Here is a 288,358-nt window from a genome sequence, read left to right on the forward strand (position 1 = left end):
ATTTTAAAGAAAGAAAAACTATATATATACAAATATATGGGTAGACACGATGAAGGGATGGAATATGACTGTAAGGATGAAAAATTTTAAAAAAGTTCTAAAAAAGGAATTGATAAGTTGGTTGGAAAAAAAAGAAAAAGAAAGCGGAGAGAATTTGCTCAGGCTGGAGACTAGGACAAAGCTCTGTGCTAGATTTAGGGTATATTTTGATCTATTAGAAGAAACTGTATCTCAAAATTTTTTAGAAGAAAAAACCCTATATATATATACAAAAAATAAAGTTAGATACAATGAAAGATAAAACACAACTATAATAATGAAGGTTTAAAAAAGATTTTTTAGAAAGGTATTGTTAAGATAAACTAGATAAAAAACGTTAAAAGAGGAAAAGTTAAAAACATTAGAAGAAGAAAAAAATAAAATTTAAAAAATGTAGTTAACTTTGCAAGACTAAAGAACCATAGTGAGAAAGCCATGAATTCCATGCTTTGCTTTCCCCTCCTCTGGATTCCACTCTTCTCCTTGATCAGTGAGCTTGGTCTGGGCGGGGTTTTTTGTTGATCTTCTGTGGGAGGAGCCTGTTGTAGTGATTCTCAAGTGTCTTTGCCTGCGGCAGAATTAAGCGGCTGTTGCCCAGGGCAGGCTATGTAATCTGCTTGTGTTCGCTCTCAGGAGCTTTTGTTCCCTGAACGCTTTCCGTAGAGTTCCGGAGGCCGAATGAAGATGGCGGCCTCCCAATCTCAGGGGTGGAGGAGCTGAGAGCTCCGCGGGGCTCCACTTCTCAGTGCGCCCTCGGAGAAAAGCAGTGAATCACTCCCGTCTCCCTGGTCTCCGGCCACGCTCGGTGCTCACCCGGCCTGTGACCGAGCATTTCTGTCTCTGGCACGCCGCCCCGTTTGGAGTCTCCAAACCCAACAGATTCCTGTAGCACTCCTGTGCCGCTCCTCCTAGAAGGTGAGTCTCCCCGGATCTGCCACATGTGCAGTCCCTGCTCGAATAATTGTGGCCTGACTCTGCTTCAGACAGTTCAAGGTAACCCTGAGCTGAAAGCCCCTCCTCAGCTCTGTCTCTGCAGCAACCCACTGTGATACGTGGGAGCTCTGCCGCTCTCAGGCGGTCTTTCAGTGACCCCACAGGTCCTGAGACCACACTGTCCCCACAAGGGCTCCACCCCCGCTTAGTCTCTGAAGCGACGTCCCTCATTGGAACAGATTTCTAAAAGTTCAAATTTCGTGCTCTGTTGCTCTGCCAATTGCCGGAAGTCGGCCCCTCCCCCCCCCCCCCCCCCCCCCCGGGGTCTATCTTCCCGTGGCTTCGGATTCACTTCTCTGCAGGTCCTACCTTTCCGAAAGTGGTTGATTTTCTGTTTCTAGAATTGCTGCTCTTCTCTTCAATCTCCTGTTGGGTTAGTAGGTGTTTGGAATGGTTTGATAAGCTACCTAGCTGAACTCCTGTAACCTAATGTCATCTCAGTCTGATACTTCTCCGCCATCTTTCAAGGATTTTTCCATAGGAAATATTTTTATGAGAGTAGTCGTATTTTAATAGAACTGAATCCCCCCCCCCATTTTTTCCATTTCCGTGATGAACCAGTAATTCTTTCATTGTCTCCTCGTTGATTTGTAATCAAAGATGAATTGGAAAACACATTTGGGGAGGTGGTAACAATTCACTAGATTGACTAAAATAAGGAAAACTGCATTTGCTTCTCAGAAAACAAGATAATTTAGAATTATTGGATTGAAATAATTTTTTGCCTGGAGATTCTCTCAGTATTAACCAGGAATAAGAATATTGTTAGTGAACCTGTAGTTCAACAAAGGGTTTTAGTGTTAAAACTACTACTCTGGATTAACTTCCTAATAGTAATATATTTGAATCATTATTCTTTTTAAAAAAAAAAAAAGATTTTATTTATTGGGGTGCCTGGGTGGCTCTTTTGGTTAAGGGTCTGCTTTCATATCAGTTCATGATCCCAGGGTCCTGGGATTAAGCCCTGGGTGGTGCTTTGTGCTCAGTGCTCAGTGCTCAGTGGGGAGCTTGCTTCTCCCTTCCCTACTCCCCCTGCTTGTGCTGTGCCTCACTGTCAAATAAATATTTCAAATTTGAGAGAGAGAAAGAGAAAGAGAGAGCGTGCGCCCGCGGGCGACCTGAGACCCCAAGAGACCTTGTTTTAGAAACTCGGACCTGGAAGGCTCTCCTGTCTGTCTCCCTTCTCTCTCTCTCTCTCTCTCTCTCTCTGTGTGTGCCTGTTCTCTTCCGCAATCAGTAGCTGTTTGCCTTCAGCTGGCTTCCCAGGCCGTACTCAGGCCCTGATGTGAATTACAAAGGTCCAGGTGCTGACCAGGCCAAACAGAAAGCACATGATGTCACAGGAGAGAAGGAAGGCCTGTGAGAGCATTTGCCGCACTGTGGGGCAAGAAAGGTACTGGGAGCGTTCCTGTCACCTTGTCAGGCCTGCCTTCCAGATTGCCCTTAATGCATTCCCATGAGCCACTGGGGCTCTAGGCAGTGAACACACTCAAAGGCCCCGGGGTCATTCACGGCTAAATGAGCCCTGAGAAATCCTCCTCCAAAGCCGTTCTTGTGAGAGTATGATTGCGTTCCCCTGCTAGCGAGACATCTGGGTCAGATTTACTTTTCTCATGACTTTATTTAGAGGTAAATTATGATGAACATCTACAGTATGGTGTGACCTCAGGGGTTCTCTGCAGGGCTCCCCAGACCCACAAATTTTCTCATTTGACCTTGTGGCTAAAAATATTCTGATAGAGCCCTCCCCCCAAAATACAAAAATCAACCTTGGCAGTAAACCTGGCAAAGGCTTTCTGGAGCAGAGCCTTGAGAGGTGCGGTATAATAGGGACAGGAGTTTTTGGGGAGAGACACACATCGTGATTGCGGAAAAGGAAGCAGAAATGGGAGGTTGAGGGGCTCCTGGGTGGCTCAGTTGGTTCAGCGTCTGCCTTTGGCTCAGGTCATGATCTCAGGGTCCAGGGATTGAGTCCAGCTTCAGGCTCCCTGCTCAGCAGGAAGCCCACTTCTCCCTCCCCCCTGCCCCACTCTCCACTCATGCATTTGCTCGCTCTCTCTCAAATAAATAAAGTCTTTAAAAAAAAAAAAAGAAAAGAAAGAAAAGGGAAGTTGAGGTGTTCAAGTTCAATTTTACTTGTGTCAAAGCTTTGACTGGAAATGCTTACTCCTTACTTTCCCCTCCCTCCATTTCTGGATTGGTATCACAAGGTAAACGCTAGCTAAGTCACATATGTATTGTGAGCTTATTTTGTAAGCAAGCGTTAGAAGCCGTGGTCTGATGGTCAGTTTTTCTTTTCTCCAGCTTTATTAAGATATAATTGACATAAGACATTATATAAGCATAAAGCATAGAACTTTATATATATAAACATTGTTTATAAACATTGTGTATATAAATACACGTATATAAAGGATTACCACAGTAAGGTTAATGAACACCTCCATCACCTCACATAGTTACCATTTTCTGTGCAGGACGAGAACATTGAAGTCTACCCTCTTAGCAGCTTTCAAGGATACAATATGGAGTTGTTAACTGTAATTGCCATGTTGCATATTAAATCCCCAGGACATCTTCATCTCATAACTGGGACAGTTTTTCTTTAAAAAAAAAATGTCTCTTATCATATACATTTTGAAAAATAAATATAAATTTGTTGTAAGGAGTAGTTTCCCTATGGCCTTATGTAAAGAAAGGGATTGTCATTACTTTTTACCAACCCATACATTTATCTGGAACCTTAGTGCTGCTGGCTACTGAAACAGGCAGCATCCTTGCCCTCACCTCTGCAAGCCTCTACTGGCACTCTGTATTAGTATAAGAGACTGAGGATTTCCCCGGAGAAACACGAAATCATATAGTGAGCCCAAACGTGTTCGAAGATTAAGGGGCTCAGTGGGTGCAATGGTTTCCCATCAGCCCTCTGCAGAGCGCCACTTTGTCACTCTGCTGCTACGTACCAGATGCAGTTATATCCCCATGGGTCTCATGTGGAAACTACCACATCCTACAGGTACCGATTCGTAATGCTTCACGGGGTGTCAAAGTCTTCCCCTGGTTCTGTCGTTGCCCTGCCATGCACTATAATGAATGCTTTGATGGCACATCCAGACCCCAACTGATTTTTAGTAAGAAAGGGGAAATTGTCTCCTTTCTATCTAAGTTTTACTCTCTCAGATGGATTCTGAGAGAGTAAATGGATTCTGAGAGAAGGTTTCAGAATCCCTGTCGTGTAGTCCGATATTTGAAAAGGATATTAGTAAAGCAGGTTTATCTTTCTCTACTTTGTCTGTTCAGACTCCCCAAGCCCCGTGGCACTTAGGTGTACATTCATGGTATCAGCTGGAGGGTGGCTCTAGATGACACTGTCCTCAGGCTTCCCTGCCTCCTCTGTTGGGTGAGTCTGTCTTCATGGGTCAAACTCTTGTTGCCAGGCAACTTCTGTCTTCAGAATGAGAACTCTCCCAAGGGGACCCTCAATCCATATGCAAACAGGCTTCTGGCAGCTGCTCCCACCAATTCAGTGGACAGGCCCAGGCATGTTGGGCTGAGAGCTAAATGGAGATCTCCATTACATTAATTGAAAGGATCACAGGTTCCTCTTTCTACTCTTTCTTCTTCTAATTTTTTTTTCTTTTATGATATATTAGATACATAAGAAACCCTCTCCCAACCAAAATAGTCCTTTGCCATACATCTTGGGTAAGACTAGTACAGAGAAGAGTCTTGAGTGAACTAAATGACTTCCTACTGTAGAGCTCTGTGATCATCCCTGTTGACGATTATGCCTAGAGCAGCAGCCCTGAACAATATTTATTAAGGATTTCCCATGTTTCAGGTGCTATGCTACGCATTAGGGCTTTAAGGTGAGTTCCACACAATCCCTAATATCTGGGAGCTCACACCTAGTTGGAGGTTAGCCATAAATGTGAAGTCTAAATGATGCAGCCCATGATAAAGTTGATAATTTAAAAACCAAAGCAAAAGCAGTGATCCAGTCTTTCTAGAAGAAGTTGCACTAATTTGTAGAGAAACAAAGTCAAGCTGTCTCTCGAGGCTTGGAATTTTCATCCATGGTAGCCAGGCTTACTCTATTATCTATAGTACTGACTGCAGGTGGATAGTCCTATAATCTGCTTTCCATTGCTATATTCACATTGAGACCAGATCCCTTTGTTTTCAAAACAAGCATGAATATCAGGTGACTGGAGTCATCCAACAGCACTGATTCTGCAAACCCTAATGTTCCATAGAAGAAAGTCACACTTTGGCATTCTGACCCGCTGACTGGCCAGCCCAGTCCTCCCTGACATGGAAGGTTTGCCACTGTCTGGGAAGACAGAGTTGAACTAGTTGAATTAATTAAAATAATTTATTTCCTGGAAAGCCAATGGGGCAGATCCCAACATAGTTCCTCAAATGTGAAGTTAAATATCATTTGTAGCATTTTTAGCAATTCCAGAAGTGAGAGAGTCACATTTGTTTCTCTATGAACTATCTGAATGCCAAAGGGGGAACACTTTTTCCATGGAAGACGGCAAGATGAAGACAAGCAGCAGGAGAGGTTCCAAAACCATCCTAGACACCTTCAAACAAGCGACAAGGTGCTGGGTACAGGATGGCCAAAAACAGTGGAAGGATGCTCCCAATAGGTGGGGGTGGGTTGAGTGGTAAGTGAATGAATAGATGTAGATATTGGGGAGAGTGTCAGTTTCACACCTAGTGTATTTGAATGTTGCTTTTATAATGATAAAGAGCTTGAAAATGGACAAGCTGGCTTCAGTCAGAATTGCCTCTCCATCATGGTAAACTCAGAAATGTGATCTATTTCTGTGGAGAGACACTATCTTCACAGAAAGAGGGTGATCTTCTTAAGTGGCTTTCCAGTACGAACCTAGGAGGTAGGCATCTCCATCAGAGGCCCAGAAAGGGGGAAGTGGGTAAGAACTGGAGCTTTGCCATTGGCCAAATCTTGGTTGATTTCCACCTCCAACTTTGCAGGCTGTATGACGTTAGGCAAGATTCTTCACATAGCGGAGCCTTGGTTTTCCCATCTGTAGCACGAGAATGGTAACGCCTGCCTCATAGAGTTGCTGGGAAAATTAAGTGAGGATACCCACGCGGATGGTAGCGCAGCATGGCTCTGGGAGCCCCCCGCTCCCGTCAGGGTCTGACCACACCGATGAAAAGTGCTGGCCTTATCTCAGCCCTTGCCTCTTGGGCTTCTGTGAGTGAGTGAAGAATGTTTCATCAAACTTCTCACAACAGAATGTTGGCGACTGTTCCAGAGCCAAAGCTCAGTGACATCCTTGGATCCTTTCCCACCTCCCATCCCACATCCATTTAGCCATTAAGTCTCTTTCCCTCCACCTCATAAATTGCCCCGGACTCTGTCTCCTAGCGGCCATCTTCCTGGCCACTAATCCAGATGAGGTCCTGATCGTTGTCCCTCCTTTACAACATTACCTTCCCCTCCTAAATTCTCTTTCTCCACTCCCTTGCCCTGGTGCCCTTGTCGCCAGGATTAATGTTACAAATCCCATTTCTGAACTTGTCAACCTCCTTCTTAATTGGCTCTAGTGCTGACATAATGATATTATCCCCAAATTTAGTCGCTACTAGCTACACCAGTCTTACATTGGAATCTACCTCCAATTACCTCCATCTACCACTTCCATCGTCTGGACCAATTTGAAAAGACCCTGCTTTTCTTTTTTTTTTTTTTCTTTTTTCATTTCTTTGGGCATTTTCTCAAGAAAATTAAATTGCGATGATCTTTACCCAATTCTCTGGTGGGTGAGCTACCCCTTTTCTAAAACCCAGCTGAATTAGAACCATCAGGGAGGAGTTACCTTTTCTGTGCTGTCATAGTACTTGGTGATGTCATCACAGCATCTTTAAATTCCCATCAAAACTATTACTGAGCAGTTTCTCTGTGCCAGATGATAATTTGGAGGTATCCCTGATGATATCCTACTATCCTTTTAAGATTATTCAACTCTCACTAGTCATTAAGCTAAGCTCTATGAGTAGTGATACACCAGAGTTCCCATAGTACTGATGTGGCAGAGTTGGCAGTGAGCGTGTGACACGGAGATCCCAAGTCCTGTGTTCTTGTCACTCAAACAACCTCCTTGACCCGTCACATTGCAGCTGCCTCTGTATTAATCTCCGGAACTAGGGTGTGCTTTCTTGGAAGGATTAGATGTGTTCAAATGAGGTGTGTTTTATTCTTTGCATTACCCGCTCTTAGCCAGCGTCATTCATATTGCATATACTCATTCGTTGAACGAAAGAATGAGCTTTGTGTACATGAATGAGGTTGGAGTCTGGCTCCTTTGAGGATTGATTCTGGAAGGGTTGCAGGATGGTGCTGGAGACTGATTTTCAAGCATTTAGTGGGCAAGCTGTGTAGCCATGGCAGGGGACTGGAGGAAGAGCAGAAAGTGACTCCTCTCTAACCTTGAGAGGGGGAAATGGTTGTACCAACTGACCATATCAACAAGCCTTGTTTTCTGGGCCATCTCTGGCACCATGTCTTAGGCTGCTGTCCTGTTCATAAGTTGGATGACTAGTTAGAGGTCTCCTGGGAGGCCACTTGTCTAAAGCCTTCCTCCTCTCCATCTTCACAGACAATCCCTATCACATGGCTCCCACTCAACCAGTTATCTCTCCATCTTTGCTTGCTGAAGATAGCAAGTGAAATGGAACCCGAGAAAAGCTATGCTCCCACAGGGATGCCTTTCTATCCAGCCTGAACATAGCCGCCAAGACATCCTGTGACTTCAGGGCCTCGATTTGCTTCATGTCTGAAAAACAAACTGTGAAGCTTATTTTATATATATATAATGATAAAATATATATAAAATATATATATATTTTACCCAATAAGGGTAATCAATATCAGAAACTGTGCATATCTCTGGGCATTATACATAAACAAGGAATCATGGAACACTACATCAAAAACTAACGATATACTGTACAGTGATTAACGTAACAGAAAAAATTATACAAAAATAAATAAAATTAAACATAAGGAAATGAGTTAAAGGAAGATTTTTTAAAAAAAGAAATTGTATACATCTGAAATCTTGCAAAAGCATGAGGACAGTTTGGTGTCTGTAGGAATAAGCAACAGCATCATGGTCTCCTCACTGCTCTGTTTGGGGCTCATGCCTTAGAGAATCTTCCTGCTCATTGAGGTCCTGCCTGTTCTGAGGGGATGGGGGATTTAGGGGGATCAAGGTCAAATCCAGGTAGCTGGATTTAGCTGTCTCCATCAGTGTCTTCAAGGTCCAGCGGCCACAGAATAATTTCAAGTTCAGACAGTGGTTTTGCTGATTACTTCACTGCAAGCATATTTTAAAATGAACTTGTAGATGTAGAATTACCAGGTGTGTATTCCCATGGAAGCTTTGTCAGTCACCTTGCCTGATCCTGTTGAAAGAGAGAAAGTTTCACTGCATTTTCCATCAGCTGATGAGTCATGCAGCATATTTCATATCTGCTGAGCTCTCGAGGTTGCCTGTGGGCAAATTGGAGCCCATTCTGCAGTGCAATCCTGCCGCTGAGCTATTATGGGATATCTAATTAAATTAAGCCATAAGGCAGGAGAAATCTGTGCCATAACCTTCATAATCTGTGAAGCCTTTCATCTTTGGCCAAACATCAATTTCCTAAAAACGGGAACAGCAACACATCACCAGGTGACGAAATCCTAAAATGGAAATTGTTATTGTTTACAACGAACGTGTGCAGGGACGCTGAGCCACAAAAACCAGAGAGGGAGTGGCGCCCAAGCACCAGGCATGGGAAGGAGGGAGTATACCATACACAGTGACCTTGAAATCCAAATTAGCTCTTGCTAACTGGATAGAGAGAATTATCATTTCCATTTCTGCATTTGTAAAATTGTTTTCTTCTCAGGGAAAAAGAAACATCTGCTCTTTGGGGCTAACTCAGTTCTGAGTAAGTTTGTCTTCCTGTGTTTTGGTGTAGCCTGGTGAACGAAAGAGGGCTCCATCCTAGCAGCAAAGCCCAGAATCCAGCGTTCTGGTGACACATCCTCAACTAGCATCCCCGGGGTGCTCTCCACAGGCAGGGCAGGACAACCAAAGCCAGCAAGGTTGCTAAGCTTGGGAGTACTGTCCCCTTCTCCCTGTCAGACAAACCAGTTTTCCTATGCAAGAAATCTGCAAACAGTGAAGATTTGATGTTTATTGAGCACCTACTACTGGCAAAGCACCAGGCTTAAGCTTGCACAGATAATAAATATTTCATTTAATCTGCATAATGAATCTGAAACTCAGGGATATTCACTTGCCCAAATTGCCTGAGTAAGAGAGGAAGAACTCATACCTGGATCTCACTGTTTCTGAGTTCACGTTCTTTACACTGTGTGATTCCTGTGCTGTGAGGTAGGCAGACTCTAGGAAAAGCTACTTAATATTTCTCAGCTGTGAAAATGGAAGAAGATGGACATACAAAGATGGGTAAGGAAAAGCAGAAGTTTTCTAAACCTTAAAATTTCTTCAAAGGCTTTAAAGTCTGCCTATGGGGAGGGCCTAATGACAGCTGAAGAGTTCTCAGTTCCTCCTTTTAGGTCTTCATCTGATTGGCTGGGTGACTGTGGGCAAGCTCGATCCTTTGACATACCCAAGTTGTGAATTCAAAGGGAGGAATTATAATCATCTAAGTGGCTTATTCCAAACCTCTTGGACCTTGCTTTTTTTTTTTTTTTTTTTTTTTTTAAAGATTTTATTTATTTGACAGAAAGAAAGAGATTACAAATAGGCAGAGAGGTAGGCAGAGAGGAGGAAGCAGGCTCCCTTCTCAGCAGAGAGCCCAATGCAGGCCTCAATCCCAGGACCCAGAGATCATGACCTGAGCCAGAGGAAGAGGCTTAACCTACTGAGTACCCAGGCACTCTTGGCCTTTGCCTTCATACAAAAAAATAGAAAAAGCGCTAACTTTGTCTTGGAGCAAGGATTTGATTTGATCCTAGGACTTGATCAATTTGATCAAGTGCCAGCGACTGAGTTACTCATATTTTGACCTCTACTTGTCCAGCTGGTGCATTTTAGTGGAAAATGACCATATCAAGAGCAATGTGCTATCTGCCGTCCTGCATGCTGTCTACAATGCTGGTGCCTTCAGAGTCACTGGAGAGTCCACGCTGGAGACTAGTTCTGTGTCTGACAAGCATGGAGTCTGGCAGGGGCTGCAGCTATGATCACCTCAATGGTCATGTGGATATGCCTTGCACTGACATTTCCAACACTCTCTCTCTCTCTCTCTCTTTTTTTTTTTTTTTTAAGATTTTATTTATTTATTAGAGAGAGAGAGAGACAGCACAAGCAGGGGGATCCGCAGAGGGAGAAGCAGACTCCCCACTGAGCAGGGAGCCTGATATGGGACTTGATCTCAGGACCCTGGAATCAGGACCTGAGCTGAAGGCGGGTGCTTAACAGACTAAGCCACTCAGGTGCCCCTCCAAAACTCTTGGTATGCATTGCCAATCCAACTGTCTTTCCTCTGAAGTTTAAAATTGCATACAATTCTGAAATTGACCAGCAGGTAGCTATATTATTAGCCTAATACATCAGTCACGAAGTTCAAATAACTACACGATTAGATTCTTTTTTGTAAGAATAATTAAATTTGGAGTCTGCTTTACACTCTCTTGGCTAAACACAACAATAAAGTTTTACTTTTAAATAGACAATTTGAGGGGCACCTGGATGGCTCAGTCATTAAGCGTCTACCTTTGCCTAAGGTCATGATCTCAGTGTCCTGGGATTGAGCCCTGCACTGGGCTCCCTGCTCAGGGGGGAGCCTGCTTCTCCCTCTCCTGCTTCCTGTGCTTGTGTTCCCTCTCTTACTGTGTCTCTGTCTGTCAAATAAATAAAATAAAAATTTAAAAAAATAGACAATTTGACAGATCTTTCTTTTAATCAATAAAGGAGACTGTATTTCTAGGCTTGACAAACTCTGAGCGAAGGAAGTCCAATGTAGCAAAAAGGTAGATGTCCTTCCTCTCCCTCAAGATGGTCATACTATACCTAACTATGCAATAGAGCCATCCAGAAAATATCACCCAATACTCTGTCTTGCAAATCACTGTTCTAATTAGAATAACAAATTATTTATTCCATTGACTTAAATAGCATGCCAATTATATATGTTTCACTCAACTTGTGCATTTTAAAAGCTTTTGAAAGCTTGCTATGTGCAAGGCTCCCCTTGTAAGTTTTTGGAGGTTTGGAGACTTAGGTTGGTTTTAATGCAATGGTCAGTACAGAAGTCTTCTTTATAAGAATGACCAGGTGGAACAACGCCTAGTTAAAAGGCTTTATTTTCAGGACCTTGCTAATAAGTGAGAGGAATGAAGGGAGAATAGACATGAAAGGTTAATTTTAAGCCAGAGTTCTTAAGTAGAGAGGGAACTAAGACCAAATACAAAGGGTATAGGACATAGTCACATGTTTGTTATCAAATCTAGTTTGAGCCGTGGAACTTCTATCCCTTAGATTCTGTGTGTGTGTATTTTTTTTTTAAACCATGATTTAGCAAACTTGGTTCCATCGTATGTTTCTGATTTTGTCTTAGCAACTTACAAATAACTCTTTTTCTTTTTCCTTTATAATTTTTGTTGTTATATGGAAACAACCCAGATGTCTACCATAGATAAATGGATAAAGAAGATATGAGATACATGGGGCGCCTGGGCGGCTCAGTGGGTTAAAGCCTTTACCTTTGGCTCAGGTCATGATCCCAGCATCCTGGGATGGAGCCCCGCATCGGGCTCTCTGCTCAGGGGGGAGCCTGCTTCCTCCTCTCTCTCTGCCTCCTCTCTCTGCCTGCCTCTCTGCCTGCTTGTGATCTGTCTGTCAAATAAATAAATAAAATCTTTTTAAAAAATGAGATACATATATGTGTATATATATATATATATATATATATACACATACACACACATATACATGAATATATTTGTATATTGATAGGTCTATGTAATATATATATAATGTATGTATTTTGTGTGTATACAAATTATATATAATGCGTTTTGTGAAATATATATTCCATATATATACATATATTCTATTATATATATCATGAAATAAATTATGTATATATAAATGGAATATTAGTCATAAAAATGAATGAAATCTTTCAAGTCACAATGACATGTATGCTAAGTGAAATAAGTCAGTCAGCTTACTCTTTCCTTGCTCCTGGTGTTTAAAAATGCCTATGATAACTATGAGTTTCCTCACATGCTTGCCAACCTATGTAAATAGCCCGAGTCTTCAGTTAAACACCCAGTATCTGCCATGTTCCAGGCATTGTGTAAGGCATGGAAATAAACAGAGAGGACAGTGTCTCTGCCCTCAGAGAGTACATGGTCTACTAAGGGGAGAATTTCAGTTTAGCAGAAGTTGTGAGCTGGATGGAAAATTTGCATAAAAGTTTGCCCAGAATGGCATACCATGAAACAGCAAAGGAAAAGCACTTTTCACGTAGAAAAGGCATGTATTTGTCAGGGAAGGACTCCTAGACAAAGACACTCTCTCCATCCACAGAAGGGGTAGTGGAAGTTTGTCAGGAAGATAAAGGGAGAAAATAGTTCCTGTGGAACAAAATGGTGCGCCCACAGGCAGGGCCATATGACAAGCACAATGCTACAGGTTGTGTAAGGTATGAGTGTGACCAAATATTGCATCCAAAATGATTTTAGGATCTAGTATATTAAATAATATAAAACCGTAGAAGTGACTTCCTGTCGACTCCTTCTTAATTCCAGTTAAGTCAGGGAATAAATCTTTCTGTTTCTGAATATATTTCCAACTTCACCAACACTTGCTGATCTCCCCTTTTGTTAGAGAATAGGCTTCAGCTCAGCTACTTTGCAGGCAACAATACCCTGTTAGAATTTAATTATATTGTTTCATTTTTGTTATATTGACTTTTGCAGTTTTATTTTGATTATGGCAACTAGTTGAAGTTTTCCATTCATAGCATCAATACAGAGTTTCATTTCAAATGACTTTATTTTAGTTAAAAATGCAATCAGTTGGAAAAAAACAATATGCAAAAAATAATACAGGTGGTACATGAATATGGTAATAGTCATGAAGTCGGTACGCCGATGAGTAGGGTTGGATGAACACTGGTGTGGTATACTTGGAAAACAGAAAATCACAAGGTGGAGTGAAGGGTGAGCTGAGAGATGCTACAAGAGTTTGGCAGAAGCCAGCCTGTGGAGAACAGCCAATGTCAAGCCAAGGAGACAAGCTTTGTGAGGAGCTGTGGAAGGGTTATAGCCAGGAGAATGCACGACAAGTTTTGTGAGTTAGAGAGAAGCTTCCAGCAAAATGTGAAGGATGTCTCAGAGGAACTGAAAGAAGCAGATCAGTTAGGAGGCGAATGGGACCCAGTGAGCGAAGAAGAGGGCGCCAGTGGTACAAGGCAGGAGGTGGGGGTGCTTGACATGTCAAGCCATTGTCACCAGTTAGATGTGGAGGAAGAAATCTAGAATATTGCTCAGGTTCTGGCTTGCTTGGTGGGTAATGTGTGGCTTTCCTAATTAGACGAGGGCATATTTTCCCTTAGCTGTTCCTTTGCTGGATAACTGACATGAGTTTGACCCTGAGTGGTACCCTAAGTCCCATTAACTCTGCATCAACAGCTTAATGGGAAGGGCCCACAGTTCTTTTCCTCACACTCATGGCTAGAGATCTAACTCCTCAGACAAACAGGGCAGACCTCAAAATGCGGAGGGAATTAGCATCTTTTCACATTGTGAAAGAGCTTTTAGTCAAGCAAATACTGAAAAAGATGTAATGCTTTCTGACTCTGCCCTAAAATTTTCTAAAGGGCCTGCAACAATTCAAGAAAAGCTTCTCATTTTTAGAAAGTCCTTCAATCCCAAACGCCATAATTTCTGTTCCAAATGTGAAGTTATATTGTCCTACAATTTCAGATCTTTCGAAATCGGAGGTATCAGATCAGGGATGAGAAGGGCTCAAAAGTAAGAAGTTACTGAGGGAGGTCTCTGTTTTGCAAAAATAAGGTTTCTCTGAAGGAAGGATGGGGTGGATCTTTGCAGAGAGATTCTTTCAGGAGGGCAGAATCATTTCATCATCGGAAGGAAGTTGGGTACTGGGAATTGGCTCTGACACACAGCATTTTCTGGGTTTCCTTTTCATAGTGGAGAGGGTCTAGGATAAAAGGGAAAATGCTTTTGTTACATTATTACCTCCTCAAGGGAATACTGATAAAGACCCTTCATCTGAAGAAGATGGAAAGTATACTTCAGGCTGACTGTGAGAAACCAGAAAGGCTCTAGAAACTTGCCCAGAGTCCCCCCACCCCAACCCTATTCAAGAGAAAGGCTCAAGTTTGGGCAAGAAGGTACCACCAAATGAAAGCCAAAGAATGGAAGACAAGTGTTTGCTTACGTATGATGATAACTAATAACACGATACAAAGTTTACATCTAGCTTATTTCTTTAAAAAAAAACAAACAAACTAGGAAGTGTCCTTACTTATTATTTTTAAAGGGAGCTAGAGTTAGGAATATTTTCAACAAAATACATTCTTATTTAAATGAAGGATAATGTATGGGCAATTATATTAGACTCTCTTGCCATTAGCAACAGAACTATATTAACTACATCACAAGCCTGGTGATGAATATCATGAGGCCGAGTCACCCACCACTCTTAATGTAGGATGACATTTTAAGGTATTGAATCCAAAAGCTTCAATCTATAAATTATTCATAAAAAGAATCCTGTTTTATGCATGAAGAGTGAGTAGAACCTGAAAAATTGCTTATTGGATAGATCATGGGAAGAGACGAGGAACATCCATAACCAATGTGGTTTCTTCCATTTAGAAATTAATCTGAGACCTGACTCCTCTAACTTTGTCACTATACGGACTTTGCCTAGATTGTATTGTTTTGGGGAAAAAAAAAATGAAACATGTCAGGGCCTCCTGGGTGCAAGAGAAGGAAAATGGGTGTGCACAGATATCCTATCAATTTAAGATCATGTTTTGCTCATCTTACTACACATTTGCAACGAAGTTTGAAAATGGTATTCTGAAAACTCTACAAAGAGTTATGTTTCAGTAAATTTCTGTGAAATTATAATGAAACACTCATGAAATAAGCCCTTAAAAATTACAGGCTTTTTGTGAAACAGTGTGACTACACAAGAAGCAAACATAAAATAAAGAAGTTATTTAAGTTACAACTTTAAATGCTATTTAGTGATTTTGCTGCTTAATATACAGTTGTCATTAAAAAGGAATTTGCCTATTGGCATGAGATTGGAGAAATACTCAAATGTATTTATGCGATGAGTTTGTGCAATGTAGAGTGTATCATTTGGAACTGAGAAGCACAGGCTCCAAAACTTAAAAACCTGGAGCTGGGGGCTGGAGGGGAGGAGCCAAGAGAAGGTAACCTCTGAACACTCCCTATGTGCTAGACATGTATGGCTTCCTTACATGTATTCAAGTGTAAGCCTCGTTACACACCACATCCTTGTAAAGTCACTTGGATTCCCGTATTAGTGATCAAGAAATAAGCTCGGAGAGGGGACATTGCTCCAACGGGCCGAGCTACTAAGTGCTGGGGACAGTGCTGGCCACAAGCCCCTCCTCGTTTCACTGCAGTATGCTACCCACACAGGAGAATTCATTCCCATGGTTACACTTCATATTCTTAGAAAGCTGTGTTTAGGAAAAAAGTGCATAGTCACTAAGTCAAGAAAATTGGGTTCGGAGGTAACCTGAACCAAAGTCAAAGGAGCTCATATTCTTTGAAATAGAAACTTGGTTTCCGATGTAATTTGCCTCGAGGCAATGAAAGGCTGAAAACAGCAGCCTTTGTTGAATCTGGAGTGCGGAGGGAAGGAGTGCAATGGGTACAAGTAGGAGTTGTAGTCAGAGAACCTGGGTACAAGTGCTATCTCTGTAACTTACTAGATGGGTAGCTCTAGGAAACACTTTCAACTTTCCTGCACCTAAAATTTCCTCATTATTTATCATATCAACAGCCCATGGGTTTAAGAGGATTATAAATGAAAAGGATATTTTAAACCATAAAATATTATAAAATATTATTTATGCATAATAGATTATTTCTCCGCATATGCGCAAACCTGTACATAAGCAATGAATGATTTTGTATCTGTGATGGTAATTCTCTAGCCTCTTTGGCATGTTGTGGGGTGGGAAGAGAGTCGCTTCCTCCATTAAATTCTGTCCAGTAAATACATTTGATGGGAGCAAACGATAGAACTCCTACCCTATTCTATGTCTCCTTTTATGAATTACTGGTCTCTTCTGGTTTGTTTTTAAAAAGATCAGGTGGATCATGATGGGTTTCCTCCAAGTAACAAAATCCCTTTGCAACCCCCATGCCAAGCAATGTTCTGAAGTTCACAGGAGCTCAAACCCAACAGCTCACCAGAGAGGTCTAGCAATGACAGCCGCAGTTTGTGCACAGGAGCCCACAGGGACATGCGGGATTGGGTCTGGCTTCTCTGTCCAACCACAGCCTTAAAGAGAGGAATATGGTGGCTTACTGTAGCAGCAGGAGGGTCCTGTCTTACATAAACTGAAAGCATTTCTATTGCCTACCAGATCAGTCTTTTGGAGTAATGGTTTCCATAAATTTATTTTATTCTGCTTCAGAAAGGGCAAGCCCAAGATAGACCACAAAGTGATTCACATGAAGTCATCAAAATTTTCCACTCCCTCCAGCATCCTAAATCTCTAGACTTCAGAATTGCCTCACTGAACCCCCAATCCCTGGCATCAGGCCCTTTTGCCATTCATCATCAGGGGAGAGAGCAGGGTAGTCTAAGGATGTCCTCCCCAGACATTAGGCTACGAGGTGGTGTTGGCCTGGGTTTGACATTCCAGTCTACAGCATTGAAGTGAATAGAGAATTGCGGTAATAATCTAGATATTCGGATAATCTTCATTCTCTCTGTACCACGGTCCACTCCATAAGCTTCTGCCTCAAATATCAATATATGTTAGGTATCCGATTTTAACGTACGTTACTAAGACAGCTGCTTGTAGTTTTCAGTTTGAGGGGGTGGGCAAAGCCTCAGCTTCAACTTGAAGATACAGGAAGTATCTCAGTCTTTAATTTTTCAATATTCTGTGCACTCCTTGATTTGCCAAATGGCTGGTTGGCTAGAGTGGACAAGGGAGACGGATGTGGCGGCTTCAGGATGGTGTGTATGAGGAATTGTGTGTGTGTGCGCGTATGTCTATGTAAGCCAAAGTTGACACATATCACAGATATGAGGATTCTGGATTGTTTTGAAAAGTTCATAATGTAAATAATAAGAACTAGTACAGTCAAAGGCCACTATTGGAATCTCTTAGACATCCAGACTGTTTGGGAAATGACACCAGTGGAGCTCTTACTAGGTATTAGGGATCATGTACGTATATGAAGGTGGCCTTTGATGGCACGCATCGGGGACCCTCAAACTCCAGCGGAGGCCCCTGTGTACCCCCACAGGATTGCTGAGCTCTATTTCACATACTTTAGAAGCCCTAATCTTATCTAGAATAATGAGTAAATTGCTTGAAATATATAAAAAGTATTACCCATGCAAATATCTATTTGCTAAAATATGGCTTTTGTTTCGGCTAATTTCAACAAGAAAAGTTATCTCCTCATTTCTATGACTAAATCTTTGAATGTGGGAAATTTCTCATGCATAGGCCCTGCCCTGAGCAGTAAGATGGGCATTTCGTTTGATTTATTGATACCACAAGGGGAAAGAATCCAACTTAGCCTTATCTTCTCTCAAAACTGAATCAATAAATCGTGGGCCTGAATCCATAAATCATAGGCCTGATGGAAAATAAATTTACCAGAGCTACAGGAAAGCTGAGCATGGCCAGGTTCTGATGGCTGCTTCTTGGGCCCTGTTGGCCGTTGGATTACTTGAACCCAGGTAACAGGTTCCCCTGTCACAATTGCAAGGGATTGTCACTTTGACATTACCGTTGGTCTGAAGAAGTCTCTTGCAGTCCCTACAAAATAACAACTGGGATCCAGGCAATCAGGCCCTAAGACATCCTCTCTGATACGTTATTGGGGGGTGAGGAGAAGGGGAAGAAGACATCGTATTGCTTGCTTGTGGCCCCTTGGACATGGAAGACGGTGGTGAGCAGAACCAACAGGCAGAAGGTGAGAGAAGAAAAGGCAGTTTGGCAAAAGCAAGAGACAGAGGAGATGGTCATGGGGTCCATCAGACATGTTCCTACATTAATACAACTATCACAGCGGCAAGGTGCTGGTCTAACAGACTGAAACGTTAGTCTGCTGAGCAACACTCCCACGCCTCCACAGAGTAGCATTTTTATTGCAGTATGTCTTTCATGGAAAATGAACAAAACTTTAAATAAATCACAATTACTTATTGCTTAGTATTTTGGATAATAAATTCTTTAGTTTATCAGTACCTCAGGGCCTTCAAATGTGCATTCTTCAAATAGTTTCAATTACATATACATTCTTTCTCCTGAACAATAAATTATTCTTAAAAAAAAAAAAAAAGGAAAAGGAAAAGATACATAATTTTAAAGCAAAGAAAAATGAAAAAAAAAACCCATATATTTTTGACATTTATCTTAAACTTATATGAAAACAACTCTATGTTAGATGCTTAAATATAAATAATAAAGGACATTATGTTATTTACAATGTTACACAGTCAAGAGAGTAAGAAATGGACATTAACTCATAAAGACAGTAAAATGATTTAGGAAAACATCCAAGTAACGTACGATGTGTATTTACAAAAGAATATATAATAGAACTCGTGAAATGTGGCCGTTTCCTTTTGCCTGCATTTCTCTGCAGTGTTTGACGGGTCTCTGCAGATAGAAATCTTTGTGGGTGGTGGAATGGAGCTAGTACTAAAAGATAAAACCAGGCCTTCCTGATTTTCATCCCTATGATCCATGCACCTTTTAACTCAGGCCAAAAAAAGGAATACTCATGAGCAAGTTACCCTGGATAGACTCCATCTCTATCAAGACAGTCACACTTAAACAAGGAAGATACGGTCTGTTGGTGTTTGGGACACATTCACATATACTCGGGCAGAGTGCCATTTGGTGGAAAGCCTGAGGCTGTCCAGGCACTCTTGAAAAAAATAAACAAAACAAGTCATACCAGGCAAGAAGGGCGAATAGGATGGAAAAGGAATCTTGAGTGAGAAAAGAAGTTTCGCCTGTACTGCACTACCCCTTGGTGGGATACGATTTCAGACCCAGGAAACACAGTTGCTGTCAAACTTCTGGGTGATTTCCACCCCTGAAAACCCCCGAAAGCTGGCCACAGGCTGGGAGCATGGGTCTACACCCCTTCTTGGGATTACCACCCCACCACCTGAGTTTCTAGACAGGGATGGTTGAGAGCCATGTGGTGACTAAACATCACAGAGCGGTCCCTTGGAACACAAAGCTGGTGGTGGCAGCAGGTAGCCCTGAGGAGACAGCTGGCCTTTCTTACCAGGGGAAACTCTTCTTCTACAGAAGGAAAGGCTATCCCAGCAAATATGCCACCTCTCTGAGTGACCAGAATCAAGCTGGAAAGAAAACGTCCTCTTGTCCTAAATGTCCCTATATATTTGTGACCTGAAAAGGTATACAGAAATTTTCATAGTGAGGAAAATGTTGGTTCCTCTCAGCAGAAGATTTCATTTATTCCAGAAATTCTCCACAATGGGCCATTGGATGACTCCAATGCCCTAAGATTTTTGCAACAGAAATTTTAGACTTTCCATTAAAGGTAGAAATTTCTTTATTGACATAGTCTCTGAATAAGCCAAGGCCTTCAAAGGCAATATTAGCATAATTTAAAGGACCTCTTCGGGTGGACGGTCCTCTTTCCCCTGCCAGGAGCTTACTCATTTCTACAGAACGGGGAAATCGGAGCAACTCGGGCAGCCCGACAGAGCACAGAGAAAGTGGCATGTGAGTAACGAGGGACGGTTCAGGCCACCAGATACTCAGAGTAACTTCACGGACCTGCAGACAGACATCTCTGTGGGTTGTAGAAACATGAAAGGAGCTTAATGACATGACTCGTGTCCAACCCACATTTTCCCAAGACCTCCTTGCACGTTCCTTCTTCCCGAGAATTCGAACACAGACATTTGATGAAGATCTAATTCGATGAAGATCTAGATCTCAATCCAGTTCACCTGCAAACGTTGCTCTCGGTGACTTCACGCTTGGTATTTGCAACCCCCTGCCAACCTTTTTCCCATTTGCCCTATGGACCCCAGGAGGCCACTGGGAATCTAAGTAAAGCTCTAGCCTGATTTGACAGATGTCGGGCAGGGTGTAAAATGGGGGCTGCGTTTTTTAAAAATCCCCTTATTTTCCTGAATTAGCATTTATTCCAAATGTTAATGCCTATAGGCCTTCCTTGGACTTACAATCAGAGAGAACAGGTGAAGCCCAGACCCATCTTCATACCTGTTTCGTGACAGTAAAGCAAAAGATAAGAAAGGGGGTGGGGAACGGATGATACAGGCTGCAGATGGAGAGGCCAGGACACAGGTGGGGGTCACTTCTGCAAGGAAAGGTGCAATTTCCCAACACCGTCCACATTCCCTGATGACTCATCACTTGTGGAAGGCTCTTGCCAATCACAAATCACATGCAAGTTGGCCATTCCTGACAAAAATGTTCATGCATAGTTATGACCTGATCGAGGCAACATTGAAAAAACAAGAGGAAAATCATGAGGAGAAAGGCGTGGGCAACACAACTATTTAAGACCACACCCAAGTCACACTGGTGCCTTCTAGACACACTCACTCCTTCTAAACACTCTACAACAGACCTATTTCTCTAGGATGTCTAGTCACCACCGCATACGGCAGGCGTATTTCACGGCAGAAGTATTTCACACAAAACGCTGAGTGTGCCGTCATTTCATGGTCATTTTGTGCCGTAACACATCTGTTCATGAGCTGATAAGACACAACCAATGGCCAGCTCCCGAGTCAGCGAGAAACCCAAGTCAGGAACGATTGCACCTTTCTCCGCCACGGTTTGATTTTCAACTAGATGACCTGCTGTGTCATTCCCCCAGAAACTGAGGTGGAGTCCTCTGCTAAGGTAATGGGCTTACCCCAAAAAGCAGGCCAGAACCCATTTTCTATGCTAGTCCCCCAAACTGTTGCTCTTTGTCAAGAAAAATAAACCCAAATAAAGCAAATGGTAGCTCATTTTCGCGAGAGCGAGCTGTCTTCTGATTAAGAATATAGTTTTTTTTAAATCACAATATTACTTTCTTCCTAATATTTAACATTACTTAGTGCAGTTTCCTGCTGTAATTAATAGTAGCATGCTGTTGGATCTACTATTATCTCAGAGCCCAGTGAAGCGAACCTTTGGCTGGCAGAGGAGACACAACTCGTTTCATATACTGAAAGCAAAAGAAAACTTCATACAAAAGAGAAGAGTATTTCGATGGATGTGCCATTACAAGATGTACTGATCGGGCGCTACTAGAAGCAAACGGAGGGACAGTTGCAAGTCTTGCAAATCATACATCCCATCAACATCAGAATGCGATGCACGAGAAGCCAGCGAAAACTGAATATATGGGAGGTTTGGCTGAAATACTGTGGAAAAGCAATCACAGTAACTGTACAAAACTTGCTCTCAACATAACAGAACATAAAGGCACCATTGATATCTTTCTCGTTTTGAAATACTGTAAAAAATTGCTACATATGGCACATAACACATTTTTACATACATATATTTAATTTATAAAAGTTTTTTTTCCTGTTTTCTATTTGCAGAACTGCTAAAATAAAATAAATTGTTTAATTTAAGGTGGAATACTTTATTATATAAAATAAAGTTTTACAGGTGAATCTATGTGTTTATTTCGGTTTTATACAGCGATAGGGTCTTGATTAGCGATTACACTAGACAGCCTGGCCTGCAATTCCTCCTGCGTCGAGAAGCGGGCTGCTGGGTTAGTCCTGCTGTCCGCCAGGCGGAAGGCAGGTGCTGCCTCAAGACTGGCTGCCAGGGGGTTCTGAATGCCCAGGAAGGGTGTATCCTCCCCTACTCTCTCATCTTCTGTTTCACTCTCTGAGTTAGTGCCCTCAGCGCTTGCGTTGCTGTCCATTTCCAACCTGTTGGTGATGTGGCCATTGGGCTTGGTTCTTTTGGCCCGCCGGCTACTGGTGAGTTTCTTAACAGGTTCTTGAGCTGGCTCGTACTCCTGGGTGGTTTCGTACTCCTCATCCTCCACTATCCTCAAGGGGCTAGGGGGCAGGCTGTTGCTCTCATGGGCGGGGTTGTGGTGGAAGGAGTTGAACTGCTGAGGGTGATGGTCATACTTCTCCCGCAGCCTTGGTGGTGTCACCAGAAGCAGAGGTCTCTCTTCTTCCACGAAGGGGCTGACTGCCATGACGGGCATGGATACCGTCGTGCTGGACGCAGGTGGAGACATTTCCGAAGGGGGCGATTTGGGGGAGCTTGGCATGTGGAAATCTATAGGTGACATACGAGCCGGGGTGGTCATTGCTGACACATACCTGTGTGAGCACAGAATACCCCGCATGAGTGTGACATAAGAAAAGGCAGAGAGTAGGGAGGGTAAGGGGACAGAAGGCATGATATCATAGATTCAGAAAGCAAAGAATTTCTATGCATTATATACACTTCTGGATTTTTAACACTAAGGACATTCGGCACCCTTGGAATCTAGAATTATGTAGCCAAGAGTTTCCTCACGGGAGTACATGCAAAGATCAGCTAGATTGCCTAACTCATCCAAGCTCTGGGGATTTGCAAGTTCATCGTGATTTTAAATAAAAGCATCAGAGTCAGGACAAGAGGGCACTGGGTCCTGGAAACCTTTCAGTGTACAAGGACCAAGGCACAGGGATTTGGAAGGGAAAGAAGTATTACTTAAATACTATACCTTCCTAAAGGCCAAGGGGTCTTAGAGAATGAAGCCCAAATGGGGAATGGAGGAAGATCTAAGATGAGTTGCTGATAGCTGGGTCTGCGTGCATTTGGATCTGTGTGCCTTGTTTCTCCTTAGCTCAGCTATAAGGTTATGTCTTATGAAAAAAAAAGAGCATAGTAACTTAGATTTATTCCTGGTAACAGTGTAACACATTTGAGTGCTTTCAGTTTTTCCATGAAATGCTACTACTTTTAACATTCTATTTGCAACTCTCCATCCCAGTGACCAAGACATTTAGAAACAAGTCAGAGAGAACCTTATGTTGGCGCCCTAGGCACTTCCAAGCTCCAGTCTACCTCTCATCAAAAACCCATGGCTTCATCAGTCTTTGGCTTAGCTTTTGTGACTGCTCAGGGCTGGCTGTACCATGTTACCTCACGTCACGTTATATCCAGTAGTGCTCCGTAAATCTCATTGTCAAGACATCGAATGCATTTTTTTAAAAAAACCATGTCATGATTTCTTTCTCCAGAACAAGAAGGCCTGAGTTAGCACTGAAGAAGATGTGGCTTACTCAGAGTCACATTTCTCAACTTTGATAAAAATGTTGCCAATGCATAGCACCAAAACACTCTTTTCTTCACGTTGGCATTCACAGAGTCTAATTTGACAAGACCTGTGATGACACAGGACACCGTTATTCGAACTCTAGCTAACAGGAACAGAAATCCTATTAACTTTCCTGCTCTTCTGCCATGATTCAGAGTCATACGGATGTGAGGTCTAGCTGTGTCTAAAACAGGAAGGTGTTTAGAGATGGAAATACTTGGGGCTCGAGGCTCCAACTTCTGTTCTGGGGATACTTAAATTAAGCTCTCTGAGAAGTGCTAATCCAGATTCAGCCAATACATAAAGGTGATTCATCTTTTCTCTCCAAGCTCTCAAGGTTCAGGTGGATTCTGCGGTCCTAGATAGTATTTGTGGTGTGCACGGAAGCCTACCACAGCAGGAAAATGTCAGCCTTTCGAGAGAAATACCACATGGAGTGATGAAGACAGAATTGATCCCTCGCCTCTTTCTCCGGTCCCAAAAAAGACTGGATTAAGATAGAGTTTCTTAATACATAAAGATACAATTATATGAATTTAAGACTGAGGTTTTTAAACCAGTTTGGGACCATGCCTACATTTTCACAGATGAATGACAGAGCAACCTCTCATTCCAAAAAGCTCTGAAATCCCATTTTGGGGTAAAGACCCTCGAAGAAGAGATCAGCAAGCTCTCCAGGACCTGCTGGCCCAGAACCAGTCATCCTTCATTACTTCCTTACTTCAAGGACTTCCCAGCCAGTCCATGAGTGGCACGGGTCCATTAGCATTATCCCTACCCACGTGACTAGGTATGGAATGGACATCACGTAAACCTTTCAGCAAGTGGCCAAGGATTACACTGAGATCATCATACAGTAAACAAACAGGCAGTATCCCTCTGGATTTGAAAACAAACAAGTAACAACTTACTGATCCTGCCACAAATGCTGGTTGGCTGTAACTCTCTCCCAATTTAAGTGAAAATGAATAAAGAGAATCTATGAATTCAGTATTCCTATGAAGCGTCTCTTACTTTCCTTCCCTCTGTTTTTGATTTTACCTTGTCTATAACCCTTGCGCCGCCACCGCCCCCACCCCCCTGCAACCCAGTGCGGTATCCCCAGAAGAAAGCCAGAACATTCTGGAATAGAGCAAAATCTGCTTTGAAACCCCCCTGCGAAGACTGCGTCGGCAGCATACAAAAGATTTACTCGTCCCTTCTTTTCGAATTTTGTAAAAGGGATACTATATGGTGGAATGCAAGCAGTTCCCCATGAGAGTCAGCAATGGCACAGCCCTTGATCTGATTTAACAGAGGCTGGAAGGTAAGAAAAACTTAGCACCCAAGTTCACGAGACCAGCTAGACCGGAATTCGGATAACTCGGCAAATTCGAATTATAGAAGGGTCCTTCTCGAACACTGGTGCCATCTCTCTAAAGTTACAACGGAGAAAACAGAGGCTCAGAGTGGGTGTGAGCCTCAGGTCAGAGCTGCCACCTCTGGGTTAGCTGCCCCGGACACGTCAAATCAGTCCTGCTCCTTAAGAATCTGTCGCCTGTCAGGGACAATGCGCGCAGCTCAGAAGAAATGAGTTCAGTCAAACAAAAAGATGAGTTCATCAACTAGGGAACTGGAAGGGGCAACTGCCGCCCCTTAGTCTCGTTGGAGCAGAGTTCTGTAGGTGAGACCACAGGTGCTCATGGGGATTCTGCTACTGGGGTGCTCTCTCCTCTGTGGTAGTTTTACCCTCCGGTTTTACCTTTCACTATGAGGAGAGTCTCGGTAGGAGTCAGGGGTTTCTCTAGCATGCCTGAGGAAGCTGTTACATTCGCGAGGGCCTCCCAAGCCATTAAGTCGTCCTCGTGGGCCCCCAGTTGGGCTGGTGTGTCTGCTGTTTTCTACTGACGACATCATGATTACAGAGTGACTTTCCGAAAGGATGCTTTCAGTGTGCCCATTGCTCCAGCTGGAGGGGAAACGGGAGAGGCAAAGAGAGATACATATGTATTTTTTAAGGATCTGCAAAAGTGGAAATGAAAGGAAGTGATCTGGTAACTATTCCGCTTCGGTCTATCAGCATTTGATGACAACATTACTCATCTCAGAATAGAATTAGTCTTACTTGCTCTAGAGAGGATCTTGATTTTGTTTGGCTTTGTAAGGATAGAGTTTATTTACTTGTTCATTCATTCAACACATATTTACCAAATGTCAGTGTGTACTAAGTGTTCTTACAATCTCTCTGTTCTCGAGTGGCTTAGGTTAAGGAGACACTTGGCCCATGAGCTACACTGGGCAGCCCCGTGTTGCCCTTGGTAGCATGCTCTCACACGGGAATCCCCGAGGTTAAGTTCAGCTGTTGGACATTTCCAAGGGCAGCCCAGTCACAGGAAGGGGTGAACTTCTAATTACTATAGAGCATCTAGGACAGACATTTTCTATTGTAGCAATTCAATGAGTAGTCAGGCATGAATAAAGACAATCTCTAAAATGGGGAACAACAATCCTGTGAGTAGGTATTATTTTTACTTTCAGCACTGAAAAAATGGGAGGCTGCAATTTAAACAGCAATTAAATGGCAGAGTCACTTGATGTCCGAAGTCCGTTTTTGTCCCAAATTATACATTTTGCTATACGTCCTTGCCTCCTATGTGTCTCCTGTTCCTTTCTGAGGCAGTGAGAGCAAAAGGCAAGGTCTAGAAGTTCTCTCGTGGAGTAGTGCCCTGCAATGGTTTTCATTCTCATACCTGTGGCTTGGAGTCTGGGTAACGGTGGTGGAGTGGTGAGCTGTTGAGGTGTAGTGACTGGTGGAAAACGATGTCTCCGCTTCTCGCTCAACAATATGCTCACTAGAGATGACATTTTTAGATACGTATTGCTGGATAAACAAAGAGACACAACTTGAAGATTCCTATTAATCAGGAACATCATCATCATCACACACAAAACCTGCTCTTCGACATATACTTCATGATACATTCTATTTCGCCAATGGTCAGATGGCAAATCCCCTCCTGGCTATATGGCCTTTCAATTCAGTAAATGAAATTAATGAAGCATCCTTTGGAGGCACACATCGTGTGGGTTCTGCGATCTTAACTGCATCCTATCAGAAACAGACCTAGGTCTTTTATCTTATTTCCAACCAATAATGCAGGTGGAATTCAAGATAAATCTCTGCCCCATGTTCGTTTTTGTCATAGTTGTTGTGGGTGAAGAAGATTAACAGACGGCTGAAGGAAACAAAAGCATAGAGATCCCAAATTTCAAGTCAGGAGAGGATATATTTTTTTTAATTTAAAAATTTTTTTTTACAATCTCTGTAGTTTTAATCTACTTTTCTTTTTCAGTTTCCAAGGGCCCATGCTGCCCTGATGATAGCACTGAAATTTTCAATTGTTGTCCATGGTAAGGCTAACGAGGCCACTGAGAGAACTGAAGGACTTAGAGAAGCTGTTAAGGTCACACATCCTGACAAAGCACACAATATACAGAAGGCCTATATGTAGCGCAAGTAGACTCTACTTATTTTCATCACCAAATAGCACAAGCTATTGAAGGCACAAGCCTTCAATCAGTGAAAGAGATACATTTCGAAGTTGTGTTTGAAATGCTGTTCGTTTTACACCAAACTGAATTGAGAAATGGAAACAGGCATGGAAAGGAGTACTCTCGGGTGAAGTGGGCACTTTATAAGCAAGGGGCCGTGGGCTGTAAAAGAACCTGATGTATTTATGGAAACCCCAAAAATATAGAACTTGAATTATGCTTCAAACTCTTGTTGGTTCTCTTAGTGGAAAGGCTAGCCCATGTAGCTCTTTCTGGGACGTGCGGTTCACTTGCTTTAAGGAAAAGTTGGGGAGGTCATGATTCATGAGCTCTTTCTAGACTGTGGACTGTCTCCCTGTTGGTCCTTGAAAGACAATGGAAGCTTGGTGAGTCTAATGAAAATAATACTTAACAATTATCGACCACACACTGCATGTCACTGGGCTAAGTGTTTTATATGGATTGCCTTGTTCAATGCTCATAGGACTTTTTGGAGTAGGTGTTATTTTTTAGGCCTGCTGTCCTAATGAAGAAATGGGGTTTAGACAGATTAAATAAAGCCCAAAGTAACACAGCCTGCGAGATAATTGGAATGCGAACAGCCATTCTGCTTCCTATATATTATAACAGACATAGTGACAGATTGTAGGTGTGTCTGCATGGACTGAATGCATTTATCAACTGTGCAGAACATTCTAATGAACACTGGTAAGGGGAGGGAAGCAGCCCAAGGAACTAATGTATCAGCATGTTATTCCTCTCTGGAAGGTCCTTGCTACAAGGCTGGCTGCCAGCTGACTAACCAGCAACTCTGAACTTGGGTCTAAGATACATTTGCTCCACAAATATATATATATTTTATAGGATACAAAAAAAAGTAATGCAATGTAACCTTCAAGCTTTGCCTATAAAAAGCCAAACACCTTGGGGAAATGCAGAGAGCAGGAAAAATTACAGTGGAATAGGAAGAATGATAACTTTAAAAGCCAGGGAAGCTGAGTCCAGCTCCGGCCCTCATCTGTAAAAAGGGGAGGTTTGAAAGATCACATCCAAAGACTCTCCAGAATGTCATAGTCTATGACCTAGTTATATTTAAAAGCCAAGTGCTTGGTAAATTTTAAACAGAATATTTGAGTCATTAAAGATACATTTAATCTGGAGAGTTTGACTTCAGGTAGAAAGAGTCAGGGAACAAGAAAGCATTATGTTCTCCCACTTTTGCTACTGAGAAGGGAGTTCGATAAGTCACTTGGCCCTTGCATGCCCTAACTGCTTCCTTTGTAAATCAGAATCAGTAAATCATCAGGTCCTGGGAGATGCCTCTAATAAAAGTCACTCTGAAGCCCTGAGCTCGGTTATCAGTACTTGGTTGTCAGATCCTGGAGGAGCCTTCATTTTCAAATCATGAAAAAAAAAAATTCCTTCTGGTTCTTGGATCATTAATTTCATTATTTTTCTATGTGTTTTTCTTCTCTTTCTTCCAGTTAGGCCCTCCCTGTATTATTATTATTCCAACCCCTTAATGAACACTTTATGAGAGGAAATGTGCTGGTCTTACAGTAACCAAATCCACTTTAAAAAATGTTCCCATTATTTTGTCCTGGTGAAACCCTGGATTCCTGGAAGCCATGGTGATTAATGACAGTAGCTAAGAGCCTAAGAGCTTTAGAAAATAAACGTCAAGGTGCCTGAACGGAGGAGAGATGCTGAGCTTTTCCACTGGCCAGACTCAACATACATTCACCAGCTGGACGTTCTCAGGGGGCGGGTTGGGGTGGTGAGGCCCGTTTGCTATGTTCACCATGTTGTTGCGTTCAGACCGCAGACTCTGCCGAAGACGGTCATGTAGCTTTTTCCGTTGTTTCCTGGATATGAAAAAGGGAAGATTTATTTTTTTTCTATCATTTACATTTCTTGGTACAGTCCATTCTTGATTCTACCAACACAGAAGCCAGGTAGGAGATTGAAGGAGGATATGCCACTCCGTCTTGGAATCTGCCTATGGACAGAGATGGAGTCATACAGTCTTAGTGAATACGTTTAAGGAGCTGGGGTGGGGATTCTTACAGAAATCTAACTGGACTGCTGAGAGATAGGGGGAAAAAAAAAGAAGACAAGATAAATCAAGTTGACATTTGGCTTAAACGCCAACTTTCGCGATCAATCCATCTTTGTCCGAGTCTTACAGATGGCCATTTGTCTTAGGTACCAATTTTTGCCCTGCGATTGATAAGGCTGATTTCGTTCATAATTTTGTCTGTGTGTCTCTTAAGGAGATGAGGTTAATTTTGAATCTGTACCTTCTACGGTGGGTGTGCATGAATGGCATTGTACATGAGAGCAGCTAGGTACATAATTTGCCCGTAGATTTAGCACAGTTATAACATGATCTTACCCTAGTATCACTTTTTTTGGTAAAACTAGGTAATGGATATTCAAATACTGAGATTGAATCTAATAAGACTCAGAAGGTAGATTCCAGGAAGGCTTATCTCTATCGCTTATGTAATCCTGGCAACCCATGAAATCAGGGGTATTAAGAAAATGCCATCCGTCCCCTTAATTTTAGGGTCTAAAAACATATTGTCTTTGTTCCTCAAGCAACATTCAGATCATGATAATATCCGCCTCCACGACTGGTCAGAGTTTATGTGATGAGGCAACAAAATGAAACAAAACTGTTAACATTATTTCCTATTTGAAGCAGAAGTTCTATGTAAGAGAGAAAAGTGAAGGGAATTTGGGTCACACGGTAATTGTGTTTGTATTATGTTTGTGTTATGGACCTAGCTTAAGGGACCAGACACACTGAACACAAATCTGCTTTAATGTTTTCTTTTCTTTCAAACCAAGATTTGCTTGATTCTCCTCCCATGAGATTCCTTTTGTACATCCCGCACTTTGAGAGCATTTGAACTGGTAAGCTCATTAGAGGGAACAGGCAAATCATCGCAGTAATGTTTTAAAAACCTTCACTGCCACCATTGCCAAGTGTTTCCTTTAGCTCCTAAGTCTGAGTGCAGAGTGGGACACGATTTCAGCGGTGACATGACAGGCACACCTTGGGTGCCTACCATTGTCCTCTCGGGATGTGGTGGGCCCACCTTGTCCACAGATACCTGCCCCACAAGCCCATCCCTCCAACACTTTCCCCGGTCACAGGTCATAGCCAATGACCACGGGTCTTCTGAACCCTTTCACAGAAACAGGCAAAGCTTTCTAGTTACAGAAAAAGTCCTCAAAAGAGCTTACTTAGAGGAAAAAATGAGGAGAAATGCCCCCCTGCCTCCCCACTCCTGCTTTTCAAGACTAGGCTATTGCAAATGCTCTCTGCAGAGCCCTGGGCTGGCTAAGCCGTCTTCTCTGTGCTAAGGAGAGAGAGGCACGGAGGAGGAAGGTTTACTTGGTTTTGCAGTAGGCCACCACACACATGATGCCGACCACAAGCAGGGCGATGCAGATGCCGGTGATGGTCAGCACTCTCTTCTGGTAGAGTTCCTCCGCTTCTGGAAAGGGATGAGAGCAGACGTCACCAAAGCCCCCTTACACTCGCCAGGACTTAACAACTGAATAGTTGGCATGCGGCATGGCACTGTCCATGTTCATAAGAAAGTAAATATGTGACAATTCATCACTTTTGCAGACATACTTAAGGTACAGCATACTCTGCGTTATACTCTGAGCTTAAACAGCTAAGGCAGCTGGGGCCATTTGCAATAAAAAATTACACTATTAAATTACTTTACTTAAAAGCTACAAATATATATATATATATATATATGCATTAAACTGGCAAATCATAAACATTAATTAGAAAATAATTATTTAGTTAAAACTGTAGTTTTTAATTAAAAAAAAACAAAACTCTTGCAAAGGCAACAGGAATCAAAGCCAATAAAAGGAGCTGGGATTGGAACCACGGGGGCAGTCCTCACCCTCGACTCTCCCCTGTTCCCCCCTCCCAAATCCCTTTTGATTTCCCAGCCAGTTTATATTCCGGTGGTCTTTACAAGGAGCCATTTCTAACTTAAGAAATAAAGTCAAAAACATTTGCAAACATGAGCTTGACTTGTAGTTAGCAACAATACCGAGGCGGGATCCCTACGATTTAAAGGTAACATGTGAACATGTTATAAGCGCCACGGTGGGGAGAGCAGGGCACTGTATCAGAGAAAATCCAATATGGTGGGTAGGATAGTCCAGGGCCAAGATGGAGATTTGTCCTTTGAAGGACAATTATTATCAATTCACCGACTGTACTTAGAAACCTAATTGATGTGTATAAAGAAACCACTAGCACACGGGCTATGTGACTTGGATTAGATTGTACAGCCCTATAGTGAGGGCTTGGCATGTCAGCTCAAGGAGGTCACACGAGGTGATGCTTAGAACTTTGGGTTCTTAAATGCAACCGGTCTTTTATTCATGGAAGTCTTTCTATTTGCAAATCCGTTTTGGGGAGGGATCCCTTGATTATACTTTGGTAGGTCAGGATCTTCTCGAGATTGGCAGATTTAATGGCGAACCTGATCTCTTAGGAACTGAGCCTCCAACCAGTCTAATTACATTTATTGGAGGACATTCACAAGTTCACTGACAAAGAGAACTCAGACTGGTACGTCACAAACATTGTAAGCTGAACTTGCAAATTGATTAATAAGCTGGTCAAAACCTGGGGGGTATTATACAAATTGAGGTCTCTTATCTGGACATCAACATGGGGCCTTAGGGAACATTTTCAATTTTCTTTACTGAAAGAGGGCGAGTCGCAGGAAGTTTTCTTGAAATGAAAAAGTGCATTTTAATTTCTGTGATACAGTAGACCTTATCATTAAACAAAACATTTCCTACAAGCCAAGCCCATGGTAATCAAATTCCAGTTAACAGGTCAGGAACATTGTCAAATCAAATTAATATAGCACTGATTATTAACAGGAGAAGGAGAATAGAAGTCAGTGGGTAAAAGACTAGAATGCTGCAGAAATTATACAAAAACAAACTAAAAGGGTGGGAAGTGGGAGGGGGAAAAAAACAAACCCAGAGGACAGACAGACTGACAGAATGACGGAGAGAGGGAGGAAGGCAGGTGGGAGGGAAAACAAGATTCAAAGTGAAGGAGCCGTCTGAAGTCCCTGGCACAGCATGCCCGATACTAAGGGAGGAAAAATAAACAAACAAAAGAAAAGCAGAGGGAGGAAATGCTGGGTGGGAAGAGAGGGTGGGTGCGAAGTCGGAAGGGTGACCCCATACAGCATAACGCCTACCCTAGGCTGGCCGTCACGTGGAAGCCACAATTAGGAAGCAAAGCAGCTGGTGCATTGCAGTGAGACAATGACCCAGGAGACATAGAGTGGGGTCACATATTTTTGTGCTGAGAAAGTCAGCTGAGGATGTGGAATGTGAATGCTTCTGTGTTAATTGCTGTGTCTGCCGCCTCCCCTCCCCCAGAGCCCCAGGACAGGGAATCACATTTGACAAGGTGGTAATCTGTGAGCGGGTGCCCCAGGAGTCTCCTCGGAGACCTGGCCTGTGGATCGGTTTTTAGCGATAATCTAAGAAGGAGAGACGGTGCCCCCGCCCAGCCCCCACCACCCCCAGTCCCTTCTTGAGGGGTCCGGGGGTTGCAGGGCTCCTCTGGGTGTGACCGGTTGGTTCGGAAACAGCCACGTTCAAGTATCATTGCCACGAAAATGAAACCCCTGCTTTACCGTGCCCTCTTTCACTCACTCTCTTGGCTTCTTTTGAAAGGGTGAGGGCTTGGTAGCTCTGGCATCTTAACACCCCATCTTTAGAAAAATCCGGGAAGTTACTTCGGACAACTACAAAAATGGGATGTATCTAAGGACTGAAGGGGGAAAGGGCTTCCTAGGTACTCCCTGGGGATTCCGTTCACAAGATTGTTGGTGGTTGCTAGTCATAAAAGAATAGATGGACCTCAGGTTGTCAGCAAATGTGGCATGCTGACTCACTGCTCTGCCCAGGTTATGTGGGAAGACACACGTTTTTCCAGTGAAATTGGTCACGGAAATAAAAAGGCAAGCTCAGTGAAGGCCAAAGGGTATAAAGCCGAAGTGCTAAAATGAACCAATGAAAGACAAGGCCCTTAGAATACAGATGTAGGATTAAGATTCTGTATTCACAACAGCATTTACTGAATACATTCTATGTTTCTCATCTTCGTTTATATTTCACTTTCCAGTGATGTACTAGATCAGGGGATCCCCCCACCACATCACGAATGTGTTAAAACTACTTGATGAACAATCATATAAACAATGGGTTCTTTTCACCCCCATTCCCCTTATTTTTTTTTTTCCCTAGTGTGACAGGGTCAGTAGGGCAAGAGCAAATTAGAGGCAGTGCTGAAAAAAAGAATCTGTCAGTCCAGTTGGCAGATCTGCCGTAATGAATGGAAATGCTTCTGAGTCTTTACTCTATGGTTTGGCTGGACGCATTGAAGTCAATCAGATCAAATATGTTTTCCAGTCTGATCTAGCCAGGCTAAGAGACAGAAGCCTTGTCTTTCTCAGTGTTAATTGACCTTTAAGGTCTGATTTTCCTTAAGGGGAACGTTCTGGCTTAGTACACTGGCTGTCGTGGGACTATGAAGTCTCTGGACTGTGCGCCTTTAAGAGGTACGCCGGTGCCAGCACCATGTATCTTTCCTAACCCTTCAGATCACGCTGAGGAAGAAGTCCTATATCTGAACTACCCATTGCCCTACCTCATTGTCTGGGAATAGAAATATTAAATTCTAGTTAGACCCTAAAGTGATTAAAATGGGAGAGATGCTATTAAGGAAAAGAAGGAGGTGATGGTAGATTTTATTCCTCCCTGCAGGAAAGGCAGGTAAGCCTTTTTAGTAGTGGGACAATTTTTATCCTGAGGGAGGTGATCTTAGCAGATCCCTCTCGTCAAGTAGATAACCTGCCACCTGAGTGGCGTTGGTGGGAACTCTCGTGCTTCTCACTCTTGCGAGATGTTCTCCGATGTGCAAAGGATCACTCACATGTAAGCGGGGGCTTTCTCAACAAATGAATTGTTTCTCTTCAAAGTTTTTTTGGGAGGGGATGGGCAATTGGTTGAGTTTCTATCCCTGTCACAGAAAGAACTTACAACAGCCTTATTTTACAGAAATTATGGAACGTAGATTAGGTATGGACTGTGATGCTCTCATCCAAAGAGAGTAGCAGCTATGCTGCAGGGCACCCTCATTGCATGACGTCATGACACCAGCTGCTAATCAGAACATCGCTTTGTTGACATTCCAGCACTGCAGGAGGTGGTCAGGGAGCCTCTGGGATGACAGAATGGCTTCCCTCTACTCCCAAGACTGGCCCTGTCTCCCAATTATTTAGGACAAAGGCCTTCAAAGGGACTATGCCCCAGATTCATAGGCTCCTAAGAGATACTATTTAATGTTTACAGTGTGAACATTTCTCTTTGATTACTGGTCTAGATAATCTAAGCGACTCAAGGTTAATTCCATTAGCACTAGAATTTCCACCTAAAATAGCACTGGGTGTATTTTTTTTTTTTTCTGTTTTCTATTTCCTTGCTCCTAAGATAATGAAGTTGACTAGAGGAGGGCCTGGATCTCCCCAGAAAATCAGAATCTGTGGATACAATATCATGTTGCAGTATAAGGGCTTTCTATGTTACTGTATCAAGTGGGTGATTTTTTACAGTGTATGTCATGTTCTCATCTGCCTAAGATGTGGTGTGTTTGTAAGCTGATGCATTTAGAGCTTCTTTTGTTCTCTCAGGCCTGGTTTGGTTCCTCCCATAGCCTTACGTACCTCTCCGACTTACCCCCCCATCCCCTGCCCCCCCAACCCACCCGCCCGCTCTGAAATAACAGCCTGGTCAGATCCAATCAGAGGGTCAAGGAACGTGGCTATATGTGACTTTGCAGCAGGTGATGTGATTTTTAAACTCTAAGTGAAGTGTGGGAATCTAGAAACTGCTGCACTCAGTGACATTTCGGTAAACTAATCATAGATTGGAAGCAGAGAAATCATTGTTATAGCTGTATGATCCCTTCTGAAGGAAAAGGAAATTAGTTAGGAACTGGAAGGTAAGAATAGGAGGGGAAAAGATTTCAGCTCATAGGTTCTAAATTCTGCAGGCTAAAAGGAATGATGATTGGTTCATACCCATAAATTCAATCCCAAGATGCTCTGCCAATGCAGAAAGTTGACAAAAAAAAGAAAGAAAGGGAAAAAAGTTTCAGAAAAGAGCAATACACTGCACTCCAAAACACATTACACATGACTATTAACGGCTCTCTGGGCGTGCACATTGAACAGGACAAATGGTGGGTGGTTAAGGAAGCAGTGCTCAGGTACGCCTCCGTGAGTCCACATAGGGAACTTCTCTTTTTAAAGAGGTGTGCAAATACCAGCACACCCTGTCTTTATTAACCCTTAAAAGACCTTACTGAGGGAGAAGTTGTACAGCTGAACTATCCTCTATGGTACTTAATCCTCTGGGAACAGAAATACAGTATTTCTAATGAAAAATTTAAAAAGGCATTCGGTATTATTTCATTCCTCTCTTGAAAAGGCAGAAGCAAAGTGCCAGGGAGGTGATTTTGTTTTTTAATCCAAAGGCACACGGTGGCAGAGCCAGGAGTAGAAGCCAAGAGTATTGGAATTTGGTCTGAAATTTTTATTGTGTTGGATTCACAGTTTTCCAAGTTTGGACAGTCACGCTCTACACATTTCTTGTTGTTTGGTTATAAAAAACAAAAGCAAAAAAACAAACAAACAAAAAAACCCCATCTCCTTTTCTGCTCCTAACCTTTCACTTTCTCCACCACTTACATAATGTTTCATTTACAGAAAGCAACAAACGCTTCTGCCCAAAAAGCCAGAGAGGGAATTGGGATTGGGGCACAGATCTGGCTTCCAGATTTTCCCAGTAACTCCTCTGTGGCATTGAACAACCCTCAATGCCTCATTTTCCCAAAGAGTTAAAAAAAAAAAGAGGAGTCTGCAGGAAGGATCCAATTCTTGAGGTCCTTAGTTAATGTCAATGTAGGACTCCCTCAAATAACAACCAATTCGGTGGGCACTCCACAGTGCCGAGCTCCGCCGCCCTGATGAGGGCACATGGCTCAGAGGTGTTGCAGGGCTGCCTCGGAGGGGGCTCAAAGGCGCAAGCTCACAGCCCACAGTCCTGGCAGATGTGTCCCTGGAGGCTCTCGGATGTCAGGACTAGCAGAACCTACAGCCTCCAGTGAAGAAATGGGGAACATGAGACAATTAAAAATAAACCCCTAAAACCTCCAGAAATGATAATTTCCATTCTTGAAGGAAAAAATTGTGAATGAGTTTCATCAGGTGGAACCCGTTAGGATTCCTGGCTTGCCCGCATGTGGTGGAGAGGCATGTGGAAAGGAAGGGCGGAATGAAAATGGAGATTCAGGGTCTCAATCCCTGACTGCAGAGATACCACGGTGGTCCAAAAAATAGGACACGGCACCTCTTGAGTTGGAAAACATGCAGTTGAGGGGGTAGTTCTTGTACAGAAACATCAGTTTGGGCATGGACAAATCACTTCAAGTACAGAGCAGAAAATCCAAGGGTGCTGGCTTGTCCCGGTTCTAGATCCTGCCTCTGCCATTGATCTGTGCAGTGACTTTGGACCAATTAACTTCTCACTGACAAAATCTTAGGATCCTCACACGTGTCACAGGGAGACACGGTGGAATAAAGGAGCCATGAAATATGGCGGCCAACAGCGAAAGGGTTAAGAGCTCAGAAAACCGACCTATCTGGAGAACTACCTTGGGCCACTTAATTGCATGGAAGTTTATTTTTAACTAATTAATGGCCAGGAAAACTCTGAAAGCTTCTGGGGTATACCCAAGAATTTAGACTTTGAAAACTTTCCACCTCTTAAGGAAATGAAGCTTCCAGATTAAAAAAGAAATCAAAAAGTACATCAAGTAACAATAATGCAGAATAGTTCAGTCTGCCCTGGGTCAAGGGTATTCAGGCAAATAACCTAAACTTTTCATAAATTAAAAGCCAGAGGATTTAGGATTAAATCGGTTGCACAAGGTTCACAGTAAAATCACAATTTATTCCAATCCAAATAAGCTTCACTTGTTTCTGTGTGACACTCATTTTGACAAAGTGGCGGCCTCCCCGACCCTCTGCTCCCTTTATATAAACTTTGGGGACATCAAGTACAAGAATTCATTTTCCAAGGAAGTGATAATAAATTTTCTTACACATTTCCTTGAAGATGTGACTCAGTTTTTCTCCCTAGAATCCCTTCCATCTTATGCCTTTTCCTCCTACCGGTCAGTAATAATTTAAGGGTTAAAATCAAGAGAGATCGACAGAAACTTTTTCCAGAGAATCATTATTCCATGCCTACATGAACACTGCTAATGATCTATATTAGTTGCGTAGAAAGCTTGGTTAAGTCTTCAATAAAATTAGTAGCATGCCCATGCATACATATTACTGCATTTACAGTTTTATAGGTAAGTCTGTGAGCCTAACTATAATTTCATTTCATGGGAAGTCATTCGTATCAGGCAGCTCCAATTTCAAATAATTCAAAGGGAAATTGGTACTTAAAATTGGAATCTCTTCTGGCCACAAGCCCTAACAAGGAAACAAGCAGAGGAAACATGCATCAGTCATTCTCAATGTGGAGCAGATACTGCTCTAATTTATTCTTGCTATTGGTGGCTACATTCCTTTCATGGTGAGTCAAGAAAAGCGGGATACACAAATAATTTTAATTTTACTTTTTGAAAAGGTTATTACTTTCTATCTGTTCTATTTAATCTAATGTTGTCTTAGGCTCGTTATGTATCATACGCTTCCTATTGCACTTCTGTCTAGCCACTACATTTTTCAAATTAAATTAATAATTCAAAACCACAAAGGTTACTGTAAACAATTGTTTCCTTTTCTACATGTGATTTCCTGCTGTGCAGTAAGCAATCTAAAAAATTAATTTAAATCTAAGAGTCTGCAGAAACTAAGAAATATGGACTCACTAATCCTTTGCTTTAGGAATTTATAATTGTTTGAAGAGAACTGATTAACCCGTAGGCTAATTTAAATTCTCAATTGCATCAGAGAAAAGAACAGTAAGACACCTTTTTCTAAACCAAAATTTATCTGTGTGTGCATTTTGTGGTTTCTGTTAAAATATGATGACATTCGGGATTGTACTCTTTAATATCTTGGGCCTCCTTATACAAATAATATCAAAGACATAGGTAGAGTCCTGACTCGCTTCAGCCCTGAGACTTCTTAAGGAGGGCTGTCAAGGCCAGTGCTAAATGGGACCAATTTACTATCTGACTTTGAGTTTTTGACTTACCTTTACAAATGTAGGTACATTTTCCCCCACATATACAAATCCGTATTGCCACTGAACCTTTTGAAATGTAATAGGAGACTCTCTTCGCTCCCAAGTTTCCCCGTGCACATGAGCACACTCTCCGACACAAACGCAATAAAGTCTCACTAACACTCAGCTGGGCTTTGTGACAGTTTGTCATGGATTGTGCCTTTCTTTATTCTACTGTCAGCAAGATACACATGTTGGATAAGTAAATGAATAGCTTCAGAGCATCTAGAAATCAACACAAGTCATTTATGCACTAGGAACCTCTGATTCAAAATTATGTTCAAGGATATCTGTTTGGTTTACTCATTCCAACAATACGCTTGAAAGTTCTAAAATTGTAGTCTTTAAGAATATTCTGTAATTTGGGCTATTTGATAACTACTTCCTATTATATTTTAGTTATGCATACTTGCCCCATACTACCTCTACTAAAGCTGTGAATGCTTTTTTATTCTGTCCAATAAGTCTATAAATCTGTTATGAACTGTCGGTACTCCCCCCCCCCCAACATACCCCACAGTGATGAACACAGTCCTTTAAAGAAGGAATTCTGTGTCAAGATAGGTCAAATTTGAAGCTGACTAACCTTGACAACATTTTCTTAGAAAGTATTCCAAATATGTTTTATTTTGAGGCAAATGGCTGCCTTCAAGAAAGCCCTATAAAATATATATTTGTTCTTTCCTTTCGTACTTTAAACTTGTTTTTACAAATCGATAAATGCCCACAGGATACTCTGGCCAGAAAAACTGCATCAAATCCTAATAATGTAAGTTATGCATTAATAAGCATTTTAAAAAGTGTACCTTTTTTAGAATGCCATACTTCGATTGGAAAATGTAGTTTGGTAAAGTTGAAAAAAATGTTTCTCTCCGCAGCTTTTCTTTTAAAATTTATATATGTGTTTCAGACATTCTGAACACAATTAAGTTTTTAATCGTTACCACTGTGGTGACATTTTTTATTCATCATGCACATGACATTGCTACTTGAACAGAGTTCTTAAAGCAGCACAATTTATTTTCCTGCCTTCTCTATAGGGATTTGCATTGCATTGCGTTGAGAACTTAAGGCATTGGGGTTAGGAAATTAACTTTGGGCAAGACAATTTTGGAAAGCAATTTCTGAAAGGTGTTTCTTGAATTTCTAGCTCTGAGTTGGCATCGATGCCTGGCCATTTACAGCTTCTGTTCAGAAATGTGCTTCCTATCAATCTTTGTTACCTCTGAGTAAATAGGAACGCTGCCTTCCTGGATATCTTCCAGCAGTGCGATCGAAAGCTTACTGAAGAATTTATTTAAGGAATCACACTCTGATTGGATAGTGGCTATTTGGAAATATCTTAGGAAAAATGATCTAAAATAGAAGTTGAAAACATTTTCTCTGGTTACTACTGTCAGACCTAAACTGCATCATTATTTGGGGGGAAATAGCTTCATTTTTTAAAAAATGCTTTTCTCTAGATAGGGGCCTAACACAGGCTCCAGGGCACAATAGAACTCTACATAACACCAAAAATTTAAGTGTAATACAAATGTTCGGAATTTTCACAAAATTCTAAAATATGATGCTGTTGTTACTTACACAGGCACGTAATCTGCTAAATCTGTGGTACTTGAATACAAACTGATTTCTAAAAGGAATTGCTCTACTATAATGAGTAAAATTCTATTACTTCAGTTTTTACTTTGCATCTTACCTACCTTTAAGAAGATTAATCTATAGCTATGGGGAGAAAAATCCTGTCCACTAAATGTGTATTATTTAAAGACTTGTGGATAAAGGGAAGACTGTGTTTGAAAATTCAGCAAATGCCAATTTACTAATTTTTCCAAACAGAAAGGTGCCTAGGACATAGCCTTCGATATGCTGCCTATGTAAATACACAGAAAGCACCACTTCTCTAAATAAATGATTGAATATTATGGATGTGATCTCCCCATTCGTATAGGAAATTAATTTTTCCATGAAATTTATTCTTCCATGAGTGTTAACAGGAGGAGCAGAATCTTACTCTTTGCATGCATGCAAGTAAAGGGAAATCTGATTCTTTTAAGGTCCCCCAATGACTTGCTCATATCACTGTTTCTTGTGTTACATGACTTTATACCGATAAGCCGTGTGAAATATTTTTCAGGTTCAGCAACTGACAATCCAAATCAGGGGTTGATAAATCCAGCCCACTGCCTCCTTTTGTAAATGAAGTTTTATTTTATTTTATTAAGTTCAATTTAGCCACTGTATAGTACATAGTTAGTTTCTGATGCCATGTTCAATGATTCATTAGTTGTGTAAATAAAGTTTTAATAGTGCACAGCTATGCTCATCAGTTCACATGCTGTCTCCAGGGGCTTTTGTGCTGAGCTGGCAGAATTAGTGGTTTGTGCGGGTGATGTTATCACCTGCAAAACCTGAAGTCTTCACTATCTGATCTTTCACAGGAAAAAAGAACTGTCGATCTCTGATCTCAAAGGATAACTACATGGACTCCACCTTAAATATAATCCTTCCAAAAGCTCCAGAAAGAAAAGCAATAGCTCAGTTCACAACAGCAGGACAAATTACATAATTTAGTTATCCATGCAAATTATATACATGTGAATTGGGTCGTTTAGGAATGTTCAAAAGCTCATGAAGCCACTGAGACCCATCAAAATGTCCCAGTTCTGCATTTAAAAATATCTATCTAGAGGTAAAGTACTATATTTCAAAGTCAATAATATTTTTACAAAACCTGTTTGTTCCTAAAATTATCACTGACACTAGCATAAAGGAATGCTAACATAAATGATTGTTTAAACTAGTCCTGAATCACCTGTTTCCTAAGCAACATAAGGAGAAGCCAGGCTATCTCATTTGCTGTGCCATGTTTGTTTGTAATTTTCCTACTCAGTGCCTTTTTAAATACCTAAATGCAAACTGTTAATGAAGAGAAACATCTGAACTCTTTTTAGTATGTTTATTTGATATAAATAACACATTCTGAGCCAAAGTTAACTTACCATCATTTCAAGTGCATACTGATTACAGCTTAGCAGCATCCTTTTCAGGACATTGCCGTTTTTTATAAAGAAGATGGACTATTTAGCGGAATGATTTTATTTTACCAATAAAAGTGAGACTTTTAAATGCCTTTATTGTGATTGCACTGTGGGATAATGACTATCGTCTTGGATCACATTATTCAGTTTTAATTTCAGAAGCATCCGGAGCCTCACACACCTATTAGTATCTCAGAGCCAACTAGTGACGAACAGAGGAAGTAATACAATCGCTTGTGTTAATGTTCTCATGCGACAGGCAGAGGCAAGTCAAGGTTAGACCTGGTAAAACGCATCTAGTTCTAGGTGAGATCTGAGGGGAGATGCAGCAACAAGAAAGCGGCACCGACTGATCATGCTCCTACTCAGGCAGAGACAGAAAGGGAGTGGACGTACTGTAGAAGCTGGCCATTACGTAGTTTTGGCAGCGATCACCAGTAAACTCATTTGGGCACCTGAGAGAAGAAACAAAAAACAATGGTAGAAAAAACAGAGAAAAAGAGAAGAGGTGAATACACGCTAGAAAGAAGCTCCTTCAGTGTCATTTGACTGAACTTGGTGAGTTCACCCTCAGGAACTGAGTCTTTGTCCTAACCATGGTTTCCAGACTCTGGCATTTCCTCCAAAGGACTCAAGACTGGGACAAACTGCGGTCCTCGGGTCTGTAGGGCGAAAAGATGGCGGCATCTTAAGGGTCAGTTTTCTTTCAAAGGGACTCACCTACTATGAACTCGGAGGTTTTCTTTGAGTCCGTTTTCCATCTGAGGGCTTTGGTCAAAGGTGTTGGAAGGAAACTTTTTTTTTTTTTGCCTGCCTGTCATGGTTGCCAGCCTTGCTGGCCATGTTGGTTGTCATTTACCTCGATGGTCTTTGGAGTCCACGCTGGGAGAGAGTGAAACGAGCTCGTGCTGAAGGAGTTTACGCCCCGAGTGCTTAAACCATTGTTAGGACAAAAGGAATCAGATACCACTGAACTGTAAAACCACCAAGTGGTAGTAATTGTTGCTGTAGTTTGGGGGAGAGAGCAAATTTCAGATTATTTTAACATACTTTCTTGGTTTTGGACTTTCATGGGCACATTCTCAGTACATCTTGCTCCAGTGAATCCAGGTTGGCACCTAGAGGGCAAAAATGTGATAAGCAACAGAACGCTACAGACACTGAATTTTCAGACTGGCAATTTTCCTCCTAGGGAATATGGAGATTCCTACAGTGACCTGGTGACTGAACAACATAAAGGAAAGGAAAAGAACACATTTTTAAAAACCATGTTTCATGACAACTCTGGGGCACATATTTTGGTTGTGGTTTGCTTTGGTCTTCCTAAGGACAGCTGACTGAAATTGAACTTGAGGGAGGATGAAAAGTCGAGCAGGGCTGGCAAGGCCTGGGCCACTAAGTCACCTTCCTTTTTTGCATTTCCTTATTTGCCACTGGGCACGGACTCCTACACCTTGTTAAAACGCTGGTTTTGGTAAGGACTTCCACGGTTCCATCCATGATCTTTTATTATTTAAATGATCCTGAGCGTTTCTGTCTCTTTACACTCAGTTCTGTACAGTCATGCCTACTTTTATGTTCGTTCAATCATCCCCCTACAATAGAAGTCAAGCGCTTACATACTCTCGTGATTACGGACAAGAACAACTATATTCCCTGTTTTCTTAAAGGTACTACAAATTAGGTCTCATTTTTAATACCCCATAACAGAAAGAGGTAGATAATTGATTAGCAGACATTTCTCTTCACCCATGGATCCAAAATCAAGGGCAAATCCATTTTTAAAATTTAGATGGTTACTCTTCTCTAGTCGTACTGTAGAGGTCACTTTGTATCTAAGGTGAAACTGTCTTTCCATGGTGTAAAAATTTTCATTTTACTCAACATTCCTTCACCCACATCGTTTATAAGGTGGTGATGTGGGGATGTGCCTAACTTTGGAAGTCCTTTCTAGGTGTTCTTTTTGTTGCTGTTATACCAGTAACTAAAGCATTTCATACTGGAGTCACTGTACCCAATAACATGCTCTAGTAAACAGGACCATCAAAAAGGTTCTAGCAAGCGAACTCATAGATGCCTGACACCTGTAGCTGTGATTACTATTAATAGTTGAGCTATACCATAACCACCATGCAAAGCACCTAATAAAATGTAGCTGTGACCTCACACCCCTTGTGATTTACACATGACCCTGTCTTCTCCAGAGTAAATAAGAATAAACACTATTTTTTTGGCATCAAAGAAATGTGAATAAACTATTCATTATTACAAGTATAAGGGTGATATTTTTCATTCCCCTTAAAACTACATTCAATGCCAAAAAAAAATTACCAAGTGATTTGGTATATCTAACTTCCCCTATTTCAAGAAGAATGGCCTATAAGATAAAATACAAGCACTTCTTGAGTCTTAGTCCCATGAGTTCTTGTGCAAACATAAAGTGTCATTATGATTATTAGTGTATTATCAATAAACTTAACGACAAACATCTTGTATTGAAATAGCTCTTTTCAACCCTTGAAAACATTTTTATATTATTAAACTGGTTATTTTTGGTTAGAATATGTTTGCAGCAGTGAATAGAGGAACATCTACCTAGAGAAATCCAGAAATAAGATCGTAGTCTGTGAGGCCGGGCCATTTTTTATACAGATGGCATTAGACATGCTTCAGTAAGAATTTCTTCACAGATATATGAGAAAAATACATGGAAACCTGTTTCCCATAGAACTTATTTCACATAATGACTTCTGAAATATACAGAGTTTTGTTTGTGTATTTGTTTCTAAACCAGGGCTACAAATCCACCTGGGCATACCCTACAGTAAGGAGGTAATCCAGAATTAAGGATATATTCCGTAATGACCATTTCATCTTACCTGTTTGCATTCTTGATAAAAATTAGAATTCTCATGATGATCACACAATAATCCACTCGTTCCATACAATGAACATGGTAGAAGACATGTGAACACTGTGTGTGTGGCAGGCGATGTGGGGAAGAACCATTGAGTGAGGTAAGAAGTGCACTGATTCAAGGATCATGAAATTAACATAGCTGAAGAATGGTAAGTCCCTTAAGGAATGCATTTATTAGAAAATTGTCATTTATGCATCTTGGATGCCAGTTTTGAGGTGAGAAGGCACAGAACAACTAGGTGAAGCAGATCAAAAAATCTTACCCAGACAATTTTCTCATTAGTCTGAACTTCTAAAATGACGTTTCTTAGGAAACTGGCATTATGGCATGGTGGTTTATCTCCATCATAAGATGACATAGACTCTTTGGTATAGTTACACCAGACCTGCTGAAGGTTTGCCAATCTTTTTTGGGCTCTTTTTTGATCCCAGTCGTATCTGAACCGAAACGATCCTTATGCAAATGTTTGCCTTCACTCCAATAAATTTTTTTAGGGTAAAGCCTTATTATTATTCAAAGTGTGGTTCATGGACCAATATTGTCAGCATCTCCTGGCATCTTATTAATACAAATGCAGAATCTTGGGCCCCCTGTTCATAACTACTGAATAAGAATCTGCATTTTAATAAGATTCCTAAGAGATCTGTATGTACCTTCAAGTTCAAGGTGTCAGGGACCCTGACCTTGGAAGATGGAGACGGGGTTCCTTCTATCCTGTCACCACAGTTAACTATCTTGCTGCTTGGTCGCGGGCAATCCCTTTGACTTCATCAGGCCTCAGTGTTCCTCAGTGATAAGATGAAGGGACTTAACTGATTTATCAAAGGCTCCTTTCACCACCAAGGTTCCAGGAATCAATGCTCATCCTAACACGCTGACGGCCTTTCTTCGGAATGTGCTACGCGTGGGAGAGGACTCCAGGACTTTTAAAAAACAATTTTGATAGGATGGATTTTTAAGACCTTCATGAAGGGAAAATGAATTGCAAATACCCATTCCTAAAGCAATTCCAATGTCCAGCAACAGTCATTATGGAACTTTAAAAAAAATTTTTTTTCATTGTTCCTAAATTCATGGTTTATGCACCACACCCAGTGCTTCTTGGGGGCATCTGGAGTTGTTGCCAAATCAAAATGATAGAAGCATAGACTGAGTTTCTTTGTAAGCAACCTGCGGTCTGCAGCCACGTGTAAGAGAAAGCAGATGGAAATGGAAGCTCGTCTGATCTCTAAGCTCTGATTAACTTCTGCGGAATTCCTTCTGAAAGACTGGCTTCTGACATATTTCTAAATTAGCATTCTACATGACGCATCTGACGGATCACTCTCTTTGGACATAAGAGTATGGTAAATTTAATCTGATTGTGAACAATATGCTTTGGCACGAGTCCGGGCAAATTCCAAGAATTTTATTTCTTAGAAGAATCTGTCTGAATAATAATCAAGCCTCTATCGTAGCCTCAAATATGTACAAATAAATGTATCTACCCGAAACCATTTGTTTCATTGATCAGAGTAGAAGATGAATATTATTTTTATTTTTTTGTTTTAGTATTTGCTCTTAAAATGACAATTTTTATTCCACACTTGAGCTTAAGGAGATGAAAATCCACAGTTTTGTCTGAACTTAAGTATCACCTCTTCCAACTGACCCTGCCTGACCTCCATTTCCCCATCTCCTGCTTCCACACCCTGAATGATGATTCCCTCTTGTGCTCCGTGCTGCACCCTGTCCCAATCTCTTCTGCTGTCCTTGCCTGTTTGGGTTGGGATTCTCTGTAGTGAGGACAGTGGCCATATCTTAATCATTCTGTATCTCTAATTTTAACAGTGCCTACCTTGTCAAAAGCTCTCATAAAATGTTTGTTAAACCAAGCCTAAGATAGTATCAGAATGCAGTGTCCAATAAAGAACTGTTATCAGGGGCGCCTGGGTGGCTCAGTGGGTTGAGCCTCTGCCTTCTGCTCAGGTCATGATCCCAGGGTCCTGGGATCGAGTCCCGAATCGGCTTCTCTGCTCAGCTGGGAGCCTGCTTCCCTCTCTCTCTGCCTGTCTCTCTGCCTACTTGTGATCTCTGTCTGTCAAATAAATAAATAAAAGCCTAAAAAAAAGAACTATATCAAAGAGACTTTCATATAGTCAACTGATTTGCCAAGTGCAGGTCAATATTGAACATCTGGCTTTTGTTCTTATAGTTGATGACTGATGACTCTCCTCTATTGACTCCTAAATAATTATTTTTAATAGCAGCTCCCAACGCCCCCCTCACAGACTCACTCCCTTAAATAGAAACCTTTAACATTGTGTTTGGAATTTGGAAAAGACCCTATAACTCTTGAATAATGGTATTCCTTCAAAATGAAATCTTTTTACTGAAATGCCAGTTTACCTAGGCTTCGATAATGTAGTGCCATCTAGTAAGCAAGCCTTGAACACAGTATTGATAAAACAAAAACTTTTTAACAATAACCTTAATACTTGGTGACTGTCCTGATATGCTTAAGGTGTAATCAATCATACATGCATGTATTTTGAGAATTGATTTAGTGCTTGGTAAAGTTTTGATATTCGGATTGAATATGATTTCCCATTTATTGGTGGAGCAGCTGGACATATTCAGATACCTATAGATCCCCAAGAAACTTCTAGTTATTTACCACTGGCTAATTTTATAAGCTGTTTTATAAATTTATGGTCCATTTTTAAACCATCTTTAGACACCCTTTATTTCTTGGTTTCATGAATTTTCATCAGGCCCTCCCAAATTGGGCAGGAAAAGGGAAACAGGGTCTTTCTCTCTCACCTCCTCCCTCCTGGTCATCATCCTACAATGAGATATCCTGAGAGTTAAAAAAAAAATACCTTGCCTCAAAAAGAAAAGTGCCTGTTGTGTTTTCGCTCTACCTTGACACTAGTTGTGGTATTTCCTTCATATTGTATAACCTCTGAGATAATTTCTTTGGTGTGTAATGCTTACAAATATCAACTGATGGAAATGCCAACAGATTCATCTTAAGGAATCTCAATGAGTTTAAGTGTTAGATGGGGAGGGCCTTTTGCTCTCATTCTGTGTAAGCTTGGAGTTGGCAGTGTCTACACTGGCTTAAATAGTGATGGTCTGTTTTTCTACAGTATCGCATTGCAAGTGCTGAATTTTCTCACCTCCTTCCCCGGCGCAGCATTCTGGCTAGACCTCGCCCACTCATGGCTTGACTATCTGCGTTGTAGATCCCTCTTTCCCAAATGTATTGTTACTATTAGTCTGTGCTTCCCCCGCGATGAACCTCATTCTGTTATCTGCCTTTAAGTGCAATTTCTTGAGGTTTGTACATGCTTTTCTAATTTGTGTTTCAGTGTTCTTTACGGCATCATCTGCAAAAGATATTTATTTCCTCAAGGGAAGGCCTTCTTCAATGTCATTAAAGAAAATATTAAATATAAAATGTTTCAGTAACATTTCCTTCAGATCCAACCCTGTACACCTCCCCGATACTGTTCAGCGAGCACGCATCACCACTTTTCCTGTTTTTATTATGACCCGGGGACTCGTTCTCAAGCCAGGAGATCGTGGTGTATATAGATTGGCCATGCTGGATTCATGCGTAGATTGAGGAAAACAAAAAATCTGAGTTGTCCTGGATCTCTGGTGTTGTTTCTTAATGTCTAAGACATACAGCCCCAATAATGAGGGTGGCAGTGTTTATGAATTAGCCTGTCCTGTCTGAACCTTGGTGCCCTTCCCAGAGCTCTGTTTGTACAGCTTGTTCTGAAATGCTCATCTGTAGACTCAAGCTCTAGCCATTGTTTACTCGACATGATGTATCTCGGTGAGTCTGGGTTCAAACAGTTTCATCAGATATGGGATCACTCTGCATCCCATACATCTCCATGTCACTGGGACTCGAGGACATACTGAGTGCTGCTTTGTGGTCTGGCCTTCCTCCCTGGAGGATGTCCTCCTCCTCCGTCACGTCCAATAGTCCAGAGACTCAGAACTTGACAGTTCTATCTACTCCGCCAGCCTTGTTTTATGGCGAAACAGCTAAATGTTCGCTTTTTACTGAAATAATCCAATAGGAACATTTCAAAGTTGTGTTGTGTTTTAAATCAGCTATTGGCTTCTCAAGGCAAGGGCTGTGTATTCTTCCCCCCCACCCCCCCCTGCCAAGAGACACCACCTCGGACTAGTCGGGATCCCCCAGGAGACATTCCCTTACCTTCCTAAACATCCATCACAGCACTCGGCACACCACCATTTGTAGCTAAATTAATTACTTGAAATATGTTTGCTACTCTCCATAGCCTGCACACTCCATGAGGGCAGAGCCCAGCATGGCTTTTGTTCAGTATTGAGGTTAAGTGTGAGCAAACAGCCTGCCTCATAGAAGGAGATTCATAAATATGTGGCCGCCTAGCTGATTTTAGGAGAAACAAGGAAGCGAACTCTTAAGATCACCTCATCCGTGCACCTGATTTTAGGCAAAAGTTCACTGAAATTGTTAGAAATAAAAACAAGAGAATTTCCTTCAAGATGCCTTAGTGAAAGTCACAATGAGTTAATAATGACCTAGTAAGCACAAGGCAGGAGTCTCAACGCAGGAGAGACAAGGAAGGAAGAGAAGATGTGGTCCTCTCGGGAGTACATCTAAGCCTCCAGAGTCGCGCCCACTCTGCCTCACGAATGCTTCTCCATCAGTTAAACATTACAACTTTGAAGAACAGAGAAGTGCTACAGGCAAGTGTCACACCCATTGGGAAGAATGAACTCTTTCAGGGCGGGAGTAAGAGTAACAGCAGTCTTTTTATGGACTTGAGGCTCTGACTCTCTCTCTCTCTCTCTCTCTCTCTCTCTCTATATATATATATATATATATATTCTCTCCATGGTAATTTAAATTTGTCCTGGGAAAAAGTAGTTACTATTTTTTATATATATTTTATACATATATATATGTATAAAATATACATATATAGGGCCATATATATATATATAAAAGGAATACAGGGACCCCTGGGTGACTCAGTTGGTTGGACGACTGCCTTCGGCTCAGGTCATGATCCTGGAGTCCCGGGATCGAGTCCCGCATAGGGCTCCCAGCTCCACGGGGAGTCTGCTTCTCCCTCTGACTTTCTCCTTGCTCATGCTCTCTCTCACTGTCTCTCTCTCAAATAAATAAATAAAATCTTAAAAAAAAAAAAAGGAATATATATATATATATATATATATATATATATTCCTTTTATCTATTCCAAATTTCTCCCTCTACAGCCATGGTAATGAGGCCACAGGGCACAACCAGGAATTTGAGCCATCATCCCCTTGTTTAATTGTGCTAATCCAGCTATTAAAAAGTGTTATAAACATCATCATTGTCATTTTTATGCCAGGGTTTTATAAAACTTTAACCTTAGCTAGTGTCTCTGATTTTGTCGCCCCACTTTATCTCGTTCCTAAATTTCTCTGGCCTGTATGGAAGTCTGTCTTCCCTAAACCTCTGCTCCATGTTTATTGTGTCAGTCTCCTGCTCCAGAAGTTACGAATACTCCCTACTAGCTCCCACCGTGTCCAAGGTCATCTGCCTGGCCTTTGGAGCTCATACATTGGTCCTTGTGTCTAAGTTGGTTTCTTTTGTTTTGTTTTTGTGTCTGTTCTGCGTCCCAGAATACAGTTGCTGGTCTAGCTATGCAAGTTACTGCGTCTTGCAGAAAAGCTTGCTGTAGCCTCAGTGCATGCCTGGTATATGGAAAAGCCTCCGTAAGTGATAGCTATGTTTACAGAATCTTCTTCAAGTCATTCCCGTCTTTTCTTTTCCTTCTTTTAATTTTCATTACCATAATAATCAGCCTTGCACCCCTTGGGATATAATCTTTCTAATTGGTTTACTATTTTAGCTACTTCATTTTTCTAAACACACTAACTTCCCAGGGACCAGAGACCATGCCTTCCATTTTCTCTGTGTTTTAAAAAATGCCTGACATAGAAATAGTTGTTCTAGGGGCGCCTGGGTGGCTCAGTGAGTTAAAGCCTCTGCCTTTGGCTTGGGTCATGATCCCAGGGTCCTGGGATCGAGCCCCGCATCGGGCTCTCTGCTCAGCAGAGAGCCTGCTTCCTCCTCTCTCTCTGCCTGCCTCTCCACGTACTTGTGATCGCTGCCTGTCAAATAAATAAATAAAATCTTAAAAAAAAAAAAAAAGAAATAGTTGTTCTATAAACAAATGTTTACGGTTTCATTTATTGAGTTTATTATAACATATTTGTTGTGACTTTATCTCCTCCAGTTATGTGTATTTTTATAGGCCTTTATATATACTACACAGCTTCATAAAAATGATATAAAATCATAAGCTCACGTTTAAAGGCAACTCCCATCTTCCCAAGTTTTGTGTTTGTTTCTGTTTTTTATTTTTGCTTATAAGGAAGATAATGGTCAGAGATATGAAATGATTTGTCAAATGCAAAGTTATAAAGGTACCTACCTGGCAGCCCTACCAAACCAAGTAAAACTGTTAATGATAAGTAAAATGAAGAAATAGTTTTTTTTTTTAAACATGCTACCATAGTCTGTTAAGACAGGTGTATGGATTTATCTAACGTCTACAGAGAAAATGTAATACTACCATTTACTTTTTATTATAAGGAAAAAAAATCTTGCTTCCCAGAGTTAGAAATACTTTAGCAGAAATGAATTCATTTAATTTCATGGACTCCCTGGGAAGAAATTTGGAGAACATATTAACTCTATGCTATGCATCAAGACATCATCCAGAGAGCTAAGTGAAAGGGCTCAAGACTAGTCACCAAAATTGGTGGTTAAGACTCTAATCCCCTCACGGGAAAGCCACATCTGTCCATGGGACAACATAATGGGTTTATAAATATGGTCTGGTATAAAATCATTTTTAGATTAAAAAAAAATAATAAAAAAAAAAATCACATCGGGGCACCTGGGTGGCTCAGTGGGTTAAAGCCTCTGCCTTCGGCTCAGGTCATGATCCCAGGGTCCTGGGATTGAGCCCCATGTTGGACTCGCTGCTTGGCAAGGAGCCTGCCTCCCCCCCTCTCTCTGCCTGCCTCTCTGCCTACTTGTGATCTCTGTCAAATAAATAAATAAAATCTTTAAAAAAAAATCACATCAACATCTTCCAAAATAGTTCTCTACTGAAACTATTCAGAAGAATTGATATACAAGAACAAGGGGAAAAGCAAAAAGGGAAATCTGGACATTATTTCAAATTGTCTTGTTTCTTTGAATCATGCGATCACACAGGGCATCAAATGGTGAACGATGGAATGACTGTTCTCCGGTCTTTATGTGGTCTGCAATAGTGACTACTTTTTCCCCAGGATGAATTTAAATTACTATGGAGAGAAGAGTAATATAAAAGATGAGAACCACTGCTGAAATTCCCATACAGTCCCCAGGCGGATGTCCCAAATAACCAGCAAACCTCTCCTCAGAGAAGTGTTTAACTGTTACTTGGTTAATCCATTTGGAACACCTTGTTCTAAGTGGAGAGACAAAAGAGATCTGCTGTACAGTCTTCTGCTTCAACGCCCAAGAAGACAACAGTGGATTAGTGACCACAGAGACTTGGAAACTTTCATGCTTGTGGTGTTTCTGAGTCATGGGATAAAGCTGATTTTGAACGATGTAGCTCATGCTTCAGCAAAATGTTCTGCTTTTACAGATGGACCATATGGAAACTATGAACTGGCTTTGTAACAGGACCATGATGAGCCAATGCAGCATTTTTTTAATGTTTTCTGTCTCTATTCATGTGGTCCAATGAACAGTATACCATCAAAAGACATGGTCTATTATTTGTTTTAATTCTGAGTAGTGATTTTTTTTTTTAATGTTAAAGATGTTTTTAATACAAGGATTAAAAAAAAAAAACCACTTTCATTCAATAAAAAAGGCCTGAAATATTCTGGATGTTAAATATATTTTAATTCTTCCCTCAAGGTTCTGGCCTTCTTTGATGCTTCAATAAAGACATGGTCCAAAAGGGTAAATAAAACAGTCATCAAAATCATAGGTATCCAAGATTTTCTAATAAGATCCAGTGATAAGTTTTTTAAAACTTTTCTGAGAGATTATAATTACCAAAAAACCCAAAAACAAACAACACAAAAAACCCCACCAACCCAACCCAATAAAATTATGATGTCAATTTGCTGAGAAGTGGAAGACAAGCATAACCCACTAGACAATTAGTTTGAGAGCTAAAAGTGTTCATTCATGGTTTGCTGCTTTAATATTTATTAGATGAATAACCCACATTTCACTTCAAGATTAAAAATATAGCAAGTATTTTTTTCTGGATTGGGCTTAAAATTTAATGAAAAACTGGAGGGTGAAAAAAATTACAGCTGTTGGCACAATACCAAAATGGAACAAATGAACAGCACTTATGTGATTGCATGTTTTGTGTAGGACATGGGAGGGCTGCAGAATATAGCTGAAATTAATATGTGGAAAATCACTGCACTGGTTCCTTAGAGGTATTCAGAAACTATCATATGCACTCATGCAGCTTGTAAATCTTTGCAAAGGCTATGATGAAAAATGATCGTGTTTCATTACTATAATTAAAATATAGTAGTCTCAGATGCTTTTGTCAAGAAGTAATCGCATGAGACATAGATAATCTGGGTGCCGTTGTTTAAAAAAGAGGAGAATTTACGGACCTATAATTTCATTTTTTTTCCCGAAGAGATTTATTAAAACATAATTAGGTGGTTTGCCCAAGATTAGGACAGAATAACAAAATTTCCCCCATGTGATAAATGAGCCTTCTAATGTACAGATTATAATTCTCAGCTTTTGTTTGTTTCTATTTTGATCAGAGTAAACCTTGGAAGAGATTATAAAATTTCTTCATCCCAGTTCAATATGATAAATATGGGGGAGTGCCGTGTTTGTTTGTATTGTGTTCACAGCAAGCTGGCAGAACCAAAGACCAAAACTGACCAACTTCTATTCTTTACTATAGATATGTCAATTTTGATATACCTGTGATCAAAAAGTGAATCTCTAGGATTACTGTTAAACCAATAAATACTCATTGTCACAGGAAATAATCTGGACCCGGAAGAAATAATTTTCTACATGCTCTTTCATTTTCATCTTGCTTTGAAATTTTGAAAAGGCCCTTTACCTGTGAGTTTTATCTTGGTTTAAGGCTATAACCTATCTCTATGAAAGAGATGTTTAGTAACAGATTAGATGTCTATTCCTGTGATTCTTGTTAAGTTGGCTGTCTTCATTGATAGAATCAGCTACCCAACTACCAAAACTTGTCTTCTCTTAGAACTGCATCTGCTCTTTTATAAAAAGAGCTTTAAAAAATGCTTTTGAGGGCAAAAAAGTGATTGCAGGAGGTACTTTTTCATGAGTACTTAGTACCTGAGGTCCCACAAGACTCCTTACAGAGAGCCCTTGTCTAGAACAGCACAGGGCGTGGCAAAACATTCTCTCCAAAATGGTACTTTTTGTTTGATGTTATGATTTAAAACATACTACTTTAATGATGTCCCTTGTAACTTATAAAAAAAATAAAAGGTTTTCTTAGAATTGGCACATCAATTTTGTATACTACTTATATGACGTAAAGGGGAGATGGCCTTCTCATTTCTTGTGCCCCCCCCCCCCCCCCCCATTTTGCTATTTGCTCTGTTAGCCAAGTTCTGTCTCTGACAAACTTGCCTTTCCTTGTCCCCAGGTAAACCACAAGCTCATGTTCTGGAGTAGGAGGTGGTTTTTATGACGCCATGTTTTTTTCCCTCCTTTATGATAATCACAGCTACTTTAGAACAATGAGACATAGCCATCGGGCAACCGCAAAATAAATAGGTGTTTTTCACCATTTCAGTGAGACGTCAGACTTTTTTTTTTTTTTTTTAACCACGTCACATTATATGCGTTCATGTCCCACTCACAGCTTGAGTATGAAGAGAAGCCTTAAAGGGCATGCCACAATAAACACGTGGTTTTAATAAGACCTAATTTTAACTGCAAGGCTTAAATACTGAATGTAGTGGTAATATCATTGTTTCGTTCGGCCTGTTAAGAAAGAATGACTGTGATCCTTCCTAATGGTGCATCAACTCCTTCAGGTCACTGGAAAGAGCTCCAGTCTAAATATATCTCAAACAACGGTAGTGCAGGAAAGAACACTCTTGCCTTCTACACGCAATGACGGTCCACACACTAAAAGCATTTCCAAACACGCAATTTAGGTTTGCTGTTTTTTTTTCCCCCCTATTAGTGAGATCAACCTAAGTTCCATTTTTAGAATAGCTGTAAACCAATAAGCTAATGCCAAGTGTAACAGATGCATAGGTAAAGAACCTTCTGCCCTTCTGCTGCTTTTAGCTCTTCATTTTGGAGATGGTCACTGGGTTAAAAAGGCACATAATCTTACAACCTCATTCATACGCTGCACGGAGAAGGAGGTTTTGTAAGTTCTAGGCCTCTATGATATTTGCACATCTCTTCTAGGTACCAGTGAGGAAAACCACGGGGAAAGCAACTTTATAAATATAAAGGCACAAAGAAAACTGAAAAAAGCAAAAAAACAGTTCCGGATGTAACAAAGGAGATGACAAATGGTGTGAACTTTTCAAAAACACTCTACAAATAAAACAGCATTATTCAACAGGATGCAACAAAATCGGGCAAAGAAGCAACAAGACATCATGAGACGTGGAGTCATCTGAAAGAAGCGGTAACGGACATAAGCCACACAGAGGATTTCTTTTCTTACTTGCACAAGTATCTTGAGGGGTTTGAAAGGTCTTTCACCATGAAGCACTCGCCTCCATTCACACAGAAAGTTTTCTCCTTCTCTGCACACTTTACAAGATGGCTTGTCCCGGTTGTAGATGTTGACGTAGCTGGATAGAAGATAAAGAAGGGGAAGGTTTACATGTGTCTTTCCCTCTTCGCAACAGCCTTTACTTGTACATCCTCTTCAAAGCAAGAGTTCACAGAAGGTGCAGCAGACTTCGCTACACTTTCAGGTTTAATAAACAACAGCAAACAAGTGAAGTACTTTCTGGGTGTAATTAAATGGAATAAAATTATCAAAGGGTAAGCATAGTTAGTTACTTTAATTAGAATGAAATAGGAAAAAGGCTCAACATTTTTTATAACCAGTATTTTATCTTCTAAGGAAGTTGGAAAAGAGAAGACCTATGGCCAGTAAGTAAAATCAATTTTTCAGGAAGGCTCAAATATAATGATATAAAGTCATGTCAGTGCAATTCGAGTTTAATGTCACTTTTGAATGGCAACGACTTATTTTGGAAATTACGTTTTATGTGTATATTTGACCTTACAGTTTTTAGATCTATATATATTATATAGATATCCATATATATAGAGAGAGATACAGATATCTGTATCTATATCTGTATCTATATCTATATATATGGCAAAGAAGAACACAGAGTGGCTTATTTGTTCCTAATAAAAAAATATATATCAGTTGAATATATATTAACATACAGAATAGGAGTCATTCTATTCAAAATTTCTATTCTACTGCAAAGAACACTGTTGAATGTTTGACTGCCACCATACTTTTGAGGAAATGGAAAGAGTCTAATAACTGTTGCAAAAGTAGAACAGCATGACAGAATTCATCCATTTTGAATTAGGAGGAGACACTGATCTTAATTTTGGTTTACAACTACAATAAGCTTGATATCCACTCGTCAAACCTCAGGTATGTGAGAGCAAATTGAAAAGACGGTTCCACCATCAGGCACACGGATTAAATAAAGCCAAAGCATTCGGTCCTGAGACTCAAGGGCACTTCATACCCGAACTTCTCCTGGCTTGCACCCTTGCAAACACTGTAAACAGTGCTCAGTCTCAACCCAAAACGTCTAACTTACATCATGTTCATGACCAATACTATCAGGATGAGAAGCAAAAGCATTATGGTAAGCCCACAAAAATCCCATGGACTTTTTCATGAAAAAGAAAAAAAATATACATGTATCTTTAGATGAAAACTATTCCTTGGCTACGGACTCATTCTTAGGGATTTTTAATTCCTGGACTTTCTTCTCAATTTCTATTTCACTACTTGCATGTGAAACTCAGATGTCCTTTTTTACTTTTATTTGACCTCTCGTGTATTTTTTTTCCCCCATTTTCTTTGGCTTTTCTTCTTCATTTCCTTCTTAAGTCCCCATTTTGTTCTGTTTCACTTTTGGCTTCTCCAATTCCGGTTTCGACAGAAATACTCAGGGTGTGATTACTCAGTTTCCGAATTACGTAAGGCCTTTCTTGCCTGGCATTCTCCCATCTAGGGCATGTTTTGGGGCCATTCATGACTCTCAGCATGGCTTTCAGGGGTAACGGCAAAGACGAATCAGACTGAGTTGCACTCTGGAGACAGGTCTGGTTGGAATCCCAACTTCTACTAGCTTTGGGTCTTTGAGCACATCACTTAGCCACCCAGAATGCAATTTTCCCATCTTGAAAACAATGGTAATGGTACTCCTGCAGGATTTTTGTAGGGATCAGACATAATGTAGGTAAGGGAACTGGCACAAGCCTGGCACTCAATGAGCAGTGGCAGGTGTGATTACTAGGCAAGTAGGGAAGGAACTTAGTTAATCAGAAAAGAATCTTGACGATGGAAATCTGAGGATTTCAAGGTTGCACGTTACTCTTGAATCATTATTATGAATAATGGAGAACTAGGTTGATTTTTTTATTACTCCAAAGAAAAGTCCTTTCAAAATGTATTTCAAGGTATCCTTCAGAGATCTACAAACCAAAGCAAATGAACTTAAGGAGAGGAGGAAGAGAGGTGAGTTCACATTGTCTTATCGGTACACTCTCACCTCTTTGTCTGGTAGAGCGCAATGTAATCGGCATCATTTCGTTTCATAAAATCATGGAGTAGACATTTCTAGCCACCCCATGACCTGTCATTTGAATCCAGTATTAGATCTTCATGTGAAAAACTTGGGTGCTGTGTATTAATATTTCCATCCACAGTAATTGCTTTTAAAAGATGATGAGGAGGAAATCTGCCTTAAATGTTAAAAGTTTTGTGCTTAAGACTCTTAAGTGCTGACAGGATACTGTGGGATGAGGAATTGGGCCAGGTTCCCTTGCTGCCCCAGGTGTCCGTGCAGAGCGGACCACCTGCTATGCGCTGTCACCAGTCATTCCCCCAGAAAAACTCTGGTCCTCCAGCAGACCCCAGTGGTCTCGGAATCCCTGACAGGTTGCCGAGCAGCAGACATTGCACCAGGCTCTTCCAGAACAAATCCTGAGGCTTTTCCTAAAAACAATGAAACCCCCATTCCCAAGAGCAGACACTCCATACACATTATAAAACTAACAATAAAGATTCACAGTGATAGAAGCAACAGACAGATACATCATATCTATTCCTTGGACTTTAAGATAAGTGAGATTGATAACTGTGTGCTGAAACTGGAAATAATGCCCCCAGCCCCTTGGAAGGAAAAATAAAACAAGATGAAAACAGAGAGGAAGGCAAACCATAAGAGACTCTCTAACTCTAGGGAACAAACGAGGGTTGTGGGAGGGACGTGGGTGGGGGGATGGGGTCACTGGATGATGGGCCTTAAGGGGGGGCATGTGATGTGATGAGCACTGAGTATTAGACGCAACTGATGAATCACTAAAGTCTACCCCTGAAACTCATAGTACAGTGTATGTTAACCAAATTGAATTTAAATAAAAAATTAAAAAGAAAGGAAATAATCCTTCCTTTTTTTTGGCTTTTAAAAATATCTCCCCCTGAAACGATGATCCTTTTCATGCTATCCAGCAGCACCAAGTTACGACACATTCATTTGAAAAATTCTTAGATCATCACCTAAGGCTAACAAGGGGGGATCTGATGATTAAATGATTCTTGGAGGAAATTCAGTAGCAACTATCTTATACGATCATAGACCATTGGGCTTATTAGCACTTCTATCCTTGAGCTGCAGCAAGAACAGAAATGATTGTGGAATTGGAAAGCAGTAATGAACTCCCAGGTGAGGCTAAGCGTCAGCCGACTGGGTACAGCTGTTCTGAACCAACAGCCAAACGCAGGAATAAGTTGTAATTGTCAAAAGAATCTGGGATGGAGATGCTGATACATGAACCCTTCAGATTTTTGCCAGGTTTCCTTTTATCCTCCTTATTTCAATGCAGGGCACAGTCGATCTTAAGCACATTATAAATTTTGCAGTGAAACCCTTCCTCCTTGGCTTACACATGCTGTATTGCTAAGTCAGTTTCCATTTAGGAGTTCTGCCAGAAATTAATGAAACAGAGCAGGTTCTTAGACCTAGCTATGGAAATGATATTCTTTCTGGGGAAGCTGGGAGGACTTTATCAGAGGTGGAGCTAAAGATTGCGCAGGTAGATTGTGTTTCGATATATAAAAGTTGACCCTCACAGTTGTCCTAGGAAGCAGGTGAAGTAGATCCCACTCATTTGGTACTTAATAAACCCAGCTTCTCACCACTTCGTGACTAGTTTGTCACCTTCTCGTAAGTTGCTAAATGAACAGCAATTAGGAATACTGCGAAATATGAACCCACTACCTTTATGCTTGCCATTTATATGAATACTGTATCCCAAACACACTTTCCCCGAGATGTGAGCACCTACCATATTACAAGGAAGAATGTATAAATAAAGCAGGAACTTGTTACCAGACAATGAAACACTCTGGAGTGTTTCACTCTTGACCCGGTCTCTCCTGGCACATAGGTCAGGACTAATGACCACGCCTGGAGAGGCTGGACAGTTCTTTGACTTAGCCAATGATTTGGAGACCAACATCACCATTCAGACTCCCCAAATCCTGCCCCACACAGTCGGGCTCCCTTCTTTCCTCCCTCTCTTCCATTCTTCCTTCCTCCCCTCTACAATTCTTTAATGATTGCCTATTACGTGCAAGACATGAAGATGACAACTAGAGTTACAGGGGTTAAAAACTGTAAGACTGTGAACAATTCTTCCTAAAAGGAGACCATATTTATAGATAAAATGTAGTGAAATGAGTACTGGAGTTAGCTAAGAAGATTCAGGTCCAAAGCTCAATTTTACCCATTACTCTCATCCAGCTAAACTGCCTCAGTAAATTCTGCTACAAAATGTGCTGTCACAGGGTTGTTGGGAAGTGTGATAAAATATTTTGTCAGCACACAAATATATGATACTGCTACTATTACCAGTGGTATAAAGGTGGAACAAAGAAAAGCAAAAAACACGTCTGTTCAGAGTCAGGAATTACAAATAATCAAGCCTCAAGTGTTCTTAGATATTATTCTTCTACAAATTATGAAGAGAGATTGTCTAATTTGGAAAAGGTAATCATTGCATGATTACAAAGCATGAAGTACATATAAATAGTCTACTCTATTTTAACTGTATTAAAACCTCTTCTTAATAACTAATAACCACTAAATTTGCCTGTATGTTAAATTGAAGAATAATCTGAGTTAAAAGAACACGGTCTTCAATGTGTGATTATTTTCAACTTCCAAGACGCATGCAATTCTTTAATATTTCTGACCAAAGTTCCAAGTTACTGACTCAAGTGTAGTTGTAATATTGTAATTATAACAGTTTCAAACTATAAGATATAGAAAAATTGTGCGATGTTCATACTGTATAGGACATAGTATAAGCTGTTTATAACGGAACATTTTGGAAGCCACACATTACTGCACACTTTTATAAATACGCTGTAAAAATCTGAGGAGTAATGAAGTGTTCTCTGTTCATCACTAAATACTTTCCCACAGAATCACACAGTATTTCCTGTAGAATGCCAGGAGCTTTCTGCTCAAGGCTGGCTGAAAAGAAAACAATTCTGGAAAGGATGGCTTACTTTCTTGCTTCCTTTAAGTGGTGTTTTCTTTATCAGCAAAGTAGACAGCACTAACAGAGCAGGGCCATTACACAAATGCAAATTGCTGATAAGAAGCTACTCTATTCTTCTTTGACAATTAGCAGGGATTAGCACAAGTGTATGCTATTTACCCCAAGGAGCAATCATTAGACCCTGTCCTACCTGAGTGAAGGAGTCCTTCCTAGCAGTTTTTAGGACAATTCTTAACAATTTCCTTGCAGAAAAATTTAACGATATCTATGCAGTTTTCTAAGTGAAACAGATACATTTTAACAATGTGTATATTCAAATACGAAACTGTCAATCACTACATTACAGGTTTGATTTTCATTTTCTTTCTTTTTAAAACATTATCTGTGATATCTTTAATGTTTCTGTGTTTAGAAATCTGCATGCTTTTGTGCTCTTTGAACTCCCAGTTAAAAGGAAAAAAATCTGAAATTATTACTGTAAGGACCTATTTAGCCAGAGCGCTTCCATCCGTTAAACAATAACCTTGTTGTTTAACCCTTAAACTGTCCCTCCCCCCTTCGCCCAGGGGACTTACTTAAAAACAAGTCCCAGAAACCAGCCCCAGGTAACAAAGCCCAAATACAAGGGTGGGTTGGGCCAGGTGGGGACATCTGATCAGTTGGGGGGGAGGGTTGCGTACTGTCTCCCTAGTTACCAAGGAGTGGGCCCCACCCTTTGGAAGCCTTTTGACCAAGGTGATAGGCTAATTCAAATATCTACTCGGGTAAATTGTAATTCAATTGGTTACCTAGCATGACTGAGCAGCTTTCTCTGTGTGTTACAATTTCATTGGCCACCTGTGCGTGGCTAGGCCCAACCACAAGGGCTTTGCCCTTAAAAGCTATTCTGTGAAGCAGAGAGAGGTTGCCCTCTCTGTAAGAGGTGCGGCCCTGAACGTTCAGGTCTGATTCTTGATGCCTGGCGCGGAATAAAGCTTTGCTTAACCTTTGCTTTATATCAGTCTCGCTCCTTTAATCATGGACCCATTATTGGGGGAACCTAACAATTACTATTCTTGTTCGGAATACAGCTCTTTGCAATTAAGTGTGAGAAGCACACTGAACTCTCATGGGGGTGAGGGGGTGAGAGGGAGGCGGTGGGGTGGCGTGGGGAAGAATGCTTATGTGACTCCTGAAAGGAAAGCTCTGGAACAGAAGCTGATCAGGAAGTACTGGGCCATCTCATGTAGCTTCTGTTGATAACTAGGGAAGGAAGGGGGAGTCATTAGCTTTCCAAAGGAAAAGTCCAGAGCCTGACTCAGAAGTCCTGAAGCACTGTCATTCTGGGCTGGCCAGTTTTTCTGAATAAGTAATTCAATCCTCCGCTGAATGGCAAATAAACCGTTGAAGAGGAAAAAATGACAAGAGGTGGTAAAAAACAAAACAACAGAAAAGCCCAACCCTATGCTGGCTTGTGGTTTTCCCAGGGGAATACAGTGATTTAAAGTAGCATACCATTTCCTTGGCCTCTCCTTTACTGAACTCTGCTGAATAACAAAAAGGGAAGCCAGAGAAGCAGCATCATGAGACCATAAATGAAACCGGAACTTTCTAAACTAGAATTAGGGCATCTTACTTCATGGACCCACAAACTTGGCTGATAAGCTAGAAGTGTTAGAGGCTCTCAGACTACCCACAAGGTAACAGTTTATCCGAAGAACAAGTTGGCATCAAGGGCCAATGGAAATTAATTGGTATAAGTGATGAACTTGGGCTTTTGCATCATTTAAACACACCTAAGAATGGTGGAGAAGAAACAACGTTAGTATATCTTTTAATCTATTCCATATTTAAAAAGAGAAAAAACATCATCTCAAAAGAATAGTTCTATGACCATAGAAATTTAATAAAATTTCTGTAGCAAAGAACTCAGGGGTGCACAGGGAAAGGCTGCCCAAAGGTCACACAAGTGAATTAGGAAATGCTTGCTAAATGTATATTGTATATTGCTAATGTATATTGTAGCTTGAGTAGGTTAAGAAGACTGCCTTTAATTCCTCTCTGTCTTACAAGCTCTCTGAGCAGATCCTATTATTTCTTCCTTCTTCAGCAGAATGAAAAGTGACCTTTGGGTGTTTCTCCTCATAAAACAAAATTATAATTTTTGTTGTAACACTAATCTCATTTGTAGCTAAACAGAAAGCAGATTCTAAGTTCCCAGCAGTTGCTGAGCAAATGATTTGGTGTCACTAGATAGTGTTATCCTTAGAAAAATAAATTTGTCAAGAGGTTATTTTCAAACACACAAGTTGCTATCTTTTTTTTCTTTTTCTCTGACAGCGCATTTCACTCGTGATACAATGTAATCACAGTCTACTACTTCTTAGAGCAACATCACAATGACAGATACTTTATAGGATGTCATAGATTTTGTAAAAAAGAGGGAGTTGGGAGTCTCTTCCCACAGTGGGCCATTGGCTATGTTTCCTTCCTCACAAGGCCAATAATCTTTCCTTAGCTAATAAGTCAACTCCAGAAATACAGTTCTGTTACATACTTTTTAGGAATCACTCACTGTTATTAAGTATAAAATTTCCAAAGCTGATAGTGGACAAACTTTCAAGCTGTCCCTTGAATCTTTTCTCATCAATATCTATTCTAAAGGAGTAAAATCCATCTAGCCTACAAAGCAAATACTAGCCGTCCATTTGACTGGCTTAATTTGGTACATCTATAGATCTCCTCAGGCTAAAAGTAGAAGGTGTACATTCTTAACTACACACTGCATTTCTACCAGTATCAGTTTAGTTGGGAGAAGGTCAAGTCAATGTAGAAAATGTTAACCTGTCAATTAGAAAATTAGTCAAAAGTTTGGAGCACTAAGCAAAACAAATCAAAACAGAGAAGACTGATCAAGGATTCAGTTATTCAGCAAGCTGCTGAAATTAACATGTGACATTTAATGACATAGGTTAATTTATTCATCAACTAAAATACATTTAGAAATGAAAGCAGATGAAAGGTCAGAAGATAGAAACTGGGAGGTAAATTCATTATCTTATTCAACAAATCTAAAAAATCATGGCATATCAGATGATAAAAGTCATGTGGTCATCTCAATAGATAGTGAATCAACATTTGATGAGGTTAACCATCAATTTCCATGAGACTATCAAGTATTATCCCTCATATCAAACCTGAATTAAGCATCCACATACAGTTACTAATTTGCATTAAGTACAGAGGTCAGAGGAATAATGAAAGACACATCATGGCCTACCATCAGCAAAACCCAGACCATGGAAAACTTTTCTGGGGAAACAGCCTCCCTTCTTCAAAACAAAACTGAAGGAGGATAAACAGACAAAGAGAGCTAGAATTAGAGACAGATCAAGAGGATGAAACAAAGAAAAATCCCAAACAGAGACATTTAAAAGAGAGTTAAGAGACATCAAACTTGGATCCTGATTCAAACAGTTTTAAATGAATGGTATTTATAAAAGGAAATCTGATCACTAATTAGATCATTAATATTTCTATGGGGTTATCGTCTATTGTGGATGTCAAATGTACTGGGGTTATGTTTAAAAACAGTCCTTAGGGGTGCCTGGGTGGCTCAGTGGGTTGAGGCCTCTGCCTTCGGCTCAGGTCATGATCCCGGAGTCCTGGGATTGAATCCCGCGTCGGGCTCTCTGCTCAGCGGGGAGCCTGCTTCCCCCTCTCTCTCTGCCTGCCTCTCTGCCTACTTATGATTTCTGTCTGTCAAATAAATAAATAAAAAAAATCTAAAAACAAAACAAAACAAAAAACAGTCCTTAGCTCTTAGAGATGCATACTGAATGATAACATGTCTGGAATTTGCTTCAAAATAATAAGAGGGAAGGGAAGTAAGTCTAATCAAGATGAAACAAAACAAAACAAAACCAACCCAGTAACTGCCGAAGTGGATGATGGCTACCTGGAGATTCATTATTCATTATTTCCTGTACTTCCGTATGTTAGCATACATGCTTACATGTACATTATATGTTTAAAGATACATTTATGTATGTTTAAATTATAAATGCAAAAAATCAATTTCAGGTTTTCTGATACACGATATAGTAGAATTGGGGATGATACTCTCTATCACTTAAAAAGATCTACTTTTAGCAAACAATTCAAATTATACTTAACCCTGAGACTCTGGGAGAGCTTTCCATTAATGTAAAGATCAAGCAAAGTATGTTGATTACCAATGCTGTTATTTAACGTGGCTCTGAAAGTTCTAACCAATGCAACATGTGAAGAATAAAAAACAAACAAACAAACTGCAGTATATATGTAAGACACGAGAAGAGGAAATAATCATTATTTGGCAGTCATTAGTAAGTGAAAAAGTTGCAGCCAAGACTCTAGGACTGATGTTTTTCTTTTCTTCTTTTTTTTAAGGATTTCACTTATTTGAGAGAGAAAGAGCGCGCACAAGCAGGGGGAGTGGGAGAGGAAGAGGAAGGATCTCCGCTGAGCAGGGAGCCTGACGTGGGGCTCCATCCCAGGACCCTGGGATCATGACTGAGCCAAAGGCAGATGCTTAACCATCTGAGCCACCCAGGCACCTCAGGACTGATGCTTTTCTAAGCTGACTATACTATATGCCTGTTGATACAAAAGAACCCATTAACGATAAAGAGTATCACAGTTGGCCTAAAATTTCCAAGTTACACAGATGCTCAGGGCAGTAAGGTTCCTAAAATTATGGAAGTATCTTCATGATGGGAATGGATTTCTGCCAAAACTTTTAAGAAATCTCAATTTTCAGTGTTTTGCATAAAGGAGCCTCCATAAAAGTGCAGAAAAGGTGGGCTCTGAGCAATGCAGACACGATCTGTCAAGTGTTTCTGGTTTGAGCCAGATCCTTTCGATGGGTGGTCTGGAATATGAGAAGACTGGGTGATAGTCCTTGGGTGGCACCTGTGCAGCCTTAACCCCCAGCTGCACACCGCTACACACCATTTAGCCAAATTGCTGCCTTTCTGCATTTGGCTGATGGTTGTGGACATAAATGGGCAGATTCTGTTTCTATAAACACCACATTTTCCTCCCTAAGGTTAAAGCTTGCTGCGCATAAAGGAATTAAGCAGTGAGAGCATGTTTGAACATACGTATCTTGCTCTGTACCACTTGGCTAATTTCAGTCCATAATTTTCTCAGAACTCCCGGGAGTGCCTTATTTCCAGGTTCATAATCAGAATAGCCCAACAGCCCTCCCTGTAACAGGAGGTGTTTCCATGTGTAGCCATAGTGTTTTGGTTTTGGGTCTTGGTTTTGGTTCCCAGCACAAATCCTACGTAATCAGATATCACATGGGCATCTAACTTTATTCAACACCATTACTGTCGTTCATACGTGACCAATATGAATAAAGCAAGGTCTCCAAAAACATGTAACTTTAAATGCTTCATCTTAAAAAAACAAAAAGAAAAACAAACAAAACAAAACAAAACAAAAACTTGCTGCCCTGTCCTCCCTGCCCAAAGGACTAGCCAGTCTCATAATATTTAGTTCATAGCAGGTATTATTTCTCTAAAGAGCAATATTTTTTTAGGTTACAGATGGGGGTTGTGGGGGAGGTAATAGTACAGGTAAAACCCATGCCTTTACAGAAACTGGGCCAAAATGATAAATTAGTCCTGACTCCATTATGTCTAAAGGAGCTTTCCTTAAAGCCTTGGTGTTTTTGTCAAAACAAAATATAATTAAAAACAAAACCAAAATTTTGTTTTGTTTTTAATTTCTGGGCCTCTACCCTCAAACCCAACAGGCACCTGTTTGTCTACCACTGGCATTGGTTGTTGTTGTTCACTGGGAGGGAAACAGACAGGTGTGCATGTTGAACTCTTTTCCCAAAGTACACAATTATTAAAAACAAAAAACCAAAAACAGGGCCATATGTTTAGTGTCTTGCGATCATCATCTGGCCTTGCTGTTTTATTATACATATGTGTACAGATGTATGTATACATAATTTGGTTGTGCGGAAAACTCTATGGAAATCATCCCGCTTATAGTAAAACTGAAGGGTATGTTGAAGCACATTGTTTTTTAAAAAAAAAAAAAAAAGTAGAGGTCAGTGTTTTATCTAGGCTTGCCTGGCAATATTTCCCTGCACTGCCAGAAACAGGGAATTTTAAGGTCCTCACATAGGATCTTAGATATAATTTATTAGCTTTTTTTGGTGGTGATACATCTATCTGTGTATATGGATTAACAAAACACCTCCATCTCCCAGAGCTATAATAATTATATATAATTATTATATATAATATACATAATAAAGAGCTGAGGTCTCCCCCCTTTTATTTTTTTAAATGATTTTTTTAAATTTACTCATTGAAAGCAAAAGAGAGAGTGAGAGCAGGAGCAAGAGGAGTGGGGAGCGGCAGAGGGAGATGGAGAGAAGCAGACTCCCCACTAAGCCAGGAGCAGGGCTCCATCCCAGGACCCCAGGATCATGACCTGAGCCTGAAGGCAGACGCCACCCAAGTGTCTGATCTTCCCCCTTTTATTTTATTTTATTTTAATATTTTATTAATTTATTTTCAGCAAAACAGTATTCATTATTTTTTCACCACACCCAGTGCTCCATGTAATCCGTGCCCTCTATAATACCCACCACCTGGTCCCCCCAACCTCCCACCCCCCCCACCACTTCAAACCCCTCAGATTGTTTTTCAGAGTCCATAGTCTCTCATGATTGACCTCCCCTTCCAATTTCCCCCAACTCCCTTCTCCTCTCTAACACCCCTTGTCCTCCATGATATTTGTTATGCTCCACAAATAAGTGAAACCATATGATAATTGACTCTCTCTGCTTGACTTATTTCACTCAGCATAATCTCTTCCAGTCCCGTCCACGTTGCTACAAAAGTTGGGTATTCATCCTTTCTGATGGAGGCATCATACTTCATCGTGTATATGAACCACATTTTCCTTATCCATTCGTCCATTGAAGGACATCTTGGTTCTTTAAATAGTTTGGCGACTGTGGCCATTGCTGCTATAAACATTGGGGTACAGATGGCCCTTATTTTCATGACATCTGTATCTTTGGGGTAAATACCCAGGAGTGCAATTGCAGGGTCATAGGGAAGTTCTATTTTTAATTTCTTGAGGAACCTCCACACTGCTCTCCAAAGAGGGTGAAACTTGCATTCCCACCAACAGTGGAAGAGGGTTCCCCTTTCTCCACATCCCCTCCAACACATGTTGTTTCCTATCTTGTTAAAATGTCTATACTACCTAGAGCAATCTATACTTTTAATGCCATTCTGATCAAAATTCCACTGGTATTCTTCAAAGAGCTGGAGCATATAATCCAAAAATTTGTATGGAATCAGAAGAGACCCCAAATCGCTAAGGAAATGTTGAAAAACAAAAATAAAACTGGGGCATCACGTTACCTGATTTCAAGCTTTACTACAAAGCTGTGATCACCAAGACAGCATGGTACTGGCATAAAAACAGACACATAGACCAGTGGAACAGAGTAGAGAGCCCAGATATGGACTCTCAACTCTATGGTCAATTAATCTTCGACAAAACAGGAAAAAATATACAGTGGAAAAAAGACAGTCTCTTCAATAAATGGTGCTAGGAAAACTGGGCAGCTATATGTAGAAGAATGAAACTCGACCACTCTCTTACACAGTACACAAAGATAAACTCAAAATGGATAAAAGACCTCAACGTGAGACAGGAATCCATTGGAATCCTAGAGGAGAACATAGGCAGTAATCTCTTCGATATCAGCCACAGCAACTTCTTTCAAGGTATGTCTCCAAAGGCAAAGGAAACAAAAACGAAAATAAACTTTTGGGACTTCATAAAAATCAAAAGCTTCTGCACAGCAAAGGAAACAGTCAAAAAAACAAAAAGGCAACCCAGGAATGGGAGAAGATATTTGCAAATGACAGTATAGATGAAAGGTTGATATCCAGGATCTACAATGAACTCCTCAAACTCAACACACAAAACAGACAAGCATATAAAAAAATGGGCAGAAGATATGAACAGACACTTTTCCAATGAAGACATACAAATGGCTATCAGACACAAGAAAAAATGTTCATCATCACTAGACCTCAGGGAGATTCAAATTAAAACCACACTGAGATATCACCTTACACCAGTTAGAATGGCCAAAATTAACAAGACAGGAAACAACATGATCTTCCCCCTTTTAAAACATAAACCATTTCTGTAGATGCTGCAGGTATGTGACTAAATACACATCTTTGTTCTTTCCATTTATTACAAAGGTGCCTCACGCCCAAACACTGATCAAGGAAACAGCTCAAAGCAGGGACTCATGGCTGCTCAGTGTACCTGCTGGAAGGGAAGCCTGGCTCTACAAGACCATGGACAAGCCCAGGCAGACAAAACCAGATCCCAAACTGGGTCCATTTTGCCAATTCAATCCCTCGCATTGCCATACAATTCCGGGAGAAGAATTAAGTGTCTTCAGCTGAGATCTGTCACTTCTCCAGAAGCTTTCAAGAAGGCCAACACTTTGCAGTACTAAATGGTCTATCTAGTAGGAGTCTGCATTGCTAGTTCTGTTCAAACAGGCATTGCCAATACTAGTGAGCAGTGAATTTTGCAGTTCAGTAGAATCCAGTGACTACAGAATCCACTTCGGAATCCAGTGACTGAAGCACCAGAACAAGGAGACTTGTGCAGGGTCAGTTATGGTTCTGAACCCCACCAAGGGTAGCTAACAGATGAAACACAAATTCTGGTTCTATTTCAAAGCACGAAACAAAGCTTCACCAGGCCAAAGAGATCTTATTAAGGGGAAGGAATCAGACCTCAAACTTATTCTTCATAAAGTCCTGTTTTATCCGTGGCCACCTCGTTAAGAAATCCTTACCTCTGAAGAATTTTGAAATAGAAAACACTTACGTTAAAAGAATCAGAGAATTTTTCTTCATCACACATCTTTTTGGGGTGCTGCGGGCTCAGTCCCTGAGATGTTAACTGCCTCTGAACAGAGATCAGTTACAGGCTGAGAGCTTTTCTGTTGGAAGGCTTCCTTCTCCTTGGTCCTTGATGACTAATGTTATATCAAAAAACACTAGTACTTGGATTTTTCTTAAGGTATGAAGAACTCAGGGAAGTGACTCACTGTTCTACAGAAATCACACAAGTCCCTGGAATTAAATGTTGATAATATAAATGGATCTTAAATCAGCAGACAGATGTTAAGAATTCAGTGATCCTTCATTAAGGCATCCTGTGATTCCCCTCCCCCCCGCCCCCGGTTTTGTTTCCTAGGCTTTTGTTTGTCACCCTAATCAATTAATATTATATGTTAATTCATTAGCTAACAGAATACTAGACTACATGATTATTCTTGAAAGCGTTTTAAGCTCAATTTTATTTACCCTTTGTCACATTTAAGCCTCCAAATACCAGCTTGGACGCTTTGTTTACCTGTTTTCCTTTTTTATTTGTATGCTTGTTTGTCCTCAGGATTCAAAGACCATTTTATCTGTGAAATATTTTAGTTGTAAATGATGAATTTCAGTTGTTCAAAGGTGGACAAGCACAACACATGGAGGAACAGATGGAAATTATAAATGAAAACACAGTGTCAAAATATTTCTTTTAAAGTCAGAACTAGGCATTGGTAAACCCACAGTACTATCCACTAAAAATGTTGGCCACAAATACCAAAAAAAAAAAAAAATCTTACCCATGCAAGTCAGAAAACAAACAGAAAGTAGTCAAATGGTGGATGTAGGGGGCAAAGGAGAGAACAGGAAAGATGTTGGGTCTGTGAAATCCTAGTATAGTACTTCTAGGGACCTAGAGAGTCAATTTGAAGTTCAATTCAATTAGGTATGAGATGCTAGTTTTGTGATGTAAATAGGGCTGTAATATCCCTTAAGGATTAAATTTAAGTGATCTCGCAGGACAGTTCATTTTAACTAGACAAACTTTCTAAGCTCAAGGAGGTTACCTGCCTCCATTTCTCTTCCTTCCTGTTGAATACACCACACTCCTTGGGCTGATGGGCTGGGAAACTGTAACTTATCGTGAAGTGTAGCTTCCAATCCTGACATGAAGTTAAGAGTTTCCAACACAGAACAATAATCATTATCAACATGACCATAAGGAAACATGTTGAAATTGAGCAAGTCTAATGACATGCAATCTGTTCCATGGGCAGGGTGATCTGTTCAAAGGAGAAGCACATTCTGGAGATGGGCAAAGTAAGTGTACAGGTGGAGGTAAAAAGAGAAAAGATGAGGACGCTAGGAACGGTCATGCATGGTCTTCTAATCGGGGGAACCAGTGCTCCATGCTCTAGACAATACTGACAACCATTTCAGCAACTCTGCGAAAGAAGGTATGAAAGATCCAAGTCTAGAGATAATGAATGTATTAGATTTATTAAAAACTTTGCTCTATTTTAAAAGTAATTCTAACTAGGCATAGCATGAGGTCAGAACAAAGTTCCAACTGCTCTTAGATCAGAGAACCATAGGGGCAGAGGTCCAGACAGAAGAAATCTATCACTATCATAAGCAATTACACGAAAGACTGGGGATCACTCTAAAGCCATAACTATCCTCAAATGGTCAGGAGCATTTTATAATCAAAATCACAAAGAAAACTGCCCCCATGCTCAGCTAAATTGGATGACTTAATAAGATAAAATGACATGTTCAAAGTGAGATGAGAAGTAATCATTTTAAGGGGTCGACATGGACTGGTACTGAGTCCAAATACGGAACATGCTCTGTGTGGCATTTCCAATTCCCTAGGCATACTTTAAAATAGGAGGCAAGTGCTTTAAAAATTATTCCAAAGTTGAAGAGCACAGAAGAACAAAGTTGAAGCAACACAGTGCTGTTAATAAGGCAAAAAGCATGTTTAAGTTTCTGTCATGCTTCTCTCATCCCCAATGTCCAACTCCTTTTGTCAAAAAAGAGTAACAATAATAACAAGTGGACCTGGTTATCATCTTGTATATGGCTACGAACTCTTTATTAGTGGGCAATGCCCACTAAATATAGTATCCCAAAGGGAAACTAAAATGAAAAATGAAAAAAGGTGGTAACAAATGAAACAGGACTGTCATCATTACCTGTGACAGAAACTGCATTTTTCTGTCTTAGGAACAAGAAAGTCAGAAAAATGATCTTGATTCCCTCCCATGCTGAAACTGAGGTCTACAAGAACACTGTTTGGGACGTGGTTTCCACAACACACAGGAGACTTAGCCATCCGAATCACTGCTGGCTCACAGAGAAAAGTGTAAGTAAAAGGGCCGTATCTGGCTGACTCACATGAATTCTCTTACCCAGTATCTGACTTCGTGTGAAATCTTAAAAAGTAGTGCCATCTTTCTGGGAACACAAATAACGCTTCTGCCGCCTTTCTTCTTATAGAAGAAATAAGTCTATCCATTCTTTTTAAATTTTAATTTTTTAAATTAACATATAATGTTTGTTTCAGGGGTACAGGCCTGTGATTGAACAGTCTTATATAATAACCAGTAATCATGACAACACACACCCTCCCCAATGTCCATCACCTAGTTACCCCAAGGTCTATCCATTCTTAATAGTCATATTTCTAGGATTATGACACATCATAAATTATATCCCAATGAAGCTAAGAGTTAAAGATCCAAAAATACATTAAACAGGCTCACCACTACCATTTCTACTGGGTATGCTATTTACCATGTCCTGGACTTAAGGAAATCTTCAAGATGGGTAAAGGAAATGAGAAGCAGAGCAAGAAGACCTTTTGTGACTGCAGACATGGAAGAGTTCTCTGGGTATTATATTTTCTTCTTAAGCATCTTCCTCTTTTTTTTTTAAGACTTTATTTTGGAGACAGAGAGCAGCTCAATGGGGGTAGGGCAGAGGGAGAGAGAGAATCTCAAGCAGACTCCCTGCTGAGCACAAAGCCTGATGCAGAAGCTCCAGCTCACCACCCCTGAGATGTCAACCAACAGTCGGACACTTCATCTGCTGAGCCACCCGCCACCCAGGTGCTCCAGCATTTTCCTCTTTATGCCATAAAAACCATTTTCTCTGGTAATCTTGTCATTGGAGGTAAAATCATATTCATCTAGCCCAGAAGGCGTTTGGCACTGATAATGTTTGCCATAAATTATAACATCCTATCTTTTCCCTCTTTTCTTTTCTTTTTCTTCCTCCCTCCGTCCCTTGCCCCCCCTTCTTTTGGAGGAGAAATAAATGCTGAAGAAACAACTTCTCTGTATGGCAAAGGCAAGACAATTTACAGCAAAGAACAAGAAGATTGATAATTTGTTAAATATCTGTAGTGGGCCAAATATTCTAGCCCTATAGCAGTAACAGTAACCCTAAGCCCCGCCTGTGTTCTCAGGATAACGCAGAACGTGGAGAGAGACTCCAAGGCAGGTTGGCTTCCAGGCCCAGCGAAGCATCCTATCTTATGGGTCTTTCATTCTACAACTGCGTACCTGAACTTGTAGTTAAAAATAAACAGAAAACAACAAAAAAAGTCTTTTCCACAGGCTATTAATTAGAGAAGCCCTTTTCTTTTCTTTTTTTTTTTAAAGATTTTATTTATTTATCAGAGAGAGAGACGGGGAGAGAGCGAGCACAGGCAGACAGAAGGGCAGGCAGAGGCAGAGGGAGAAGCAGGCTCCCTGCTGAGCAAGGAGCCCGATGTGGGACTCGATCCCAGGACGCTGGGATCATGACCTGAGCCAAAGGCAGCTGCTTGACCAACTAAGCCATCCAGGCGTCCCGAGAAGCCCTTTTCTACCACCTTCCAGAAAGCATTACTTTCTGAGTACTCCCCTGTGTTTATAAACTGTATGTCAGGGAATGAGACTTAAAATGTTACTTTCAGGGGCACCTGGGTGGCTCAGTGGGTTAAGCCTCTGCCTTCAGGTCAGGTCATGATCTTAGGGTCCTGGGATCAAGCCCTGCATCCGGCTCTCTGCTCAGCAGGGAGCCTGCTTCCTCCTCTCTCTCTGCCTGCCTCTCTGCCTACTTGTGATCTCTCTCTCTGTCAAATAAATAAATAAATAATCTTTTTAAAAATGTTATTTTAGATTATGTATTCTTAGCAGAAGACGGGAGGCCACTGCTGTTCAAATCAACATTTTTTAAGTCTTAAACACAGGGGGAGAATGCTCAGTCCACGTTATCTAGTATCCTGTTGTCTGTTTCAGAAAAACACAGTTATCTTCTCTGTTCAGCTTTGCTAAGAACTAGAAAGCTAAACCAATCCTAAGTAGTTTAGGATACATTTGGGAAGTTACCAGAAATTCAATTTGGCAGAGCACCTGGCTGGTTCAGGCAGTGTTGGAGCACGTGACTCTTGATCTTGGGGTTTTAATTCAAGCCCCATTTTGGGTACAGAGATGACTTAAACATAAAATCTTTTTAAGAAATTGATTTTATGTAACAATACTGCAGGGATTCTATTTAATCTCCATTTGGTTGATCCCCATTTTCTTTTTCAAAATTATTTTTAAGAAAATTAATTTTTATCTATTAATTATTTCAAAGTTAGAAAAAACTACCTTATAGCTTTATGAAGCTAAGAGAAATTGTGCATGCACATATTATAAATGCACTTACAAATATAAATTTGCTGAGTGATACACATCACTGGGAGCTATGGCAACAGGAACTATTCCAAACAAAATGCTAAATTTAGTTATGATCCCTGCACAGTATTTAATATTTGCATCAGATCTGTGATTGACCTCAATGCAATGTTAATGTCACCAGATCCTTTAAAAGGTGACTGTACTCAGCAAACAGGGAGGAAAGAAAAAAAAAGGTGTACCTCTAAGAGATGCAAATAAATCATATATAATGAAAAATGATTTCGAGTGACATTTGAAATTAGGTTCATTTTGTTGACTGCTAATTTTCTTTAACCTCATTTTCATATGACATAAATCATCTACAAGAAGGTTTTTCTTAATTTTTTTTTTTTTTTCACTTACAAGATGGTTTTAAAAATGGGTCCTGTGATAGCACTCCTAGTTGAAAGTCCTGACAATCAAGTAATTTAAATAAGCAACTCATATGGAAATGGGCTATTCCAACTAGCTCACATGAGACAGCCTTCTTTCCTTTTGGTTAGGTTACATGTAAGGATTATCTCATCAGATTTGCTTAGCATATCCAGTCCTAAGAAAACTAATGCGACAAATCAGAGAGTAGCAGATATCACTAAAGTGTTGACTGATCGCAGATGACTGCAAAATTATAATAAGAATGCATACTATAGGGGCGCCTGGGTGGCTCAGTGGGTTAAAGCCTCTACCTTTGGTTCAGGTCATGATCCCAGGGTGCTGGGATCGAGCCCCACATCGGGCTCTCTGCTCAGCAGGGAGACTGCTTCCTCCTCTCTCTCTGCCTCTCTGCCTACTTGTGATCTCTGTCTGTCCAGTAAATAAAATCTTTAAAAAAAAAAAAAAAGAATGCATACTATAGAGTTGAGTTGGTTCATTTTCATTAGCCTCTATTTAGTAATTCAGTTTTTTTTTTTTTTGCTAATTTTTTCCTTCAGTTGACTCTGCCTACTCTTTACTTATTTAAAACCTGAAATACCGTAGGGTAAGTCACAGATTTGTTCAAAGTAAGTTCAAGCTCTGGAAGAATTCTGAGAACCCCAGAACTTTACGTTTCTCTCTGCAACTGAGGCACACGGCAAAGCCGTGATACAGTTTTTTCAAACTGCCATTGTGTAAAAGACATGACCAAGACACTGAACTCTGTACTTTCAAGTGCTCCATTAACATTTTTAGCTGAGCATCCTTTGTTTCCTAAAAATAAGCAGTCGATGTTGAGCAGAAATGTCAAGAAATCAATGAAAAGTAATCAGGAAGAGTGTTCAGTGTCCTTGAGAAAAACTCTGAGGACAGAGAGGGAAGCTTTGGCATGGCGAATAGTTAACATTCTCATGGTTTTTTTTTTTTTTCCATAATAAAATGAAAAAGCAGTATGTTAAATTACTTCATTTAAAAAAAAAAACAACCAACAACCATATAAATATCAAATATCAGCCTGGACCATACTGTGGAGTTAAAGGGCTTGCTTTCTGTTGTAAAAGTCCACGGCTGAAAGCTGCCATAAAGAAATGACTCCCATACAAGGTGCTGCACGTTCCCACGTGTGATAACAAGCAACAGAGAAGAAAACCTCATGTTAACACTTCGTTGCTGTAGCTCACTGTTTCTATCACGTCTGAGGAAAGATACTGAGGGAAAGGAAATAACAATTATTGAGTGACTTCAATGTGCCAAGGAGAAACTACACGAGACCTCATTTTGGTATAATATAAGTATAATAAAGGAGATTTAACCTTTTGGAGTTAATTACAAAGACTGCCACTCTATTGTACAGATTACCTATGATAATGAAGGAATATTTGATTCAAAAGGTGCCTCCACAGAGAAGACATGAATAGACATCTCTTCAAAGAAGACATCCAGATGGCCAACAGATGCATGAAAAGATGCTCAAATCAGTGGGCATCAAAAAAAAAAAAAAAAAAGCAAAATCAAAACCACCATGAGATATCACACATACCTGTCAGAATGGCTAAAATTAAAAACACAAGAAACAACAAATGTTGGTGAGGATGTGGAGAAAAAGGAACCCTTGTGCACTGTTGGTGGCAATATGAATTAAAAATAGAATTACCACAGGATCCAGTAATTCCACTACTGGGTATTTACCCCGACAATGGAAAAACAAATTTGAAAAAATATATGGGTCCCTATGTTTCTAGCAGCATTATTTATAATAGCCAAATCATAAGCAGCTCAAATGTCCAATGATAGATCATGGATAAAGACAATGTGGTAGGTATAGAATGAAATATTATTTAGCCATGAAAAAAAGAATGAAATTTTACCATTTGTAACACAGATGGATCTAGAGAGTATAATGCTAAGTGAAATAAGTTAATCAGAGAAAGACAAATGCCACATGATTTCACGTGTATATAAAATTTAAGAAACAAAACAAAGAGAAAAAAGAGAAAAACCAAAACACCAGACTCTTAACCACAAAGTACAGACTTACAGGTTCCCGGAGGGGAGGAGAATGGGGGGTTTGGGGGAAACACCACTATGAGCACCGAGTTACATACGGAACTGCCGAATCAGTACCGTAGAACTACCCCAGAAACTAATAAGACACGGTATGTTGACTACACAGAAATTCAGGGAAGAAAGAAACTTAAAGAATAAATACAACAAAACAAAACAAAACACAGCTTCAAAAAACACTTTGTACCTATGATTCTAGAAGCTGGTGGGGGGGGGGGAGGGGAGGAAGCGGATCTCCAGCATTTTCATTTATTAAAAGAAAAATGTCTTAGTCTTCGATATTCCTGCTGTTAAGCTTGGACTAGCATTATTTTCTGAAAGGCAGCCGCAGCAACAACTTATTTTAACAAAAACCCACATTCCTTTTGAAAGAAACAAAACACAAATACCATGAACCTTATAGACACACTTTTTTTTTTTTTCTTATAGACATATTTTTAATTCATGTCTCAGTTTTGAAGTGCACAGTTTGAAAATGCCAGGGGCTTGTTCTTCAATCTCTTAATAATATAAGTTTTAATGGAAAATTCAAAGTTCAATTATTTTGATATTTAGTACAGAAATCCATTGATATAATTCTAAATATCATTGGCCATGAAATTTAGCCTAGGACAGTATTATTACTTATTGTAGGTAATATTTTGTTACTGCGACTAATCCATGTAAATATAACAATGCATGTTTATTTTATAGATATAGAATGACAAGTCCGCTATATCAGATAATTGGTTATAAATTACTCTAATTAACTGAATTAAAAGAACCATTTATCAAGTAATGAATAAGTATTGCACCCAAGAACAAAAAGCCCTTTCCTTTAAAATGCACTGCTTTTATGTTTTTAGAATTTTCAAATATCTGTAGAATAAAAGAACTGGTTTCATAATAGGACTTCGTAAACTTACTAAATAATTGAAATTATATTAACTTTCATAGTAATTAAATAGCACTTATCTTCAAAGAAACAAAAAAATTCATTTCTAAAGCTTTCTTTTGTTGAAATCCTACTCTAAAGGGTTACTTTTGACTATGAGTTTTAATGAGCAACTGAATTGAATTATGTAAGACCAACGTAATGAAATATTATTTGAGAAAAATCCCCCAAGCTCCCACTATTCCTACCTTACAATTTCAACGTCCAGGTCTCAAGAACTACCACAAGGGAATTTTAAAAAATCTTTCTGAGGATCTGCAATAGTTGTCATCATTATAGGCTAACATTCCTAAGTGAAAATGGTGGTCAAATTTTCTTAAAATAAATCATTGTTATTTTATAATTCTGTGATCTTGGGAAACGATATACACAGCTACATCTAAACATATTCACAGACTTAAAGACTGTAATTCTCAAGTTTAACTTAGGAAAAGCAAATTGGCCATCACATGCATCGAAGTCTTTTCCCAGACATTACGCCGAAGTTTGCTCTGTGGTGTATCACAGTGTCTCAGATAAAATAGGACAGTTCTATATGCCTTTTCTTATTTGTCTACTCATATCCTTACCAGCCCCATTTAGTGGAAAGATAAAATATTCAAATACATCTATGCCTACTTATGGATCTCTCTGAAAATCTTTGGCTAAGTTTTCATCTAAGATGACCTTCTTGGCAGTGACAAAGCTTTACTTTTACTACCTTGCCATCAGCTCAGACCCCTCAGAGACATAGACTTAGCATTTGTGAAGCTGGCAGAGGTATTCAAACCTTGGTCTGGACCACTGTCATCAGTTGAATATATCTCATTTTGCTAAATCATCTCTCTGCAAGAAAATTCCTCTTGACTTGGTTCATGTCCCTCACACCATGGGTCCCTCACACCTACTCTATCCCTGTGGCTTAAAATCAGGCCATTCTTCTCCAGTCCTGTGCCACTACTCAAGACCCAGAGGTTCAGGTTGCTGAAAGAATCCAATTCTTTCTTATCTTTTTGCTAATCTATAGCCTAAGGCTAAACCTTTGTCTTTAATGATAAACTTGATATTCCTGGCTCTTAGTTATTTTCCCTGGCCTTCCGGCTCCTTCCACTCCTGGATCCCTTGGCAAAACCATCTCTCTGTTCCAGGCACAGCCCTAAGGCAAGGAGAATCCTAGATGTGGGCCCCTCTGTTTGCCCCCCAACCTCCCAGCAGTGTGGGTTACACAAAAGGGAGGAGACTCCTGCCATTAACTAATCAATAGTCCTCACTTCTCAAAGTTAAAAAGACAATCTATCCGAGGCAGAGATCCACTTCCTTCTCTAGAAGGAGTACAGTTCCATTCCTAGATCAAGATTCACTAGCCATCCGGCCCACCTAAAACAAGATGGCTGGATGTAGCAAATAAAAATACAGAATACCCAATTAAATTTGAATTTCCTATAAACAATGAATCCTTTTTAGTGTAAGGATTCCCTATGGACTGTTTGGGACATACTTTAACAAATTATGCACTGTTTATCAGAAAGCAAAATCTATCTGGGTACCCTAGACTTTATCAGGCAACTCTAACAATATAGGACATTTTCTTTAAGCCAAGAGGATGTCCAATCACATACACATAGGCACACGTGCGGGCATGCACGGACACACGGACACACACACACACACACACACAGAGTCATAAAAACAAACCACAAGGCTATACTTTTTCATTTAGCCCCCAAACTGGTTTTTATCAAATTGGCAAAAAGATTACAACTACACTACTATACTTTTGCCATACTTTAGCGATTTCCACTCTATTTCTGTTGTGATTGAACCAAAGGGGGAGGGGAGCTTTCAAATTCAAACTCACTCCAAGCTAAGAAAATCGACCCCCCTTCCCTCTCCAGAACCCCTTGCTCCCTTCCTCTGCACTTGGATAGTCTTAAGATGCAAGTCCAAAGGCAATAATGACTTAGGAGTTACTAACATCGCCAGCAGAAAGGCTTGCTTCTGAGCTCAAAGCAGTACAGGAATAGAGTACAGCACAAATGCTCAGAGTCAAGTTTTAACAATATTCTGCATCTATAGGTCTCACTACACTGTGGTGTGAAAGGACACCCGGAGTCCCCAGAGTAGGCCGAATGTGCAACAGAACTGCTCTGCTCTCGGCACAAACACCAAAGCACAGAAGAGAATTTCTGGGTACTGCAGGTTAAAGGGGAGAATGTGAAGAGATGCAGAGACACCTTCCAAACTACGTGCCACAAATTCTCCTAGCAGGCTCCGGACGTGGAGACCCAGAAGAGGGAGAAATGACACATAAGAGGAAATTGTGTTGACCGAAAAGAGTGGAAAGAATGGTGGCAAAATGGAACTTGTTCAGTGTACAGAAATCTGCTTATATGGAGGCTCAAATTTTACCATACTGAGAAGGTAGATGGCATTGGTGTTTGTTGCAGAAGAATCTAGGCAAAGGGTATTAATCTTTGAATATATCAAAGTTGGATGTATGGAGTGTTTATTTAAAAGGGCAGAAATGGGGTACTACGACAGGAACACCAATTTTCAGCTGAATATATGAAAAAAATCTGCATAGCTAACGAAAGATTAAATGGGTAAGCTTTGGTAAATCAGGCATTTTCTTCTAAGTGAAGAAACCCCAACGGTTAGGACTCACTGCAGTGGGGGTAGGGTTGGAGTTGGGAGCATTCAAGAGTTCTTCCAACTTGAGGTCCTATGACTAGAAGGAGGGAATGAAACAGTTTATCCGTGATGCTAGTGGTTTGGGCTAGACTCAACAATTTTCATGTTTAAGCAAGTTCTGACGAGACTTTACAGACCACAGAATGATACGTATTAATCTCAATCTCAAGTATCCTGGTTCTAATTTGCCAACTTGTAACTGGTACACGATGAGACCAGAAATAAAGAGCGGATCAAGAAGAGATCCCATTACAAAACGGAAAAATATCTAATGTTCTTTATGTATCTTCCACTTCTATAAATCTCCAAAGCAAAATTGTTGCTGTTTTAGCAGTTTTTGTCAAGGATAGCAGAAAGTAGTTAAAATATGTGGTCACTTATCACACACTGATTGCTAGTCCTAAAAGCTGTACTTTATTAAATTAAAAAAAAAATTCATTTGGCTCTCAAAGAATACTTCTGTGCTCACATTTTAAAATATATTTAACAACAGAAACGACTCTACATTTTATTAAGGCAAGCCAATATTTTCAATGGTCATAAAAAGCATAGCCCAAAGATCACAAATCTCGAATGACAGGCATTAATGCATCTCTGTCCCCACAGATTACTAATTTCACTGATGAGACTTCCTATAGCTTTTATTGGCCATCAGCAGATGAATAGGGGACCAGTGGGGGAACCACATGCCCCAGGACCAATAAAACCTGCCTGTAAATGATAAACATGAGCTTGTTTGTGCTATGACTGGAAGAACACTGTATTTTCAGTGATTTTTTCAAGGAGAAATACTTGAACATATTCCACTAATTTTCTTACAGGAATGGCAAAATAAAGCAGGGAATCGTCAGATTTACCGTGCAGAAACTCAGGCAATGTTTATGCACTTTTTGCACACCTAAACTGGTTTGAGCCTTGGGAAATAAAATCGTGCCTTCTGATACGGATTTTGAAGCACCCCTTTTATTTGGTTGTTCTGCGGCTGTCTCATCATAAAATATGAGAGCTCTTGTTTCTAACGTTGTAAACATGACGTATACGTTATACAAAAGTTCTTTCACTGCATCTTCTGTAAAGCTACTTCTACAATTTAGCAGATCTTCAGAAGACTTAAGCCTGACGTATCACCTCTCCTCACTTGAAAATATCCAGATTATAAATAGACTCTTAAAAAAAGAAATGATCATTTTGAAGATTCAACTCTCAATTCATTTAATCCGGCTCAAAAAATCACTATGAAAATTTGCCAGGCTGTCCCAGTTTTAATTTGCTATGTACCCCCCTCCACTTTTACTGCCTCCCCAGGGGGTAATGCGAGATGGAAAAATGGACAGAAAAAAGACGAGGAAAACATTCTTTTTAGTGCACCTTGCATATATCATCCCTCAGCTAAGAAGGCTGGTGGGCAACTGGCAATTTGTTAAATTAACTCATTTCCTCTGAATCATTCTTTGTTACTGAAGGGCCACAGCTCCGTTCTATAACGAGCCATTAGTGTATAAGTGCTTGTTCAGCATATTCCATTTTCGCTGATGGTATCTGAAATTAACCAGCGTGCTGCAGTCAGCACAGGCAGAGGAGTCACAGGGGCGCGGACAGTAAAACCATCCTTACTAGAAGTCACTACTGTACTGTTCTATCATGTTCCGAGAGAAGGCATCACTTTTTGAATGTGTTGAATGTGTGGTAACACTGCCTCAATGAAAATTAATGGGTAGTTAGCCATGAAGAGTCTTTAAAGCCCAAAAGAGGGGCGCCTGGGTGGCTCAGTCAGTAAAGTGGCTGCCTTCGGCTCAGGTCATGATCCTGGGGTCCTGGGATCAAGCCCCACATCGGACTCTGCTCAGTGGAGAGCCTGCTTCTCCCTCTTCCTCTGCCTCCTGCTCTGCCTACTTGTGCTCTCTCTCCATCTCTCTAATAAATAAATAAAATCTTAAAAAAAAAAAAAAAGACCCCAAAGAACAGAATATAAACTTTAAATTGTGTGAACCCATTTATTCCAAATACTTAGCAAAATGTTGCTGTGTTGGTTCCAAAATTTTCTTCATTTTTATTTTTTAAAATGATTTTGTTTATTTATTTGAGAGACAGGAAGAGAGAGCACAAGTAGGGGGGCAAGAAAGAGGGGAGAAGCAGGTTCCCCACTGAGGAGGGAGCCTGACTCAGGGCTTGATCCCAGAACCCCATCCCAGGATCCCAGGATCAGGACGTAGGCCCAAGGCAGATGCTTAACTAACTGAGCCACTCAGGCTTCCCTGGTTCCGAATTTTTAAAATAGCTTGACGTATTACTATTTCTTTAAAAAACAAAACAAAACATGTTTTGTGTATAAGAACAGATTTTCATTTCTATATTTTCCTTCCTGTGAACAGACTGACCAGAAGAAAATAAATGATATTTTCTTTACCCATCAATTTACCAGAAGAAAAAAATGCATTCAGAACTGGTTCTCACTTAAGGGTCTCTGTCAGTCCCCAAGGTCCTGAAAGAAACTACTTTAGAAGAAAAATAGGTAGAAATAAAGAGAAAGTAATACAAATACTGCCATTTCTGTCTAAATCACAAGATTTGCTTATATGTGGTAGGAAAAAATCTTTTTCTTATTCCAAGTACCATTGCTATTTCACAGATAAACAACTAATACTCAGCTGATGAAAAATTCAGAGTTTTCTTCCACTTGCTGTCCCTTCCTTTTTTTTTTTTTTTTTTTGAGATTGGTATCAGATGTATAATAAAGAACAGTAAGCCAAGAAATTGACTTTGCATGTGTCTTCATGAACATAACTTTTTTTTTTAATGACCTATTATTACTGGGGAGGAAACAGGCTAATTTTATTTGACCCTGTTAATGATTTTTAGACTTCCGAATTGATGTCTCTGATCCCACTAGAAAGTCTAGGAATCATCATAAATTTGTAACTTCACATGTGAGTTACAAAGACAGCTGGTGTTAGAAAGATAGTTACAAAGATATCTGGTGTTAGAGCCCACAGCAGATATTTGTGAAAACAATAACAATTTTAAAAATCTTCAGCAGAATAGTTTCTCCACTATCATGAGACAAAAAGAAATCAAAGTGTCTGTCAGATGAGGGAAGTCAAACATATAGAAGGATGTTTCAAAACTAACAGCATGGGTGCCTGGGTGGCTCAGTGGTTTAAAGCCTCTGCCTTTGGCTCAGGGCTCAGGTCATGGTCCCAGGGTCCTGGGATTGAGCCCCGCATCAGGCTCTCTGCTCAGCGGAGAGCCTGCTTCCTCCTCTCTCTACCTGCCTCTCTGCCTACTTGTGATCTCTCAAATAAACAAATAAAATCTTTAAGGGAAAAAAAAAACCTAACAGCATTTATTATAGTTTTCAGCCCTGCTCTAAATAGCTAAGGAGATGAGGAAACCTGAAGAGTCCTTAAGGGGTCACGGGACCCTCTCACTGCTCTATAGGGTTCCTAGTCAGCTTCCAATTGGCGCAGAGCCCTGCCGGGCTTCAGGGACAGACAAGAAGGCTAAAGAGGTAGAGAATGTCTCAAAAGCTTCACGAATTATCTCCAAAAGTTCCCATCCTCTCAGCCAGGAATTGTGTGAGTTGCATAGGAAATTAAAATAAAAAAAACATTTTTCTAAACAAATAGAAAATACAATTAAATACTACCCAGTTATTGACTTATTTAAGGTAAATCATCAGTAAACTCAAGCAAAATTGCCCTTTTAGGGTATATTTGTTCATTTTGGGTATATCTGCTTGCTTGAATTATTGCTGAAAAACCCAGTCATTAGAGAGAGAGGAGAATAAAAAGACAAACAGAAGGCCGTAAGACAAATTAAAATAGTTTCAGCAACCTTGTGATTCACCTCCTTTTCTGGATTCCTCCTTCCCTCCAGTTCCAAGAGCTGACTGATAATGTTGCAAGTGAGAATTCACAGTAATTCATAACATCCATGAGTCCATGCTCCTTTGAAAGCTCATCTCTAGGGGCTCCAGGGTGGCTCAGTCAGTTAAGCGTCGGACTTCTGGTTTCAGCTCAGGTCAGAGTCATAAGATTGAGCCTCCATGTGGGGTTCTGTGCTCAGTGGGGAGTCTGATTCTCTATCTCCCTGCCCCCCCCAAATAAATAAATAAATCTTTCAAAGCTCATCTCTACCAATGCAACTGCCCTAACACAAGTTGCTGTTTGTTTCAGCAAGGTCAATTGATTTTCCTCCATTTATGATTTCGAGTATGGCCATCAGGCACATCTGAACTTAGAACGGTATGATTTTTGCAAGTCCACACATTATTCCACAAGTTTCCTGAGAGAAGTAAGTGATGGTGATGAACTCGAGTCAGTTTTTAGATGTAGGCAGTCTCTGATCAATGCCTAAAGACAGCACTTAAGACTTGTTTTCCTTAAATATCCATTTCTTATTGATTTTTTGTGTTATAATAGTTACGCCAGGAAAAATAATTCAAAGGCTTTCTATTTTTGATATTACATGTCAAGCTGGCTCAATGATAAGACGTTACTCTTACCAACGAATCATCCTAGAAGCATATTTGATTTCTGGGTAATTTCTAGCACTTTGATTTATTTTGTGATGAAGTCTCGAGGAAATGTCACTTATATGATCTCACGATCTTGGGTGTCCCGCGTCAGTTTATGGACTTTCGGATCCACCTGGGAGAGTTTTTCTTTTTTCTTTCTTTCTTTTTAAAGATTTATTATTTATTTGGGGGGAAGGGGAGGAACAGAGGGAGAGAATCTTAAGCAGACTCCCTGCTCAGCACAGAGGCCGAGGGGCTCCTTCTCAAGACCCTGAGATCACGACCGGAGCAGAAACCAAGAGTCAGATGCTCAACTGACTGAGTCACCCAGGAGCCCCATTCACTTGTGAGAGTTTCAGTTCAAGCAGGTCTCTCCTTTACATGAGGTGCCCCTGTCTTATCTTCTGTTCATTTGAGCGAATGAAAGCAGCAGAGTCAGAGTACCTTAAATCCTTCACAGAAAGTAGCAGGCCAAAATACAAATATAAGCCAGAAAATGATAACTGGTAACTAATCTATAATTTTTTATTGATTTTTTGTGGTCACATTTAGCAAAGGGAATCTTGTTTTAGTTAAGCACATGCTCTTTAGTTGACAGCTCTGCCTATCTCAAAACAGGTTTTAGCTGAGCTGAGAAATCAGGGACTTAGTGAGATGTAAAGCCCAGGAACGATAGCTTGTCAGTAATTAGCCAACCCAGGAAGGGGCACGGCCCGTTCGCTAAGTGAATATGGGTCAGTGCGGCAAGGGTCTCTAGGGTGGGCGACAAGGGTCTCTGGGGTGGGCGTGGGCTACAGGAGGAGACAGATCAAGAACAAGCAGAGTCTGATACAAACACGGTATTTGTGATTTTCAAAAGTGTGTAGCCTTGCTAGGATGAGCACTGGGTGTTAAATGGAAGTGCTGAATCACTAAACTGTACACCAAAGACTCATAACACACTGTGTGTTAACTAACTGGAACTTAAATAAAAACTTAAAAATAAAATGTGTGCACTACAGTGACTTCTATAAATTACATGTTTCCTTTGTACTCTTTGTCCGTTATCCTGTAACTCACCACAGCCTCTCTTCACAGATATACACATTAACTAAATTCTTTCAGCTGACAGGCAGGATTAACCCAACATACCAGTTAGAATGAGGCTTTATTGTATTTGTGGGAAGAAGGACGTAGTTGTTAAAAAATTAAAAAGGGATCCGGATTTTTAAAAGATATTTCTAAGTTCTACCTGTGTGGTTATATACTGTTTATATAACAGTTTATACATGAGTGGGAAGGTAATTAATTTATTTCTTTAATAGAATTTATCCTTAATCTACCTAATTTGACTTTCTGCTTATGTCAAGTTTGAGTTAAATTGAAGCATTCATCTAGTATCTTCATTTCAAAGTATTACCAAAATTATTTCATCAATTGTATATAATTGAAATATTTCATTATTCTTCATTTCATCAAAAATGAAATGAAAAACATTCTCCTAATTTACATATACCTATGTATGTGGAATCAGTTGTTTGGAATTCATAACACTTTTGCCAGCTACGAACACAAAAGAAAAATGCAGCGTTTTAATCAGAGCACCTGCTTCCAAAATGACTTGCATTGCTGGGGGAGCAGGGAACAGAAATGGGGAGTGACTGCTGACTGGTATGAGATTTATCTTGGGGTGATAAAATGTTCTGGGATTAGACAGTGGTGATGGGTTGCACAACTTTGTGAATGTATTAAAACAATGAATTGTATAAAGAGGTGACTTCTGTGGCAATGTGACTTATATCACAATAAAGTTGTCAATAAAAATATTTTTTCAATAGTTTGAATGATTAAACCCTCAGAAGAAAGAGCCCTGTGCATCTGAATATTATCTTAAATACTTCTTTATCATGTTGATAACCAAACCCCTATATTACCGAGTACAGACTTGCATATTGACCTTAGAGCAGAAGTTGAACCATTATTAATATTAGCAAATTTCCAGACAAATGGTGACTCCAGACAACAAAAGGCAAGGAATTCTAAAAGAATAATCTCAAAAGGTACACTAATCACATTCATACAGTGACATAAAAAAAAACCCTCAAAATTTTGTTCTTTTACAAAGTTAATTTCCCAGTATTTCTTTCAAGTCTCAATATTAAATTACATCTATATTTGACTAAGTTCAAAGATGGTTTATATCACCGGGCAACTATCACATAACTCGATTCCATGAAAGGTTCTCTTCTGACTTCTCTAGGAAAGCAGATTTCATTCCTTACAGCTGCATTAATCACTAACCCAGGCAAGCTGTTTAACTAATCAGAATCTGGGTCTGACAACTGCTCTCATTTACTGATTCCATTTTTTGTGTGTGCCACCATGGGCATACCAAGCCCCTCAATCACTGTCAAATACAGAATGGGAGGAAGGAGACAACCTTCATTTTTAATGATTACTTAATTAAAGGCAGAGTTACATTGGCAGTCTTATCCAGGCAAAATTACTCATCCATAGTTTCAAACCAACGGACCCTATGATAAATGCACTCCTAGGAAGTCGGAATCCAAATCCAAATACACGACAATGTGTGTCATTTACTTAAGACATTGAAATATACTTGGCAATGTAACTGGGGGTCCGTGTTAGGATCTTCATCTTTGGAAGGCCATTATCCAGGCAGTGGCGGAATTTTTTTCCAGGAAGGTTTGTGCCTTGTTTGTAAATAGATGAAATAGGGAATAATATTTCCTTGATCTCAACAAAGTCCTGTCTGAAGGGAAGGGGTTAGACACAATGCTCTCTGGAAACCACTCCTAACCCTAAGATTTTAATATTATAAGGAAAGTCAATCCCAAGGATCAGCTATATGGGTTTGTTTTTTTTTTCAATTGCTTCACCTCTACGTCCAAAAAAGACCAGAAATTCTCCGAAACCAGCCTTAGGAAAATGCAGTAAGTCAGAAAGGATGCAAACCATTCATTTTGCAAAGGCCATCCTGAGTTAAGCTAAGTGGGGGCCTTGTTCCCTTCCCAGGTCTCCAGCTGACCTTCTCCTAGGTCTTTATTTTGTCAGGATCACTTGTGACAGGTGCTCAGGACTCTTTTATGGGTCCTTATTTCTGAAGACTTTCTACCATCTGGGTTTTCTCTCCAGGGCAGAGACAGATATGGCTGCTACCGTAACACCCGAGAGATGGGCTTGTGGCTTATAATGCCCTTGCTGCAATGCCCAGAATGACCAATGCCCAGAAGCCTGTACCTCTTTGAGAGCTAGAAAATCCCATCTGCCCTCATAACTCTCCTGCAGTGAACCTTTCCTACGGCTGAATCACTGATACCTATTTCTTGATGTTCCACTCCTTCTACACTTCTTCCAATCTCCAGCTGTTCCTTGAAGGCTATATATATATATATATATATATATATAAAGGCAGTTTTTTCCTAGATGCTTTACTTATGTTTACTGATTGAAAATTGCTGTTAACCTCTTCAGCACATTAATGTCTAAGGGACTGTTCCATATGACAGCGAGGAATCACTGAGGTAGCAATGAAATGTGTTTTTCTAATTCTTAATAACTTTAAGCCATAATTCAGATGCTATAAAAAGTAAGAGAGACATACTTCCCTGATTTATGAAAATCATATTGGCTTCTGAAATTTATTTTTGTGATACAATTTTACTCTAATTGCCATGTCTTTTGATTGGTCTCCTATTGCTATATTCTAACAAGTTCCAGCTCAAACATATATAGATGGTTGTTAGGTATATTTCCAGCTCAAATTTAGTCCATTTTTGTCTTGCTGGGAGTCATGTAACTGAGCTGAAATTCTACAGCAGTGTGCATTTATCCCAGAGAACCACATCAGTTCCAGGAAAGAGTGCTGATATCTGAAGGTAGTTCCACATCATCATATCTGCCAATAAGAAAGTTTTCTTGTTTTTTTTTTTTTTTTTTTCAGATTCTTACATATAGAATCAATAGGTAAGTACTTGGCATAAAGCAATTCCCTGATTTACTCATGCCCAAAATAAATAGTTAACTTTAAATATGTTGTAGAAAACATTTGGTAATTAAATCGAGAGTTTCTCTGAATTACCCATGATGAAAATGCTAGGCATGGCAAAGCTCAGAGAGATGACTAGCCCAGGACCATCTCCTTTGAGGTGAGGCAGATCAGACTGCCTCAAGCTTAGCCCACATGATCCTACTTCAATTTTTCTCCATCTACTCCTATGAAGAACATGTTCTGTCAGCGCTAATGTTCAATGTAACAATGAAGTCGGTCCCGCAGACAGAATTGGAGGCAACATCTATCCAATCTGATAGTTCACAGAACTTCCAGTCTATGAAACGACATCCCGTACACAACTCAGACGCACGAAACCATCCTTAAAGATTAATTACCTTGTGTTTTCAGGTTCTTGGAAAAGAATCATGAGCCTTTACTACCTCCCATCTTCAATGCACTTAAAAAAATTTTTTTTTTAAAAAAACCAGGTATAGGTAAAAGCTGGAAGCATTCTGAGGCTGCTTAATATAATCGCTATTTCTGAGATGGTGATAATTTTCAAGGATCTTGTGCTCTTCAAGCTGTGGAGTGGCCCAGGGGGTCCTTACTGCCGGTGGAGGAGTTGGAAGTGTCAGGGAAAGGCAACCCGGGAAACTGGTGAGGGCTTTCGGCTGGAGAGCAGTGCGGGCTTTTTTCCACTCAGGGAAAAGAAATGTAGATTTCCACCACTTGGGTACAGTTTTCCCTCTCTAAGGTAATTAAGGAACTTTGAAAGTGAAGAGGATCATGACATTATCTAACTTTGAAAGTGAAGAGGATCATGACATTATCTAACATGATGCAACTCTGGGGAAAGCTTTTCTGAGACCCGAGTAGTGTTTTCTGTCTCCCTGTCTCCCCCAGACTGCCGATGCTGATGGGAAGAGTTTCTTTCCTTCACATTCAGTTCAGTTCACACTCTGCTCAGTGACCTAAAGCTCTGTCTTCAAAACAAACAGAAAACCATCTTCATTTCCACCTGGGACTGTGGGTGCAGAGGGGAAATGCATAAATGGAAAGCTGGCAGGCACTCTTGGAAAGGAGGCTGAGGCATTCTTTTGGGTCAAAATCATCTAATTTTGTGGTCACTTTCATTGACGAGTAAGGCTCATTTTCAGCATCCAGACACTGGCTTAGAATACTGTGGACATTCCTTTGCTTCAGTCTTGGGACTGTTTTGAGTTGTTTGATTATATCCTTATTTGGATATTAGTCTTTGATAATAATGAGATACAAGCTATCTTGCTTCCTCCAATGATTTAAATACTCCCATTTGCAAGCATCTGATTTTTTAATAGATGGCACTTAATAATATTAGCAAAAAGGAGTGGTGCTTTGCGACCAAGCGGTGTTAATGAATTTGGAGACCCACACACACCCCGCAGCACACTTCCCCCACATCATAGTGGACATGTACACCCCCAACTTCACATTTGCACAATTCTGGTTTTTTTTTTTTTAAACCCACAGGGAACACTCTGCCTACAACAAATTCGTTTCTGACTCCTCTTTGTGATGGGTCTACTTCTGGGGTATAGAAGGCGCCATGAGTCTGCTTTTTATTCCTTTCTGGACTTCCCCATAAAACTGTGATAACGATACAGGGCTGTTCTCCAGTTCTGCTTAGCAGCTCTTGAGTTCACAACCTCGCTGGTAAATTTTAGAATCTGGAGATGGACCTGTAGGCGAAAACTTCACCTGCCCCTGCCCCCTGCCCCCAACTGTGTCATTAGGAGTTGGGAAACACCTGACTGGTAGGCAGAGCTCCAGGCCCCAGTCAGAGCTGGCTCTCAGTAGAGAGGCTTGGGCCAGGAGCATCCTGACAGACCTAGGGGATTTCAGGCAAATAATGTGTTCAGTCTAGGTTTTCGGGTCCTAACCTGTCACATGAATGCTAGATCTACCCCCCCAAGCTCTTTTCACTTCACTACACGGGCCCTGAGTAGTTGCAGTCTGAGGAAATATTATTAGCATCGTGGGCTGTGTCAAGTACATTCTCTCTCTCTCTCTCTCTCCCACATGTGCACACACCCACACATTCTGCTTGATTCACGGGATGATTTCTCTGAGACATGACCTAATTTCATTTAGGCTTGGGATCTTGTCAGTCTGGGTCTTCAGAGCTGCTTTATACAATTAAAATATGGAATCTCAGACCGGAGCTCAGACATTATTATTATTAGTCATGCTCAATAAGGACCTGATCTAGTGCAATGATGGGTCAGCAGGAAAGAAACACAATAAAAAGAGTACTTTTAAAAATAATGGAGCACCTCATGAGACTAAATATTAGGAATCCTACAATCTCTGAAATGTCAGAACAGTTACACATCGAAGACTCGTGAAAAGAAAACACACTTAAATTGGAACTCTCATCTATGGGGGAAAAAAAAATACCAGACCTAAGAATATTGGCAAAGTCCCGGGATGAACATCTGCAATCTTAAATCTGAAATTATGATAATAATTGATCCTAGCAAGTTTGGATATCATGTCAGATGTGTAGCTTGAAAATGTGCGTACTGATCACTTAGATTCTGGGGGTGAAGCGCGGAATGGAAGATTAAGTTACAACCTGCTAACGATCGTGAAAAGAACACACTAGCCTCTACCTGGTAGAATGTGCTCAATGCATAACAGCTAGGAAAGCACAGCTGAAATCATGCCAAGAGCCTGCTCCTTAGGGCAGACAGGAAGAAACAAAAGGCAAGGGGAAGGCAGACAAGCATGAGGTATGCATCATTATGGACAATTTTTCAAAAATGAATCAAAGAGGAAAGTGGTCTGTTCTGATTCTTCACAATGGAAGTAGGGAGTCGATGAGGCTAAGGCTGTCTTTTGCATACTTTTAACACCTGGAAGGGATGAATAATGGAAACCAAAGCTTTTTTGATCCACAAGAGTATGTCTGCCTGGATCACAGTGGTTCCCCAGATTTTGATTTTACTGTATCAAATAGAACAGAAGGAACCGAGTAATATATACATTAAGCCACAGTTTCTCCAATGGGGAATTGGAATTTTGCGGTTATTTTACACCTGGTGCCTGGCACGTGATGAGCTCTGAGGTCTGGAGGGGAGCAATGGGGGTACAGAAGATGTGCTGATCTCACATCCTGCCTGGACCTGGTCCCTGTTCCATGCATGGGGCAGATTTAAAAGGGGCCACACTGACCTTCAACACTGGGCCGTGAGTCAGGTTTATGGGCACACACCATTCAGTCCCTTCCAGATGGACTCCGTTTTCATTATTTTTCAGCAACTTAAAATAATAGCAAGAGGGACTGGGCCTGAAGTCATCAAAAGGCAAGTGTTGTTCATTGCCCCATGCACATATTAAGCCAACCTAACATCTGGATATTTTTGTGCCCTCTTTGGAATATAGGTGAGTCTACCTAATTCTTCCCGGAAGCTTTCATGACACCATTGTCCCTTCTTAGAAGAGGACTCTCATTCTCTAGACCAGTCTTCTGGGGCCAAACCCCAGTTGGAATCTAGAAATGGAGGAACAGACCGTGCTAGTCACTGCAGGGTCAGGCAAAGACCCTACATGACAGAAAATCGTGTGCTGCTGGACAAATCGACTTTGCTAAGAGGCTGAATGAAACTGATTCACTCATGATCCATTAGGCAACTGGCTGGCATCCAACAGGCTGGAAAATAGCTATACAGAATGAATCTCAGTCTGTTGCCGGCAGCCAACTGTGCCAAGCTCTCATAGTATGTGTATGCAATAGTATGTGTCGACCCTGTCCTGAGAATGCTTTAAAAAAAATTACCTGACTGAATCTGGAATATACTTAACTTATGCATATTAGAATTGGGCTTTGGAAGCTAACGAAGTTATGGAAATAAAGGAGGAAGAATAGGAACGAGACCTCAAAGGTTGATCTAGTTGCAAATCCTTGATTAGAACCGTGCTCTGTATACAGTGGGTGCTCAATAAAGGCATTTGCTGCTAGCTATAAAGATGATGATGTGATAAAATCAGTATCATTTTCTTCTTTAGGGAGAACAGGATACATGTAATTTGCTTTCAATTATCCAAGGCAGAAAGCAGCCCAACCATAAATTCAAAAAGCTCGAGGAAGGGCACCACTGAAGTATCTCTTTACAAAGACTTGAATGCAACTCCCTAATTAGTAGAAAAGACAGAAATTTATAAATGAATCATACCAACAATTCCCACAACTTCTTTGCTGTTCTTCTTGTATTTAATGTCTGCAGAATCTTGCTACTTAAAAACTTTGATCAGTTAAAACCAAAGTATATAAACACTTTTTAAGAACTGCTCAACATGTCACAATATCTTTATTCACTAGCACATAAAGAAATTGGTAGTTGCACTTGGGATTCTCTTTTCTTCAGGCCATTTTCAGATTCTGTTTCCTAACAGTGTGTCCCGCACAAGTTGGAGCATTCATGTCTCTTTTGGGGGAATGTTATCAATACAGAGAAATGGTGTGGAGCACAAGGCTACATTGAGTCATGAAGAGAATGTGAATTTCACCTTTTAATTTGCATGAAAACGAAGCCTGTAGATGGTCTTTTCCTGGGGGTTAGAGGGGATTTAGACTGCCTTAAATGGTTAACACACAGAAAGAGGCACTGAACAAAATCCCTCGATTTCCACATAACTTCCGTAAGGATATCCTTCAAGCAGTAGTGAGATGCTCCTACTAGGAATGTAAGATAAAATAAAACCACCTCAAATTCCTAATTCTTGGGTGATGGCCACCTGAGCCTAAATATCAAGATCTCTGATAAAGGTTCATTCTGTTCAAGGTTACTATTGACATTCAAAAGGGTTGTACCTGTCTGCTTTCCGGCTATGTCCACAGAGTTGATCTCTACCAGGAGATTACATGTGGCGATTTTAATCCTTTGGAGTCCTTGGTCTTACACACCATTATGGCCTCAGAGCTTTAGAACCACAAGATGATCTAACAGGGCCTAGCATGTTAAGTAACGCCACATACGCTCTGGGGAATGCTGTGAGGACACCAGGAAAAGAAGGATGGCTGGACCTCTGTTGTCCTCACTACACACACGACCAGATGGTGTGGCCATGTTAAACTGCTAAATATGGTGGGTCCCATCTGTTCGGGAGCAGAGCAGACATTTTCACACGATGCCACGTGGGTGAAGGGCTGCCGCAGAACCTTAGTGGAACGCGGGGTGAATGGAATTATGGAATCCCAAAGTTACTTCATAAGAGGAAATCTGACTTGATTGCTTAAGAAAAAAAAATTGGATTTGACTTGGAATAAACAGGGATGCAGATACTTTAAAAATTTTGAAAGCTGGGCGCCTGGGTGGCTCAGTGGGTTAAGCCTCTGCCTTTGGCTCAGGTCATGATCTCAGGGTCCTGGGATCGAGTCCGGCATCGGGCTCTCTGCTCCGCAGGGAGCTGCTTCCTCCCCTCTCTCCTTGCCTGCCTCTCTGCCTACTTGTGATCTCTGTGTGTCAAATAAATAAATAAAATCTTAAAAAAAATTTTTTTTGAGACAGCCCTGGGATCTAAGCTAGCAATGAGTACCTAATGACTCATTCGAGGTAACACCACTCCAGGATCTTGAAGTTGAGGGAGGTCTCAAAGTTTGGCTCAGGAAGGACACAGACATCTCAGACCGCTGTTCCTAAGACAGACCTAGAGTCCTAGGTAGACTCCAGAACCAAATCAGCTTCCTATTGAATCTCCTCTCCTAGGCTAGGGCACACAGTGATACAATTCAAGTTATTAAGACGAGAACAAAAGCCAAAAACATTTCCAGGGGCAAGAGGTAGTACTAAGTCTGTCTAGGTCATTATCATGACAAGTTCGTGAAATTCCACACGTCCCTGGAGTTGGATGCCCTCGACTGTGAGCTGTATTAATAGTTATAAAAAGATGCAAACCTGTAATAAGATAATGATATGAAAATATGGGTGTACCATTACCACTTCATTTCTTTGTTAATAGGTATGTAAGCCTTCACCACAAAAAGACATAATTTAGCTATTAAAACAAAACAAAACCCCCTGTCCACTGCAAAACTACAAAACGCAAATCTTTTCGGGGTAAAACAACCACAAGAGCCGATTACTCACAGTCTAAGTACCGTTCCAGAGCAATCTTTGGTTCATTCTCTGTGTTACTTGCGAATTATTAGCAAAGAAAGGTATTTTTTTAAATCATGTCACATTTATGGAGAAACAGTACACAGTCCATGAATTCTTCCTTTTAGCTGCGGCTGTAATCCCAGTTTTATCTACAAATGGCCAAATGCCCAAGTCCGCACTAGAGAAGCAGATATTATGAGAACCTGTGAAGCGAAAGATCTTATCGCAAAAATTGTTTCAAATTCTACTATTTGATCACAAAAAGTCCAACTACACAAATAACAGGCTCACTTTTTCTTGGACAGCTATCCAGTTGGCTGTTGTCAATATCAATCCCTTTGGGTATTCGAGATACGATCTTGCTTTTCTTGGCTGCAGCGTCCCTCTTGGAAAACATCTGGGCCACAGGGCACGTGTTGTGTTTAAGATTATGGTGTGACGACCCTAGGAGGCTGCCCAGAGCCTAGACAGTACTAGAACAAATGTGACGCAGAGTAATTCAACATTTCAAAAGCCTAATAGATGCACCAGCACCGAGCTGTGGCCAGGAATACAATAAACACATGAAAAAAAAAATTCACAGAGAGCCCAACTGACCGGATGGGGAAGCGCATATTTATTTATCTTAATTAGTTAACATTCTAAAGCAGCGATTGTTGTAATAACTTAATAGGTAAGTTAAATAATTGTGGAAAAGTTGTCACTCTTGTTACACTGGGTCTTCTGGGGCCTAGAAAAGAGATTTTCTGGAAGTTTTCTCAGGGAGTGACATGCCTTGCCAACCCAGACCTGGGATTCATTCATAGTCTGACAAATGTTTTTTGCGCTCACGCTGTACAAGGGGTCAGGATGGAGCCTCAAGGGGGATGCAGACAGGTGAAGATTGAAAAGGATTAAGTGGTCATGATAACAGGGTTTTTGTCTTAAAGAGTTTACTGCCTCGTAAGAAGAATAAGGCAAATTAAAAAGCAAGACCTTTTGAGAGGCAGCTCTTGGCAAATCCTTGTAACTGGGGATACAGGCGGTCTTCGTCCACGCTTTGAAAGATGGGTATGATGTTAATTATTGCGAACTGCGTGTGTGTGTGTGTGTGTGTGTGTGTCTCTCCCAGGTGAGAAAAGCCACAGGTATTTGGAAATTATAACGAACACCAAAGGACCAGGTATCTTAGCTCTTCGCTGAAATTTTCTATGTATTTCAGACACAATCCTTTTTTCCTGTTTTTTTCTTTCATTCAAAGTATCAGTAGCCTGATGCCGTGTTTGGGCCTCTCACGGTTTCCTCTCCTACATGCCATCAAAGCGAATTCCGATTTTCTTTGTGAAACCTAGCAGTGCTATTAAGGACACCCACTCCTCCTGCTAGACCTATGAATCCACTCCCATGCGCTCAGCCCACAGGCCTGCGCTGCGCTGCAGGGAACGCCACCCCCACCGAGCTCAGAGGCTAAAAGAAGGAAGTTATAGAGAAACAGTGTTTGGGTGCTGGTGGTCCCTAAGTGCCCGACACTGTCAAAGTGCTTTACACAGAATAACTCATGGAAGCTTCTCAACTCTGTGATTTCAGTGTTATTTTTACCCCCATTTTATGGAGGAGGAAACTGAGACCCCCTAAACGCCTAACAAAGTAGTAGAGGTAGTTTGTGTCCAGCCTTGATCATAACCACTTCACTACACCGTGTGAGATCGAGACGAATCAGGGAGAGCGAAAGCAGAGACCATGTAGAAACACCATCTCTAAAAGCAGTGATGTCCGTGCTCCTCCTCCCCAAAATCCCTGAAATGGATTCTTTTAAAAATAAGGTCTTTCGGGGTGCCTGGGTGGCTCGGTGGGTTAAGCCTCTGCCTTCGGTTCAGGTCGTGATCCCAAGGTCCTGGGATCGAGCCCCGCATCGGGCTCTCTGCTCAGCAGGGAGCCTGCTTCCTCCTCTCTCTCTGCCTGCCTCTCTGCCTCCTTGTGATCTCTGTCTGCCATATAAATAAATAAAATCTTAAAAACAAACAAACAAAAAAGGTCTTTCATTCACATGGGTTGATAATGCATACCACTAAAAAGGCTAATTGTAACAAAGGCTCATTTATGCTCTCACATAACCCAGCGCTGCAGGCTCTAGCCAGGGTTATTTTCAATGTCACGATCGACTCCATCTTTTACAAGAAAAGTCTGTGGCTCGGACCTAGTGATGCTCTCGTGATTGTCACCTAAGAATAACCACTCCTCAATGAATCGCGACCGTCTCTGCAGGCACTCAGACCCGTGTCCCGGCCTGAGAGGATTACAATCTCAGCTAATGGTTTGGGGCCTCTTGGTTTCCACTGGTGACGGATCATCTGTCTAGTTTGACAACCGCCTTAAAAGCCTTCCTCCTCACAGTGTGCTCTGGCTCGCGCTCAGCTTTGCTCATCCCATATGTGGCTTCCGGTGTTTTCCTTTGTTCTTTTTCCTTTTAGGATAACTTCAAGCGACGAGCCGATAGTGCTCTGTTACACCTTTCAAAGCGCAAACCCATGTCTTCCTCCATCCATCTATCCATCCCTCCATCCATCATCTCTCTGCCCGCTTCCCTCTTAGAACAGCTTCTCTGAAATTCTCACAGTTGAAACCAGGATAATGTTGCTGTGCCCTTTACTGAAATGCTGGTGACCGTGATGTATCTGAGACCTTACCAAATCTCTGTAGCTTCTCCTTTTCTAGGCTAATGGCCCCTATTATGTCCTTTTTTATTAATAGAGAGTGCTATGCTGAAGATGACTGGAGGTAGCTGATACATCTTTATAAAGATCAGGATTTTTAAAAGAAATATCAACAATCCCAAAGACTCCTGAATCTAGCATTCATTCAAGGATAAAATTACAAAGAATTCAGCAGCTTCTCGCATCCAGATTCAGACCCTGGGTTAATACATATCAGTTCCCTACTTCAGGGGTAATCAGCTGTACTTCCTGTCCCCTATGGTAACACTGCACCATTAATACCAAACGATCTGTCTCATGTACCACTCTGAACCTGGCCCATAAATTGAGCACATTTTCTTCTGCCTCCTATGAGTCATCGCCGGACGTCCCCAAGCCCAGAGCGGGTCTGCCTTTGCAGTCTCTGGGGCTTTCTCACTTAGACGGTCCATTCATCTCTCAGGACAGCTGTGTCACTCACCCCGTAGAAGCAGAGGATCTTCCCTGAAAGCAGGGAACCAAGTGTACACTGCATTTCCCTAGCTCTTTCTGTCTCTTGCAGTTAAGCCGGCCACAGGCTGACCGAGTGGAGGATTCCTACCTCTTCGGAGTTATTCTACACCTGGAGGTTATCAGATGGACCAGTGACAACTCTCCCCATCCGTTTCTGACTTGGCTCATTGTAGTGTGGGCCCCAAAATCTCATTTAGCCTTCATTTTGGAGAATATATTATTGTTTCTGGATTTCCTCAATCCTTCATTCATGTATCATCTCCAACGTAACACAGAAAAAAGTCATTTCCTTTTCTTTTCCTTGCTTCTTTGTTTGGTTCTCAGTTCAGACTCATTCCTTTCTTTCAACATTCCAATATTTAAGTTAGGGATATAGTCTGTAATCCTAGATTGTTTTTTTTCTCCCACCCCACATGTTTGGGCTCTTTAAGGAAAGAAAAAGAAAGGAGTCCTACTGCCATAGTCAGGGACACAGCACTAACCAGAAGTAGGAAACCAGGGAGGTTTCACAGCCTAGACTGGATCCTGGTAAATAAAAAAAATATTTAAGACAGCAATTACAATGATAAAATCCCTGATCTTTCTTTCTCTGTGATAATTTTATAATAACTCTGTTTTGGAGAGAAGACATGAAAGTTACAGAGGAAGTTACCTATTTCTAAAATTTAAAAACCTATAAATTAGGCATCAGACAGGGTCAAATTCTCATGCTGAGTCACTCATTTTCTTCAGGTTCTCAAGTCAGGTGATTCCATTTCTGTGGGATTACTCCTAGATATCCCAGACCCCTGTTCTCTTATATCCCTTTTGGAGAAGGCCTTCCTCAGGCACCACTCTGAACTTGGTTCCTAAATGCAGCACATCCCTCTGAGTCATCAACGGGGTGCTAGGAAGCAGAGAGATTTTCAATGTTCCTTGCAGGAACTTTTTTCTTATTATTTTCAAGTTGAAAGGCAGCTTAGAGATGCTGGAGACAAATTACGGGCAAACTGTACCCACAGTCCGTAAGTAACACTGTTAACTGTTTTCAGAGACAGTTCTCCAGGGAGGGCAAGGCAGTCCAAATCACAGAAGTTTGGGGGTCAAAATCAGAATGGGCTTACGGCGAAAGTGGAGGTAGGGGTTTGGACATGGAGGCAAAGGCATTTGACCGTATCTGAAAAACGCCCTCCAAGCCAGGATTCGGACAAGTCTTCAGGACAGAAGGAGACCTCACTCACTTTCATTCTAGTTAAGATTCACTGACTTAGACCGAGTCCCTACAAAGGAATAAATGAAAGCACAGCAAGGCTGTGACTCCCAGCATATGACTGAACCAGTCATTGGCAGAGCTGAAAACTGAATTCAGGCTTGTTGACCCTCTAATCGAATCCTTCTCTTCCCCCATAAACCCTGCCTGCCATGAGTCTGTCCTGATGCAAGAAGTTTTCAGTACTGAAGAATTCAGAGTTGGGATCTTGCTCGAAATCTGTGTAATTCCTCCTTTATCATTCCATTTCTTGTGCTGATGCAAATGCCCCGTACCTTCATGGAATCAACGCCAATATATACTATGTAGTTTTGAAGGACGGGTCCACTGGGAGACAAGGTCAGAGTACATGGGATCTTTCTATGGTGTTTCTTACACCTATATGTGGATCTACAGACATCCCAAACTCAAAAATTAACTTCAGTAAAAAATGTACTTAATTTTCAGCTGGATTCACCTCCAACTGGAGTATATATATCTTTTTTTCTGAAAAGGTCAGCAGTGTCAAAACTGTCAAAAATTTATACCACCTACCTAATTAGCTCTCTGCTCTTATAACGAATTTACTGGATATTTCACAATAAAGCATTCAAATTGATGAGGGTTGTCAAGAGAAAAAAAAAAATCAATGTTAAGTACTTGACTAATGTTGTCCATTCAAATCTGAGAATGTCAGGAAGGTTCTCCGCATGCATATTTGAAGAAATTGTGTGTTTCAGAATTATTTCCTCAAATAATACCTCTCATTCCTTTCTTATTAATAGAAAGCTATATAAAGAAAGCAGAAAAATAAGCACAGGAGATGAAGATACCTCAGTTCCATTAAAATGCAATTCATCTACCTACACAAATAACTTTCTAGCCCAAATGAAAAGGTAAGCTCAGCTAAAATACCTCCCTTCTTACCACTCTACTTAAAAGTGGGATACCTCTTGAGAAAGGAAAATGAAAAGCCTCTTATTTTGATGAGACAGATGAAAAGCAGAAATTGCAGCAATCAAATATTCTCTGAGTAAAACAATTCTTTGATTTGTGGGTAAGGTTTAAGGAGGTCTGAGGATGGGCAGGACGAACATTCAAGAAATGTTATGCACCTTCTGGTTTGCTCCCTTTGCTCCCCAGACCTAGGGATTCTAGAATTAATTTTCAATCAGGAAGCAGATTAGAAGAACCCAAGGTTTTGTAACAGGAGCAAAGACAGGTTTCTGGCTACGGCGCATGGTAAGTCTGAAGACACTAACACTATCCGACCTGAAATATCAAAACATAGCAGCATCTCATCAACATCAAGTACAAGGCGACAGGAGGGACTGGCGTCAGAGGGTCTTTCCTTCTCACCCTACAAAGTGGAATAGGTTGGAAGGCTTCCCAGGGTAGGAAGGAGGGGAGAGATGAAGATGAATTAGAACAGGGTGACCCCTCCCCTGGGAACATCGCGGCTCCGATAAAACATGGAGGGCAGAAGGTCGAGTCTCGGGATCCACCGTGAATGAACAAACAGGATCCCGTTTCTGTCGTCGTGGAAGCAGCTCTGCCTAGAAGTACATTCAGCTTATTTGCTGGTTCCCCACTTTCCAACTCTTTTGTTCCAAAGACCGCAAAGTTGAGGTCAATTTGCCTTAAGAGTCAATTTCCAAGACTGACACCAAATCCTTCTGCAAACGCTTTTCTTACATTGCGTTCCTCTGCGGCGCTCAGACTCCCCGACAGTTCCATAGCCTGCGTTTCCTCACTTTAGGGCAACTTGCCTCAACACAAGCCCTGAACACTGTCAACTGCCACAACACACTAAAACAAAGAGTAAATAAGCATGGAAACGACTCTGTTGGCTCCTGGTCATGCATGCAGAAATGGCAAGGTTCTCGAGTTTGCCGGCATTTAACAACAATATGGTTCTTTGTGGAGCTGATCCAAAAATTTGCAGCTAATCTTAAAAAGTCAGAATTCTTGCATGCATAAACAAAAGCTAAAGCCTTTAACCAACAGATGTAAATTAAAGTTGCCTGCTCAAAGTGGCTGTGATATTTATTAGTATCAAGATAAAAGGTTAAATATCAATTACACTGAAAGCATAGTCGACATTGCCATTAAGTTCTCTTTTTTCTTTTTCTCGTTCCAGAGTTTATGAGTTTCCTTAGGTATTTGTCAGAATACATGCTTTCTAAGTCAGTTTGGAGAAGGTATGACTAAGTTATGACAAAGGAGAATTTCTTAAAGACTCACAGTAAGTTTTGCTACATAAATTTCATGTAAATTACAGATTTACAACAGTTTTCATTTCCACAAGCCTTACCATAACTGTTTACTATTCTAATATTTTGTACAGGGGAAAGTCTAAACAGTATACACCAGGGAACTACCACCTGCTGCCTTCCTCATGACAACTGGCAGAATTACTCCAAGGGGCAAAAGAGACTTCCAGATAGCTCTGTAGCATGAATTTTCTAGAAAAGAACCAACATATGCTGAAAAGTAAAAGCAGGCATCAGAAGCATGCATTACACCATGAATGGTATGTTACAGGAATATTTTCCTCACGACTATGTTTTAATAAACTTACTACATCTTTTAAGCATCATAAAAATCTCTTTTTAGTGCCTGTAAAACTGTATGTTGAAAACAAAGCTTCAATACAGTAAACAAAACTCTTACTTCATCCAACCTTACGGGAAAAAAAAAAACCCAAAAAACCCAAAACCTTATTCTGAGAGGAACTGAAATAAAGGTAACACTCAATTTCTGTGATTTTTAACACAAGGCTCAACAGGTATTTTTGCTTCTATCGTAACGCTAGAAATACGGAAGCAAAACAAAGCTTAGAAGACTCCTACTTCGGGTATTTTCCTTTGGGTTTACTCATTATTCGTTAGTCTTCTATTTCCATAAGAACTCTATGTCCAAAAGTAAGGAGGTATTCAGAGAGAAAAAAACCAAACCAAACCAAACACATGGACAAGCCTCTAGAGAAACCGTAGACTTAAAGGCAGGCTCCTGTCACTCAGGACTTCTCACTCTTATTTTTGCTCAAGTGCTCCGTGAGTCTCCAGGAATAGAAACCAGCTGCCGAACTCTGCCCATGAACGGACCCCACCTCCTTCCTTTTCTTTTCCTTTTTTCTGGTAGCCGACTTGTTCACATCCACTGAATTTCACTATATTCATTTTTTGAAACCCTTCGATCACATAACAGCTCCCTAACTGATGAGAATATTCTGCGTGGGGCTGTCATTTTTCATTTGATGCCTGCAATTAGTGTTTTACATTAAATATTTACTACTTGCCCAAGTTCAGTCCTCCAGGTTGGCTGCAGACCATGAGAACCGGAAAGAAAACAACAGTGCGGGCACAGCGGAGGCTCACTGAGGTCGCTTCTGCTCCTAACAGGCTCTGTGGCTCAGGGGAGGGTTTTTAAAATCCCTGGAGACAGTAGTCTTCTCATCGAATGCGAGGAGGTTCAGCGAAAAATCTCCGTGGCTCTTCCCATGTGATTCTTGTAATAGCAAAGAACATACAGATGTTCCCAAGGAGGTATTTATTTAACAGTCAATGCCTGGCAGTTAGTTAATCAGTGGGTGTAGACCACAAACTTTTTTGTATTACCCAGATTTCTCTGCCAGGATTAGAAGTGCCACAGATAAGATGTTAAAAGGCAATATAGGATGATTCAGTTCCAGAATAAATATATTTTTTTAACTTTTTAAACAGATTTTATTTGAGAGAGAGAGCATGAGAGGAGAGAGGTCAGCGGGAGAACCAGACTCCCCATGAAGCTGGGAGCCTGATGTGGGACTCGATCCCGGGACTCCAGGATCATGACCTGAGCCGAAGACAGTTGCTTAACCAACTGAGCCACCCAGGCGTCCAATAAATAATTTCTATAGGTTATGTTTTTCATGATAAACCTATTCTTGACTGGTGCTTGGTGAAAACTTATGTTTCTTATCTATTTTCCCACCAAGGTTACTGTATAATTCTCAATAATATGGATCTTAGGTGATGACAAATTTTTTCCCTAAGACACATTATGTTCAATGGTGTTGCACACTTATTATTAAGAAAAGTGGTATTTTTTCACATTACAAATTGATTCACTTCTCAAACACAGTAGGGTATGTTCAAGTTTGTAAGCTTGGACTGAAGAAAATACAATCACAGATAATAGTGAAGAATAATTACTCGGAGCGTGGTACCACTAGTTAGTTACACAGTAAGAGAGTAACTAGCAAAAAAATAGAAAAAATAAGGAAGCAGAAAAGTCAACTGTGTTACAAATCTACCTGGCTTTCATTCCTTTGATTCACTGGGATCAGGATCTGTGTGATTCTAGATATAAATTAAGCGGGCGACGGCTATTATGGACTCAGAGGAGTCAGTGTTCAGCAAATCAATGGATGACAATGAGCTGAAAATCAACTAAAACCCAAAAAAAGTTACTTTTAGGAAGATTAAAAAAAAAAGTGGAGACAAGTAAAACGAGGGTCCAGATTCTAATGCGATAGCAAGAGAATCACTGCCACTGCTGGAGTGAGCTTGAATTAGGAAGTACTGCTATTACAGGAAATAAGAGCAGTGTACCTGCTGTTCCTCTCCCGAGTTAACTGGCAACCTGTCAACACACGGAGGAAACACGTCTTTTTGTTAGGTTGGCACGAAAGGTAAATATGATGTTCTCGGTTTTTAAAACTTTTTTTTAAAAGCCCATTTTGAATTGGTAAAGCAAAACAAAACAAAAGCAAAAATAGAAAACAAAAACAGAACAAAACAAAACCAAAACAAACCAGGAGGGCACTCAATAACATGGACATCTGCCTTCAACAGATGATTTCAGGAGAGCCATCTGACTGTGACTCTCCCTAGCCCGAGTTTCTCTCTCCTTCTCTTCTGACACCACAGGTCAAAAGGTGGTGAATGGAAGACAGAAGAACTCAGGATATTTGGGCACATCCTCAAATGTTTCTCGTCACTAGCTGGGGCTTCATCAGTCAACATGAATGTACTAGTTCTTTATTCTATTTTTTTTTTTAAAGATTTTATTTATTTGAGATAGAGCAGCAGGGAGTGGGGAAGGGGAGGGTCAGAGGAAGAGGGAAAAGCAGACTCCCTGCTGAGCAGGGAGGGGGGGGAACCCCCCACCCCCACCCCACAGGGCCTGGATCCCAAGGTTCTGGGGTCATGACCTGAGCCAAGGCAGATGCTTAACGAACTAAACCACCCGGGTAGACGGACCTTCTCCCTCTTTATTGAGCATGATTGCAAAGAAAACCTAGAGATGGTTGCAAATAAATGATTTTAAGGATAGAAAATAACTTCTTATGGATATGAATACATTGACTTCTTTTCTCCTTCCATGAAAAGAGATGGTAAGATATGAAGAGCAAGCATCTGTAAAACAGTCAACTGTCCACTGACATGAGAAAGAACTGAAATAAAAAGTTCTTCTAGAGGAGCCTAGGTGGCTCAGTGGGTTAAAGCCTCTGTCTTCGGCTCAGGTCATGATCTCAGGGTCCTGAGATAGAGCCCTGGATCAGGCTCTCTGCTCAGCGGGGAGCCTGCTTCCTCCTCTCTCTCTCTCTCTCTGTCTCTCTCTGCCTGCCTGTCAAATAAATAAATAAAAATCTTAAAAAAAAAAAGTTTGTTTCTTGTTAACTCACTTAAAAAAAAAAAAAAAAAGTTCTTCTACCCCGTAGAACAAAGTACAGTATTCAAGTGTTAAGTTAAACGTTTCCCTTTGGGGAAAACACATTCATATTTACGCTCTCTAAGTATGTCACTCGTAGACAGCCTGTCCTGTTGATCTCAGCAGGGGGGATGCGCCAGCCAGCCCCGCGACACAGAGCACCACAGTGCCTCCGCGGGTTATCCAATCAGGCTCAGACTCTTCAGCAGAGCAGTTCAAGTGCTTTACAATGAGACCCGAACAATGCTGGCAAGCTCACCGGCCTCTCTATCCCTACGTGTGTTCTTTGCTTGAAATGACCTATAAGCCTGTGATACGGAAAATCGGCGGCCGGCCGTTCTACTTCTGAAACAGAATGCTTTTCCCACCCCCCACTGCTTTTTACTCTTCAAAACTGTACTGTGCACTCAAGGTCTCCCTTCATTTGTCTCAACAGACACGGCACTGCGTGCAGAACATTCTTCTTCTCTATCTCCACCCACGTTGTGCTGTAATGTTCTGAACTACTGAGAGACACGGCATTGCGCACCGAACTACAGAGAATGGCCACGTCCTCGGCATGGTCTCCCTTAAGTCATCTAAAGTGTCTAAGTCCCTTTCAGGGCGTGAAGTCTCAATTTTATTCTCTTTCTTTAGGTATTTCTGGAATAGTTCAATATTACAGGGCATCGGGGCTCCAGAAGCAGACTGCTTGGGATCTGCTGTTTCCTACTTTTGGTGTATCTATCTCCTCAACTAAAAGAGTAAATAGGTCAGTCATAGAACCTAACTTAGTGGGTAGTTATGAGGACTCAATTAGACGACACATTTCCACCCCTCAGCATTGGCCTGATATGTGAGTCAACAAACATGGCAGATGTATTCAACTGAAAAACTATCTCAAAGTATTTTACATATCAGAAGCTCTCTTGTCTACATGGTTTAGGTTCAGGTAATCCTCGACTATTGACTATTTCATGCTCCCTTTGTGCGCTTTTGTGGGTAGCTGCAAATTTAACAGACATATATTAAATGATGAAGGCAGACTGCACTTAAGCAAGCTCACAGTATATTCAATTTTGAAGAAAAAGGACAAAGAAATGCGTCAATGTTACATAAGTATGTTATAGAATATAGCTTTAAGGGTGCCTGGGTGGCTCAGTGGGTTAGAATCTCTGCCTTCTGCTCAGGTCATGATCCCAGCGTCTTGAGATCGAGCCCCACATCAGGTTCTCTGCTCAGCAGGGAGCCTGCTTCCTCCTCTCTCTCTGCCTGCCTCTCTGCCTGCTTGTGATCTTGTGATCTGTCAAATAAATAAACAAAAATCTTAAAAAAAAAAAAAAAGAATATAGCTTTAAAGAGTGAGAGGCACTGGTGGCTTTGAGATGTTTACTTCTTTGGGATGTAAGTCGATTGTTTGACTTCTGTACGTTCAGCTTTTAGATCCATTTTTAGATGAATACAGGGTATTGCCTATTTGTATTTACTGGTCTATCAGTAGGGCCTAAACAGGATGCTAGCTTGGATTTCTTCCAGGCTTGTTACATAATTTGACTAAGTAAAACAGATTATATTCATCAGCAGCTCTCAGGCCTTGGGTTACAGATGATCATGTGAAGATAGATGAATATTAAAAAGGTGATTTTTTTCCTAATATGTAAATAATGAAGACACAGATAAGTTAACATCAAGTACTGAAAATTAGATATTTATGTTAGTTATCATCAGTGTTGCTTAATGCACGTGAATAGGCTTCTTAGAATATAAAGGGTATAATTTCCTAAGGTTCCAAGTCACCTATTACCTATAAAAAAGAATTACGCTTATTTTGATCATTTTAAAGGCAAAACTTTCCAGTGATGGTCACTCACAGAACACTTTATCTATAACTGATTTTTTTTCAAAATGTAAAATCTGATAAATTTCATTTGATCACAATTTTCATTAATATATATACTCCTGAAATATAGCACCTTGTGCACAGTAGGTCCTTACTATATACTCAAGTATGTCTCCACTCTGCATCCATGTTTACACTGTTTCTCTCTTTTTACACTGAGATTTTGAAATATTAAACATTTAATTCCTGGCAAATATTTCATGATGTCTTTCACGTCTCTACCCCAACTGCATAATGGCCTTTAATAAATGGTCACTGTTTTCATGTCACAGACACTGAGGTCCTCATGCATGCTTACTTTCAGGTTAGTTTTCTATAAATGTCCTGAATTTGCATGAATCATAGCACTGAATGAGAACAACATACCAAGAGCTAATTATTATGAAACTCTGTATACAAATATTTCTCAAGCCGCTGGGAAAGTCTTTTGTTTTGTTTTGCTTAATAATTAGTTCATCCCTGTATAAATGAAAAGGCGCTGGCATAAATACATTCCTCAAATAGGTCTATGCTATTTTACTGTACTTATAACTTTAGCACATTTTCTTATCTTCAGTTCGCAGTTAATAAGTAAAAAAAAAAAAAAAAAAGAGAGATGCAAGAACAGAAAAAGATGCAGGAGAGTTAGGGTTAACACAGAGAGTTAGGGTTACTGGAGGATTTCTTAAGGTACAGCCCTTCATTGGGCTTTAAAAAGAAGTTTAATGGTGACCCAAGGGAATAGATACAGAAACTTTTGAGTGTGACTGCTGCATGCATTCTAATTTCCCCGTCTAAACAGACCAGCACTGATTATCTTTTACATTTGGTCACTTCTTTCCCAAAGCCATTTTCCAAAAAATATAAATACGCAGATTACCAGAAAACCTTAATCAGTATCAGTATATGACAAGACCAACATGGTCTTCATTTGTACTGTTGATCCCTACTCTCCTCCCTGAAGAGAGGGGACGTTCCAAGTAGCAGTGTTGGCCATATTTAATACAGAATACAAGAAAGAGAATAAATAGGCTTAGTGATCAGATCTGATTGTCCATCTCTGGCTTCATCATTTATTAACATCGTGTTCTCATGCTTGTTATGTGGTATCTTGGATCTCTGAGTTTCTCATCACCAGAATAAGACAGTAAATACCATCTTTTATGGTACTCTTTTGGAAAGGAGAACATACATAGGTAATTATTAAGCACACTCAATGCTTGGCATAGAAAGGTAAGTAAAAGAAGGCTTTTACCCTCCCAAAGAAGCTTATAGTCTAGTATAGAGAGACAAATAGTGAAGTTTACCAACCAGCACTATAACAAACTTTTGTAGAGGGCACACTGGCAATGAAAAGGAAGTAATGGTAAATTCTTCCTGGGGATGGGGGGGATTTCAAGAAAGGTCTCAGAGAAAGTTATCTTTAGCTATTCTTTTTAAAAAGATTTTATTTATTTATTTGACAGACAGAGATTACAAGTAGACAGAGGCAGGCAGAGAGAGGAAGGGAAGCAGGCTCCCTGCAGAGCAGAGCCTGATGCAGGGCTTGAACCCAGGACCCTGGGATCATGACCTGAGCCGATGGCAGAGGCTTTAACCCACTGAGGCACCCAGGCACCCTGCCATTTTTTTTTTTTTTAAGATGTATTTATTTATTTGAGAGAGAGAGAGAGTGCCAGACAGAGAGAACGTGAGTCAGGGAAGGGGCAGCGGGAGAGAGAGAATCAAGCAGACTCCCTGCTGAGCGCAGAGCCTGAGCCAGGGCTCAATCTCACAATCCTGAGATCATGACCCTGAGATCATGATCTGAGCTGAAATCAAGGGTTGGATACTCAATGGACTGAGCCACCCAGGCGCCCCATCTTTAGCTATCTTAATAAATATTCAGTCTTGGGATCAATAAATGGTTACCACTGTTGCTGTCATATTATCATAAGGTCTGTTTCCATTAAGCCAAATCCTTGCTCTCCCTCATCAGTGGCTGAATCTACATGCTCATAGAGATCATGTTGTCATAGGGGCCCATTAAATGATAGCTTGCAAACTGGATTCATTTGAATTAACAATGTGCGATAAGCTGTGTAGGGTAACGCACTCACACCACGGGCCTGGGACTTTCCTGGCTTGCCCACTCAAAGTGGAGCATCCCTAGCAACCTTCTGCCCCAGTTTTAAAATGGAAAACCCCTGTGCTGGGAACCCCCAGTCCTGGGCAAACAGGAAAAACTGGTCAGTCTAGATCCACAGTAATGGTTAATACGCTTCAACTAGTGGACTTACCATTCTACCAAGGGGGCATTCATTTTGGAAATGTGGAACTGGAGATAATTTCTAGTCAACCAACCATGAGACACATTAATAATAATCTTTTGCTAAGAAAATGGTCATCATGTTAGACACTAAAGCCAAGGCAACTCATTACCTTCATAGTTAAATGTAATCAAAGGTAAACTGAAGGATTGACAACAAAGTACAATGTCACGGGTTCATTTACAAAATGACCGGGAACCTCAATGTCTAAAGTAATATGTTATTTTATGATTTTGAAACAATCAAATTTTCTTTATTTCCCGCCAATTTGAAAGGAGTAAGGTAATAAGGATACTTAGCTCCCAGGAGTAATAAACACACGTACAAATTCATCAGCAAAAATTCCCTTCATTCTGATCAAAATGAATGTGTCTTCACTCAAGAACATTTGAACTTCCTTTGGTTTCAAGGAAGTGAATATATGAGAGCAGAGAAGTAGATCGGGGCCACGGTTTAGCTACTGTCCACTCCATGTTGAATTAAAACCACATTAACTTGACTGGTCAGCTTCTTCAAAAATACGCATCAGATCATTTTGGTAACAAGTGCCCAAACAGGCAAATTAATTCTTAAGAGTAGTGTAATAATGTATAATTACCTTATAATGGAGAGTAAATTTATATCATAATACAGTGGCAGGAAAGGGAAAGGAATATATTCAAATTGTTACCATATCAGAGTAAAAATTAAAGTGGCTTTTTGAGACAGCTAAATACTTAAGTCTTTTGAGAAAGACAACTAAATTGATCATGCTAAGATATTACTGGGTCATAAAAGAAGGGTATGGACCTCCTTCCAAAAAAAGTTATATATCATATATATATATATATGTAAATATTTTATATATATAAAATTTATATATAACTTTATATATATATAAATCTATAAAATTTATACATATATATGTATATTTACAACATTACAACAAATTTACAACATTTAAACTACTATCTAGAGAGGGGTGCCTGGGTGGCTCGGTTGGTTCATTTGGCTCGGGTCATGACCTCTAGGTTCTGAGATCCAGGCTCCTGTCAGGTTCCCTGCTCAGCAGAGAGTCTGCTTCTCCCTCTCCCTCTGCCCCACCCCGGCCCTTGCTGCCTCTCTCTCTCAAATAAATAAATAAAGTCTTTTAAAAAGAACTACTATCTAAAGAATAAATAGGTATTATATATTGTTAAGAGTTAACTAAACTATTAATGAATATATTTAAATTATTGGCATTTATAGCTCTGGTATTCTAGAAACTATGATGGGTGCAGGACATTTCATCATCTACATACAAAAATAAGCATGAAAATACAAATAAATTAGTCTTCATCTGCCTGTAACAGATAGCTTATACCCTAACAGAGTAAAGATGCCAATTTCTTCCATTTTTCAACTTTCATCCTACTCAAGCAGATGTCCATGTTTAACAATCGATTTTAACTTTTTTTAATCCTGAGCTATTAAAACTATAGAAAAATCTTTGGCAATACAGAGATTTAAAAGAGACCATATTCAGCATGTGTTAACTTTACATTTGTCTGTTTGCAGTTCATGCGACAATCTCTTCCAAATGAAGTAATGAAAATGGTTATCTACTTCTTGTCCCCACCGGTGAAGTAATATTAATTAATTTCACCGAAGCCTGGAAGTCTAATTTAACCTCCTTTATTTGTAAGTTAATTGCTCTGAAGAAAGTGAAACAATTGAGATAGAAGCTTCTTTCAAAAGCCTTGCATATAAAGAGAGTTTCTGAGCACTCATTAAAGCTGACCACCATAGAAGGCCAGAGATAAGTACTTTAAAGAATTATTAATTGGACTCAGAGTAAGAAAGTCTAAACCAGTTTAAAACAAGGCTAATAGGAAAAAAAAAAGTCCACTTAGTGTAGGCTATAGGACCAATAGCCAAAATGCCTGATACTGACAGCAATCTCAGACCACAGGTGATATTTACATTAGTATCTGTCTCTGCTTCCCAAACCTTAGACACATTCTCTGCTCCTCCCCTTCCCTACCCTTTTTAAGGAGTCTCTTTCAGAGAGATGACTTAGAGTATTAGCTGAAAAAAGTCCAAAGAGATTTTTTATGACGGGCTGCTGTGAAATGTGAATTTACACGCCACTTGACTTGAAAAGATTTTAAATATAATTTAATCTATGAACTGGGTTTTTATGACCATCATCCAACAAACAATATACATGATTTACCAAAATACTACATAGGGTAGTATTTGTTTATCTTCGTCTATGATATAATGCGCTCAATGTTAAGAAGATCAAGAGTTTAGAAGGTATTTGTAAACAGAATCTAAATTGAAAAGATAAGGTGACAGAGCCAAAGAGGACAAAGTCTGTATTTCATAATGACAGGCATGACCAGGTATAAGTAAGAGGAGGAAAACAGTTTATCATCGGAGGGGAAAAAAAAAATTGGTCAGCGTTAAAAATGTGCGCACTTTTGGCTTCATTAAAGTAATTACGGGGAATGTGGCGAATTTGCCGGAGAAACTGATAATTTCCGCTTTCAGTTACATGTATCAGTAGCCTATGAAGCAGGTGGGATATGCCTGAATATGCTGGAGGCAAGGGGAGATGCGTATTTTCCTCTGGGATAAATTCCAGAGAATATAAATGATTGAGTGAAATTCTTAGATTCATAAAGATTCTGAGGGAATTAAACATTTTAATGATCATCTGAAATATTCATGCTGTAGAAAGATGGCTAGGTTGATCACATTCCTCAAACTCTCTGGTTAAATTATATAGTGGACCTTTGACCAACATGGATTTCAACTGCCTGGTTCCACTTATATGCAATTTTTTTTGATACATACATCCCGGTATTATAAATGTATTTTCCTCATGATTTTCTTAACATTTTCTTTTCCCTTGCTTATTTTAAGAATACAGTACATAATACATATAACATTTAAAATGTGTTAATCAACTGTTTCTATTATTCATAAGGCTTCCAGCCAGCTATAGGTTATTAGCAGGTGAGTTTTGAGGGAGTCAAAAACTTACGTGGATCTTAGACTACAAAGGAGTCGGCACTCCAAACCTCATGTTGTTGAAGTATGACAAAAGGAGCACCAAGGCAATTTCGGGAAAGAGTAAGATTGAGTATATACTAATACTTTCCAAAATCATTCACATGTAAGGAGAGTACAATCAATGAACAACAAATCATAAGGATCTGTCAAGCATTTCATATATAATTAAGTCTCTCTCCATATTCTTCAAGTAAACAGACAGCCATTCATTAAAATGACTTCCTGAGAATCTAGTACCTGCGAAAGCAGGTATGATGAAAAGATAGAATCAAGTCCCTGCTTCTTACCCAAGTTGTAGTAGAGTCAAGACCTAAGACCTGTGCATTGAAAACTACAAGATATTAACAAAAGATTGAAGAAGACACAAATAATTGGAAAGACAGTCTATGCTCATGAATTGGGAAAATTAATATTGTTAAAATATCCATACTACCCAAAGGAATATATAGATTCAATGGAATCACCATCAAAATTCCAATAGTACTTTCCACAGAAACAAAACAACTAATCCTACAATTGGTATGGAAACACAAAAGATAGCCAAAGCAATTCTGAGAAAGAAGAAAAAAAATGGGGGTATCACACTCCCTGATTTCAAGCCATATGACAAATCTATAGTAATCAAAAGAATACAATATTGGTATAAGGACAGATACCCAGATTAATGTAACAGAGTAGAGAGGCCAGGAATAAACACACACATATATGGTTGATACATTTACGACAAAGGAATCCAAACTATACAACCATGAAAGGAGAGTCTCTTCAATAATGGCCCTGGAAAAAATTGGACAGCCACACACAAAAGAAAGAAACTGGACCAGTATCCTACACCATACACAAAAATTAATTCAAATAGATTAGGGACTTGAAGGTAAGACCTGAAGCCCTAAAACTCCCAGAGGAAAAAGAGGCAGTAAACACCTTGACATTGATCTTGGCAATGGTCTACTGAGTTTGACACCAAAAACAAAAATAGACGAATGGGACTATATCAACTAAAAAGCTTCTGCATTGCAAAAGAAACCATCAACAAATGAAAAGGCAACCTAATGAATAGAAGAAAATATTTGCAAATCAAATATAGGATAAGCTAAGATACATACACAGCTCATACAACTTCACAGCAAAAAAAAAAAAAAACCCCAAACAACATGATTAAAAAGTGGGCAGAAGATCTGAACAGACATTTTTCCAAAACAGACATCCAGATGGCCAACAGGTACATGAAAGATACTCAACCCTATAATTGTCATGGAAATGCAGGTCAAAACCACAATCAGATACTTCTCTACACCTGTAAGAACAGCCAATATCAAAAAGAAAAGAAGGAGCAAGTTTTGGCGAGGATGGGGCAAAGGGGACCCTCTTGTGCTGTCAGTGGGAATGAGGGGGATTCTCCACTACAGAAAACAGTGTGGAGGTTCCTCAAAAAAATAAAAAATACAACCACGGTATGATCCAGCAATTCCACTTCTGGACATCTGATGGGAAGAAAACAAAAACACTAATTCAAAAAGATACACGAATGTCTTCTTTGTTGCAGGGTATTTTACAACAGCCACTATATGGAAACAACCTAAGTGTCTGTGGGTGAATGAGGGGATAGAGAAACTGGGGCATACACAGAATGGAGTATTACTTAGCCATTAAAAAAAAAGAATTAGAAATCTTCTCATTTGCAACAGCATGGATGGACCTCAAAGGCATTATGCTAAGAGAAGTCAGTCAGGGAAGGAAAAATGCCCTATGATCTTTCTTATAGGTGGAATCTAAAAAAAACAAAACCAAACCCCAAGTGCATAGATACAGAGATAGGACTGATAGTTCCAAGAGGTGGGGATGAGAGTAGGAAAAATGGTAAATTGTTTTTGCTTTTTTTTTTAGTTTAAATTAACTGAATATTTTTTTCAAATGCAATTTTTAGAAGAAATAAAGAGGCTGATTACAAAAAGGAAGGAAGGTTAGCAGTTTGGATTTTTTTCTCTAAAGAAAAAAGGGAATGTACACTTGAGAATAAAGCAGAAGATGAGTCTGATTTGAATCAAGATCACTGCACCACAGTGAGGGGGGGTCCTTCCCTCACAGACGCCCCGGCTGGACGGCTCCTCTCACCTGCCCTCTGAAGGGCGAGGCAACACATGCGGGACAGAGAGAAGAAAGCGGATCATAACTGGGAGTGGAAGAGAAATCACGGTGGGAAATCAGGGTCTATTATTATTCACTTCAATGATTTGATTTACTCTAAAAAAAGCCTTTAAAAACTATTCTTTTAGGGTGTCTGGCTGGCTTGACCAGTGGAGCTTGTGACTCTGTGAGTTGAGTGTTGGGTGTTGAGACTGCTTAAAAATAAAATAAAAAAAAAAAAAACTATTATATGTTTTGTAACATTCTCTTTGGGGTTCTGAATCAGTCAATATTCTGAGGCAGAGAACAGATTCCGCTCTAGACAATTTGAATACAGGGCTTTATTACAGCGTGTCAAATGGCTTATGGGATTATTAAGATGGTAGGATAAAAATCTGCAGGATGGGATTCTAGAATCTATTCTTTTCCTTTTTTTAAGGACTTTATTTATTTATTTGACAGAGAGAGAGAACACAAGTAGGCAGAGAGGCAGACGGGGTGGCAGCAGGGAAGGAAGCAGGCTCTCCACTGAGCAGAGAGTCTTGTGCGGGGCTCGATCCTAGGACCCTGAGACCATGACCTGAGCCAAAGGCAGAGGCTTAACCCACTGAGCCACCCAGGCGCCCCTCCAGACTCTATTCTTAGGTCTAAACACTGCAGAACCAGGCTGCCAAAGGAGCTTCTTCCCCTGCCATGATCAGGAAGCTACCTGTCAAATCAGGACGCATGCCAGATTCCATCTTTAGATAAAGGACTACTTCAGTCTGAGCTACTCCATCAGCTAAGGTTCTAGATTGTGATCAATCAGGAAACCTCATGTGCAAAATCAAAAAGCTGCCACTCTAGCTTCAGGGTCCCCCATCGTGCCATCTTGTCTACTCTTAAGAAGGCTTTCTGCTAAATCAGCCAGCCTCAAGAGATAGAGCGTGGCTCCAGAACCATAACATATTTGCTACAACCCACAACCACAAAATACACGCCCACTATTCTGTTTATCTCAGTCCAAATTTCAAGTCTTATGGGATTGCATCTGATGTGTTACCTGAATCACACTTGGATCACCAGCTGGAAAGGATTTGGAGAAATGTTTGTTTTACCTCCCTGTTCTCCACAGGAAAGGGAAGTCACACTAGAAGAAAACTGAAACAGCTATTTTAAGCCAAAACTCCATAGCTGTATTAGCTTCACTCTTACTTCTCCATGGTCATCTTTGAACATTTTAATAAATTTCTTTTTCTTGTTTTAAATCAGATTATAGATTTGGCCTATCTGTGAGCACACTGCCAAAGTCTAAAACATTCCTACTGTAAATAAGTACTTAATAAATATCTGTCCATTTAAAAAAAATTACTGAGGGGTGCCTGGGTGGCTCAGTGTGCTGGGCCTCTGCCTTTGGCTCAGGTCATGATCCCAGGGTCCTGGGATCGAGCCCCGCATTGGGCTCTCTGCTCAGCTGGGAGCCTGCTTCTCCCTCTGTCAAATAAATAAATAAATAAAATCTTCAAAAACACATTCTTGAGAATCTAGCACTTACAAAGCTTATGGATGATAAGGTAAGATTGAGTCCCTACTTTTTACAGAACTGACAGAGAGTCAAGGAGTATAAGTTTAATTAAGCAATATTAAGTGACTTGACCATCCCCACTTGGACAGAATGACATCAACAAGGGCCTAAATCCTGTATTTATAATTTGTTTCTCTTCAATTGTCATAAATGGAAGACATCCGGGACAAACAAATTGGAGTCAAGTTAAATGCTCACGGCTGTCATCACTCCTGCCCGACCTGCGTTACAGTAATGAATTACTGAACTGACCACCGATACTAGACGTTCCTCAGGCACACAGGACAAGTCAAGAATAGAGTGGTAGCATAAGTCAATATATGCACATTTGATAAAACCAGGGCTAATATTGACTAAGTGTCCATCATTGTTAATGTTTACAAAACCCCATTCACACACACCATCTCATTTCATCCTCACGAGAGAAGTACATCAATTTCATTGGAGAGAAGAAAGATAGAAATGCTAAAATTAAGGAGGTGATTAACAAAGGACGCAGGGCTAGTAACTGGGGAGAGGGAAAACCAAAATCGAGATGTGTACATTTCTATCCTATTGAGAATTTAGAGTTTCCTCGTGAGAAAGATAACCTAAATGGCAGTAAGTCGGCCACAGGGGGGAGTAGGTGGAGGGCAAAATGTTGTATAATTTCACCTCGTGAAGTAACAAAGCCTTCCCAGGGTCAACACATAGCCATGTTGTGGTTCATGATGACTCACTTATCAGAAACAAGTTCCCAGGTATCTTTCTTTTGTATCTTCTCCAAATCCTTGAGGTCATCCCACAAAAAGAACTGGAGGCACCAACTTTTGTATCACCATTGGATAACATCAATTAAGGGGTCATTAAAATACCAGAATGAGACACATGGGTTTGGCTCTGGGGCAGAGTTGACCTTCCCAGCCCCCCTCATTTATTATGACTATTAAAATGATAACAATACCTGTTATTATTAATTTTATTAATCATTATTACTGTCATGCTATCAGGTACATACAGGTGAGTGAAAAGAGTTGGTAAAGTATGCAAGCATTCCCGATTCTCTTGATATGTAGTCAGCTGAACAGAGAGGGACTAGCAGACTCTTCTTATTTAGTAAGTTCAATGAAGACCGAATTAACATGAAAAACTCTTGAGTATTTTACAACCAAGAGAGCACTTGCTTAATTTAGTGAAATAATAAACTACTATATTTTACTCATCATATACCTGCCCTCATTAAAAGCGTTCCCGTGATTGCCTTTACTGTCACATTTCTCTTTCTCTTCCCAACAACTCCTCCCCCGCAACACACCCACACCAAGCAGGCCATCCTTTCCCCTATTCTCCCCTCTCAAGTACTTAAAATAACTCTGGCATACAGCTGTTGCTCAATAATAGACAGTTAGGCAGAGATGAAAAATTCAGACAGTCCAAATTTGAATTAAGGATCTCACTTTAGACTCCTCTGACTACAACCAGGATAATTTTTATCTGTAGACAGGCAAACTACCCTTATTCAAATCTGGGCAATAAGTATTTCCCAGGCAAAAAAGGAGTCTTATGAAAAATCAGATTGACAAAGGTTTGAACAATGTCTAAGAACATCCGTAAAATCATTCTCTTGATTAATGTGTAAGAGGTGTTAACCAAAATTTACCTGTGATTAAAAAAAATATCTTGGGGTGCCTGGGTGGCTCAGTGGGTTAAGCCTCTGCCTTCAGCTCAGGTCATGAGCTCAGGGTCCTGGGATCGAGCCCCACATTGGGCTCTCTGCTCAGTGGGGAGCCTGCTTCCCCCTCTCTCTCTGCCTGCCTCTGCCTACTTGTAATCTCTGTCTGTCAAATAAATAAATAAAATCTTAAAAAAAAATCTTGTGCGAATAAGTAGGTATACACTATAGAAAAAGGGTTCTTTGTGCAAAAAATAAAGAAAGAAAGAAAATAACCACAAATATTTGGAATTCAAAATTCTCAAGAAAAAATACAGCTTGGTTGGTGGGTGACCGGGGAACCCTAGAGAGTAATTTTCGACCAGAACGTAAGTGGATGTGGTCTTGCTCTTTTTATGGCCAGTAACGGGAATGGTACCCACTGCTGGACAGTGTTCAGTTCAGTACTATAAAAGCCATTCTTTCCTCACTCATTTTTTGTACACTGTCACTCTTTTTTTGCAGTGACATCTCATAGACAAAATCGGACCACTCTGTCCATTTGACCCACGGATATGATGGAAGAGTGACTCAGGGGAGCAGATACAGCACTGGATTGGGAAGCTGACTTGAGCTCAACTGAAGTAAGTCGCCCCGCTCTTAGTGAGACCAAGGCCAAGCCACTCAACATCGAGTCTCAGTCTCATCACCTTCAAAACGCCAGCGGGGGTTGGGGGGGTGGGGCGGAGGGACAAAACACTGTTCATGCTACATGACGCTATTTTAACTTCTGTAATTCTAAGAATGAAAGTAACATCGTCACCATTTTAAAAACTGCATTTGTTATGAATGAAAAAGGCAGGTGTGCAGTAAGACATTAGGCCTTGCCTGGATCTTTCTGGCATTTTAACAATGGTTCCAAGAACACCATCAAGAGAACTTACTCAAGCAGGTTCCTGTGGTCTGAATGAAATTGTCCCAAACATTTTTCAGTTGCCATGTGCTAATGTAATGGAGAAGCCTTTAAAACAACACATTAAAAATTGCTGCTGTCATTCATTGCCTATTAATTTCCCTTAAGTTTCTCTAAAACTGCACACTGAACAAGAGGGAGTCTACGCTCCTAGCAAGGAGAGATGCAGTCAAAAACTTTCATGAGCTTCCTAGCATGACTAACGAACTTCAGTTATCTCTCTTAGACTTAGTATACATCACTTTTTTTAAAAAAAGATTTTATTTATTTATTTGACAGAGATCACAAGTAGGCAGGGAGGCAGGCAGAGAGAGGAGGAAGCAGGTTCCCCACTGAGCAGAGAGCCCGATGCGGGGCTCGATCCCAGGACCCTGAGATCATGACCTGAGCCGAAGGCAGAGGCTTTAACCCACTGAGCCACTCAGGCGCCCCTGCACATCACTTCTTACTTTCTGCCCATGTCCTGGACGTGGAATGGTTACAGGTTTGTTTAACGACATCACGTTTGTTAGCATCAGTCAACCCTTGCAGGTCAAAACCGTAATTTGTTAGTTAAAATAATAAAACTGGACTGCACTGATGAAACAAATATACATGTGAAATTATATTTAGTTCTTCCAAGAGCCGTGGTAAAGGGTTAAAAACAAGGGGCCAATAATAGATGCTTCCACAGAAATACCTTTGGTCCCGGTGTATTAGTATAAGGTCAGAGTCAGATGTGGGTATGATAGATTAAAAGGACTTAAAATTGCTTTATTCAGTTTTCTTCAAGACACAATGAATTTCAGCCTCGTAAAAGACTTGCTACAGCATTTTTTCCATCCATATGAGGAACCTTACATTTATAAGTAAGAAGTGTCCTCTGCACCCTGTGGCAGTGGACAAAGAGCATTGAAGCTCCAGTGTCATTCTGGTGCAGTATCAAATAACCTTGATCTTGAAACAGGATCTTCCAGTCCACTGCATGATTCATGGGACCTTAGAAATGAGGCGGAGCCATGCAAAGGATTTTCAGAGTGCAGGCAGTCCCGAATGCACTGCAGCAATCAACCGAGAGCAAATTCTTTTCCCCTACCTATCCGAAGCACTCTGTCTAGATAGGAATGGACCTCCTGGGAGAAAATACAGGTCTGAAGAGGTGTTTTTAAATCCATTTTCCACTGTCCAAAAGCCATAATTTTAAGATTACAACTTGCTCTTTATTCCTCTAACCCTCCAAAGAAAAGGCAGGAATTGTAAACACAGAAGACCGTGATTTGCAAAACATAACCATTTTTTTTTTTAAAGATTTTATTTATTTATTTGACAGAGAGAGATCACAAGTAGGCAGAGAGGCAGGCAGAGAGAGAGAGGAGGAAGCAGGCTCCCTGCTGAGCAGAGAGCCCGATGCGGGACTCCATCCCAGGACCCCGAGACCATGACCCGAGCCGAAGGCAGAGGCCCAACCCACTGATGCTATCATTCACTGCACACGGATCATCTAATCTATTCAAGTGTCCATAAGCTAGAAGGCTTCAGAACAGCAGATTCTATTAAAGCTCCACTTAGCGAGGTCTTACCTGACGAACTCGATCGTCTGTCCCCTCTCCCAATAGTGCCACATTTATATTACAGTAAGTCATTTAATCGGAAACTTTATGAAGCTTTGAAAGGGATTTTAAATTAGAGAGTATATGATTCATGATCAATTCCCATGGGCTGGGTGGGGGATGTCCCCTCAGTCTCTGAGATCATTTGGCTGATTTAAAATAATTTGCTTTGTGGTCTGACACTGAACCGTTTAAAAGATACGTTAGGATTTGTTACTTGTTTTAATTGTATGTGCAAATGCAATAGTCACACTGGGTGCTTATTTTTAAAACACAACTCAATTTTAACTTTTTAAGTTCAGTGAGAAATAATTTGGACATCCTTGTTTTATAGAGCAAATAATTAATCGTATGAGGCTAGTTAAAAAAAGGGCGAAAAAAGAGTTCTTTTTATTTACAGCTTATAAAGAGGGGGGAACGTGGGTATCAGAAGTACTTGGGTCCCCTGCCAGCTCTTTTCACTAGCTTCTCTGGGCTAACTACCTCAGAGAGCATAATAATCATAATTACCATAATCATATTAATAGCTGTGATTATGGTTATTATTTGAATGAGGATAACAGAAGAGTGGTGCTGTGAAGGTCACTAATACAAGATGTTTTTCCATGTTCAGATGAAAGACAATACGTTAAGTAAACATGTTTTTAATTTTATAAATGCACTATGCATATGTAAATTAATCTTTTGGGTACATTAATATCCATTCGATAATACACTGTGACTCATTTAACCACTAAATGGTGGACATTTGGAATTGTTTAGAGTGCTGCTGTTATAAACAGTAACACAAATGTGGCATAATTGGTTTAAGCTAGGATCTGGGGGTTCCACAGTTGCTAGTAGTTTTCATGTGAGATATTCTGACAGCGAAGGAAGACAGCACAGCAGAGTCAGGAGATTAATGTTAAGAAAAAGAAGGTGTTATAAGCAGTAAAAAATGCTTGATGACAAAAAAAAAAAAAGTAGGCGATGAAAATCACATACTGGAAAAGGGTCAGAATGATTCTGATGGGGGCGCCTGGGTGGCTCAGTGGGTTAAGCTGCTGCCTTCAGCTCAGGTCATGATCCCAGGGTCCTGGGATCGAGTCCCGCATCGGGTTCTCTGCTCAGCAGGGAGCCTGCTTCCCTTCCTCTCTCTCTGCCTGCTTCTCCATCTACTTGTGATTTCTCTCTGTCAAATAAATAAATAAAATCTTTAAAAAAAAAAAAAAAAGAATGATTCTGATGTCAAGGTAAGCAGAGGGAGGGTTAATTCAGGAAGAAAATGACAAGATGGAGGGCCTGGGTGGCGCAGTCGGTTAAGCCTCCGACTTTTGGTTTTGACTCAGGTCTTGATCTCAGGGTCTTGGGATCAAGCCCTGGGTCAGGTTCCACGCTCAGGGGACTCTCTCTCCCTCCCCTCTGGCCCCCCAACCCCCCGCCCCACCTGTATCATGCCTGCTCCCTCCCTCTCAAGTAAATAAATAAATCTTTAAAAAAAAAAAAAAAAAAAAAGGAAAAGACAAGACATCTTTGACAAATACAATTTGGTGCCAAAAGGATGTTTGGAAAAGTAACATGGGGAACCAGTCTTCTTTCTCGCTTCAAGTGCATACAAATCACATAAACATGTTCATGTCATGTTAGTTTGCTCTTTATTGAATTAACTAACCAATGTGTTGTTTAATTTAAAGATCTTTAAACTTCTTTATTGAACGATTTCAGAAAGTCCGTCTTAAAACACTACTTCTTTAGAAATCTGTGAAATGTTGACGGTATTAGTTCCTGCTTTTAGAATTTTTATATTTAGTCAAAAACAGAAAAATGGTATTAAATTGGTAATGTGTGTGTGTCTGTGTATGCTGCTTACATTTTTAAGCATTTGGGGATGAAAAGCACCTTGTTGATTATGAAAATGACCATATTCCATCTGAACTTGTGTAATTAACGCATGGTTTTTCCCTGCGGTGTAGACCAAAAGTTATCCCCAGGAAACCCCTAACCCGCCCCTCTCATTTGTGAGGAAGGCTCTCTGATGCAAGATACTGGGAACAAAGCAGTCCCTCATCAAATCAGCCTTTGCATTTCTGGGTAAGACCCCCCCATGTCAATCTTGCTAAGCAGCAGAAGGAATCCTGAGACAGAATTCACTGTAATACCATACTTATTCAACAAAGGAACACGTAAGGGAAAGCAAAAATAATTCCTGGCCTCTGCTCCTGAGTTCCCTTGCAATATCCACTAGTCAAACAGTTGGCCTAGAACCACCCAAGGCTGCTATTTCTTTTTAATTTGCTTAAGAATAAAGCGGCATAAAAATAAACCCAAATGAACACGGTACTCAGGAGAGAAGGAACCATAATTAAATAAGGAAAGCTGCCGGAGTGCAGTGTCACTGCTAGTGTCCCCAGCCACCTCAGTTCCTGGGGCTACCACAGAAAGCCTGGCCGAGGTCGTGCTCCTCCCTGAGCCTTGTGTGATCTGAACCGAAACGTGGAGCCTCTGCGGGCCTCCACCCTCTGGAGGCTGAGACGGCTTTGGTCAGGGTTTGCTCAGCGAATGTTCCGAGCCTTCTCTCTGTGCTACAACGTCAGAGATGTCATATTTCTCAGACGTCACCCATACAATTTTAGCTTTGATAAACTCATTGATCATTCACGCTCTCTGCAGAACATCTGCGATTTCCAAGACCTAGACACGGTTTCCTGTCTGCAGGGAGATCCAGTTCTGACAGGAGTGTGAGGGGAGAGGCAGGAACCGGTGGGCAGACAACCATGGAGTAATTCCAAAAATACCAGTGAGAGCCCTTCCTGCTACTTTCTTAGGAGCATGCAGAGGGAAGGAGAGGAACTAGCTGAAGAAGAGTAAGGAAAAGCCATAGATTTCATTTGGCAGCATTGTTTTAAAAAGTTTTTATTTAAATTCCAGCTAATGAACGTACAGTTTAATTTTAGTTTCCGGTGATCTGACACTTCCATACAGCACCTGGTGTTCATCCCAAGTGCACTCCTTCATCCCCATCCTATTTCCCCCATCCCCCACCCCTCCCCTCTGATAACCGTCAGTTTGTTCTCTCTATAGTTAAAAGTCTGTTTCTTGGTTTACCTCTCTCTGTCTCCCCCACCCCCCCCAACTGCTTATTGGTTTTGTTTCTTAAATTCCACAAAAAAATGGCACATACACACACACACAAACACGCACACCCACAATGGAGTATTACTCAGCCATAAAAAAGAATGAAAGCCTGTCATCCGCAACAATGTGGATGAAGCTAGAGGGTATTACGGTAAGCAAAAGAAGTCAGACAAAGACAAATACCATATGGGCACTTTTTTGTTGGCTCAAAACTGAATGAGGGGCGCCTGGGTGGCTCAGTGGATTAAAGCCTCTGCCTTCGGCTCAGGTCATGATCTCAGGGTCCTGGGATCAAGCCCCACATCGGGGTCTCTGCTCAGTGGGGAGCCTGCTTCTTCCTCTCTCTCTCTGCCTGCCTCTTCGCCTACTTGTGATCTCTGTCTGTCAAATAAATAAATAAAAACTTAAAAAAAAAATGCCCAAAGCACCTGGGTGGCTCAAGGGGTTAAAGCCTCTGCCTTCAGCTCAAGTCATGATCCCAGGGTTCTAGGATCGAGCCCCACATTGGGCTCTCTGCTCAGCGGGGAGCCTGCTTCTTCCTCTTTCTCTGTGCCTGCCCAGGTCTGTGCTGTAGTCCTGGGGCAGAATTATTATTGTGAGGCAGAAGAGAAGTAACTTCAACAGTATTTTCATTAAGTAAAAAAAAATCCTTCAAAATCAACAGGAATACTTGATGGCATAATAAATCAAGCAGAAAAGCTCAGGTATTTGAAAATTTAATGACGTAAAAATGCTCATTATATAATATTAAATTTTTTAAAAGCAAGATATAAAATCAAGTATGCAGCCAGATATGACTTCGACAAATATACATAACTCCATGGGACAGGCCTGAGAGACGTCAGAAAGTATTATATATTGTTTTCTTTCTTTTGCAATTTTCGCTTTTCCAACCCACTCTAATAAATATAAGAATGGCCACGAGCAACAATATCGCTAAATGGCAGGCTTAGTGTTCCACCTGGCCAGGAGAGTCACACCTCCCTGTTTCAGGACATGCCATGGGGCAAAACTCTGCATTTTGAAAGGCCTGTTAAGACCAACTTCAATTATTTCTCCAAAGTAAGTAAGGAGCTATGTTTTAACCAAACGTCAGATGAACTGTAGTATTTTAAAGAAATCCACTCGAAACCACTCTATTAACTCAAATGTCAGTACAGAGCAGAGCAAAGCTGCTTAACTCCAATCTGACTTTACTGATCTGATCTATGTCTTTCTAGAGTTAGCCCCTGGATTTTAAACTTCCTGAATGATTCAACATAAATGTTGCCTTCCGAATTCCTGGCGATTTTCTCTTTCTGGTGTCCACACGAAACGTTTCTATATTGACAGAATGTGAGATTTACTAAGCTATACTCTTTCTTTCCTTATTTCCTTTTGGGCCTGGCGGGAGGGTCAGAGTGGACCTCAGCAAGAAGGAACACTAAAAAGATGTTTGTCAAATCCTTAAGACATCTGGGACATTATCAACAAGTCTGAATCAATACAACGGGCAAAAATATCACGTGGTAGGCACACCTTATTCTATCTTTTGTTTTCCTGCCCCCTTTCCCCTATAATGTTCCTATTGGTACTTTATCCACCCCATCCTCATTATGAGTGAGAAATGAATAATGGCCATCTAGAACAATACAAAATAGTATGACGAAAGGGATATTTTGAGGCTGCAGCAAGTAATTCCCAGAAAGGATTCAGTTGTCAACATATCCCTTGAGTTTCTGTATCCATCAGTGTTACACTCTGTCTTGGAAGCCTCATATACTCTATTTCCTTATAAATATCTTTATGTAATACACTCTATCAATGAATATTAAGGAATGAATTCTATTCCACATAATCCCTCCAAAACTGTTCATTAAATGAAAGGAAAACAGAAAGAGGACTTTACTGTTGTTAATAGAAGTTGGGTCTATACTGATGATAATAATAAAGGCTACTGCGACCAGTGTGTTTTTTTTCTACTTCTAACCTAAAGTTGTAGGTGGTCAGAGTCAGCAATGTCTACAGAGAAGCAGACACCTCCTACTTCTTCAAAACAATAGGAATCTAAGAATATAGAAATTGAACAGAAAATGGATTGTTTTGTTGCAGAAACTAAAATAAACAATGAGAATATTGCTTGGCATAATTAATTACACCAATATATGGTCTGTGATTTTATCATGTTTCGAGCATGCATAATATGAGAAATGGTCCCAACATGCCAGTGAGACGCTGTATGGGTAAGCTGGTAATCTAGGAGAGTATCTAATGCGAATACTCATTCGACAGGTCAATCCCAGCTAGCACACCGCCAGAGGCCAACCCAACCCTGACACTTCAACCACCTACACTCATATTTTCCTGATTGAGACCCATTAGTGATCTAAACTGGATTACCTCCCTGAGCTCAGCTGGAGGAAACACTCTGCTGACAACTCAAAGCGCAATAAATCTCACCAGGAAATCCTGGCTGGGACTCTTCCCGGGTATTAAATAGTTGAGACCTTCAACCAAGACCTCACATTTCAAAAGGGCACCACAGGCATCCTCCTTCCTTCTTACCATCATCATCATCTATGGGAAAATGTCATGAGACCCTTTTTTTTTTGCAACTGATCATCCGTGTGAAATAGGCCCATGCATCGGGCATCAACATCGGGCAGCCACTTTTAATGATTAAGGATGAGAAAAGATCTTACAAATGATCAAACGGTACGGAAAGAAGACACAAGTGCAATCTAAGTCTTTAAAGCATGTTCTGAGCAAGCACTTACTACTGTATCTTCCTAAACCCACAGTGCTATGAGAAGCAGAGATAGCCTTAACACGTGGTAAGGAAATCATTTATCAGTATGTTTCCCTAGGAAATGCCACTCTTCGCAAATTTGACTAAATTCATTAAAAAATCATTCCACTGTTCATTCCGCTATGAATATACTACACACATATATACACGCCCTATACAACAAAAACAGATTAGGTAATAGCCACCTAGAGTTTGGGTCGTGTTGCTGAGCGCCTTCTGCATTAAGTCAGTTCAAGGCGAACTAGAAGTGATACAATAGGGACATGGAACCAATTTCTCACTTTTTCCCTTGAAAACTATGAAAATGTTGTTTCCATTTGCAAGTTTGAAACCAAAGGCAAAAGTCAACGGACCTAAATTGAATCCTTCCCTGCACTGCACCTAGAGGGATTTTTCACTTGGGGTTACTGGTGCTTTCCATTTCTTCTCCTGGAAGCAGGGCACAAGAGGGCAGGCTTTGAAATGCAAAGAATAGTCTGTCTGGGATCTTTGCCCCAAGGTCCCCTGATCACGTGACTTTAAAGTCTGTGATGGAGGGCTCCTGAATTTGCAAAGTGTACGCGACTAACATGCATTAAGGGGAGACACGCAGAACTAAATCCTAATTTCTAAGCAAAATGGAGAAATTGAATCTTCTCTTTAAACGACTGCTTTGGACGCTAAGGCATTTTGGTGCAGAACTAAAAGAATGGTTTACAAAAGAAAGCTAAGATCCAGATCAGACAGTAGGCAAAAAGAAAAGAAACTGGGATTTTTTTTTTTTTAAATCACTGAATGAATTTTAATTCAAATGGGAATGCATCTTTGGATAGAAAATATTACATATTCAAAAAAAAAAAAGAAAATATTACATATTCTAATCACATTAAAATAGACTCAACTTTCTGCTCAATTTTTTGTTTTTATGCCTATTTTAATCACTGCAAGTATTTTCATTCTACTTTCTTTATCCCGATTCTAAAAAATAATAGCTTCTTAATAATATTAACTTAGGAAGCACTGCCTTAAATACACAACTAAGGAAGGAAGTATATCCAACATTAGCTACTTACATCTACAGCGGGTTATGTTTGATTAAACCTCCAGTATCAATGGCTTGTTTCTGAGAAGTGCTAGCAGAAGTGCTAGTACTGCCTCCTTCCATTTAGCTGATTTGAAAAACTGAATAAATGCACCAACATATTGATTGCCGCTTTAATCCTAAAATATTCCTTTCTCTAGAACATACTACATATATCATTAAAATTACATGGATGAAAGAGCTACAAATTGAGAATGTCATTATTAATACTCTGCCAAAATCTTCTAATAACGGCAGCACTTCAGAGTTCATATTTTGAACAAACTGAATGAACTAACTTGTGGAACTTAACGAATGTACTGCTTTGCCTGAATATCCCATGAAAACAGAGAAAAAAAATTAACATGATTTTGTAGGAACACAGTTTTCTATAGGCTTTTGGTAATAATTTTATTATTGTAAGCTGGAAATTCAACCACAGCATCACTAACAAAAATAATTTGTTATGCAAGTCGTATGCTATGAATATACTACACAGAGACTGTATACTAGATTGGGTAACCACAAATCTATGTGTAATTTCCACATCAAAACAAATCTCAGCACATAAATTACTGGGGCCTATAAAAGAGGACATATATCCTCAAAGGATTCCAATCTATCAGCAACAATGAATAATCTCAACAAAAATTAAAATAAAAATGCCTTTATGTTCTATATTCTATCAATGTTATTTTTTAATACAGCACCAAAAGAACAATAAATATTATTTAATTGAGTGGCTTCATCAGGAAGAAACAATGAATGCCTCCTGGAAATTGGAGCCCAAATCGCTTCCTATCGTAAATCTGCAGATTGTGTACATGAGTCAAGACTTAATAGGACACAATAAGTACGCACCGTGCAAATGCTCGTCCTTCAGAAGTTCCTTAATTTAACAACCACTAAAACACTAATGTGTGCAGAATCCCTTCCTTCCTTCCCTACACTGAATGAGTCCGGTGGAATGCCTTCCCTTAGTCTAATACTGTGCTCTCCTTCCTGCCCCCTCTCTCCCACTGAGATTACCATCATCACCATTCTTCTCATTCATGTCGGGACCACCGGTTTCTTCTGTTCCATCAATTTCTTCTAGAAGGGGGATGGTAGCAGTACCCAGCTTGTGGGGGTTGTGGAAGGGTCAGGGTTAGATAACACACATAAAATACTAAGTACACAATCCATGCTTCATAAATGCTAGCTATCCGTGAGTCCCTTCACACCACACTCGTCTACTCATCATTGTGCCCATCGCGCCCGTTTTGCTCTTGGCTCTTTTGCTCAAACGCCTTTCCTTTCACCTACACTACCTGCTCCCGTCAGAACTGTATGCGCCTTTCAACGCTCACCTCTAACCTCCATCTCAGCGAAGACGCCCCTGAGTCCATTCCTTTTCAGCCATTAGTCTCCGTTGACCTCCAACTTCTCATGTTCACTCTTCAAACGTTCCCATGCTACTTTGTACTCTAGTTAATGGCAAGCGTTTGATGTCTTTGGCTAGATCAAGCCCTTCCAGGACAGAAACCAGCTCTATCAATCTCTGTTAACCCCACCACTCTGAACGCAGGGCCGTATAGCTAGCAGGTGCTTAACCTACTTCCCTAGGTATGGAGAAGTAAATGAAAGCAAACAGGAGACCATCTCTCCTGGGACATAAAACACACACAACCGAAACAATGAAATAATTATGTAAGAGGAGGGATGTTTGAGCTCACACATGAGTATTGAAGATGTTAAGGTGATGATTGTTACATTGGAGTTGTCTAAAAAAGGAGAACCTGGACAACACTTGTGTAATGGGTAAAACTGGGGTGTAGCGGAGGACAGAGAGGTAAAGAGACTACAGGCACAGGCTGAGCAGAGGACTGCATATTTCAGAAGTGTGTGACCACCACCTTGGCCAGTGAAGGGGGCTTCACACTACCTGAAGTGCTAGAAAATCAGGAAATAAAGTGGACTGTCTAGGACTTTTACATTACTCCTCTCTTAAAAACTGCCTTTTGTCGGGGCACCTGGGTGGCTCAGTGGGTTAAGCCTCTACCTTCGGCTCAGGTCATGATCCCAGAGTCCTGGGATTGAGCCCCGCATCGGGCTCTCTGCTCAGCAGGGAGCCTGCTTCCCCTGCCTTCTCTCTGCCTGCTTTGTGATCTCTGTCTGTCAAATAAATAAACAACAACAACAACAACAAAAAAAAAACATAACTGCCTTTTGTCTGATGTCACTGCCTGTGTACTTGCCCCAAAAAGTGAAGTAGAGAGAACAGGTATTCAGTGAGACAAGAAACAGCTGACACTCTGTTAGCTTGAAGAGCAATTTGAGAATAAGTATCTTCTACTATTTGTGTTGTATCTTTTCATAAGAAACATAGAAAATTAGGATTTTAATAGAGAAGCAAAAAATCCTATACCAGAGACAGACAGTACTTCTATTTAATAATCATGTAGGACTTATTATATGCCACTGTGTGCACCATGTAGACAAGCACAAAAGAAATCCTGGATCTTGAAGAAGAGAGGCATGTGAACAGAGCTTGTAGGAAATCGGTGGACAAAATACTGGATTATGCAAAAGCCCATATGAGGGTACTTCAGTTTAGGGGTAGAAGAAATCTAAGATGAGTGGACTCCTGAAATAAAGCTTCAGAGGTCCCCCAGAGTGAGCTGTAAGAGGAATGGGGTCATTTGCTCTCCGGAAAAGGGAATACCTCGAACAGAATGTGAACCCAGAACAACCGGCTTAGTTAAAAGGACATCACAAAAAGAAGATTTGTAAATTGGTTCATTGGAAGCCTCTCCAGCATCCCTCAGGGCTTAATTCCATCGCACGTAATGGGTTCTGGATGGGTTTACAGGGCATTCTAGCCGGATGTCACGGATTCCGCTGTAAGTCTTCCTTTGCATTTATAAGGACCTCTGGTAGTGCAGGACTGTATGGATTTTACAGGGGACTCTCAGGCATGTCTTCTTCTATAGTTACCAGGAAATAATGTCCACAGTTCTAATTCTGGCAAGCACCTTGGCTTACCTGACTTCGAAGAAATGGGGAGACTGAGCAAAGTGGCCTTGAGTCCTTCCCCACCAGATCCCTCATCTCAGCCGACGACCTCATCCCTTCAACCGCCCAGTCAGAACTCAGCCTCGGCATCTCTCCCACCTTTTCTCCAGCCCACGTTTAAATCGCGCTAAATCTATCTTCGAAGTACACTCAGAATACAGCAACTCAATCAGATCTTTAACCGCCACTGCTAGAACTCCTACAGCCGCAGGTCTGGGTTACAGCAACGTCTCTTCACTGGTCCTGCCCTTTCCACCAGGATCCCTCTCCAGGAAGCTCATGTAACATCTCCTCGGGGATTCCTTTGAAACCTAAGGCATGGGGAATCCCACTGCCGCTCAAAAGTCTGCAATGATTCTCCATCCCCAACCGGTGGGGGAGAGCCACCCTATCTCCAGCCGTATGCCAGGTCTCCTCACTTCCCTGGTGTAGGCTCTTACTCTCTCAATCACTAAGCTCAAGCCACACCAGTCGTCTGTTTCTCCTCCCTGCCCCAGGATGCCGGGAAATATCTTGGGCTTTTGCCTGCCTGGAACATTCTTCCTCCTTATACCCACATGAAACTCTCTTACCTCTTTCTGTCTTTCAGTAACTGTTACCTTTTTGGGGCAGCCTACACTGATCATTCTACTTAAGTTGGCTATTTTCCATACAATTTACCTCCTTCTAAAACAGCACGGGATTTACTAAGTTATTATTCTTTCAACTCTTTTCTTTAGAAAACAAACTCCTGGAATAAAGCTTATGGAGTAGGTGCTCAACAAAGAATGTGAAGACGGGGTGGGGGTGGAAATGGAGTTCTTCCAGCTCTAGAGACTGTTCTAATTAATTAAAAGTAGCAAAGGATATTGCAAAAAGCACAACAAGGGGACATTCCCCATCTTTTAGACCAGTCTCTCTGTTTCTTATTAACTATGAAGATATGTAACGCCTAACCATTTCACACTTTTGGATGTTGGATTCCTCAGGAGGAAAGTAAAATATCTCGACCAGCTTATCTATAACAGCTCTTACATCTTTAAAATGTCAATGGTTCTGCTATGATCCTGTTGAATAAAATTCAAATACTTCCAAACCACTGTTATGTCATAATGGACAGCACCAATCAGCACCTTAATTTATGGGCTACATCTGGATAACAGGGACACTTAGGTTTGCTAAAAGGACAGCATTATGGCATTCAAGACTTCTTCAGTTGTTTTCCACCAGCTAAGGGGAATTCTTTATCTCCCTGTGGACCTGCACACCAACATATGACAGGCTAAGAAGACACAGGGATAGACTTCATTACGCATGCATGTGACTCTCCACAGCAGTATCGACTGAGGGCCTCTCGCTGGTGAGGAGGACTTTGTCTCTAAAACCATCTCAACCATGTGGCTCTATTTCAGGCTGACAAGTCGACAGATGACTATCCCTCTCAGCTCTCCTTCTGATTGCTGAGAACAATGCAGATATGAGAGGAGCATGAAATACACAGAGGAAAAGCCACATGAACGAACCAAGCCAAAATGGCAGCATATCCACATCTTCGTCAATATGTCCCTGGAAATTCCTGCCCCTTTCCTCAAGCCTGTTATAGCAATAGCAAGGAACCAAATCTGGAATTCAAAGAAATGTAATTTAATTTAAAGAATTGCACGGTAATGGTGGCTGGTGCTTACACAGCACTTATGTGCCTGGTACTATTCCAAGTGCTTTATGTCCATTAACTTATTTGATCCTCACAAAAACCCAGGAGGGAAGTACAATTATTGCCACCATTTCAAATATAAGGAAACTGGGGCACAGACAGTCTATATAAATTGTACTGTCACACAGCCAGAAACAGAGCTTGGATTCAAACCCACACAATCTGGATCCAGCGTGTGCCTTTACTCCCTACACTATAATGAAATGAAATTCCTTATCCCCAAAATGTGAATTTTTCTAGAGAATGCATATACTGCTATATATAAGCTATACATACAGGCTTTGCAAATCATCTTCTAAAGTGTCCAGAATCGTGTTTTCATAGTTAGTAAGGACTGAACTTTATATTGAATTTCTCCATATTAAAATTCCAGAAATGTAAGGTAGGTTTCAAGTCATTTTCTTCCTTCTTGTGCTGCCACACCCAAGTCACTCTTGGTGTACCTCAATTTTTCTTCCCAACATAAGCCAATGGGCCACCTACTTCAGAGAAAGTATTTTTTTTTCTAGACACTGTACCGGCCATAAAAACGAATCAGCTATAACTTATTAACTTCTCAGTCCAGTGTAAGGGTTAGGCACGTGTCCAAATAACAGCACTGCAAGACAGAACGGGGTAAGTACCTTCACGAGACACAAACAATGTCCTATGGTGATCTAGAAGAGGAAAGAGTCCACATCTGATTTAGAAGGTGAGTCCTGAGGCATGAGCAGAATTAGGGAAGGTAGAAACTGTGGGAAGTGAACATTTTTTGGTAGAGGCAACAGAATGAACAAAGAGTGGAGAGAAATAAAATAATATTCCAGGTAGAGTCCCACTTGGCTAGAACATTGTCCATATGGTTTGCTGTGGGGAGGGGACAGCTGGAGTTGGCCTACATAGGAAGCTAGGGGTCCTACTATGACAGGACCAATATATGAAAATATCAGAATACCAGAAAAGAATTTATGTGATAAGTGCTTTCTAAATACTGACTATGGTGAACTCAAGAAATGAAAATGAAATGAAAGTAATTTCTGTTTTGTGAATCATAAGATTTCTCAACTCAGTTCTGCAGAGAGATCCAAGAAAGCACATTGACTGTGTAGAGTTCACATGTTCAGAATGTAATTTTCTATTAGGTACTATAATCAATGTCTAAAGATTTACCCCAATCTACCTATTATGAAAGGAGTAACAAGTGAACAAATAAGACATCCAAATTAAACTTAGACCCTCTAAATCTAAGCACCCAGAGAACCTCTCTATCTATCATTCACCTGGTTATCCTGAACTCTGCTGCTCCAGAACACAGGAAGGGGTTCAGGTTTGATAAGTGAAACATATGTCACCAAAGCTGAGGATAAGCTTCTCAAGAAAAGAACCTTTCTCAGAGACATATTATCTTTTATATAAATGTTTAACCTGCTGAAAACTTGATTTACAAACCCCACAGGAGATCAGAACCATGAATTAAAAGTGTGAAAAACCATTTCATTAATACATACTGACTGCAAAGTGACTTGATAGAGGAAAGCACACAATATATGAAAATATCATCAACATCTTCTGGTTCTATGTGATCACTGGCAACTTTCACATCTTTGAGTCTATTTCTTTATGCTAAAAGAAAAGATTTCATTTCCATTGTTTCTATGATGTCTAAAACTCTGAAACTATCATTGTGATTATGCAAAAAGCCAACACACATTCAAAATATATACGGCCCTCGGGTTAGAATTCCTAATATAACCCACTATGACCTAATAAGATGATGTATTCAAGAAAGTTTGAACATAACCCACTATATCCTCCAGATAGCACAGTACCCATCATTATGAAGATCCTATATTGGATAAATCCCACTAACAAGTTGCCCAGATTATTAAAAGATTTCAGTCCAAAAGGGAGAAAATTGAAGTTTAGATATTTAGAAAATTCAACAATCCAGAATAACCAATTTCCCAAAGATTTTTATGAAGCCCAAGACTTATGTATTGATACTAAAGTTTTTAATGTATAGTTCACTAAATAGGTAGGGATATGTAGGTCCTTGACTATGACTAACCACAGTCAACATCAAATGGAACTCCCTGGGTAGGGGTTAAGTTCAATATCTCCCTCTTGGCATTGAAATAGGAATATAAGAAGACTAGAGTAATCATTTTATAGAATGTTTTTGTTTGGTATGTAAACCAAAGTCTTTGCAGAGTATATATTATTTTTTTCTCTTCTTTTTGAAAAATCCTAAGAGTTATTTGGTGAGAAAAACAGTAAAAATCCAGCTCTGATCTCTGGAAAGATCGGAGTTGTAACACCAAATGTTGCCACTAGCCATTCTTAAGATTTGCTTTGTAGGCAAGACTTAGCATCCTGTAACAATCAATGATTACTGATTCCCTTTGCTCCCCAAAGAGCAAGCAATTATGACCCAGGAAGCTCCACCAAGGGATTACAAACTAATGCTAACAAGAGTTCAATTCCACTGTCCTTAGATCATTCCATTTATTTATGGAGCTTTTATTGTATGTCACCAACATATTTCATAAAACAAATACTTCCTGTTACTTAGCAAAGGAAGAGGCAACACTGAAAGTCATCAGGCTAATCATGGTCAAGAATGCGGTTAAGGTCTCACTTCCCTCTCCCCAACGACCCACCCCATGAGAAACCACAGGCGCGGGCCATCCGCTCCATGTCTGATGCTCCCACCCCGCCATCCTATCAGGGTGGGAGAACGGCGTAGTGAGATTAGCAAGAAAGTAATGGCGGGGTATGAATAGCAGAGTAAAGAGAAAGGTAACCTTGGGTTAGCAAGTAAGAAAGAAAGAATGGGAGGGAGTAGAGAGGGAACTGGAGAAATAAAATCATAGCAACATCTGACATGAACACAGGTACCAAAGCTAAGACTTGAGAGTCCTAGTGTCACCTGTTCGCTTCCTAATCAAGTTCTCCTTCTCATGGCAACTGCCATTGTCTTCTGTGTTATTCTCATCTGCCTTCCAAATGGCTACGAGTATATGGACATTTGGCTTACTTTTAAATGATGAGTTTTTAAAATAAAGTAAGTTATGGAAGAGTGGGTTTTTTCTTTCTTTTTTTTTTTTTTTTAGGGAATTACATGAATATAAAATGCTACACTAATTTCTGCTTAGAATAGAGTTGATAAATTTCCCCTCTGGCGAGGATAAATGGTACCTCAAGGAAGGCAATTCAAACATTCAAATGCTTATCTTTGGAAGATTTGCGTAATAAATCAGCTCTCATCTTGTCACACCACGTTCGTGATGAAAAAGAAAAACTGCTTCACTCTAGGAAGTCTTCCCCTATATTTCATCAGATTTTATTGGGTCAATCAGTTTATTCATACTGCTCAGTCAGAACAACGTATACCCATGGCAACTCCCCCTGCAACTGTTATCCCATATTTGCCCCTTATAGGTGGCTGCCTCATTGCTCCAGTATTGAGTCAGAGTCCCACTTCTGCAGTCAACCTAATAAAGTTGAGTTAATAACAATCAAGATGACCAAAGCATAAAAGTTTTCACATAATTCTATGTCCACATTAATGAATAAATGAAAACACATATATTATGCTTGTCACTATACATTTTATAAATGACAAGCTCTCATAAAATATAACAAAGAATCAAAGTCCCTTTAAGTGCATATACCCAGAACAGCACCATTGGTTTTGGGTTTTGGGAGGCGTGTTTTGTTTTTGTTTTTGTGGTTTTTTTTTTTTTTTTTTTTTGGTAGAATTGTGACCAGTAATCCAGCTTACAAGATTTCATTTCAAATTAATTCCAACAGAATCTCCAGTACATTTTTAAGCTATAATTCCCCCTTCCAAAATAATACTGTTTTCTTTTTTACCTTTTACAAGCCTATAGCATCAGATATGGAACTAGAATTGGGTTTTTTCCCCCCAAGCATCGAAATCTTTTCCTCTACACTTTAAATGTTTTTATTTATCCAATCTTATCTAGTAAGTAATCATCAAACCATCTTCTCTTTGATTTGGAATACTATGTATATAAATTATACATATAAAAATCCAAAGCATATATATTTATATTATAGATATAATATTATTAAGCAAATTAAAAGAACTCCGATATTTGATTAGCTCAATGATTGTACACTGTTATTTCCATGACTTTGGTGAAATGGCAAAATGGCTTAATTCCTTTATTTTGGTGTCTGGAAATCCCAGTTTGCAACAGTGAAAAGAGGTGAATATAATTTTCATTTAAACCACTGAGCCACCCAGGCGCCCTATAATTTTCATTTAGATCAAGAAGGATTCATCCCATGCCCTACATCTAAACCATATAGATTCCTTTCATTATCCTAATCTTCCCATAGATTATGCTTCCCTTACAAACACAATTTTAGTAATCCTCTGTCTTTTCCTCTTTTACAAGTAACTCCTTATTATTGTACCCACAAGAAAGCCCATTACAGCATAAATTTTGAACACTACTCTAAGAATAATAATCCATATATTCCAGGGGTGCCTGGAGGAGCTAAGTCAGTTAAGCGTCTGCCTTCAGCTTGGGTCATGATCCCTGAGTCCTGGGTTCGAGCCCCACATCAGGCTCCCTGCTCTGCAGAGAACCTGCTTCTCCCTCTTCCTCTGCCTCTCCCCAGCTCATACTCTCTCTTGCGCCCTTTCTCTTGAATGATAGGTAAAATCTTTTTAAAACATAATAATTCATATATTCCAGCCTCACTCTTTTTATGGCACTAGGGTTCAAGAAACTGTAAAGTTCTATATCATTCTAAGACAAACCAAATTAATTCACCTTTTAAGATTGTCTATAATTTATTCCTGGGAATGTTAACACTCATGAATACATATACATATGAACCCTGATAGAGAGGAGGGAAAGGAAAGAAATTAATACTTTAAAAAAAAAAGAAAAGATTTATTTATTTGAGAGAGAGAGTGAGCACATGTGCATGAGTGAGCAGGGATGGGGCAAAAGCAGAGGGAGAGAGGGACTTTCAAGCAGACTCCCCACTGACCATGGAGCCTAATGTGGGGCTCGATCTCACAACCTGGAAATCACGACCTGAGCTGAAACCAAGTTGGATGCTCAACTGACTGAGCCACCCAAGTGCCCCAAGAAATTAATACTTCTTATACTTTGTACTAATAGGATGTATTTTTCTTACACAGAGTAATTTATCTTGCCCCTAACACAATCTTTGAAGAGTTTTAAGTATTAATTATCCCCATTTCTTTATTTTTTTAAAAGATTTTATTTATTTATTTGACAGAGAGAGAGAGATCACAAGTAGGCAGAGACTCAGGCAAAGAGAGAGAGGAGGAAGTACACTCACCACTGAGTGGAGAGCCCGATGCGGGCCTCGGTCCCAGGACTCTGGGATCATGACCTGAGCTGAAGGCAGAGGCTTAACCCACTGAGCCACCCAGGCGCCCCTCTCCATTTCTTTACATGTTAACTCTAAATCTCAAATGAAGTGATTTGCTCAAGGTCATATCTAGCTTATAAGTGGTAGAGCTGGGACTTGGTATCAGGTTTCCAGTGTAATTTCCACTTAACTATGATGTCTCTTCAACTCTTACCTTAGTTGTAAGTTTTTCATGAATTTCCCCACTCCTATCTAAACTTACTCTCTAAACTTACAAAACCACTCTGTTGAGGTCAAATGAGGAAAAGAATAAAGTAAAGAAGAGAATCAAAAACAGAATGAGGGGGAAATTTGGTATTGTTTTCATATTTACCATGGTTTAGTCCTGAGAGTTGGTATTTTCCAATATCTCATTTAATCCCCCAAACAGATCCAAGAGAGGCATACTACTATCTTCAAATATAAAAAGCAAAACAGATTCAGAGGGATGGTCTAACTTGCTTGAGGCCACGGGAAAGGCAGGTAGGATTAAAACGCAAGTCTGCCCAATGGGAAAGCTAATGCTCTGGGACAAGAAACTGAGAGAATCAGAATGTCAAGAGGCCCAAGAGGTAAATATATTTCATAAGTTGCTTGAAACACGAATCTCCCTCAAATGTGTTACTGCTTAAATATTTCCATGTAGAAGAAACTAAATTCTTTCTGAATACACATTTCATTTGGAATAACTTCGATTGTGAAAAGATTTTCCCATAAACCTCCACTCCAGAGGGGTGTCCCGTACTGATCAAAATCAGACATGTAAGTCTCTTCTCTAAAGAGAACATCTGAGATGGAGTGAGAGAATTTACTAATGAGGATTTATATTAATTAACAGGAAAGCCATTTAGATTAAGATGATATATACTGCTTGAATAAAAATGCTAAAGACAGTTTGGAAAAGAAAAACAAGGTGCAGTGAAAACCAGAATCATTCTAGTTTCCTCTCAGCACTCACATGAATTAGTTGGAGTGACCTTGGTCGAGTCACTTCACTTTTCCAGATTTTAATTTCCTCACTTCGGAAGTCACTCACATCATCTTAATGTATGTTCAACATGTAAAATTCTACGATTATAGAATATCAATTAAATTATTCACAAATAATCTTAGAGTGCTTACACACACACGCACACACACACACACACACACAACAGTGGATTAAATTCACTGCGGCAAACATAGCAACAAGGTTTGAGGTGATGAGGACTAACTTTATTTCCTTCTCCTCAATCACTCTTCATTTGAATGGAACATGAACCTAAGTTTTCATTCATTTTGAGAACTAATACCTTAATGGCAGATGCTAGCCTTTCTCTGGGTAGTGAAACTAAAAGTCCTTGGGAGTGTTTTAATATTCTTGTTCTTTAAGCCTAAACAATAAATGGAAAATATGACCAAGAAATAAAAACAAAAATATTTATAGATGCTTTAGCTTTCTAGAATCTGGAAATAATCGTAGTGTATTTCCATGCTAGAAGAATTATGTATATATTTTTCATTTTAAAAGGCTTCTAGAGACTAGATAAAGACTACTTTCCCAATCACTTCAAACGCTTTGCTTAAAAAGTGTCTTACAGTCCAAACATGAATCACCCCAAGTTACCCACCTTGTTGGTAGCACAGGTGGGAACTGGTGTGACTTTAAAATTAAGGACATTTAAGATAAAGGCAAGTGTTCTGCATTCAACAGCTAGAGGAGAGGAATCTATCTGTCACAGTGGAGGGACAGAAGTGGTCATCAAAATGTGAAAAAAAAAAAAGGTAAAGAGAAGAAATGCTGAATACAGAGGATTATATGTATAGTTATGTAAAGAAACAACTCAGGTGGATTTAACTGTGCAACTAGATTCTTCAAATTCATAAGAACATAAGCTCTATGAGGGCAAGAGCTTTTATTTTCATTACCATAAGGTCAATCTAGAACAGGGCTCGGTGCGTAGTAGGTGCTTGATGTGTATTCACTGAACGAAGAGAGAGAGGAAATAACAGAAGAAAACTGTGGACATACAAAAATAATAAAAATGGAAACATGGTCATAAAAGTAGACACGGAATAGCTCATAGCTGACTAGAAAGGTCAAAGAGATTCCAAAGACAAGAGTTATTATGTTCTAGTCCTTAGAGTTTCTGCGCTCAACTTTCAACAAGTCATAACTTTTTTATGCCTCAGTTTCTCAATCTATAAAATATCTCTTTCTTTACACTTTAAAAGGATCGGTGAGGTGACAGTAAAAGGAAATGGGAAGGAAGAAGATGATATATGGTTTGGGATGTAATGACTTTCCGGGAAAGCAGAAATGCTGATTTGTACAAATGTGTAAGAGTCAGCGGGGAAACGGTGTGAAACATACTAAGGAAAAAAAGACGGAGCAATCCAGAAGCGGGACACAAGTTTGAATCAACTGTGCCGATAAGAAACCAGTATATTGTTCTAGAGACGTATTTGTCTATGTGTGTTTGTAATGTGTATAAATAACCATTCAGTATTAAGATGTAATGAACTATGTGAAAAGATCAGTGCAGATGCGTTAGTATTTTAGAATGCAATGGAATATTGATAAATAAAGCCGAAGTGGCATCATTGGAAAAATCAAGGAGGATTCAAGAGATAATTGGGTGGGAAGGCCAAGGAGGGTAGAAAACCCATCTAGGGATCATTGAGGAACAAGGAGGAACAGGGTGGGCAGTGTGGGTAAGAGGCGAGCCACAGAGCTACCTCCTCCAGGTCAGCCAAGAGCCCACCCTGCAAAACCTGATCTGTTATCAGCAGCGAGCCGGATGCTGTACGGACGATCAAATAAAAAGGGAAAAGACGAGCACTACTGAATGTTTAATAAAAGTAAAAACAAGAAGGCGGGAAGGAGATTGAATTTAATAGTCTGAACTATACATGCTCGACCAGTGGTCCCACTTGGCAAACATCCCTGTCCGTTGGATGCCACTGAAGCCACTAGAGTTGGTGTCCAGTCCTATTCTCTCTGGACCGGGGAAAAGCGGACAGGAGAAAAATGCCACGTGTGAGTTTAAATTCTGGGGGACAGGACACTCCTCTGTTTTCTACTATTTTGGATTTCACTAAACCTTTCGGAATGTTGTGCATTTTCGTAAAAGAGTGTCATTAAATCTTTCAGAGCCCGGATTTCCTCCTCACCAGTGAATTGATCAAATTATTTGGGTTCGGTTGAGGATCTGTCACTTTCTCCCAGTTTTTAAAATGTCTTGGGCTTTAAATAAGTTTGGTTAAAGTGGAGATAAGTTATCTGAAATCACCACTCTGAAATACAGTTGCAAGGGCCTAGAAGAATCTCTTGGGCTTAAAATAAATGCCACTTTTAAACTGAAAGGAAGAAATCCTTTGGTATATTCAATTAATCACACTGGGCTTCTGCAAATGGTAGTGATTTGTGTTGTCACTGTGGTAACAATGGTTTGCCATGCAACCCTGTACAAAGAGATTTAAGACAAAGCAAAACAAATTTGGCCTAAGATGAAAATACTAACATACTCTTATTTACTCTACGGACTGTGTGGTCAAGCAGGCTCTCCCATCCAGAAATACATTTCTTACAAGACAGCACTTTGGTTCCATGCGACAATTTAATTAATCAGCTCTTTTTATAGTAACCTAAGTTAGCAATCTCCCACAGTCAGTTCTTCCCATATAAATAAAGGTTAAGAAAAATCTTTAAAGCCCAGGCAAAGAAAACAAATTAATGGTTCAAGTATTATGTGCCCCAGTGAGAAATAAAAACTTAACAATTACCATGGCATATAAAGATATAATAGTGGGGAACCACTAACCAAACACAGAAAAACTTCAAATTAAAAAATAAAAAGTATATATATTTTTCCAATCCTGCATTAGATCTCCTGAGATCTAGATGTATGCATAGATTAATCTGGTGGAAACATGAAATTATATTACCTTATGAGAGAAATGCCCATTTTAGAAAACCTGATGTAACCACTATTCCTATAGGCAACTGAAAACGTTATATATTGCTTTTTATTACAATAAAGACAAAGAAGGTTTTAATTTTAAAAGAGTCAGCAGGAAGAAGAGTAATTTCAGTGTTTATAGAATAAAAGCCTAATACTAGAAGGTAGATTGGTTGGGGAATAACAGAGCAGACACAATTACTAGGATTGTCTCTCTTCCACTCTCTTAGGCTCCAGGATAAAGAAGAATCAATTAGCCCTCCACAGACTATGACCTTGAAGGCTACGGCTCTGTGCATAATATGCTGAACATGCTCAGACAGACAGGAAAGGGAGAGTATGGACTTGAAACCGCTGAGAAGCATGTTTCGGATATGAGAACGTCATCTTAAGATGTATACCATCTTAAGGCTCTGGATCTTCCTGTGACTAAGCAGTACTTTTGGAGTTGAAGGGGAAAAAAGTGAACAAGGTTACAAAATGACAGTCTCATTCCAAGCTTTTTTTTTTTTTTTTTTTTTGCTTTTCCTTAGTAGATGGTTACAAGCTCTTTAAACAACAAAGCAACCACTTAAAGGTTGGCTCAGAAAACACAGCTCCCTGGACCAGTCTCCCTCACCCCACCTCCCCACCCCCACAAACAGACTCATAATTTTTAGGATATTTGTATTTTTATTGTTTTCAGGCACTAGCCCCCCCCCCCCCAAAATTAACACAGAGTTTTCCACACAAAAAACCCACAGGCTGTAAAGTATTAAGCACCGTCTACCCCAAACTTTTCAGGAGAAAACTACTTCCCATGCTGCTTTTCCAGGCTGGTCTCCAACACACTTCAAAATGCCGCAGCTGTGTCTCTGGCCAGAACTGGCCACTGCGATGCTTTTAGGCAGCAGTAAATCTTTTCCACTCAGTGCATATGCCAGAAAATCAATGCCCAAGCTCGAAAATAAAGAAAGGAGAAACTATATGGAATGCATACCCTAATGAGATCCCTTAGTAGAATTTACCTTAAAAAATAATTTCTCAGACAGTCAAAACATACTTTTTGACATGGTCCTAGATCAGAAATAGGTAACTGGATGGTTTTTGTTTGCTTTTCTATTTCCCCCAAAGATGACAAAATTATAGACCCCCCCCCCCCCCAAAGGTCCTCTTTCTCTTTCCGGACAACTAAACCTTTTCGGGCACATTTTAATTAACGACAAGTTTCAAGCAATAAGGATAAGGAGGTAACCTTGTCTTCCCTGTGAATTTTGCTTCTCTTTGCAGGATCTGAACGTGCTTTTTATAGCCTGTCATTTCATCTGGGTATTATTTCCCGGTCACTTTGCCAGGTGGGAAGAGACGGTGAACGCAGTGATATCTGTCCGACCTTTAATGATGCTTCAGGGATTTGATAAAGATACAAAGCCTCGTCTGCTGAAAGGAGGTTCTTTCCTAATTACACCTGAAAAACAAGCCTCTCTCTCTCTCTCTCTCTCTCTCTCTCTCTCTCTCTCTCTCTTAATCTTTGCCACTGAAGCTGCTGTGTAGGAAACGATCCTGAATCACAAGCACAAGTCAAGTTTTCTGTGTTTCCCTACCCCACGGCTCTCCCTCATTCGGAACATAACGTCTGGGGAATATGTCCTTTATCCTTCCTGAGCATCCACAGGGAAACACAAGTGGTGAGTATGTCATCACGGAACACTTACCCTCCACTCTTAGAGATCTCACACACGTTCTTAAGAACCAAATCCTCTCGTCTTTTACTTTTTCTACTAAGGGAATATTCATTCACGGTAGAAAGTAAGGAGCAGAAGACAAGAGAAACAAAAATAAATCAGAAACATTTAGCAAAAAAAAAGCTGGAGGAAACTCCTCCCTCTCTACTGATGCTTGAGGCAACCTGACTACTCATGGTTTCATTGCTGTCAACTTTCCACTGTATGCATCGTCGCAGCGACCCGGTCACGACAGCAGCACATTGTTTCGGATGGTTTTAAGAGCGTGGGCTCTCCTCCCTCACAGGTTATTAAACTGCGCGGCTGCAGTCTGACGGGCAAAAAATGACATGTCTGGGAAACAAAACAAAACAAAACGATGCACCTTACTAATGGATCTTGTACTTTTTAACGACTGCCAAGGAAGCTCTTTAAACGTTTGATTACAGAAGACAAAACTAATTTGGAAAAAACCCCTTCGTGCAGACTTTGGGCTGCGTCCACAAGGAAATCAAGGGCTCAGTAGCCGAAACTCCAATCTGGGCAGGACAGCGAGAGCCTGCCGGCGTGGGGGGTGAGCACGGTGGATGGGCTATATCAGGAGGAGCCAATTAAGATAGAAAAAGCAGGAAAGGGGACAGGAAGGAGAGACAGAGGCAGATACCAGGTGGCAGGGGACCTCAGGGAGGCGGAGGGTAACAGAAGGGTGAGGAGGGGTGATGGAAAGCCACCTTGGCACGAGACACACGCGGAAACCACACTCGCCCCTCCCCGGAGGGCACACTATGTCAAACAGAAAGAATGCTCTGAGGTCTTCATTTTTTTTTAAAGTGTTAGAAGTCAGTGGGATCGCAGTGACATTCAGGCATGACTCGCAGACGCTCAAGTGGCGGGTCCCCCCACCCAGCCCGTGAGCGATCCGGCCGGAGGGAACGCTGCCTCGTGCCAGCAGTGGGCAAGATCGTTCTACTCCTCTCTTCCAGGCCACCCCAAGCGTTCCAGTCACATGACGCGCTTCAACAAAACCATGCAATTAAAACAGAGGACAAGGAAACCGCTCCCTGCGCGCTCAAGCCCACCCGTTTCCATTTTTCATCATCTCTCTCTCTCTCTCTCTCTCTCTCTCTACTTACAAAGTTTAGGAGCAGTTTGGAGATTAGTTTCTGTTGTTTGTGGCTGAGTTGCTGACTTGGGTGTTCTCACCTCAGGGTTCCGTGTGGGGAAAGGGAAGGACGGCAGGAAAGAAAAAGCAAGGATTCGATTCTTCGGGGTGGGGACCGCTGCGGGTTGGGAGGACACAGCAGCATTGTCAACTTGCAGTGTAACTTGAACCTCAGTTTCAGATGGAGCCCTAGAGACAGGTGAAGTGTACGCCTCAGATGCTACCCACGCGGCTGAGGCAGCAGTTGGATCCAGAGAAATAAGAGGGTCCTGGCCTAACCCCCCAGGGTCAAGGTGAGTAGGAGAGTCATACTCGAATATCTTGTCCACGAACACCCACTTGAGGCCGGCGATGCAGAGGCAGAGGCTGACTAGACAAGCCAGAATGGGGACAATGCAGATTTTCTCGGAGTTGAGACAACCTCTCAGGCGCTCGGCTTCCAAGCAGACACAGCAGGGAACTGCCAGGCCCACGAGTCCAGGGTTTCTCCCGTCTTCGGTCTGGGTCTCTGGCATGTCTTCGGCTGCCGGAAGTCCGTCAAGAGATGGGTCTGCACTCAGCTGAGTGGAGGGGCTGGAGGACCTCTCGGCAGCTCCCTCGGACATGTCTGGGGAATAAATCTCCATCGGCTCACCTCCAGAAGGCCTGGCCTCTCTCATGGTCCATTACCATGCAGAGCCCCCCCCAACCAAATGATACAGCATCTTACAGGGGGAAATCGATAAGTCTTCTAAGTCCAAGGCCATTATCAAAAGCAAGAGGAGTTCAGGAGGAAGGAAGGAGGAGGAAAAAAAAAAAGAAAAAAAAAAAAAAACCTCTAGCAACTACCAAATAAAAGTATCCTGTAATTCGTGACTGCTGTCCCTGGGCCACTTTGGCAGTTCTTTCAAATGCTTCTCCCAACCATCCCGGCTGGTGGAGAGGGCTGGGGGCCAAAACAGAAACCAAGCCGGCGGTGAGTCAATTAAGTAAACCAGTAGCCCAAACTGAAGGGCATGTTTCTCACCTCGAGCATCTGAAGCTGGTGTCTGCTCAGATGGAGAAAACAACTGTCATGCAGGAGAAGTAAAAGCAAAAGCAGGACCAGCGGCGGCGGCGGGGGCGGCAGCAGCGGCGGCGGCAGGAGAGGCAGCAGTGACAGTAGCAACAGCATCCTGTTGTGTGAACGCGACGGCTGAAAGAGGCTGAATCATTACAGAGCAGCAGGTGCCTGCCCTCGGAGCATCACTGCAAACAGGATCATCACAGAGGGATCCGAGGGGACAAGTGCGGCCGGGAGGGGCGGTGACTCCCCTCCCCGCCCTGCCTCCACCCCCACCCCCCAACCACTCCTCTTTGTCCTTCTGGAGCGCTCATTCACTTTCTTCCTCTGCGGCGCTGCCCTGCTTCATAGTCTCTTTCTCTTCCTTTCCCCTCTGCATCCAAAGACGTTCTCTCTCTCCTTGCCTCTCCCTCCCTCTCTCTCTTTCTCTCTCTCTCTTTCCTCCCTCCTCCCTCTGTCCGCACTCCAGAGCTGCTGGCTGGTCTGAGTCAAATCAGTATACCCGGCAACGCAGGACTGCCAGTGACTTCCTATTTTATCCAATTAGAAGGAATAAAGGCCATCAAATCAAAGAGAAGCAGGCAGGCACCAGTTAAGCCCGGTCCCCGTGGCCCCCACCTCTTTTCTTCCTTTTCACTTTCTCTCTACAAAAAGCGGCCCCAGTTTTCCACCCCCACCTCGCTTGCTTTCAGTCTTGCCGGCTCTCTTTCCTTCACCCACGGTTGGGTCAGAAAAAGCCAGCGATCGATGCTAGCAATCTAACAAAGCTGGGATGGGGCTGGGGAGGGGGGGATGTAGGTGGGACCTTATGGGTTGGACCTGAGGCTTGGCAAAGTCTGATATCTGATTCCTCCCTAGAGAGGTAAGCTTTTCAACAGCAATTTCTTCTTGCCTGCCGCGGAGAGATAGCATTCCTTCCCCTGCCCTCTAATAAGTTTTGTTCACCAAGAGGACTGTTATTACCCGATTTTCAACCAACAGTTAGAACATTTTTTTCCAAACCATGGACAGCTCTGCCTTCAGTCCTGTTCCCCAGGATCCTGGAAGACTTTGCAATACCCAGGTTGTAGTGGAGAGACTATCTACGGTGGCGGGGGGTGGGGGGGTTTGCTAGGCAAGGGGAGAGGTGTTCACGTATCCCCACTCTGGTCCTATTTAAACTTCCATTTCCCCTTCCCACCCGGAGCAGCCCTCGACTAATGTCAAGCTAATAAGAAACACTGGTAAAGAGCGCTAGGAAGGGAGCAAAGGCTACCACTTCATTTTGAAATTAGCCTTCGCTGTGACCCCACACTGCAGAGGTCTGAAATCCTCTGGTTGCTGTAATATACACCACATGTCCTCAGCGAGAGCCACGCTGCAAGGATTAAGAAGAGTCTTCCACATGACCATGCCTTCTGGGTTAAGTTTCAGTAGCTTTACCTTACAGACAGTTTCAACGCAGGTTTTTTTCTCCCCCTTTTAAAACAGCAGCCATTAAAAGGCCGGAAGAAACGCCGTCTCTAACAGGGAGTACAGGATTCCCTGAGCCTCCCGTGCTCGCGTGTCCGTCCACATTGCGTGTATCTGAACCTTTAATCCCTGCTTCGCTGTGGCCGCACACCCAAATGGTTGCCAAGGAACCATTTTGCTCACCTCTGTCAATAAGAGTCTTAAAAACTCTCTCTAAATCTGTACTACACAGCCATCCTAGGAGTCCCAGAAGCAATAAATCTAGAGCTCAAGTCCGAGAAAGTCTGCTTTAAGCACATTATATTCTGCACAGCACTATCTCCGCTGCTCTGAAATAGTTTTCAACTTTACGTGGGCATAGAGCCATATGAATATTATCATTTCTTTCAAAATGAAATCGGCCCATAACTATAAATGATGTGAAGGACGTTAAATCTCAAAATGTGTTTGCAGTAACAACAACTACAAAAAGCCTGAAACGATGTGCCTAATTGTAATTATGATTGTGACAAGCTGATGGGCAAAATGACTTATTCTCCCCCTAACCCGCACTTATAAACCAATAACCAGTATTTTAAAAATAATACTTAAGATCTTATGCCTTTCTAGCTTTAACTATATATATATTTTTAAATTAATTTGTTTATTTTAGAGGGGGGAGGAGGGAGAGCACGAGCAGGGGGAGGGGCAGAGGGAGAGACTCCCTAGCAGGCTCCATACTCAGCGGGGAATCTAATGTGGGGCTGCATCTCAGGAACCTGAGATCATGACCTGAGCAGAAACCAGGAGTCAGAAGCTCAACTGGCTGAGCCAATCAGGTGCCCCATTAACTAGTTGATTTTAAAGTAGTGAGGGTTTTCTTTTCTTTTCTTTTTTTTTAAAAATTATTTATTTATTTATTTGCCAGTGATAGAGGGAGAGAAAGTGAGCAAGCACAGGCAGACAGAGAGGCAGGCAGAGGCAGAGGGAGAAGCAGGCTCCCTGCCGAGCAAGGAGCCTGATGTGGGACTCGATCCCAGGACGCTGGGATCATGACCTGAGCCGAAGGCAGCCGCTTAACCAACTGAGCCACCCAGGCGTCCCTAGTGAGGATTTTCTTAAAGATTCTAACAGTGGTGGGTGTGCCTGGGTGGCTCAGTGGGTTAAAGCCTCCTCCTTCGGCTCAGGTCATGATCTCAGGGTCCTGGGATCGAGCCCCGCATCGGGCTCTCTGCTCAGCTGGGAGCCTGCTTCCTCATCTCTCTCTGCCTACTTGTGATCTCTGTCAAATAAATAAATAAAATCTTTGAAAAAAAAAAAAAAGGTTCTAACAACGGACATGAAATTTCCTATCATAGGAAATCCGCATTTCAGCATTTATAGTATTCATACTGAGAGGAATTAACATTTTAATAATCAATATTCATGTAAATATGCAAAACCAATATAAGCAAAGTAAATGTTTGCACTAAATTAGGGTACTTTATAATTCCTTTACAGATCACCCAGTTTAAATACGCGGTCCCTACCTCCTCACTTCTGTCCCAACCCAAACCAACACTCCAGTATAATACACTGACATTTTGTCCACAGCCGATCATCAACCATCCAGGTTTCAAAAATCAAAATGGGGTTCAGGCAGCCCGCGTCGGGCAGGTAAGAGAAGACACCCAGGATAGTAATCCAGAGTTACAAAAAGTGCTCCTCAGCCTGTACCAACAACCACTCACCTCACCATAATCACTCAGAGCAAACATATTCTGTAAGGAAATTATCGGGCTCTGTGCTACTTGTCATCCTAAAGACACCCAACATTTAGAAAGGAAAACATTGTATCCTACAAAGACTAGGACAAAACAGAGAGGCAAAATCCTGTGGGCTGCCACACTGGTTCTTTCCCCTGGGCGACTCACATCGGACTGTGGGGTGTGTATGCGTCCTCCTGGGAGGGGTGTTCTAAGAGCCCCGTGGCACCTTGAAGCTGAGAGAGGCTTACAGGAAGCCAGCATCCCGTAAAGTTGTTTCCCACCAAATCAGAAGGTGAATGTAACTGAGGTACGGGGTACAGGAAGTAAAAAAACAAAAACAAAAGATCTTCATTTGTGTCCCCCTAGGGACTAGGAGAAAAAGGTTGCCTTTAACCCTTAATCGAATCCCCTATAGCAGGAAAGAAGTGAGGAAGGGTGGTGTCAGTCAGAGAGGGATCAGAATTTCCTCTGGATGAAACATGGCTATTTGGAGGAAGAACTCCAAGGATACACCACGTTAACCCTTCAGGATCCAACCCAATAAAGGTCAGGAGCACCCATACTTCTGTGTCCCTTTAAAAAATTAACATGAAGGGTACCTGGGTGGCTCTGTGGGTTAAAGTCTCTGCCTTCTGCTAGGTCATAATCCCAGGGTCCTGGGATTGAGCCCCGCATTGGGCTCTCTGCTCGGCAGTGAGCCTGCTTCCCCCCACCCTCTGCCTGCCTCTCTGCTTGCTTGTGATCTCTGTCAAATAAATAAATAAAATCTCTAAAAAAAAAAAAATAAAAAATTAACATGAGCCAGAATTTGCTACCTTTTAAAAGTCACATTACCACCTCGTTCATCACAACAGAAGCTACATTTATAGAGCTCCACCTTTATGCTGGGCACTCTGCTAGGTTGTTAACACATCTTATTTCTTATTTTCACTAACCCTGTATAGTAAATATAATCTTAAAAAAAAAAAAAAAAGAGGGGTGCCTGGGTGGCTCAGTGGATTAAGTCTCTGCCCTCGGTGCAGGTCATGATCTCAGGGTCCTGGGGTCGAGCCCCGCATCGGGCTCTCTGCTCCGCGGGGAGCCTGCTTCCCCCTCTCTCTCTGCCTGCTGGTAATCTCTGTCTGTCAAATAAATAAATAAAACCTTTAAAAACAACAATAACAAGAAGGGTTGTATTCTAGCTCACAAGTCTGTGGGCTGACTGGGTTCAGCTGACTGGTTCTTCTGCTCCATTTGATGTGGGCTGACTGGGTTCAGCTGACTGGTTCTTCTGCTCCATTTGATGTCAGCTGGGGTTGCCCTCAGCTGGGGTGCAAATGGGATGAAATACTGAAGACGCCACTCACTCACAAGACCAGCAGCTGATGCTGGATGTCCCCTGGCAGCCCAGGGAGGGAGCACCAACCTAGCGCCTTGTCCTGTGGCTTGGGCTTCTCACAGCACAGTGGCTGGGTTCTGAGCAGAAGCGTCCCAAGAGGGAGGAAGCACAAGCCGCCAGTTCTCTGGCAGACTGAATCTGGAGGCTACATGAGTTATTTCCATTGCCTCCTACTGGCGAATCAGGATGGGGATGGGGGGAGGGGAGTAAGTCTTGATGGGGCAGTGACAAAGATTTTGCCACCATAATTCATCCACCGCGGAAGGTAAGGAAGTCAATGTTAGAAAGCCAACCTCGGGCAGGAGGAGATGGGATAATACAGAATGGGATTTGGCAGAAGAAAATGAAAATACACGTGTATTTCTGATCCACTTTCATAATATTCCAGCTTTCTTCTAAGCCAGCTCCAATGAAGAAAAAAAATCTCATCATATCCTCAGATATACTCAAATTCCTTTGCGACTTCAGGCTATTGGGTTCAGCATTTATTTTATTTATTTTATTATCAAAAGTATTTAGCACAGTTCTGGCAGATGAAAGAGGATGATGGTAAATGCCAGTTCGCCTTTGACCATATCACCTAAACTTCTTTCCTCTTTGACGTTTTTTTTTTTCTGTATTTTGGCTCTTTCCCTCTGAAAATGTTTATCTCTGAAAAAACTTATCCTTGCTCCTAAATTTTATGGATAAAAACACAGACTCTACTTTGTGGTGTCTAGTACTGCAATGACCAGGATAATTTCATTTCTTCTTCTTCTTCTTTTTTTTTTTTAAAGATTTATTTATTTATTTGAGAGAAAGAGAGAGAGAATACACATGAGCATAAGCTGGGGGGAGGGGCAGAGGGAAAGAATCCCAAGCAGATTCCCTGCTGAGCACAGAGCCAGACCTGGAGACTCCATCCCATGACCCAGGAGATCATGACCTCAGGCAAAACCAATCAGACACTCAACTGACCGACCCACCCAGGCCCCCCAGGCTAATTCTGTTTCTAAATTATAGTCATTGGAGATGACTATGGATAAAATGTAATGATTTATGTATTTGCTAATGAATTACGAAATCACAGTTTTCACAAGAAACCTTCATGTTCTAAAGCTAACCTTAAAAACTTACTGCTTCCTATGGAGAAGACAGAGTACTCAAATGCATCCCCTAGCCTCTTCCTGCTCAGTTGAAAGTCATTCTCCGGGTGGCCCCAACTCCTTCCTGGAGCCCTTCTGTGATTCCAAGTCATGGACCCAACATTTTCTTAACTGTACCACTGATGGGGCACATCTTCACAATCTGTGCTATTATTTAATTATGCCATAGGTATAGGACTAAAGAATATAATTTCTCTGAAGGCCAGGTCTTTCGCTATTTGGTTGTCTCAAGCCCAGAGCTGTGTTATCCATTCAGTACACACATTGCGTTTGGTTTTTATTTTTAACTGAAATTGAATTACATAGATTATGGACCCTCTAATAAATGGGCAAACTTTCTTCACATCTGCCTAATTATTCAAAATACCTCCTGTACTCTTGTTCATTTTTTCCAAACTTTTAGTGTTCAGTTCAGTTCAGTACCAAATTTTTCTGATTGTTCCTAAATATGCCTTTTGAGAATCTGTCTTATTCTAGTGAAACTCTGTTACAACTATGCTTCACGCTTAGCCACCACAGATCCTTGCAGTGGAAGGAAAACTGGGAATAAACCAAAACGTAACTACTGTTCCTGTAATTCTTCTCTCTTCAACTGAATAGAAAATTTCTCTGAGGGCAAACCAAATCCATGTGCTATCTGATGTTCTTCTACATTATTCATAAAACTAAATGGGGGATATGAAACTCATTCTACCTTACAAGGTAAGAGTTTTCTCCCCACTCTTGAAGGCGAGCAAAGACTCTGACTATACTTTATTCTTTTTGTTTTGTTTTGTTTTTTATTATACTTTATTCTTACCCAGTGAAAATTTTCTCAGAGGAGAAAATCTGACTTAATTTTAAGAAGTATTTTATGAGATGCTGTATCAAATATTTGGTATTGACCGTGGGTCTGTGTTCTCATTTTGTAACGAGATGATTGATTCACTCTGGTACATTTCGTTCTTTATGGGTTGAGATCCTCTATTGCTCAAGACATAGTACATGACCTCAAAGATGAGGATGTGAGAATTTTATATATAGAAAGATATCTCTATTAAATGGGAGACTTATAAGTTTTCTTTACTTTGAGAGAACCTATTTGTTTCTCACTCCCCGTAAGTAAAAATCATTAGTTATATACAAACAGACTTTATTTTATTTTTTATTTTTAAGCTCATCTTTCTTTTAAAACTACACTGGACATTTGGAAGCAGTTGGAGATGGTTGCACAACATTGTGATAAATATTAGTGACTCGCTCACATCAGAATGATTTTAGGTTATGTGAATTCTAACTCAATAATGAAAAAGAATGACTCTTGGACACCCACCACAGTTTCAACTTCTCCAACATTTAATTTTAAAAGGAAAATATGTTCTGCCTGACCAGTTTTACTAGTGGACTGCACTAAAATAATGAGACTTTGGTACATTTAGGTTGCCCTTTTGTCTACAAAAATCTCGGAAGGTCACGTGGCAGTAAATCTCTGAAAGTCATTAACTAACTCTGAACTCTGAATTGATGTTGATGATGCAACACTGCATCCCGAGGAACTTAGAAGCATGAATAAAGATATAATAAACTGATATGTCATTGAGTGTTTCAAAAGACATTTTATGAGAAAATGAGCAAAGACTTATAACTCTATCTCATTTTATACACTGAAAGTATTATTTCTCTTTGTTCAACTCTATCCCATTCCCCTATTTAGAATATACTAGAAGTAGGAGCAAAGGATGAGGGAGAAAGTGGCAGTTACTCTGAATTATCTGTATGTTCTATGCAGTGTGTTTTTTTATGAAGTGGCTGATAAATTCACTGCCTGAATGTCAATCCCATAAGGCCAAGCACTTGTGTCTGTTTCTATCACTATATCCCTTTTGCCTAGAATATGCCTGGCACAAAGAAATCACCACATATTGTTGAATCAATGCATCATTATGGAAACTCTCCTAAACAGAGATGAATTAACTATGGGAAAACATGTCAAAGGCATGGGTACTCCAGATAAGAGTTGTCTTTGTGTGAATAAACACAAATAATGTTAATGTGTGTGTGTATATGCATCACAGAAAGAAAGAAAATTATCCTTATAGTGACTTCTCTGATAATATATGGATGGAGAGTCGATCGTAATGTTTACTACAGCAATACAGGTTGCATTAGTTACCTTGAACAAATAGCTTTGCTTGTTTCATTAATATTCACTACTCTAAGTTAAGATCACATGACAGAGCACCAGGGCTAAGAGAGAATTTTTGTTTGCGTTATCCTCAAGTCTTACGGCAAGTGTAACAAAAATACAAGGGACAATCGGCGCTTTTGTGAGCCCGTATATAATGTTACTTAAGGAAAATAATAAAGGCTATACCTTGTTGTGGTAAGAGAAATTAAACATTAGGGAGAAACATCTCTGATAATCAATGTCCGTTTAATACAAAGTCAGTAGAGTTTCAAACATGGAAGTAATTAAACTTGATTTACACTTAGGCACTAGTTATCTGTTTCACTTCCTTGTCAGCTGACTATAAACAAATCCCCAAATCAATCCAGAAATGCACTGTACGGCACAACCCATCATTTTTACAAATGCCCTGGAATTTGTTACTTTGATTTTTCCATCTTCTGCTTCAGACAGAACCTGTTGAACATGAGATGGTTCACACAGTAAGGCACTTATGAATTACTTATAAGACAGTACCATCCGCTCAAGAGACTCTGAAACATCCTATAAAGCCTTCTATAAAATAAACCCTCACAACTCACCTGGAATCAAGGAAGCTTCAGGAAGGGAATTATCTGAAGTGTCCTACTTTTAAAAATACTCCAAATTTGTAAATTTGAGAAGAGTTCATCCAGAGGAAACATCTTACAATACGCATTTTCCTTAGAGTCTACATAATTCTCGCTCCTTGCTGCTGATCAAAATGAAAATACAAAGTTGCACCAAAAGGAAAAAGAGCAGGAATAAAAATATATGCAGTTGTCAGAATTGATTTAGCATTCTGAGGGAGTCACGTAACCGGCAATGCTATTCTAAGGTCATAAGCCTTATAATGCTCACAGAAGCAGAAGTATCCTATTTAAAATCAAACGCATGCCTCCTATTGTTCTGTTGCTTCTCAGTCCAAGGGGTGGACACTTTTTCTGCACTGTTACAATTTTTATTACTTTAAAAATACAAATTTAAAAGTCATAAGATAAAAGGATCTTGTCACTTGGTCTCCAGAATCTTCCATCATAAATCACACAATATGTTGCTAGGTTCAGATCTGTTTAAGAATGACTTGCTTCTTTTCTATGCATTTCAGAAATCACAAGGAGTGAAAGGATTTAGGCTTTAATGCAGAGATGAACTATAATCTCAAGAATAATTAGATCTAAGTTTTTCATTTACTGAGTGTTGGAGCTGAGGCAAGACTTGCCCGTGAATTTTACTTTGTCCAAGAAGAAAAAAGGTCCCAGGAGGTAAAAATAATCTTCCTGGAGTCACACCAAAATTAATTTCAGAGTCAAGACTACAACTCAGGTCTTACGCTCCTCCCCTTTCTACTCATGTCTACAAAGGAAAGCGCTTTGGTGATGTACTGCCAATGTCAATACAAAGGAACAGGAGACGGGAAGGTTTCGATGTTCTGTCACTACGGCTGTGGATCGTCTCTATAGAAATATCTCACTTTGAACTTGCACTGTGACTGCTTCTACTTGAAATTTAACCCTGTTTAGAGCTCCCATGACTGCTTTGGGTCACAACTCTCCTGAATATTCAGGCCCTCTTTCTGGAAGATCTCCAGAGATCAATATTTCATATTTGGACTCATTTATTCAACCTGATTGCTTCACACTATGGAGACACGCAGAATGTGCACTGCGGAGCCCCATCACTTACACGCAGGATAGGTTGGAGCTAAGAAATCAGTTTAACAATGCCAACATGACTGTGGGCTTTATGCTCACATAGAAAGGTACAGAACAGAGACTCTGGTAGATGGAAGCAAACTTGTATTAAGAGAGGAAAGAAGACTGTCACATCTGTATAGGGATCAGCCGTATTACTGCAATGTTTCAAAAACATGGGATATGAAGAGAGCCGACAGCTGAGAACTGGTGAGGCAAGCTTATGGCCTCTTTTAACTTGGAGAGTCAGAAGTCAGAGGCAGGGAAGGAGTGACTGTCAGGAACAGGAGAAACAAGGCTGAAGCTGTTGCTAATGGAGTGAAATTCTGAAATATGATGCCTAGAAGATCCCAGGTCCAAATATGATGACTCATTTCAGCAAGACCTGTATTCTGTTTGTTGGCATAATGCGTCACTTACATATTCCTTTAAAGACTGTAATAAAACACATATTACTAGGCAGAGTGGGATATGCAGGAATAAAATGCACGCATGTATGCAACTTACTTGAAAGGGCATCAAAAGTAAAAGTGGATGGACAGGTGAGCACTGGGGGGCGCCTGGGATCAAGCCCCACATCAGGCTCTCTGCTTAGCAGGGAGCCTGTTCCTCCTCTCTCTCTCTCTCTGCCTGCCTCTCTGCCTACTTGTGATCTCTGTCTGTCTGTCAAATAAAATAAATAAATAAATAAATAAATAAATTTAAAAAATAAAAAAATTTTTAAAATGAGCACTGGATTAAGCAAATTACAGCAAATGTTACCTGTAAAATCTAGACAATGGGCATAACTTGTTTGCAATGCATTCAACTTTTGCGTATGTTTGAAAATTCCATAATAAAATGCTGGAAAAAAATTTTTGGAATATTTTTTCATGGCTATTTCTGGCCAGTACATATGATAGAGAACCCACCTTCATACACCATAGTAAGTTTATTACAAAAACTCCACAGCCTATCCCAAACAAAATAAGCAACTCCACACACATTAGCCGGCGTTTGCTGACCTTCCTTCCTCCGCTGTATGCACTCTCCACGCCCCCCTCCCCTTCCCACTCTTACCTTGATATGGATTTCTAAAATGAAGCTCACAATTATATCAAAAATACAAGATTCCTATCATTTTAATTCTTATCTAACGGCCATGAAGTCTTTTTATATAAACAGACCATTAGTTGCTGCAGAAAACCTAAAAGCTTTTCCTGACCCCTCCCCCATACCATTTATTTGCCGAGAAGGGATTTTTCTTAATGCGGTCCTATTGTCACTGGGGGACTGGGACATCTATGAATAATGCTAAGAGGGAGGTTGTGAAGTTCACGTTACTGACGATCAGAAAGGTTAGACACTGAGTGTCACGTCATTTTGCTGGAAAAACAGAAATAGAATCCCTTAATTGTGGATACTTGCTTCCTGAACATATCTTTTTCAACGGCCAGATGAAATGGTCAGGGGACACTCTAAGGCCAAGGGCTCTGATGTGGAGGGTGAGCGTCTGGGCCGCTGTATTTCCCACCCAGTTATTCATACAGATATTTTATAAAACTGTTAAATATTTATGATGTAGTACAAAGCCCCTCTAAAAGCATCTGTATTTAACTAAATCATGTCGGTGACAGCAAGAGGCATGCAGAGTAATTTCACCTAGCAGCAAAGTACTTCTTTTACATATCACTGTCTGCTGCGCAGAGAGTTTCAACCATATGCTGTTTCTACCCCCCACGTACCTCCCATAAGAAGGAAAAGGCTTTTAAGGAGGCTTCTCAAGTGAAACATAAATCTTCTGAAGAGTTTCTCAAACATTCTTCCCTGTGGCTTTGGTAGGACCTGTCACTAGGGAGGAGACTAATAACCCATTCTCAGCTTACGTCTCCTGCAGCCCGGGTTACATACCTGGATTTAACCCAGTCTTTATTTCTATCATGTCCTTCTGAACATTTACTGGGGCAGTCTATCACTGACTATATCCGAGGCATCCAAAAAGTTAAATACAGAAGGGTATCCAAAAAGTATCTATGTACACCTGGTTCCCCCCCATTCTTCTCTTTCACCCACAAAAAGACACCGAGGAAAAAGTTTTTGATGACTACATCTAAAATTCAACTATTGGTAATCATTCAGAGGCTTAAAACCAAAGAATCTACTGAGATAAATACCACTATTTAAATAGTTTTCCAAGGTCCCTAAGCTTTTGACGATGCAATGAACAGTAGAGAGAAGTTGCTGAAATTAGAAAAAAAAAAAAAAAAAAAGAATGCAACGAGTAGGTAAGACATTTTTAGGCATTTCCAGGCTCAGAGCTAGCTGTACTCCTGGAGGCAGAAGGTTTAAAATAACCTATAGCTGAGAAAAAAGATGGGTTGAATGGGTACAAAAATAATTATTTTAGTGAAATGTATGCTGTCAAAAACTTAGAGCTAAATGCCTGAGTTGCCCGACTCGAAATGAAGTGATATTACTGTAATCCAGCCCACATACAGCAACTGATTAGGAAATTTTTGCTGTTCAGCATTTAAACTAACTTCATTTCACAGTCTGGAAGGTAAAAATGGAAAAACCTCAAGATGACCTGCTTTTCAAAAGCAGCAGATTTCAGATTTTGAGGCTGTCATATTATATATGATCAAAAATAGCTACCATTTCTAAAGACCAAAGATGCACATTCATTTATCCTGCTCTCTAACTGCCCATCCATCCAAAAAATGTTCACTGTCTTAGGCATTGTGCTGGAGTTTACAGATGTGGCAGCAGGAAGGGAAAAGACGTTCCAGCTCTAGGCTCTTTCTTCTCTGAAGTAGAAAGTGGGGTTATCTGCTGACAGGGAAGGCATGATTCAAATCTTGAGAGTGATAAGGTCCAAGTCTCCCCATAAAAACAGAACAGAAAGCTGACTCTGAAAAACAGAGGCAGGAGAGGCATCATTGCAAATAATATATATATATATATATATATATATATATATATATATATATATATATATATATATCTCCATCCTACCTTATTGATCATCTTTGCTATCGGGATCCTTATTTCTCCTCTTGAGAATTACATTTTGAAAGTGCACCCGCGGAAGAAGACTTAAACAAAAAGGTCATCCATAACAGAAGAAATAACTTTTTTGCTGAGCCCTACTGTTTTTGCACCCAAGAGAAGAGAAGGAAAACAAACATGATAATGACAAGGATTTACTCCTCAGGTCAGGGCACTTTCTTCCAACAATAGAATTTAATTTGCAACTTTAGGTAGTCACTTAATCATGCTGTGTGGCTGCATTCTGGCCATGATGAAAGCAAGCCACTTAAATGGTATTGCTAGTGGGTACATGAGTCAAAAGGCTTTAATATACCCCTCTGTGGGTACCCCTCTGTGGCATATTTCTTTTACTATGAACATGATCACTGAGAGGAAGACATGCCATGCTGTAAACTCGCAGTTTTAGCAGGAAATTTGATTGTTTTTTACTTCAAGAAATGGAATTTCTTGAAGTGTGATACCCCTCTGTGGCATATTTCTTTTACTATGAACATGATCACTGAGAGGAAGACATGCCATGCTGTAAACTCGCAGTTTTAGCAGGAAATTTGATTGTTTTTTACTTCAAGAAATGGAATTAGTATTTGAAAAAATTGTGCAATTACAGCAAGTTCAAAATTATTCATATTAAAGTGAAAAGGGAAGGTTTCATCTTCAGTTAATGCTACTTCTGCTACAGGCTTTACATGTACTTAAAAAAAAAAATGTGTGCCTTTTGTCAGTTTTTCCAGATACAATCTAGGTTCATCTTATCTGTCTCACCTTTGCTTAGTAAGTGTCTATTACATCCCAGGTCCTACTTAAGACTATGAGAATAAGAGGAAGACTGCAATGGCTCCTGCTTCCATGTTGTTACATTCTAAGGGAGAACCCAGTTTTCCTAATCCCAGTCTAGCACAAATGCAAACACTTCAGAAGTGAGAGTCTATGTTTTCTCGTGGATTCTATTCGTATGGTAGACATTTTGGAAACATTGTTTTATTGTACGTGCATGTCTAAGTATCTGAGAGTTTTCCTCACTCAGTATCCAGTTATGAAAATATTTCCTTCTGACAATGTTTTGTTTTGAATAATGATAGGAGAATGCTGAGATTTGACTCCAGAAAGCACTATGCCTAAGCAGGAAGACTTTGAAAGTACTGGACAATTAGAGGCATAAAAACATGATCCAACTATTTCTATCCTCAGCATCCATCAAAACAAAACATCTATCAAAACACACTAGCTGGAGCAGTTATTTGGTGATGAGGTTTTTTTTTTTTAGATGTTATTGAGTTGTTTTTGGTGGGTGGATTAAAATACAGAAATCGAATAAAATACTAACAGATCTTATTATTATCTTCTTGGTGAACTGAAGACTTCCCATTTACTGACAATGACAACGCACAGTTTTAAAATAACGTTAGCCAAATTTTCTGAATCATTAAGGAAATGTTTTAATTTCACAGAAATCCTGACATTTCAAAGTAGAAAAAAACTGTATTCAAAATCAAAGAGAAAAAAATTATACTACATACAGATATGGGTCTGATGATTTAATTTAAAAATTGGCTGGTTGCAGAAACCAGTTTAATCAATAAGGAAATTCAACATGGTTCAAAGAAATAAGTATTAAACATTTTGGCTAAGATTAGTTCTAATAACTAGCTAGGCTCTGCAAAATCCCTGACATGCTAAAAGCTAAAGATGACCAAAATAAGTGTCACTATTAGTTGTAAGTCATCATATTCATAAGTACATGAGCCATTCAGATTTAAATTGATCATAATTAAAGAAACTGACAATAAAACGAAGGGGATGAAAATCCTTTCTCTACTCGAAACATGATTTTTTTCTTCTTTCAATTAATTCTGATGAAAATATACAAGGCTCTCGAGCACCCTGCTCCTCATTCAACATCTGTATCAATTTCGATTTTTTTCAGTCACACAACAATTTTAATGCTTAACTGTCATTCTGTGGATGTTCAGTGATGGCGTGCCCAATAAAGCAAAGGAGATGTACTGGGGTGGCACTTGCCTACTTTACATTAACATTGTCTGAAGCTGCCATTGTAAAGAACCTTGCTAAAGAAGTTTCACTTTTAAAAGTTGGGTTCTGGGCGCCTGGGTGGCTCAGTGGGTTAAGCCTCTGCCTTCAGCTCAGGTCATGATCTCAGGGTCTGAGATCGAGGCCCGCATCAGGCTCTCTGCTCAGTGGGGAGCCTGTTTCCCCCTCTCTCTCTGCCTGCCTCTCTGCCTACCTGTGACCTCTCTCTCTCAAATAAATAAATAAAATCTTTAAAAATAAATAAATAAAAGTTGGGTTCTCTTATTTAAATACTAATATCTCTATTGCTTAAAGTAAAACATTAATTTTTATTAAGGTTTTATTTATTTATTTGAGAGACAGAACACGATCCAGAGAGCACAAGCAGGAGGAGCAACAGTGGGGGAGGGGGGGAAGCAGACTTCCCACCGAGCAGGGAGCCCGATGGGGGACTTGATCCCAGGATCCTGCAATCATGACCCAAGCTGAAGGCAGACCCTTAACCAACTGAGCCACCCAGGCACCCCGTAAAACATTAATTTTTAACATAAGTTTATAAACACTTTGGGGATGCCTGCGTGGCTCAGTTGGTTAAGCAGCTGCCTTCGGCTCAGGTCATGATCCCAGCGTCCTGGGATCGAGTCCCACATCGGGCTCCTTGCTCAGCAGGGAGCCTGCTTCTCCCTCTGCCTCTGCCTGCCATTCTGTCTGCCTGTGCTCTCTCTCTCCCCCTCTCTCTCTCTGATAAATAAATAAAATCTTTAAAAAAAAATTTATTATAAACACTTTGAAGTTAGAAGTATGATATATATTACTTACTTTGCTATTAACTCATTATCATAGCATTTTCCCTCCTTCATTCTAAATCGGTAACTGGAACATTATGTATTATCTTTAACCCATATCTCACTATGGTTTTTAAGAATAAGTGTGTGCACAGCCCAAAAGTAAATGAATTGTGCGCAGATTAAAAGGGGTTTTAAAAATAAGTAAATTGGATCTAATTATGGGCAATAGAGTTTCAAAAGGTCCTAGGTGAACATTAGCACTTTCCATGTTGAATTTAAGATGCAGTTTAGCCAGCAAAGACATTATTTTTATATATCATGTTTATGTCTACTATAAATATCCTAAGCATTCCATTAGCATTAACCCAGTGATTAATGCATGTATGATGGAGTCAGGTTCTAATCAGTGATAACAACTGCCTACAACTATTTCCCCAACTGTTCATCTCCCCACTCGTACCCTAACAAAGACATGCCTACCAAAGTCTAAGGGTTCATGTAGTTACAGGAAACCAGATGCATTATTTATAAGGATGCAGAGGCTAGAAAGTTCGACTATGTCGCTTACCCCAGCAGTAGTAGGCTCTAAGCTATTGGCAATAGGAAGCTTGCCAGTGCATTAGAAGATGAGATAAAGGGAACTCTGCCAAATAAAATAGCTAAGTAATAACAAATGTTAAAGAAGAGCCTTGGGGGTTGGAAGGGAGTCCTGAGCTCAGGGCTGAAGCACAATTCAGATCATCAAGCTTCTGCAGTCAATGCAGAAAGAAGAGCTGTAATCCCAATTAATTCCTTTGTGTCTTATCTTTCTCGAGTGCATTTTTTTTTAATGTTACTACAGTATCTGTATACAAATGAGAAAAATTACAACTGGTATAAAATAGGTATGGTGTACAGTATCAGACTGGAAGCTCACGGATTATTCATCGTGTGCTTGTGCTGTCCACCCTGTTTAGAAATCCAGATCACTGTTTGAATGATCCAGGACAAACTGGTATTTTCTCCCTTTGATTTCAAAGAAAAAAGAAGCCCAACCATGAAAAAGCCACAATTTCTTACTCTTCATGTGTTCTAAACTGATATATTGCTATAGACAGACACCTGTCATGGCTTTAAGTAGATTCTGAGAGAGTGCCATTCAAGTTTCATTTTCTGTTTAATCACCATCAGTCACTTGGAATTTACACCACATTGCAACAAAAGGCTGCATGCTTTAAATGTTAATAGCAGCAGGAGATGAGAATGCCATCTTGCCCAGGGAAGCAAAAAAAACCTAAAAACTGACAAAATAAGTCAATCTAAACACAAAAAAGAAAACTGACTGTAAAGATTATTAGAAGCAAATAACCTTCTACATCAATCTGAAATTTAAGCAAAAAGCTATGATTTTTATTCTGAATCTCAAAATTGATCTGAAAATTGCCAAATCGCCATCGGAATGAAGGATGAGGAAGCTGAAGCTATAGATCACGTTCTGTTTCTTATGACCCGAGTTTCAATATTTAATGCACCCACCTTTTATCAACCAAAATGTGCTCATCATTCTCTCTCCATCGCAAAGTATGTGTGTATTAGAGGTTCACAGTATTCCTTCTAAATGACCCAAGTACTAAACGAATATAATTTGTTACCTAAAACTTTCTAGTTTTAATTTTGTTATCATAGTAAATGTGTATATATATTTCTATAGTTTGCACAGGAACCTTGATTCCTAGAACTGATTTGGTCCAAGCAATCAAGTTAGAGAAAAAGAGTATTTTCAAAAGTAGCTGCAATGATCACATGCCCTTTAGAGTAAGAGGTCACAAGAGAGGGGGCGGCTGGGGGGCATAGTCAGTTAAGCATCCAACTCCCGGTTCTGGCTCAGGTCATGATGCCAGGGTGGTGAGATCAAGACCCATGTGGGACTCTGCATTCAGTGCGGAGTCTGCTTAGGACTGTCTCGCTCTCTGCCCCTCCTCCCACTCTCACTTTCTCTCTCTCTCAAAATAAATAAATAAATCTTAAAAAAAAAAAAAAAAAGAGGTCACAAGAGGAGCCCTCTGAGGGTTCTCCTTTCACCCTCTACAATTGGGAAGTGAAAAGAGCACAGGAGGCAGAGTCAGAGGGGCTAGAAAGCTAGAAAGCAACCTTGCTTCTGCCACCACCTGTAATACCACCTTGACAGACACTGACTTGTCTGAGCCTCTTAGTTTCCTTATTTATATAATGGGACCAATACATATTTATTCTCAGATGAAAGTAACTGACATGTGATAGGTGCTCACTAAAAGATATTACTACTTTATTATTAATAATAAAAGAAAAATCAACCTTATTGACTATGGTGGCATTCTCTTACTCCCAAAGAAATGACTCTTCAGCACCACAGAGAGGAACAGCGACCAACTAGTTACTATATATACGCGTTTGCAGATAATTTGTAATAATCCCATTTAAAGTGGAACAGATTGTTATAAATCACCATGTAAATAAATATTTATCTAAAAATGAAGAAACTTTCCAGATATAGAAACCAGAAAAAAAAATTTTAAATAGAAGCAAACTGTGAAATACTTCTCAAAATGTTAAAAATTCTCTAATATTATTTAAGCCACTGTTATTTTTTTAGACTTTGATTTACAAATGTCTAAATATGTTTTGCGATTTAAGATTTAGATGGCTTTCCTACAATTACATGCATGTACAAGTTTAAAAATTATACTAATCTAACTAAAAAAAAAAAAAGGAACACCTCACTGTTCATTTTTATATTCATTTAATTAATAATTCCTGGAAACAGCACAATGATAAGCTATGGGAGTGAACACACAAATATGCCCAAATTCCTTTCTTCTGCCCCTTACATTCTGGCTTGGGAACTGATGCGCACATTCTGTCAATAACAAGTGCCAAGCTTGTTCTGAAGCAAGAGCTATGAGACAAGCAGAAGAATATCCCTGGGGGTTGGAAGATAATCTAACATCTTGTTAGATAAAAAAATTAATAAAGAGTTTGCTTTCTTCCTTGATTAGACAAGGATTTTTTTTTTTAAAACAATTTCAGAGCATCATTTAAATAAAATATACCCAGGTCTATACTGTACTTCTCCTGCAAAAGGACAGAGGTGAGTTATGACATTTTGAAAATTATTGAGACTATTGCTGGTCCTCTTCCTCATGAAAAACCTCTCCACTAGAAGCTTCTCTTAGACTTACTCCTCAATGCACCTTGTACATAAACGTCACAGCCAATGTTCTAGAAACTCTGGAAGAATAAGCAGAAGTTTTAGGAAAATACTTGTTTCTCTATGTATACATGTACTGGATGTCAGGCTTCATTTTTATTTTCACTAAGCTGAACAGTTTTAAACCTCAGTGCTCTTCACCTGCACTGTAAACATGTTTTTAAAGGTTCCAGTAAATCCCTTATGTGCTCCCTAGTCACCTATATCCTTCCTAAAGCTTATCTTGCTTTCACACACAGTCTCATTTGCACATCCATGGCAATTCTGCAGTCCCCATAATCTGTTCATTCTAAAACATACCCAAGAACTCTTTGTATTGTTTATTTATTTATTTTGCAGATAACTTGAGGATCAAGCCTGAACAAGATGCATTTCTGCTTTGGAGTATTAGTGATGTGAAAATAAGAACCTGCCATGAGGACAGCAGAGAAAAAAAAATCCATCTGGATCAACTAAAGAGAAACGCACAAAATTTGTAAAAAATCTATTATGGCCACATAAATAATTTTCTGTCAGATATGTGTAAGGCTATTTCTCTTCATATTTCCTCACATCACATCTTACAAAAATATGCCGGCTGACAAGGTGCCTTCTGCCTGAAATTGTTCATCACTGGTGGACCATGTTAGATTTTACAACTGTTTTTAAGTAAATACAGCAACTTCTTCTTACAGCTTTGTAGATTAAGTATTAAAGGAACAATGATCGTTCTCCAAGTTACACTATCTGTGAAGAGCATGGATTTTTATAGGTTGATAAAATAGCTAGATCTCTAAATTAAAATGAAGAACAACATTTATATAAAACATTATAAAATAACATTTAATATATTTCCTTTTGCGGATTCTTTTTCTGAATATATCTTAATTCTCACATGAGAAATGTGTAGTTGAAAACTCAATCAAGAAGCTTCTTGTCAATTAATCACTCCTTTCAATAAATAAATTTTAAGAAATCAAGAGAGGAAAAATCATAAAGGAATATGTTGTTTTTCAATATTTAGTCATTTTAATTGATTTACTTTATTATTTTAATTTACTTTATGTATCACTAAGTTATAATATAATTAGACATATGTTTTCAAATACAGTAGTAGTAGTCCAAATTTGGGTCAATTCTATGGACTTTAGAAAAGAAAAACAAAAAAACCCAAGTTTTGCCTAATGAAAATAAAATTGTTCAAGAAACTTCAACCTTAGGGGCACCTGAGTGGCTCAGTGGGTTAAGCCTCTGCCTTCGGCTCAGGTCATGGTCCCAGGGTCCTGAGATCAAGCCCCGCATCAGGCTCTCTGCTCAGCAGGGAGTTTGCTTCCCCCTCTATCTCTGCCTGCTGCTCTGCCTACTTGTGATCTCTCTGTCTGTCAAATAAATAAATAAATAAAATCTTTTTTTTTTTTTTTTTTTTTTTAAAGAAGGAAACTTCAACCTTTCCATATTACATTTCCAGGTAACCTAATCAAAAATGTCTCTTTGAATATCTTGTAAATCCATCTATGTATCATGGGTAAGGTTCTGAAAATAAACAGTAATTCAATTTATCAAAATGTGATTATGCTCATCTAAAATTTCCAGTTAAGTTTCTAAATCCTTTAAAATCTCCCCAAACTACCTTCAAAATTCTACTTAGTGCAAAGTACTTTCTGATTCCTCTTACTGTTACTTGGCCTTTTACTTTTAACAGTAGGTCACAGATTATCATTTTTCTTAAATAGGATAAATATCAGAATTCTAATTCCTTTGTAAAATTGTTGAGCTTTAAATATGAAGAAGAAACAATTGGCTACTTTTTTAAAAAAAGAGAGAACACAGTAAAAACAAAAAATCATTATTCAACTCTTTTCTTTTAAATCACATGCTGCAAAATGAATTAAGTGTATTCTATCTTAAGCAATATTACTTTAAAAAGCAACTTAAGTATGTCCCCCATATTCTACTTTGTATCATGAGATGTATCATTTATACACAATTAATCCAATTAACTACAATTAACCTTTCTACCTTACTGCAAACTACTTCAGCCCAAGGACCACTCTTGTGCATCTCGCCCAACCCATCCCCCTTAAGGAAATACACATCACCTTTCTTAGCACCATTCCTAGCATCGTGCTGGAGTACTGTGGGGGGGGTAGATGATTAACTATTCGCTTATTTTAATCAGAAAATGAGAAAGTTCTCGGTGATCTAAGCCTCAAATAGCAAAACTTTCAGTTTTACACTTGCCCTTTGACCTTAGCTGTCACTTGGCCTATCTTGATCTGGTTTTTACTATTCCGACTATTGAAATGAAAAGAGTAATAGCTCCAAATTTTTTAAATTTATCTATTTATTTATTTTTATCTTTTTTCTTTTTTTTTTTCCTCCAAATCCCTTTTAAAAATTAAAAGCAAGACTGATGATATTTTTTCATCACGGCCAATAAAAGTCCTGCAATATTTAACAAAACTTGTCTCTGTCTCTCTTTTCCCCTCACACCCTCTCAGTTTCTCTCTCCTTGTCACATTTGGGTAAAAAGATTTAATTTATTTATTTGACAGAGAGAGAAAGAGAAAGACAGAGACAGGGACAGAGATAGTGAGAGAGATTACAAGCTGAGCAGGGAGCCTGACGCAGGACCCTGGGATCATGACCTGAGCCGAAGGCAGATGCTTGACAGACTGAGCCACCCAGGCATCCCTCTCCTTGTGACATTTTGTAAAAAGCCTGATAGTTACTGAAGAAATGACTCTGGAATACGTGAGCAATGAACAAAATGATAACTCACATATAATGAACAACTTCAGCCTAACCACCAAATCTCTGAATTAGAGATAGTTACGGACTTGAACAGAGATGAGCATACATTTAAACTATAACCCACTCTGGCCCATATAATTGTTTTTTTAAGATTTTGCTGACTTCTGGTAGACTGAGAGATAAAATGAAAAGTGCCACTCCAACGGTCCTTTGACGATTAGTTGAACTATCAATACACAGCACCTTTATTAAAAAAAAATGATTTAAATAATCAAGCACCTTGTATGCTAGAGGCATTATAATAAGAGTAGGGCAGAGACTAGCACGATCTGCCTACAGATGAACTAGTGGAGACATCACTTCCTCTAGGGTTCAGCGGTGATACCTAGGAGGCTGGTAAAGCCTCAGAAAGGGTGATTTCGCACTTCAGCAAGACCTGCTGACTTTTCTGTGCAATATGAAATGGAATGGGCTAAGCATGCTTCTTTTCCTTCTCTTACTGTTAGAAGGAAGGAAGGAAGATGTAGTTACTTTGGTGAAAGAAGCTAGTAACTTGTCAAAGTCTACTTAAGCACAGATTTTTTTAAATAAAAGAATCTCCATGAAGCAGACTTTGATTTTTAACTCCAAAGTCAGAACATTTTACAGATTTCAAAAATGCTTCCCATGTATTCTAACTTGAAAACTGTAGCTCATTTAAAAAAAAAAATATTTTCTACTTTCTTCAGAAAAGCATTAAGTTTCTGGATTTAAAAAAAAAAAAAGAAGGTATTTTAATTATGATTATACAGTCAACTCGTAGGTTCTAATGAAGACTCCTTCAAGGTATTTCAACTGTCTTCAGTTTCCTAACTCATTTTCTTTAAAATTTCTGCTCTAATCTTGTCTGCCCAGTTGAACAATGTTCAGTAACATCTATTTTTAATTTTCCTTTAAAATTCTTTGTGAGAGCAGTGCCTGGCTGGCTCAGTTGTTAAGCCTCTTCCTTCAGCTCAGGTTAGGATCCCAGGGTCCTGGGATTGAGCCCCTCATTGGGCTCCCTGATCATCGGGAAGCCTGTTTCTCTCTCTCCCACTCTCCCTGCTTGTGTTCCCTCTTTTACTGTGTCTCTCTCTGTCAAATAAATAGATACATAAAATCTTAAAAAAAAAAAAAAATCTCGGTGAGATACCTATTTCCTGAGTCTTCTCAAGTTGTCTGCTCATCAGCAACAGAGGACGGTGCTGGTTTTGCCTGTCTGGCCTACTTTGCCTTTCTTTAGATACAAAACCCTCCCCTTTGTAATGAACCTAAACCCTGGGGTTCTCATGGGGCTGACCTCATCTGCCTCAGGGACCCAAACACACACAGCAGGGGATATCTGACCCCACGCCCTGCCCAACGGAAGTCATTAATCTCCTGGATACAGTAATGATTTTAGGGGTAGGCACAGGACACAGGTAGAGCCAATCACATTTTTCCTCAAGTTCTGCTGTGTGGATAAGGAGTAAACTTTCTCTTCTTTTTAGACCATGAGCTGAGGGGTTAGAGAGACCAGCAGTTATCTCTCCTTGTCAGGCAGAGAAAGCCCACTAGGAGTGAAGCTAACATCTGCGGAGAAACAAAGCATAAAGACCGAGAAGCCATTCCCTTACGCGACTGAGGCTCTGGATCCAACCGGACCAGTTATGGAAGCCAACATATGCTCTTTATATGTAGGCCCTTTGGAGTTAAATTTCTACAGCTGGTAATTGATAAACTCTTAAATCGGAATGCCCCTATTTCTTTTTGTGCTGCAGCTTTATCATGTCGTTCCCCATCCCTTCCTCTAGCTTTTTCTCCCCGCTCCAGGGAGAGAGCGGTTTCCTAGGGGACCCCCGATCTAATTCAGAGGCGTCCTGTCCTATCTTCCAATTTCTCAGATCCCTAGATAACTTGAAAAAAATAAAGAAATAAATAAAACCACCAAGTTCGGCATAAGTAAATTTACCAAAATCTTGCTAGCTTTGTTCTTCCAGATGCTTTCTTGATATACACCCGTTTCTACTCCCTTGCCTCCAACTCACATTTAATAAATTAAAACTCTTTTTATCTAATCCATTCCACTGCTCTATTCCAAATGATTAAAAACACTCAGTAAAGCTTTTACTACTCTGAAAACAGAAAAAATAAAGGCGCCCTCCTGTCTTCCAGCTGATATGCAAAAAGACTGATGAATTTTTTTTTTTTAAGATTTTATTTATTTATTTGACAGAGAGAAATCACAAGTAGACTGAGAGGCAGGCAGAGAGAGAGAGGGAAACAGGCTCCCTGCTGAGCAGAGAGCCCGATGCGGGACTCGATCCCAGGACCCTGAGATCATGACCTGAGCCGAAGGCAGCGGCTTAACCCACTGAGCCACCCAGGCGCCCCAGATGATGAATTTTTTTTTTAATGTTAAAGAGAATATTCCAGTAAAAACCTCCCCAAAGAATAAAATACAGAGAAATAATTGCTCCAGGTCTGATAATTTTCCACTAATGAATAACTCTGTCATACAAAGAATTTTCAGGATTTGAGATATCATGCACTAAATTAAATAGTACTTAGTCTGGAATAAGGCAACGTATCTATCCCAAACATAAACTACCACCAAGAGTATGTCTGTTTGATGAAGATCAGAGTCCCATTAGCACAATGGCTCTAACAGTATTCCCATCTCTGCAAAATAGCATATTTGGAAATACATGACATCATTCTCAAAATAAGAAAACCGAACAGCAAGGTCACTGAAATAATTCTAGACCAACACTTCTGCCTCCTTTTTTTTAACTATTAAACCCTTGAATTGTGTTGCCATTAACTAAGAGCTCACCCATCCATTTCATTCCCTTATAGTGTGTGGAAAGGGTATGACTTCAATAAAAGCTGGCTTTGGGATAACTGGGACTCATGTGATTTTATTCCTGGAATCTTCATAAAAAAACTGCATCTTGATGTTTTTCTTTTCTTTTCTTTTTTTAAAGAAGGCCTTCCCTCAAACTAGCTGAATGACTCCCATAAGACTTTGTAAATAAAAGACCAAAACATTTGTTACCAGAAGATTCAGGTTTAAATTTCTCTTCCGCCACCTACTTACTTTTTTGAATCGGGACATGTCAGAATGTCTGAGCTTCAACCCATCGGCTGACAAATGGGATAAAATCGAGGTCACGGAGTTCCTATGTGAATATATGACTCAATATACAAAAATAAGCCTTATAAAATATATAGTATGGTACAAATATCAGTTATGTATGTTTACACATACACATACATGGTTTATTTCATGATTCAAAAGAATAATTCGGTAAAGGTTAATTTCAACTGAATACCAAAGGTTAACTATACAATTCCACTGTAAGCTTGACCAAAAGTTTCAAAGTTATTTTGTCCAGTGATGGAATGCAGCGGGAGGCAGGAGTGACTTTAGAAAGGTCAAAGGCAGAGCTGAAGAACTGTATGACAGTTGCAGGTGGTGCTTTAAGAAAGAAATAAGATACAGTCACTTACAAAATGAATGAATGACCACGAAGGCAGTAACTCGTCTGAACACAGCAGTGGCTGTGACATACACCTCCGTCCTTTAGCTCCAAGTCACTTACTGTCCTAAAAAACTCTAAGTGTCTTTGCAATTAGAAAGATGGAAGTAATACTAGTTGGGCACTTTCCTTTTAAAAATACTCTCTTATTGCTCTATGATGCATGGGAATCTGTCCTTCTCCACAACAGACAGAGCCACCACACCCCGGAAAATGCCATGTCTACAGAAATCCGGAAACACAGTTTGCATTCAGTTAGAAGTCGTTCTCCAACGGTGACAGGATGGACTTCGTATTTTGCCACCAATAAAGATCTGAAATTGAAATGCCATTTTTTCCAGCAGAGAATCATTTAGCAAAGGTCCAGGCAGTATCCTCTACCATTAAAGCAGGTAAGTGAGTTGCAGCTGAAGGAGGAATGTAAGAATCAGAGCTTTAAATCTCTCACAGAGGGACAGTGGACGTGGTCGAATCTAATCAATACTGATCACTGTGCTAGTCCCAAGTGAAAATGCTGTATCTCATTATAACAGAAATGTCCTGCAGACAAAAGACATTTTCCCCTTCACCCAGCTCTTTTAGGTGCCAAATTAAAGATTGCATTGTCCATTTCATTCAGAGATTTCTGGATCTCTGGATAAGTTCCTTTGAAATGCAGCCTTAGCTGAGAATATATAAAATTTTGAAGAGACACAGTGATTTCTTGGCTTGAAACTTTCAGCAGCATCATCTGGAATGCAAATAATTAACTTCTTTTCTCCTCCAAAAATACAGATAGTTTCCTATATTGTTCAAATGAGATGCAAGGCCTCCTCTGATGACCTTACTCTTTTCAGAGCTACCTCAGGTTTTTATCTCTCCTGCAGATGGGGAGACCACCTAAAAGCAAAGCTGTGCTAAATGATTCACATTAATTTTCCCACATTAGGATTCCAATGTAGATTTGAGATAAACAGGATTATACGGACCTTGAAACTGAGTCTCAGGGAGGTTAGACAATTTGCCTAAGATTGCCCAGTAATTAGATCACTGGTATTTAAACTTGCGAGCACGTGTCCACGCAAGGTGTGCATTCTGTCCATTTTACCTCACTGCTCAGCATGCTTTGATGTGTGTAACACACAGATCACATGGGCTCAGCTGGTCCCAGGTCATGCATTTCCCTAAGCTACCATCCACACCTCCAATCCACTTTGTGTCACAGATTACTTTCCAGTCCATTCACAAGATCTCATTCCTTTTAATATTAAAGACTTTTTCCTTGAAGCAAAAAAACCCTCACATATCATGCATAGCAAGCTAGTGGATTGCCTGGGTTTGAATTCTGCTTCTGTGACTTCAGATAAAATTTATCAGCCTTAACATCTGAAGAATGGATTAAGGTTTTATGAGAACCATTATGAGTCTCCATACAAATCACCTAACACAGTGCCGGGCACACAGAAAGACTTCAACAGATGTTTGCCATTATTATTATTATTATTATTATTATTATCATGAACACTTAAAACTATTTAAGACTTTTTTCCAGAAATTTATCTTTATTTTTTTCTAATTACTAATTCATTAGACTTCATTTTGTTTCTCTCTTTTATACATTAAATTGGAATGGATGGTTCTTAATTCAGTAAAGTGACTGGTATTAACAATTGTACCTTTTTATAGCATTCAATAAAATTGTAGGCAAAATAGGGTCATGGCAGCCGGCACTTCAGAGGGAAGTCATTATGGTTTGTTCTAAGCAATTCTTTTACTTTTTTGCTGATCCTACATAAAGGAGGAGCAAGAGAGCCCTGCTAACCATTTTGTAAAGTTCACGTTCTTCTCCTTTTACAATAGCACTTACGTGTAACAGGACACTCATCTAGCAAATTACACGTTTCAAGTTACAGATGCCTCGTTTACCAAAACAAAGTAAATAAAATAAAGGCAAATAATGTTCACCTTTATCAGGAGATCATTATAGGAAACGTCTTGAGCATTTCATAAATTAGCAACTCTAAAAATAGTGAGTGTACAATGCAAAGTTCAATCCCAGTTTCAAAAAAGAAAGAGCGAAAATCTTCCTTCCAAAGGGAAGGATCAGTACCTTTGGCATTTCATCAATATGTATGAAATGTTAGGAATCATAAACACAAAGGGGAAATAAATGATAAGGTATTTGTAAATGAAACAGAAATCCCTTAAAACCTCCAGTCAAGAACAACTGCTTTATTGTTACAGTGAGTTTTAAAGAATTGTTTAAAAGTTTAAGATTTCAGAAAACTATTTTAAAATACTTCTGATTCGGATTTGGTAACGTGAGAAAAATGCATCTGATACATTAAGTAGACTGAGGGAGAGTGGATAAACAGAAACCCAGAATGAAAAACACTGATAAGAAGAATGTATATTAAAATATTAGCAGGAGTATTTCAGATAGGTAGTTGGGCAATACTTATTCTCATCTTTTTGTTTTTTTCTCTATCCCAACAGGAGATACAGAGAGCTGAAGTAGAACTTCGAGGGTGGGCGTGGTCAGGGGAGGCTCTGGGGAGAAGCCGGATGCAGGGACCAAGGACAGACTCGGCATCCTTTGGGGCACAGGGTCAAGGGCATAAAGTGACAGGGCTGAACCCCTTCAGGGTTTACTCAGCGGTGAGCTGCTCTCATCAACAGGACTGGGGCTGTTCAGGGCTGCTTTTGCACACAGGTGCGCCTCTTCGGCCTAATAAAGGGAAAAGTAACAGGATCGCCTGACCCCCGAGAGCACACGCACTCATCCCAATACACAACAGGTTTGCCGAATCCATAGACAGACTCTGCAAAATGTACACAGCAGACGACAGTGCCCGGACTTCCAAGAATGTGGCCCACATAGACGTGATTGCATTGCAAGAGCAGGGTTCGCTTCTCCCGCACGGGGATTTACCGGTGTCCCCTTTCTGGCGGAAACAAAGCGAAAAGGAACCTATTCTTTGGCGCTGATTATTTCTGACCCGTGTGAATTTTCCCAAGGCCTTCGACTGTTATAGATCACTTGAATGTGTAAGTCCCGCTTATGGCTATTTCTGCTGCCTCAAGTTTCCCCTTCGGCCTTTGCTAGATGGAGCTCTGTTGACGTCATGGACCCTGCACCGCGGAGCTCTGCAAAGGCTCCCTCTAGAAGGGAAGAGTGCCTCATGCTGCTCTCACGGCCCTCACCAAGACTGGACTCAGGATCTGGTCACTCCCGGTTCTACTTTCAAATTACAGTGTGTATTTTCATGAGATTAAGAAAATGTGTGCTTGAATCAATTCCACGGTGTTTCCTGAGAGCCCAGCCTGAACGGGGAAGTGGGGAATGTATGAAAATGGCGCACTGAAATATTTTTACACGATCTTAAAACACAAAGCCTTCTTTCTTAGTCTAAAACCTTTACCAAATATCAGGAACTAACTCTGCCGAGAGTTAGAGATCAGAGTCAGATTTCAAAATTATTTCTCTCTCAACAGTATTGCAATGAATACAAATGTAAACTGAGAGATTCATTTCAGTTCCCTGAAGCTCTGGAGAACCCAAAGAAGTATTTCTTCTATTCCAAAACTACTCGCATATGCTTAAGGATAGCATCCATCGCCCCGTTAACGATAGCAGGAGGGTTCCAATTACAAGAGTTTCAATAACTTTATTCAATGAATCATGCAGGGGAGAAACTGTTCCCAGACAAAATGCCAAAAAGAAAAATCTAGTATTTGCCCTTGTATAATAAACACTCAAAAACCTAAAACAAAGCTCAACATGATTCCTTAATGTGAGTTAGTTAAAAATCTATATAATTACACTAATCTTTCTATAAGTAGAATTAAGTAACAAATATCCCAAGCTCCCCAGAAGGGATTATCGTTTTAGACTATGTAATGAGTATCTTTAGAATACAGAAGAAGCCAATGTAGCTCTCTCTGGCATCTTATTTCCTGTTTGATCTCGCTAGATTGCTTCCATCAATCTAGTTAAATGATGCTTTATCTAGCTAAAATGTAGTCAAAACATCATACTTCATGCAATAAAAAATACGTTTACATTATATCGTTACAGTCCTGGTACTAACCCGAGGGAAAGGCTTTAGATTCAAACTGGATGTATTTAAACAGATGGACCAAACAACTGAAGTGGCTTAAAATACAGACCTTCCTGCCAGTGTTTCCTACCACACTGATAGCCAAAGGAAATTGTGCCCTCAACATGCTCCCCGGGTTGGAACAGAATAATCGGGAATATCTACTTATGGAAGAGCTTCTCAAACTGAGAAACAGCGTTAAATAAAGAGCTAAAATAAGGGAGAAGAAGACTGTAATTATAGGTTTTATTTTCAAGGTCTGATAAATTCCCCTGCTGGATATCAAAATTTAATTCAACGCTATTCACAATTCATAAGTATCAAAACTATTTTTACTAGTCCTTGCTAATTTCTTAAGTTCCCCTGACATGGCACAAAGCACCAATCAATCTAACAGTTGTAGAACTCCACAAGCACAAAGCACATTTCACATTAAACAGATGAAAACTAATCTGAGATCTTGCCTAGGGACTTGCTTTCAAACATTTTCATAATTAGTCACTTGCTATCGAATTTGAATTAAGGGCATCTATATATAGTTTCATTACTCTATCACAGCAGACTTTGTATGAGAACTGGGGAGTTTTAGAATAGGCCCCAAACAGCTGGGTATCAGGTCTCAAGCAATTGCTAAAGGCAACAAGACACACTAAAAACAACGAACGATGTTCTCTATTGTTCACCCAGAACCAGGCCTCAGAGGCTCTGCAGTCATTTTTCAACATTCAAAGACACTACAGTATAACACCACCCCATATGTGGTGTTTTCCCATGTCCATGTGTACCTTAGGGGGAGGGGATATCTAATCCCCCACCCCCAATCCAAGCACAGGACGGGCCCATTCCCTTCCACGCAGCAAATCCCAGCCTGCTCCCAAACTTGATGTACAGTTGGCTCCTCAGCAAGGGTAGAGGAGAGACAGGAACACCACCTCCAGAGGCAGATACTGTCTTGGGTTCAAAACTAGTAAATGGAATATTCAAATATACTTACATGAAGAAGTATTTGCTCCTTCTGTTGATACTGATATTCTAATGGGAGACTCTATAAAACAAAGAAGTGAAATGAGGCTTTATTGAGTCAGGCTGCTTGCATTTTTACATCAGAAATGTGCCAGGCTCAGGGATCATCTGGAAAAAGAGGACTAGGAAACAGCGCAACCGAAAAGCTAAAGCATTTTTAAGTCAGAGGAAGATGTATGCAAAATTCAAAGATGGAGGACTCTATCCATAGTCCAAACCCAAGGGATGAACATGGAAATTAGTCCACCTGCAGAGAAACCTCACATACCAACTGGTGTAACTGGTGTATGAACTTCCTAGAAACATGACTCAACATGACTCTGAACAGAGCCACAGGACAGGAGAGAAGGCCCATTCCTTCTCTCAAGTGTGGTCTTGATTTTCAGAAACATGAAACCAAAGAGAACAATCCCCATATTCAGAGAGAATGAAAATCAACTTTCATGTGTGAAGGGGAAAAAAAAAAGAAGAAGAAGAAGAATGAATCTGTTCTCAGGCAACATGGTCTGCGTAGACACCCTGAGCAAACACAGGGCTGAAGAAAGTCCATGCAAGATCCGCTGGAGCGGTACAGTAGCATCAACCAAAACATGCTCAACAAACTCGTAATACGATCACTGGAGATGTACAGGGCCAAGATTCTCTTAGGGAGCCAGTAGAAAGGAAAGAAAGCTAGTATTTAAATAGAGACAGAGCATAAAACACAAGTCATCATGCAGGAAAAAAGCATGGGACCCAAGGGTTTTTATTAGTCACAAAGAAGAACAAGTTAGTATCAAAGAGGGATTGAAAGTCAGCAGCCAGAAAGCCCTAAAGATTCAAGTCATAGATCGGAAAATACTAGTGAGAGCCCCTCCCGATTCCCAAGAGAAGCATCACATAATCTAAAAAACCCAGGTTCCTAACAATGTCTGTGGAGTCAGGCAGTGAAGCCCTTCATAAGAAAGTAATGCCTGGGGATGCCTGGGTGGCTCAGTGGGTTAAGCCTCTGCCTTCATGATCTCAGGGTCCTGGGATCGAGCCCCACATCGGGCTCTCTGCTCTGCGGGGAGTCTGCTTCCTCCTCTCTCTCTGCCTGCCTCTCTGCCTACTTGTGCTCTCTCTCTCTCTCTGCTGAATAAATAAATAAAATCTTTAAAAAAAAAAAAAAAAAAGAAGAAAGAAAGAAATGCCTGAGTGAAAGGGGAAGAAAATTCAGATAACTCAACAATTTTGTTGTTTTGTTTTTGTTGTTCTTTTTGCCTTTATCTTTTCTCCTCCCCGCCCCCCCGTCTCCCTCCCTTCTCTCTTGCTTTCTTTGCTACTCAGAGAAGTACAACCCTCTTAGACTCCGGGATCATCTCACCCTGTAACGCACATTATGTCCATCTTAGGAACAACACGTGGATGTGCCCTAAACATGGTCAAAGTCATCTGGGATACAGAGAGATTTAACTTTTAGGATCTTGAGTGATGGCTTTGAAGGGAAGAGGAGAAACTGGTGAAGAGAAGTTAAAAAAAAAAAAAAAGCTGTGTTTGATCATGTGGCCTCTTCCAACTTTCCAACAAGGTTCAGGCCATAGGAAGGAAATAAATGATGCTAAAATATTAAATACAGGATAATGAGAAGGAATACTGGGCTAGCTAGAAGGACCTGCTCTCCTACTGGATGAGGCACATGACTAATGTTTCTAATGCTTCAGTTTTCTCATCTGTATGATGAAGAAAAATAATGTCTTGTTTCACACATCCATTGTGAACACCACATGAGATGTAAATGTCTTTGTAAACCATGAGGTGTCATGCAGAAACAAGGTATTGTCATACTTTTTTTTTTTTAAGATTTTATTTATTTATTTGACAGACAGAGATCACAAGTAAGCAGAGAGGCAGGCAGAGAGAGAGGGGAAGCAGGCTCCCTGCTGAACAGAGAGCCCGATGCGGGGCTCGATCGCAGGACCCTGGGATCATGACCTGAGCCAAAGGCAGAGACTTTAACCCACTGAGCCACCCAGGCGCCCCTATTGTCATACTTCTGAAGTGAGTTTTGAATCTAAGACTCTAAAAACTTGTTTCTCATTAAATATGAATTTTTATAAATATTTCAAGGTCCTGTTAACTACAGAATGACAGAGGATAAGAAAAGTAAAAAGAAAAAAAAAAGAGCTAAAAGAAAAGAAAAGAATTCACGGCAGATTAATTAGATTCACAGCAAATGGAGAAATGAATGAATTATGGTTATATACACATTAGTAGAGCTGGGTTAGAAGTAGCTAATATCTGCTCAGACTGTAAGTGCTACCAGCAAACATTACAGGCGAGGAAGAAACAAACAAAACAAACCCAAAAGCAATGCATCAACATCTGAAAAATTCAGGCGTACAACAGTGTTTTCTCTAAGTTCAGTGACCCACAGCTGCTCGTTAGGAGCCCGGAGGTCAGAGACTGGACACGGACACATTACCCAGGAATGAACTACGGTGGGTTCAAAGGAAGCGAGGCAGATGAGAGAAGCACCTAGAAAGGTTGTAAAAACTGAATGTATAACCCAGATGTCTTCTTTCCTGCTCTAATGTCACTAAGTTGTATCGAGACATTTCTTTTTCCCATGCATGCCTCCCGGGCCCAGCTTCAGACATACGGCAAGAACTGTACTCCTTTATGGAAAACCCCAAGAGGCAAAAGGAATCGGGGGACATATTGCAGGAGGAAACAAGAACAGCTACAATTTAGATGCAGAAGGGGGTCTGATTAGTAGCAGGTGCAGCCAGCACTCGTTAGGTCTGTGGTTCTGGTTAGTAAAATGAGGTGAGCTTCTTTTTCTTACCTGAAGACACATATGCTCTTTCAGTGGAGACTGGCATGCCAGTAATGAGGTCTGTAAAAAGAAAAGGTAATAGGAAATTACGATGTATAATCAGGAGGCCGGCGCCACTTGCACAGCCTGCCTTCCAACTGAAGAAGAGTGTGTCAAGGAAGAAAAGTATTGCAAGATGGTGATGAAAGCCCTGGCTCTATCCACCCCAAATGTCAGAAATGCAACAACAACAACAACAACAACAACAAAAAAGCAAAAGCTGTCCAGATAAGTAGTTCCTCTTTCCTGGGGAAAGAACACGAGACAAGCCATACTGGAGTACGTAGGAAGAATTTCGCGCCCCCATGGAGCTGGTGAAGGGCAATATACCGCAAGGAGGCCATGGGTTCCTTCTCAGAGAGGAAGGCAGATGGCCGAAGTAAAAAAAATATATATATATCAGAGCTGTAGGATCAAAGCTGTGGTCAGAATTTTTCAGTTATCAATCTGGAAAACTACACGTTTGTCCAAAAACAAAAGTAATCAATGCTTCTTGTTGGGATTGGTGAAAAACGTCAAGTTCTGGCATTGAACTCTACAGAAAATTGCTAACGGATGGTCCAGATGGGCGCCTTATCGGACACAGTTTTCAGCTACTCCGGGCAAGGCACAGAGTAATAGGATGCGCCCACCCCAACGGAATGAAGGAGAAACTACATCCTGCTGGACACACCGTTATGGTGGGAACTGGGCCGGTGTTGTTTAAGCTTTGACTTGTTTTCAGTTTACTGCCTTTATCATGGAACAAAGGATGATTCCATTGTCTAACCAACCCTGTCTTCTTCCTGTCCTTCTGGAAAGAGCTTTACTTGCTAAAATCTAGTAATTTCAGTAAGGTGTGGTTTTATGAAGCCTGGAAAGATGCAGTGATGCAATGATGAGTATCATTCAACCTTCATTGTTGGGATAATTATTGTCAAATGATAAAACAATACGTCACTATTCACTAACCAGGACAAAAAGGTAAGTTGAATCTATTCAGAAGTTACCAGAACCTACTAAAATCCTAAGCAAATTATATATGTTCTCATTTCATGTTTGAATTAACAGCCTGTTAATCATGGAATTAGAAATGTTCACAATCGGGACGCCTGGGTGGCTCAGTTGGTTGGACGACTGCCTTTGGCTCAGGTCATGATCCCGGGGTCCCGGGATCGAGTCCCGCATAGGGCTCCCAGTTCCATGGGGAGTCTGCTTCTCTCTCTGACCTTCTCCTCACTCATGTTCTCTCTCACTCTCTCTCTCTCTCAAATAAATAAATAAAATCTTTAAAAAAAAAAAAAAAAGAAAAGAAATGTTCACAATCAACGTAATCATCTTTAAATATAGATACGACCATTTCAGGTTTCCATGGTAGGACTAGTCCAGTACGTAAAAAGACTTAATTTGAGGGCAATGTTTCCTTCAACCTCAAACACTTCTCTAGCGATAAAAGGTTTTGTGGACTCTGAAGGGAACAAAAATAGCATGTGAGACTCAGCAGGGATGTTTAAGAATAAGCATCAGGTGAGATATGAATATATAAAGACCAGAAATATATCTTCAGTAAGACCAAATGTGTCTCTCTTGTGAAAATTAAGTAATGGATAGTCCTCTCTATTCAAACATTAGGAAGACCAACCATTCAAGGTGTGAGATTATTACCAAGCCACCAAAGCAGCCTACACTGCCTCTTCTACGCACAAATGAATGGGAAGAAGTGAAAGGAATTGGAATGGGAAGGTATACGATACCCTTTGGGTTTGTTCTTGCAGCAAGTATTAAAGAGGACAGTCTCAGTTGATAATATGGCAATGTCTGTTTCTGACACGACCACAGCTAAATTCCTTGATTTGGGCTACAGAAAATGAAATTGTCCTTCTTTGGGGAAAACTTAATCTGAGGAGATGATTTTTTTAAATAAGATTTTATTTATTTATTTGACAGAGAGAGAGATCACAAGTAGGCAGAGAGGCAGGCAGAGAGAGAGAGGAGGAAGCAGGCTCCCTGCTGAGCAGAGAGCCCGATGCAGGGCTCGATCCCAGGACCCTGAGATCATGACCTGAGCTGAAGGCAGAGGCTTTAACCCACTAAGCCACTCAGGCGCCCCTGAGAAGAAGATTTTAATCAAATGTCCACAACATTTATCTTTCCCTACGAATACCTAGAAGAAGATCCATGTTTCCAAGCAAGTGCCCTCATTAGGAGAGAGGTTTCCTTTTCTAACCTTCAGGACCCATCAATGACATGACAGCCAGACCAAAGTTGTAAGCTCAGGGCCACAAGAATTGGGAAGAGGTCCCAATCCCAGCATGAATATCAAGACTCTTTTCAAGTTTATTTTTGACAAACCAAGTAGTTGTCCACTGTGACCTTCCAAGAAAAAAAAAAAAAAATAGAGCTTTTCTATCTCCAACTTGAAAGATCTCAGATTAGAGGAAAAGGTTGACCATTGACCATAATGTTTCCTTTTTAAATTGAATGTTACATAAAAATACCAGAACAGGAGGTTACTATAAAAATCTATCTACACAGAGACAGCTTAAAAAAATCTCCCTTCCTAAAAAAAATATTAATAATAACAATCCTCTCCCTTCCTAAAATTAGGTATTTACCCTGGAGACCTTAAAAATATCTTTAAGAATTATGGCTCCAAATAGAAACCTTCCGAATTTTCTTGGGAGAAACACAAGTTAAAAGTCATATACTTCTATACTAAAAGAATCCTGCTAATAAGAAAAATTAATCTTTTTGATTAAAATCACTCAGCAACCATTTTAATGCATGTTTGGGGTAGACTCCATAGACTTACAGAACTACCTTTTGTTATAACTGATTGAAAACAATTTTGTTGTAATTACAGATTGAAAAAAATTAAGTCCTGCAATCTTCTTGATGTTTACTTAAGCGACATAGTTTTCCTGCAGTAATTTGGTATATTAAATCGGTTAATTTATAAAGGACATCCCTTTCATTAGTGCAAATTAATGAAGATTTAGAATGATCAGGAACTGAACACAGTTGAGCAACTTCTGCTGATTAGGCAAGTAAACATAAGGAACATTAGTCTATTTTCCATGTTTGATGGCCTTTTTAATAAATTGGATCTGCTCTCAAGAAAAAGTTGCAGTGTCTGAAAAATGACACCTTGTAGAAAGGAATTTTTCTCATTAGGATACATGCATGACTTGTCTGAGATTTCACCATGAGCACACTATATTGAATATAACTATTTGGCAACAGACACATATACATAGACACAAACATACATATGATGCGTCTGTGTGTATCTCAACATTCACTTCTGTGACTCCTTGTTATTCTAAAATTATGGATTATTATTGTGTGTGCAAAAAATATGACCAAGTCATCTTTTTGAAGACTGAAAATGGGCCCCCTCATTTATTAGCACAAGTGAAGATGACTGAAGGAGTGTCTTCCAGTGTCTGCATTCTTGCTTACAAGGACAGTTTCGCAACTGAGAAATTTTGAAATTAATAAATAATGTAGAGTCAGAATGGATACTACATGCTGAAAAGACAAGTCCATTTCACTCATATGGTTCTTCCTTATGAGCCTTCAGGAGAATACGATATAAGACAACATACATGGAGACTACTTTGTAAATTACAACACGTTTTATGTGATTGTCAGGTTAACTACCGCTTGTTTACCAATATCACAGCATTTTCAACAATGCCATCAATTTGGGAGAGGGGGAAACTAAGCCTCTTACCCACGTGAGCCAATTTTTTTAAAGGACCAATTGATGTATTAGGCAAATTTTGTAGAAATACTATTTTTCGTTCATCTCAAAGGAAACAGCAAATTTATTGCTGTGAGCCCAATGTTCCTATGGGATCTTGAATCTCACTCAAATAATTTTTCTCCTGATTAAAAAAAGAAAATCTAGTCGCAGATATGACTGATTAGTTTGTATATTCTCTTGTATTAATCTTTAAAGACTGCAGTAGTTAATTAATTAAAAAACCAGTTAAGTCTATTACTCTCTTCCCTAATCTGTGCCCAGGAGTTTTTATGGAGCTTCTTAGCTAAGAATTAATTGCAACATTAAGGTTTCCCATATAAAGACCAAGCCAAATGAAATGCAAATAAAAAACATACAGTGTGCAGTCTGTGTAAGGGTGGTGTATGTGGTCTGTAAAGAGGCATATTTGAATTCATCAAAGGAATTCACCCATTACCCCTCAGGTAATGATGGCTGTCTGTAAGATCCTTCTTTTTTTATTTTTTAAAAGGTTTTATTTATTTATTTATTTGACAGAGAGAGAGAAAGCACAAGTAGGCAGAGAGGTAGGCAGAGAGAGAGGGGGAAGCAGGCTCTCTGCTTGGCAGGCCTCGACTCCAGGACCCCGAGATCATGACCTGAGCCAAAGGCAGAGGCTTAACCCACTGAGCTACCCAGGCGCCCAAGATCCTTCTTTTTGTGAAAACCCATCTGGTGTTTGTTAGACCCACATAGTCCCCAAAATAATTAGCAGACTGAATATGTGTCTATTGGTCTATTGTACAGCAAATTCTTTTTTCCAAATAAGATTGGAATTAAGAGGCATTGGAAAGGGCAGAAAACATACAAATTTCTAAAATGTAGCTTAACATAGTGATTTTGTGTGTGTGTGTATTTAGAAAATATATATGTGTGTGTGCGTGTGTGTGTATACACATTCTTTTTTTTTTTTTTTTAAAGATTTTATTTATTTATTTGACAGAGAGAAATCACAAGTAGTCGGAGAGGCAGGCAGAGAGAGAGGAGGAAGCAGGCTCCCTGCTGAGCAGAGAGCCCGATGCGGGACTCAATCCCAGGACCCTGAGATCATGACCTGAGCCGAAGGCAGCGGCTTAACCCACTGAGCCACCCAGGCGCCCCTACACATTCTTTTCTAAATGGTCGAAAATAGTGAAAATATAGTCATTATTTCACTCAAGCATGTAACAATTCAAGGAGAATTTCTTGGGTTTTTGTTATGATTTTGTTTATATCTAGTTGCTAATCTAAGCAATTCTAAACAATGAGTTTCACTGCAGAAAATTCCGAATATTGGATGGAAGACTTTTATGATCCAAGCTAATTGTTTCCTGATAGTTATATAGCTGTGTTTGGGAATTAAAAATAGTGTCAAACAATAAGTCCATCCCGGTACATTTTTTCATTTTTTTCTGGGGAGAAAGGAACACAATCTCTTGTTCATACCTTCCTTCCCCTTCCTCCTGCCATCCCTTCTAGAACCTGGTACCAAAATATAGTCTAAACGTCTTTGTGAAAGAAGGCACTTGTGTGAGTATATCTTCAGTATATCTCAAGGAATCTTTTGCACAGGATGAAATTTGGATAATTAGCTCACAGCAGCATACCAGGATCTTTCAGCAAGGCAACCCGTGTAGAAATTATCAGACCACAGTTGTGTATGCATTTGGGTAATACGGGAGAGATGAGCGAGACAACATAAAACATAATGACTAATATTTTGTAGAACATATCAATTAAAATCTCAAGGGGAGCTCTACACAATATAATGTTTTGACATCATGTACTTATTTTTAAGACTTTTTTTCTAGGACCTCTAGAAGGAAATGAAATTCTTGAGAATTCCACTCTCTCAGCCCAAGTCAATAATAAATACACAGTTAGGGAGAGAAGGTTTGGCCATGTGGCAGTTTATAACCACAGTAGAGTACTCTTTTTCCCTCTGAAAGAGTGTTTCTGTGCTGTGTTTGCCCAGATTTCTAAGGAAACAGGGATGTGACAACACAAGTTCGTGTATCTGAGTCCCAGCCTGAGTCCCAGAGAGCACCAGACCTGAGCTGAGCCTTCTTTGATAACTGGAATTGATAGCAAAGTCAAAGAGAGCAGCAGAAGAGGCTGAAGGGTCAGGAAGATGATTTCTTTTCTTCTCGGTTGTGCTGCAACTAAGCCCCTGAGGTGCTGGGGGAAAAGAGAGTCTCCCAATATGCAGAACACACTGGCCTTGTTTTTAGGGGTGGCTGCCAAGCCACAGGCTCTGACGAAAAGCAGACCGCCCAAAGACTCTGAAGAGAGGGGTCCTTCTAGGCGGCCATGTTTCCAGTTTCACTCTCCTTGATTGAGACCATGGTGGGTACTCGACCAGAAGGCAGATGCTTCGTAAACTCTCTAGGTCTTTCAAAATGGTCTGGCATGTAAGTTCTGCCAATCAGATTCTTGCGATGGGGGGACCTGATTTGGGAACTAAGAAAACAGTCACACAACAGGAGTTAAAATGGAAAGAATGTCTTTAAAAGAGCCGTGAAGAAAAATGGCCAAGTGAGATCATAATTAGGTCAAAGTTTGTAATTATGAAGAAGCACTTTGAGAGCAAGAGAGGTAAGAAGATAAAAGAAACAGAAGCTTCAAGAAAGTATCTGAAGCACATTAAAGGCAGAGACACTAGAGAGAAGATCCAGAAACTCCTGTTTACTTAAATCTTTAGACATGTCCTGGGCTATGCTTTCCTCCTTAATGCCCAGTTATCATGGAGTTGTAGCTCTTCCCAGAGAACCCCTCTCCTTATGCCTCACACCCTTCCTTCTGTTTTATGTTTTGTTTTGTTTTGTTTTGTTTTGTTTTTTCTCCCCTTCACAAACCAAAGGATCTACTTAAACATTCCCAAACACACAGCCAGGTACAAAGTGAGCCCTACTGGATCAGAAATTCAAGAAATCTGGGTCCAAGTCCTCCTTCGCCCCCAAGTATCTTGTGATTCTGAATGTGCCTGTTTTCAGACACATGTTAAATTCACATTTATTTTTAAATACAATGAGAGGGTTGGAAAAGGATGAACTATTCCTAGGGTTCTGAGAAGAAAATAAAAACAAGACCACCTTGCATGGTAATTGAGATTCTTTTTTCTCGCTCAGGTGCTCGATGCAAGTCAGCAAGACCTCATCTTGTAAAGATTTTAGTTGGTTGTTTAAGAATGACTTCCTTAAAATATTGTGAGAATTTCTCTTTACTCTTGTCAGGTGAGAAAGACTGATTATCAAAAATATCCCGACTTGCATTTCTCTAAGGTCAATACTAAATATTCAAATTTGAGACCAGTTCTCAAATGAATTAATATCGAAAAATGAGTTAGAGGTCTCCCCTATGAGAGAAATGCAAAAAGCTGTATTATCCCTCAGCACCCTAAAATTAATAAAAAAAATAAATCCTATGGGCTTTTGCCAGGAATAATACAGTAGTAAATAATTCACTGCTTAATCCTATAAATCAGAAAACATGGAATAGTATAATGGTACTGTAAGCACTCAGTAAGACCATGACACTTATTCTAATTGTATTTTCCTGCGAATTTATAATATACATAGTTCTACAAATCTAATCCAAGTGTCAAAATCATAATTCAATAGCATTTACCACGGGGAAACACAATGAAGCAAGCCAACAACAGGCTGAGAATAAGCTACTAAACACAGCACAATAGGAAAAAATAGAAAAAAAGAAAAAAGAATAATCCACTGAAATTAGTTTTTAAATGTGTTTCAAGTTAGCATCCTATAAAATTCCTCACGGGGTAAAAATAACGCCAGCAACATGCTTATTGCTGAACCCGTGCTGATGCAAAAGTAAAGTGATGCTACATTTACTCATATAAATTTTAAATGACTTTTACATTTTCAACTACAAACACAGCTCCTAAAAATAGTGATGGAAACTACTTTCCACTGTTGTCCTCTACTCTCTGTGGAGGGAGGCATTTAAAATTAAAGTAATGAACTCTGATTACCCCACAACAGAGAAGTTCACTGGGGAATCCAGAGAAGGCTGGGGATTAACCTGAGATTTTTCCCAACCCTGCTCCATATTTTTATCTTACTCCCTTCTCCCTGTCCCAGTAAGTCAACAGACACCAACTCCATCAGTCTCCTACGGAGCTGACCCTTCAAGTTACTTTTGCTCTCCCCTTCCTGGCCCTGCATTTTACCTTCTGGTCTGCAGAGACCAGGCCTCTGTGGTGAGCACTCTTTTCCCCTCTCCTGCCTGGAGGGGAGCAGTGTCCTTAGGCTTGGCTTTTTAACACCTGACAGGGCTCGCATAGGCAGTAGGCAAGTGCCCTCATGCCCAAGGGAAAAAAAGAACCAAAGGGTATTCTGAAGTCACATTTTATTATTTCAACAGACAGAGATGCTCACTGCTTTAGCTCATCATAGGTTTCTAGAGATGATTCCATCAAATCACAGAGGAGCTAGGTATCCCGAGCAGACACCCACCAGTGCGGGTTCTTTCACTTCTTGGGACAACTCCGAGAAGTTGCTGGAGGGTGAGCGACACCTTCTACCTCCAAGTCATTCATTAGTTTAACCAATATCCCTGGCGCCATTCTTAGGAAAGCAGAAGCTGAAGACCAGACATAGTAGGGAGGGCTTTGCCTCGAAGACTCTCATAATTTCAGAACTGATAGGCCTAACAAAAAATGGATAGGCCTCACTGCTATGACTCAGAGCCAGCTGTATTAAAAACACATGTGAGAACATTCAAACTTCTAGGACTGAGTCAGGATCGTACTCTGTTAACATGTACACACTACATATATTCATATATAATATACATATGTACATACATATGTATGTAATATACATATATCCTGCATATACAAATGTATTCTGTATATAAATACACACACATATATATACACACACACAGACTTTGTTACTGACAGAGCCAAAGACTTGACAGCCCTCCCTGACAGATTTAAAGAGGAAGTATAATCTCTCTTAGTGGCCCAGCCTATCCCTGCCATTCATGACCTTATCGACATTCTTAAAAAATAAGAGTCTATGTATATTTCGGATTTATATCACCTCCCGGGGTAGAAGACATACCCTTATCGAAGTGTGTTTTATGGAGGACACCCAAGATACTTGAAGTATATGGTTTTCTTTCCATGTTTCTTGTTTGTTCACAGTGAGATTTAACACACGGGTTTATTACAACTCTCACCACATCTCTTGATTACTTTTCTCACAGCCTGAGAAATGGAATGTAGTAGGTATCTCTTACCATTTGAATCCACAATGGTGATATTGGCAGAGGCACTGTCATTTCCTAATTTGCTGGTCACTTTGCACATATATTCTCCAGAATCAGCCAGTGACGCCTTGTTAATGCGAAGTTCTGACTTCCTGTAAGATCAGGACCAAAGTGGGATAAGCATATTTCAAGGAAATACAATGACCATCAAAGTCTATTTCTCTGTAGTTGCAGGGTTCTCAAACTCCCCCTCCCCACTCCCCACATACCACCTAAAAACACAGCTTAACTAATACACAGATGTATGATTTACCAAGAGTAAAGATAAGATCACATTTAAGTGATACTATGGACACAGCCTTAATTTTATCATCCAGGTTAGGAATTTAAAGAACATCTTCTCTCATTTTTCTTTTTATTCTTCTACCACCACCACCACCAAACACACTATGCCTCAGTTTTTTATTTTATTTTATTTTATTTTCAAACCAACTGGTAAATGTTCTTCCTTTCTATATGTAAATGTCCTCAGCCACTAGAAAGATTTAAAAAGTGTAAAATCATTTACAGATCTGGTAAGGACAGAACTTAGGCAGGCTAGAATAGATTAAAATGCTCTACACTTCCTCAGTAAAGTAACATCAGGACTTAGGTTAATTTTGAATAAAAAGGAATTACAAAAGAATGGGAATTTATCTTTGAGATGATTCACATTGCTAGGAGCATAGAAGAACACAAATCGTTCTTAAGATTGAAATAAATATAAACAGCAGCACATAATGTCATAAAACTGCATATTAAATCAACAGTCAACATTGGCAGCATTGTGATTTGCATCTGTCTGTGTTTTACTGTTGCATATAGCCAATAACTTAAGCAGTCTCCATGATTTAAAAACACAGAACCAGGGGCACCTGGGTGGCTCAGTGGGTTAAGCCTCTGCCTTCGGCTCAGGTCATGATCTCAGGGTCCTGGGATCGAGCCCCGCATCAGGCTCTCTGCTCGGCGGGGAGCCTGCTTCCCCCCTCTCTGTGCCTGCCTCTCTGCCTACTTGTGATCTTTCTCTCTCTCAAATAAATGAATAAAATCTTAAAAAAAAAAAAAAAAAAAAAACAACAACACAGAACCACTGGGGCTGGTTGAGTTTACTGAAGACATTTAAAAGCATCTCTGTCTACTCACTCCTGGTCCTGACTGCCTGGGCTCTTGGGATGACAACAAGGAAAGAAGGCAGGAAGCAAAGACAGCAACTCAGAATTCTATGCAAAGCTCCCATGATTTACACCGTCCTAGTTTTATAGTGAATTTTCTGGTCTCCTTGTCATATAATATTATTAATCAAATTTCAATCAGTTGTTCTAATTTAATTAATAAAAATTCAACTCCTACTATTCTCTTCCAGTCTACTGGATGGAACCACCCATCTGGTCCCATATGTTAGCCTTATGGCTTTCCATCAAGGTGCCTTCACTTGTGCCCTTTCGTCCTCCTAGGATGGGGCGTCCCGTATTTCCAGATACTGGCTGACTTTTCAGGACCACCTCAAGTGCCAAGTCTTTCATCAAACCTTTCATAACCATAGAGCTGCTGCCGCTCTCTTCTTTGTCTAAATTCTGATAGCCTGGAGTACCTCTTCCATGATCCTCAAAGTTCTTGAAGTAGATCTTATTTTTCCAGCTAGGACATACACTCTGGGCGGGGGGAGTCCATAATTTAAACTTCTTGGTCTGCTCACAGTTCTATGCGGACATGCCACTGCTTTGTCCTTGGCACATCTTCAAATGATATTGGATGAATGTGTGAAAAAATGAAGAAAATATTTGGATGCTCTCACTTAAGCTCACTTCAGGACCTAATGTTCCTAACTGTTGGCTGCTGGAAAGGAAGATGCCCTATTAAGAGGGCAGAGACCGTCGGAGAGGTCCAGACCAAGGCAGCAACAGTCAAACCAGCATGTGGACTGAGAAATGAATGACTCAGAACAATGTCAACAAGTAAACTTGAGAAAACAAAGGAAAGTACTGTACTCAAATAAATTCTGGAGACATCAGGTTAAACAAAAACAGGCTTTCTGTTGTCAATCCTGAGGAATTCTTAAGTTTTTAATATGCTAACATCCGTTGGCTCTCTAAGAGGGAAATCTATTATTTGGTTACTCTCAAACTTATATGATGATGGAATCTTAGTCATCCACATAGCATAACTGCTCCTATTTCCTGAAAATGATGGTATACAGAACAAAGTTGATAAAAAGTGGATCTAATATAAAAACAGCCTGTTTGACTCTAATGGGGGGAGGTCACCAAGGGCCATTTATGCATGTATATTCACATGTTAATCAGAGGGATTCGCCACAGAAAACTTTCGCTGCAGTGTATCCCTGTGAACAAGACAGGGCTTTTTTTCTATGCTCAAATAAATATGCTTACAAAGGGTAAGCACCTTGGCAAGTTGATATTAAGATCTAATTATAAACTACTAAAACTTTTAAAATGATCAAAATACAATAATTACAGTTAATCTAAATTGTGTTGACTGTTTAAGCCTGGTTTGGGAGTATTCAAATCTGATGTTTTTCTTAATGGATTATCAGCTATTTATACAAATCTGTCCATACATGCCAAGTTTCCTTCATGACACACACCTGTGAAGACCAGTCAGAAACAATACAAATACTACAATAAGCTTGTCCAGCCCCAAACAGCCCAATTCGCTGGAAGAATTTTCATGTACAACCATGGAACCACTAACAATCGTGGATAGATAAATCATGAAGAACATCAGTTTGAAGAAAAATATCCCGGTTTTCAACACAGAAGAAAAAGTGAACTAAAATAACAAAATGGTTAACTTGTCTTGTTAAGTCCCCGATACTAATTCTAAGGTATCACAACAACCAAAGAACATACAACACCTCAAGATTATAATCATTCCAAGAACGCTCCTTTCCCATTTATACAAGCTGAGGGACAGTCCCTGATGGTAATGTGGGGAGTTCTTTCTTGACTCTGTGCCATTACTATTTTAACTACTGAATCAGATCAAACTATAAGAAACATGATTAAAAAAAAGAAAAGAAACATGGTAATCAGTTTTACAGTTAACATAATCTTAAAGGGACAGTTCTTAAAAATTCTCCTAACAGAACTACACAGTGTTTCCTGGAATATTATTCCAAATGATGTTAATAAATGTTATGCTTAAAAGAATAAGAAAAGGTTTTTTTCTATGTTCAAATAAATATTGCATTGAACGAAGTTAAACAGATCTCTTTACAACAGTACCTCTTAGTGGGTTTTATGCTAACTATGAACAAGATACAGGTAGCTCTTTAAATATATTTCACGGTTGCCATCTAGAAAAGAAGACTATTTGAGGAGGCTCTTGAAGATGGAAATATGTCTAACAGGAAAAAGAAGGCATATTTTGAGTGATAAAGAAGAGTTTTTGAACATTCAAAAAAGGGGAGGGTGCCTTTCTCTTTGGAAAGATTCAAGTCTGGATAACCACCTGTCAAGAATATCTCTATGCAGCAAAAAGATTAAATTAGATCAGTGGTTTCAACTATTTTGAAAAAAAAAAAAAATCCTGTTTTAAAACAAAAGCTTAAATCAGACCCTCATATTCAAAACTATCATCAAGAAGACAAAAGTGTTCGGGTCGAGGCGGTTGGCAGCCCATTTTCAATTCAGTGGAAACTTAAGATTCTCCAGGAACACAATGGGAAAACCAATGCTCCAGGTGATCCGTGGGACTCCTGTGAACTCCAATGATACACTGAACTCTAAGACTCTTTGACCCATGGGTCCTAGGGTACAGGGTGGGAAGTAGGACAAGAGAAGAAATAGATGAACCTTTCTTGAAAATTACACATTGCAATGATCTGGAGCTTTGACAAGGATGGATACAACAGTCTTGTACTCTCTTCAATCAGCTACCATATGCTCTCCACGGGAAGGAAGTGAACTTGGAAAAAGTGTTGAATTCCTATCCAATCATCAAACAAATTTTTTGCTCTTTAATTGATGAGTTCTCTAGAAATCTGGAAGGGGTTGATGTTTCAGTGGACTTTCATTTTCTAAAAGTATTAAAAAGAGTTAACTCCCATAAAGTGAGTTAAAAACAATGCTTGGAATTTGGTAAGCTCCCAGTAAGTGTTAGCTATCATCACAATTATCATTTATATTCCTGCCATATTTAGGATTTTTTTTATAAGCACACATTACTTTTAGATAAAAAAAAAACAATACTATGTAAAAATAAATTAATACAGACTGATTTAAAGATGAAAGTTCTAAATTTCTCCTTTTTTTATATCAAAATGCAATCTATATTCTTTGAATAAGTGCTCAAGGATGGATTCAAGGTTCCAATAACTACTGTCCTCTTGGTCTTTTTAGGCTTGATTCGTCCACCACAGTTTATGGGCCAAGACAACTTAACTCCCTGCATATAGTGATTATCTCCTCAGCTTACATAAATCCATCTGATCTCTAAGGAATCATATATGAACACTGTCAGTTTCTGTGTGAGTGTGTGTGCGTGTGCTCAACACAGCTTCAGATACTGTCCAACTGCCAATAACAAGAAGGGTACAGGGGAGGGGGAGAGGGTTTCATAAGCAAATGCCATACTGTACAGAACCAGGCACTGTACCAAATGCCTCACATAAGCCATATGAAATAGGCACCGAGTAGTCCCATTTATATACTGAAGGAACTGGAACCTTCCTTACATATAAAATTAAAATAACCTGCAGGAGCTGCTCAGCCGATGCAAGAAGAGAATGTGTGTGAACTTTTTCTAGAAGAGAGTCAAAGGACCCGCGATCATGGACAACAGAAGCAAGAACTCCCTTCAAATTTTTGTAGAAATTTGACAAGACCAATTGGATCCAATTTTAAACACAATTAAAGTAGGTGAGAGCGGAAACAAAGAGCTGAGACAGAACTATGGGCAACAAAAGAATGTGCCATACACGAAACAATGGGAAGCCAGCCTTTCGTAGGGCCAGCATAGGACAGATATTTAAATGAGGCCAATCTGACAGCCTCAAATTTGAATCGGTTGCGTGCTATGCTCTTTAACCAGTTTTCTTGCTCAAAATGACCCACCAGGCAGAGGAAGCAGAACAAAGGGATAAGCTGACGCTGGGGCAGTTTCCATTTTTTTAAACTGGTTCCTTACGCTGCTTTGCCAAATACAACAAACACAGGCTCAGATATAAATTCAAAGTCATAGGAAGAACATATAAGAAAGTAGTTTATTAGTAGGAACGGGGGCAAAAGGGTGAATTGAAATTGCTGACTGGTGTGGAGTCTTTTCACAACACTAAGGGATGATAAGGAAATTCCGGCTGCTGTGTACGATCTAGACTATTCGGAAAAGAAACCTAGACTAAGGATGGGAAAAGAGTTAACATTTTCCTTAAAATAAAGACAATCCCAAGGCAATCTTACACTTCACAATGAAATTCACCTCTGCTTGGTCGATGAAAGCCTCAGATTAAGTTTAAGAAACGAAATAACTCTTGCAAACCATTAACAGTTTCAATATCTTAGTAATGGAAAATGATGAATATGTAGATGAAACTGAAAAATGAGGGTTTTTTTTTTAAATTAAAGACATTACCCTATGTCTGTAGGTGTCCGTAGCCCTGTGTTGTGCTTTACTCTACATAGCAAAATCACCAGAAATTGTGCATAAACAGGAAAACAGGAGGCATGGAGTCAGAACTATTTTAAATAAAAGCTTAACTGGGGCGCCTGGGTGGCTCGGTGGGTTAAAACCTCTGCCTTCAGCTCGGGTCATGATACCAGGGTCCTGGGATCGAGCCCCGCATCGGGCTCTCTGCTAAGCGGGGAGCCTGCCTCCCTCCCCACCCCCATCTGCCTCTCTGTCTACTTGTGATCTCTGTCAAATAAATTAAAAAAATAAAAAATAATAAAAATAAAAGCTTTACTATTCATCAATATTAGATCTACAGCAAAAAACGGAACTTCCTTCATGCTCAGGGCATTCGTTTTTTAAAAAACGGGTAGAACAATAATGGTATCCATTCTCTTATGGTTATAGGACAAGTGGAAATAATAGGTGCACCTTGCAAATGTTAATTAAATTTAGATTCGGTTTGGTCCTTTAACCTTAAAAAACAGATGACAACACTCATGGCTCACTTTACACAAAGGGTCTTCTTTTTGGACGATCAGATATAAAATGTTTTGCCACGAGTAATTTACAGCCACATAAGTGGCATAAAACATCTTTTTGTTCCCACTTAATTCTTCCCAGCAAGGCTACTGTTTAAAAGAAGTAATTTCTGAATATTGGCCTTTCTGGCATAATGGAATTTTATTAATATGTAGACAGTGCTCTTAGCTGTCTGGACCTATGAAGCCAACATGAAATTGCCTTTCTGAATACTAATGATACTTTTATATATGTCTATCCAAGCCATGTAACAAATTACCTCTACAGGCAAATACTTACAGTTTGCAAAACCAATTTCTCCATACCTGTCCACCTTGCTTCCTCCCAGACATCCTCAGACTGACTACTCCCAGTCTGAAGATGCTTTGTTCTGTTCCTTCAGCCTAGATAAATCTCTTCTCCCTCCCTTCTTTCTTGGCAGCCTCCTCGGTCCCAGACTGGGTCCCCTTCCCCTTCCCATGCTCGCCCCTTGCTATGGCATTTCATGTCTGTCACTACTGTAGCGCTTAAGACTGAGCATTGTTTGTTCGCCATCTCTCTGCCCTCTAGACCACTCATCTTTGTGTACCCAGCAGCTTGTCCCATAAAGGGCAGAATTCCCATCTTGCTCCCCCACTGACCTCTTTACTGTCCTATAAACAGAACTTGCTACTGACGACCATTCCGCTCTTTCTCTGTCATGGCCGGGCCCACCCCACCCAGCCAGGCAAAGGAGATTCTGCCCCATCAGCAGACACAAATCTACCTCCTCAGGACTCCTCGTGAAGCCCTCTGGGTCTCTCCTTCTTCCCAGCCTCATGGCACTTAGAATTAGTAACCTACAATTTAGCACTGGGTTTTGCGACATGTATGATAAGCTACAGCATACATTAGGGACATCTCCCTGGTTGAATCTTGATTTCAAGCAGAATTTACCTTAACATAAATAATAATTTTCTAAATGGTCACTATTTGCAAATCGAGGGACCTCTTGAAAATCCTGAAGCACCCCCCCACCCCACCCCTAGCCCTAAGAGGGCTGTAGCAATGGCCTGGAACAACTATGTTTCGGATAAGGCTGAACCAGAGAAGCCCATACAATCCATGACCTCCTGGGGGAAGAGATAACACCCATGCTTCTCCCACTTCCCCACACTCCCAGCATAAAGCCTTCTGTGGGCGCTTAAATATTACTGATACCATTTGACAGCTGTGCAGAAAGAAACAAGACATTCTCCTGCACATGAAGATAACTTAGTTTCTTACTAACGTGTTTAATTGATGAAAAACAAACAGACACCAAACTCTACTCCATCCAGTATCTAAAAGTATTTTTTTTTCTTGTTAAACTCCTCTATAAGTATCATAGCTTTTTCTTTCTATTCACTCATTCTACCACTCTATGCCCCTCCCCATATGCACATGCTATTAAACATGCATGCCTTCCATTTGTAGGAGAAGGAATAAAGTGTTAAGGAACCCAAGAACAGATCTGTTTCCAGCTTGGTTTCTTACTACTTGTGTGACTTACTACTTGTGTGACTCAAGGTAAGGCAGAACAGTGTTCTGAATATTAATTTCTTAATATGCAAAATTAGGCCCCCTGTACAGTTCAACTTCCCTTACTACCTAGGGGAATGTTGTAATACATAAATAAGATTATGTAAAAAAAAAAAAAAAACACATGCCACTTTGCAGTGTTATTTTCTGTATCTCTGAAGAACCACCTGCTGGAGAAATTAATACCCACTCTTTTTTCCCCTACATCTTATTAGAGAACTTCCAAGTCAAAAGATCTTGCCGACACAATCAGTGACAAGAACAAGTAGCACAGTTAATAAAACCACAGAAACTAGGGGGGAAATTCAGTAATTATGGTTATTACAGCAATTAAACACATTGGGAAGATTCAGTTAAATTTCCATTATGATCACTTTGCTGTCTCTTGTTCGTGAATGTGTGACAACTTTTTGGTAGGTGTTCTATAAAATCAAAGTACAGGAGGAGATTCTTTTGTTGCTGTTTCTGCTATCATCCCTGGGATTTCACTGGAATCCTCCGAGCGTGCGAGGAAAGGAAATGTAATCTTTCAGCCTAGAAGTACTATTATCCATGCCACATTGACTAAAGGACTGTTTTACAACCAAAACGCTCACATAGTTATCTCTTCCCTAATTTCAAAGTGTAGTGTGATAATAGAAGAGGGCTTCTTAGGTGAGGAAGTACATAAAAATGGAGAGGATGGGAAAATAAAGGAGCCTCATTTTAGAGCAGGTGTAGACACCCGTCCAAGATGTCACAGGAACCACATGGAGCCCTTCCAATCCATCATGGTCCTCCACCAGGAAGGCAGGATGATTTAAGATTCTGGTAAGCCAAGATCACCCGAAGTTTTAATGTCCTACATGGTCACATAGCTTCACAAGATTGTCAGTTAAAAAAATCTTACTGGGTATCACTGGATGTATATTAACCTCTTACTTGAAAATGATTCAAATTCAAGCGATGGTGTTCTCTTCCCATAAATCTGGGTATTTACTGAACTTCATTATGAAGCAGGGGTGTTAACCTTGGGAGGCACTGGTACTCTCAACAGCATTTGCCTTATTTTAAAAAATCTAATTTTAAGATGTAACATATTCCAATTACAGCAGCTCTCACCAAAACTTCTCCCTCTACACCTCCGGCTCTCTCCCCATCCAATCTTTTCTTTCCTCATCCAGAAGTTGCGAGAAACAGAAACAATTTCTGGTCATCGTACAATGAACAACCTTTTTCATTTATTAGAGATCATAGCTTTTTGATAAGTGAATTCATGGACTGGGGCTGTATAAAATCTTTATATTTCCTATCCTTCAATGGCTAGACACTGCCTCTGCTATTAGATGCATTACACTTACCCTGGCTTTTTTTGTATCTTGATGTTTTGTGGTTTGTTCTTTCGGTTTAATTCGCTCCCATTCTTGAACCATTTGAATTTGAGAGAGGAGTATTCGGAGCTGGTCTCGCACCGAAGGACGAGTCTAGAGCCTGCGGCGGACTCCTGGCTCCTCATCTCTTTCAATCGGGGAGGCAAAGCTAAAAAAAAGAAAAGAGAAGGAAAAAATTCTGATTATCTTTCAAAGAGAAATACATTAATTTCAGGTGAGCTTGATCAAGACACCATTCCCAAATGTTTTACTACCTGAGAGAGAGAAAATGAGTCAGCCAAAATGGACCCCGGCTTGAATGCCCAAGTAAAACATACTTGGGCACTGGGGGTGGCGGGACTAGATTATAAAATATTCTAGATGATTACTTCCTCAATCTTTACATTTTTCTGACGCCATTAAAAATCCTGGACATGGCTCATTTCTAAACCACTATGCTAGGGGTGCCTGGATGGCTCCTTGGGTTAAGCCTCTGCCTTCCACTCAGGTCATGATCTCAGGGTCCTGGGATCAAGCCCCACATTGGGCTCTCTGCTCAGTGGGGAGCCTGCTTCCCGCTCCCTCTCTCTGCCTGCCTCTCTGTCTGCTTATGATCTCTTGCTCTGTGTCAAATAAATAAATAAAATCTTAAAAAAAACAGTAACAACAACACTATGCTCAGGCCATCATCATAATCATTATTATTATTAGTTTAAATTCCAGTATAGTTAACATACAATGTTCTGTGAGTTTCAGGTGTACAATATACAGGCCACTATTTTTAAAGCATGTTCACATCTCAGATCACAAGTTACCTTTACCATAATTCTGTAAATAGCAGTCCTCATAACCAAGTTTTAAATCTGGTTTTAAATCTGGGGAAGTTTAATTGCAGAGATGGGTAAGTGACTGACTTTACATGGTTCTAATGTTTCTGGAGAGTCAGTCAGACTATGTATCATCAGAGGTGGCCCAAGGAACAAAGAGAATTCATCACTCTTAACAATGTTCCTTTCTTCAAGACAGAAATTCTTCGGTGACAACGCTCTTTTATTGGAACTAAAGTTGCTGTCCTACAATGAATGTCCATTCTAGATGCCTACTATGCACCTGTCAAATTGTCAGTTTGACTGCATTTAGCTCTTCCATAGCTTCTCCATAGAGACAGGAAGTACTGAAGTTGTGCGTTAGCCTGTAGAATACATGAAACACCTATATACTATTCTTACTTTCAGCAGGACTGCTTAGAAGAGTATCTATTCTCTATTTAAATATTTATGGATAAAATGTTATAAAATCTGAGATTTGCTTCAAAATAAAATGATAGTGGGGAATGGACAGACATAAAAATGAAACGAATTTCCCGATTAGTTAGTTGGTCATTGCAGAAGTCAAGCAACAGGTATACATGGTGTTTGGTGATACCGAAGATTCAATAGAGTACACCTTGTTTTGTCATAATAAAAGCTTTTGAAAAAGAAAAATATAAGAGCATAATGAATGGACTTTCCTCTGCATACAACAGTTCACTTAATAATCAACGTCACAGAACCGGAGCTCTCAAACAACTCTGTTTCCACAGAGGCTTAGAGAAGCCAACCACAAAGTCCACTTCTGCTCCAGTCCAGGTTTTAATAGAAAATCCCGAAAAACAAACCCATGGAAATTAAGACCGCCCCTCCCTGATCCAGGGCATAATTGTTTACTGGGTATGGTGACCAGGACTCCAAGGACAGCAATCAGAGCACGTCAGACACGAACAGGAAATGAAGCGCCTTTCCTAATCAGGGTCTGTTTGCTTTTCTACAATTCTGCCCTTACCAAGTAAATCAAAAAGATGTCAGGACTAAGTGTAGGAAGGTTCCTGCAAATTATACCAAAAAACCATTTGAACATTGTGATGTCTCAGCAGTGCTCCTAAAATTACACGTCCCCTTTTTACTTACTTAGGGACTAGGAGATGCGACGGGGAAGCAGACACTTGAGGCGTACACCCAGGGACAAGGCAGAAAACTCATTTCACCTGTTCTTTGCCTTTGGTACCTGTTGATTTTGTCTGGTTCTCGTTTTCTGACAGCTTGAAAATAAGATTTACTTCTGAACAGATTTCACAGGAGTTGCTCTTTAAGATGGGGTCTGTGAATCTCTCTTTTGGAGGTTTTTAAAAACAGACTCAATTCTCCTCTATCTGGAATTATGTCTGCATGGCCTCAGTAACTCTTTAAGATCATCTTCGATTTTGTTCAGCCCAGTGAGGGTCTTGAAGGAACAGATTTGCTGGAGCTCAATGGCACCAAAGAAACCAGCTTACGTGTATTGAGAAAAATAAATTGCCTTGTTATTTCACGTATTAAACTAAAAGAACTAGCTTGCTATTTTTTGTTGGTTTTCACTGAGTTTTCCATTGAACTTGGCACACCACCCAAACTCTCAAGGTTTATTCCCTTGCCCCACAGCAAAATGTTTTCACTGCAGTATTTCAGAAATCCTTAACTCTCCGTAAGCACCGTGTCACCTCACCCACTGCTCCATACCACTGCTTATCAATACCGTCTCAAAAGAAACCTGCCAGGCTTTGGATTATTTAGTGCGAATTGGACAATTTTTCATCAAATCATTTGCATCTTTTTCCTTTTACTCATTCCTTTTCTCCCTCGCACCTCTCCCTCCCCTCCCGTCTCTTTATCTACCTATCTATGATTTACTTATCTAGCACCTGGGTTTCAAATGTGGGAAAACAATCAGACAAATTCAAATGGTGGGATATTCTGCGAAACAACAGGTCTACACTTCAGAAGTGCTGATGTCACGAATGATCACAGGAGATGAAAAGTGATTAAAAGACCTGACAAATACATCCAACGTTGTAGCTTACACCGTGTAGCTGTCACGGACTCCCGAGTCACCGGAAACTCTCTGAAAGCTGTTACTGGGACTCGTGGGGGAAACCTGAATCAAGGTATTGTATCATCATGGAGTTTCTCAAGTGTGGTCACTGTGTTGCGGTTGCGCTTAGGCGGCATCTGCTGCGGTATTCGGGGTGAAATGTCATGATATCTACAGTTAAGTGTCGAACAGTTCAAGCAAATAAGGGAACGCATGCATACACAGCCACATCAACACACACACAGAAAAAGACAAAAAGGAATCTTGGTTTCTCTCTGTTGGTTTTTTTTTTTTTTTTTTTTTTTTTTTTTTTTTTTTTTTTTTTGCCTTTTTCGTCTGCTCTTGCTGCAGTTCAATAAAAGGCTCAGGATTTCATTAGGTTTTAAAATCTTGGTTGAGTAGGCCATCGGGAAGGGGATTCTTGGGAATATTTGAGATTTCATTTAGAAATGTATCTCCTAAAATTAGAGCCTCCATTAAGATTCTGTGAGTGAGGGGTGCCTGGGTGGCTCAGTCAGTTAAGAATCTGCCTTTGGTTTAGGTCATGATCTCAAGGTTCTGGGATAGAACCCCATCCCATGTCCGGCTCCCTGCTCAGTGGGGAGCCTGCTTCTCCCTCTCCCTCTCCCTCTCCCCCTGCTTGTGCTCTGTCAAATAAATAAATGAATACATTAAAAATAAATAAATTCTGTGAGTGCGAGAGCCCTGAAATCCTCATATAGTTCAATGCCATATCCATGACTTTGGGGCTCCAATCCCTCCTTCGATGGGAGGAAAACAATCACTCATCTGGCCAGTCAATGCTTATCCCTTCCTCTGGCATTTCACGTGCAAAGAGCCGCACCTCTCTTGTTTTCAAGAGGTGATCTGCGATGTAGCGCTGCAGAGACCCTCAGGCAGAAAGTCTATTCCCAGTGAAAGCATCCACTGTGGAAGCTGACTCCGTGTATAAACATCTCTTCATGTTTGGGCTTCTGGTGTATCTATACCGAAGAGCCCAAGTCCCTACAACTTGCACAGAGTTCCAAGTTCATCGGGAGTGCAGAAGTTCCCAGGTGCAGAAGTTCCCAGCTACTCTAACTCTGCAACCCAACAAGTTCGCTTGGAAGAATGTCCCTGCTGTATCCTTCAGGGTGACCATCTAGGACATGAGGATACCCCATTTTTCAGAGAAAGGCTCTTTCAAGGAGCTAACTTAAAATCCTGCAGAGCATAAATGGAGAGACAAATCTGTATACCACCAACAGAGCCACACCCCCCTGTGGCCTTGGTCCTCGGTGTTGTCAGTGGGACCTTCCAAGAAGTACCATACAGACGTCCACGCTCATCCTGCTGGTGCCCAGATTCAAGTATCCCGGAGACTTGGCAATGACCTAAAATTCTTCTCTGTCTCCTTACATAACCACACTAATGGAATAGCCCAGGATATTTCAGATTCTCCATAAAATGCAAACTAATATTGAGCATTTATGATTTGTGCATTTTTTCTCATCTACCTATAATGAGGTAGTGGAAAAAATTTTTCTCTTAATATATTATAAAATAATAACTATATTTTAATGGAAATCATTTCACTATGTATGTTTCCTAGTCAATGCTTTGCTCCCATGAAATAATCTCATTCATTTCATTAACAAAAATCTACTCCACCAAGTACTTCCTAATACTCAGATAGAAGTTCCTAAGGTGTGGGGTCATTCCTAAACTGGAAAGCAGTGTTTTTTCACTGAGTACTTGGATTTTAACACTGCAAAGAAAAAAATGTGTATTTGCCTCTCAGTCCCCAACTAAGAGTAAATAAATGGTCCATCATTTAAAAATTGCTTTAAGGCAAAGGATGCTAAGTTAATGCTTTGAATACAGTAAGTGTTCTGAGAATCTCAGACATGATTTAATTGTCTTTGTTCTGCCACCATTCAGAATTTCACTTTCGATGCATTTCTGGAGAAGCAGAAGTTCAACTCTCAAAAACAACATAACAATAGAGCAAGTGTTGGGCAGTGTTTGCTGAAATGGATTTCGAACTTGCTTGACATTGATATGAATGTACCAACACCCTTAGAAATATATCAACAGAAACAAGACAGTAAAGTGCAAAGAAAAGCAGCCTTTAAGAAACAGAAACTCCAGAACCTTCAGATGGATGTCACACACTTTACGGGCATTTCTTTTTACTGGCATGATGTGTTTTAAAGCCTTTTAGAAGATCACAAACACAGTCTTCCGATTCTAACTCAATGCAAGTAGATATACCAGGACATTTAAAAAGTCTATTTTTGCACTTCTATGTTTCTTTCTCTTTTCCCTTAAGACTTGATTGATTGATTGATTGATGGGGATGGGGAGGGGCAAGAAAGGGAGAGAGAATGCCAAGCAGCCTCCCTGCTGAGCACAGAGCCCCACATGGGACTTGATCCCACAGCCCTGAGCTCATGACCTGAGCTGAAACCAAGAGCCAGACGCTGAACCCACTGAGCCACCCGTGCGTCCCTAAACTTCTACGTGTCTTATTTGATAATGTCACACAGTGCAGGAAAAAAAATAATTGTGGCCCAAATCTTTATTTTACATTCTGACCACACAGAACTTAAGGCCATATGTTCATTTATTCCAGACTTTGATGTGTGAATAAATACTTGTGCTCCAGGTAAAACAAATGCATAAAAAGAACGATTGCTCGAAGGGATCCTCCTGTTTTAATCGCCTACCGTGCACGTGTTTTAAAAATATATTCTGTGCTGCTGCTTCAAATACTATACTGCATTGTTAAGAACAGGAAACCAATTTTAGCACGTGCGGGGAATCAGGATACGCTGACAGCGTGTGACCCTAGATAAGTTGTTGTTTCTGTGTATGGAGGACCTGACCACGCAGAGCTGGCTCCTATCATGACTCTCCCTGTCGGACTAGTTCATCTGAAGAGCTCCAGCACACCGAACAAATTAAACAGGAAACCTGCAAAATATTATCAAATATCAGTGAGCTTGCGGCTGTGATCCGGGGAAACTTCCCCTCCCCACCCCCTCTACAGTCCTGACATCACACATGTGCAGATCACGTGGTGAAAACTGGCTGTTGGTGAATGAGAGCCGCACGCATACCATCACTCAGTCCTTTAAGCAGAACACTGGCCCTTTTCTGTAGTCATGCTAGAGGTAAATGAATTACTGGCCTCCCAAATTCCTTTCCTGGTCGGATTTCTCCCTCACCGGACCATCTTACGTGGAAGATTATAGTCTGGCACAGAGCGGAGGCAGCTAATGTTTTGCCATCTGGTCTTCTGAGCTGTGCTCACTGCTTTAAGCTTAAAAGGGAAAATGTATCTTATCAGGTTAAATTTTGTAAATACAGCTGTGTCAAAGACAGCAAATCCTGGCGGCAGCGGTAGTTCAGAGTGCTCCGTGGATTACCACGCTGGCTCCTGATGCATGGAGTGGTCTGAAGGCATAGTAAGAAACTTACAACCCAACAGACCCCTTGTGTGTTGCCGCACGTGGGAGCACGTGTTCACATGTGTTCACACTGGCCCATGCTCCTGCTGAGTCATCCTTCAGATAGACTGTCCCTGCCTCTGCTTAACTGAGTCCCCCGTGAAGGAAAATGCACCTGCTCTTTGTCCCTGTGTATTCAGCAGAGGTATCTGGAGGATGAGCTCAAACATGAGGGTGACTTTGTTTGAGAGAAAGTCACTATAAGATTCAAGGTTTTATTATAAAGTATTCTCAAGCTAACTCCGTATCACTGGCAGCAAACCAAACCTAACCAGAAAACACGTTAGGAATATGCTTCCAAGTGTGGTTAGGATATCTGGACTCCAGAAATACTAAGTTAGCAGGTCTGTGTCCAACTTCTTATATGGTGCAAGGGGGTGCGTTCACACTGCTGAATACCTTTATGAGCATACCGGATAATCCTCATACCATATGCACAGAACACGTCATTACACAACGTAAAAACAATAAAATGGGGGGGGGCAGTATTTCAACATCTAACTTCAAATATTCTCAGTGGTGGTGTCTACAGACAAAGCTGGCTTCTTCCTGCTGTTAACTCTGATTGCCCAGACACATCCATTTCCATTGGAGAGGACTTTTACCTGTGGATGGGCTCCAAGTTTCCCTCCTCCCAGTTAACTGGTACAAGTTAAGTGAAACAATAGGATTCTTTTAAATGTCCTATTTGAGGGGCTGAGCCACAATCAGCCCCATCAAAAGGTAGGCATATTCTAAGACCCCAGAGAATAATAATCACATTGCATATCTGAATGCCATAGCCAACAGGCAGCATTTTAGAAAAGTACATGTAAAGAAAGAGGAATTTATCATTTAAGGAATTTATCGTTACCAAATCAAAGGAGATGTAAGAACAGTTATTAGTAGGTGGTCATAGTCTCTATTTGAAGGATTAGGATATTGGTTGTGGTGGTGGAGGTGGTGGTGGGGTGTGTGTGTGTCGATTATGATTAGCACTGTATTCAAACATTCAAATGTTTATTAGATGCAGGATGCATAGGATTTGAGGGGTCTAGCACAAAGCAGAACCTCAAGTACTTGTAAATAGAACAAAGGATCTAGAAGATACTGAGAAAGTAGAGACCCAGGTCCAAAAGCTATTCCAGAGGCCACACCTACCTTCTCAGAAGACTTATTATTGCTTGGAACAAAAGGGCCCCGTGATATTATTTTTTGTTTTAATGCATTCTACCAGATTAGGACTCTTTATTCTCTCTGCCATATAATGCTGAAGATAAGGAAATGTTAAATATAACAGGAAAATTGTCAAATTAAGTAGTAGTCTCTCCTTGGGAATTTTCATGATCTCCTCTATTTCTCTTCTCTGGTCATCACTGTTCAAACATTCTCTGTGGGAAGCCAGTCTCAGTGAGGATGCCGGTCATGGCGACTACGGCCCTTCCTGTGCTCTCCGGGTCCTACACAGGAGTCTCACCAGAAGCCAGGTGTGCACCCACTTCAGCAAGAGGAGCCAAAACATTGAAATATTATCTCCTCTGTCTCCAAATCAAAGTCGATCGTCTTTGTTGATGGATCCTAGTCCACAAGGTGTAAGTTTGTTCCCTTAACTAGTAAGTGTGCTCTTTTTTTATAGTCAATACATATCCCCAAATTTACCATTTCTCTGCAACAGTGGGTAATTATTTTACAAGTGAGGATGGGGTGGGCAGTTATATGGGAACTTGAACTTGCCGGATGTCACAAGGCTAACACACGGAGACTTGAACCCGGGACTATCCTCTCCAGCAAGGGGTGCTTCTGTGCAGCTTGAAATGAAGGCAGGAAGAGGGGAGAAGGACCGCAGACTCAAAATGAGGCAGACTATTCCATTCCATTCCATAGCCACTGTGGTAATTTTCTGTTTCTTTCTCATAATAAGCTATATAAACCAGATCACCTCTCCACGTATGTCTGCGGGCGATTTACAGCACTGCAAAATTCTACGGGGAACAATAAGTACAGATTTATTAGGTAAGAGAATTTTTCTGCCTGAAAATGGATACTATGTTTGTTGAAATTAGCAGTCTTCTTCTCTATGGTTCTATAGTTCTGTGCCCAGTATTTCATAAGCTGAAGGCCAAAGATAAAATTATAAAACTACCAGAAGAGTGTTTCAAAAGTCTATGAGATAAAGTTAAAATAAGGCCCTCTTAGTACTTTACATGAACTGTTTTAGAATAGCAACAACTAACACTTATTGAGTACCTACTGTGTGTCAGGCACTCTTCCAAGAACTTTATGCCCACTCTTTTTAAGTTTTATAGCCATTCCAGGAGATATGTATTACCACCCTTATGCCCAATTTACAGAGGAGGAGATAGACACAGAGAGGTAAAGCCACCTCCTACTGTCACACAGCTGGTAATACTGGCACCGGTATCTAGACCCCAGAAGTCTGACTCCAGAGCTCCTGCTCTTAAGTAGTAAGCAATAAACGATTATTTGCTACGTTGGCTAGGCTCCTAGGTCAAATGTCAAATGTAATATACTGATATCTTAAGAGTAACCACAGTTTCCTGATTACATCTGGGATATACTACATGACAGGTTGTTTCTGCACATATTCCCAGGACTAAAAACTTGAGAGAGAAAGGAGATAGGAAAATGGCTGAGTTTTCTAAGCCACTTTGATGATTTGTAGGGAAATCCAACAAGACAGAACACTTGAAATTGGTATACCAAAACAATTTTTTTGAACTGGGTGACTATCTGTCCTCTGCCAAACGTCACAAGAGTAAACCATGCTCTATCTTCCTCCCGCGTTCACTGAAACCCAATATCCCCTGTGTAAGGATACAGCAACAAGAGGGTCTTAACAGATGAACGTCCTTTCAAGGTGTAAAGGCAGTACACGGGGACAATGGATGCTGGATCAAATCACAGCAGAGCTACTGGCGGCTTCAGGCAAGTGTTTAGCACGGCTGCCTAATGAGTGCTGTCCCCACAGCTGCCCCCAATTATAGGTGCACCTCACTCATGGACAGAACCTAGACGATGTCCCACCAGCTTCCTTTAAGGGCATCCGTACACAGGGCTGAAATGGATGCATTTCAGTTTGGCCTAACTGATGTGCAGCAAATTTCATGTGATGTAAGTTTATAAATTTGATCTCCTCTGTGGTCAAAAAGTAGTGCTTTCTTTCTCATTTGTTGCACAAAGCTGCCCTATTCCACTCCACTACGTCACTTAAAAATGGAGAAATGGAGAAATATCTCATCACAGCCAATTCGATATTATATTTATTTGTTTTCTTATTGGAATGAGGCTTTTCTCTTCTGATGTGTTTCTTGCTTAAGTAAATTTAGCACATTAGCATGACCGTGATGCATTAATATTTATCTTCATAACCATGATTTCTTTGTTCGAACTGAATTACAATCATTTAATTAACTGATGTCACGAAAATTCTCTTTTTTTCATTTGAAAGAAGGAAATTATACAGACAGACGTTCTAAACCAGATAAAATTCCCAGGTTCGATGAGTTAGCCCTTGATTATAATTAATTTTAAACAGTGACAACCATGTGAAGACTTTTAAGTGTGGCATAAAACACATGCATCAAACCTAAAGCCTGGTTTGTGAGCAAAGCCCTTCACTGATCTACCAATGACAGTTCCTCATGATCTATTTTTCACATGGCCATTTCCAATTTATTCCTTCTATGCAGAAGAAGAAAAAGAAATTTAGCAGTGCTAACCATAAAATAAATGCATTCTTTTGGGACGTCTATTGCTTCGTTATTTAGGCTGGTCAGCTTTCCTGGCAACCACACATTTCTGACTATTCCTTTTCATTCACAGATAACTTAATAAGCTGGATGACGGGGTGCCTGGGTGGCTCAGTGGGTTAAACCTCTGCCTTCCGCTCAAGTCATGGTCTCAGGGTCCTGGGATCGAGTCCCACACAGGGGTCTCTGCTTGGCCGGAAGCCTGCTTCCCCAGCCCCCTCTCCGCCTGCCCCTCTGCCTACTTGTGATCTCTCTCTCTCTGTCAAATAAATAAATAAAAATATTTTAAAAATAAAATAAAATAAACTGGATGACATTGGAAGGTACAATGCCAGGATGGAAAAGAGCCTTCCTGACTCACTGAGGCCCACCAGATCAAAGTTAAATTTCTCTCCACTCTGCTCACTACAGTAGTAAATAACCAGCCATGCATCCCTTCTTACACAGAACCTCAGGTCTGACTTTCTGAAGATCTTTAAAGCTTGGGTAGTTTTTTGCATTTTTTAAGCAGGTCCGCACACAACCTAACAATTGAATCCTTATCATTTTGCTTCTACCGGACAGGAAAGACCAGGGAAGGCGATTTTCTTATCTTTAGGTTCCCAGGGTCATGCATTGGGTCTAAGAGGTGGAAAATGACCAGAGTCAAATGAAACAGACTGTTCATAGTAAGAAAATCTGGGCTATATCACTGATCATCTAAAACAATCTAATTTTGTCACCTATCTCACAGAGCTCCAAGGCTGGGACTCTTTCCTGTCCAGAACTCACAAGTCAAACTGTAAGATTAGAGCCAAAGTAGTCTGGTTTCAGACAAAACACACACACACACACACACACACACACACACACACACACCCACTCTTTCTCTCTCTCTCTCTCCCTAAGGAAAACTTAAAATTCATAGCTTCCCTTATTTTACATAAAAAACAAATGCATTAAAGCATCTTTTGAAAATAAAGTGAGCTGCTTCCCAGACATTCTGAGATAATCCTTTGGTGCCTAAATTGCAATCACATTTTCCCAGCACAGAGTTTCACAAACATGACACAAAAGAAACGTAAATGAAACTTACTTAGCATGTGAACATGCAGCTTTCTTTCCCTCCCCAGGGACTGGCACGCAACTAGACATACCTTTCATTTTGTTTGTTTTTCTTTAGAAAGATGTTTAATTAGATTCCCTAATAGTTCCTAGTCCCTGAATTTAAATCCCTAACTCTGCGCAAAACGTCCTGCACTTCTCTCTCTAGCTTTCAAGAATCTTTATTAACGATAAGAATGGGCCGTCAGCAAACCTGGGGTCCAGAGCTTGTTTGGTCTATGGGATTAGGGAGTCGTATAATTACTCTGAACCTCAATAACCTTGTGCATAAAAGCGGGGGGCGGGGGGAGAGTACCCTGGGCCTTATCTATTTCACACAGTTGTGAAAATCTAATTAAAAATGATAGCGAAAGCACCTTGCATCTTGAAAAAAATGAGTTATCATGAACAGTGCCTGTTTGACTGCCATTATCTAGAAATCGTCTGAAAAGTAAGAAAAGAGTAGGTCCTATAAATGCAGACGGCACAACATTACAAAAGTAACACCTGAAAAACTGTATAGAGCTTTGGTCATTCCTCAAAGACCACCACCCCCAAAAGGGCAGCTGGAAGCCATCAAGAAGGGTCACTGAAAAGTTCAAAGGGAAGGGCTGCCCGTGTATAGAAATAGACTAAACATCATTGAATTCTCAAGACTGAGAGAGGAAAACCAAGGGAGGAAAGCCATGAGTCCTTAAAGTCATCAAAATTTTATATTCATAGAACCCTCGAAGCATGAAGCAAGTCATTTTAGAATCGAAAAAGGAAATGACCCTTTTTTGGCACAATAAGAAGTATGATTCGGAAAATGCTTATTCTGGGAGTTTGTGCAGGAAAAGGACTCAGGAAGCAGCACGCAGGAGGAAAAGGTGGCTTTGGGGTCCGGCAGTCCAGGTTCCGACTCCCAACCTGGTGAGTTCCCTGGCCCTAGGTGGGACGCAGCCCCTCATCTACAAAGCAGGTCTGCCTCACACAGGATGGAGGGGGAGACCCAGGACACGGCACCCTGCACTTTGGACAGGAAAGAGTCATAAAGAATTCATTACATTCACGGATGGAACTAAAAGAGAACTCATGGGTAGGTCATTAAAGCTGCCTTCCTGGAGCGCAAACTTCACCATCCGCGACCCACTCTGGGCAGAGTCTAAGGGCATTCTTTGTACGTCTAGCACTTAGCCTCCTCTTTACAAAGCACTTTCATACATGATCTCATCTCAGCATGAAAAGGGGTACTCAAGACAGTGAAACCTGAATAAGGTTGGTGTTAGGCAGCAGTATTACACCCATGTTAATAGACCAAGAAAACAGGACGCTGGACAAGGGGCATATGGGAACTCTGTCCTATCTATGCAACTCCTCCATAAATCTAAATTATGCCCCGCCCCCAGAAACACACTCCAGATGGCTTGGCCAACTTATATATTTTTTGAATAGTAAGTTAGGTGTCCTTCTTCTGGGTTCCCATAAAGTCATCACTATGCCTTTTGATACAATGCACTTTATAGGTGTTTGTTCAACCAAGGAGACTCAGGGGCTTTTTTCTTTTCCCCTTTAATTCATCTTTTATCCTAGTAACCAGAATAGCACACAATAGTATTGAACAGATAAACTAATAAAGAAAAAAGTCAATCTGTGATCCAAACACTCCGTGTCAGAAGAGTCCCTAGTTTTTCTTAAACACAAGATTTATGTAAAAACACTGGTTTTACCAAGGTTATCACCACCTTTCTTAGTCATGTTATATTAACCAATTATATGGTCTCCTTCTTTAAAGATTTTTATTTATTTGACAGACAGAGATCACAAGTAGGCAGAGAGGCAGGCAGAGACAGGAGGGGAAGCAGGCTTCCCCCTGAGCAGAAAGCCCAACGCGGGGCTCGATCCCAGGAGCCTGAGATCATGACCTGAGCTGAAGGCAGAGGCTTAACCCACTGACCCCATATGGTCTCATTGTTATAGAAAGCTGGCTTTATCCTCTTAGATAGTTCTTGATTTCCATTCTTGCAAGAAATGTTAGTGTGTCTATGAAAATAGACACCCCGTTTTTAAATACTCAAGATACAGACCTGAATAAGAAAAACACGATCACTACCCTCCTGGAGCTTATAGCCTGGGGTGGGGGCAGGAACAAGAAGAGCCTATTAGCCAATTAGGCGGTAGCATGATTTGTGAAATAAATTCCTTATCTTTGCAATCTAAGAGGGCTAAAAATTGCTGAGGTAGCTATATCCTTTCCACTCAGTCATGCAATATGTAGCCTTTTCTGTTCAAATGAAGACTCTGAGAATTGATCACTACATCTATATACAACCAACCGATATTCATCAGCCAAACATTGCTCAATGGGCAAAATGGCATTTTGAAAACTTATACCCATCCATTACAGATTACGTTCCTTATTAAAACAACTATTTACTAGGTAGGCTTTCTCCGCGTGGCTCATATTTGCAATACTTCATTATACCACGATATATACTCTTACCACTGTAGTACCAAATGTAAGCCATGAGGTGTGCTGGGGAGAAGCCTGAGTCAGACAGACCTAAATTCAAATCCTACCCTGCCAGATGCCGGCTGTGCAACCTTTAGTAAATTAGCGAGATTCTCTAGGTCTCAGTCTCCTAAAATATAAAATGAGATTAAACAGAACCAGCTTCCCAGGGCCGTGAGAAAGGAGGGAACAGGATGGTGCAGTGAGGTCCTTGGCAGTCCGTGTGTGTCACGTGGTAGGCGTACAACAATAGGAGTACGACTCATTAAATCATTATTTAGGTCCTTGTTTAGTTGTAGCAGTTTATTAAGCTTTATAAATTAACATGAAGTTTTAAAAATCACTGCCCTCTCAGAGCTGAGACCAAGGAAAGCATATTCATTCCCTGTCGTGGGCAAAATAATGACTTCCGAAGATGTCTCCAGCTCAGTCCTCAGCGAGGATGCTGCCTTTCACAGCCAAAGGGACTTTGCAGGTGGGATTATGGTAAGAACCTGGAATCGGGGGAGATTATGGTGTATTATCCAGTGCACCCAACATAATCATGTGAGTCCCTTAACAGCAGGAAATGTTTCCCTGCTGCAGTCAGAGAATGGCCAGGGATGGAGTGTTGCTGGCTTTCAAGTCAGAAGGGGGCTCACATCCAAAAAATGTAGGCAGCCTTTGGAAACTGGAAAAGCCAAAGAAAAGGATTCCCTTCCAGAGCCTCCAGAAGGGAATGCAGCCCTGCCAACACATGACTTTAGCCCAGTGAGGCCTGTCTCCGAATTCTACCCTATAGAACCCTTAAGATAATAAATGTGTCTTGTTTCAAGTCTCTACGTTCACGGTAACTAGTTACAGCAGCAGTAGAAAACTATTACAGTCCCCAAAGAGAAATCAATTGTGTTAATTTTCCAATGTTAAGAACTGTGGAACTCTCACAAAATGGTACATAGGACCGAGTTTACAAAAAGAGGTACACCGCGCGCCTGGGTGGCTCTGTGGGTTAAGCCGCTGCCTTCGGCTCAGGTCATGATCTCAGGGTCCTGGGATCGAGTCCCACATCGGGCTCTCTGCTCGGCAGGGAGCCTGCTTCCTCCTCTCTCTCTGCCTGCCTCTCTGCCTACTTGTTATCTCTCTCTGTCAAATAAATAAATAAAAATCTTAAAAAAAAAAAAAAAAAAAGAGGTACACCAAGGTGAGTACCGCCCAGCCATGGATCATTTCGCCCTTAATATCCTCCTATTCAGGGTCCAAGAGAAAGCTCCACATCAAAGGAATCATAGATCCCGAGGCACAGAGATTGAAACAGAGATGGAAAACCACCAGGAGTTTAAGGACTCAAGTTCAGCCCCAGAGACTGACCCCCACCAGGGGTGGCCCCATCAACCATTCTCTCTCTCTGGCTCTGTTCCCTGTTCACCAAATGAAGAGGTCAGGTCCTCCTGCAGTACCATGAAGCTCCAAAGTGAGTCAGGGAGATCTTTTTTCCCTCCTTTTTGTACACTGCGTCTTAAGAATTTATCACCAGAGAGTCACTGACCAAATTTTTAGATTTAAACATGTTTTATGAATCCTAGCATCTCAATGGCAACAGCATACAAAGCAAGAGAAGACTAGTCTTTTACAGCATTTTCCAAGGCTTTCAAAACCCCAAATCTAAAAAATTGGAAGAAATGTGCTTAAATTTGACAGTTAAGGTAACAAAATAAATTATTTTTCTCCTGACTTCACTGTTTACGTAGCAATAGTTTTCTTCTTGATTTTTAGAAAATGTAATCATTTAGGCACTTGAATAAATAAAAAATCTAAACAAAATCCTCAAAATAAGACTTTAGGGATCAACATCACATTAACTTTGGGGTTGATGTCTGATGAAATACATCACTTTGGAATCGTCTATCTTCGTTCAAGACCCAATTTCTGTTTCTAAAGAAAGATAGGTCTTATATAACTTTGGTATACCTCAAATATCTTACATAACACAAGGGAAAACTGTGGGATGGGGCCAAAAACACGCAGCAGGCCTATCTGTAAAAGGGGAAATATCATCCTGAAACAAGTTATAAATTACAGATTAACCTTCTACACAGGCCATTCCTAAGTAACTGTGTTATCAGCATTTTCTGAAATAAATCCGTCCGCAATGCAGTGGACCTCTTTGATTTAATCATTAGACAGTGCCCGCGAGGACTCAAACTTTAAGGCTATTACCAAGATGGAAACCAAAATAAATAAATAAGTAAATAAAAGAGAGGAAGCAAAATTTCTATAATAGTTCTGCTACGACGTATGGTATATAACAAGGAGCTCCTAAGAAAGACCACGATATCAGCATATTAATGACCTGAAGCACTAAGGGACAAGTTTTCTTTTTCTAAGGGACAAGATGAAAGAGACCTAGTAACACACAAAAATCTCATGGAAAGAAAGCTGGTATCCTACAGACGCGCACTGAAAGTCAAGACTGCTACATTTTCTACTCTGCCATGCTATCTGGAGACGCCGATGGGACAGATGAAAAAGCTCCAAAAAATATTTCCCTGTTTTTGTAAAAAGAGTTAGAATGATGGCACGTGCCAATCTTTAAAAAAATGAATGAATAGGTTAATACTGATCTCTGCTAGAAGAGAATGCTCAAGGCCAAGGTCTGCAAAACAGGGACAGGTCTCAGGTTTAAGAGCATAAAGATTCAAGTAAGCTGCAGAGAACAAATATTCTTGCAGTTTTCAGGATGCTACAGTTTCTCATCAGGACCATTATTATTCTTGTTGAGTTCCGTAAGTTTTCCCTCTTCATCTAGTCCTACTTTTTCTAGAATCTCCACTATATTTTTTTTTAAAAATATTTTCTTTATTTGACAGACAGAGATGACAAGTAGGCAGAGAGGCAGGCAGAGAGAGAGAGGAGGAAGCAGGCTCCCTGCTGAGGAGAGAGCTCCAGGCGGGGCTCGATCCCAGGACTCTGAGATCATGACCTGAGCCAAAGGCAGAGGCTTAACCCACTGAGCCACCCAGGCGCCCCACCCCACACTATTCTTAATGTATGATTTTGCTAAACAAGGTTTTTGGGTCTTTTGGTTTTTTGTTTTGTTTGTTGTTTTTTTTTTTTCCCCAGGAAGGCAAACATTCAGTCACTGCAGAAATGTCTGCAAATAGAACAGGGATCCTTCAATAGTCCCGCAGGCCACAGTCTCAAGCCACAGAAAGCTTGTGTATATAAGTCACTGGGGCAAGTTTACCAAAATGAACATGAAACAGTCATAGACCTTATATAAGACTCTGAATCACTAGAGTCACAGACAGGCCTATAAATGTGCTCTTCCAAAACCATCCAGATGACTCTCAGGACAACACTGTCAGAAATACTACAAGTGCTCCTGGGGTGCCCTTCTCTCCAAAAGCTGTTCAGCATTTACAAAAAGTCAATGTCCACTCCATTAAATCTTTCCAGTGGATAAACATGTATATATATATACTTGAATGCTTACAGTGCTAGGTAGATTAAAGAGAAATAAGATTGAATTTCTCTCTGGGAAAATGTGGAATTGCACAGAAAGAAACATATGTAAATTACAAGAATTTTTACATTCTTATGAGAAGTCCTGTAATGAGTGGCGTCTGCTTTATTACCTACAGAGATTGAACTCTAACCCTTCACATCCAAAATAAGAATTAACTGGGAGGCAGTGCTGTCTAAAAAAAAAAAAAAAAAAAAAAAGACATTTTTGAAAAAAGGAAGAAAACAAGATAATCAGATATTCCAAAAAATGTCTCCTGAAAAAGACACCTACTTGCATCTTTATGTGTTAAGAAAGTAGACTATTCTCTGTGTAAGGGCACAGTAATTTCATAGTATTTAAACAACCCACCTAAAGTATACTGCATTAATCAGGAACACATTTATCTTGGAGAGTTCATAGGGAGGTTGCTTAGACATACCTTTTCCCTAATCCTCCTCACTGTGTAAGAGAAAGAATGTCAAATCCGTGCTTCCTCTAAGATGAGCATATGTCAGCCCCCGGATTTGATGACTAGATCTACGAGTGGTACTTGAAAACTGTACAAGGTGTAAGAACTTCTCATCCTTACAAGCCCTATCTCGTGTCACCGCTTAATCTTTACAAGAACACTGACCTCTAAATCTTTTCCCACGTTCTACATCTCTGCTAGGCAACCATGAGCATTCACCCTTGTGTGGATACAAGGATCTTCAGTTTAGATCTTTCCTCTGAAATTTAGACCATTTTTGGTGTCGTTTATGTTGAAAAATGGCACAGCCAACCATTCAGGTGGGCACATCTAAAATACAAATATCTTGTCTCTTCATGACCTATGTGCAGTGCATGAAAAAAAAAAAATGCACCCTGATTTCACTACCACTGCCTCCCGCCCCCCCCCAACCTCAACCCCAAGCCTTCCTAGAAAGGAAATTCTGAAGCAGAAACTGGGCAATAAGCAGAACCAATGAACCAGAAACTAGCGAACTATAAAGCAATCACGAAAGTAGGTAAGAGGGGAAAGTAGGCCATCCACAAGGGCAATTAAGCACCAACCGATGTAAAACACGCATCCTGGAAAAGGGGGAAGTAGCCAGAAGAGAACGGTCTTCATGAAGGATGGCCATGCCCATTACAGATGTTGACGCCAGACAGGCAGGTCCAGCCAGTACCGACACTGGGTCAAAGGTCAATTGTAAACACGGGGAAGGAGTAGAAGCAGGAGTTAGAAGCAGCAGTATTCCTGGGTGACGATTTGGATAAAGGATCCGGGTAAAGCTCCATTGCTTTATGCTACATTCAGCTTTCGATTTGTAGGCTCACTTCTGTTCCTCAAAGGCCTTCTGAAGTCCTGAGGAAAACCATCTGAAGACCCAGATTTTTCAGAAAAAGAAAGAACTGGCTGGCGAATACAGGCAATGCCAGCTAAGGAAAAATGAGAGTAAGAACTGTTACAGCAGCAAGAACACAGATTTTATGCAGAATACTGAGAGGATAATGATCCTTCGAGGGATACTGCAGAGCAAAAGAACGGCCCTTAGGGCAAACCCTGCCCACCATCTGTTTTTGTAAATAAAGTTTTATTGGAACACAGTCTTCTTCATTTGTTTATGGATTGTCTATGGTTGCTTTCATGCTGACCTGCAGAGTTGACTCTACAGAAATGTCTGCAGACTCCTGTTACAGAGCATCAGATGCAGAGCCTATAAATTCACAGAATTTCATCTAGTAATTAGAATTGGTTGGTTTTGCAAGGACAGGTTGCAGAACGGAAATATGTAGAATCTACATTTTGAGGTCTAAGAGTGAACTGAGTGTATGGAGTAGAATGTCCAAAATATTATCTGTGAATAAAAGGGCAACTAGCTCCCCATCCAGATAAGTAGAGGAGGCTATGATATGCTTCTGATGAATGCTGACATTACCTAGTTCAGGCAAAAAAAAAAAAAAAAATACAGATATATATTTTCTATGTGGGAGCTTATCTATATAGGAGATATAGATAAGAAAAGCCTGGTGGGAAAATCAACCCCAAGGTAAGAAAACAAATTTGTTATGAGTTTGTGAATTCATACTTGATTTGCTCTATGTTTTTTTGGTGTACATAATTTTATTTGATGATGATTTCCTACCCAGAAAAAGAGGAGGGCTAGTTCACTGAAACCCTGACTGATAGATAACCCCTGGGCGAGGGTGATTACCAGAAAGAAGAAATGAGGCTTATCGAATAAAAAAAAACCAGACACCATCACAAAATGTCTCACCCATCTGGAATCTGAACATCATCCAGAAGATTTTCAAATTACTGGATTCGTAATTTACAAGGTCTTCTATCCTTTTAAATGGCGTCCTGCACAAATGTGGGAGGTGGATGGCGGGCAGGCCCCCCCGAATGGCTGTCAATGATTTTCAACCAATGTCTAGACGACTGGCATGGGTGTAAGTAAAGCGGGCAGAGGGCGCTGTCACGAAGCAGGAACTATTTCAGGATTGTAACTGTGACCGTGGATTATTATTTTAGACAGAATCAATTCCTGGCTTAATGAATCAAAGCTGGACAGTGACAATATTAAGAGACAATTAATTCTGTACTTTGTTGGGCTATATGGGAGACACATTTTGTCCAATCGGTTCCTGGAAGGGCCCTGGGATGATTTACATCATTTACAAAATTATGCTGAGTTTTCTTAATGGGGATTAGCAGGAAAAAGGTAAGTGACTTTAAAACGAAAAACTGAGAAGTTGAGGGGAATACGTTTTAGAAGGACTCAGAAAGTAGGACACATGGAAGTAACTCTCAAATGTGTTGCAATTGTTTCTTTAAAAAGGGAAATGAGAATTATAGAAGTCTATTGGGATGAAACACTTTGAGTACGAAGTCAGAAGACAAAATTCAAAATTCAGGCAACGTAAAAATACAGAGAATACAGAAGATAAAATGAACAGAAAGAAAAAGGGTTAGTATTGAACCGCATATTAAAATTACATGATATTTGGAATCAAACAGTTGAGGGACTGCATTCCAGCTCAGTATCCATTTTTACAGCCACCTGCATATTTGTGATTTTAAAAAGACATACAAGGTTACTGCATACGTATACTTATGTAACCATGAGTTGTATTGCTATATTGTATTACTATGGAATTTATTTCCACCTAACCCTTTTAAGTAAATCTGCTGGCGTGTATGAAGGCAAAGGAACCTAAGACTCTTTTCATGAAGCCTGGACAGAGTAGGTGAGGAGACACAGAGGCAGGACCCAAGCAAGAAGACGACGACAATCAAAACCTTGAAGATAGAAGCTGAACAGCTACACCTTCATACCCCTGCTATAAAATCATGATGGCATTGACAACTTGGGTAGAGGGCCTGACCTAAAGTGTGGGGGTGATACACAGCAAAATGAATATACAGGCATCTTAAACTATAATGGAACCAAGATCCTAAAATACTTCTCGTGAGTAAGGGATGCTAATTAGAAATTAATAATAGAGGCCAGCATCCATTATTCTTATTAACAAATGCCTCTGTTGTATCTTTAATTTAATCGCAGCAGGAGCACTGTCTTTATTGTTTTATTTTATTATCAATAAAAATATTTAGAAACGCTATGACAGGGACGCCTGGGTCAGTTGGTTGGACGACTGCCTTCGGCTCAGGTCATGATCCTGGAGTCCCGGGATCGAGTCCCACATCGGACTCCCAGCTCCATGGGGAGTCTGCTTCTCTCTCTGACCTTCTCCTCGTTCATGCTCTCTCTCACTGTCTCTCTCTCAAGTAAATAAAATCTTTAAAAAAAAAAAAAAGAAAGAAACACTATGACAAGCTCAGTCCTACCTCCTATCTTCAGTCCTCTTGACCTAACTTACCCACCATAGGTTTTTCCAGTACCTAACCAGGCATGGGTCACACGTACATCTATATATGCAATGCCCATATATTCACTTATAAATTATACTCTTCTTTCAAATGCAGTAATAATAATAAAAGTCCTTCTTAGGGATTTGGTTCAAAGATTAACTTTCTGGATATGATGAATTCAATACACATCGATATCTATCACATACACTCCTGTCCATTACCAATACTTTATAATACATAATTAGCCTAACTACCTTATCAAGGATTAATGAAATCTCCAAAATCATCAATAATTCAGTTAGGTATGTGACCTTAAAAGAAGTTCTCTTTCAAAATAAGGGTTGACTTGGGGCACCTGGGTTGCTCAGTGGGTTAAACCTCTGCCTTTGGCTCAGGTCATGATCTCGAGGTCCTGAGATCGAGCCCCACATCAGGCTCTCTGCTCAGCGGAGAGCCTGCTTCCCCTACTCTCTGCCTGCTGCTTGCCTACTTGTGATCTATCGCTGTCAAATAAATAAAATAAAATCTTAAAAAAAAAAAATAGGGGTTGAGGGGCATCTGGGTGGCTCAGTGGGTTAAAGCCTCTGCCTTCGGCTCAGGTCATGATCCCAGGGTCCTGGGATCTCTGCTCAGTGGGGAGCCTGTCCCCCCCACCCCACGCCCATGCCTGCCTCCCTGTCTACTTGTGATCTCTCGCTCTCTCTCAAATAAATAAGTAAAAATATTTTTTAAAAAATTTTAAACAATGCTTTAAGATTACTAACAGAATAATGACAGCGAGTCTTCATTTCCTAAAACTACGGAAGAGAGGATAATTGCTAAGGACTGAAGGCAATTCCTTTGACCAAAACTTGGACATAAACGCCCAAGCCAAGAGTTCTATTTGACATAGATTTCCTTACCAGGAGAAAGCATGCATTCTGCAGATCGAGAGGGGCTTCTCAGGAGACCTTTATGCAGACCTCACTTTGACTCTAGTATTGGAATGTGAACAAGGGATGACAAATGGCGACGGAGGGGACAGCAGTCGTCAGGGCTCACCTCTAGGGAAGGTGCTGTGCATTCCACAGCGTTAACCATCACTTAGATACTCTCATTCTTTCAACATTTACAGGGAGCCTTGCACATGCTGATACCGGGTTTCGATACTTAAAGATCTCCTCATCCAGAGAGGGAGGAGGGATGCATTTTTTTTTTTTTTTAAGATTTTATTTATTTGTTAGAGAGAGGGAGAGAGAGCGAGCACAGGCAGACAGAAGCAGAGGGAGAAGCAGGCTCCCTGCCGAGCAAGGAGCCCGATGTGGGGCTCGATCCCAAGACCCTGGTATCATGACCTGAGCTGAAAGCAGAGGCTTTAACCCACTGAGTCACCCAGGCGCCCCTAAAGGGACACTTTTAAAGCAAAGGGCTGTCATGTGCCTTTTAAACAGTAACTCTCCCGGCAGCAAAGAACAAACTAGACATGGGAATGGGACAGAAGGAAATGCTGGAGGGAATGAGCCACTTTTGAACAAGCCAAGCAAGCCCGAGGGGAGGAGGAGTGAGGGTGAGGAGCCAAGGTCTTCCCTGACAGGTGTTTCGGAAATGTCACAGAGAGGACTTGGTCCCCAGGCTGGCACAGGGGTGTGGTAGCAGGAAGAGCTGGAGGTCACTTCTCTTTACAATTCCAGCTTTAACAATGCAGTCTGTGCAACGGGGCAGTCCATCGTTATGTTATTTACTGAGCTTAAGTCAGTACAGGTGTGTAAGATACGCTCTCTGTGGTCCATTTCACTCTGACTTGTAACCATGCTTTTGCCCAGAGAGAAACACATTCCCAGAAAAAAACTCTGCAGGACTGGAATCTGCCCCAATAGGGCATTCTCCAGAGACATTTTACAAAATTTGGTAAAGCATGTCCTCCCTTGATTTTGTGTTTGGGCAGGGGTTAAAGAATGGCAACGAAAAAGACCTAGGTGACAAAGTCACGGGGCATTTGCAGACACCCCCAAATTTAACAATTCCACGTCAAAGAAAAATACAACTATCTTCTCGTAATAAATGGAAGGAATTTTTTTTTTTTAAGATTTTACTTATTTATTTGACAGAGATCACAAGTGGGCAGAGAGGCAGGCAGAGAGAGACAGAAAGGGAAGCAGGCTCCCTGCTGAGCAGAGAGCCCGATGTGGGGCTTGATCCCAGGACCCTGAGATCATGACCTGAGCTGAGGCCACCCACGTGCCCCAAGGTAAGGAATGTTCTTGACCCCTATATGCGGTTACCCCTACACACACATGACTGAACTTCAACCAACTTTGCCAGGCAGGAGAAATTTTAAAAAGTAACCCTTGAAAATTCCGAGTTAAGAAAAAATAAGCAAATGTTAAAGGAAACACCTGTCTTAAATGGCACTGTCAATTACCCTTCATCCTTTCTCGATCCTGACTTACAAAGTTCCAAACCATCATTCCATCCATCAGACGCACCTCATACACAATGTCTCATGGTGCTGTAATGTCTATATTTAGTACTTGGACCTACTTCTGAAGCATCATCCTATCACTTGTCATTTGGTAGTACTTGGGATTTCTTAAATAAGCATAATGATTTCAAATTCCTTCATCTCAAATTTAATGTAGGAACTTATAGATATGCCAATGCAAAGTCCAAATTGTGCAGCATAAAGCTTATAAAAAGCTCAAAGAGGTTCATCTGAGTTAGCATTCTCTTGAAGACCAAAGTGTAAATAGCTCACTTGGAGGAAAGTTAAACTATTACAACAAGCACTGGACATTTATGGTGTATTTTTACCAGGCAGGCGCAACTGTCAAGAGAGAACAGGCTCTGTTACTCATAGGTCATTCTCAAGCAGTTAGTGACCAATCCCTTAGCCTTCATGTCCTAAAGCACATTATTGTTCACTTTAAATAATACTTTGGCATTAAGAGCAACGGAAACACCTGGAGCTGATTTTCACACTACTTTGCTAGCCCAGGGTATAGCCCAAAAGCTCGTCAGGCTAAATCTCACCCCCGACCTGCCAAATATGATTACCAGAATCCAGTCACCTCCCCGCGTCCCACAGCTGTGTCTTCCCCATGCTCCCTCCATAAACGTCACATCTACTTTCTGCCCACAACTTGAATGGTCAGCAGCGACGGCGCACGTTGCCAATTCAAGAGGAATAACAATTTCTTCAGCTGACACTCAAGAACCTGTGTTTACTCCTGCTAACTATTCGTCTGAAATACACACGCCTCGGGAATTTTACAGGACACTTGCATTAGGGACGGCCGGAAGCAGCTGCTGTTGGGAGTGGAAATCAGCAAGTTCAGGACGCTACAGCAACAGAGCACAGTTGTCGGGAGAGGGGGTGGGGGAGGGTAGGGGAATGAGGGACAGGTGAAGGTTTTAAGTCCCAGGGAAGGCAGAAAGTGAAGCTTCAGGCCCACCTACGGAGACCTTGGGTGGCCTTTATTCTGAGACCTTGGTCAAGTCACCTACTTTTCATCGTTTTTCTCTTACATACTAAGTATATCACACCGGAAAGTTGTTGTTTTGTTTTGTTTTATTTTGTTTCAGTCGGATTCCTTGCACTGGCAGCGTCTTGCCCCTTCTCTTATAAACAGGGAAGCAGCCACAGCAACTACATTCAGTGAGATTTAGCCTTGTCCGATGATGCATTGGGCCACATTATCCTTTATTTCATGGACATTTTCAGGTCTGACCCACCAACCTTTTGGTTCGTAAAGCCAATTCCTACCTCCACTTGAGGCATTTCTTCAGAGATTTCCTTAACTCAAAATTAACCAGATATAAGCTTGCTTAGATCCTAAAAGTAAACAAAACCAGTCAATTCATCTGCAAAATGTTACCTTCTGAAACCCCTGACCCAAGTACTCTTCAGGTCAACAAATCTCCTGGAAGGCCCCGAGGTTTAGTTTCTTATTAATTAACAGCTTCTCTTCCCATTCTCTTGCAGGAAATGGAGGGTAAGTTTTTTAGAACAAATCCTCTGCGGTAAACAACTAAAAATGGTAAGTTAATTGTAATAAACATTATCTTCAAACGGCTGGACAAAATGGGGAATTTTCAAGACAAATTCTGAAGAAAATCTTGAACCCAGAAATATAAGCAAAATATCTGGACAATACAACCCCAATCTCCTTTAAGAACATTCGTCCATCTGGAGGAAGGGAATGGCAGTGAAGGTTCCAGGGCCTGCCCGAAGTGGAGAATCTTAGGGTAAATCCTCTTCCTACTAGCCTGGGACTCCAAACAGCTATACTTAACCCCACAAAATCTATACCTCCAGGTAACCAAAATAAAACCTACCCCCTTTCTCACCCCAGAGAACTGAAGGACATTGTCTTGACCCTGAGGGAAGCTCGAGGGGAAAGCTGAATCTAAAGACTGGCTCTTCAAGCCCAGGTGAGCAGAGCAATGGGCCTTGGAACTCAGGCCATGAACTTGGTAAGGTCCCAGGTATCCAGCAGGAACAAGCACAAACCATTTTAGCAAGCATGCGTGCCCTTTCATCCTATGCCTTGAGAAACGCCATAAATCACTTTTCCTAAGCAAGAACAGCACAGAATTAGAGATAACCAAGCACAGAAACGAACAAGGCACTGGGTGAGAACCAGCATATACTGAAATCCCCCCACACAAATTATAAAACAAGTATGCTTACTCTGCTAAAAGAAATACACAGCAAACTTGAAATTATCTTTCGGGACCAGGAAAATATAAAATGCAGCAGAGAAGATCTGAAAATGGACCAAATCAAACAGCTAGAAATAAAACAAGAATTAAAATGAAAAGCTTCATGGACAGTCTTCCTAGCAGACTGTCCACAGCAGAAGGAACAGTGAGCGAAGCAGAAGGTGGGCGAGGAGAAACAACAGCAGAGGGAGACAAGTGTTGGGAGGTCTGAAGGAGAGGGAAACAGAACTGGGTCACGAGAGGGAGAAGTTCCAACGCACTCCTAAGTATAAAAGTTCCAGGAGGGGGCGCCTGGATGGCTCGGTCAGTTAAGCATCTGCCTTTGGCTCAGGTCATGATCCCGGGGTGCTGGGATCGGAGCGCCACACAGGGCTCCCTGCTCTGCGGGAAGCCTGCTTCTCCCTCTCCTGCTTGCGTTCCCTCTCTCGCTGTGTCTGTCAAATAAATAAATGAAATCTCAAATAAATAAATAAATGTAAGTAGGTATATATGTATGTAAGGAAATGGGTAGAGGACGTCTTTGAAAAGATACGGGTAAGGATGTCCCAGAATAAAGCAAATGCATGGGTTCAGGAACCCCAAGGAATACCGAGCAGGATAATAAAGGAATTCATACCTAAGTACATCACAGTGAAACTGGAAAAGAAACAAAAGACAGAGAGAGAGAGAGGAGGAGAAAATCTTAAAAGCATCCAGAGAAGAAAGCAGATTATCTTCAAAGGAGTGGCACTTAAAGTGACAACTAACTTCTCGGCGGTTCTCAATTGATTAAAGTACAGACAACTAGCCGCATCTTGGTTTCAGAGCAAACTGTATTTTATCTAATACTATAATTGCATGCTGACTAAGCCCTTTCTCTGAACTCTTTCTCAAGGTAATGGGAACAAAGAGGATGTAAATTTCTGAAAATAATTCTGAAACATTTGGCAGCTTTTAGCTTTATTATCCAATAATGTGGTAAAGCCACTGTACTAGAAATAATGGGTGCTCGGCTTATAAGTTTTGCCTGTGTTAAAATCTTCCCACCAATCAATTAAAATACCTTCCTGGAGCGGTGCCGCAGAAAAAGAGAAGAGTAAGTGTAATCGATTCTTTCCTGGTAATAAATGAACCTCCAGATGATACACTTAAATATATCTCGAGTCCACTGATGAAGCACCTGGAGGCTGCCTGCTCACTATGTCTTCTTCTGGGTGAAGGTTTTGAAAAAAAAAAAAAAAAGTTCATTCACATAATTCTCAGATTTTTCACTTGTGCATTATACCTTGCCAATAAAACTTTACTGACAATGGTGAAGTGGCAGCTTCCTGTCTCTCGGAGCTTGGGCCTCAGTGATTTTGATGTTAAAAAGGCAATCTAAATGACTTACCATACAGGATCACAGTACAAATACAGCAGCTTAATCCACTTCATTTAAAAAGCTCTCTGCTACTTTTTCTAGTAAATACTTGCTTGACCAAGAGAAGAACAGATTCACTTGGGAATCTTAGTAATGAAAATTTAAGAGGTGTCCCTTGATAAAAATTCAGGATTAACTACACAGAAAAAAACCCACGGTCTGACCTGAGCCAATGGCAGCCACCCAACGACTGAGCCACCCAGGCACCCCCAAAAGACACTTCTTAAGAACATTAGTGTAGAACAGCATCTCTGGAAAATACACAGAGCCTATAGCCTGTAGAAAGTAAAAGGAAGTGTCTTATAACAAAAGTTAATGGTGGAGAAAAGCCAAAAATAATTCGAAAAAACATAAGCTAGTGAAAATAAGTTATAGAATTTTACAATTTGGAGGGCGCTTTGGTGACTCAGTGGGTTAAAGCCTCCACCTTCGGCTCAGGTCATGATCTCAGGGTCCTGGGATGGAGCCCCCCACACCGGGCTCTCTGCTCAGCAGGGAGCTGGCTTCCTCCTCTCTCCCTGCCTGCCTCTCTGCCTACTTGTGATCTCTGTCAAATAAATAAATAAAATCTTAAAAAAATTTTACAGAATTTTATAATTTTTTAAGGCAAATATGCCACGGATTTCTCAAAAGCTGTGTCTAGGCTGGGGCGCCTGAGTGGCTCAATCGGTTCAGCATCTGACTCTTGGTTCTAGCTCAGACCCTATCTCAGAATTCCGGGGATTGAGCTGAGTAGGTCCCCCTGCTCAGCAGGGAGTCTGCCAGAGACCCTCTCCCTCTGCCCCTTCCTCCACTCCCGCACACAGGCATGTTCTCTCTCAAGGAAATGAGAGAGAGGGCTGTGTCTAGTTTTTTTTTTTTTTTCTTTTTTGACTGCTTCACACACTTTGGGTCCTCGGTACACATTTAATACTGTAACTCTGTATCCTGTGCTATTTAGGAACCACTGCATTAGGAAAATCTGATATCACATTCACAGCCAGTACCCAGTTTCTATTAAGAATTCATATTCTTACATGAAGTATAGTCATAGCTTCTGTACTAGCAATTTATAAATATATTTATCATGTCCTGTATTTTCCCTAAATAATCATATACCTAAACAAATCTTGGTGTTTGCCAGATACATTAACCACATTGCTAGCTCGTCTGTCGAAAATCCTACACAAGATAAACTGGTTTTTTTCCTACATACAATCAATTTGTTACTTGTCTAAACCTCACAAGGCATGATTTCTTCAAATACCTTAGGATTTCTGAAAACATTGTCACTACTAAGTCCTCTGAGTAAAAACGTACCAGGAGAGTATTACACAAAATTTGGTAGGACAGCCTTGTAGGGACCACTGACTTAATAAAATACAGACTTTGGTTTGCTTTTACATCTAAATTTTTTACACCTCATCTAAATCTACCTTCTTAATTATCAGACAAGGCTATCAAGCTCAGCCATTTTAAAGATTTTTTTTTTAAACTTATTTATTTGACAGAGAGAGAAAACACAGCAGGGGGAGAAGCAGACAGCCCGCTAAGCATGGAGCCCGATGTGGGGCTTGATCCCAGGACTCTGGGATCATCACCTGAGCTGAAAGGCCTAGACACTTTAAGTGAGGGCCCCAACCATGTGAGTTTAATGCTCCTTTTTCTTGATGGCCTGCCTGAACAGTGCCCTTTCCACACCAGCACACTAAGTTCCTCCAGCAGCTCCTGCCTTCCCCTTCCACCCAGGAGGGGAATGCTTACTGCACAGGTTAGAGGCTCACGCACACACACAATGAAGCCAGGCTTCACCTCCAGTCCTCCGAGATCTGGCCCAGGACTACCTCCTGCTTACAACCCAGAAGAGCCTTTCAATCCGCCACTGGCTGGGAATCAGCAGACATCTGTCCTCCCAGTTCCTGGGATGGGTTCCAGATGAACTCTTCAATCCCTTTCTAGCCACTATTTAAGTCCCTTATTAATGTGAGAATATGAATCAGCAAACTGTGAGTTTCTACCACCCTCAAAGGCTCGAGGCAGAGCTCCTCCCTGCCCTAACCTGTATTGTGTCACTTTTCTGTGAAGCTCTGGCTTGAAGACCGTTCCCAGTAACTTTTAGGACACTCCATGCCAAGCCCAGATAAAAACTATGATGTGTTAAGTCTTTGGACCTTCCTTTCTTTTAGGAGCTGCCCAAATCCTACAGATAAAGGTTGCTACTAAATAATAATCCTGTAAGACAGAAACAGTAGCACATACATCTCTCATTCCTCCTCCACCCCTCCAAACAAGTTAAATAAATAAATATAAATAAACCTCCTAATGCAAATTGAACTGCCACTCCGGCAATTTAATAATGCACCAAGAGACCTTTGACCCCTAGGTCTCTGGGTCACAGATAATTCAGGTTGTTAGTGATAAAATGTCACTGTGATCAGTGGTCAGCAGCTCACAGATGCAAGTGAGTGACTTGGTCTCAGAGCAGCTGTCAAGGCACAGGTGTTCACAGTTCTTTTTCTGCATGTAGGTCATTGGCAGGCCCTCTTGGATTACGACGTTCACGCTAGCCAAGTTTCAGAGCACGGAGACAGCTCACACCCATACCTACCTACCTACCTACCTACCTACCCACCCACCCACCCACCCACACACACACACACACACACACACACACACACCCCACCCCCCCCCCACCCCACCCCCCCCCTTTTTCTTCCATTTCATGACATTAGGATGACTTACTTCACTGGTCATCTTGTCAGTCAATATTTATTGAACCCATTTGGGTACAAGTTACTGTAACAAGGAACACATAGATGCAAAGGTCTGGCTGATTTATATTTAGCCTCAAAGTAATTAAAATCATGCCCATTTTATGGACCCAAGCTGCTATTCGATGTCACAGAAATCTTTCTTCTCCAGAAGCATAATCACACCCAAACCACTATAAAAGTGCAGCTGAATTCACAGACGGGGCCAATTTTAGATTTGAAAGTATGGACCCTAATAATTAAAATCACTCCCCTTAAGTCGGGATGCCCTGGTTCTAATGCCCAGACTGAGGTTCCTCTTGGACCTTGTGGTTTTCCTCATCTAAAAACATGTGAGTCAAGCAGATGACCTCTAAAATCACCTTTTCAGTTCTAATAGCCTACAATTTTCCTCAGGACTAATTTAGTCATATTTAAGATTTGACTGTTTAGCCAGTACTAATTTTGTTGAAGATTATTTTCATCGTTTACCAGGAGCAATGGTTATTTATTTGCATCACGGGCTCTTAACATAGCAAGCATGATGCCCTAGGCAATAGCCTGAGTATTTACTAATATTAACTCCTGAAACTGCATCAGTTTACTTAACTTCTTCACTGCCTGTTATGCATTTAAAAGAGAACAAAAACATTTTAGATTAGCAAGAATTGTAGACTGAACAAACCTCTAATTTCTATTCACTAGTCCGAGTAATTTAAGCACTGACTATTACTGACTGAGAGCTTTCAAATAAATCGTGCACATTTAAACCAGGAAAATAACGAATGGTCAGTTTAGGAACAAATCCATGAATAAATGATATTGTTTATTTGCACTCATACTTTCTTCTTGACTGACAGTAATATAATAACTAAACTGCTATCCATAAACTCCCGCAACTCATTGTTTTAGGCAAATGAGCAACAGGGCCTCATTCATTCAATCACTGCATAAATTCTTCAGAGCAACAACTATGCTTCCAGCACTGTGCTGGTCCGTGGTGATATGATAATGCACAAGACAGACGTGAAATGCTAAAATGTGCATCTATGACCATTCAATTAAAAATCATCTGGATGGAAACAGTGCTTTATGTTGTAAAAATTAAAATATATGAGTAACAAGATAAAATGCTCAAAATAGAACAGAGATTGCTTTGATCTGTCCTGCAAGCAAACATAAATACTCGAAGATAATAAAATATTAAGAGAAATAAAATATTCAAAGGCATGTTTACTATATTATAGACAATAAGGTGATAGAACATAGAAAGTTACCTCACAGTTTACTGGCTCTGCACTTATAATCACTACTGAAATACAATTACAGGACTAATAATCACAAAAGCAAGCTTATAAAAATCAAACCTATCTGCTCATTTAAAAGATAGTTCTAGGGGATCCTGGGTGGCTCAAATGGTTAAGTGTCTGTCTGCCTTTGGCTCAGGTTAGGATCCTAGGGTCTTGGGATCGAGTCCCACATCAGGCTTCCTGCTCAGTGGGGAGTCTGCCGCATTCCTGCTTGCATTTTCTCTGGCAAATAAATAAATAAATAAAAGATAGTTCTAGCAAATTTTAAGTATAATTATTTCACACCTTTTGAAAGTAATTAAAAAGCAAGTCTATACCCAGAGAAAGCACAAAACCACCTATTTACACAACATGCAAAATTAGTACTTAGAACCTTGGGTATGTAGATCCGTATACATATTTCCCATTTCTTACTCCTCTGGGTGACCAGAAATAGAGTGACCTTCTTCCACGAAACTGCCATCATTACTTAAAGAAGAGGCTTTTAGTTACAAATGTACCGTGAAATAAAAGACAATTCTAAGGATGTCCATTAGTCGCTTACTTTCTCCAGGAGTTCTCAACACAGAACTGCTGTACTCATAACCCCAAACTAGAAGCTTGTAAGTTCTGAACAGGAAATACTTTTTTGTTTTGTTTTTTAAGATTTTATTTATTTATTTGACAGAGAGAGAGAGGTCACAAGTAGATAGAGAGGCAGACAGAGAGAGAGGTCGAAGCAGGCTCCCCGCCAAGCAGAGAGCTCGATCATGATCCCAGGACCCTGAGATCATGACCCGAGCTGAAGGCAGAGGCTTAACCCACTGAGCCACCCAGGCATCTCTCTGTTAGTAATCTTACATATTTTTAGTATCATTTTTTAAAAAGATTTTATTTTTTTATTTTGAGAGAGAGAAAGAGAGAGAATGTGAGCATGAGTGGGGGGAGGAGCAGAGGGAGAGGGAGAAGCAGACTCCCCACTGCGTAGGGAGCCTGATACAGGGCTTGATCCCAGGACCCTGAGATCATGCCTTGAGCCAAAGGCAGAGAGTTAACCTACTGAGCCGCCTAGGCGCCCTATTCTTTTCTGTTTTTTGTTTTTTTTTTCCCCAAGCCAAACTGTATCCAGCTTTATTAAAGATACTTTTCATAAACAATCATGGTATTTCAGGCAGGACATGGGCAGACAATCGTTAACAGTATACAACAACTTTCAAACTCCCTTCTTCAATGGACTACCAAAATCAGAAAGCCACTATAAAACCCAATGCAGTCTTCATGTGATGCTCGGAGCAGGGACATTTAGAGTGAGGGCGGACAGTTCACATTTAGCATGTTGTTTAACAACTTTTCACAAGCCGACCCTGACTTTCAGGAAATGAAATGAAAATGGTAGGATTATCCATCTGAAGATCCACGAGCTAAAAAAAAAAAACTCTTTTGAGGGACGCCATCTCAGTGGTGACACTTTGTCAAGTCCAGATTGCCGGACATACTGGGAACCATGTCTTGGGGGTCAGGTTCCAACAGGTCTCTAGGTTTAAGGGAGTCAAGTCTATGTTGAAGGTTGTTTTACAGGGAGTTGACATACCAATACTAGCAAAACACTGTGAACCTTTCAAAGAGTTATTATATGCTCTCGTGATGCAACTGTAACTTATTACTTGGGCACTGTGCCATCCAGCTGCCGATACGTTTCACAGAAACAAATCCCAGAAGGGCATCTGTGTTAAGGTCAGCAGTAACTTTGTAAAATCACGTATCTAAAATGACAAAAAGGGCATTGCATTGAGACCTTCCGACCCGGTCTCTGTCATGGATGGAATCCTCTGGTGTCAGAAGTTAGAGGTGCCTTGACGTTCTCCCAACAGGCACGTCTCACTGCACGTCCCCGTAAGACAGTTGCTGCTGCCCCTCAGGCTCCCAGGAGCTTTCTTCCCACACGGTGCAGAGCAGCAAGATGGCCGCGTCCTGCCTTTTCCTCACAACTGCCAGAGGTAGAATGAAGGAAACCTGACCTTCTATGGAGGGTGGAGGGAAGCACTGAAGCATGTCTTCACCTTGCAGAGTGTGACCGCGGTCACCAAAATTGGATGTGAAAAGCTTTCACTAAGCTTTTACAGTTTTACAGTTTTGTGAATATTTGTTCTATATTCAGTGCAATATCATAAGGGGTGACATTTTTTTTTTTTCACCATGCATGGTCCAACTTAGAGGCTTTCTTTCTTTTCTTTTTTTTTTTTTTAGTATTTTCTATTTGTTAGAGAGAGAAGTCACAAGTAGGCAGAGAGGCAGAGAGAGAGAAAAAAGGGGAAGCAGGTTCCCTGCTGAGCAGAGAGCTGGAAGCAGGCTTGATCCTAGGACCCTGAGATCATGACCTGATCCAAAGGCAGAGGCTTAACCCACTGAGCCACAAAGGCGCCCCTTAGTGGCACTCTTGGTAGAAGGAGTCTTGTGTAGATTTGATCTGAGAGAAGAATAAATGCATGAAGTTGGGGGGATATACTCTTTATTTTGTTAATTCCGAGGAAAGATAATGAATGGCCTTTGTCTTCTCTGCCTTCTTGAAGTGGACCCTAACCCTTTTCCACGGGGTATGAATAATGTACACATTTTGTAAAAATTATAATGTTGCTTTCCAGATACAACAATATAAAATAACTATTTCTATTGAGGTTTTCCTTTCCAGTCAGGTTAAGGGCAACTGAGAACACACAATACAGTTGACATGTAAAAAAATAACAAAAGCAAAACATAACCCTTAAGACATACATCTCCCATTTCTATCCAATTTAATATATGGAAAATTATGTATTTCATTTTCCATTCAACCCAGTATTCAAATAATTGGTTTTCTCTTGACAAACCCACTAGGTCATTTCCATAATTCCTGTATATCTAACTCTTTCCCAAAATGGATAATGCATGAGCTGTTCCCTCCCACAACCCCCCAGGGAAGATTCTGGGTATAAAGCAAGGTGACCTCACTAAAACAAATTATAATCACAATCTATTTTCTGTATTTGAACTAATTTTTCTGGAACAATACATCAGTCTTCAATATTTTTCTCAGAAAGAGATGACAATTATTTTCAGTATTACCGCTATTATAACTTTTTATAAAAATCTAACTCTTCATGGGCTTCACCGCAGGCTCCCTGTTTTTATTTATTTAAAGATAACTTAAAGTGGAGAATACAGAGAGTGCCACAATTTTACAGAGGGAAATACTGTGCTTAATGCAAATACTGTCACTCTGCTGACAGAGAGGACAGAAAATACCAGAATATAAAAGCAGGTTTGATACATACACAAATAATGTCAACTTAATATACAAATGAAAAATATAGCGAGACAATGAACTTAGTACTTTCCAAAACAATGTGCTCCAGTTAAATCAAAGATCAATCACTACAATCATCTATCCCTTAGCTCAAGAATCGTAAAAGTTAATAAACATATTAACAGAAAAATGATTTTCACTCACTTACCCTATAAATATTCATTTGCAAAGCACTCTACTAGGTAATACAAGTTACCCTTGCCCATCAAGTCATAAGAGATAAGGCAGGGAAATGTTAGATCTAAAGAACTAATTGCCATGTATTTTAAAAGAGTAAGGGTGTGTGTCTATTATTTAAAATACAAGTGCCCATAACCCATTATTGTACCAATCCATTAAAATATCACTGCTAGTGATCCTCTATTCTCCAAAATCTATAGGTCAAAGTTCAAGTTAAACCTCAGGGTAAGAATATCTGCTCATATTTTTTTTTTTTTAAAGACTTTATTTATTTATTTGACACAGAGAGAGAGAGATCACAAGTAGGCAGACAGGCAGGCAGAGAGAGAGAGGGGAAAGCAGGCTCCCCGCCAAGCAGAGAGCCCTACGTGGGGCTCGATCCCAGGACCCTGAGACCAAGACCTGAGCTGAAGGCAGAGGCTTAACCCACTGAGTCACCCAGGTGCCCCTCAGCTCATCTTTTTATGAATGTATTACGGATCTGGCATCTAACTTTCACCAATAGTCCAAAGCTACAGAATCTATACCAAATAAATACTTGATATGTACTATCAACAATGTGATAACTATTTACAAGAGCCTGTGTATAAGACCCCGTGAAAAGATACACAGCCTGTATTTATCAAGTTGTCCTCTGAGGGCTTAAAGTTCAGACAACAGTGACACAGACATACAAATCATTAGATGAAAGAACACAGAAAAAAATACTTAGATTTTTATGAACATTCAAACCCAATAAATCATTTTGTGCTTACTTGGTTCCCAGCACAATCCCAAACACTACTCCTCAGAAGGACCACACAAATTACACACATTTCCCAAACTGGATACACGTGGAAAGGAAGGCTTAAAAGCTCCAGTCACCGTCCAGGTTACACAAGGGGAGGCGGAACAGTGTGGGCTCACATCGGCGCCAGGAGAGCACAGCCCGCGGCCTTCCTTTCAACCATGCTCTGATGGAACCACAGCAGCCCCTCTCCACCACAGGAGGAAGGCAGCACTCCCGAAAGCCAGGCCAGTACTCAGGGGTTCCAGAAACCTCTGCCTGGTGCTGCTCAGTCAAATTCTCCTACTGCTATGTTCTGAACCACACTTTCTTTAAACATAGAAATTCTCCTTTGGCCCACCAGTTAGGAAAAAAACAGAGCGAATGTTTCTTCTTAGTGGCCACACCTCAGAATAGGGATTTTTACTTTTGAGGTGAACAGCCAGATAATTTTCGGAGAATGCAAAATGCTGCTCAGTTCTGGAGTGCTACCCAAAGGCAGGATACCCTTTGGTTTAGGGAAGGCTAGATCGGAGGGGCAGCAGTGGGCCGCACCCAAGATGGCTTGGCCCCAGGTGTATCCTTTTTAGCGGGATTTTGTTTCATTCCATTCCCTGTGGAATATATCGGTACAGATACCATCCCTGCTTTGTACATTCTCACACCACTAGGCTTGGAGAGAAGACACAGAATCATCAAAATGAGGACTTAAAATGTTCATTTGGGTTTCACTTAAACACTGGCTACATAGGTCCATGTTTTAGGCTCGGCTCAAGCCCAACTGAAGTTACAAATGGGTATGACATTGGCCTCCACCCAAAAAAACCCCTGCTGTATATTCGCATATTACATGAACATACAACACAAACACAAAACAACTCTTTAATTTAAAAATCCATAACCTTTACTATAGCACAAACTCAAACTCCTAACTGGAAAGTACACTTTCCAAGTTTCAAAGGGAAGGAGGGGAAAAGGGAAGCTCCAAAAAAACAGGCTTTTTCATAGACTCAAGCATGTGAAACATAATACAAATGCTCCCATTGTAGGCAGAAAACTAATGTGCTGTGTCCGAAATGACTTCCCTTATCTTCAAGCCGACTTTCCATCAACTACTATTAGAGTAAGTTACAAATCCTCTTCTTCTGAAATTGTCCTCCACCAGGATAGAAAGTCTGAGGAGTAAGATGCAGAGAGGGGCAAAGAGACAAGTTCAAGGACAACCAGAAACCCTTCTAAGTCCTGATAAACTTAAGAACAGAAAGAACATTCGAATCACAAAGCGCATGTATTTCTTTTTCTTTTTTTTTAAAGATTATTTATTTATTTATTTGACAGAGAGAGATCACAAGTAGGCAGAGAGGCAGGCAGAGAGAGAGAGGAGGAAGCAGGCTCCCCGCTGAGCAGAGAGCCGGATGCGGGACTCGATCCCAGGACCCTGGGATCATGACCTGAGCCGAAGGCAGTGGCTTTACCCACTGAGCCACCCAGGCGCCCCCAAAGCGCATGTATTTCTAAACATTAAATAGCAACACATACATTGATCTCCATAGAAGAAAGCCCTCCTCTCATGAACATTTGTTTTCCTTTAAATATTTGGAAAATTGACTATCTCCCTCGCTTTTTTTCTCTTTGATTTTTGAATGCATTTCTTAATCAACTATTGCTGATTATAACTATAATTGCTATTATATATGAATGAAAATTCCTAAATAAATGGCCTACTACATGGCTGAAAATTAAACTTTAAGTTATAAAACCTTAGGGCATTAATAGAGAAATGTTTCTATATATAATTAGTATTCAAACTTTTTATGTAAGGTTGAATTCTATGTTTTGAAAAAAAACCACAAAACGTGTAGGAATTTCAGGTTTCAATTCTGGAGTCCTTAAGTTTAAGACATTCGGTATGCAAAACATTTCACTATATTTGTAAGATTTATGTGTTCTGGAAAAAAAATCATTCCAAATTGGAATTTAGACATTTCCTTTTAAAGATTGGTTTTAGATTCACGACGGAATAGCTAAGGAGCTGCCATAACCTTTAAAATTGCAATTTGTCTCTACAACTACGAGGTTATATATAACAAACAGATGCCTTACAGTCACAAACACAAATATACACACTTCTTAAAAACCAGCTTTATCTAAATTTAACCTTACTTATAAAGCAATATAGGCCACTCATAATGAGATGCATTTCCACTTGACAATAAAATTCAGTTACTTAAAATACTAGAAAAATTGTGTTGCTCTAGTACTATGAAGCTGAGCGAAGATTTTTGTTGTCATATTATCTCATAAAATAAAGCCACTCACTAGTGGCTCATTAAATTATTCACCACTCACTAGTATTTCCTCCTCACATCTCTATAATCTCTGTAGAAACAAGGTGGGTAAGAGAAAGCAAGATAATGGTTTTCTAACAGGTCAAAAATAAATAAATAAATAAAAGTTCTACGTCATGGTAGAAATGTGCTATGCTTCTCTCCAAGGGGAAATGCTAGTTGCCCTGACAGTGTGACTTTATGCTGAATTCACTTTTTATTATCATATGTATTGGAGAAAAATGCCATTGGTTCAATGATTTTCTAGCCTGGACTCCTTTATATATTACTTTTAACCTTTTTAAATTACCGACTTTGAAGAATTCTTTCAAAGTTGTCATTACTATATTATTTAAAATCACACATAAAGCATAAAGCCAAACAACTAAAAGAGAAACCAAATACCAAACTACAGAACACTGACAATAGTTAGTCATGTATAATCTACAAAAGGGACCAGTGCATGTGGTTCAACCTAATAAAACATTCCCTGACTCTCACATCATTGAAACCAAAATTCAACAGCTGCCCAAGGAGCCAGCTGTCTGCCTGATGAAGCTGTGGAATGAAAGGTTTGGGACACTGCGGCTGAGCAAAGGCTACTTTCCATTAGTAATTACTTTTTTTTTTTTTTTTTTTTGACAGAGAGACTGCACATTTGTGCACTTGGGGAAAGAGAGGGAGAGCGAATCTTAAGCAGGCTCCACAGTGAGCATGGAGCCCAACACAGGGCTCGATCTCATGACCCTGAGATCATGACCTGAGACGAAATCGAAAGTCGGCTGCTTAAACAACTAAGCCACCCAGGTGCCCCAGTAATACCTGTCTGGTTTAAGAAACATGAAGAGCAGTACTACTACACTTGAAAAGGGCAGGAGGGGAACACAGCTGAAGATGACCCGTGCTGCGTGGGATCAAGCACGAGCAAGGAACAGGGACTTGGTGACCATGTGACAACATTAGCCCATGATCCAACGGATTCAATCTTTCCTACCTATTCTCAAAAACGGGCACCTCAACCACAGTAGGCTTCTTCAACAATTTTAGCTAGGAGCAGAGGAAACAGTGTGAAGAAATGAGAGCAGATGTGTTAGTAAAAATCCTCTGTTCAAATTTGATGTTTTCAAATATTATATTTCTCATGCCATAGGGAACTCTTTATTTCATTTTATTTTAAAGATTTTATTTATTTGAGAGAGAGAGAGAGATCACAAGCAGGAATAAGGGGAGAAGGAGAAACAGACTCACCGCTGAGCGGGGAGCCCGATGCGGGATTCAACCCCAGGTCCCTGAGATCATGACCTGAGCCAAAGGCAGATGCTTACATGGGGAACCTTTTAAATATTACTAAATCACTTTGAGGTCTCCGAACGTATTCAAAAGGAATTGCTGTAAGGGGCAACTGAAGGGTGCTTGTGAGATGCTAGGTTCTCTGAGGCACAAGTGCTAGTGAACATTAATTTCACAGACATGCCCCGCAAGTGACAATGGAATCATCACCATCAGAAGGATGTACCAGAATGTTCCCACTCAGAGTTCCTCGTGAATTCAGGCTATTTGGTCTCAGTGGAAAACAAATGCCAGTTGAGGCAGCTAACTCTGATGAAATCAGGGCCCTTCTCTTCCCCACAGATTGCCCAGAATATCAAAGTAACTCAAGAAAAGCAGAAAGGAGACATTCTTTGGGGAATAGCAATGTGATGCTCCTGGAGCACCCTCTGGAGGCCACAGGAAGGTGACAGCGGCAAAGGAAGAAAGAAAATTCTGGTCATAGCTGGCCTTCCAGGGGCCGCAGTCCACAGACCTCACTTGAGCTGGACTTGAAAATGTACGTGTTCCATCTTAATCAAGGTGACATAAGACGGATGCATAATTAAGCTCTAGTTTGAATAATGCAAAAGAAATACAAGATGTAACATTCTCGAACAATTGCGTCGTTTTAAAACAGAAAAAAAAATGTGCTGATGCGTGTATTTTCAGCCTACATTCTGAATTCTTTCAGGAATTTATTGCAGAGGCATCTTTTAATAGTTAGAAGAGTGGAATGTGAAAATAAGACATTTTCTTTAAGCACAGAAGGTTAACCAGGGTCCTAATACTTATCAAACTTCTCAGAGCATCCAGCTTTAGCTTATTAAAACTGAGAACAAATTAAGCTCTTTTTTTTTTTTCTAACACCTTACTTTTTCTAAAGCAACAAACACTGACATCTATTGGCATTTTGGTAGTTCACTTTTAAAAGAATCTATTAAAATTCATACAAGGACACATACATAGGATTATGATTAGGATGTGTAGGATTAGTGTGGGTCCAAAACATCACTTGTGCCTCTGGGGAAATTTCATTTTTATGTGCCTTATTAAGCATATTTTCCTCTGGTTAAAATGAACCAGGATTTAGGTCAATAGTACCTGATTTAATTTTTTTGTATTTTCTGTTTATGAAGGGGAAAGCCCTAGGGTTAACTAAAATATGAGAAGTCCATTTACTTGTCTTTTTGGGCAAATAAAATCACTCACCCCAAATACTGACATTCACTTTGTTTTCTTTTGTCCTGATAGAACATGATAAACTCTCAGGACTTGGTTAACGCCAAATTTAACGTGTTACTTCAAGAATGTTAATAAAGTGCTGATTTGGGAAGCATCACACTCCTGGAACTTAAACACTACATACAACTATTCTGGCGAGGAGGGGAGAAAACAGACAGTGAGAAGTATGGATTCCCCATGTCCATTATTTATTTATATACGGAAACACCTGCACTCAATTCTGGGCTCTTTGCTGGCAAGAGATTGTTACATTTGATAAAAAGATAACAAAGAAAATGTTCATACACACTTTCCTTTTCAAATGCTGCGATTTGTACTGGTCCCCAAAGAGAAGATTATACAGTCTATATAATAAAGTGAGGTTTGAGCGTCAACTCTTAAGTGTTGCCAGAAAAGGAGTCGTGTTTCAAAATCTTCTCATAGCTTGAAACCTCAACGTTTTTCTGCCAGAGATAAAATTATGCTGCACCTCACTCTACTTTCAATATTTAGACTGAATTCAGGACCGTTTTCATCATACATATGTGCGGTTATCGTATTTGACATATCCCCTTTTCTCTATATTTACAGGTAGTAGATATTAATATTTATACTCACTCTAATCTAAAGCCGGTATGGAGTTATTTTTTTACCATAAAAGGTAAATTTTGAAAATGATGTCAAATACCCTTGCAAAAACACAGACAATTTGCTTCTGAAGTCATTTTATAAACAGAGCTAACATTTATTGGGCGCTTACTACATGTTGGGCACTGTTTACAAGGCTTCCAGGGATTATCTCACTTAAGCCTCATAATTACTTCTTGATAACAATAATGTTGTGCAATTTTTTACAAATAAGGAAATCAAGGCATAGAGCGATTAAATAACTTTCTCATAAGACCATTAAGGAACGGCAGCACTAGGATTGAAACCCAGGCAATCTGGCTATAGCGCTAAGAACTAGGCAACCTGCTCCTTGCTGTCCGACAGCTAGGCATTTTTATACTTCCTAAACAAAATATACAAAGTACCTCTTAGAACATGCTACGATAATTAATAAATACTAGGTCCCTCATTAAAAAAATATAAAAGCCTCCAGTATAGTGCCCTGCATCGAGTCAGGTTTCCCCTACTCTCATACGTGTTCAATGCTTCCTGGTTATCTACATATATTTATTTTTCTCCTCATTCTTCCATCAGTTACTACTTTATCATTCTGTAGGTATGAGAATAAGATCCCAAGTTTCTCCCTCCCTTTCTGCTTCAAAATAATTCTTCAAAAGAAATCCCATTTCATCCTATAAATAAAACTTAGTGTTTTGAGTAATTACAGAAGGTCAGTGGCCAGAAGTAACCAGGTTGAAAGAGATCACTGGACATTCCTCCTGCTCTGTAAATACACACCGCCCTGCTAGTGACAGCACACTTTACATCCAAGAATGTTTACAAGCACTTCACTCTCGGGAGCCACTTAAAGAAACAGGTGGGTGATGTCATCCAGGGAGCACACAAACTACTGCTCCCCATTTGCTATACTAAGTTTTAGATGTAGTCAAAAATGCCCCTTCTGCCAAGATTGCAGGGAGACCCAATAGCTCCAGAACGTGGCTTAGCTTGATAATGAATTTGTTCCAGGTTATTTTTAAAAAGGGGGGAGGATCTTTTGTGGGTTTTTTTTTTTGAAGAAAAACATATCAGCAAATGGAAATTCATAAAGGAAGTTCTGAGCCATAAGAGCAAAGCAAACAAAACAGAAGAAAACTCTGGTTTTGTCATTGGGGCTTTGATAGGAAGTTTGTTGAGCTAAATCAATAAGAGGGTGGATATGGGAGGTCTAGAATCTAGGAGGCCCAGGATATTACAGGGCCCCTGGTACTACATGGATCTGTGTTACAAAGTCCAGGATTTGCTGAGGTTGCTTATTTTGAGCAAAGAAGAGGAACCAATGAGCCCAGGGGCTTAGGACCTATTAGAGCCATTATTATGGAATAGATAATTCTGTTGAACATCTGCAGCCCCAATAGTGTGCAACTCAATATTCAGTTAATTGTATAAAAATGTGGATGCTATGCAACATAGCCATGTATGTATCACATATCAGTCACACATGTCATATGAAAGTTAAAGAAGCCTTTTTCCCCTGAAAATTTCCCTCCGACAGATGTGTTTATGCCTCTACATATAATACACCGCACTGCGGGGCTGAGAGGCTGTTATCTCAGTATTATATCTCCCCTGACTGTCGTGAAGTAATGTAACAACATCCAAAGAGAAGCTGGGCGGTTGCATGTGCAACATCTAGCAGTTTCCGTGGCCACTTTAAGCAAGGGGGAAACATGGGACCATAGGAGACGAACACAGGAGCTCCTGACCAGCTGGGTGTGCTCCCAGGTCCTCATCGGGGCTGGCATGTTAAGTGGCAACACTATAGTCATGGCACCAGAAGTCATTCCTGGGAGGATGCCTGAGGACTTGAGTGCAAAGAAAGTTGAAACGGGGGTGTGAGTTTCTCCCACAAGCCATTATGCCTGTCAGTTACTTATTTCCCTCAGATAAGGACAAGGACCCTGACACGCCCCATTATGAGGAAAATGACAAGGAGAGAAACATGATTTGAAAGCAATACTATTAATGTCGCATGCTTTCACATAGAGCTGGTTTCGAGATGGCCATTCTTTTCAAATCAATCGAAGAATCAATATTCTTAAGTGGTTTATGTGATTGAAAGAATTTTTTACCCCCTCCAAGGTGCCCTGGAAGAGGTAAAAGTTTCCTCTCCAAAGATGAGGACCACCTGACGGAAAAGGGAGATAAATGTACTGTGAACGAACCTAGAGCCAAGTGCATCTCAAGAAGACAGTAAAAGAGAATAGTCATTTAAAGATACCAGTCCATGTGGTTTAGAGGAAATCACCTCTGTGAACTAGAGTACAGAATGAGAGTTACTGAGGAAGCTACTGAACTCGGTGTCAAGGGAGAACATTAGGTCGTCGTCACAACACAGCTGCCCACCTCGTAGATAAGATCTGCAGGACACAGAAATGCCTGCTTGCTCTTAAATCTACCTGCTTATCTGAAATGTCTACGCTTAGGCACAGCTGCTATAAACCCTTGACAAAACGCAAACCTGTTACCTAAAAAGGATGCCACTTCAAACCAGTGCTCCTCCTTAAGTCATCAGACCACCTACGGAGGACCACGGAAACTTCTGAAGGCAGAGTTCATGGGCAGGACAGAGGAACACCTAAATGTCCCTGCAAATGCCTACAACTTTACAGTTTGGATTCCATCCAAGGTCTTTTTAACTTACCACGATGACTTTTGAAAGGACAGCCGATAAAGTCACTCACAGAGGTTGCTAATTTGGCTCCCCATTTCATACCTTGTCTCCAAAACACAGGGTAAAAGTACAGACAATCTCAGTATGCCCTCACGAAGTAAATAAGGTGAATCTGATCAGCAGTATCTTATTATACAAGCATGCACAGCAATGGTCAGTGGCCAAACAATTACTCTTTGTTCAATTTCTGTTTTGCTCAAAACCTGTGGAAGGTCCCTGCCAGTAAGTCAGGTTCTGAAATGCTATCAGCGATGCCAATAAAAGGACTAAGCAAATCTTGTTTTCCTCCTACAAGGAACAGACAAATCTTTCCGCTTATCTTCTCAGCCACAGTATTACCAAGTGCCAGTGAATTAAATTTTCAGAAGTGCTTTATAAAATGTGCTGGGGGATGCTTTAAGTGACTTAAGGGTTCTGGATCAATGAACAACTGGGCACTGCAGAGACAGGGGAAAAAAGCCCTTATACTGCACCCTCTCCTCTCTCTTTTTTAAGCATCTTCTTCACTCTCTCATCAGCAAGTATTTATTCGAGATGCTTGCTCGATTCAAGACACTATCTAAAAGGGTCAGCTCCTCTTAGGGAAATCTAAGGTGAAACCGTCAATCACATCCGTGTTCTGATTATTAAATACAAGATTTGTCTCTAGAAAGCCTCAACTGCCACTTCATCCTATTATATAACCAGTAAGCAGCTGGGTTCAGAAATGTAGATAAACTTTTTCTGGGAACCCCTTGGGAACATAAATTAATCGTATTTATCAAGGAGGTCCTGAAAAACAGAACTGCTAAATTTAAAGTTTGAGAACTTATTTGGAGCCGACCTGGTTCCTGGCACTGGGCTAGATTTTATCTGCTTCGCTGATCTCTAGGAATCCCTCTCAACTGACCTGAGGTCCAGTATCTCAGGGCTGAACCAGGGTGCACGTACGCACACACCGCGACCCTGCACACCGCTCGCCCCAAGCCCAGCCGCGCACCAGCTCCCGGGGCCTCTCCCACGACCACCCGGCTCTTGCAAACCGGCCAGGCACGCCAAGCGGAGACCCGTTCCCGCTTTTCTCGCTAGAGGGCAGACGGGGCCCGTGCAAAGCCCTGGCGCCGAAGGAGCGCGCACCCAGCCTCCGCTCCCGCACTCCGGTCCGGCTCCCGGGCTGGGCTCAGCTGCGGGGCGCTAGGAAAAGGCCGAACCACGGAGCGCTACGCGACCGGGACCCTCGGAGGGCGCGGGTCGCGGCGGCGTCCCCCAACCCTACGCGCGGGGTGCGGGCGCCCTGGTGAGGCCCCGCGCCCAGGTGAGGGGCGGCCCCACCGAGAGCCAGAACCTCCCGGCTCGGCGGACGCCCAGGAGCAGCGCCAGGAGCCCGGAGCGCAGGGCGCGGGGAGCCGAGGGAGAGGCGACGGCAGCGGAGGCGGAGAAAGAGGATCGCGGAGCCGCGCCGCGCTGCGCACTCACCTGGGCTCTGGCCGCCCGCGGGGAGCGCGGGCTTCTTGCCGGAGCCTCGGTCCTTCTTGCCCTTCCCCTTGCCTCTGCCTTCTTTGCGCTCGGACATCTCGCCCGAGAAACGCACGCTCTGCGCGGACCGCTGCCGGCGAAGGCGACGCGCCCCAAGTTTGGTCCGAGGGCTTGGATCGGGTTTGGGAAAAGTTTGTCCCTCGAGGGAGAGAGCGCGCGGCCGGGCTGCGGCACTGGCGCGGCGCGGGGGCGTCTCCTGTCGCCTGCGGGGAGCGGCGCGGACGCGGCGTGCGGTCCGGGCCACCTGGGGCTGGCGCTCGCTCCTTCAGCCGGTCGCCCTCGCTCTCGGGGCTGCTCCTGTCGCCCGGGGAAGTCCTCGGTTCCCGCCGCGCTGGGGCCCGGCGCTGTCGGCTCCGGCGGTGGCGTCCGTCCGGCGCGCTCGCAGCCCGAGGAGGGAGAGGCGTTCACCGTCCTGCCCGCGCTCCCATCGCCCAGGCAGCCGCCGCCGCTCCGCTCCTGCACTCCGCGCGAGCCCGGAGTTCCGACAAGTTTTGGGGAACTCCTCGCCGGCTCTTTTTCAATTGCCCCACAGCCACCCACCTCCCGCCCGCAGGTTGGAGACTGGCGCCTCCTTCTCCCCCTCCCCTTGCCTCGCCCCCTCCCTGTTCCCCACCACACCCCCACCCCGAGGCGCGGACACGCCACCGGGAGGAGCCTGGGCTCGGCGCTCCCGGGAGCAGCCCCTTTCCCTCCCCGAGCCTGGCCGGGCGGGGGGCGGCGGCGCGCGGCGCGGCTGCCGGGAAGCCCCGACAGGGGTCGCTGGAAGCTGCGCGGAGACGCCGCCGCCGCGGTCGCGGGAAGCCAACCGGGCGGCCCCGGGAGATTCAAAGACCGAGGAAAGGACCCAGGGGGCTCCTCGCTCTCCTCCGCTGCCGGGCAGCCCCAGAGGTCTGCTCGGTTCCCAGCAGTGCGGAGAGACGTTGGAGAGAAAGTCTGGAACTCTTTACACCTGCCCCCGGCCCCAATTCAGGCTCTGGAACCCTCGGGAAGGAGAAGAACTTACGCCTTTTTTCCAGGAGAGTTTGGGGTTCGTTCCTTTCCTACTGTAGTGAGAGTCCCACACACGAGTAGGGCAAAGACAAACCAAGTGCAAGGGAATACGGGTGTAAGACTGTTCCAGGTACACAGGAAGGGCGCAGGGAACCCTAACGATGGACAGATCGCACCATCTTCCCAGATTTGCTCCGTGAAATGTGTGTGTATCCTGCGTTCGCGTGTTTCACAACGTGCCTATCATAATTCTCATCGTTAGCTTTAAAAAAAAAATAGTAATAATCTAGCCTCTTCAGAGAGGGTGTCCTAAACTCACTCTCTCGTTACAACTTGATTTTCAAAGGAATTGATAAAACCTGCGTTAAAAGACGATCCACAATAAAATTACTGCAATGGCTGGGGGAGGACTATGGGTGGGGGGGTCACTCAATTCCTGCCCAGTGAAAAAACAAGCAGGGAGGGGTAGATTTGGGCTAGAGCGCTTTAATTCATTAAGGCCAGCTTCGTTGGATTCAAACTTTCCTCCAGACTGCGAGTGAGACCTACTTCTCTTTTCCTTGTCCTCCCTCTGGTGGAGAATTCTAAAGAGCAGTAAAATCAAGAAAAATGTTGGCACACGCTGTTGCAAAGGACAGAAGTTAGAGGCCAGAGTAATCCACACCACGGAATGATCCAGAATCATGAACACATCCTCCTAGTTAGATCACAGCTGTGGCTAACTTAGAACGCTAATTTAGCGTTAGACTAATTAGTTAGCTAATTCAGCGATAGAGGGACTTGCTCCTGATTTACCATTCTCTAGAGCTCATGCTAACCGAAGTATTCCATGCTTCCTGACTTCTCGGTATATATTGTAATTGCCACCATTTAAAGAAAGATGAAATCTGAAGTGCCCCCTTGCTATATGTGTGGGAAGGGAGGGGTCAAAAACATGCATTTTAAAACATCCTAAAATAAAAAGAATTTTATTCTTGTTTAATCTGCAGCGTAGTAAGAACTGCTGAGAGATATCTTAGCAGTATTGCCATCATTATTTATTTTGAAAAAGTTTGATGGGGGCGCTTGGGTGGCTCAGTGGGTTAAAGCCTCTGCCTTAGGCTCAAGTCATGATCCCAGTGTCTTGGGATGGAGCCCCACATCTGGCTCTCTGCTCCGCAGAGAGCCTGCTTCCCCCTCTCTCTTTGCCTGCCTTTCTGCCTGCTTGTTATCATTGTCTGTCAAATAAATAAAATATTTTTAAAAAGAAAGAAAAAAAGTTTGATGTCCAGGTATCTTCTGATGACCCTTCAACAAACACCAAATATAAATTTTGCCAGGCTATAAAATCGGGGGAAAGATTATGAATAAACCTGAATAGCACTGTAATATTCCACAGAGTCAAGTGTAAAATGAAATCTGAATGTTGGCTGAAATAGCTCTGTTTTCCCAGGAGGGGCCACTGCTCAACAAGAAGGGAACAGCAAAATTCAGAAAAAAAGGAGCCCTTTCAAAAAAAGGTACTTTTTTCCAGGATATAAGACCCTTTACAGACTTTTTATACAATGGATAAATGTTATCGAATGCATCCTTATTTTAGAATTGAAGAATATAAAGCAAAAATGTATCCTGGAATAAAAAGCTTTAGGTCTATCCAAACTAAAGGATGGCAGTAGTCAAAACCCTTACCTATGGGATTACTATCAGTCAGCTTTGTTTTGGGTCTAGATGTTTTACTTTTCAAACAGCTTATTAATTCCTTATTACAGTAATTTTGCAGTGAGGATAGTGGAAGAGCCTACAATTTCATCATAATTTTCCATTTGAAGGAATCTGTAATACTAGTGGACAGTCTTCCCAAAGTGAGAATGAAGGACCACAGGAGATGGTTGCTGATGCAGGAGCTTTAGAGTAAAACATGGCGGCCATGACATAATAACAGGGTTCCTACGGAAATACTCTGGTCTGGGGAATTAGGGAAAATGAAGGGAGGAAGCTGAGTAGAAGTGAGCATGCAATAATTGTTCTTTTTTTGGTTTGAAGTGCTACAGAGAGAGAGAGAACAAAGAGGATGAAAATTGCAATGATAAATGTTGAAAGAACATTTAAGAAAGATGATGAAGAGGCATTTGGATGACGGGGCTTCCTAGGACTGTGTTTAGATTTGGGAGTCACATTTTAGTTGTCAGTTGCCGCTGAATTGTCAGAAAATGTATGACAAAGTCCAAACTTTGTTTTCTACTGATTCATTGCTTAAATGTGTCTTTATCCTTTATGTTATTTAATGTTAAATTTTGGAGGGTTATTTTATTCTATTAATTATGATTAATAAAAGGTTAACAAAATAAAAGTCCATTTCTTTGATAATTAAAATATTTATAAGATTTTTCAAGAGCCTGAGATTGTCCTTAAATTATTCATCTCTGTGGTCCAGGAAGTGGCAAATGATTTTGTACAGTTTGTTGTTGTTGTTGTTGTTATTTTGTTTTGTTTCCTTTTTAAAAAAAACTTAGAAATGATCAGGGAAAAAAAGGATGGAGAAAGGAAGAAGAATATTTTCACTTTCTTGAGGAACAAAATATGAACCTGAATTGTATAATTTAGGAATGATGACATATCTTCATGGTATAATTTTCCTAATTTGTTATGTATTGTTTAGCTCCTAGAGTATGTATCATTGAGATTTTATCAGCTCTCAAGTAACATATGTCAAACTGTCAACATTTGTCAACTCCCGAAAAATAGAGTGGAAATTTATAAATAAGCAACTTGAGAAATAAAGACAAAATGGACATCTTATATTAAATGACAACTTAAAATAAATGCAATCCTGTGCCATAACATTTTTCTTTGGTGAGGCTTACCTTTTAGAAGCACTCTTAGAATCTACAAAGCTACCTGAATATGCCCTTTATCTCAGTAATTCCCATTTGGAAACTAATTAATCTCCAAGAAATTAAATAAATAAATAAATAAAATGAAAGAACATCAACATGTGAAGATAGATTGTAGTTTTTGCAAATTATGTGCATACTGACAGTAATGGGAATTTAATTTAGAATTAAATAGGTACTTTTAACTTTTTAAAAATAGAGGAACTTAAGATAATTAAAAAAAAAATCTTCGCAACAAAGTTGGCATTAATGAAGATGCATGAATACGAAAGAAAATCTCACTCATCAGAATCGGCTCCAAAACAACCACTAAATGAGCCTGACTTATTCATTCAGTCATCAAGCACCTACTGAACCAAATGCTAGATAGTAGAGAAATAGAAAAAAAAGTCCCTATTCTCATGAAGTTAAAATACTGTGAAAGAGGCATAAAAACAAAGTTATTATAATACAAATGAAAACAGGGCCAAGAAAGTTTTGCAGGGCCCCAGGCTCATAAAATTGGGGGCTATTTTTGAAGGGGGAAAAAAAAAACCCAATAACATTAAAAATACAAACTTAAATCCAAGAACTTTAAAGGACCCTAGGATGTGAGAGATCTTGAAGTTTATTAGCTTCATGGTAGTTTCACCGCTGGCAACTGCAAACATATCCCACCCCCTGCAATGTTATAGCAATGGTAAACAACAAGTGCATACTATCTTAGAGTTTAGATACTACTCTCCCTATGAATAGGAGACATTAATAAGCAATCAAAAGGAATACACACAGAACTGAAACAAGCAAAGACGATCTGGTGAGGAAAATGTGATGAAAGGAGCCTTAAGAATTCACAGATGAGCAATTGTCCTGGATATTTGGTTAGACTATTAGAATCAATATGCAAGTTGGGTTTGGTAAACAAAAGGCTTCTGACCCACGAGATGCCCTGGCAAGACTGGAAAGCTGTCCTCCATTACATTTGACAAATACTTGACAGAATTGCTAACAAATCATAGTCTGTCTGCTATAAAGAGAATCAGCTTGATAACAAAATTGTGAGTTTAGAATTCCCCCCCAAAACAAATATAAAACTAGGCGCCTGAGTGGCTCAGTCGTTAAGCATCTGCCTTCCACTCAGGGTCATCATCCCAGGCTCCTGGGATGGAACCCTGCATGGGGCTCCCTGATCAGCAGGAAGCCAGCTTTGCCCTCTCCCATTCCCCCTGCTTGTGTTCCCTCTCTGGCTGTCTCTATCTCTGTCAAATAAATAAAATCTTAAAAAAAAAAAAAAAACCATAAAACTGCCAGGTTCAAACAATATTAAGTAGAATCTACACTTATGTTGTTATGCATATTATGTGATTTTTTTAGAATTGTATCCACAGATGATTACTGTTATTATTAAGATTACTCTTGTGCTTGACTGTAGGGATACATCATATATTAAAAATGGATTTTATAGCTCAATACTAGTGCCCAATTTCTCTTCATGGACTCTATTTGATAAACAGGGCCAGCATCATAAATCTTTTCTGGAGTAAGGTGCAGATAGAAGACTCAATAGTTTTCAGGGCACCTGGTGGCTCAGTTGGTTGGGAATCTGCCTTCTGCTCAGGTCATGGTTCTGGGGTCCTGGGATCAAGCCCCATGTTGGAGAAGCCTGCTTCTCCCTCTCCTTCTGACTTGTGACTTCCCTTTCAAATAAATAAATAAATAAATAAATAAAAACTTTTTTTTTTTCTAAGAAGAAGACTTGATAGTTTTTGAAACATTTTAATTTCTTTTAAGAACATAGTTTCAGGCAACTTTTTGGTTTCTCTTCTTTACCTCCACAGTAATTAATTACCTTTATCTTCCTCATTCCCCTTGCAACAGGTACTTAATTCAGATGTGCATGTGATACAAATACCTCAAATTTATATATACATATATGTATGCCTATACATACACAGACATAGATGGGTGTACACATCTATGTGTGTGTGTGTGTACATATATGTGTGTGTGGATATGTAGTTGTTTTTCTCTTTCCATTATTGGGAATGAGAAACATTATATTTGCGAGCTTATAAAACAGAGGTTATGTAACCTGTGTATACCTTTTTCCTCTTGCTATCCATTAGATTCCCATCACCAAGCTTTGCATCTGATAAGCACTGGTTTTGCATAGAATGAATTTAAATAGAGTAGAATGAATATAAAAAGCCTGCTTCTGATATCACCATCTTCTATCAATCAATTACTAATTATCTACCCTACAATTATCTTTGACACCTTTTCTGCATCCAGTCCCTCCCCACGGCCTGTCATTTCGACTTCAGTCTTCTTTTATCCCTCTTCATTAACTACCACCCAAATCCACGCCTTCATACTTTCTTTGCCTTGACCATAGTAAAGCTTTTCTACCTGGACTCTTGTTCCCTCTAGTTATTTTGGCACCTAAGTAGTCAGAGAAGTCTTTTTGAAATGCAAATCTAGCCCAGCCAACTTTCCTTCCCACAATCCTATCAAATGCCCTTGGAGGACCAGGTCCTGCCTGACTCCAGCCTTCTCTGAGTATGCTTCATCCCTCCCTCTCCTTGCCTCAAAGAGGCCTCTTTGCAACATGCCTCTAAATCTGGCCCCAGTGCCTTTGTACCTGCTGTTTTTGCCTGAATTTTTCCACAACCAACCCACTTTGCTTAATTCCACTTATCTCTCAGGCTTCAGCTGAATTTCACTTGCTTAGAAAAAACTGTCCACTTTCTTTGAAAACTGTTTTAATTTCCTATCATACTTTTGCATCTGCTTTGTAACATTTCTTCTTGTCTGTTACTATATCATTGCTTTTGTGATTTTTTTTTTTTTTTTAAACAACGATCTGCTCTGGACATTAATCTCTTTGAAGGCAAAGACTGACAATGTCATGCTCTTTGTTAGATCTCTTCTGATCATAGCCAATTACATACATTTTGTTAATTGGTGGATAAATGAGGAAAAATAGAATGACTTTCCATATGTATATAAGACTATACATACAGTAGGTATATGCACTTAGGTTTATTTGACCAAATTTTAGAATGGTAATGATGTTGATACTAAGCGGGATGCTTTGGGATAACTTCTGTTGAAATAAACCTTTCCAAGAACAAACACATAAAATAAAAATTTTGACTTATCAGTATAATCTCTCAATGCTTTAGGAGATGAGGTGATGACTTCTGTGAAAGGGTAAAACCCAAGAAGGATAGTGACTTTTTTCCCTAAATTGCCTCTGCAAGATTACATTTATTGGCTCCATTTCCTCCCTTGGATTCTTGTGAGGGGTCAAAGAGATCCATAAAACAGCTACATTTTAGCAGGAATGTTCTAACAAAAGGATAATGGATAAAAACCTGCAAACACAGCATTGCTAACAGGGTTAAAGACCCCTTTCTAGCTGGGGATAGTATAAAGTTGTTCTCACCATTAAATTATTTTTCATTTTGCAGAGCAGTGGTAAGTCAGTCCCCATTTGGTCCCTGGAGCAAGTGGCTCCCCATAACCACCTTAGAACTAGAACTTTGAGTTTCATTTTAATCCTCTAGTATTTTGCTCCCTTCTCATCATTTGTATCTGTGCAGCACATGCAAAGGGATTTCTCCATGCATACTTGGGGTTCAGTTTGTGTGCATACCGAGTAACAGCCGAGAGAGAAGCAGATGCATCCATGTCTTTTAAGAATTACCCCATAAGATCCACTCCAAGGTTAACATAATTTCCTTTCAAGAGGCACTTTACTCATTGTTGTGAAAAGATTCACCCCTGTGAAATTTATAATGATGTTAAAATACAAATTCAATGTCATGAGTGATGAATTAGTACTTCAAATATTTGAGCAGTAAGAGTAATCTAACAGATCAACTCTTTGCCTCAGAATGTCCCATAAGAGACACCTGGGGGAAAGCATTTCCAAAACAGATTATAGGATATAGGAGATTACTTCATAATGTCATGATGATAACTGGGCTGTATGAAGGGAAACACTGACCCACAAATTCTGTACCTGGCTCAGGAATATAATAACATCACAATCATTATTTTTCTTTCTTTCCCACATAACTTCTTCTTTCTTATTAATCTTCATGAATTCTCTCCCTCTCCTCCTCCCCTTTTTTTCAGCAAGTTAGAGCCCAGTGCTTCACGTATCTGATTTGACTAGGGATTTCTAGTTTTCGGTTAACAGCCAAGAGTTAAGTTCTCAGAGGAATGTTACAGTCATCTCCACCCCTGGACCCAGGCCTAGAATTCGAGTTACTTTGCAACAGACCAACTTTCAACACACTATATATTTGGGAACTTGTGTGTGTATGTGTGTGTGTGTGTGTGTTTATGTGTGTATTAAATATATATATATATATATATATATATATATATATTTATATCTTATCTTTCAATTCTCATTCATTTGGGAAAATAATTTCACAAGTATTAACAACTCAAGAAGGCGAGCCATCTCTTAAAGATGATTTAGCAGAACAATTAGCTAACTTGACAGAAACCAAATGACTGTCCAAAAAATAACTGGTGGCCAACCATGCAGAAGATTACATTCTTATGGAAAATGTTGTCTTTTCTGCTTAATCATAAAGATTGGGTTTGTTCCAGCTCTTTCCCATAGGTGCAAGATGGAAACCACCTAATTCAAACAGTGCAGGAAACTCTGGTCTTGCCCACAGTCTTAACCAGTATGTAGGACCCTTTGGGGTCCAGAGAACTTCTGGGGGTGATCCTGAACCCCCAGACATCAAACTGAAAAATCTAAGAATATGTTTGGCTTAGCATTTGTGAGTAACATTTTTTTTGGTCCTAGAGTTGATGGAAATCTCTGAGATCCTATAAAGCAGATATATTGGGACATAGAAAAAATATGGCAGTCCAGTTGAGACTGGCTCAAACCAGCCCTGGTTTTGTAGGGAGGAAGAGAAAGAGGTGACATTTATCTTGCTTTGGAATTGCACAATCTTTTTTTCCTGTGGTTGCTGTTTCCGAAAGATGGTCTCACGGAATGTGGTACAGATCCGGTCTCCCTTTTATTTTCGTAATCCTAAGTAGGCCCCCGAGCAACCAGCAATATGCTAAGATTTATGTCAGTGCATGTCTACTATGGGTACTGGAACTATATAGTTCCCTCTCAGAAGTGCAATGGAAGGAACTTAGTTCATATTTTCTCAACTCATTTTTTTAAATTACTTTTTTTCCCCCTCTTATCTAAGAAATTTTCACTAGAGGGTTATCAATTCTTTCCCTCCCTGTCCTACTGCTGTACCCGCCCAGCCAATCTCTATGCCTGGTCACCCCATCTCCCCCCACCTTTTCCCCCCAGGGACATTATCTTTCCCCATTCTAACAAAGAAACCATAACAGAAACTTTCTTTTGACCTGTTCTTTCCTTTTACTACCCAACATTCTCAGTTCCTTTTCATTTACCAGCTGAAGGAATCCATTTCCTCCTCCCCCAACTCACCACCAATCTGATGAAACTCCTCAAAATTCATTAATGCCTTCCTAATTGGCACATGAAGTGTTCTCTTTTGAGTCCTTATGCCTCGGGAATACTGAAAGCTTGTCCTGGGACTCAGAATAATATCTCAGTGGTGGAACTTTGTACCTTCTCTGAATTCTTTTTGTTTTTTTTTTTCCTACCTGTCTTTCAAAGGCTGGCTCATGGCCCAGTATTTATAACCATTTTCTTCTTAACTGCATGATAATCCTATAAAAATGTCACTCACTGTCAGCTCTCTCAAATGTTGATAATTCACAAATGTGTGTATATACATATATACAACTACTATATATATTCCAATGAGCTCAAAATGAACAGTTTAGTAATCCCCAAGCCTTCCTCCACCATCAAAAACAAAACAAAACAAATGCGTCTTAGGATCAGAAACTAGACAACATCCTGAGTTTTTCTCCCAGTTCTTCTCCTCTCCTGATCCCAGACAGTTGGGAGCTCCAGTTCCAGCACATTCACCTCTAGATCCTTCTCACCAGCTCCTGGGCTTCTCCCTCAGTCGAAGGTCTAGGACACACTGTCACTGGATTTTTCTAGGTCCTCTTCTTTTGTTTCTGCGCTTACACCCAGTCACCCTCCCTCCTGCTACCCAGACTTAATCCTCTAAAATGTAAGCCATTATCTGGGCAATCCTTATGTGATATCTCTATCAGATTCCTGTTGCAATAAAGTGGAAACTTCTCCGTAGCGGACAGCCAGGTCCTTCTCAATCTAAGTGCTGCGTACGTTTGCAACCTCTTTCCTGTCTTCTCCTGTGCCTTTGGTGCACTCTGGTCATGCCGAACTGGATAGATCTTCTCTCATTTCTGTGCCTTTAACTCTGTTTTTCCTCCTACTAGGAATTTCTTTCTTCCCCTCGTCAGCCTAGTAGACTTCCCCTCTTCCTTCCGGATCCAAGTGAAAGCTCACCTCTTCTTTCTATCCTTCCCTGATGCTCCAGAACAGAACCATGGCTGCCACCTGCATCTTCCTTACACTTCCCTTCAGCTTAGCACCTACGAATGAATAAATCATTATTCTAATGATTTGTTTTCAAGTCTATCTCTGCTGCACAGGGAGGATGCCCCAGGAGTGATCCGTGTGTCTCCTTAAAGCACACATCCAACATATGCATATGCATATGTATATTAAAATGAGTAGACTCTAAATGTATGCAAAGAATTCACGATTTACATTGAATGCAACTTCAGAGTCAGCAGCCATTGACAGGTTTTTTGATTTTTCCAAATTTAACTTTTCACTCAAATATACATGGGGCTTTAACAAAGTAGCCCAACGTTTCCAAGCTCTATATTAGTTATATCTTCACTGACTCGTTCAACCAAAGTTATAAAGTTGGCAGGATTCACAAACAAGCCCTACTTGGTTTCTCTCACTACATTTGTGTACACTTGAATCCGCGCCCGTCCCTTGCTTACCGACTCAGTGCCTTATCTCGCCGTATATAACACACACGAACAAACAAAATTGGTATGAAAATATCAACACTTGTTACTCATTAACCACCATAACGAGGTATTAGAAAGATCAACTAAGCCCTTATTTGTAAATTCCTCTATAAGGAAAATGAATTTATTATGTATAGCATTCCTTTAGATTTCTGGAAATTTCATTATAACTCTGGAAGGGGGAAATAAAAAGTCCCTTTATATAGTTGAGATGTCTCAATTGCTTGATCTCTCTCTCTCAGAGAGGGCTTGTCCCTCAGCAGCCCCATCTACTCTCCCCCAATCCCTGCCCAGGCGTCCTGAGAGTCACTGAGGGTCACAGTCTCTGCTGTGGGCCTGGATGAAAGCCTGAGGAACAGAAGCCTATGAGAAGCCTGAGGAAAAGAAACCTGAGGAACAGAAGCCTAAGAGAAACCTGAGGAAAAAAAACCTGAGGAAAAGAAGCCTGAGGAAAAGAAACCTGAGGAACAGAAGGCTAAGAGAAACCTGAGGAACAGAAGCCTGAGGAACAGAAGGCTGTCTATGAGAAAGCACCAATGAGTCAGACAGACCTTTGAATGCTGATCCTGCTTCACAGCTGTCTGCTCATCAGGAAAAGGGGATTATAATTTTTATTGTAACCGGTCACTGTTAGGAGGATTAAATGGGCTCATGTGAGTCAAGTGTCCAGTTTGGAGTTGGCACTAGGAATATGGCGCCTCTCCTCATTATCACTGTCCCCTGACGCCCAGCTGCTGCCAACCCAGGCTAGGTTTCCCCAAACATCTCTGAATCTAAGCCAACTTCACTAAAAGGAGCTTTATGCCAAAAGAATTACGATTTGGTAATTACTGAATAGATAGTTCTGGATTACCCCAGGCCATCAGCCCTTAAGGCTACAAAGAATAAGCAAAACCAATAAAAGTCACATTTTTTTTTAGGGATTTGAAGTTTTCACATACTGTTCCTAATTTACCTCTTCTCATCACCCGTTTTTGGCTTTTGTATAGGGCAGATGATTCTGAAGTGGCTCAATGGGAGGCGGCATAAAGGAAAAAGGAGGTAAATATGAAAACTAGAACTTGAATGACTGGAATATTACCCATTTAGTAAACAGAATTCTAATACTGATTACGAGATTCTTGTCCACTGGTGTAGACACCCTGCCTGATGCTCTTGCTTTGAGTATGGCTGAGACTTACTGATATTATGGAATACCACTCTTGTGATTGGGTTATCCATCAGTTGACTTTGAGCTAACGAAGAGTGAGATCCTCCTGGGTGGGTCTGACCTAATCAGGTAAGTCTTACAAGAAGGGCTGGGCCTTTTCCCAAGAGAAAGATCACCCTGCTGGCTTTGAAGTAGCTGCTGTCATATACTGAGAGGGTCACTTGTCTAAGAATGGAGGGTGGCCCCTAGAAGCTTAGAGCCATCCTTAGCTGACAGTCAGCAGAATGGGGACCTCAGTGCTACCACCACAAGGAATTAAAACCTGCCAGCAACCTCACTGATCCTGGAGGAAGATGTAAGCTCCAGATTGGAACAGCGCCCAGTCGATACCTCAATTTCAGCTTTGTAAGCCCCTGATCAGAGGACCCAGTCATGCCATTGTCCAGACTTTGACTGACAAAACTGAGCGCTAATAGATGAGTATTGTTTTCAGACTCTAAGATTGGGGTAATTGTTGACACAGCGATAAAAAGCTCATGCAGTTATAAAGACATTTTAATTTATATCATGCTTCAGACAGCACAGGATGTGGGGGGGGCGGGACACTGAAGAAGACAGTTTGGTGTCTGGGGTGACTCTCCCAGCTCTGTCACCCTCCAGCTCTCTGGACCTGGGCAGGAGGGTAGGGAGTGGGGGCCACTTCACTTTCCCAGGCTGGACTCCCTTCATCAGTAAAATGAGGAAGTCAGTAACTGACAAGATGTCCGCAAGGTGCTTTCCAGGGTCGGAATGTCCTCTTATATTATATTTTACATCCTAGATTATACAGCTTGGTTTTGGGGAGGATAAAACAAGGCACGCAGGGAATTGATTTGGAAATTGTCAGATAGCCGATGAACCCCGACTTAGCAATCCTCGCTCCTCTGAAAGGGTCTCCAACCCTTTCTTTGAGCTTCAGCCAGGCTTGCAGGCATCTGATGGACTCCAAGGAGTTTTATGAGCCTCTCCTCAGGTCCAAGGGGGAACCTAAAGAGTTGTGGCTTTTTTTTTCTATTTTTGGAGGGTGAGGGTTTGTTTTTATCTCTCATAGGGATATTTTTGGTAAATGTTTTCTGCCAAGATAATCAGTAAGATAAAGCACCTGCCGTAGGGATGAATGCTATATAAACTTTGATGTGCGTTCATGGTGGACATAAAGAACTTTTCTATAAATACTAACAATTTAAGTCAAAAATATATCATAGCCTAAGGATTCATCAGGGAAATGTGTTCATGTTCCTAAGGAAAGTCCATGGTCCTGAAGCAGCAAAATTTTTGGCATGGGTAAGGAGTGTGTTTGATTCTGCCTTTTTTGCTTTTTTATCTTTTGATCTGTATGAATAACCCAAATGGACATTTCTTTTAGGACACAGGAAAGTAGAGGAAAGTGTTTCACGTCCACAAAATCAGCTGGAGTGAAATTATAGCTTTGCCGTTTAGAAAAAGTTCCTTTCGGCAAGATTTACTATGTTACTACGAGTAGATGACTTATCTCCTTTCCCAAACCTCATTAAATCATAAAACATTTCCCTAAAGCCACTTCGGCTCCAATGCATTGTTCTGTGAAAGTCGTGGTATGTGTTAACTAATTCCAAGAAACCAAAATTATCTAAAACTTTTCAAATCCTGGGACAATCTCAGAATGCTCAATCACATAACAGGGCTTTAAATCAACCCGGAGACTAAGTAAAAAGACTAAGTAAAATGGGTAATAAAAGAATACAGTGAGACAGTTTTGACAAGTTGAGTTGGATTCTGAAAGACATGTTGGAATTGGGATCTGAACTATTCAGATTGGTCTATACATTGAGAAAATTGTCTATACTACATTCAGTCACCCACGGTTCTGTCAGCAGAACCTCGGATCACCAATCAAAGACACTCATGAGCTATCCCTAAATGTTTTAACCTCACCATTCTGTGATGATGGAACTAATATTAATTAGAAGCTTATGTCTTCATTCACACTTCCCATGTTTTGAAAATATCAGAACTATGGTGGAATTAATGGTAAAAACCAATAAAACTTAGGCTTCAGCCCTCCATACCTGCAAGAGTCCCTTCCAAGGCCTGGAACTAATCTTATATTAGTAATTTTTAAAAAATATTTTATTTATTTATTTGACAGAGAGAGAGATCACAAGTAGGCAGAGCAGCAGGCAGAGACAGAGGGGAAGCAGGCTCCCTGCTGAGCAGAGAGCCGGATGCAGGCCCGATCCCAGGACCCTGAGATCATGACCTGAGCCAAAGGTAGAGGCTTTAACCCACTGAGCCACCCAGGCACCCCTATTAGTAATTTTTTTTAAAGGTCCTCCAAAATGTGCTCCTCTTTGAGGAGATACAAATCCAGTTTGAGAAATAGAGTAAAAATGCAGACAAGTTACCAGTTAGGGTTTGCTATGTTGGCATCTGACTAAATAGGGTTTGTTTTTGTTTTTGTTTTTGTTTTTTTTCAAGTTTTTGTTTTTTTTGTTGTTTTCAGCCCTGCATGGTTTTTTTGTTTGTTTGTTTTTTTCAGCCCTACATGATTTAGACCCTCCTCCCATTCTCAGCACAGAGACCATCCTCACCTTGCCACACTTTTAGCACATGCATTCTCAAAGCTTCTCTGAGTTCCTGGGGAAGGGGCAAAGGGCTGGTATAGAGAATGTCTTCTTTCTGTGGTTATGAGAATGACATCTGGTTGTTTACTAGCACAATAACTCCAACTGCCAAAATTACAGTTCTACGTACAGTTCTAGTTAAAAATGGTCTGGAGAACAAAAGTAATTAGTATTTTTAACATTATTCATAGACCTAATCTTTCTTCCTCCCATTGCAAATGCTAGAAAATAAGGACCAGGCCTGAGTATACAGCTCAAATGTCACTGATCAAAGATCTATCTGCCTTCCTCACAATGAATACATATTAGATTTAATACATAAAGAGGTGTTAAGTTCTTTGAGGGCAGATTCTACGTTATTGAAATTTTATATCTTTCATTGGTACTGAATTAAGCACTTTTGGTCTGTTAGGTGTATTGAAAATATTTGATGGATAATAAATGAGCCCATTTGTTAGGTGTTTAGTTAATCTATAGTGTTCAGTTGTGATACATCCTAATCATTTCCTCTTTAAAATTGCTAAGTATATCAGATTTAAGGTAATTATTTTGGGATAAAGTTAAGATCATTATTTTGGATTAAAGAATTGTAATGGTAATAACACTACATGAATTCAAAAGAGATTATCTCAGCTTCTACATGATTCTAAAAGTCTGTTCTGTGAGTATATCAAAGGAAGAAAATAACACACAGTTGAGTTAACTATTCAAGTTAAATTCACTAGAATCTGTTAACCCATAAAAACCTTTAACTAATTGCCCAATGTAGATCTAGCCTAAAATTAAGGTGTCTTAGAGCTACATAAGTAATCCAAGTCACTCTTATGCTACTTAAATTTCTAGAGTTTCATATCCTGATTACATGCTACTTCTAAACAGAGGAGTTTAGGATTATACTTTCAAGGTCAAGCTCTTAACAGCAATAATGTTTTTGTTGTTGTTAGTAATGACGTCTTCAAATGTTATTATCCTCGGAAATTGCGTATTTCCTCTATTGTTTGTATATATGCATTTAGGTACACATAAGAAAATATTTATTATTTTTCCCAATGTTATGGACCTAAGCTGTGAAAATCAAGACAAAATGTTAAACGTGAAAATGGAAGCATTCTTTTTTTTAGGTTTTAGAAAAACATCAGGAAGTCACGCCACCATGTAGTAAACTAAGACATAGGTTGTATTTATAAAATGCCAAAACATACAAATAAGCATGGAAAAAAATGAGCAACATATGGAAATATTTTTCCTAGACTATGAAAATTATCTGCAATTTGTGCCTTTTGGGAAAATTTTTAAATTTATGCAGAAATTATTTCTTTCTTAAGGCATTTTAAAAATTAAAATATTACCATAATCATGAATAAATGATATCTAGTCATGAACTGAAATTTTTGCCGGGAAACCCTCTACATACAATTCTTTATAAACAACTCTTCATAAATGTCTATTAATACATGATCAGTATTTTAAGGAAACAATGTGACTTAAAAGAAATTGTAATGAAAATAGCATAATTTAGAAAATGATATATCTTAAAGCAAATGTTTCTAAGAGAAATCCTAATATCATTAAGAGCAGCTTGATAAACACAGCTGTTTTCACCTTAGTTAGAAACACTCTGTTTCTCCAAGTTGGTTTAATTGCATCTCAAGTGAAAACATGTTTTGTTCTCATTAAGTGCCATTTTAATTTCTGATTGGAAGTCATAGGCACCTTAACTGCACGGACATTTCTGGAAAGAAAAAAAACAAGGAGTTTCAAAACATTTGGAACACATAATAGCTTCAATCAGGCAGACAGTAAAATCTTGGGGAATTTTCTGATATATAAGAAGAGTGGATATAAGCCAACTTAGCTTGTGGACCTATTTGAAGAATCTTGGGTGATTTTTACTGTAGTAAACACAACCTCTGATTAAATCATAAGCCTAATAAACATAATTTCTTGACATTTTGACGAATTACTGGTATACAACTGAATCAAGTCTCTGCTTGTCTTGTGTTTGTTTCTGAAAAAGAGAAAGCTTATTGTTGGCTATGATAATGATTATTGGTAAAACACACAAACACACATGACCGTGCTGTTTTATACATATGATATCAGGTGTAATTCTGAATAGCACCTTTATTCATTCTCAAATGTGCTTGTATGGGTCCATATATTATAGTCACTCTATTAAAATATAATTTTGTTTGGAGAATTTTATTTGCATTTGGCAATCACTTATCTGGCATTGACCTGTATGCCAGGCATTGAGCTAAAGTTTTCACATATCGCAATGTCATTTAATCTTCACTATAATTCTAGGTGGTAGATATTATTTTTCACTTTTCCTTTTATAAATGCATAAATTAAAGTTGAGAATTTTAAAATCCTATATCTTAAAAAATTACCTAAGACGATGTCTATACAATACCCTAAGTAAAACTAAAACCATTCCAAAAGTTTCAAATGTTTCCAGATATTTGATCACTCCGTATCATTTTACACTGTCCCAATAACATTTGAAATTTTTTTTTAATTCTACTTGCATAGTTTCCCTTTTTTAGATTCTTCTTTTAATAACTCTGACTGAAAATTTTTGGCAAAGAAACAGTAAGAAACTTCCCTATTCTTGGCTAAATTAACAGAGCAATCTCTCATTTAAAACTAATTAAGCACTAGTGCTTAATTACTTTTTAGGGAAAAATTTTAGAAAAGTAGAAAGAAGCATATATAGAGTATGATGGCTTTCTTAGAAGTACTTACAAGTGACTGGGGCTTTTCCCCCCTGAATTAGGAAAATCTTGCAGCAGATTACAGGATATTCTCAATTTCCTGCTTTCTCTTCCTTTCTCTAGATTTGCTTTTCAGAAATTTCCCTAGGATTCCATGGCACTAAATTTCTACTGAATCACAGACAGTGTCTCCCAAATATGACTTTTTTTTTTATAAACTTTTAAAAAAAGAATTTATTTATTTATTTGACAGAGAGAGAGAGCACAAGCAGGCAGAGAGACAGGCAGAGGCAGAGGGAGAAGCAGGCTCCCCACTGAGCAAGGAGCTCGATGCAGGACTCGATCCCAGGACCCTGGGATCACAACCTGAGCCGAAGGCAGTGGCCCAACCAACTGAGTCACCCAGGCAACCCTCCCAAATATGACCTTTAGTATATGTGCTGCCGAAGCGAGCACCCAAATATGACTTTTAAGACCCAAATATCCAATGGCTATTAAGAGTCTGGGGATATGAAAATAATTACTAAAATAAAAAGCCTAACTTTTACTAGAACAACTTTATACATGTATTATTTGTGTATCTGGTTACCAGGAAACTTCCTATGTGGAATGGATACGGAACTGAGGAGAGAAGTAGGAAGGAATGGAACTGCATATCAGTGCTGAGAGACCTGTGAGATAGATTTAAATTCAAGTACATGATTATCAAAGTCATTGTCAGACTAAAATGCAAAGATCTTAATTTATTATTGAAAATGGTGCTTAAAAAGGTATGCTCTGGATTATTCTCTAAAGTTACAGTAGTCAAATGTGTCAGTCAGTTATTTAGTTGCAGAATCTGCCTGCCATGTTTTTATTCAAATTGTAAATGGAGGCCAGGTTTGGAGTGAGCCACACAATCCTTCACAATACAGATTTCAGTGAAAGTTACACAGGTGGAGGCAACTGGGCGATGGCCATTAAGGAGGCACGTGAAGGGCGCCTGGGTGACTCAGTGGGTTAAACTTCTGCCTTTGGCTCAGGTCATGATCTCAGGGTCCTGGGATCGAACCCAGGGTTGGGCTCCCTGCTCAATGGGGAGTTTGCTTCTCCCTCAGTCTCTGCCTGCCTACTTGGGATCTCTCTCTGTCAAATAAATAAATAAAATCTTGAAAAAAAATTGTTAAGGAATTTCTTTATGTGATGGATTGAGCACTGGGTGTTATATAAGACTGATGAATCACTGACCTCTACCTCTGAAACCAATGATACAGTATATGTTGACTAATTAAATTTAAAAAGAAAGGAAAACATAAAAAGAAGTTACACAGGAACTAGTCATGTGGTGAATTAAAGCCTTGACATTTTATAGCTCCTCCATTATCTATTCAATGCTGAGGGAAAGGGAGAATTACTCTGAAAAAAAAGAACAAAAGATAAAAAGATTAAAAGATAAAAAGAACCACATGGCAACCTATGAGTAGAGTTACAAGTTCAATTTTCTCTAATAACTTGTTCACGTATTCAACACTAAACTGCCAGCTTGCCGCATGCCATGCTTTGTTCTGAGGTACGGGGATACAGTGGCAACTGAAACAAAGTATTACACTCCTAAAGCTCATACTCCGGCAATAAACAACTAAACTAAATGTATAACCACAGACAACACTTCCAAGTGGTCATAGGTGAAAAATAAAACAGTGAAAGAGGATAAAGAAGAACAGAGGGTTGGCTGTTGGACAACTGCGTAGTCAAGGAAGGTTTCCTTAGATAGGGAACAGTTAAGCAGAGAATTCAATGATGTAAAGGAATGAGTCATGCTGAGATCATAAGGAAGCATCTCAAGGAGAAGGGACAGCATATATATATAAAAGTTCTGCAGCAGGAATAAGCTCAGTACAAGAGAGGAACAGCAGATGGACCAGTGAGGCTAGAGGGGTGTGAACAAAGGGATGCCAGTAGAAGATGAGGACCCCAGAGAGAGAGAAAGGCAGGGCCAGATCTCGTGGACTTTGAAGGACATGGTAAGAAGTTTTAATTGAATTCTACGTGTATGAAGTAATTGGGGAGTTTTGTGAAGGAGAGTGACATGATCTCATTTATACATATGTATTTATATTTTTATTTATTTATTTATTTGAAAGACAGAGAGAGTGAGACCATGAGCAGGGGGCTACAGAGGGGAAAAGAATCTCAGGCAGACTCCATGCTGAGCAGGGTGCCCCACGCGGGGCTCCGTCTCACCAACCCCAAATTCATGATCCTGAGATCATGACCTGAGCCAAACCCAAGAGTCAGTCAATTAGCTGACTGAGCTACCCAAGCGCCCCTGATTTCTGTTTTCTAAAGATCACTCTTTACTAATGCAGGACAGATTGTAGAGGGAAAGAGTGAAAGCAGGAAGACTAGTTCAAAGTTAATATAATTATCCACTCGAGAGACAGTGGTGACTGAGCCCGAGTGACAGCAGCCTGGGGAGAAGTGATTTCAGTCTGGCTATCCGTTGAAGGTGGAGCTGGCAGGACATGCTAAGCAAGAATTGCATGGGGTAAAGGAAAGAAGAGAAGCAATTGAAAGGCGATTAGATTTTCACCTGAGAAATTAGGTGAAGAGAGAGACATTTATTGAAATGGGAATCAATTTGGGCAGAGCAGGATTGGGGTTGGGGGAGAAGAAGAAAATCAAGAATCTGGGGTGCCTGGGTGGCTCAGTGGGTTAAAGCCTCTGCCTTTGGCTCAGGTCATGATCTCAAGGTCCTGGGATCGAGCCCCGCATCGGGCTCTCTGCTCAGCGGGGAGCCTGCTTCCCCCACCCTCTCTGTCTACTTGTGATCTCTCTGTCAAATAAATAAATAAAACCTTAAAAAAAAAAAAAAGGAAGAAAATCAAGAATCCTGCCTTAGGTGGTTACATTTGAGATGTCTATGTGCCCAAGTGCAGATACAAATTGGACACTGCCTGGAGCTCAGGAGAAAGTTTATAGCTACAGATGCAAATTAGAGAGCAATCCATATAAAGATGGAATCTACATTTATGAGACTACATTTCTTAGTTAGAGTGTGTAATTACAGAAGGGTAGAGGACTGAGAATGGAGCCCTACAACTCTCCAACACTTACAGGTCAGGAGGAAAAGAGGGAATGAGGAAAGGAGCCTGAGACTCAGAGTCAAGGGAGGGAGGGAGAGAATCAGAGAGGTGAGGTACCCCCAAATCCAAGGGAACAAAATGCTTCAAGAAAACAGTAGGTCAGTTGCTGCTGGTTATTTGCCTATGATGAGGTCTTGAGATAGTTCATGGACTTTCTGCAAGATGGAGGTCACTTTTGACCTTAAGGAGAGCAGTTTTATTGGAGTGATGGGGTATATGCTCAATGGGAAAAAGAATGGGGTTAGACAAAGAGATTTGAACACATGTGTTTATCACCTGTGCAGTCTACCTTAGGTCGACTCTGAAATAGTCCCCAAGATACCTTCTAGTATTTACATCCTTGTGTAATATCCTCACTTTGAGTGTATGCTTTTAACCAATAGAATGTAGCAAAAGTGATAAGATGTCACTTCTGTGATTAAGTTCCATAAAATAGTGACTTCCATTTTGCTAGCTAACTCTCCATTGCTGACTTTGATGAAACGCGCTGACACATGGAGCAAGCCATGGGACAAGGGACCAAGGGTGATCTCTGGCAAACAGTCACTAAGGAAATGAGACTCAGTCCAACAGCTCAGAAGGAACTGAAACTTCCAATAATGACAGGAGCATGGAATCGGATACTTCTTTTGAGGCTTCACATAAAGAGGCCTTGGCAGGCACCTGGGCTGCAGTTTCACAGGACACCATGATGAGAGGGCGCAGCTAAGCCACATGCAGACTCCAGACCCACAGCGATTCTGAGATAATTTATGCGTGTCCCTTTAATCTGCCAAATTCATAGTAATTTGTTACAAAGCAAGAGATAAATCATATAACTCTTGAGATGCCACTAAAATGAAGATGAAGAAAGAAATGATGGATATTAACCCCCGGGAAAAAGAAAGAAAAGCTAGAAGAGATAAAAAATAGTAAGTACTACTGGGGCCCCTGAATGGCTCAGTCAGTTGGGCAACTGTTGATTTCGGCTCAGGTCATGATTTCAGGGTCATGAGATTGACCCATGATTTGACCCATGATTTTATGACCCATGATTTCAGGGTCATCAAGATCCCCGCAATCTTAGTGGGGAGCCTACCTGAGATTCTCTCCCTCCAACATTCCTCCTGCTCATGCTCTCTCTCTCCAATAAATAATCTTTTTTTTTTAAGTAGATATCTTGATATATTAAAATTTTATGAGATAGAAAGCTCAGATTTGTAATAAATAACTCAATAAAGCCATAAAAGCTGAAACCTATATCCTTATCAAAGAGGAAACCAATAAGAAGAAAGTCTATTCCTGCTGAAGAACCATGCAGAGACTTAAGAATCAGAAGCACCAGGTGGCGCCTGGCTGGCTCAGTCAGTAGAGCCTGCAACTCTTGATCTCAGGGTTCTGAGTTCGAGTCTCAAGTTGGGAGTAGAGTCTACTTAAAATAAATAATAATAATAAAATTTGGAAGCAACAGGTATATGGAAAGCTAGGGGGACAGATTGAATGGATGAAAGTATGAGTAAGAAGAACTTGGGTACACAGATCTACTCTAGGGCCTTGGAAAGCAGATCATGGAGCCTTCTCTTTCAAGCTGGGGGACAGGAATTTTATTCTCTAAAAATTAAAGCAGAGAGATTTTGAGTTTGGGGGCACAAGGCAAGAGGAGTGCAAATGTGAGGTCTCGGACTGAAAATAAGGAAATTAAGAAAGTTGTCAGAGGGGCGCCTGGGTGGCTCAGCGGGTTGAGCTTCTGCCTTCAGCTCAGGTCATGATCCCAGGGTCCTGGGATCGAGCCCTGCATCGGGCTCTCTGCTCAGCGGGGAGCCTGCTTCTTCCTCTGTCTCTGCCTGCCTCTCTGCCTACTTGTGATCTCTCTCTGTCAGATAAATAAATAAAATCTTAAAAAAAAAAAAAAAAAGAAAGTTGTCAGAAAGCTGGCAATCTAGCTCACACACACACACACACACACACACACAACACCCAGGCTTAAGATGAGAATAGTGTTGTCTGGAGAAATTGGTCAGCTTGTGACAAAAGACTTGCAGCAGCTCCACAGAGGCAGCCTTGGGGCAAGACTGAGCAACTATGGCTCTGGACTCTTCACTCTACCTCAAGGTAGAGTCTTTCTTTCCTGGGCTCTGGACTCATTAGCTGTTCCTCTAAGGGCTTGGATCTCTACTGGGGGAAGCTAGGGCCACCAGGAAAACAGTCTCTCTGGTGCCATCTCAGGGATTCCCTTCCTCTGTTTGGAAACATACATGGTATAGAAGAAGGATCAAACAATTCTTTTCTAAACATCAAGCCATTAGTGGTAAATCCACCTGTACAGCCCTGCTAGGTAACTATGAGGAGTGTTTTGTTTGTTTGTTTGGTTGGTTGGTTGGTTGGTTCTTTTTGTGGAAAGCATTTTTTCTGGTTGAAATGGAAGTTGAAAACCCGTGATTTCCTTTAAAAAAGGTGCGGGGGGGAGCCTGGGTGCCTCAGTCAGTTAAGCAACTGCCTTTGGCTCAGGTCATGATCCCAGTATCCTGGGATCGAGGTCCAGTATCAGGCTTCCTGCTCAGTGGAAAGCCTACTTCTCCCTCTCCCTCTGCCTGCTGCTCTATTTGTCTCTTTCTAGCTCTCTGTCAAATAAACAAAATCTTCAAAAAAAAAGAAAAAGAAAAAGAAAACCAGTGATTTCGATGGTAAATCAGATGAAATGTGTAGGGAATCTAGGAATTCATTTCAAAATAATACCAAGTCCATTAGAAGTTAAAATAAATAACATAGGTTTTTTTTTTTTAAATGAAAAAATGATTCTGTTTTACCAAAGGAACATCATTTTAGTGAGAAGAAAGCATTGGTTTACATTTTTGTCAATCTCCGTCAAATGTCTGGCTTAATAGAAGACAGCTGGGTCCTCATATCTGCCTCTGTATTCAATCTGTTGCAATATGTTGTTTTGGTTGAAGTAGATGTAGCAAATCTGGCATCAAGCAGATGGGTAGTTGCAAAGGGGACTTCCTGAACACTCTCAGGACCCCTAGAGGTCCTCAAAGCATGTTCTGAGAATTCTGAGGTAGGGTACTCCTTTGAGAAATTTACAATGAAAACTGACAAACTGAGTGGCAACTCAAGGAAGAATAAGGTTTGAGGGAAAGATTCGAGTCTCTTTGTTTTAAAGAATAAAGGAGAAACTGAGGCACCTGGGTGGCTCAGTGGGTTAAGCATCTGCCTTTGGCTCAGGTCATGATCCCACCATCCCAGGATGGAGCTCCACATCAGGCTTCCTGCTCAAGGTCCCCCCATGGAGGGCTGGAGTGAGGGGATGGAGAAAACGTGAAGGTTAGCCTTTAAAGAGGGAGTGCTAACTTTTCTTCTTGACACAAAAGCATACGGAGGATAAATGGTCTTACAGAAAAAATCCAAGGTGGCAAGAAATGGCAATTGCTTAAGATGGGGAAATGTAAGGAGCTTTCAGTCTTCTCAGTCAAGAATGGATGGGGGAAAAGTGTGGCAAGTGAGCAATGTAGGAGCAAAGTTGAACACTTGAGAAGACATGACTGGGGGGGAACGAAAAAGAGAAAAATCACAATGACGATTAAATGAGCAGCGTTTGTAGAGCTACAGAGCAAAGTGCTTGGCCCATGCTGGGTGCCCACGAAATGTTCCTTTTAAGTAAATGAAAGGGCATCCAAGAAGGGTTCTTGGTGGAGGACACCAAGCAAGATAGCATGGCTCTCTAGTACACTCTGTTAGTGCTGAGGAAGAGGGGAACTTGGAGTCCAAGATCTGGGTCAAGGCTTGACGCACTTCTGCTTCCTTGGGTGATTTCACGGACTCCGAAGGGACTGATTCTCTCTGAAATGGAGTAAACCCAAGTCACATGGGAAATATTCATAATGGAGATGGACTTTTAGACTTGGTCACCATAAAGTGAACCTTGTAGAGTATCAACACCGTCTTCTGAACATACTCAAACAAGCACCGTACTTATTTATACTTAGCATTTGGTCCTTATTTCAGGAAATCTCTTTCCAGCTGTCTGCCATGTATTTACTAGCAGCTCTCACAGTCACATCAAAAATGAACTAAAAGAAGGAGAAAGAGGTGAACTGAAGAAGATTTTAGTTAGGCACACCCAGAACCACTTTTAATGGAGGAGGTTAAAAGACCTGTTTTTACTCCATAACTTCTTTAGAAAGCTATGCTTGAATCCACTTATTTTCCTTTTTTTTTTTTTTAAGAGTAGCCTAGACTGGAGATACCTTGGTGGGTCAGTCAGTTAAGCATCTGCCTTTGGCTCAGGTCATGGTCCCAGGGTCCTGGGATGGAACCCCATGTCTCCCTGCTCAGTGGGGAGTCTGCTTCTCCCTCTCCCTCTAACCCTCCCCATACTTGTGCTCTCTCTCACTCTCTCTCCAAATTAATAAAATCTTAATAAAATTAAAAAAAATTTTAAAGACTAGCCTAAACTGTTTCTCCTGAAATATTTTTACTCAATTTAAATCTCTGAAGTTATCAACTTTTTCTTCAATACCTGACATAAGTTGAGGTTATTAATTCATAATATTAAGAATAATTTTTTTAGACTTAATCTTTCATTATTTCTCTCATGGAAATAAATATTAGTGCATCTATTTTGTCTTTCATTTTTATTTTCCCAACTTATTTTCTTATGTAAACACTTTAAAGTGCCTTCTTTATTAATTACTTCCATAAGGAATATTGGGCTTGGTTTGATTGGCACATTGTTATTATCTCACCCTGGACTTGTTCCATGACCAGGAATAATTCCAATCTCCATGCCTTAACTTCTGAATTTACAGAATTAAATATTGGGAAACTATGCACTAAAAAAGCAGATTACAATAGGTCTATCTGATTCCCAAATTGACCAATCACTTAGATTTTCCTTATTTATTTATTTGAGAGAGAGCGCATGCATACAGGCGAGGGTATGAAGGGCAGAGAGAGAAGGAGAAAAAGAATCTTGATCAGGCTTCGCACCCATTGTGGAGCCTGATGTGGGGCTCGATCTTAGGACCCTGAGATCATGGCTGAACAGAAATCAAGTTGACTGAGCCCCCCAGGCGTCCCTTGATTTTCCTCGTCTTTTAAAATTTTAGGATTATATAGCCTAAACTAATAAAGCCAAAAGAATTATATAGCCCTTTGTTTTTACTGTCATATAGATGCAGCCTATAATAACATTTTCACTCTATCTCCATATGACATAATATTATATAAAAAGAGTAGTGAGAATAAATATTATTTATGCCTCCTTACTAGATTTCTGGCACTGCGGTGAGAGCTTTACATATATCATTCTATTTTAATTTCACAACAGCCCTATGACATTAGCACTCTCATTTCCATTTTGCAAGTGAAGTAATTGATCCAAGTTCACACCACCACTGAGTGGCAAGGCAGGGCTCGAGCCCCCTCTATTACACACTCTATCACATTGGTTCCACTTTTACTCTTTAGACTACGAGTGCTGAAGACTGAAAAGTCATGTGCGCACGTGTATGTGTGTGTGTGTGTGTGTGTGTGTGTATGTGTGTAGTTATATGTGTGACTGCAAACACTGCAGAAGAGGAACAGAACAATTAGGAAAATGTGAGAAATAGAAGTAAAAATCTACCCCTTTCATATTTTGCTTTTGTGTCTCCAACGCACAAGAAATCCTGGTGGCACAAAGAAGGAAATAAAGATTTGGGGGAACTTCTGACAAAGTTCCTTCGACCAAATAAGGGGACTGAAAAAAATCTCTTCACTCAAATCTCTTTGAGTGAAGCTATGGTTTTGATTGGATCCTGTAGGTCTCTTGTGTTATTGGAAAGAGAGCTCTAAGTGTCCTTTCTATCACCAGATCAGATATTTAAATTTAAAATTCAGTAAATAAAATAACACACATGTGTGCCACATTACCGTTAGTTTATTTTAGGATCCCCCAGCGGAAATGTGGTTTGTGTAAATCTGTTTGTTTGTTTCAAATCACACATGAAATCTCATTATTATGATTGTTTTCATAGATATTCTTATGTGAAGCCACTTGCTTCTACAAGGTAATGCCTATCTCCTCAAAACAAATCCTTTATAAATGATACATCTAGCTTAATAAAATGCCAGCTTCTAATTTGTAGCAAGAGACATCCATCAAATAAATACATTTTAAAAGTTTGTAATGTTTAAAGTGAAAGTATCATTGAGCAAACTAGTCCTAACTACAAAGCTACACCAGTCTTTTTTTTTTTCAAACAGTTCCTGCTTTCCTTTACAAGATTTCTATCTGCTTCTGTTACCTCCAGGAGCTCAGTAATTTTTAAAACTAATTTAACTTTAATTCAGTCTAAAATAATAGCCACATTATATGGTAACATTCAAGGGTCTTTAGGCGTGGGTCTATTTCAGATCTGGAAAATAATTTCAAAACCTAAAAACTCTCAAGAGAAAAAAAATATTACAATGCTATTATAGTAAGTTACATTTATGGCACCACTCATTATTTAAAATGCCACAGTATTAAAAAGGCTGATATGAGAAACTTATTTATGATTTACTTAATAGCGTACCTATCCTCAGTAGTCTACTAGTTCGTACATTGAACAAACTCTCCATGAAGTCAACCAGATTTTTCACTATGAACACAATTACGAAGATCACCGAATCTTAGTCGTATCTTTAAAGTCGACTCTTCTGTTTGTCTGGTTTTGCTCCCCCCCATTTCCTTCTCCTGCCATTACACCAAATAGGATGCTATTCTTTTAACAAATAGAGGCAGTTCCCCCACCCCCCTCCAGCTTCCAATAAAACCTTCTGCCTGTGAATTATCTCCTCTGCATCTTTATGGAAACAGCCCCTGGAAAGCACAGTCCTCAGTGGAGTCCCATAGTCCCCAAATGCTCTGGTCCTTGACAGCCTGGGGCATCTCCAGTCCCATCCCTCACAGCTTCCTACGCTCTTGCTCTTTGTGCAACTTACATTTTGGTGGTAGTTAAACAGCGGGAATGGGAACTCCGTGTCTCACTCCCATCCTTACTCCAAATTTGCCACAGGTCAGTTTGTCACCCCCACCACTGTGATTTCGATGTTGCAAGGACTTAGGTGATTTTTTTAAATAGATTTCAGAATAGAAATCTCCCCTGTCTCTGATGCGGGCACTGGACTTTCTCAGAGGTATGCCGCTTTGGGCCTCGGGGACCCTGGGAAGCCGCCTTGGCAGGTTCTGGCGATGGAAGTAACAAGCATCCTCACGACAGGTGACAATGCGGTCGTTTCACTCTGCCTTGAGATGCTCTTTGAACAGTGAGCCCAATAAGGATCAAAGGAATGAGCCTGGAAAGGATATGAAGAACGAATCCTCAGAAGAAAACCTGAAAATCTGTCACCAGCACTGGCCCAGGACAGAATTGTGAAATTTGAAAGTAAGTATTTATATCTGGTGCTGGCAGTCTCCTTTCCCTTTATCATCTTCTCCTTGTATCTTGACACCCAGGTTTTTTATACCGCACAGTGTTTCCCTGTCCTGAGTCTCATTTCCAGATAGCCCCTGTGCTCCTTCTCTATGCTCTGTCCTGGATTGGACCTTTGCTACAGACCATTTAGACGAGTTTGTGTTTATAGGGTAAGATGTTCACATATTTCTGCTGTATCTATTTTATGGGCAATTCAGGAATGACCATGTATTAAGCCAAGTGAATATGGCGGGAAATCTTATCTTAGCTCTCCAGTGACCCCATCCAGGCCAGCCCTCTGTCATATGATCTAGCTCCTCACTATGTTCTTCTAGACAGAAGGTGATCTATGGTTCCAGATAGAACATCTCTAGATAACCTCTAGTTATCTCCTGAAATAAATCTCAAGCTTTATGAAGGCCTGCCCTTAACCTTGTAAATGTCACAGAGCTAGACATGTTAACATACACACACCAGGAACAGGACACTGGTTAACACAGTTTTCATCTCCCCCCAATAAAGAAATAAAATAAAGGCCTTTGAGAAACACACATTAACACATTATTTATTTATTATTATTTTTTTGATGAAGCTTCTGACTCTTAGTCCCATTCCTGCCAAGCGTGGTATCTCATGCAAAGTTTCCCTCTTCTAGCTTGGCTCATGTCCAACTTGGAGGTTCTGTCCTTGGAAGTGTCTAACGGGAGAAATAAACTTCTTTATTACAGAGGAAGAGGTTTACAAGGAAGGGAATTTCAATGGAGACCTAAAGATAAGTAGGATCTCACGAAGAGTATGGGGAAAAGGACTCCAGACTGAGAAAACTGCGAGAGGCTTGGGGCATTCAAGGACAGGACAAGAGGCAACACGGCTGGGGAACAGCAAGCTCACTTCAGACTCCCGCCATATTGCTGTGTGGGGTAACCGCACAGGCAGCCTGTGCCTGTAGCTCAAACAGGTGAGAGTAGGTGGATGGAGGGAGCATGACAGGTTTAGACCAAATTGCGTGATTGTATTCTGACTCCAAACTACCCACTTTTACTTATAGAATTACTCAAATACACCCCTATTGCCCCAGACCGTCAATACAGTCTTCTTCTCGGAAGGCTCTCCAATCCTCTGGAGAATACGTTGCCCGTCGTGGGGGGTATAGTAGTCACTTTTCAAACAAAACCGTGAGTTTCTATTCTTGATAAATTCTCTATTCACAACTAATGTAAATTGACAACTCTCCCTTATAGAACAATAAAACAAAATCTGAGCAACCCAAACTACAGTTTTATTTGAAGCAAGGGGTTTATTAGTCACTTATACATTCAAAACAAAGTTTCCAGTATATCCCTTTTTTTTTTTTAAAGATTTTATTTATTTACTTGACAGAGATCACAAGTAGGCAGAGACACAGGCAGAGAGCAGGGTAAGGGGGAAGCAGGCTCCCCCCTGAGTAGAGAACCTGATACTGGATTTGATCCCAGAACCCCAGGACCATGACCTGAGCCCAAGGCAGAGGCTTTAACCCACTGAGCCACCCAGGTGCCCCCAGTATATCCCAATTTTTAAGCTTTATCAAATCTTTCCTAGCAATCCACTTGACCAAAATACCTTTTTTCCTACATACTGGCACAAGCCACCATCCACTAAATGAATTTTGGCATTAAAAAGAAAAACACCCAGATGTATTTGGTAGTGTTCAGAAATCCTGTTCATGTGGCAATAAAATCAACAAGGGCTTACTTTGCCAAATATGCATAACCTATAGTTTGGGATATAATAAAATTTTCCATACCACAATAATCAAAACATTAGTTGTATGATGCATGCACCACATAAATTGAAGCCTCAAATGTTTTTGAACATGAAGTACATTAAAAACATTGAGTCTCAGAAAAGATCAAATGATACTCCCATATGCAAGTGCTTTGAAAATGGTAAAGCACTATAAAATATATCAAGTTAGGTATGAAAGTAATATATACACACATAGCAGAAGCCAAATGTAACCGCACGCAGCAAATGATGTAATGATCCTTATTTGTCTAATTTGCATTTTCAGAAAAGACCATTCATATGTTACAACAGCAGCTAAGTTTACAACAATTTTGCTTTGTTCTTGGCACACAAAAAAAGGTTAAGAATTTGCAGACAAGTCTTGGCAAAGAGATATTCTGAGGCAGCCTTGCCAGTCCCTGAGAGCTGCAGTATACAGCTGGAAAACGTTTGGAGGTTATGGACGTGTTAGAAAAACCTTCAGTTAGTTCTGCTCATCAGTAAAGCAACATCTTCGGGTCATAATTGGGCCTTGAGGGGTATTAAAATAGTTCTAGAGCATTTTACACACTGGTTGGGTATTCTAAGTCCCATTCAGATGGTCTCATTTCTATGTGGAAATATTATTTGAGTTGCAGTAGTAAAATAGTATAACTATTTCCCTCGTCCATCTAAATATGTAATTTGGGGCTGCTGAGTGGCTCAGTCAGTTAAGCATCTGCTTTTGGCTCACGTCATGATCCCAGGGTCCTGGGATCGCGTCCCGCATCAGGCTCCCTGCTCAGCGAGGAGCTTGCTTCTCCCTCTCTCTCTCTCTCTAGTTCCCCCTGCTTGTGCATGTGCTCACTCTCCCTCTCTCTGTCAAATAAATAAATGAGTTAAATATTTTAATAAAATATAATAAATTTGTAATTTGGCTTGGAGTACCACATCTTGTTCCATTAGAGATCAACTGGACTATTTCCCCATCACCAAACTTAGTTTTCTCACCCAGAGTTTTACTGATAGACATGGAAAAAAAAAAAAAAAAAAGCTTTTTATTCTATCCTCCAAGAAGAGACCAACTTTTTTTGTATCCAGTGATACTTCTGGCTGGACACGTGTATCCGCAGCCCAGGAGGGGCGCTTCAGAGGAAGGCGGAACTGGAAGCGAGTTTTTAGATCATGCAGTGGATTCCACTGACCCATTACCCTGTTTGACAGATATGCTTGAGCCCCAGGGGAGGCATTTCTAGTCTCCGGGTGTTTCTAGGCCTTTTATTTGGAGTGACAAATCAACTGCTGTTAGAGAAATGATGGCCACATTTTCTGTTTCTCTAAAGAGCTACAAGTTGCAAGAATTTTTACTCTCCGTTCCCTTTTTCTTGCTTGTTGAGACAGGATGCATTTCCTCTTTGTCAGCCTGTCTCAGGCCCCACATTCTTTTGCCCCTTATATGGGAAGATGCCACTTGCTTAAACATGTTGAGAAGCACAAATAAAAAGGAGCCATTAAAAAGATTTACATATATATCATATGCATAAATACCTACACAAAGTTCAGTACGTCCAGGAACACAAAGAATTACCTAAAATAAACTATTTTATAAAACAGTTGCCCATGACTTGACTTTAGCCTAGTGTCATTGAAATGGCCTTATTTAGGTATCTCTCTGTCTTTATAAAAGGTCACAATATTATTGTCCCAAGTTTTCCCATGAATCTGTCTTCATGTGGAGCATTTTTAAATTAAATAAAAAGAAAAAAAAGAGACCAAAATAGACATTCCGGCACTATTTTTAAAACGATGTGTTTCTTCTATATCTTTTGGTTGGTTTCGAGTTACAAAGTAAAAGCACACTTATTGTAAATAAATTTGAATAACACAGGACTATAAAAAGGGAAAAAATGGATAGTCTTCCCTCTAACCCGTTCAGTTCATCCTCCAGAAGCATCCATTGTATAAAAGAGGTAATGTGGTTTTGTGTTTAAGATCGTAAATCCTGAAACCAAATTGTCTGGCTTTAAATCTTGGCCTGCTACTTCCTAGCTGTGTGGCCTCGAACAAGTTAACTAGCTTTTCTGTGCTTCAGTCACCTTCTCAACAAAAGGCACTAACAAAAAGCACTTATCACCTAAGGCTATGGCACGGGATAAATGAAATAAAGGTACCTAGAAGAATGTCGGATGTAAAATAAATGCTCAGTGTTTATTGTTATTATCAAGTCCTTTTGAAATGCAAAGAAAAGTATAAGCTATTATAAATTACATACCTACAGGAATAAACTACATATTTCAATAAAACTGGGGGGAAAAAACCTACCACCAGCACCGCCACCACCACCAATAAAAAACTGTAAAAAAATAACAACTTTGAAAGAAATTCTTGGGGCCCCCCGGGTGGCTCAGTTAAGCCTCTGCCTTCAGCACAGGTCTTGATCCCAGGGTCCTGGGATGGATCCCTGCATCAGGCTCTCTGCTCAGCAGGGAGCCTGCTTCCTCCTCTCTCCCTCTGCCTGCTTCTCTGCCTACTTGTAATCTCTTGTCTGTCAAATAAAAATAAATAAATAAAATTTTTTAAAAAAATTCTGGGATCATGAAGCTATGATATAAGTTTATATTGCATTATTCTGTTACTTCAATGTCAAATTTACTTCAACAGATTATTAGTAGTACTGCTAACTGCCTAAATTATAAGGTCTACCTAAAAACCTTTTGAAAAACAGACTTGATTTCTGAAATAATCTGAATAAATTTTATTTGAAAAGTAATTCAAAGTAATAAAAAATATCTTGACTAAATACCTATGTTCACATGAGTATGGAGCAGAAATACCTTAATAGCTAAATTCCAATTCCTCTAGAAGTTTCTCCACTCTCCATATTCCCCCATAATGCAGTGCCCTTTCTCCCACTTCTTTCTCCCTCTTCCCGAGTTATAAGGAAGGCCAGCTCGGGAGCTGGGAACCTGTGGCACAGAACAACCTGTCCGTGATCACGTTGCAGCCGCCCACTCGGCATGTACTTGGCATTGAGGAAACCAAAACAATGGCAACAGGACTGGAGCTCCTACGCCAGTCCCAGCCTTCTGGTCCGGGTTCTGTCCATTAATTCTGGCTCCTTAACAGCCATAACATCACAGCAACCTCACACTGCACTTTGCATTCTGGGTCACAGCGGTGCACTCCAAACTCCACGGCTAGCCATCACGACATCATCTGCTCTCAAACCTCTGAAGCACACTTTTGACTTTACATACATAGTGTATTTAAGGTTCCTACAGTCTTGCCTCATTGGAGAGCTCCCGGGTTTTGATCAGTGACTATGTCCGACTGACTCAAACACAAGCCATGAAAGCCAACTGACAAATCATAATTCGGATCCGATTTGCCAAAGTTCCCCAACCCCCCCCCCCCCCAAATGAAAGAGACTTAAAAACCATCTAACTACTGCTGCTCCTTTCAGTTTCAGTATGAAACACATGTGTATCATCATGAAAGTGTGTGTGATGACTGGAGATATAATGAGAACAAGTGTATATTTTTATAATATTAAAGAAGAGGTTTTCTACAGAACCTTGGGGCTATATGCAGCTCTTACTCGTAATACATATGTTTCTAAGGAGAATCTGTATCCCACAGAATTACGTGCACATGTATGCGTGGAGTATACGTATTGATGAGAACCAAGAATGGGGAGGCAAGGTCATAAGTTTGCTCACCGATGCGTCTGTTGATAAAAATCTGTTATGTGTTTGCCATAATTGTTTGAACATGTACGTCTGGTTGCTCTGCGATTTGGAACAGTTTCCATCTTCTCTGGTCTAGCTGGTCAAAAATCTCTGTACATAATTTAAATACTTCAAAAATATACCATCATTTTCTCAAAATTGATTTCAAATCCTTCATCTTGGGGATTGGTGAGAAAATTAACATCGGTCAGTCTTTTTAGGATCCTTTTCCCAGCGATTTTTTTTTTTTCTTTTCCAGGGTACTGAGCGGACAGACAGCAGGAGAACGGAGGGAACCCTTGGGTCCTGAAATATGCATCCTCTCTGACTGCTGAGGAGAGGCTAGGTCTCAGTGTGCATGGTGTGCTGTGGTGTGGTGTGGTGACCCCTGATGGTTTGGGGCAACAATGTGAGCCTTTTGGGTGGCTATGAGTGGAGCCAGCAGTGTCAGCATACACAGTCATTTCCTGTCAGGGGTCATTCTCCTGTTCTCATCGGTCCCTCCATCCCCCTCTCGCCCGCCACCCTTCCTGTTAACGAGGTGAACCTATTCATTACGGTCCTACCACCCTATTCTTGAGGGCCCGACGGTCTTGGCCGGGTATCTTACTGTCTCCTTCGAGCCTGACCCAAGAATGGAGTGCGAGTCTTTTTCTTTGCTCTCCCCACAAACCTGTAAACACTCCTCTCCTTTCCAATTGATTAGAATCTAAAAAAAAAAATTAGAATCTAAAAAAAAATCATTTTTTTGGAATCTAAAAAAAATTAGAATCTAAAAAAATTAGAATCTAAAAAATTTTAGATAAAAAAATTTTAGAATAAAAAATTTTTTTTTTAGAATCTAAAAAAAATTAGAATCTAAAAAAAAAATTAGAATCTAAAAAAAAAAAAATTATCCAGGATAGCCATGTTATTTCACTTTTCCTACAGTTAGGAATCGTCTCTCTCTTCTGGGGCTAAGCTGGAGGAGGGAAATAAGCCAAAAAACCAGAACCTTACAGGCCATGACACATTCCCTCCCTCCAAGCAGTAATTTCAGGGTCTGAATGAAAGGAACGTAAAAGGATCAAGACAGGTAAAAACATTAATCTCTGAAAATATTAACTCCTGCCTCCCAGCACCACCACCACCATACACACACATCCACTGGCCAAGGCATCATAAATATTAATGACTTGCAGGAAAGTAGCATGGTTCAAGGCAAGGGTACAAAGGCCTTTTCAGGATCCCCAACCTCAAGTCCAAAATGAAACTCACAAACTCATCCTCCTCAGTTAAATTCTCCTCTGCCTTGTCTTTTCTCTATTTCTATTAATAGAATCATCAGACAAGCAACATACCACGCTAGAAATGTTGGTGTCACCTTCCACTTTTTCTCTTCTCCCTTTTTCTCTTCTATCCCTCAAATAACAAATCACCTCCAATCTAATTTGGTGACAGCTTCCAGGCTTCCCTCTCAAGCCTGCTGCCACTCGGCCTTAATCTAGCTCTCTCTGTTTTGAAAGTTTTAAGTATTCTCTTAGATTACAAAGTAATATTTGAATACTACAAACAATTCAAACTGTATCCAAGTCTAAAAAAAAAAAATAGACAGTGAGAGCCTCCTAATAATTTCATCAGAATGACAACTGTCAGCATTTTGATACAAATTTTTTTCATATGAATACAAATAGAAAAGTTTGTTTTTGTTTTCACAAATATGAGTTTATATTGCATATACCACTTTGCAATCCTCCCCCTAGTTTTATGAAGATGTAATGGACATATAGCGCTCTGTACCTTTAAAGTATACAGACAGCATAATGACTTCCATATATTATGAAATGAATACCACATTTAATCCATCATCTCAAAAGATACAATAAAAAAAAAGAAAAGAAATAAATTTATCCTTGGGATGAGAACTTTTAGGATTTACACTCTTTTTTACCCTCATTTTATTTACCCTCATATTCTCAAAACTGATTTCAAGTCCTTACCATTGGGACTAGTGAGAAAAGTAACCTCAGTCTTCTTAGGATACTTTTCAAACATACCATATCTTTTAAAATATACAATACAGCAATGTGAACTATAACCATCACGTAACAGATTACATCTCTAATATTTATCTTGTCACTGGATGTTTGTAGCTTTTGACTACCTTCATCCAATTCCCCCTTGTTTTGCAACTTACAAAAAAAAAATCTTATATTGTGGACATCTTTCCATGGTAGGACATATGGAGCTACAATTCTTTTCATTGGGTGAAAAGTATTACTTTGCTTAGCTATATCACAATTTAATCTACGTTATCTGAATGGACTTTTCGGTTTTTACGCTACTGAACACCTCTCGACCTATATCATTGTACCTTTGAGCAAAGATTTCCAAAGGATTAATAAAGACTAACAAATTACCTTTCTGAAGCAGGGTATATTCCCACTGAAAATGCATGAAGGTGCCCCTCATTATTCTTTGACTGAATTATTGTAACCTAATCTTAATCATTTTCTTTGTCAACAAATTCTCCCCACTCTGGCTTATCATTTTCATGGCCACCAAAGTTGTTTTCCTAAAAAGAATGGAAGCAGATCCTAACAGTTCTTACCTTAGATGCTTCAGTCAGATCTCTGTCACCAAAAGATGCAACTGACCCCTGAAATGTTCCAATAGACTGGCCTGAACCTACCGTAGTTTTAATTTCTTCAGTGGACACTGCCTCCTGCAAATCATACTTAGGACATTAAATGGGTTCATTTGGGGGCACCTGGGTGGTGTAGTTGGTTAAGCATCTGCCTTCAGCTCAGGTCATGATGCTGGGGTCCTGAATTCAATCTTGGCCTCTGACTCCCTGCTCAGCAGGGAGTCTGCTGCTCCCTCTCTCTCTGCCCCTCCCCCCGCTTGTGCTCTCACTCTCAAATGAATAAATAAGTCTTTTAAAAAAACAAAAAGAAAGAAACTTCTGCTCTAGCATAATTGTGATGAGTTACACTGAAGGAGACCAGGTCACCCTGGAGGGGACCAGAATGTGCTACCCCAACACATGGCACTTTGACATCAGGATTACTTTGAGCTGAAGACTACTAAGAATCAACAGACGCAGGGAGAGTTTTCTGCCCTCCCTTCTCTGCCTGACGCAGGCCATACATTTCCCCTTGAGGAAGGTGTTCCCTCTGTCCCACACCAAGAAAAGTGACTCTTCTCATCTCAGAGGACAAGTCAACCCCAATATGAGTTTGTATAAACAGACCTGACTAAAATAGCCCTTCTCATCCATTAGCTTCCCCCAGTATTTCCCAGTCACTTCCCTACAGTTTTTCATCTTTGGAGTCCAAACCCTCTCTCATCCCGTAAGAGAGGTATCTAAGTCCCAGACCTTGATACCTCTTTGTTTCAGTTCTTTCCTGTGAACTACAAGTACACATAAATATTTTAAAAATTACCTCCCCTCCTACTGTTAATCTGTCTTTTGTTAGTCTAATTTGGAGTCCTAAGCAAGTAGAGGAAAACTTTCTCCTCCACCTTATCTGAATAGGATAATCCACCTTATCTGAATGGACTTTTGGGTTTTTATGCTACTGAACACCTCTCGACCTAAATCAGTCGAGACAGTTCGGACACGAGGATGCGTGGCGACTGGTTGGGATTCCCACTCACTCAGTAACCTGTTGCTGACACCTCCAGACCCCTAACTAAGCCAGCAAAGGTAAGTGTTCTGGCCAAATCAGCCTCTTGGATTTCAGCTCAGAGTCTGGCGGAGGAAGAGCAGTAAGAAACCCGCCTTGTGTTTTTCCTTCCAACACTGGATTGGCAGGAGAAAGTGTAAGAACCAGCATGTTGGGTATTGTAACTCCTCTGACTTTTAGTTTGCATACTTTCCTTATTGATCCTGTCCCTCTTGGAGAGAGCTGTCGTTTTCTTGTCTCTGCTTTTTGTGCTGGTCATCAGAGGGAGGAGAGTAATAGGGTATAACATACTCAGAAGACCCATGAGCCTGTTGTTTGAGCCTGTTGACTCATGAGCCTGCTTACAGTTTTCACTGGACCAGAATCTGTTTGGATAAACTTTGCTATAGGTCACTATTTAAAAAAAAAAAAAAAAAAAAAAAAAGGGATGAGGTGCTTTTGTCTTGATTTGGGTCCTGAGAGGTTGGCTTAGGTCTAGGACAACATTCTCTCTGGTTTTCCACCTATTGGGAGTGCAGGTCATTGGGCCTGCCTCTGGAGGTAACTAGCTGTCTGGTTAGGGACTTGAGACATAAGGAAGGAGAGCATCACTTTCCATCTGAGGGTTTCAGTTTTTTGGGGGGGAAGTTGTGTGTGGGGGAGTTTGTCCAAATAAGGATCTTAGCCCATAAAGGGCCCTTGTCATCTTTTTCTTTGCTGCCTTATTAGTGCTGGGAAAAGTCCCATGTCAGAATGGTCTGCCGGGTGTGACAGATTAGCAAGTCTGGGATTAGAGGCCTCTCACTTTGTGGGAGATTAGAGACACGTGTTTTCACCAACGCCATTCTTTCTGCCCATGCCAAGAAAGGTCTCTGTTTCCCTTCTCTTTGGCTTTCTTAGGGAGTGACTTTAGATCATTGGGGCTGTATTTTCTCCACCTTCCTTGGGATGCCTCTTGTAGCCATGATTCAGTCCTATAAGGCTTGTTGGCTTTGTGTTATCTTTTGGAATATACCTTTGGAGATCCTAAATCATTGGTAGCCAGATGACAGTCTTTGGATCCGGAAAAGCTTTTATATTTAAAAGAATTTTTAGAAAACGTTCACCCTAAATAAGTGTCTTATTGGTACCTGTAGGAGGATCCAATTGAAAGAAGGAGGGGAAAAAAAACCAACCTAATATCATGGTTAGCCTACAAAGATTCCCTTAACAAAAGAACAGAAATCAGATTTAGAACAACTTAAAATTCCACCACAAACACTGCCCCTCCTCCAACTCCTTTTATAATGTCAGCTTAAGAAAGCTTAGGCTGTCAGGAGAATTTACTGTTTGTCCCAGAAAGAGCAAAAACAAAAACAATAAAACCCAGAAATAGGTAAATATGCCTTCAAACTCCTTCTTAGGACTACTTGAAAGCTTGTCCCCTTTCTCTCCCACTTTGAAATGTAAATCTTCTACCAAGGAGGACTGTCTGCTCAAGGACAGGAGCCATCTCCTTGAACTGGAAGCCTCTACGGGAAGAACTTCTAACTTCGGCTCCCAGTCCAAAGAGCACCTTGCTTTAACTTCACAGTACACGGAAACCACCACCTGGCATTAAAGCCAGAGCCTCCATAAACCACATGTCCAAGAAAAATCTTTAAAGTCTTCCCCACAAACACTGGTAAAGGAAAAAAAAAAAAAAAAGCCTTTTTTTGTGGGACGCCTGGGTGGCTCAGTCATTAAGCATCTGTGTCTGCCTCTGGCTCAGGTCATGATCTCAGGGTCCCGAGATCGAGCCCGCCATTGGGCTCCTTGCTCAGTGGCAAGCCTGCTTCTCCCTCTCCCACTCCCCCTGCTTGTGTTCCCTCTCTCACTGTGTCCTCTCTCGAATAAATAAATAAAATCTTAAAAAAAAGAAAAGTTTTTTATTGAGCACATTGAGCAGGTGACTGACTTGGTCCATTTGCCATAAATATAATTAGGATTTAAAAAAAAGACAAAAATGAGAACCAACACTTATATAAATTAGTCCATTTTGTGTGTCTATACGTATACCTGACCCATGGCCAAAATCTTAAAATTAAAAAAAATTTAAATCTCTATTTTACATGTATGTATGAATGTATGTATGTATGGTACATATATGTGACATTTTCTTATCTCTGGATAGCATTACCAAGTTAATAAAGGAGCACTATTCTAAATCAGCTTAGAAAAAGCTAGGCACTTGTAAGTTAAGTATTCTTGGAACTCCCAGAAATACAGGTGCTAACTCAAGTGCTTTTCTTTTATTTTTATTTTATTTTTTTAAGATTTTATTTATTTAATGGAGAGAGAAAGAGTACAACCAGAGGGAGCAGTAGGGGAAGAGGGAGAAGCAGGTTCCCAGCTGAGCAGAGAGCCTGATGTAGGCTTCCAACTCAGGACCCAGAACCCTGAGATCATGACCTGAGCTGAAGGTAGATGCCCAACCAACTGAAACATTCAGGCATCCCTCAAATGCTTTTCAAGTTCATGTGATCCAGGATAATCTTTCTTTTTTTTTTTTTTTTTAAAGACTGTATATATTTATTTGACACAGACAGAGAGATCACAAGGAGGCAGAGAGGCAGGCAGAGAGAGAGGAGGGGGGAAGCAGGCTCCCCGCTGAGCAGAGAGCCCGATTCGGGGCTCCATCCCAGGACCCTGGGATCATGACCTGAGCCGAAAGCAGAGGCTTAACCCACTGAGCCACCCAGGCGTCCCAGGATAATCTTTCTTGAATAAAACCAGTTCAATAGTATTGATTTAACAAAACATCCTCAGACTTGTCAACATTAAATATAATAACCATTTACATCTTATTGTACTTGAGTTTACTAGTCAAATAAGCTGACATAACTACTAGATGTGTAAGATGATAAAAATTATATATTTAATTTTAATCAAATTGAGTCACTGTTCTGACAAATTTCATTTTAGGAATAAATGTCTTATGATTGTATCAGCTTAAAAATAACTTCCCAGAACTTTTTGGTAACTTGAAAACTTAAAAGTTTTTTGATGTAAGTTTTCAACTTATATCAAGTTTTGGTAACTTGAAAACTTAAAGTTATATTAAATTAAAGGATAGATATTCACTGAATATCTAGATTATTACCAAATAAGATAAAATACTGAAATATTAACTACTAAACATAACTTCATGTTTAATTACTTTTGGCTTCTTAATTTTGCAGAAAGACTAAAATATGTTAGTAAACATGTTCTTTTGCCATACTAATACGCTTTACCATGAGGTAACAATCTTTAGACACTATCAAATGGTGTATTCATAAATTAGCTCATCTAGTACAGGATGCGGATCACAACAGACAGTTCCTAATTGTCCACCTCTTAGTTTTCACTAGAAATTAAGCCTACTGAGAGTTAAGAATTCTCATAAATATATGTAAATAAACTATAGGAACAATAAGAATGAAGAGGGAAAAAACCTTGGTATGCTAAGTATACAAGGAAAGTATAAGATGTGTTTTCCTTGAAAAAAAGGAAAAAAGTAATTTTGCGCTACAGTAGGTTAGAGGCCATTTAAAGCCTATTCCAGAAGGATAAAGTAGAAAATCGACAAAAACCTGAACAGATACAGAAAATTGGAAAGGATCTGTGAAAAAAGGAAAGAAAAGGAGAAAGAGGAAGAATCTTATCTTGTGAGATCAACTTGGCTAAGATTGAATGGCTCTATTTATAAGATTTTTTTAAAAAATGAGCCCAATAGTGTGCTGATGTAAGACTAGAGTTTGGCTTTCTTTCTCTGCTAAAATAATACAATTGTGTTGGATTATTAGTCTCTTCTTTTTAAAAAAATTTTATTGATTTCTGGTCTATTCTTCATGAAAGATTGTGAAAATTGTGAAATACAGATTCTTTCTTTACTTCTTGAGTCTTCCATGTAGGAAATAAAGATTCTGTGTTCTTCGCATTGGCTTTATCATAACGTCTTTGATTATTTGAGAAAACGGAGTCTTCTCAATATTGAAATAGTTTTTTTTGCTTGTTCTTGTTTTACAAGCCATGTTATCTTCTCTATCTCTCAAATATTTTATTTTCACTTTCATTAAATAATTGAACACTTAGCAATGCTTCATGGTGATCTGTGTTCTCATTTGATTGAACGTTCAAATCTTTTGACATTTTAGACAACTTCCCTAAATCGAATTCTAAATGAAGTCTTCCTGACCTTTGTGACATTGGCATTTCCTAGACAGTCTCAAAGGCCAATTTTCATGAAATTAGGCTTATTTTGCAAAGAAAATTATTGTTGATCAAAATGAGGATGTTTGTGGAGGAAATTTTGTGTTTCAATAGAAAACAATCCACTTTTGTGGGTGTTCATTGTCATTGAGCTACTTTCACTCCTTTGTAAATGGGATCTTGCCATCTTGCAATTAATGTCTCTAATTTTCTCCCACGCTCCTAACTTAGCATCAATGAGGACTAAATGTGCCCTTTTCCTGAAGCTGTGCAAGTTCAAAGAATTTATCACCACAATAGTTTGGGTCACTCAGGAAGTTTACCAGAACTTGGTCCTGGAGCCTCCAGGACATAACCATGACTGTGAGACCACTGTGGAGGCCGAGAAAATCAAGGCCATCCCACCTCAGGTTTAGCCTTAGCATAAGTTCAGCCATCTTAGCTCCGGCAGCCATCTCAGACCTCTGTGCCCAAGGGCTGAACTTTCCCCCACCCTGCTTTAGTAACCCCCACCCTGTTTTGGTTCCAGGAAGCCTCCCCCCTGCTTTAGTTCCAGAGAGCCCCCACCCTGCTTTAGTAAGCCCCACCCTGCTTCGGTTCCAGAGACCCCCACCCTGCTTTGGTTCCAGGAAGCCCCACCCTGCTTTAGTAACAGGAACCCATAAATACACCTGTCTTAATTAAGCTTGTGGTCCAAGTCCCTACTCCACTGCTTCGGGTGTACTTGGGCCCAAGCTTAAGCTTGTCGAATAAACCCTCATGTGATTGCATCGGTGCTTGGCCCCTTGGTGGTCTCTCGGAGGCGAAAACTTGGGCACAACAACCACCATTACTATCTTCATTCTGCCTTCTAAAGAGACTTCGCATCCAATATATAGAAATCTTCTTGACTGGCTTCTGTACTCAAAAAACTGGATTAATTCTCTGCTTCAACCAGGAATCTTTCTTTTTCTTTTGTTTTCATAGAAATGCCTCTCATTGAATGCCCAGTTGTTCACACCCTATAAAGGTCCACCTTCAGGGATACCCCACCCCTACCTATACCACTGCCTCCAGAAATGAGACAGAACTATTTAACTAAACTGACCTATTCCTAAGGATAGGTTTAATTTGAATATGGGAGAACACTTATATTTATTCTATCTGCTTATTTATTCTTTTTCTAATCTGTGTTCTCCCCCTTGGCAGATCCCTTAACCCTCAGCTACTAACCCCTTTCTCTTTTCTCTATAGCTACCAATTAGGCTTTTGATGTGTGAAGATTGCTCAAGAGTTTCAGATGGGGAGATGAAGGGATCAAAGTATGCCACCCCAAAATACCAAAATATTCTAATTCGGCATAAGGACTATTTTGACCTGAAAGCAATTGAAAATCAACAGATGCAGACATTCTCTGCCTTCTGCTTCCCTACCTGAAAGGAGTAAGGCATAAATTTCCCTCTGAGGATGATGTTTCCTACCACGCTACCCCTCAGCCCTCACCCTAATACCAAGAAGAAAAAATGACTCTTCTCATCAAAGATATAGCATGTCAAGATGTGTTTTCATAAAAAGATCTTACTAAAATATTCCTTATCTTCTATTAGTTACCACTATATGTGTCTTAGTTACTTCCCACAACCTATCCTCCCTTGAACTCTAATCTCCTTTTCCTTTATTAAGAAGGGTATACAAGCCCTCAAAGTCTAACTACTACTTTGAGTTTGACTACTTTTCTGTGAACTCCTATCCACACAAATATCTTCAGTTTAATAAAGGAATAACAAAAATTGTATGCCTTAAGTCTTGTTAATCTGCCTTTTGTGATTCTAATTCACAGGCCCCCAGTAGCTGAATCTAAGAGTATAGAGGAAAATATTTTCATCTCCAATGGCCCCCTTGCAAAATCTTTCATACCCAGACTAAAAGTGTACATTTGTTAGTTCACTGGTCAGCTATGTGTATAGCTTGTGATATGGGCCAGAACAAGGTCAACTGTTTGGTACTGGAAGCAGCCTGAACTTGGATCTTTATGACCCCAAAGCCTTTGAAAATACTAGTGGAAATAGAGCAACCTGTAAGTTCAGAAATTATAATTATGCTGAATTTAAATTCCCCAACATCTTAGGTGTTAGAGATTTAGATATTTCTGTTAAATTGCTTATGGTGAGACTCCTAGATCAATTCAAAAATTTAAAAAATTATACTATATGGGCATCTGGATGTGAAAATATGATACTTGAACCAGAAGACACAGAACCAAGATTCCATCCCTAACTCTGACACTTCTTAACTGTGTGAGTTGGGGCAACTTACTAAATGTCTCTGAATTTGTTTCCTTATGGGGAAAAAAGGAGTAAGAGTTTGTATCTGCTTTTCCCATGTTACAAAATGACAGTAGGGATCAAATGAAATCTATGCATGCATATATTCATAATCAAGTACTAAGTAGAACTTTGTTTTTAATATAGAGAGGGAAGACATTCTAGGCTTGTTGACTCTATACTTATTAAATTTAACTCAGGAATTAAAATAATAAGGCAAGTTAGTCCTAATATGGTCAGACATTTAAAAAAAGTCTGAGAACTCAAATGAGAGACAGACCCTACTTGAGTCCTAGTACCTCTTTTACCCACCTTGCCATGCACCTTCCTTTCTCATTTTACATTAAAATCTGTCCGTTTCTAAAGTGGTCAGGGGCTTTCTATGGCAGGCTTATCAGATTAAAAAGTCAGCCCAGACGGAATAACAAAGCAATTGCTTTTCTAACATCTAGTACTTCATTAACTACTATTTAGGGGAAGAGCTAAAACAATAGAAAGCTGCAGAGAAATTCGCTAAAATCTTTAGGGCTTTTCTGAAAAAGCTAAGCCAACTTTAGTGGAGGATTTCATTTCCCTATTACCTGGTACTATTTTTCCGGTTTAATATCATATATCTTTATAAAACTCCGGGAGGGATCTTTTAAAATTGTTGTAAATGTATTGCATTCCGCCAGACCACTGCAGAGTGGTTATTGTCCTCTGAAATAACTGGTCTGATGCAGTTCCTGAGAAAGGCTGATTTGATGAATCAGAGATAGTAATCTGAGAAGTGGGATAGACTGCCCTAGGAAGGTCTCTTTTCCCTCGCCACTGCCAGCCACAATGATCAGTGTTAGCCACTGACTCTGTTTCAGTGTTGAAGCAAAGAACCAAAGGGCAAGAAATCAGAACCACAGATGCAATGGAAAATTTTCCATTTTCTTCCATTTTGTTGGCTACGGTGCACTTTATGTTTACAACTCCTAAGGAATAGTTAACATGTCGGCAAGCTATTCCCTGGCTAGGAAACATATACAGAACCAGAATTACATACTTTGTAATTTTACGCATTATATTTGTGGGCTTGGAAACAGAGAGTATATGAAATTTCCTGCTAAGGACAATGAAGCTGTATGTTCAGGCACAAGAAAGAGCTAAAAAGAATTATTCAGTAAGTGCCCAGGTGAAACATCAGTCTGAGTAAATCTGGATATTCCTTTTCTGAAGCTCTTGTTTTCATTAAAAGATACGTTTTTAAAATTTTTATTTTTATATGACTTTTATTGTCTCCATTTGGCTTTTTATACATGGCCACTAAATGATTTTTTAGGGGGAGGGATCAATTTGGCCATTTGGGCTTTTTTATCATGGCTGATCGCTACGTCATCAATCAAGTGAACAGAATAACTCCTTGATCCCCTTCCCCATGGAGATGCGCATCTTTTGTCCATTTCATCCAGGTGGGATTTTTAAAATATCAACAAATGAGTCATTACAGCTGTGTTTTGAGACACGGTGCTGTTTAGATGTGCAATTATATTGTGAAATTTAAGGAGCAGGTGAAAACAGGATACCTAATATCAAAAATTAATATGTATTTGAAGGTGTATGGAAGAAATACACCAAAATAGTAAAAATATTGAAAATTATTTTCTCTAGTGGGGCAATTATGGGTTATTTATAGTCCTTGGTAGTTTCCAAATGTTCTGCAATAAACATATATTACTTTTATAATCAGAAAAAGAAGTCAGTTTTATAAGGGAAGCATATAAATAAGCTTTTTAAGGGCAAGAACCACTTCTATTCATCTCTGAATTCTTCACGGTGCCATTTAATTGGGACAAGTGTTTTATTATTGTAAAAGCCACTTGATTACAACACAGCATTTGCTACAAACAAACAGGCAATTAGAAAAATATATTGCAAAATGAGGGGATTGCTTATCAATACCCAAAAAATCCTCTCTGCATTTCCCCTTCCATTATTCCATTATGTCCCTGCAAACACCTTTAAAAGTTTTTCTTTTTAAAAAAATTATGGATTTATAACCAGAGAATCTCAGGATTGGAAGGGAATTTCAAGATCATATATTCCAACATCATCCAAATTATCCAGCTGAAACCCAAAATTCTCTTACCTTTCCAGCCAGTTCATTCTTACAACTTCAGCAAAGTTAACAGCAGCTTGTTAAGTATCTCTTACACAATTTCTTCCCCCCCTGACAGAGAATAAAGATGCCTGGGATGGATTTTGTGTCATTATTAGTAACAAGGACTCTACTATACCAGACCTGCGGAGGGATGCAAATTACCATGAGGCTAAAGAGCCCAGCTTCCAGTAAAGCGTTTTCAGGGATGTAACGGTGTCCACATGAAACTCATCACCCTTTCGAGCCTCTTGGTCTCTCAACCAATGTCCCAGAAGAGGCACTCCTCCATCTTAAGTCGCAAAATCACTTCCGTTATTTAATTTTTGGCAAAGAAGAAATAATTTCACCTGCAAGTATAAAAAGTAGCTGTGCTTGGCCAGTCACTCCAGAGTTGGTGATGTTCTGAGGTATGAATGGGAGTCCGGAGAGGGCCCTGCCCACTGAGTGGTCTGTTCAACAGAGCGAAACCGTCACTCTCGTTAGCCCTTCTCTGTGGGCCTCAGAACCCTTCACGGAGCCGCTTAGTTCAGCTGTTTGAATGGGCTGAAAGTCACTAGTCTGGTGTCTTACATGATTTCTAGAGCATGATGAGCAAGGAAAGAGGCTTCTGGCTCCCAATAAAAACCCAAAGCTTCCCACTTCCTCTGTAGATACCTAATTTAATGCACAGAAGGACTCTTAATTACCTCCATTTGGGTGGAATGGTGATGGGGACGTTTCTACTGGAAGTCAGTCTCAGTAGAGTTTGTTTTTGTTTCTACTGGAAGTCAGTCTCAGTAGAGTTTGTTTTCAAAATGAAGCAGCAAGAGAGCTCTTTCTACCTTGGATAGAAAAGCTAGGTTTTTTGTTTTTGTTTTTTTTTTAAGATTTTATTTATTTATTTGACAGAGAGAGATCATAAATAGGCAGAGAGGCAGGCAGAGAGAGAGAGAGAGGAGGAAACAGGCTCCCTGCTGAGCAGAGAGCCCGATGCGGGACTCGATCCCAAGACCCTGAGATCATGACCTGAGCTGAAGGCAGCGGCTTAACCCACTGAGCCACCCAGGCGCCTGAAAAGCTAGGTTTTAATTAGAACCCTGTCACCACCCCATTATCATTACCTTTTTGAATATGCTACCGCCGTGTTTTCAGAAACACTTCAAACACTTGTTCATAGGGTTGGCCCCAAACACAGTGTTTCTAAGCTCCCCTCACCCCCTCTCCACAACACACCCTCAAAAACGTATGGAATGAAATGTGTTTAATGAAACAATTGCTTAGCCCCGGGAAGCACAGGTCTAAGAAATTTGGGCTGTGACAGTACAGGGCAACCTAAGGGTTGCAAGTAAGTGAAAATAGAGGGGTGAATACAACTGTTTGAGCTCAAGGCCAGAGAATAAGACCTGCTTAAGGTAGTTCTTGGGTCCATGCACTTTCTTTTTGCCTCAGTGCTCATATTTTAGTTTATTTTCTTGAAAAACAAAGGATTGGCTCTAAAATCTTTAAGGCATGCTTATCTATAGCATGATTATCAACCCTTCCTTTGGTATGTTTCATAGGCAAAGCTGAGTGCTGCTACTGTCCAGGTCTGGAGGTTCCTGGCAGAGATTTTGTAGGTAGGTGTGTGCTTTCTCCAAAATAAAAACAAAAACAAACAACAGTGAAAGAGAAAGGTTTAAAAAAAAAAAAAGGAAAAAAAGAAAG

The 288,358-nt window shown here is 40.4% G+C and overlaps 2 protein-coding genes and 1 long non-coding RNA gene across 14 annotated transcripts; 1 reads left to right on the plus strand and 2 right to left on the minus strand.

The window, feature by feature from the left end:
* Positions 1–13,072: 13,072 nt before the first annotated feature.
* Positions 13,073–241,213, minus strand: NRG1 (neuregulin 1). 12 transcript variants are annotated; one of them, XM_059156382.1, is made up of 13 exons: positions 240,971–241,213; positions 195,855–196,032; positions 186,796–186,917; positions 177,750–177,800; positions 174,915–174,965; positions 55,288–55,417; positions 41,995–42,053; positions 35,332–35,355; positions 30,579–30,681; positions 28,914–29,040; positions 26,374–26,504; positions 25,386–25,592; positions 13,073–22,658 (listed from the first exon to the last, which is right to left on the minus strand). In XM_059156382.1, exons 1-13 carry the CDS (start codon positions 241,065–241,067, stop codon positions 22,007–22,009), a joined length of 1,932 nt encoding a protein of 643 aa, XP_059012365.1. In that variant the 5' UTR covers positions 241,068–241,213; the 3' UTR covers positions 13,073–22,006. The 12 variants fall into 12 exon arrangements, with proteins under 12 accessions (XP_059012365.1, XP_059012367.1, XP_059012366.1 ...); XM_059156389.1 differs by lacking the exon at positions 35,332–35,355 and adding an exon at positions 23,048–23,189 and having other exon boundaries at positions 22,534–22,658; XM_059156388.1 differs by lacking the exons at positions 35,332–35,355; positions 41,995–42,053 and adding exons at positions 23,048–23,189; positions 42,649–42,716 and having other exon boundaries at positions 22,534–22,658.
* LOC131820690 (uncharacterized) lies at positions 144,826–145,587 on the minus strand. The gene has a single exon (XM_059156391.1). It carries the CDS (start codon positions 145,025–145,027, stop codon positions 144,839–144,841), a length of 189 nt encoding a protein of 62 aa, XP_059012374.1. The 5' UTR covers positions 145,028–145,587; the 3' UTR covers positions 144,826–144,838.
* An 18,991-nt stretch (positions 241,214–260,204) lies between the features above and the next one.
* LOC131820693 (uncharacterized) lies at positions 260,205–275,065 on the plus strand. The gene is made up of 5 exons (XR_009349738.1): positions 260,205–260,371; positions 268,717–268,881; positions 269,000–269,081; positions 269,640–269,869; positions 274,645–275,065. It is a non-coding gene; the product is annotated as an uncharacterized LOC131820693 (long non-coding RNA).
* Positions 275,066–288,358: the final 13,293 nt, after the last annotated feature.

The sequence above is a fragment of the Mustela lutreola genome, chromosome 18 (assembly GCF_030435805.1).
Source record: "Mustela lutreola isolate mMusLut2 chromosome 18, mMusLut2.pri, whole genome shotgun sequence".
NCBI lineage: Eukaryota > Metazoa > Chordata > Mammalia > Carnivora > Mustelidae > Mustela > Mustela lutreola.

Excerpts from the sequence above, each read along its gene's own strand:
- NRG1 (XM_059156379.1), bottom strand. The coding sequence starts at position 144,533 with ATGAGAGAGGCCAGGCCTTCTGGAGGTGAGCCGATGGAGATTTATTCC. Across the intron at positions 35,356-41,994 it reads CGTAATGGCCAGCTTCTACA|AGCATCTTGGGATTGAATTT; the intron begins GTACGTCCACTC and ends CTGCATTGGCAG. Across the intron at positions 22,659-25,385 it reads GACTCTCCTCATAGTGAAAG|GTATGTGTCAGCAATGACCA; the intron begins GTAAAACCGGAG and ends GTGCTCACACAG.
- LOC131820690 (XM_059156391.1), bottom strand. The coding sequence starts at position 145,027 with ATGCTGTTGCTACTGTCACTGCTGCCTCTCCTGCCGCCGCCGCTGCTG.